Below are 288,358 nucleotides of genomic sequence, written 5' to 3'. Positions count from 1 at the left end.
ACCTAAGCCAGAAGAATCTTCCCACTTCATCCCTTGCTCGGGAACCTACAATGGCTCCCTGTGGACCCCAAGTCAGTTCACTGCACTTTACCTAGGGTTTACTGAACACTTACCAGGACAGGCATTGTACTGGATGCTGTGGAGAGACTAGAAGCATGAGTTACAATAAACAATTCTGTCACTTAAAAATCTCATGGACTAGGACAGGATTTAACGTTTGTGTTACTGACCTTAGAATCTGATGAAAACGACAGACTTTCCTCCCAGAAAAAACACATACGCATATAAGTAACTGCAAATTATAAATAACGAACTACAGACTGTGACACATCCTATGAAGAAAAGGTCCTGAGAGCCAAGAGAACATGGATAGAGGGACCTGACCTGCTTTCCAACCTGGACACCCATCTTCTAAGCACCACAAGTTAAGAACCCCCTTCCTCAAGAAAGCGCAGCGCTGAGGGCTAAGTGTGATGGAGAGAAGGGGGATGATTCATTCCAGCCAAGGAAGCCCTAAGGGAGGAGACATGATGCCCCTTTGAAATCACACAGTCCTGGATTTGAGCTTCCACTCGCCAGATGTGTGTCCTTGGGCCAGTTATTTAACCTCTCTGAGCCTCGATTTCCTCATCTGTGTAATGGCAATAATGCTCCTCATTTCTCAATGGAGAGGAATTAATCAACGTGAAACACCGGCTGGTAGCATCACTCAAGGAGTGTCAGCACCTTCTTTGCCCCTTGGCCTCTCCCAGGTTTGCCTGTGCTCCTTTCTTCATATCACTGTCAAATGCAAATACGTTTGGCTCTATCAGGACACTTCTGTCTGCTGGGAAAAATCCTACTGCTCCCAAGCTGTGCTTTTTTATCCCCGCCCCCTTTCTTTTGCCCTGTCTCTATCATTCGTTCACTTATTCATTCACTCACTCATCTTGATTATAGACTGAAATATTCTCCAGGCTTCTCAGATTCCTCTCTCTTCTGGACAAGCCTAGAACCTCCCTGTGTGTGTGTAGGGGAGGGGTGGGGGTAGGAGGAAGCTCTTCCACCTTAAATTCCTCTTCTGTGCATGGTCCCTTGCAGGCCTGAAACATCAGGGGTCTTTCTGGCATCTCTCTCAGTCCCCACATCCAATCAGTCACCAAGTCCTCTTCAGGCTTCTGGCAAATGAGCTTTGTGTTAATTGGCATTGATATTTCTCAGGTTCAACTCTTATTGATTCTTTCAGGACCTCCCCAATTTCCTCCTTAATGAATTTCCCAGGAGCCGTTATTATCCCGTTTCCAATCCATCCTGGACGCTGGCACCAAACTTAAATTGAAAACGACTGTACTGGGCTTCCCTGGTGGTGCAGTGGTTGAGAGTCCGCCTGCCGATGCAGGGGACGCGGGTTCGTGCCCCGGTCCGGGAAGATCCCACATGCCGCGGAGTGGCTGGGCCCGTGAGCCGTGGCCGCTGAGCCTGCGCGTCCAGAGCCTGTGCTCTGCAACAGGAGAGGCCACAGCAGTGACAGGCCCGCGTACCGCAAAAAAAAAGGGAAAAAAAATGACCGTACTTTTTTATTTTTGTGTCTGGGACATACAACACAGAGCCTAGCCTATAGAAGGTGATTGTGGTAGATTAAAGATGGCCCCTGATTCTTTGCTATTGCTTCCATTGAGAGGTGATGTCTAATTCCCTTCCCCTTGAATCTGGGCTGGTCTTAGACACTTGCTTAACCAACAGACTACAGCAGCAACAAGGTCATGGGACTTCTGAGGCAATTTCATAAGAAGTCTTGCAGCTTCCATCTCAATCTCTTGGAATGCCTTCTCTTAGAGTCATGGGCTGCCATGTAGGAAGTCCAACTATTCTGAAGCCACCAGGCTGTGAGAAGACCCAAGCCACACGGAGAAGCCACTTGTAGGAACCCTAGTCAACAGGTCAGCAGAGCTCCCAGCTGACAGCGAGGGGCTAGAAGCCATTTTGGGAGTGGATCTCCAGCACTCAGCTAACCCCATGAGTATCAGAGATGAACTGCCCATCTGCGCCTTTCCCAGATTCCTGACCCACAGAATCATGAGCAAAATAAAACGGTTATTTGAAGATTGTTAGTTTTGGTGTAGCTCGTTGCATACCAGTAATAACCTGAACAGTGCTCAAAACCTTTCTGTTGAATCAATAAATAATTCCTTTGCAGTAGTGCACTAATGGTGTCCCTGCCCTATTCGAGAGCTCTTCATGGCTCCCTATTGCCTGAGCAATAACGTTTTGTGCCCTTAGTTGGCGTTCAAGGTCCTCCAGAATTCGTCTTCAGCCTGCTTTTCAGACCTTGTTGCCCACTCTCACTTGGTGTGGATCCCTCCTATACTAGAGTTTGCTCGAGCTGTGTCCCAAACACGCAGATACTTTTCCAACATCATGTCTTTGCTTATATAGACTGCTTTCTCCTCCTAAATGCCCTTTCCTCCCATAAACCCACCTCAGTAGGTCCACAGTCAATTTGTCCTTAGAGATGTGAGTCAGATGCCTCCTCTGGCTTCCCAGGCCAACAGGGAGCCCTCCTCTTTCTGGCCCAGGTTTGTCTACTGGTTTGTTTAACTCCTCTTTCAGCACTCACCCTGTTCTTCATTCCTTACCTCCTCTATTGCATTGTAAGCTCCTTGTGTTTGGGGAGGGGGTGAGGGAGAGAGGTCCTGGCACATAACAGGGTGCACAAAAATGTTCGGTGTGGCTTCCCAGGCGTGAATCCCTACAGAGCTTGAGTTGAGACTGGACAGCATGTAATGTGGCACGTGGTGTCTCCCAAGCCAGGTGTATGTGTGGTTGAAGGGAGGAAGGTTATTTAGAAGAAACATAGGCTTTAGCATAAGCTCAGATTTTGAGCCATAACCATGCCGCTTACTGTGTGGCTTTGGGTGAAATGCTTAAACTCTCTGAGCTCCAGTTTCCTTATTTGGGAACTAGAGACTTTGGATGAGAATGTGTATAAACGTGCTCAGCGCTTGGCACATTGCAAGCCATTAATAATTGCTTGCTGAATAGATGCAACAGAATGGTTGATCAGCTTCCTGATGATCAGTTACAATTATGTCAATTTGGGAGAGAACTTTCCTTCAACCCCCCCCCCCAATAAATAAATATTGAAGAAAAAACAAACAAAGAAAAAGAGAACAGTGAAGAGGCACAATGGAGACCAGTGTAATCTTCAGCAAGTTCCCACTGAGGTCTCAGTCTTCTCATCCGTAAATTGAGCGGTGGTCATTGGAATCTAAGCTCCCCTCCAGCTCTGACATTCCAAGAGCATTAAAGAAAAAGGATGAATCACCCCTTCAAAATACCAGTATGGTCTGGACCCTCCCCCGGTCATCCCCATCCAGCACAGCCAAGAGCTCTTAATACACAGCCAGCTTCCTCTTGCAGCTGCCACCAAACTTCAACCCCCTTTCCCAGGAGTCTCAGAAGCAAGACTGATAATGGACCCCTGGCCTTCTCCATCTCAACAGGGAACCAGATCCCATTCCCAGACTCTGGGGGCCAGAGGGTCCTCCCCTAAGGGGGCTGGCTTTCTGTGGACATTTGGCCTCAGTATGCTTGTGCATCAAGTGTCAGGATGCTGGAAGGGCAGAAGGAAGGAAAAAAGGGAAGGGTTGAAAATAGAGGGTTGATGAGTGAATTCCTGCAGTCAGGGCAGGAGGGCTGGGGTGCTGGGAAACCTTGCCTTTCTCTTCCAGGATTTTGAAAAAGTTGATGTGTCTGTATCGGTAATGGTTATAAATCTCCATTCGGGGGACGCGTGGTCCCTCAGCAGCTGCATAAGTTCATAGACACAGGCTGTCAAAGCCTCAGAAGACGCCAAGATCAATTTTCCTCCTTACAGGAGATAGGCACTAGGTGACCGCAGAGGACAGTTTTCTTGCCTCTCTGCCCAGAGCTCTCTACTCCTTTCCGCGTTGATGCTATTATTAGTATTATCAACATTAATAATAATGGAGACGCAACCGGCTGTGCATTAGTCACAATGTTCCAGGAGCCAGCACCTCCTTCGCTCTCTTGTGGGACTGGCTGGGTCCTGCTGGATCTTCCCTCCGTGTCCGGAACGGCCCTTTGAGGCTGTCTGTCCGGTGGTCTGTCTATTGCCGGTCACGTCTGCAGCCCGGGTCCTCCTAGCTCCCGCGGGCTCCCGCTCTGAAAGCCGAGAAGCTCGCCGGCTGCGAGCGGGTTTTCCAAGTGGGCAGGGGTGGGGAGGAGGGGCGGGCGGGCGGGCGGGCCAGCGGGCGGAGGGAGGAGGGGGCGTCGCGGAGGGGAAGACCTCGCATTGTAATCCAGTGACACTGCCAACATGGGGGTGGGGGGCGCTGGCCTCGGCGCGCTCTCCGAGTTTTGGCTGCCCGCCCAGCTGGGAATAACTCTCTTCGCATAATTCGCGTGTTTACCAGGCATGAAAATTCTTGCTTTCGGCTCCCCCCACCCCCCGTAAGCCCCCTCCCCTTCCCCTCGCCCCACCACCTCCGCCCCTCGCAAGTGAAACTCTGTCTAAAAAAATATTGGCCCGCGGCACAGAAAGTTTTGCATAAATTCATAAGTGATGAATGGCTGATTTTAACGTTATTTGGGTATTTGTCAGAACTTAACAAATATACATGGGGACGGCGGTTCATAAACTTAAACATCTCAATATCCCCTTTCTTCTGGAAATAAATTACGTTTGTTTGCCCGGCTTGGAGTCTTAAGGTAGCCGACATTAGGAATATTTTAAAAGCCATCATCCATCGAGCATGTCTCCCAGGCGCCAGGAAGATTAAATGAAAGAATCATAAGATGGAGGTCTTTAACTTTTAATCCTTTTACAATGAAGCCTCAGATAGTCGCGGGGGCAGGGTGCCCTCTCTGGGGGGAATAATGCCGTTATTCCTCGGCTCTCAGTTAATGAATACCCTAACGTCTGTCCCACGGCTGACGGAGGCAGCGCCGGGGAGGGGGCTCCGGCTCCCGAGCCAGGCTATTGAAATGAGGAGCCACCGAGGCTGCGTCGGGAGGGAAGAAAGCGCCCGGCTGGAGGGACAGGGCGGGCGGGGCCGGGGGCATTGAGACTGCGCCGGGGACCCAGCGCAGGTTTGAAATAATTAGCATAGATTCCCCGGGACTCCGGACTGGGGGTGGGAGGGGTGGGAGGGGGGGTTGGGACGCCGGGAGGGAGGCGCGGGGAGGTGGCAGGGGGGTGGGGAGGGAGCAAAGGAGAGCGACTTTGGAGTCCAAGATAAATAAAAGGAGCGCTGAGCAGTGTCAGGAAGCCGGCCCACGTGGAGCTGCGCGGACGGGCGCCACCGCGGACTGAGGCGGAGGGACGCACGCGAGTCAAGAGCTGGCCCCGAGAAGTTGGCTTTTTAAGGGGTGGGGTGGGGGTGAGGTCTTGCACATCCCCTTAAGGGGTAACACGTCTGTTGCCCCTCTGTAACCCAAAGCTCAAAGATGCAGATTCTGATTTCTCCTCCCTCCCCCACCCCCAAGTGGAGTAAGTGTCTAGAGAGGGGGGGACACCCGGTTCCCAACTGCAGATCCCAGTGGTGGCATTTTTCACCCAAATTCGGACTCCTCTGAAATCCTGACCCTCTGAGCCCTCCTTAGGTCCCAGGGGAGGAGGGAGGTGTCAAATCTCCCAGCTATCACCAGCAATTCTGGCTGAGGGCCTGGGATTTCAGGGGCTCAGACCTGCAGGATCCCTGAGGTTGCGTTGATTCCAATGGATCGCCTCAGCTAGCACCACCACAGCTTCCGGGAGTGCAAAGGGTTAACGCGGGCTGGATATTGAGGTGGGGGCGTGCGAGACGGGAGGGGTGTCGGGATCTGGGTGGGCGCGCTCTCATCTCCCCCCCCATTCCTCGGGGGTCAAGTTTCAGCGGCACTCCGCCCCCAGGGTAGGTGTGAAAGACACGTGTCCCCATTGTGAAGGGCCTGTCAGGCAGGACAAAGCAGCCGCCCACCCTCCCCCCCGCCCCTCGGCCCAGCCTGGGGTCAGCTCCAGGGGGCCGGCTGGGTGTCGAGGTCACGATGGGCCCGAGCTTTGGTGACATAGGGAGAAAAAGCTGGGAGACTGGGCAGAGGCCACGTGATGCTCAAGTGAGGAGTTTGAGAATAGCTCCCCCCCACCCCCCGCCCCAAGAAAAACTGAGCGGTCACTTCCATCACACCAGAAGACGGGATGAGCCCCTTCTCCCAACAGGCATAGTAAGCACAGCGGCACCCCCAACCCGCCCCTCCCCCCCCCCCCCCCCCCCCCCCATCAATCACCAACACAGAGAATCGCAGTGTCGAGCGCAGTCGATTTTAGTGGTTTTCTTTAATCCTGCTCTGCACTTCTTTCTCATTTACTACACGGGATATTATAAAGAATAAATAGCAGATACTCTTAATTTACAATGATTAGTCATTCCATTTGTTCTCTATATTTACAATAACTGTAAAATAACATTGAACTCTATAGCTTCTTCGAGGTCCAAGGAAAACCAAAACACTTTCCGAAGAATGGAAAATAGCTTTTTAAAAGTCCTTCTACAAAAGTTCTCCCTTCTCTTTGTACTTTAAGAAAAAATAACATTTCCCCCCTGCTTCGCCACGCGAAGGGCACTGGAATATAAATAGCAGGTTAACATTATTAGCAACAACCAGAATAAGTCTCTCTTTTCTCTGTTCTTTTTTTTTTTCCTTTTGCTTAAAAAATTTTTAAAAATACAGTAGAAGCCGGTAACTTTTAACGTATAATACTGACCTTTTAATAAGTAAATTAAAACTGGGACCGTATATACATACACATATACATTCCTACACAGTTAAACAGTGCATTACATGAACCAGAAAGCTAGGTCTCTGTAGCCGGAAAAAAAAAAAAAGTTCATTGAATCCCCTCGCGAGAGGGTGGTGGAACTGGTTGGAGACTGTGCGGGGGGCGTCGGTGGGGATCGATCAAGTGTCCGGGTGCGGGCAGGGGGCCCTGAGTTCTAGCATGAGCACTTGCACTCGGAAATGATGGGGTACTGGATGGGAATCCAGCCGCAGCGCTGGCCCCCGCGCCGCTGACAGCGCCACCGCAGCACCGTGAGGTGCACGGACTTGGACGGCTTGCACACCATGCCCTCTGGCACGGAGCACGAGCGCTTGCTGAAGCAGCTGCCCACCTTCACGTAGCGCGGCCAAAAGCGGCTGCCCAGGTCGTTCCAGGCGTACAGCACCGGGCAAAAGGTCTGCGACCACAGCCACATCTGTAACTTCCTCCGCAGCTTCTTGCTCAGGCGCTGCTTCTTGCCCGGGGCCAAGCCCTCGGAGAACTCCAGCCCTTTGATCTCGCTCGGCATGGCCCCCGACGGCCGCTGCCGCAGCAGCTGGTCCAGCTCCGCCAGGTCCTCGGCGCCCCCGGCCGCCACCCCGCCCCCGCCGGGCCGGTCCTCGGGGGGAGAGGTGGCCATGAAGCCCGGGTCGTAGTGGCCCCCGAGCAGCGAGCGCAGCAGCGTCTCATTCAGATCCTTCTCTTTGGGGTCAAAGATAGGGTCCGGGTGTTCGATGAGGTCCACCAGGGGCAGGTTGTCGCTGGGAGCCGGGCGGATGTGGAGATAGTGCTGGCCGCCGGCCGGTGCCGCCCGCAGCCCCAGGACCACCACCAGGGCGTAGAGGGTGACCCCCAGGCTGGGGCAGCGCTCCATGCCTCCGGCGCGCGCCCGGGGCTGCTGCTTCGTCCCGCGTCCCCGGAGGAGAGCACGCCGAGCCCGCGGCGCCGCCGCGCTCCCCCGTCTCTCCGGAGGCGGCTCACCCGAGGCTGGGCAGGCGCAGGGCCGGCAGCATGAGTCGCCGGCAGAGCCCTTCGCACGGCGCCGGCTCCCACCGGGGCGGAAAAAACGCACACAAGTTGGCCGCAACTCCTCTCCCAGGTCTACTCGGGAAGGCGGCCGCGGCGGGGCATCCGAAATTACTCCAGGGCAACCGCGGGCGCTGGGGGCGCCGGCTGCTCGCTGCCTTCCCGGGCTGGCGGCGGCGCAGGGCGCGTGGACTGGCCGCTCTCCCCGCCTCCTCCTCTAGCTGCTCGTCGTCCGGCCGCTCTGTGCAGCGCCGCGGGCCGAGCCGGTCCTAGGGGCACTTCCCTCCGCCTGCTCGGGGCTCCGCGGCCGTCTCTGCCCGGCGGACTCCAGCGGCGGCGGCGGCGGCGGCGTCCGCGCACGTTGGCACCGGTTTGTCTGTCTCGCAGGGTCCAAGCCTTTAAATTTCCTGCACTTTCAGCTCCATCACCATGGAAACCACTGACTCTCTCGGCGTTGCCCCCTCCCCCTTCTTCCCCCCAAACAACAACCCCACCCCCCACTTCTCCACCCCCGAGGAGCCGGAGCCGCACAGGCTCCGGGGGAAGCCGCCTGCACTCGCCGCGGAGGCGGCGGCGGCGGCTTCGGCAGCGCCCGGGCTGTGCCCCGCCGGACCCAGATGCCCCGGGAAGCCGACAGTCCGGCTGCCCGCCGGAGCTCACAGGCGGCGGCGGCGGCGGCGGCGGCAGCGGCGGTGGCGGCGGCGGTGGCGCTTGGCAGGTCTCCGCGCAATTTTCTCTCTCCCCCACCACCCACCCCCCTTCTCCTCCTCCTGCAAAATGCACCGCCCCCCTCCTTTCTCCTGGGGCTCTAGGCGCCCCGCCAGGGCCAGTCCTGGGGAAAGCTCGCGGCGGCGCTGGAGCCGGGCTGGAGGGTGCAGGGCCAGTTTTGGGGGGTGCTCGAGGTGGGGCTGGGAGGATTCTCACTAGCTGGGTACTCTGCACCGGTAAGGGAGCTGCGGGGAGGTGCTGGAGGCTCGTTTCTTGGTGCAGTTCGGTGCAAGGAATTTCTCCATGTGCATGAAGCTTTTTCCCCGGGCGCGTCTCGCCTTCCTCTCTCCCAGGCTCGGTCTAAGTCCCCTGCCCCTCCCCCCCAGCGCGCGCGCACACACAGACACACAGACACACACACACACACACACACACACAGACACACACACACACACACAGACACACACACACACACACACACAGACACACACACACTGCGCCGGAGGAGTCCGGGAGCCGCAGCGTTGCGCAGCGTGATGTAATTCCTAGGAAGCTGTTACCCGGGCCCACAAGGGGGGTCCGCTCCTCACCCTCCTCCTCCTCCTCCTAGGCCGGGTCTTGCACCCTGAGTGGCCGAGCTGCAGGGGCGCGTCCGGCTTGCCTGCGGCTCCCCTAGCCGGCCTGGCTCCGCGCAGCTGCCGCTCGGCTCCCTGGGGGCGGCGCGCCCTCTGCTGGCCTGCAGCAAGCCCTGCACCCTGCGCTGGCGGGGTGGCCCTGCGAGGTGGGTTTGTCTGCTGTCCAGTCTGTCCAGCTCAGTTTCTGCTCTTGTGTCCGTGTCACTGTGTATGTGTGTGTTCGTTCTTGTGTGCGTGTGGGTGCGTGCGCGCTGACGGTTCTGTTCTGGTTCTTCAAAGATGAGCTGGCAGTAGGGGACCTGAGACCTGGCTGGGGTCCGTCCAGATAAAACTACGTTAACCTCGGACAAGTCACTTTTGTAGCACCACACACCTTACTTTCTGCATTAGTGACATAACTACATTACTCCTCCAGTTCTACCTTTCTGTGATTCTAAATAAACCTTCATGATGCTTTCTCTTCCAGAAGCAGTTTGTTCTTGATGGTAGATGGATATTGAAATGACACTTAAGGTTAATTTTCCTTTGGATGAAGAGCTGAATCCAAGCTTCAAAACTCAAACTCAGTTTCCTCTGTGGTGGATGTGACTGGAGTCTGGAAAACGCTGGAGAAGAGAGACTTGGTGTGGATGACTCAAGCATTCACAGCGTTCCACAGAGTGGAGTTAGGAGGTCTCGTTGTGACAGCCTAAATCACTCTAGTTTCTTTCCCCAAAGATCTGGTTTTTCCTTTCAACCTGTGCTCTCCCACCCCACCCCCACCCAACACACACAGAAATTTATCATCTGTCTAAGGAAGCAAACACACTTTGTTTCATGGCAGTCTTTCTGCAAAACGCCAGCAATTGAGAGGGATGGCCAGTTTCAGCTGAAAACCTTTTCTTAAACTTTAGAGTCTAGACAATATCTAGAATTAGACAATTAAGGTAATGCCTACAAGAAAATCTTGCTTTAATGAATATGGGAGATAAGAACAACCAATTGGTTGTTTGAATTGCACTGATTCTGAAATAATGTGGGCCTAGAACCCAGCACACAGTAGGCTCTTAAACAGTACTCCTTTCTTTTTGATATGCTTTAGGGGGCTTGGCGCTGGTTTATTTTCTTAGGAAGATTAAATGTTCCAGAGCAGTTCTGCCACTGCTGTGAATTAACTAAGAGAATAATTTTTCAGTAAAGAGTTCAAAAGGCTAAATTCTAGCCCACCTCTCCTGAGATGGTGGGTTCCACTTAGTGACATTCTCTTGTGCTGTTTTCTATTCCATCAGTCTCCTCTCCTTTCCTTCAAATCACCTATTTTTGTTTGAAAACCAGATACTTCAGTCCTTTATTTAGGCGGGGTAGAATGAAAACAAACCATGTTAGACAATAGATTGGGTGACCTGTTTATAGAGTGTCCGCTGGGTGAACACCATGGGAGGGGGGAAATGCAAAGGAGAAAGAAGTCCCAATTGATTGCTACCATCCAAGACATTGCAGTTCAGTTAAAGTGTATATGACAAATGTATGAAGAAAACATTAAAAGGGTGTGTAAAAAAAATCTATAAATTCCCCTAATAGCATAGACCAGTGTTTCACAACCATTTTAAAACCCATGCCCACTTTTGGTAAATATTACAGCTTCATGCTATCCTTTGAATGTTTGAAATTTTATAATACATTATGGTGACCCAAAAAAGTCAAAACAAGTATAATATAAGCTATACTCTGTTCAAACCACACTTACCCTTCTTCACTGTGGGGTTCTGAAATGCCCCTCTTGGGGAGCCTGCAGTCAGTCCCCCACTCCCTGCCGTATTAGGGTAGCTCATACACTTAGGTACTGTGAATCTGTGGGAATGCTGTTTATCAGAGACTAGGCAGTACTAATACCTTAATGGTAGAACTGAGATTTAGCTGGGCTTGATGAAGAAAAAGGATATATTTATCTGAGTAGGGAGAGGAGGATATTTGAGTCTGCATAAAGAGGGGAAGCACACCGTATCAGAGAACAGCCAAAAGATCTGGGGTGTGGAAAATGGGGTAGTAAATGTCATAAGCAGGGAAGCTCAACACAAAGACAACCTTTGGACCAGGTGGATCTTGGTTGGAATTCTGGTCTTGCCACTCACCAGGTGGGCTACCCTCTCAACATAGGCATCTTAACTCCAAACTTTCCTTTCCTCATTTGTAAAACGGGGATAACACACACCCCTCAGAACTGTGTTATACATAGGAGATAAAGGATGCTGTGCTTAGCACAGCACCCAGGGCAGAGTGTATAGTGGGCAATAGACTTTCAACACATGTTAGTTCTTCCAGGAACTCCAACAGCCTCAATTGGCCCACCATCTTTGATTTGAGCCAGAGGGGCTCGAAGGGGTTGCGATGGCTGTTGGAATCACCTCCAACACCTTTGGGCCTGCTTTCTGTCCGCTCGGCATGTGTAATTGAGCTATTCTCCGTAGCTGCTGGCGTTCAGGAGTTTAGGGGAGGGGGACTGAAATTTCTTGGGGGACTCAACAGGCAACCCATTTCATGCTTCTGCCACTCTATTGATGAGGGAGCTTGACAAGCGGGACAAAGAGGGTGTATTTATTCAAAAGGAAGCTGTGGGGTGGGAGTGGGCCAAAGGAGGGATGGTTATCAGCTCAGCTCTCTGATCAGGTCCTCCCAGGGGCTGGGGTGAGATGGGGAGCAGTTGGATGTTAGTGGGGGTTGGCCAGGGGCTCGGGCCTTGGCAGCCTACGTGGGAAGAGTCTACTGAACGAAGTGACTCTAGGTCCATTCTTGGTTATCTGCATCCCAGGATTCCGTCCCCGCAAGGTACTCTGTCAAGGGAAACTGAAGCAGTTTTTTTTGTTTGTTTTTTTTTTTGCGGTACGCGGGCCTCTCACTGTTGTGGCCTCTCCCGTTGCGGAGCACAGGCTCCGGTCGCGCAGGCTCAGCGGCCATGGCTCACGGGCCCAGCCGCTCCGCGGCATGTGGGATCTTCCCGGACCGGGGCACGAACCCGCGTCCCCTGCATCGGCAGGCGGACTGTCAACCACTGCGCCACCAGGGAAGCCCTGAAGCAGTCTTTTGAACCATGGCCTCGGCAACTCCAGGTGAAGGCAAGAGGACCTTATGCATCCTGAGGGCACTTAGGCATCTTTTCTTATTTTCAGCTGATTCTCAGAACAATTCGACAATCTTGTTTTTCTGGCCCTGGAAGCACAGACCTGAGGCAGCTGTGGGTGATGTGCAAAGGACATGGGGCTTGACTTTGGAAAACCCGAAACCTAGCAGCTGTGTGACCTCGGGTGAGTCACTTTACCTCTCTGGGGCCCCGTGACACAGAGAGGTCAAGGGAGCACGAGGCACCACAAAGGAGAAAACACGACAGTGGCCATCTTTTAGGCCCCGGATCATCCCAGGCACATGAAAATTGTGTCACCCTCTGATTCTGACTGTCTCTTGGGTCCCATAAATGTCAAATTTGATGGACTTCCTCTCAATGAGACCCAAAATGGCATTTTTGGACTTGACCCAACTTAGCAAAGTGAGGAAAACTCAGCCACAAGGCTTGTCACTTTCCTCTCCTGACTGTGGAAGGAATGGGAGAGCGGAGGCTTCTAGGGCAGGAGGGTGGTGGGCTCCCCATAGCCTGCGGGAGGCTGTGGGAAACCTGGCCGATTCAGGACTCTCAGCCAGGGTGGAGGCCAGTGCAGTTTCACCATAGGGTCTAAGTTTTTGAGTGTGATTTTTTTGGTGATGGGATTCCAGTTACAACAGTGAAGTTCTAACCAGCATAGGAAGCGGGGATAGAAGGGGAGAAAGAGGGGAGAGAATGGGAGGGAGATGACTCTAAATCGTGGGGCTGGGGTGGGGAAATGGGTAAATAAATGGGAAATACATTTCCAGGGATAGAGACAAAGCTAAAGGCCAAAGGAGGCAAGCGCTTTGCTCCAGCCCTGACAGCCCCTTCCCTTCCCCGGTCTGGTTCCCTCTCCGCCCGCTGCCCCCGCCCCGCCCGGCCGGCTCCACGCTGGGGAAGGGGAGCGACTCTGGAGCCCGGTGGCTCATTCATCTCCTGATAAACTGTTTATCTGAGTTTTAACGAGGGCGCCTCTCTTCCAGCCCTGGAGACAGAAGCCGCCTCGTGTTTAGCCTGCCCTGGTGTGGGGGGCCTGGGGGTGGGTGGAGGCAACGCTGGCGGGCCCATCTTCTGCCCTTGCGTGGTTGCCAGCACGCGCTGCCTCGGCCTCGGCCTTCGGCTCTCCTGGCTTGACGTTGCCTTTCCTGGTCTGGCGTCTGGGTCTCTCTGGACTCGAGGTTCTCATCTGGAAAGGAAATCTTTTTATCATTTCTCTCCATTCACTCGTGTGCGCGAGCACACACACACACCCCCACCCCCACACATACACACATACTTCCTCTCTAAACACATACATACGTAAATACATACATTTAGAAATCAAGGGACTTCCCTGGGGGTCCAGTGGAAGACTCCCCTTTCCAATGCAGGGGGTGCGGGTTCAATCCCTGGTCGGGCAGCTAAGATCCCAGTACCTCTTGGCCAAAAAACCAAAACCTAAAGCAGAAGCAGTATTGTAACAAATTCAGTAGAGACTTTAAAGAAAAGGTCCACATCAAAAAATCTTAAAAAAAAGTAAAAATCAAACCCAACTTGGTTCTGCATTGTGGACTTTTACCATTTGTGACCCAATATTTCAAAAGGAAAGTGAATGGAATGCTACTGCTACAGCATGGGTAACACAGGAAAGGATTCTCCAAAGTGATGGAGGGGCTGTTCTGTGAAAAGGCAGCTGTCATCAGTAAGAGAAACAAGCTCTAATTGTCCTAGGACTTGCTTCCCACTTGCCACCATTCACCCTTATGGATTCACACGGGTGCACACTTTACAGACACTGATGCATCTGCGGATGAGCATACCTCCCCTACCACAACACATACAGGAATGGGGCATACAAACAGACCAGGGTGCACTCCCATGCACACCCCCGCCTTTGCCACCCAGGCCGGAAGGGCTCCTGGAGACAGTCCCCCTTAGCCACCTACCATGAGGAATTTACACACAGCCTCCCCCCGCCCCATCAAACACACAAGCACCCATCTCAGCTTAGGCTCACGTTTCCCCCACATCCTCTCGTCCTGCTGCCTCAGATAGATGTTTATTGAGATAATATGGTCTAGCCTCCCTTATCCCCTCGAAGACTCAAGATAACAAGGAGACAGGAACTCAATGGAGTGAAAAATAAAGTGAAAACCTCCCCTATTTGAGTTGGGTGGGGTGTTCGCAGGCTCTGGCTACTGAATCCACCTAATACAACAGTCTCACATCTCTGAATCTTTTCCTAGCCCCTACCTCTGTCCCCTCACCAACCAAGTATTGGTGCAGCCTTGGAATGACTCTCCATGACCACCTACTGTCATCCATCGGTCTTATTCCTCCACCTATTCACCAGGCATGTACCCTGATTCCAGACACTCTCAAAGACTGTTGGGGATGGGAAAAGAAAAATAAACCCAAGATTACAAGTCAGGACGTCAACTGCCACGATAAAGCACAGAAATGTTGGGGTGGGATGGAGGATCCAAAAAAACTCCTTAGGAAACTCAATGTCCAATGACAAATGGGAGGTCACAGTCTAGTGAGGAGGGGACAGTGGCTGGATGATATCTGGGGCAGTGGGGGGAGGGGAACACCATCCGAATGCTGGGGCAAGTTGGCAATGCTGAGTGCTGGGGCTTGAGGACTAAAGGCTGGAAGACAAGGGGTTTATATAGTGAGCCATCAAGGGTCTTAAGCAGTTTCAAATCCAATTTGAATTTATACTTGAGTTTAGAAATATATGAAAGAAACTTTGGAAACCATATCAATATGATGATGATAGGTCCTAAATATTTTAAGACAGCCCCTATTAAAAAACAAAACCAAAACTTTATTCTGATCGAAGTCGAGGCTGTTCAGCCCTAGAACCCTGGCTTTTAATCTCTATGCAGGGATTATTTTATGTGTAGGGGAAAATCCCTAAAAGTATGCCTATAAATCATTCATTGTAATGATTACCTGTAAAGAATTGGATAAGTTGGTGGGGTGAGGAGGGGAGTGAACCTTACTTTACGTTATTTGTATGTAAATCTGTTTAAAAAGAGAGAGAGCCGTCATAAAACATTTTTGTGTTTAAGGAAAAGTCAATGAAAGATTAAAATCAGTGAATTTAGTGGCAACAACTTGCCCCAAAGTAACTATCAGGCATGAGTAAAGCTGGAAATGGCATTTAAAGTTCTACGTGTTGAAAAGAGTTTTGAAGCCAGCACCAGGCTGCCGGGCAGGGCTGACTCGTATTATTGGATGATCTTTGTTTCAGGTTTAGTTAAATGGTTCAGCGCTCATGTGCAATGGTGAGACGAGGGGGAAGCCCATTTGAGGAGCTTTTGTGTGCAGGGGTGAGTGTTTGTACGCATGCATGTAAGTATGTGATAGGCACTGTTTCATGACACTTTAATCTCCCGTCACGGGCGTCTACAGAGAAATCAGATTGCTTTCAAAATAAAGTGATATCCACGTCAAAACCCACCACTGGGCTGAAAAACAAAACAAAACTAAAATGCACCAAAGCCCAATCTCACGCTTGATCTAAACCCTACAGTCTGGAAAGTCTGGAATGAGTTTGGGGCGGGGGCTGGGTACTGGAAGTAAGTCACCTTAGTTGAGGGTTTGGAGGACAGGGTCCCCAAGTGACTAAATAAGAGGCTTTCTCTCCCAGTTGCCAGTCTTAGAAACAGGGCTATAAGTTTAACATGTGCCAGGAATTTACCATCTGCCTTACAAACATTTTCTTATCTACATCTTACAAGAGCTTCTGGAGTAAGGGCAATTAAATCCCCATTTTATAGATAGGGAAATTGAGGCCCAGAGAGGTGAGGGAGCTGCCGAAGGCCATATTCTTTGACTCCAGGATTATCTAAGGAGGTAGGGAGAGGATTCTTAGCTCAGAGCTGCAGGCCCAATGGGGCCTTCCGAAGGCATCCGTCTTTGTTGGTCTGTTACTGGTCCCTTGGTCCGATCCATATCTGGCTTACTTCAGAGGTCGTCGATACCAGCAGGCTAGGGAGATTTACTTTGGCCAGTGACTTTTGACAACCTGGTCAAGTTGGAGCGAGGGCTCATTTCATCCTCCCCTCCCCCACCCCACCCACAGTCCCACCCTCCATAATGGAGCATGACTGTAGTAAAACAGGGCTTTTGATCAAGCTTCCTCACATCACTTTCAAGACAATGTCTCTGAAGCCCCCAACTGCTTTTATTTTTCTTATATCTAAGGTTTCACCTTAGGGTCTTTACCCAGCTTCATTGAAAAATGACCTCAATTAAGAAAAGAAAATCATGGCATTTCATTATTGTAATTCACAAAACATACCTATAGAATTGAAAGAGAGGCTTCAAAGTTATAAAAGCAACCTTCGTAATTTTCTAAAAGGGGTTCCTACCTTCCCTCTAACCCATCAGGTGTCTCCCACATACCACAACGATTTTCCAATCTTTTCTTCGGCATAATTAATTAAGAACATAAGCAAACATATTAATTAAAATACAAATAAAAGTAAATAAGACAGTGGCTAGTCTTTCACCCGCGTGGTTGGCGGATGTACTCATGTTTCAACACAAGACTTTTCAAAGGTACGATTCATTATGTATAGGATTTTTAGAAAAAATTAGTTTTATAAATTATTTATAAACATATAAATTAAAAAAAAATTTTCCCATCCATGGTAGAGGGATGGATAAGGTTAGAGCCGAGTCCAATGTTTGGGCCCCTGGGTCTCCTCCCTACAAAATGATTCCAGTACACTACAGTTTCAGACAAGCATTTCTTTCCTCACACAAAGGCTTAACCATGTTAACTAGTTAATGTAAAGCTTGATTAAACTCGCAAAGATAATCCCTAAAATGCTGGGAGAAGGGCCCTTGAAGTGCCTGGAGGTGGCAGGGAGGGGGCGGGCTGGTAATGAGGCAAGGTTGCGGTTCAAACCTCATTTTCACTTTGCTGTGTTTCAAAAGTGAATTACTGCAGCGGTTCAGCAAAATACATTGAGACAAATGCAAAGCTGCCTTCCTCACATCCTGGAGGATTTGAGTCACCACAGATGAGCCTTTAAATGTAATAAGAGGCATCGTAATTATCATGCCACGGGGGTAAGAAAATCCTGGCAGATCACATTTTATAGAACTCTGCTTTTCTTTCAAGCCCCCAGCCCAGAAAGAGAGGCAGCTACATTCGAGACTAAATGTTTATGGCTTAGGCTGCTTCAACAGCACGAACGTTTACTTCTGAGGTAGTCCTATTGTTCCATGTGTGATTTCAATATGCTTCTTCTAAATATTTTGACAGCTAGGCAAGCTTTGGGGCACTTGTCCTCTTCTAGGGACCACAGGGCCGTGACGACAGATTGTGGGGTGGGGGGTTGGTGAGGTCTCTGACTTGTCCCTGATAGCAACTCTTCTTCATCTCACAGCTATTAGAGTCCTAGGCGAGGCCCTCATCTCTCACCAAAGCTCCCCTAAGTTCCCGCAAAGAAGGAGGGCTTGCAAATAGCACTGGCCCGCCCAAGGCAAGAAGCTTTCTATGGAAGTGCACCAAAGTGCCCCTCTCATTTCTCCCAAAGTCTTGGCATTCTTGAAGGAGAAACAGGCTAAAATAACTCGTATATAGAAATGGAATTATTTACAATTGTTCAACGACCTCTGAGGATTCTCTTGGTGACTCTCAAGATAACGTTATGACATTGGATGCCTTTTCCATTCTGACCCTGATCTACCTTCTAGTTAGAGAACTCCTTGGAGGTCTCTACACATAGCCTGCTCTGCCTCATCGTTATATGTTCTGTCTACTATCCCCCTCATTTGCAAAATCATTTTTTTAGATTCTGCTTAAGCGTTGCCTCCTCCATTCTCGATTCTTTCTGTACAGAGTGAGGTCCCTCCTCTCAGCTCCTATGCCATCTGGACCTTCTTCTAGGTTATGGATTACCAGATGGCATTCTAGGCAGTTGTCTGTCTTGACCACTAGTCTGCAAGCTCTTTATGGGAGGTTATCTCTCTAATCCTGGTGCCTAGCGTTGTGTTTGATGTACAGTAGGTTCCTAGTGAATCAATGACTCCCTGAGCTGCTTAATTTCTTTTGGGGACAACAATGGATGCTGGTAGTGGTTGGAGGGAAACCATGGTGGGGAAAACTACGTCCATGTCTTTTTTTTTTTTAATGTAGTTTTTAATTTATTTTATTTTTTATTATTAAAAAAATTTTTATTTTTGGCTGCTTTGGGTCTTCGTTGCTGTGCGTGGGCTTTCTCTAGTTGCGGCCAGCAGGGGCTACTCTTCGTTGCGGTGGGTGGGCTTCTCATTGTGGAGCACGGGCTGTAGAGCGCGCGGGCTTCAGTAGTTGTGGCGCACGGGCTTAGTTGCTCCGCAGCATGTGGGATCTTCCCGGACCAGGGATCAAACCCGTGTCCCCTGCATTGGCAGGCGGACTCTCAACCACTGCACCACCAGGGAAGTCCCTCATGTCTTAATTAATGCAGCAAATCCAGACAGCAATGGCTTATGTTTGATTATTTATTTACTTATTTATTATTTATTTATTTATTCAGCTGCACTGCTCAGCTTGCAGGATCTCAGTTCCCCGACCAGGGATTGAACCCTGGCTTGGCAGTGAAAGCTGAGTGAAAGCACCGAATCCTAACCACTGGGCCACCAGGGAATTCCCTGTTTGATCTTTTCTTATAAACTAGGTCCCTCATAGGTATCTGGAAAATAAAAAGACCAAGTTGACCCAAATAGCTGCTTTATTATTTAACTGGTACACACCAATGACTCGCCCACGCTGAACTGGAGACAGCCTGATTGTTGTACCGACACCTTCAGCAGCCTGATTCCTCACAAATTAGCAGCTCAGTGTCTTGAGGTCTGCTGTCTTTGGCAGCAGAAGCGAGTCAGGGCAGGGGAGGGGGTGAGGAGAGGTTGGCTCTATCCCAGGAAGCTGCAGCTTGGGCTGGGGGTCGGGAGTAGTTGAGTGATGTGATCCCAGCTCATTCTGGGGAGGCACAGCTGCTGTGACATGTCAGGCTCAACTCAGTCCATGCCCTTGGGAAGGAAGATGGTGGAGTCCCCCACCCCCGCCCCTGGACCCCAGAACCCAGTCCTTCTGGGAACTATTTTCTCTCCCTTCTGCCTCTACTGCTCCAAGTCCCTGCTGTCCTCTTAGAGAGGTGGGTTCAGAGGAGTTCCAAAAGGTTAGAAGATCACTAATCTCTCTGAAGACTAGGCTCCCCTTGGTGTCTGATTCTTCTTTGTGTAGCCAAGGAGCTTTGCACACCATCTGGCTCAGTCAGCACTCGCTGGGGGTGGCTGGATCAATGGCTAGGTTCACTGTCAACACTGACGAGGTGCAATTCCCTAAACATCCTTTAGGTCCTCGAAGCTGTCATTCCATAGCCACAACTGTCCAGATAACCAGGTCAAAGGCGCCCCTCTGGGTATTCTTTTCCCAGCCTGAATGGCGCAGCCCAGTGCAAAAGTTTCTCAGGGGCAGCTCGGCATCACTCGGGTTCTGTCCACCTGGCACACAGGGCAACGCTTTGAAGAAGAAATGGATTAAGGTATTGGATTACAGTTTCTGCAGCCAGGCTCAGGGCCTGAGCTGAATGTCCTCCCCCAAGTAGGGTGACTTGGCAGAACAGTTCAGGCTTTCCTCCCTCCTTCCTCACTTTCCTCCAGTCTCCGTTGCTCTCTGGGTGAGGGGAAGAGGGGGAGTAGGGGGACCCTCACTCCCATAACTTAGATCCACATTTTTGTAAAGGGTAAATCTTACACTTCTGCACATGGTCTGTCCTACCTCGTGGCAGCATGGAGATGTGGGCAAGAACAGTCAGTGGGTGCTCTGAGTGAGTGACAGCAGGGCTGAGGCACAGCTCAACAAGAAAATTGATGTTAACCTCTTTCTTCTCTTCGGCTTTCTTACCGATTTCTGAGTTCTTGCTGTGTGCCTGGTACGGTGCATTATATTTGTTATATCATTTAGTCCTCAAAGCATCTCAGTTTATAAGCGAGGACACTAAAACTCAGGGAAGTCAAGTGACTTGACCAAGGTCACCCAAGTAGAAAGTGGCATAGCTGTGGTTTAACTCTGCCCAACCCCAAAGCACGTGGTCTATTCTTGATGGCCCTTTTTTCGTTTCATCTAGGATTCTGATTCTGGTGTTCCTTATACAACCAGTAAATATGGAAAGTGGTGGTCAAGAGAGACACAAAAATGGAATTCAAGGTGACTTACAAAATAGTAGTATAAATTATTAATGGATGCAAATATATGTGGTAAATCTTATAATGAGTGGGAATTATACACACCAACTTGGAGACAGTGGTTATCTTTGGGGAGAGAGAGAAGGAGGGTGACGCACTTGGTGGGTATTTATGTGTATTTATATTTCTTTAGAAAGAGAAAGAGAGCTATCAAAGCAAACACAAAACAGACACAAATCTCTGGCGTCCCAAACCACAATGAGATATCACTTCATACCCATTAGGATGGCTATTATATGTATATACCATAATAAAAAGAAGTGTTGACATGGATGTGGAGAAACTGGAACCCTTGTGAACTGCTCGTGGGAATGTAAAATGATGCAGCTGCTATAGAAAACAGAATTGCAGTTCCTTAAAAAATTAAAAATAGAATTACCATAAGATCCAGCAATTTCATCTCTGAGTATATATCCCAAAGAACTGAAAGCAGGGACAGCAACCCACATACACCCATGTTCATAGCAGCATTATTCACAATAACCTAAAGGTGGAAATAATCCAAGTGTTCATCAACAGATGAATGCATAAGCAAAACGTGGTGTATACGTACGATGGAATATTACCCAGCCTTAAAAAGGAAGGAAATTCTGACATATGCTACAACGTGGATGAACCTTGAGGACGTTATGCTAAATGAAATGTCAGTCACAGAAGGACAAATACTGTGTGATTCCACTTATATGAGGTGCCTAGAGTAATCAAATTCATAGAGACAGAAAGTAGAATGGTGGTTGCCAAAGGGGACGGGGAGGGGGAGGGGGAAGAGGGAGTTGAAGTTTAATCCTTTTTTTTTGTGGTACGCGGGCCTCTCACTGTTGTGGCCTCTCCCGTTGTGGAGCACAGGCTCCAGACACGCAGGCTCAGCGGCCACGGCTCAAGGGCCCAGCCGCTCCACGGCATGTGGGATCTTCCCGGACCGGGGCACAAACCCGTGTCCCCTGCATCGGCAGGCGGACTCTCAACCACTGCGCCACCAGGGAAGCCCGGGAGTTAAAGTTTAATGTGTACAGAGTTTCAGTTTGGGAAGAGGAAAAGTGTTCTGGAGATGGATGACGGTGATGGTAGCACACAATGCTATTTAATGCCAGTTACAAATGGCTAAAATGCGAATTTTACATTATGTGCATTTTATCTCACACACACAGACACACACACACATCCTTGATGCCCAGCAAGGAGGGAGGAGTAGAACAGCTTCACAGTTCCCTGTCACATGCCATCCTTCTTTGGCTTGGTCCCCATCAGGGGACACCGGACACAGGGTGAAGGGAAGAGCCCCCTCCCCTGGGCACTCCCAGCAGGCAGCCTTCCTGACTCAGGTAGGCCAGCAACTCTGGACACTCAGGCTCAGAGGAAGTTCATCTGAAAATAAAAGCAGTCCTTCAGGGGTCCCTATGGATTGAAAGACTCCCTTCCTCGTTGTCTCAGAGGCTGAAGCGTGACTGCTGCTAGCCCCCTGGGTATAGTAACAGCCCTGTCAGCCCAGGCAAATCTGCCCGACCTCAGAATCCCAAATTAGCACCTGGCCCTTAGATAGGGCAACTTTGGTTTAAAGTTTAAGTGAAACCTTGACAGCTCTACTGCCTTGAGGGGAGGCCGGGGGCTGCTCTCATAGGATGTTCTTTCTTCGGAGGAATGCGGTGGTGTGTACAGTGTGGTGTCTGCAGTCAATTCCTACAACTGCAATTAGGGCCTTTCAATGGAGGTGTCAGCCACATTCAAAGTCTGAACCGTCTCAGCCATGAAATTCATAATGGGATAAAAGTTCCATTCCGGGACTGACAACTTCACATGGAATTTGAAGTAATCTTTTATTTATTTACGGGGCCGTGGGAGTGGGGGCGGGGGCTATGAAAAATCCCACCTCCCTCCACTCCCTTTCCCCCAAAGCTTCCAAGGATAAAAATGAGGGTTGGGATTACATTTGGAGGGAAGCAAGGCTATGTTTAAATAGGCTTTGGAAAGTGTGGCTCCACGTCTGAAGCAGTCCGGAGGGACAGCTTCATCCAGCCCAGTCTGGGACATTCCAAAGAATCATACTGAGACCTTGTGCTAATTGGTTCCAATTTATCAGTTCCAATGTCTCAGTGGACCAGGGCCGGGTCTTGATGCTTGACGGTCTGCGGGGACAGCGACGCACTGGACCTACTGCAGGAGCCAACGGAGCCTTCCATACTTTGGTTTTCACTGATGGCGATGGCTGTTTAATTAATTCTCGAATACCTTCTTTTTAACCGAAGCTTACCCAAGCCATATGCCATGAGCTGCCTCTTGGTAGACCTTTCAGTAACTTCGGTTCATCTTATTTACACAAAAGCAGAGGCTTTTTGCGGTATTAAGGGAGCCGGGAGACCCCGGGGTGGGGGCGGGGGGGAGGATTTATTTGTAATTACAGCCGGGTTCTCGCTTAGTCCCATCCCACCGTTCTGCCCATTCACAGGCTCCGGCCAGGGCTGGCGCCAAGATCTCCAAGTTGCCCTGTGTTTATGTCATTGAGACGAGGACAATATTTCAGTGTGAAGCCAAGCCACAGGGATCCACTCTATAAAACCCTCACTAAAAATAGACGCTCCAACCCCTGCCCAGCCCCCTCCCCGCCTCCGCGACTCCCCAACGCCTGCCCCTAGCGCGGCAGCACCCAGCTCCGTACGCTGGGAGACAGGCGTGCCAAATCGGCCGGATCGCGCAGCTCGGGGTGGCGGGGGGCGGGGGGGGGGGCGTGAGCTCCTTTCTTCCCGAGGAGTTTTAATGCAGAATAAAAGGCGTCAATTAGCAGCCTTTAGAGCTGACAGGGCAATTAAAGCTAAATTGCAAGACAGAGGGAGAGCTGGAAGAAGAAGGAAGAGAGAGAGGGGGAGGGAGAGAGGAGAGAGATTTCCAATGTATTTTTGGTGGCAGCTGCATTTTTGAGAAGGGTGAGCCTCTCAGACTACAACTGGCTGTTTGGATATATTTTCACTTCTGAAGTGATATTTTCAGCGAACACTGATACTCCCCGTTTATTGCACTTTTCATGTTAGAACTGAGCCGCTTGGGAAAATGAAAACAAACACAAAGTGAAAGGATCTTGTCTTTACAAACTCTCCCAACCAGCCTGGGTCCCAACAAACACGTTCCTTTGCAGGCTGAATGAGATGCAGCATGAAATTGTGAGGGTAGACGGGTGGGTGGAGCCACTGCACCAGTTAGCAGCTAATTTGCGCTTTGGGGATCCCAGAATTTAGAGTTGGTGACTCTGTCATAATGCCTTTGCACACTTTCTGTCATCAGCCCAGTCCCCCAAGATTATAAAACTATTGGAAAATAGTCTTCTTTTGGTCTACTCGGGAGTGACCTTCCTGAAGGAACAGTCAGGCTTTGGTTTGGGATTTGGGAGCTCTGAGACTGTCTTATGCAGATAGGAGTTGGTAACAACGGTGGTATTGATTTTGATTCACTGCTGCCACACACCAGTTCCAGGGAATGGATTCGAGGGGTGCTGTACACCAGGATGGGCACAAGAGAGAAATACACCATAATCAGAGGAACAGTCAGCCTGGGGAAGCTAGAGCTCCTTCAACCCTTCACAGGCATCCTACCCTCCCCTGGCCCCCAACCCACGGAGGAAACGGTAACCACAGTTCCTGAGAAGATGCTCCCGAAGTCACCTTTGCTTTGCTGGACCTCACATCTCCCATCCTGTAACTACAATCCTTTTCTCTTTATCCTCCCTCACTCATTAAGAACTACCATTTCTACAGCACCTACCCTGCTCCCGGCATTGTGTTAAGGACTTGCCGGGCTCTGAGTGCAAGGTAGGCGCTATTACTTTACGTGTTTTATGTAAGAGGAGACTGAGGCTGAGAGACATTCAGTAACTCATTCAAGGTCATCCTTCTGGTAAGCGGTAAAGCTGGGGTTGGAACCAGATCTTAGTCTAAAGACTGTGCTCTTGTACTCACCTTGTACAGGGCCCCCATGCATCTCCAGGAAAACTTAACTTGGGATCGGTGTTCATTTGGTTGGGGCTGAACTTCGAACCCCCTGGAAAGGGGGACTTGCTGTCTTAGGACACTGGTGATGCTGCAAGGACACAGTTCCACATGCTTAGGAGCTGAAGGGACAGGAGAGTGACATTGAGTTGTTCGTGTCCGGAGCTAGGGTCCAGAGCTCCCAGATTTCTGAGAATCTATTCTCAGGAGCATAATGAGATTATATATTTTTAGACAATATCTAGCTCAAGCCTTGCCATTTTGACAGCTCAGGAGGGTGAGAGGCCAGAGAAGGTCACACAGCGAGTTATGGTGGGCGAAGTCAGAACAAGGATGACAGCCCTGCCCAGGACTATGTCTGCTAACAAGCAACGTTTTCAAACACTGAATTTATAGGTCCACTTGCACTGCTTGATTGAAGCCCTTAGGGGCTTTAATAGATATTTGATGAGTAAATGTGTAAGAGCAATTTAGGAGTGGTTACAGGTAGGCAAACACTTGATATACTAATTACAGACTAGTCTTAGCTGCACTCACAAGTATTGGTATTTGGTCACAGTTTGGCCTCCTAATCTCTATTGCTTAAATCCAGTAAAGTTGCCTTTCTGTGTATCTCCTGAGCTCTTCTCTGTTCATTCCACATTCAGTAGTTTTTTTATAGAATGCCTAATATGAGCCAGGCACTGTCCTGGACTGTAAACAATACAGACTAATTCTCCACCCTGCTCCCTGCTAATCTGCTTTGTAAGGCATTGCTCTGCTGTATTGCTGTGTAATTGGGATTTGCTCTGGTGAGGTTTGGATGGTGAGAGGCCATTTTGTTTGTTTTTTCTTATTTTCTTCTATTTTCTTCTATTATGCCTAAATGAATGGCTCTTACCTTTAAATTTTTTAAATTAAAAATTACAAAATATGCCTTATGAACAATAAAATAATGAGAAGTATAAAAAGTAAAATCATGGAAGTGTCCTGCATCCCTCCCTAGAGGGGCCAGTGTTAATAGTTTGATGGTATATATTCTCCCCCTGTGGTATGTATGTATAATAGTTGTACAGTATATTATATAAACTCATACATGCAAGTGGAGGGTACACAGCTGGGGCAGTTCAGTCAGCGGGGCAGGATAATCATACTTTTAATTTTGTAATCTGCGCCGTTGGTATCTTTCATAGGCCTCTTAGGATATAATTAAGAGCAGAAACTTCAAAATCAAATTTTAATGATGTTCAGAAAAGAGGCGTCAAGGGCAGCAGCTCACAGCTCTCTCTCCTTGCCTCCCCTTCCCTGAAATCATAGGCCCAGGACAGCCTGGCCATCTATTTGAAGCCCAAGGGGTGGGCCTTGATCTGAGTTTGTTTTCCCCCTTTTGTCTGTTTTTGAAACAGAAGTGTTTGATCCTATTATTCATGTTATCTTCAACTTGCTTTCTTTATTTAACAACGTGGATATACATCCATGACACTACAAGCAGAGTAGCTCATTATTTTTCATGGCTGCGTGCTCTTCCATAGCATGGACATGTCATGATTAAAAAAAAAAGTTGTACTAACAAGGAGCATTTCGGTTTTCTTCAGTTTTTGGTTTTTTTGGGCAAAGTTACAATGGACCAGGTTTGATGCATGTCCTCTGCTCACTCACGTGAAAACTCCTTTCGCATAGATTCCTGGAGGTGAACTGTTGGCTTTGAGGGTACGTACATTTATGATTTTGATACTGCCAATTCTCCTTAAAAAATGTTTCCGTTTGTACGCCAACCAGAAGAGTGCCTTTGAACCACCCATATTACGATGGACATTTTTTGTTCTTTATGAAGCTAAGTGTAAGAGTTGACCAGTGACAGACCTACCAGTGAGGGAGGAAAGCAAACCAGTGAGGGAGGAGAGCAAACCCCGACTGTCCTAAGGATTCAGCTCTTGTTAAGTCTCCCTTAAACAACCATGCCCAGCCAAAATGGAGCTGAGATGATAACGTTATACCTGGTGATGTAGGAGATCACCCTTAAGGACATGCTTCAAAAATGATACGTCAGAAAAAGGCCTTCGACAAGGAGCTTGCTTCAGGAGAAAGGGCACTAGACTGAGAAGGAGGGATTCGAAGATTGGCTCCCACCTGGTCTTTGCCACTCACTACCTGTATCACCTGGGGCAGGTCACTACCTAGAGTTCCAAGAACCCCAGTTCCCCAACCTGCCAAGTGGGAGCACATCATATACTCTTCAAACTTCATGGGGTTGCTGTGAATTTAACGTGCTCCGGTGAAGTATGAGAAAGTGTTTTGTAAAAGGTGTGTCATTTTGATAACTGCAGATTCAATGGATCTCTGATAGGGAAGACAACTGCTTCAGTCCAGATATGAGAGTGGCTTGGATAATGGTATTAAATGCCAACAGACTGAAGCCCTGGTATCTGAGTGTTCTGGATTCTTCTAGATCTTGGGTTGAGGTTGGTTTTTTTGTTTGTTTTGTTTTGTTTTTTGCGGTACGCGGGCCTCTCACTGTTGTGGCTTCTCCCGTTGCGGAGCACAGGCTCCGGATGCGCAGGCTCAGCGGCCATGGCTCACGGGCCCAGCCGCTCCGTGGCATGTGGGATCCTCCCAGACCGGGGCACGAACCCGCGTCCCCTGCATCGGCAGGCGGAGTCTCAACCACTGCGCCACCGGGGAAGCCCTGGGTTGAGTTTTTAAACCATGTTTCTTGGGGCTTCAGAGGAACTTTTGAGGAATGTGCTGAGTAATGAGTTGTTTCTGGGGATGCTTTGTGATACAGCTGAGGAGAGGCTGACAGAATGGGGTGTAACTGCCAAGACCGTTAGGTTGACTTTTATGTTTGCTGGACTTAGCACATAGTAGGAGCTTAAGACATCTGGAGCATGAATAGTACTCACACTTATAACCCCAGTATGAGTTTCATCTTTGACCTTGAGTTGGAGACCACATGCTGGCCCCTTACATTTTGCTCTCTGACTTAATGGATTGATGCATGCCATTGCCTACCACTGTACCTGACTTATGGCAGATGCACAGTCAATGGCTCCCATTTTGCTCCCTCTGCCCTTTATGTCTGAACCCTCCCTTCATGGCACAGTTCACATTGATTACCCCTCCCCTCCCCCACTTTTTGTGTGTTTTTTGGCATAATAATTATGTATCATTGCAGCCAGACATAATTGTGTTCCAATCCCAACTCTGCCATGAACTTCGTTATATGATATTAGACAAAGTGCTTAACCTAGCTCAGTCTGTTTCCTCATCTGTAGAAAAAAGAGAACACTAGCACATGAAAAGATGCTCAACATGACTAATTATTAGAGAAATGCAGGTCAAAACTACAATGAGGTATCACCTCACACCAGTCAGAATGGCCATCATTAAAAAGTCTCCAAATAACAAATGCTGGAGAGGGTATGAAGGAAAGGGAACCCTCCTACACTGTTGGTGGGAATGTAAATTGGTGTAGACACTATGGAAAATAGTATGGAGTTTCCTTAAAAAACTAAAAATAGAGCCACCATATGATACAGCAATCCCACTCCTGGGCATATAACCAGAGAAAACCATAACTCGAAAAGATACATGCACCCCAATGTTCATTGCAGCACTATTTACAATAGCCAGGAGGACATGGAAGCAACCTAAGTGTCCATCAACAGATGAATGGATAAAGAAGATGTGATACATATTTACAATGGAATATTACTCAGCCATTAAAAAGAATAAAATAATGCCATTTGCAGCAACATGGATGGACCCAGAGAGTGTCACGCTGAGTGAAGTCAGTCAGACAAAGACAAATATCGTATGATACTGCTTATATGTGGAATCTAAAAAAATGGTACAAATGAACTTATTTACAAAATAGAAATAGAGTCACAGATGTAGAAAACAAACTTATGGTTACCAAGGGGGGAAGGGGGGGACATAAATTGGGAGATTGGGATTGACATACACACACTGCTATATATAAAATAGATAACTAATAAGGACCCACTGTATAGCACAGAAAACTCTACTCAATACTCTGTAATAACCTATATGGGAAAAGAATCCAAAAAAGAGTGGATATATGTATATCTATAACTGATTCTCTTTGCTGTACAGCAGAAACTAACACAAATCAACTATACTCCAATAAAAATTTTAAAAAAAGACAAGAAATGATAGTAACTGTCTCAGAACTCTTGTGAGGTTTAGATGAAATGATGGTGCAGGGTGCTCTTCCAATGTTTATGACCCAACATGTTGAGGTGTTTTAGATCCAATTACCCTTCACATCATTTTAATTGAATGTTAATGACAACAACAACAAACATTTTGGTGTGTTCCAGCTTACAAACCTCTCTTACCACTTACTTTACTTCCATTCTTATAAGATGTCATGAAACTGTGTCTCAGAGAGGTGAGGTAACTTCCCCAAAGTCCCACTGCTAGAAGTGGTGGAGCTACGTTTCTGCACCAGGCAGAATCCCTAAGACTAATTCCATCATGCTTTCCTGATCTGACTCCTGTTCCAGCTTCAGAGGCCCATGGGCACTTGTCAAGTTTGGAAGCAAATAAAACCCATCACTGGGTTGGTGTGAGAAGACCTAGCCTCTTCACTGGCCCTAATCCGACTGAGTTCTACCTGGATTCTTTCCTTGGAACTTAGGAAGACCAGGGAGCTAGAAGGGTATGGGGCCCTTAAGTTAACAGGTCTCAAAAGAGTGAAGGCCAATCCCCGAGTGAGCCTCTTTTTGAAGCCTGTGGTGGTAGATGACCTCACGGGGGAGCAGGTCCCTGGGGAAGAATTAGGTTAAAGACAGCCAGACTAGGAATGACCTCTGGATGCTGGCCTCTCCCTTCTGGACTCCATCCATCACTGCTCCTCTCTCCCCATGTCTCCAGTCTCCTGGGGGATGGCTGTCTCCTTTCTTTTTCTTTAGCATCAGGGAAGATGACTCAAACACTGCCTTAGGGCACCAAAGGCATCCACAAATTGGTCCCAATCCCAGCTAATGAGGAAGGCAAGGGAGGAGACGGGCAGACTGTCCTGTGGCTTGGGCCACAAGAGGAGAGGAGAAGGAGGCCACCAGCTAGGCCCCTCTGACCCCACACAGCTCTAAGGCCCAAGGCCTCCTGCCCTGGGCCTGTGGGTCAGGCTTTTCTAAAATTTCTTCTATTCCAAGGTGGTAAATAAACCAGTCTCTCTCCAGCTTCCCTCCCTCCTTCTCACACATGCACTTTCTCACATCAGATCAGACAGAATAGAGGAGAGGTTAAGAGCACATCTTTCTGAGTCCAAAAGATCTTAGTTTCCATTCCAGCTTGTCCACATAGAGCTGTGGGCCCCAGGATAAACTGCTTGACCTCTCTAAGCTTCAGTTTTCTCATCTGTGAAATGGACACAGTAACACTCATTTTGGAGAGCTGTGATGAGGAGGTGAGTTCAGACATGTGAATTGCCTGTAACCCAGTCCTTCAGGAAGTGGTGTCTTTGATTAATTTTAAAACCTCCTTCCCCTGACACTACCCCTGCCCTCCAACACACACAGATTAGAGCAGGCAACTATAGCACTGACACAAACCCAAGACCCATTTCTCAAATCATTCCCTTTCTTTTAAAATTGATCCTTATATGACTACTTGTAGCACAGGGACCCTGCCCTCCAAGGCTGAATTTCGACATTAGCATCACTGATTAAATGTGCAATGACAGCTGAATGGATAAAGAAGATGTGATATATATATATATATATATATATTTATATATATATTTATATATATATATATATATTACTCAGCCATAAAAATGAATGAAATAGGGGCTTCCCTGATGGCGCAGTGGTTAAGAATCCGTCTGCCAATGCAGGGGACACGGATTCAAGCCCCGGTCCGGGAAGATCCCACATGCCGCGGAGCAACTAAGCTCGTGCGCCACAACTACTGAGCCTGCATCTAGAGCCTGCGAGCCACAACCAGTGAGCCCGCATGCCACAACTACTGAAGCCCACATACCTAGAGCCTGTGCTCTGCAACAAGAGAAGCCACCGCAATGAGAAGCCCGTGCACTGCAACGAAGAGTAGCCCCTGCTTGCCACAACTAGAGGAAGCTGGCACGCCCCAACAAAGACCCAAAGCAGCCAAAAAAAAAAAAAAATAAATAAATAAATTTATTTTAAAAAGAATGAACTAATATCATTTGCAGCAACATGGATGGACCTAGAGGTTATCATACTAAGTGAAGTAAGCCAAAGACAAGTGTCATATGATATCACTTATATGTGGAATCTGAAAAAAAAAAGATACAAGTGAAAGTATTTACAAAATCAGAAATAGATCCACAGACATTGAAAACAAAATTTATGGTTACCACAGGGGAAAAGGGATGAGGGATAAATAAGGAGTTTGGGATTAATATATACACACTACTATATATAAAATAGATAACCAATAAGAACCTACTGTATAGTATGGGGAACTATACTCAATATTTTGTAATAATCTCTAAGGAAAAAGAATCTGAAAAAGAATATATTTGTATGTATAGCTGAGTCACCTTGCTGTACACCGGAAACTAACACAACATTGTAAGTCAACTATACTTCAATTAAAAAAAATCATCATCATCATCAAGAAAAACACAACCTCTTAAGGTCAGATTGGCTCAGCCCATTCCCCCCAATGACATAAATGTGGGGGAGGGGAAATAAGTAGCCAACTAATGGGCAGGAGTGTTCTGAAATCCTTTCAGCTAACTCTCCTTTCCCCAGCACCCCCGTCATCTCTCCTAATTTAAGGCGGTCTGCTTGGTTGATAAACTCAGCTCATTTCCCTTTTTTTTTCACACCTGGCTTGAAGTTGGAAATTATATTGGTAAGACTCATGATGGTGGATGTTACTAATGTGCTTAATGGGCACTTAAGACAGTTGAAAGATCTGAGCCTTTGCACCGTGCTTTATCCCACCCTGGGGGTACATAATGGAGATGCTAACACAGTCTGTAAAGGGGAAAGAGCATCCCACTTCACAGGAAGGGGATGCTTTGATGACCTGTCTGCAGGCAGGGTGATGAAATCAGTTTCCCTAGTTTTCATACCCCTTTCAAAAGGCCAGTTCTCCCAACACAACACATATTTCCATGTCGTTTTAAATTTGGCATGAAAATGTCTCCTTTATTCCAGACTAGAGCCAGTGGAGTTAATGGGAAACACACATCTGGGCAGCTGCGCTCTTCCAAGTGAGGAGGTGAGCAATGGGGGGCAGGAGTGTGATGCAGGGATTAAAGGTAGTGGCTTCCAGGCTCCATCAACCAACAGGGATTCAAACCATCCCATTGGAATTGCAAATTTTCAGAGCTATCTATGGCTCCCACCAGTGGCCATGGTTCCCTTCTTTTCCTCTGTGGAGGTGAAGTATGGGGCGGTAGGGGTGTCACTTAACCTTTTGGTAGTCCATAGTTCCTGGTCCCAGGCTATGGGGGTGGGGGGACTTTCTTTGTTTCTCTACTAAGTGAGTCCAAACGATTTCCTGGCTGGTCCCTCTTCCGCTGCGGACGTTCCCCATGCCTGGCCCTCTGCGTGAGTGCTGAGGATGGGGCATTTGGCACAGGGATGATGGGTAAGGGAAGGCTTTGAGCACACCCATGTCAAGCTTTCAGGATTCCCCATTCCTTTCCCTGCCCAGCTTTATGGTGTGTGAATTCAAATTTGGAATGAATTTGTATCTACGACAATGGGGCGGTGGCCCTGGTAGACAAGTGTATATCAATAGTGACTTTGCCTATGAACGCCTAGGGTCCCAGAGGAGGGTTCCTCTACTTGAACTCATCCCATCGTTATTTTAGCCTCAAGTTTTAGGCATACTTTTACCATACTATGGTTTGTGTATTATTGTTTTTAATTGCTCTTTAGGGCCGGATGTGTAACCTGAGGAACCCTGGGGCCTGTGAATTCCTTGGGATTGTCTGCAAAAAATGTGTCTGCCCGTGGCTTTCATCAGATTCTCAAAGGGGCCTCAAAGGCTAAAATTAGGGTTATCATACATCCTGATTTGCTTGGGACAGTTCCAGTTTACATCAGTTGTCCCGGTATAATTGGTAGTAGCAACTCATTTCACTCATAAAAGTGTCTTGGTGTGGATGATAAATTACAGTTGATCCTCAGTATACGTAGATTCTGTATTTGCAAATTCACCTACTTGCTAAAATTTATCTGTAACTCCCAAATCAATACTTACGGCACTTTTGCAGTCATTTGTGGGCATACATAGCAGCAAAAGATTGAGTTGCCTGCTGTGCACGTTTCAGCGGAGGTTGAACAAGATGATACTTTGCTTTCTTTTTCAGCTCTCATAGTGTGTCCTTTCCATGGTCTCTTTACTGCCACGTTTGGCATCTTGTCTTTTGTTGGTGATTCTGCTGTTTAAAATGGCCCCCAAGCATAGTGCTGAAGTGCTATTTCATGTTCCTAAGTGCAAGAAGGCTGTGATGTGCTGTACAGAAAAAAAATAACGCGTATTAAATAAGCCTCGTTTGGTTCTGAGTTATAGAGCTGTTGGGTGTGGTTCAGGACTAATGAGTCAACAATATATATTAAATAAAATGTATTTAAACAGAAACACATGTAAATGCATTGACTGATTGACAGAAAGGAGGCTCACAGGAATCTCACTGTGCATTTCCCCTAGGAGCTGGGGTTCGGTCTTCAATATTCAGGTGTCTTTATAGAACGTAACGACCGTGAATAATGAGGATACCCTTGCTAAAATTCATCGTTTTACGGGAAGATAACCAGACTCAAAGTGAACTGACTTGGTTCTAAATCCCTGCCCTGCTTGTTACTAGCTATGAAACCCTGAGTCATCACTTCCCCTTGGCAGGCAGTTTTCAGGTTTCTCTCAGTAGGATGAGAATGGTGCTCTTGGGGTGCCCTTCCTCTTTGCCTTGAGTCAAGGAGCCTGTTACTTCCTTGGAGAAGCAGGCTGTCTATGGAAGGTAGCCCCAGATATCAGTTGTAGGTGCCTACCTGTGCCTGGGACATAGTGACCAGTCTGTTGTGGACTCTTGTGATGATAACTGGAGTGGGCCCCTCCTAGGGCCTCTTTGTTGGGGGAACTGGTCACCGCATGCTACGGTGGGATCCATCCCCTTCACCATGGCCTCCTTTCTTGGACCATCCACCAATCTGGAGAAGTTCTCAGTCCCCCAACAAACAGTCTTTCCCTCCTGGGAACATCCTGGTCTGTTTTACAGGTACACTATAAAGCTGAGCGGGAGGTATCCAAGCAAGCCAGTAAAAACCAGCAAGACAAAGGGGTCGGAACTGTCACGTGCTGAGCGCCCAGAAACAGTTGGGCATTGTGCTGTGTGCTTCCGTCAGTTACCCGATTTCCCATGACAACTATGCTGGTTAGATATTATGATGTCCGTTTAAAAACAGATGTGGAAAAAAAAAAAAAAACAGATGTGGAAACTGAAGCTAAAAAAGGTAAAACATCTGCCGAAAGACATTCAGTCAGTAGTTGTATGAACAATTCAAACTCAAGTCTTTCTTACTCCAAATCCCATCATTTTCACTTCCCTATGGTATTTTATAGTAAAGCCAGCTTTTGGAGGGTAGGGGCTTGCCTTCAAAAGCCCATGATCTCTGACTCCCCAGGGAACTTTGAGAGAGAGAAAGAGGATCCTATTGTATAATGCAAGACCCAAGGGTATCAGTAATTTCTCAGGAACCCTTGGTTCCAGTCGCCCGGCTGCAGAGTGCCATGCTAGGAGTGAGCGTAGACCTCCAAATGCGTCGTTTCCCACCCCCCACCCCGGCCCTGTGGGCTGCTGTCTGGTGAAGGTCACCCTCTTAGCCTTGCTTGCTTTATGCTGCTTTCGAGCACCCTTTTTCAGAACAGGAGCTCAGTTGCAACTCTCTCTTTTGCTTGGCCCCAGGACAAGTTTTCCACTGTCACCACCCTGTAGCCTCAGCTGGCACAGAAATTCCAAAATAAATGAACGTGTTGTAAATCGGGAGAAAATATTGTGTCCTTGTGGTGTTGATGTTGATTGCAGCTCAACGGCTCAGGCAGCGATGACCACAGCTCAAGCTGCATATTTCTTTACCCAAACACACAGAGGGCCTAGCTCTGCAGACGCCTCCGTTCAGTGTGCACTTCAGCTTCTAGAAGGTGTGCCTGCAGGGCTGACAAAGTGCCGTTGATCCGCAGCCCCCAGCCAGGCCCGGAGCCCGGCCATCAAAGCCAGGCTGAGACCAGTCTTCAGCCCCGAAGCACTTGGGAACAGAGGGCTGACGATAATACTTGGGCAGGAGACAGCTCCCAAAGCAGCGTGGTGCTGGCCCTCAGAGTGGCCCCCGGGCCTGGGTTTGACTGGGGCTGGCACAACACAGCCTGGAGCTAACCGAGGCCCTGTGCTAAGAGGCTTCTTGGACTGAGGGTGGGACCTGGGCTTGCTTGTCAGGGTCTGGCTGCAGGCTCTGAGGGGGGTTTGAAAGTTTGGCCACCCAGCGTCATTTTGGTAGGGACATGAATAACAGAGAAACAGAATCTCCTTTGAAGAGGGCTATGGGCAGGCAGAGGGAGAGAGTGATTTGTCACAAGGATTTTTTCCCCCTTAGCTCAAAGACTGGGCCTGAATTTTCCAGGGAGCAATGGGGATTCTTAGGCAGGTCACTTTCCAGAGAGCTTTGGAGAAGACATCTGTTATTTTTTTTTTCTGTCTGTCCAGCAATCCCCCACCTCCTCCTTTAAGATACTGCTCCCAGTTCCCAATTGCGGGAGTCGGTGGGACAGCCAATCACAGTCTCTCATGCCCCTGGATGCAGGGGTGGGGCATAGTCTCGATCTGCCAATCACAGAACTCCATTTTTCTGGCAGGAATGGACATTTGACATAAGGGAGACCCACCAGGATCCTCCTCCGGGACTTTTTTTCTTTCTCCCTGGGACTTTGGATCTGTAGAAGAAGGTCACTTGCCTTTTAGGTGAGGGAGCTAAAAGCATATGAATTGAAGATGGCTGCTGGACATCGTCTTTACACTTTAGGAAAGACTGATTTGTAGAATACGTGAGAATGAGATCACACACAGAAAGTGTCAGTATCAGATGATGGTAAAGAGAGTGAGAAAGAAGATTCTGAGTATCACCCTCGAATTCCTGGATCCAGGTGTGCTTGGAGCCAGGTTCATCCTTCGATTTCCTGGTTAAATGGATCAGTATAGTCTCCTTGTCCCTTCTTTTTTAATCCTAAACTAGTTTGAGTTGTTATTAAAGGAGCCTTGTCTAAAACGAAGTGGCTTGTGGCTCAGCCTTGGACAAATAGAAGTGTGTTTCTGAGGGGGAGCAGAGAGGGACCAGGGAAGGAATTGTGGCAATCATTTTATGAAAACCGTGCATCAGTCCCACGTCTGTTCTTTCCCATTCATTTATTCCACATACAGTTATTGAATGTCCACTACGTGCCACTCTGCCTGGGCCAAGGCTGTGGCTATTAAAATGAATAAGGTGAAATCTCTGCCCTCAAGGAGTTCACAGTTTAGTTGGAAAAACAAACAAAGAGTGGCAACGATGATGCAGTGGGATACAATACAGTGCTAGGATTAGAGTCCAATGCTAGGATAGAAGACCCAAGGCTCTGGGAACATGGAGGAAGCCCGCTATCCCAGGAGCCAAAGGAGATCAGGACAGACTTCCCAGACGAGGCAGCACAGGCAGTACATAAGCTGCAGTGGTTGCTGGTGGGATGGGAATGAGCAGTAGCTAATCTCTGGCCTGGAGCTCTTATTCCGGGGTTTGGGCTGAATGGACTGGGGATGAGACCAGCACAGAAACCATGGTAACACATGACCAGGTGGTGAGGTGATGGGGCCTAACTGATGACCAGTCAGGAGCTACAGACGTTCACAAGAGCTTCCAATATGCTTCTCAGGAGATGATCTTTCCAGGCCTGTCGCAATTCACCTGCTCACTCTGCATTCCTCCCCCACATTTACTCCATTCCTTTTGGCTACTGACTTTGCTATCGGCCTGCTCTTTCTAACCGTGGTTTTCAAATATTTTTGATCATGCCCCTTACCAGTAAAATGGTTTTGATGAGACACTGACAATATTTGTGATATTTACTTAGATATTTATAAATTTTATACACACACACACACACATATATAGCTGCTGTGCAAATATAATATGCCATTAAGAGTATGTTCAGAAGTAGGAAATATAAAAGAATAAAAATCAAATTAGCAGTGTTTTAATTGTCTTGCTAACTGTACTAAATACACATTAACCAATGTGCCTTTCGCGTAAGGTTAATTGTAAATGAAGGTAGATTTATAGCCACTCATTTTGTGAATAGTCTTCTTAATAATTTGATTTTTTGACAATTTTCTTATCATATTTGATGATGCAACTGATGGATAGCTTCTACTAGACAAAGGAAAAGTGAGAGTATCACTTCCCATTTTCTCATTGGTCACTTGTACTGTCGCTATCAGTATTGTCCTCCATTCACTTTCTTTGCAAGAATTCTTTTAAGCCATTTGTCCATTTTGTGAAGATGAGTTTAGATAAAATTAGGTAATTGTCACAGTCCAGTCAGGCTGCTATAACGAGACACTACACAGACTGGGTAACTCATAAACAGTAGAAGTTATTTCACACAGTTCTGGAAGCTGGAAGTCTGAGATCAGGGCGGCAGCATGGTCAGCTTTTGGTGAAGGTTCTCATCCTGGTTGCAGACTGCTGACATTTTGCTGTGTCCTCATGTGACAGAAGGGAGAGGCAACCCTCTGGGGCCCCTTATATAAGGGCCCCAATTCTGCCCTCATGGCCTAATCACCTCCCAAAAGTCCTACCTCCAAATACCATCACACTGGGGTTTAGGATTTCAACATATGAATCTGGAGGACACAAACGTTCAGCCTATAGCAGTAACAGAAAACATTAGTCTACTTAACCAGGCACATGTGAACTGTAACACACAGAGATGCTCTGAAATCAAGCAAACAAATGAGGACACTCTCACTGTCAGCCTCTATCCTGGGGGAATCCTGCTCAACCCTCAGTGCTGTTTGTGCTGTGACCTGCGGCATATGGAGCAAAGAAGACTGCAATGCCAACCTAGATATTAAATAGTCATAAAGCTTAATTAATTCATTCTTAAGAGAAAATAAATATGCGTTGAAATGCTAACATTTTTTTTTCCAGTCCTGGGGATCATTGTGTGTGTCTTCTGGAATGTTAAAGCCAACTTTGGAGACCATTTGTTTACATCATGGTGAGGTAGGTTAAAGGTGGCTGCAGATTCTTTGCTTCTTGAAAGCTAGATCATACGAAGCCTTGAAGCCCTGGGCTAGACCTCTCAGGAGCCCCGAGCAGTCATATTAGTTGCTTGATTACCCTGCTACTGCTATGCCCAGCCTAGCCTTCCAGATATTCCTGCACAGGTGTTAGATGTGGGAGCGAAGCGGTCTTCTGTCTACCAGTGGAATACCACTGAGCCTCCTTTGTTGACATTATATGGAACAGAATGACCAGCCAGTTGTGCCTTGCCCAAATTCCTGAGATATAATCTGTGAGATAAAATAAATTGGTGTCATTTTAAGACACTGCATTTGGGGGTTGTGTGCTATGAAGCAGTAGAGAACCTGAACACATGCCTTTTCGGCCAGATGCCTATGTAGTCTCTCTCGATGTTTAGTGATGAAAACTACATTCTTAGCCTGATTTTTCTCCCTGAATATACCACCCAGTAGTGCTTATAGATTGTGAATGCTGTCTCTGGTGGAGACGGCATCACCAGCAAAACTCCACATCTTCTCTGATTCACAGGCAGATAGGACCGTTCAAATTACTCATGCCTAAGGCTGGATCTGATCTGATCTTTCTCTGGGTCCGATTTTGCCCAGTTTTCTCAATCCCAGGGCTTGGCTTCCACCTCACGGTGCTGACCATCTGCAGAGATTTTTTTTAAAGTCCTCAGTTAGTGGACCCACTCCATCTTTTCTTATCAGTCCCCAGTCCTCTGGATCTTGCTCTTGCATTGATGGAATTCTCTAAAATTGATGGAATTCCAGCCTTACTTGGAATTTGGCCTTCAGTGCTTCTCTGTCTTACAGCCTCAAAGTTGCATTCTTATTTCCTCCCTCCAGAGTGACTTTCTTAGGCCTCTAACACTTGACTTAGATCTGGTTTGGGCCAAGGAAGTCACTCAAGACCAGTTCCTTGGATGTTGGTCCTTCCTTGAGGGACAGTCAACTTGTCCTCTGCAAGGAGTCCTTGCCAACTCCTCCTTCCCCAGGTTCTCTTTCTTCCTCCCCCAAAGCAAGTCTGGCTGGGCAGGCTTTACTTCCTCCCTGAAATGAAAACAAATTAAGACACTGTATCTGTTATCTACTGTCACAATGATGCTGTGTAAAAAACTACCCCAGGGCTTCCCTGGTGGCGCAGTGGTTGAGAGTCCGCCTGCCGATGCAGGGGACACGGGTTCGTGCCCCGGTCCAGGAAGATCCCACATGCCACGGGGCGGCTGGGCCCTTGAGCCATGGCCGCTGAGCCTGCGCGTCCAGAGCCTGTGCTCCGCAACGGGAGAGGCCACAACAGTGAGAGGCACGCGTACTGCAAAAAACAAAAAACAAAAAAAAAAACAAACAAAAAAACTACCCCAAAGCACAGTGGCTTAAAAGAATAAATTGGGCTTGCCTGGTGGCACAGTGGTTGAGAATCAGCCTGTCAATGCAAGGGACACAGGTTCGAGCCCTGGTCCTGGAAGATTCCACATGCCGTGGAGCAACTAAGCCCGTGTGCCACAACTAGTGAGCCTGCGCTCTGGAGCCTGTGAGCCACAACTGCTGAGCCTGCGTGCCACAACTACTGAAGCTTGCGCGCCTAGACCCCGTGCTCTGCAACAAGAGAAGCCACCACAGTGAGAAGCCCATGCACTGCAACGAAGAGTAGCCCCCGTTCACTGCAACTAGAGAAGAGCCTGCGTGCAGCAGCAAAGATCCAACGCAGCCAAAAATAAATTAAAAAAAAAAAAGAAGAATAAATATTTATTGTTGCTCATGAATCTAGGCTTTACCAGATGGTTTTTGTGGTCTCAGCTGGGCTCACTCATGTTCTTCATGAGCTGTGAGTCTGCTAGGTGACTCCTCTGATCTTGCCTAAGCATTTTCATATGTTTGGGGGTTGGTGGGCTCTAGGCTGGTATAGGAAGCCTGGGCTGGAAGACTGGACTTTTAAAATAACCCTCCAGCAGGCTAACCCAATCATGTTGAGAGGCTATCACAGTTTCATGGTAATAGCAAAGAAGCAAGAAGAAGTAGAAACATTCAAGTGTTTGTTTTTTTTTACAATTCTTCTTTCCCATTGGCCAAAGCAAACCACATGGCCAAGACCAGAATCATTGTGGGAGGAGACTATGAAGTTACAGGGCAAAAGATGGACAAAGAAAGGCCAATAACTGATGAGTAATGAAGTCAATCCAATGATAAGCTAAACTCTCTCTTCTATCAAACACTTGCTGAAATCTCAGCTGGAACAACAGAAAGGCAGTCACTTGGTAGAAGTCACTTGGTAGTCATGAGGGGAATGAAGTTACTGGCAGAAACACAGTGCTGGAGCAGGGAGGAGCGATGAAGAAGTAGACTGATCATTCTCTCTCCCTGACCTCCAATCTCCTCTCAATGGCCAAACCCAACCTGAAGCCAGCCAGTGAAAGAGCCCAGAAGACACAAGCCATAGAAGTCCATCTCCCTGAGCACAGAGCAGGGCAGAGGGTGGATCTGGGTGTGTGTGTCAAGCAGGTCGTTCTAACTTTAGCTGTACCACTGGGACAGAACTGAAAAACCAGTCTCATAATTCCAAGGTCAAGAACTTTTGATATGGGCTAGTTCCAAACTTAGCCATGCTCAATACCCTCCCTCCCTCTCTTAGTTTCTCCCTCCCTACATTGGTTAGGTTCTCTGAGATGTAGACGCTAAGATGATGGTGAGGAAAAAAAGGGGAAGGGGCCAAAGGAGGCTGGGAGAGCCATTAGACCATGATGCAAGTCTGACACCTGTGGAGAAAGGAAGAAACGCTGGATTGATAGAGTCTTAGATGGCACTGCAGTTCTAAAAATGATTCAGCCAGTCAATGGGGAGTCCTTGAGCCAAAGTCCACATCAAAGGGGTCCTACATTCCATGGAACTGTGGCCTTAGTACCCTGGCCATGCTTACTCTTTGCTGAGAGCAGTGGTGGGGTGTATGGTCTTGGTGCACACTCAGAGATCAGCAGCTGGACCCATCAGTTAATTATGCACTTGGGAGCAGGAGATCTGAGAAGCACGTTTCATGGCTTCTGCCCCCTTACCTTCTTCCCTTCCCTCCCTTCCTTCTTTTCTTTCTTTCAGTTAAGATTTTTAAAGTGCTGTCTAAGTTTCAGACTTGGTGTCAGGTATTGGTGATACACAACGAATATGGCCAACATGATGTCTACTCTATGGAGCTTAATTACTCATTCTGCTTTAGGATTTTTGGGTAGGGTTCTGTTGAAATAACTAAACTGAAATCACTCTTGAGTGGAAGGAGTGAGGCTTACCTAGCTCTATGCCCTCCCTCACCACTTCCTTATCCCACAGAGCCTGATCAGTTGCCTGGTACATCATTAAGATGACCATATTTACTAAATCCAAAACCATTCTTATTCGTGAATTTATTTGCAGAAAAAGTCATAAACAAGTGTGAAAGTTAAATCTTATTTCTTTTATAGTTGTAATAAATCCCCTTTCAAGAATTAGGGCAGGGCTTCCCTGGCGGCGCAGTGGTTGAGAGTCCGCCTGCCGATGCAGGGGACGCGGGTTCGTGCCCCGGTCTGGGAAGATCCCACATGCCACGGAGCGGCTGGGCCCGTGAGCCATAGCTGCTGAGCCTGCGCGTCCGGAACCTGTGCTCCGCAACAGGAGAGGCCACAGCAGTGAGAGGCCCACGTACCGCAAAAAAATAAATAAATAAAAAATAAAGAATTAGGGCAAATTCATGAAATTGGACTGATCCCAGGAAATCCAGGCTATATGTTAAATATAGCCAAGTAGGTTGATTTAATCAGACTTGTTTGGGTGAAAAAACAGAGATTCATTCAAATTATTCTTAAGTTCGTCATAAGGTTACGTGTGTGGGAACTCAGGGAAAGCTATTCAGTGGGCCTTGGGAGGATCAAGAACTCCAGCAGAGTGGCATGGACATATATACACTACCAAATGTAAAATAGATAGCTAGTGGGAAGCAGCTGCATCGCACAGGGAGATCAGCTCGGTGCTTTGTGACCACCTAGATAGGAAGGGTGGGAGAGAGACGCAAGAGGGAGGGGTTATGGGGATATATGTATATATATAGCTGATTCACTTTGTTAAAAAACAGAAACTAAAACACCATTGTAAAACAAATTAAACCCAAAAAAAAATTTAAAAAAAAAAAAAAAAAAAAAACTCCAGCATATTCTGGGCCACACAGAGACTGAAAGCGGAATTGTAAAGTCATTTGGAATCCTGGGTGGTTCCAGGAATGTTGGCCCCAAGAGTGTATGGATCGTGACTGCTGTGTTCCATCGTTTTCATGACTCATGTCTTCTTCATGGCTGCAGCCTGATTTCCTCAACCTCTGGCCTTTATATTTTCTTGACTTCCTAGTTTCTGACTCTCGTAACTTCACCTTGTTTATGAAGCACCACGGTCTCACTGCTTTATTTCTGTCTCATGATCTTTTGTCTTCTGCTGCTAAGTGCTTTATTCTCCTGGTATTTCTCAGTTCAACTTTTAGAGAGAAAAATAAAATCTGGTTGGCCCAGGTCTTTTTTTATGACAGTCCATGCGTAATTGGTGCTGGCCTGGGGACCTTTGTTTAGAAGTCCGGTTGTGGTCTAATCAACTTGGAGGGCTGGGTGGGTTTCATATGACTCCATGTACACTGCCTAAGGCTTTCTTTTCTCCTGGGGTAATTGGTATGCCAATTTCCCTTAGGAGAGAACCATAACTTCTTTGCTGAAGATATAACATTTTAAAAGTCTTATTTTGGGACTTCCCTGGTGGAGCAGCGGTTAAGAATCCACCTGCCACTTCAGGGGACACGGGTTTGAGCCCTGGCCTGGGAAGATCCCACATGCCATGGAGCAACTATGCCCGTGTGCCACAACTACTGAGCCTGCATGCCACAACTACTGAAGTCGTGGACCTAGAGCCCGTGCTCCACAGCAAAAGAAACCACCGCAATGAGAAGCCTGCGCACTACAACGAAGAGTAGACCCTGCTCGCGCAACTAGAGAAAGCCCGCGCACAGCAACAAAGACCAAACGCAGATAAAAATAAATAAATAAATTTTTTTAAAAAAGTCTTATTTTGGTTCTGTACCACAGTCATGGTGAGTGAAATAATGTTATTATACACCTGCCATATCCCAGTCATTTTCATATAAACTAATCCACTCTTCCTGTTTCCTAGACTGATGGAGGAGGGATGGACATGATGTTGATCAAGTCTCCCCTACATGCCGAGAATTCTGCCAGATGTTCTGCCTTCATTACTTCATCAAACAATGACAGTAACCCTATAAGATTGGTACTGTCCACATTTTACGGATGGCAAAACTGAGACTCAGGGCGGCTAAGTAACTTGCCAGAAGTTGTAGAACTAGCAAGTACTTTTTATGTCCTTCCAGAGCTCCACTTTGCCTGGCTCGACAGTACTCAAAACATTCCCTTCTCTGCCCTCCGTGGCCTGACACCCAGGTTCCCTCAGGGTCCAGAGAACATGTGCTGCTTCTCTTTGTTCTTTACTTAGCTAAGAATCCCAGTGACCATATAGTTCATGAGGACAGTGACCCTGTGCTGGCTGTTCCCCTCTTCATGTTGTGTTGGTCCTCTACTATACAGCTACCTGGGTGGCTGGGTGATAAAATAATTTTGAATTAGAGGCTGTCAGAGGACCTGAGTTCAAGTCTCGGCTTTCCTACTAATGAGGTAGGTGACTTGAGGTCCGATTTTTCAGGTGACAGTTGAGGAGGATATTTAAGCTTCTTTCAGTCTCAATAGGCCACGCCCCCAAAGAAAGCGTGGGTTCTTTCTGCTTCTCTCCACTTCTGAGAGGTTTGACTCAGGATCCCAAAGCTCTGAAGACTCAGTCCTTACAGAAGGTCAAGGCTCTTTGCACAGCCCACTGCTGATAAGATTCACTATATGCAGTGTTTGGGAAATTGGAGGATGCTGGGCTGCGACTAAAAAAGGCTTGAATTTTGAGTAAATGCTACTTTCCATTTGATTTGGGGCCTTTCGTGTGGGAGGAATGTGAAATATAACTGAGTGGGAGAGAATAATTCTCTATAGTCTGAATTCATTTTCTCCAGCTGCTTCACAGGACCATGCTTTGGATTCCCCAGAGTCCCAGTTTCACACATACCATCCCAGCCTGCCTGGAGCCCCAGCCCAGGGATGCGGAAGTCAACCCAATGGGAAGTCCATTACCCTCACTTTCATTCATTAAACATGGAGGGCCACCGTATAGTTCTGGGTCCTAGGTTTACAATAGTGAGCAGAACAGATGTGGTCCTTTCTTGCCATTGCTCACAAGCTGGAATGAAATATACTCAATAAAGAATTGATAAGTATGTGATTCTAATTTCTTTTTTTTCTCTTTTTTTTTTTTTTTTTTTTTTGCGGTACGTGGGCCTCTCACTGTTGTGGCTTCTCCCGTTGCGGAGCACAGGCTCCAGACGCGCAGCCTCAGCGGCCATGGCTCACGGGCCCAGCCGCTCAGCAGCATGTGGGATCTTCCTGGACAGGGGCACGAACCCGTGTCCCCTGCATCCGCAGGTGGACTCTCAACCACCAACCACTGTGCCACCAGGGAAGCCCTCTAATTTCTTTTTTAAAATTTATTTTTATTGAGTTAACATTGGTTTATAACATTATGTAAGTTTCACGTATGCAACATTATATTTCTACGTCTGTATACACTACAGTGTGCTCACCACCAAAAGTTTAGTTTCCATCTGTCATCACAGAAATCCCCTTTACTCATTTCGCACTCCCCCTACCCTTTCCCCTATGGTGACCACTACTCTGTTCTCTGTATCTACATGTTTGTTTTGTTTTGTTTTGGTTTGGTTTGTTCATTTACTTTGGGTTTTGTTTGTTTGTTTTTTATATTCCACGTATGAGTGATTCTAATTTCTCAGGCAACCCTTCTTTAGAAATCTCACAGAGAGTAAATCAAATCGGGCTAGTATTGTTTTACAATACTGCCTCCTAGCATTATGCATTACAACTAAGATCTCACTGTGAAAAATTTCTCCACGTAGCCAACGGATTTATCGCAGTCAAATTCAGTTCTAATGAGACCTAGTAAATCACAGTCCCATCTTAGAAGCTGATGCTAAGGTTGCAGCAGATACACTTTGATAATCTCCTGAGAAGCAGCAGGATATAGTTACATTTTCTTGGCTCTGTAGTCAGCCAGGCCTGTGTTTAGATTCCCATTCCTCCACTTACTAGCTGTCTTACATGGGCAAGTTACTTATCCTCTTTCAGCATATATGTACCATTTATCAAATAGTTAGGATCATTGTGTAGCTTTACATGACATGTCAAATCAACGTACTTGGTGCATGTAGTAGGGTTCCTTAAATATCAATCTTCAATCCTTTCTCTAAAGGGAACAAGTTAAGTGACAAGGTGACAAACAGCAGAAGGAGGAAACTATTATACAGATCGTTTTTGTTTTTTTTTTTTGCGGTACGCGGGCCTCTCACTGTTGTGGCCTCTCCCATTGCGAAGCACAGGCTCCGGACGCGCAGGCTCAGCGGCCATGGCTCACGGGCCCAGCCGCTCCGCGGCATGTGGGATCTTCCCGGACCGGGGCACGAACCCGTGTCCCCTGCATCGGCAGGCGGACTCTCAACCACTGCGCCACCAGGGAAGCCCTATACAGATCGTTTTGAAGTAAGCTCCATTCAATGATTAGACAATTTTTGCACTTATTCTAATTATTCATTAAATACTTAATTAAGGGCTTACTATGTACCGGGGCTACTAGGTTGTGCTAGGTTATGGGTATGCAGTGGTAAGCAAAACAAACATAGTCCTTGCTCCTATGAAGCTGTTTTAAAATTTTTCTTTGGCTTTGTTGTCTTCCTCCCCCCACCCCATCCTTCCTTCTTTCCTGCCTTCCTTCCTCTCTCTCAGCCTCTCTCTCTGTGTCTCTGTCTGTCTGTTTGTCTGTCTGTCTCTGTCTCTCTCCTTTCTTTTTTTCCCATCAGTGGGCTTTCATGTGGGATCATGCTTTAGCGAGCATGATTAAGATCATGTTTGAAGTTGTATGGAAAGTAGTGAGTATAGAGACAGAAAATGAGGCAACAGAATGAGAAGGCAGTTTTTCTTTCCCTTCCCTTTTCTCTTGTATAATGAAGAGCCCATAATTAGAATACCACTGCTGTAGAGAGTGACTCTTACATAGAAAGGATCTAGAGAGAGTATTTGTCGTATAGGAGCATTAATCACAACCATGTGGGCCAACAGCCTGTCATGGAAATAATCCTGTTATTTACGTAGCTCTTTACAGCAGGGGGATGTACCATCCTGGAAGCTGGCCTGTATTACTTTCTGCAGGGATGCAGGCCAGTGACTATTTACAAGTCTATATATTCTAGGCTGCTCTAAACAACTGGTAACTGAGGTGATGATGGGGCAGGGGCTTTGCATAAATAGAAAAGCAAATGTATATTTGTCGGCACTGCTCTCTTCTCCTTTGTTTTATCCTCTTTCCAAAAATAAAGTGCATTGTTCCCCGGGAGTGGAATTTGAAGTGGCAGCTGTCTGCCTGGCTGACTCCTTCCCAAAGAACAGAGCCCAAGGAGGTAACCAGGGTTAACTTGAGTTTGTTCTGTCCTCTACCAACACCGGGATTCAAGCTGCCAAAATAGCTGCATTCGCAGAGTGTGGCAAGCTGAGCCCCAATGCCCACTGCTCACACAATTGCAAGTGACACACAAGCCTTGTGGGTGCCTATGTCCTTGGGGTCCACACACGTGTTGCTCATTGGAAAACTTGCCCCCAAATTGTGCCATTTATAAGGAATCATATAACACTACTCTGTCCTTCTCTCTCTCAACAGACAAATGGGGGCTGAAAATCACCTCACTTAGCCCAGGTCAACAACAATTCAAATGAGGTTTGGTTTTGACTGTGCTGTTGATCGTGAGCCTGTTAACCTGAGGGACCAGCCACATTTAGGAAGGTGGACACAGATGTTATCTGGCTTTAAGGAAAACTTAGGATTTGCTAGGTGACAGCTCTAAGGTTTGCCAGGAGAGGGAACATTTTATTCAGAAAATTCAGGTACATTATCCGAGTTTTCTGGAATTGAGTTAAATTGATACGACTCAATACAGCAAACACTGATTAAACCCTTTGGTGTAGTTAGTATACCAAGATGTCTGTGTAAAAAAATTTATCCTCTCTGCAAATGGCTGTTTCAGTATTTTATGTTAGCAGGGATATGATGGAGGGATAGAATGCGTGTGATCCCAGGAGCGTCAGTCTTTAGTGCTAGGAGATAAGTTCCCAAGAGATGGTATTACCGCTTAGGAGAAACTTTTCCCAGCCACGTTTTGCTAGCAGGCATTACTTAAATGTCCTAGATGTGGGTTGCGGCAGAACAACCAACCATCCCATTTTAAAAATTGACTCTATACTAGGTTTTAGGGTGGATGGCAATATGTCTCTACCATAAAAAATGAGCATTTACTGGATTGAATGGCACAAAAGATATACAGTACGTGTCCTAATGCCCAGAACCCGTGAATGTGACCTCATTTGGAGAAAGGGTCTTTGCACACGTAATTTGGTTAAGAATCTCAAGATCATTCTGGATTATCCGAGTGGGCCCTAAATCCAATGACAAGTGTCCTTATAAGAGACACACCAGGAAGAGACACACAGAGAAGAGAAGAAGGCCGTATCAAGACAGAGACAGAGATTAGATTAACGCAGCTGCAAACTAAGGAAGGAGTGTGGAGCCGCCAGGAACTGGAAGCGGCAAGGGAGGATTCTCCTTTAGAGCCTTTGCAGGGAGCACGGCCCTGCCGACCCCTTGATTTTCGATTTCCAGCTTCCAGAACTGTGAAAGAACACATTTCTATTGTCTTAAGCCACCAGGTTGGTGGTAATTTGTTATGTCAGCCCTAGGAAATTAATACAGGGCATCAACCAGCCATTTTCTTCCTGGAAGTCCATATTGGGCTCTTTCTGAGGCCTTTGTAATTCATTCATTCACTCCCTCCACAAACACACAACTTGGGGCCTCTGCGTGCCGGGTACTGTTCTGGGTGCTGAGTGAATAAAGGCAGATAAGACTCAGCTTGGCCCTTCAGGGGGCTCACTGATGCAAGCAAAGGAATAACTACCAAAACGGTGAGAGGGACCCTCCAGGGTGTGCCCTGTGGGAGCACAGAGCAGAGTTGGGCGTCTCTGTACTTGTGCAGGGAGATGAGAGGTTTACCAAAACAGAGACACATGCCCTGAGGTATGGATGTGCTCAAAACCAGGGGACATCTGCTTCCACAGAGAGCACTTCTGTGGGGTGAGCTATGATTTCTCTCCCCTAAACTTAGGCTCATTTAAAAAAAGGAAAGACTGTGGCTTATAATTTATGGGGACCCATGGGGAAGCAAACAAAAGGGTCCTTTCTTGGGTAAGCTGATGTGTGTGGGGTTTATGTGCAGACTTCCCTCTGACATCTCTTGCCCTGGTTTTGAATCCTTTTGAGCTGGAGATGGTCAGGGTTGGTGGTGGATGAAGGAGGAGAACAGGGTGGAGTAAAGGAGGGGGCATTCTGCCAGAGGAAGACATCCCCATGGAGAGGTGGGCCAGAGCTAGGCGTGTAGTGAAATTTCCCAAAGATGCTGTTTTGTCTGCCAGACTTGTTCAAAGGCAGTCACTCGTTTATTCCCTTATGGAAAACTGATTGACCCTCATGAGATGAGCAAGATGTTTCTGTGCTAGGGGTCAAGATGGAGTGGTACTTACAGGAGGGCAAGAAATCTCTGAGGAGCTGATGAGTCGTATGGGGAACAAAGACTCTGACGAGCAGTGTGAGACCAGACATGTTGAGCCTGCATGTGAACTGTATAGACAGACATGGAAATGCTACAGACCCTTACATTAGAAAGGGGAGGCCAGCGAGGCCAGATTAGTTAGGAAAGCCTTTCTGGAGAATGCGTGGCTCAAGGTGGGGGCTGAAAGATGTGTAGGACCTAACCAGATGAGAGTAGATGGGGAGGTCTTCCTCTCTCCCTCCTTCCCTTCCTTAAGCCCCGGGTAGGAAGAAGGTAGTATGCCCAAATGTCTGCTATCGAAAAGGATTGTCATCTGGGGGAGAAGGCGAACATGTGTTAGCTGGGATATCAAATTCTGGTGAGAAAAAAAATCTTGGGAGACAAAAAAGTTACATAATTTTTAAAAAGAAACTGTAATTTGTGGCCAGATTGAATATCTGCTAAGGTGTTTGTCTGTGATCCTAAAGGTAGTGGAGAGCCATTGCTTCTTTTTTTCTTTTAAGGAGATAAAATCTATTTTCCATCCTAAAAGTAATAATGCTCATTACAGGAAGTAGAAGGACTATGGAAAAGAAGAAAAATAAATCACTTATAATCTCCCCTTAAAGAAATGATTACTGTCAGTATTTTTCTGGCATGTAAGTTTTAAAATAGTTGTAGAAATCACATATATACTATTTTATATCCTGCTTTTTAATCTTACCATTATAACACAAGCATTTCCTGATGTTATTTCGGTCCTTCAGGAGCACGGTTTTTAATGCCCACATCTAGGAGATGTACATTAATTTACTTAATCTTTCCCTTATGGTTGAATATTTGATTTACTAGCATTTTTCATTATTATAAATCATGCTGGGATGAGTTTCTTCGTGTAATAGTCTTCTTCCATATTTATGATTATTTCCTTTGGCTACATCCCTAGATGGGGAATCACTGAATCAAAGGGCAGGAACATCTTTAAGGTTCTTTGAACATTCTGCCAAATTGCTTCCTTGGGGGTTGTTGAGCTTTGCAAGTACATGATGAAAGATGAGTCTCATAGCTGAGGACAGGCAGGGCTAGGCCAGAAGAGAAAGAGCATTCCAAACATTCTAGCAGAAAGAGACATTCCGGAGTCACTGAAGCCGCAGACCTGGTGATATGCTGTCCTGATATGAAATCGTTGCTGGTGGCCTTGCCATTTTTAGAGAGCCAGTTTTGAATTCTTCCCTACAAGGGTGGTAGTGCTCCAGACACACCGGCCCTTGTTTTTTGTTACTAGAGCACACCAAGCTCGCTTCTACCACAGTGCCTTTGCATTTGCTGTGTTCCTCTCCTGAGAATGTTTTTCCCACATAATTTGTCATGACTGGTGCCTTCTCATCATGTATGTCTCAGTTCAAATGTCAAATGCTCAGAGAGGCCATCTCTAATGACCTGCTCTAAAGAAGCCAGACATCCTCTGCTCCAATCACTTCTATCAAGTTAATTTTATTCAAAGCATTTATTATTCCTGCCCAGTGTCAATGTTCAGTAGCTATCTGTGGAATGATTGAATGAAGTCATTCCCTCATTCGTGTAATCTAGACATATTTTCTGAGTGCCACTTTAAAATATTCCCATTGCTCTGAACATAAAGACCAAACTATATAACATAGCCTGTAGAAGGGTTTCTGGAACTGGTTCCCACCCGACCTCTCCCATCTTATCCTGACCCACATCCTGCCTTAGTCTCTGCACTTCAGCCATACTTTCTTTCTTTATGTACTTGCATGTGCCATTCTTCTTACTGTCACAGGACCTTTGCACATGTTATTTCCTAAGCCTAGAACATACTTCTTGTCTTTACCATGTGAATCCCTCCTCATCTATAAGACTTCCTTGGAAACCTTTCCTGACTCCTCATACTAGGCCAAGTTCTTCTGCTATACACTCTTTGTGGGAGCTAGTCTCCAAAGATGGCCCCCAAAGACTCACACCTTGTAGCATTCATGCGTTTTGTAGTCCTCTCTCTTTGAATCTACTCTGGCCTTGTGACTCACTTTTTTGATTAGTGGGATATGGCAGAAGTAACACTGTGCAGTTTCCGAGGCTGGGTCATAAGGAACGTTGCATCTTCCACCTGGGCCTCTAGGAGTACTTGCTCTAGGAGGGATACTACTCCCTCTCAGAATCCAGCTGCCATGCTGTGAGAAGCCCAGGCCACATGGAGAGGCTATATACAGGTGCTCTTGTCAAAAGCCCAGCTAATGCCCAGCTGAAAGCCGGCATCAGCTGACAATCATGTGAAAAAGCCATCTTGGATGTCCAGCCCAGTTGAGTCTTCACATGAGTCCACCTCAGCTGCCATCTGCCTACAACCGTATGAAAGACCCCAAGTCAGAACTACTTAGCTGAGCCCAGTCAGTCCACAGAACCATGAGAGGCAAAAGTGAATATTTGTGTTAAGCCATCAGGTTTGGGGGTTGCTTGTCACATAGCAATGGATAACTGAGACACGCTTAGAGCATTATGTTCCTTACAGCATATGATTCCTCTCTTTCACTGTGGTCATCACAGCTGTGGCTGCGGGTTTCTTGCCTGATTATTTAATTAATGACCTCTTCCTTAATAGCCTATAAACTTTATGAGAGCAAAGACCAGGTTGATCTTTGTTTGTTTGTTTCATCTTGTTGGCTCACCGTGTGTAGTGGACAATTGTCACTTTGTGGACACCAAGAAATGTTTGGGGAACCTCCCATGGTGTGAGTTTCTGGGCAGGCAGGTTTTATCTCCGAGAAAGAGAGCTAGAAAGTCAATAGCCTCTGTATGTCACAGCATGTGCCCCGAGCTCAGCTAACCGGATGCTCCTGCTTGGGTGTTTGAATCTGGAGCTAGGAAGACAGAGAAGCAGCATGGGCTTAGGATTCATTCAAGTGGCCCTAGTAGTGGCATCTTCTGTCCAGCGGTGGCAGCTTGGACACCCTAACTGACTCTTCTGGGTACAGCTTTGGCTGTGCTTTGGCTGCCCGCTTCCCTTAGTCTTGCCTGTCTATCTTACAAGTTGGTTCTCCAAACTTGCTGGTGATCCTCTGGGCTACTCGATACCCCTCCAGAAATTTCATTTCTAGGTAAGTTAGCTAGAGTTGCTTTTTGTTATGTACAACCAAGGATGTTATACCAGCAAGGTAACTAAGGCACGAAAGGCTTTTTTTTTTTTTCGCGGTACGCGGGCCTCTCACTGTTGCGGCCTCTTCTGTTGCGGAGCACAGCCTCTGGACACGCAGGCTCAGCGGCCATGGCTCATGGGCCCAGCCGCTCCGTGGCATGTGGGATCCTCCTGGACCGGGGCACGAACCCGTGTCCCCTGCATCGGCAGGAGGACTCTCAACCACTGCGCCACCAGGGAAGCCCGGCACGAAAGGCATTTAATAAGTATTGTTAAAGGAACGAATGAGTGTGTGCCAGGGACCCAGGTGGACATCTGGGATCCCAGGATAAATAAATCTCTAATTCAGGGGAGTTTATATTTTCCTAAGTTACACCTAAACAAAGACAGCAATTAAAGGTTAGTGCTATAAGAATGATAGGCACAAAATTATGGGAATTAACTATAACTAGAAGAGGGGGAAGGGATCCCCTTGACTTCTGTCAGTGACTATAATTAGATGAACAGTAAAGGTTTACTGATTGATTGAACAGATGGGTAAAAGAATGTAATGTTGAAATAAGGTATACCAAAATTCTTGTCAATTGTAACATTTGATTTCTGTATTAAATAGAACTATTTATGTTGCAAATATCAGAAAACTCCAGTCAAACTGGCTTAAGTAAAAAGACGATTGATTGTCTCATAGAAAAGGTCAGGGCATATAATAACTTCAGGGGTTCAAGCGCTATTATCAAGAACTTCTCTTTGATCTTATCTGCATCGGCTTCATTGTTAGGTTCTCCCAACATGATGGTTCCCAGGCATTCAAGGCTTTCCTGTCTCAGGTTCATGGTCAGAGGAAACAAACACTATTTCAAGAAACTATTTGTAGTTTTCAAGCAGAGCTCCTTGGGTTTGCATTGATTGGACAAGATTGGCCTAGCATGGCTAATACATCGCTCTTTAAATCAATCACCTCTGGAGGGGAATCTATACAATGCTTGCATTGGCCAGATCTAGTTCATGGTCCTACCCCTGGAACTGGAGTAGAGGTCAGCTCTAATCACTCATGGTTAGAACCACGGCACTGGATGCAGACAGCTTGGATTTGTATATCTTGCTTCTGCCACTTAAGTGAAAGGTACATATTTGTCTCTATATTAGCTGACACATCTCTGAAATGGGGATAATAATAGCCCCCCTTTGTATAAGGGTTAAATGAGTTAACGTATGTGAAATGCTTAGACCAGTGCCTGGTACACGGTGAGAGCTTAATGCACGTTTGTTATCATTCTTAGCTATTACTGCAGGGACCAAGAATAGGGAAGGGACGGCTCCCAAAGGAAATTTAGGGAACCATTACCAGAAAAAGGTATGAATGAATGCTCCAAAGGCAAAAACAACAAACGTCCACTACACTTCATCCCGAAGTTCTCACCAATAAACCACTGGAGGTGAGAAGCCAATAAGGTCTTGGATGAAGCCAGCTGGGATTCCCAGCTGCATCTTGGTGTCAGTCCTGTCCCCCAGGAGAAGTTCCAAAGCACAATCACGCCCACCTGATCAACACCCCAGCAGGGCTGAATGTCTCCCTGGCAATCGGTCCGCATTTTTCCAGGCTTTACCTTTGGGGCAGTCTTAGAAAATCCATGCCCTGGTCAGCCTGAGTGCATATTAAACCATTTCAGAATGTTGGAAGAGGAAGTCTGCTTGCTTAATGTGTAATTTAGCTGAAAGAACTGGAACAAGTTGCATTTTGGTATGTTCCTCATTTTGCAAATGAATGTTATTTTCGTAATGGTCCATAATGGCTCCCTCCGAGTTATTCTGGTCCGTCATATTAATGTGGATTGTGGTGCTTTAAATAAGATTTGACTTTTGACTCCTTAAGTGTGCATCGTGATTCCTTGGATGCCCACACACCAAATCATCAGCCATTACTCTTCTTGTGAGTTGATATCTAGTTCTTATTTTGCTACTTCCATGGGATGAACAAGAACATAAATAATACATCAACAAGCCCAAAGGTATGTCAATGGCTTGAAGTGACAAAGGGCTGGGTTTTTTGTTTTTTGTCTTAACATCTTTATTGGAGTATAATTGCTTTACAATGGTGTGTTATTCCTGCTTTATAACAAAGTGAATCAGCTATACATATACATATATCCCCATATCTCCTCCCTCTTGCATCTCCCTCCCACTCTCCCTATCCCACCCCTCTAGGTGGACACAGCACCGAGCTGATCTCCCTGTGCTGTGCGGCTGCTTCCCACTAGTTATCTATTTTACATTTGGTAGTGTGTATATGTCCATGCCACTCTCTCACTTCATCCAGGCTTACCCTTCCGCCTCCCCGTAAAGGACTGGTTTTTAAGTCCTTACAAAATTCTGGTTGAGCAGGCACAGTGTCCATATTGTCTAACTTTGCCTGAGGTCACTATGTCCCCAACATTCTCCACATCTCTCTGGAGACAGACTAGAGAGATGGTCCAGACTTCCAATTTTCCCCGGTTCAGTTTGTTTCAGGATGGGGATGTTCATGCCATAAAATAACTGGGTAAGAAGGATATTCACAGGCAAGAATTCCTGGAGAGCACTTCTGGCAGAGAAGTGGTTTTGAGCTAGGTTCTTGGAAAGAAAACATAAACCCTTTAAAATTTCTAATAGGAGTGCTGGAAAATCTGCAGACCCCTCTGTGCTGAGTCCAACACAACTGCTTGGGGACACTTAGGTGTTGGCTGTGATAATCTATTGCTGTAAAGCTCCTGGGATACACCTTTGCCTCTGCCCAAAACACAACAAGACTCAAGGCTTCCTTTGATCCCTTTGTGCAGCATACCATGAGTTCTAGGCCCACTTCTAGAAAGTAACTATTTGCTTCTCTGTCTCCCCAGTCCCCAGTCCTCCCTCCTTTCACTCTCCAGTGGATAATACATCCCCAAGACCCCTCCTAAATGACACATCTCACCATCTCCTGCCTGTCGTGTGGCCTCCCACCTCAGCCTCCTCTCTTAGGGCAACTACTTATTTTACATATTCTTAGGCGGATCCAGTATCAGGTGTTACATGGCTTTGTTACAATTCATATCACAAAAGCTCCATGTCAATTATTGGTTTGGAATATATGATCACACAGTTCTCCCCTCATCAACCCTGTTACTGAACAGCCCTTAGCTGCTGTCCTGTGGGATAGTAGACAGAGTCTGGTCAGTGCACTCAAAGAGACTTGGGGTCCCATCTCAGCTTGACCATCTCACTGGCTGTGCAATTTGAGGCAAGTTAATTCACCTCTCTGAGCCTCAGTGTGCCCGTCTATAAAATGGGCACAATTATATATACACCAGAGGGCTTTTTATGAAAACTAAATGTGATCGTGTCGCTAACATACTGAGCACACAGTTCGGTACACAGCTGACTCTCAGGAAATAGTTGCACTTGTTATTTTAGAAATCGTTCTGGCAGACAGGAGGTCTTGTCTGTGGAGGACATTGGTGCCTATTCTTCTCCTCCTTCTCTGAGCTCTCCTGGACTCTCTCCTGTCTCCTCTTTTCCTTCTTTCTTCCTCAGCCTCTTGTCTCTTCCACCTTTTTCAATCCCACCCACAACTTTGAGAGGATGGAAGAAGATAGACTTGTTTATTTGGAGACTAAATTCAACATTGACCCTCAGAGAAAACAAGCCCTGCAATACGCTCTATTACCACATAAGCGCCACATTTAAACAAAGCCTTTTGGCCTGAGCTGAAAATTACCATCCCGCTGTGAGGCATAAACTGGAAGGGCTGCCTGTGTGAAAGAGGGACAGGCAGCAGCTGGCAGGGCTATGTCTGTGGGAAGGAGAAGCCGAGCTCCTTGCTTTATGCGTTGATTTTACTTGGAAAATTGCACTCCCCTTTTCCTTCCACAGACAGGAAAACAATAGCAATCTGTTAAAATGTGGGAGGGCAGGAAAGCAGCAACTCATAGATTAAAATCCATAAGAGCCCCAATCAGCTACCAGGTAGAAAATTCTGTTGGGCCTTCAGATGATATAGTCTGAAAACTGTATGTAGATATGATGGCAAAGAATTCCCCTATACCAAAGGAGCAAAAGAAAACAACAGACAACAGTGGAGCTGAGGAATTTCCCTTTGCCTGGGTAATGACAGTAATGCTGATAAAAGCAGACATTTACTGAGCACTTATTATGTACGAGGCACAGAGATGAGGGGAAGCTTTACATCCATGAATTCATTTAATCCTCACAGCAAGCCCATGAGGTAGATCCTCCCTCCCTCCCTCCCTCCCTCCCTCCCTTCCTTCCTTCCTTCCTTCTTCCTCCCTCTTTCTTTCTCTCTTTCTCTTTCCTTCTTTCCTTTCTTTCTCTGTGACTTTTTTTAGAATAGTTTTTGGTTCACAGTAGAATTAAGAAGAAGGTACAGAGATATCCCATATACCCCCTATTATCACACATACATACCCTCCCCCGTTATCAATATCCCCCACCAGAGTGGATAGATACTATTTTCATCCTCCTTTTTGCAGATGAGGAAGCCAAGGCTCAGAGAAGTTTAGTACCTTACCTAATGTCACTCTGTTGATGGTCTGTGCCCAGCATTCTGGGTCCCCAACCGACACTCTTAATCCCCATCTTGTACTGCCTTATTCTGTTTGAGATGCACTTAGCTGATGACACGGAACAGACACAAGTTAAACCGCAAGGACCTCTCCAACAGACTTGCCACTGTGTTGCCTTGGGTGCATGCTGTCTTGTCATCCCCTGAGAGACGATAGGATCCTTGAGGATCTTTCTGTTTCAGTGTCTGCATGCTGTGCCTGGCACATAGAAGGGGCTCCAAGAAGGCTTGTTGAGCTGAGAACAGGTAGATGCTAAATTGGGCAATGCTGGCTGTAAATGTGAGCTAGACGTTCAGAGAAGATGGAGATCAGGGAGGGATGGAGAGGCTTAAGAAAGGTCTTTGGCAGAGAAAGGAAATGACTTGTAGGTAGGCCTTGAAAAGTTGAATAGAGAGAGGGCTGAAGAAAGGTGCTCAGGGTGGGAAATCACGTGGTAAAGCACGCCAGAAGGAGGGAGAATGGTGTGGCAAGTGCTGATAGGGAGATCTGGTCAACCAGAGTGAGCGCTCGGACTTGATACAGCTGGCCGTCACCGGGGCTGGCAGAGGTCCTGGAGTTGAGGGGGGCCCATGGGCCGGGCAATGCTTTCAGGAGCCTGGGGGGCCAGTATGGCCTAGTGGTTAAGCGCTTGGACTCTTGGAATCAAAGGCCAACTCGGCCATTTCCCAGTTGTGGGATTTTGTGCCAGTCACTGGGCATAGGGGCCTCTCAGGGTGCTGAGAGGTTTAAGTGAGATAATGTGTGGACAGTGCTGTATGTTGTCCCATAGTAAAGAGTGTCAACTGCCCTTATCTATCCAAAGCCTTGAGGCAGGAGATAGGCAGGCTGGAGAGAGACTGAGGAAGGGGTGAACTTGAAGGCTCTGGCAATCACAACAGCAATAGTGAATTCTGATATTTAGGGATTTTTACACTCTGGCTCCTGGTCACATAATAATCTAGGGAGGTGAGTGAGCATCCTGTCAGGAGGGAGTGCCTGCTTTGGGTTCACACACACTCTGGTTTCGGGGCTGATGGACTTTCCCCAACTATATCCTGTTGATGTGGTTCAGGATGTGAAGGAGGAGGGGATGTTACTCGTGGAAACATCCCTGGGCTGTGAATTGAGGGGCATCGGGTAAGTGCCCTAACTTTCTTGTAACTCCTTCTGCCTTTTCAGAAACACACAAGAGCCCGCCCTCCACCCCAACTGCTGGAGGTTCTGCCGAAGCCACCGCCCCTTTCCCTCTGTAGATGCTCATCTTTGTGTATCCCCAGTAAGTGGGAAGCATTGTGTCAAGCTTAACTTTCTGTAGTTTGTTTTGTATTTTGTTGCTATTTCCAAGCAAATTTATAATTTTTACATTTCTATGACTAGAAGGTAAGCTTGGTCACCATTTCAGCCTCATCACCTAGAATAGTGCCCACCACATAATAGGGGCTCAATGAGCATTTGTTGAATGAATGAATATACAGTTAACCCTTGAACAATGTGTAGTTAGGGGTGAAGACCCTCCATGTGGTTGAACATCTGCATATAACTTATAGTCAGCCCTATGTGGTCACAGTTCCACACGCAACACAGATTCAACCAATCACAGTTGTGTTGTACCATAGTATTTACTATTGAAAGAAATCTGCATATAAGTGCAGTTCAAACCCATGTTTTTCAAGGGTCAACTGTACTTCAAATTACACACATATCCTTGGGAATGCCCCTGGCACGTGTCCAGAAAATAAACTTTTCTCCAACCTCACTGCCCACAGCCCCAGTTCAGCAGCTAGACTGTCCATTCTTTCCACTGTGTCCTGGGGTCTTCAGGATAGCTTATGAGTTTCTTTCTGAGTTTTGTAAGGGGTGCTGTATGGAGTAGGTGCTCAGTCAATTCTGAGAGTTTGATTCGTTGATCGGGCTTGTGTGTCTTTGTGTGCACGTGTGTGTGTGTGTGTGTGTACAGGTGGATACGGGTGTGGTTTCCTTGCAGGTTCCCCTTCCGTGGGGCTAGAGGATGTTTGCTGAAGTTAGTCAGAGTGGCTGGGACTCAGGACTCTTGGGTCCTCTTCCTATGATTCATAAGCATTTTGGAGAAGTCTGTGAGGCCCTTAAACTACAGTGAAAGCTTGTATTTAAAAAAAACAGGATGACTTCGCTCCTCACTCCCTTTTGTACATTTTTCCACTAGCACACAATCTCCTCCAGGAAATTTTAGATCTTTAACCATCTTTAGAACAAGTCATTTTACTAGTAGTATTTATTTTGACTATTTTTTTTCAGAAGCTGTCTACTAACTGGGCATTTGTTCATAAACATTCATTCATTCATTCATTGTTTTGACTCTCTCTCTGCCCCTACTATGTGCCAGGCACTGGCTGGCACTACAGAGGTGAGATACATCTTTACCTCTGAGGAGCTCCTGGGGCTAGGAGACCAACAAGGGCCTGGGAGCAGAGATCTGGTAGAGATGTGTGTGGAGTAGGGGAGGGAGAAGGTCAGGGGGTCAGGGAAGATTTCTAGAGGAGAGTGGGCTCTGAATAAGACCTCACAAGGTGCCAGGAGTCATGCTAAGCATGCAGACATTATCTCATCCACTCATCATCTGTCTATGAGGTAAGCGCTATTATCCCTGTGTTTGTGTGACCTCGGATGAGTTACTTAACTTCTCCAAGTCTCAGTTTCCTCATCCGTAGAATGGGGTCTGTAAAACCTCAGAGAGTTATGGTGGGAATGACGTGTTTAATAAGACACACAAGAACTCAGTAACATGCTAAGTTGGATTTACTAGGTGGCTCAGAAGTGTCACCTACTCTGACACTTACAGTGAGGAGATGAGGCCTGGAGAGGATGAATAACTTGCCCGAGTTTCCTTGGAGAGTGTCACAAGTAGGATTTAGATCCTGTGCACTTAAGTACAAGCCACATGGCCATGTATGTGTGGCAGGGGTTTGGAATGGGTTTGGAGAGTTTCTCCTGGATGCAAAGGTGTATTATTGAAAGATTTTCAACACGGAGTGAAACTCATACTTCCTACTCTGTAACCTCATTCCCAGTAGCTAGGCTGGTGTTACCCGGTCAACCTCTAAAACAGACATGGTCACCATGTCCTTAGTTTCTAAACATGGTAGCTCTTGTTCCAAAGTCTCTCCTTTCTTTTGAATTATCAGGGAATTGTTTAGATTGGAAACCATGAAGCAGGTAGAGGATCAAGGATTCTCACTATGGAGCTCCTGGCTGGCGAATAACAAAAGGAAGTCCCATAGGAGGAGTCGGGGAGGGAAAGAAAAGAGGAGAAAAGAAAAATAAAAGCGATCCATCTCTGACTCAGCACCACTGACTGAAACAAGTTTTTGTCCTGTGTACAGAGTCACCACCCAGCTCTTCCAGGAGCCACCTCCCAGGGCAGTTCGAAGGAGGCCTGATAAAGATTTATGTCGTTTGTTTTCTTTCCCAGAGCCTTTGAAGATCAACAGAGGAGGTAATGTTTATGGCTGGTTGGTTAACCCTACAGCTCTCTGGGGTCTCCTTCTGCGACCCCCAGGCTGGTTCTCAAGGCAGGAGGCAGCAGGCCGTGGCTGCCCCATCTGGGGCACTGGCCGTCTAAAGGCCAGGGTCGGAGAGAATTTCAGACCCAATAGCTCTGGAGGCTTTGCTTACCACAACGGCGTCGTCACAGCAGAACGTCCCCACCGTCTTCGGAAGAGGACCAGTTCATCCCACAGGGGAGTGAGCTCTAGAAAATCCGCGTCAAGAGGAAGAACCAGGTTGGGGGGGAGGGGCTTATGCTTGTAAGGTTGGGGCAAGCAAGACATGAATAGATCTGCTCTGAGGTGGCTGATTCTGGACAGGCGAAGGCAGAATTGTCCAGAGTTCTTTGTTGTGAGGGACGTTACAGGAAGATACGTATATATTTAAAAAATAAATGAATCTCTTCTTTATTTTTTTCAACTCTAATATTTTCCTGGCACTGCTAGTTAGAATTACTTGTCTGGGTGTCCTGAACTCCATATTAGAACCCAGCTGAAAACCGTGGATAGCTGGAGGGAAGCAGACACCTTGGAGATCTGAAATGTGTGGCATGCCTTTCTGACCTCATTAAAAAAATGAATCCGTTTATTTTTTTCACATGTTCTTCCACATCCTAGGATAGCTACTGAAAGAACATTGGAAAAACATGTCTTTTTTGGAGTTAGGTTGTGGAGGAGAGGGCTTCAGCTCTTTGATTCATCTGGGAAACTGTGGATTTCTAGCTCCAGATCTGTCATTTCTGTTCAGGAACCCAGGAGCCAGCAGTGGATTCCTCCTCTAAGTAACGGTGGGATTCATTTGAAGAAACGTTTATCTATGTATGGATTCACTGGTTCATTCTTTTAGTCAACAAACTGGCCATGAGCTACTCAATAAATTTGCAAATCATCTGTAAGACCTCTGCTGACCCATGACGGTCCTAGTAAGGGTGATCATTTCCCACTTTATATGGATAAGGAAACTGACACACAGGGAGGTTGAATCATTGGACCACACAGCATTTCTGATTCTTTTCATTTTTCCAGGTTGTTTTCCCCAGAATCTATGGTGGGATGATCCTAAATGTGGAAGCCAGATAGACCTGAGTTCAAATCCTGTCTCTTCTTCTTACTTCGTTTGGGTGAGGCCTTGGGCAAGCTCAAGCCTCAGTTTATTCATCTGTAGAATGGAGATCAAAGCAACAATAACACCTTTGCCAGGGTTGTAGTGAGAATGGAAGCAGACAAGGTGTTTCAGAGCCCTCTACAAATAGGTTCTCCATATGTAGCATGAATTTTGGCATTATTAGGCCAAAGTCATGATCCTTTGCTCCTGGGGCCTGAAAGGAGTCCTTCGAGTTCACAGAGGAGTCTAACTGGCCTTTCAAAGATGTAGGTCCTGCCTTTGGTGCTATGTTCTCTGTGCTAGGCAGAGGTGGTCTTGAGAGCAGTCAGCTTCAGTTTCTCCACCAGGAGGTAGAAATATTTAACATAACAAGGTGACCTCATCAGGGGCGGACCAGATGCTATCATCCATAAACAGCCATTTATTCAAGTCAGGCAGGACCCACGTGCCACAGGTAAGCTGGTGAAAGAGAGATTGAATTGTTCAGGTCTGCAGGAGTGGAGGTTGAACAGAAAAGCAACACAACCCTTACTCATAACTTCCAATCGCTACGTGTGTGTGTGTGTGTGTGTGTGTGTGTGTGTGTGTGTGTATTTAAAGCAGGTTAAACAGGTTTTCCATGGAAAGGTGTGGAACAGACCCAAAGTAAGGCAATGATGAAATTTTCTTTTTCATAAAATCGTCTTCCTCCGCCCTGTCCCTAAACTCTCTCCCCATCTCAACCCACCGTGCCCCTGACCCCACCTTTCAGCAACCATCAGTCCTCCTGCTTCTCAGCCCTGAAGAAGCATGTAAGGCACAAATCAGGCTGATTGAACTGCATAAAGGCACTCTCTTGCCAAATGAGCAAAAATATTCCCACTTAAAAAGGTATATAAAATGTTTATGAAATGAGGGAGGAGATTCTGAAGTTATTGTAGGAGCTGGCACAAGGCAGTGCCAGACGTGTGTTCGAGCACCTCTGATGGATTTCACTGCGGTTGCCATTTAAAATATGTAGACACGTTCCTGCTCCCGCGCTGGAAGGCGCCCCACGCCCCACCCCCAGGCCCAGCTGCACATGCACACAAGAGTCCATATATATATATATATATATATATATATATATATATATATATATATGCACGCCCGCTCCGACCCAGGAATCCGGCAAAACACGGGGCTGTTCTTTATAGGCGGGAGCTTGTTGTTTTAGCCTGTTGTTTTCATTTCGGTGCACCTGCACCCCGTGCCTAAGCCCCCTGCCACACTGCCCTTGCCTCGGCCAACAACACAGGGATGTGTGTTTCTGAATAAGCCACACATTATTCAGTTTGGTTTCCTCAGGAATTTGGTAGGAAAACTGGATCCCAGTGAATTGGGCTTAATTGGATCCTTCAGGGTCCTGAGCATGTTTCACCTGCCTTGGGCTCGTTCTGTGGCCTCCCCTGTCCCCATTGATCCCCTCTTCTCCATCCCCCCAGGAGCTGCATGCGTGATGTGGCTGAGGGCTCTGTCCTGAGTGGGAGCAGGGCAGTGAGCTGGGTATGTGGGTAGAAAGGACAGCTTGGGCTGCCCGACATTCTGGTGGCTGAAGGGCGGGCAGAGAGGGTGGGCTCCAGGCTCCAGGCTGATGAAGATCTATTCCATGCATTTGACGTCCAGCCGCTACAGAATCCTATTTGCAAATGCTAAGTAACCTAGTCAATATGGTACAAATTATCAATAGCAGCAGGGGGAATGTTGACTGTGGCAACTTGGGCTTTAATTACAGATTACTGTGCTCTTGGAAACATCCGGGGCCAGTGATGTCTTAAATCCAGTTTCCATTTGATGGGTCTCCAAATCATGGCAGAGATGGTATTGCAAAAACAAAGCAATGGCATCTTCCTGGTGGGGACAAGCCCATTGGGATCCAAATTAAGAACCAGAGGAAAATCTTCCTAGAGTTGCCTTGCCATAGTCTGAAGGGGACTTTACTTCCGTAGCCAGAGAGAGGAGTGAAGGTCTGGAAACCAATGGTGGCTGGTTGGAATATGAAGGATAAAGATGAAAAATGAAGAATTTGGGCTCTAAGCTCATCCTTAGGCACCCAGTGTAGACATCACCTTTACAGTATCCCTGAGAGGTGGTCATCCTCCGGGCTGAACGTAGGGAACGCACTACTTCAACTTCAGGTGTTATCATTCATTACACTATTAGACAACCGTGATCATTGGAATTTTTCCCTGTTAAAATTAAATTGGTCTCCTTGCCAGATCCATCTTGGCTGTTATGTTAGTTATCTGTTGCTGCATAACAAATTCCTCCCAAATTTAGCAGCTTAAAAACAACAAACATCGATTATCTCACAAAGTCTCTGAGGGTCAAGAATTTAGGAGCAGTTCGGCTGCGTGGCTCTGGTTCAGAGTATTTCGCGAAGCTGCGGTCAAGACTGCAGTCAGGAGGTCAGGCAACTGAGTTTCTACTGGGGATTGGAAGGTCTGCTCGCCAGGTGGCTCACTCCCATGGCTGTTGGCAGAAGGCCTCAATTCCTCATTGGGTAGACCTCTCTGTAGTGCTGCTTGAGTGTCCTCATAGCATGGCCGCTGGCTTTCCCCAGAGCAAGTGATCTGAGAGAGAGCAAGGCAGCATCCACTATGCCTTTTCTGATCTACTCTTGGAAGTCACACATTGTCACTTCTGTCACATTCTATTAGTTAGAAGGGAGTCAGTAAGTCCAGCCCACATTCAAGACGAGGGAATTTAGGCTCCACCTTTTGAAGGGAAGAGTACTGAAGAATTTGTGGATACATTTTTAAACTACTACAGTCGTAATTCTCCTAAATGATATTATAGAATATAAGTCTTTTAAATTATTATGGTAGCCCTCCAGATACCTGACTGTAGTTATCATATATTAACACCTCTGGCTAAATAGCCTCAATTCTTTTAACTATTCCATGCATGACTTGCTATATATCCCCCTACTGTTCTCATGTAATGTGCCAATGAAGCTGAAACATGGTCCCTTGAATTGGGCATAAGACTCAAAATATGAATACAGAAGACTATGGAATTGTTAGAGTTCATTAACTCATGCTTAGTACAGTGTTTGACACGTAGCAGGTGTTCAATTAATGTTTACTATTTTTTAGCAGATTTCTATACTTTTATTTAATTTGAGTTTGTTACGTGAAATGAAATGCCTAACTCAATTTTTTAAAAATCCTTTGTCCAGCTATAATTCTCCCATACCATTCTTGGATTTTTCTGACCTAAACATGGAACTCTAATCCCTACTAAATGACATCTGCTGATCAAGATCGTTCTGAATTATGAGCCTGTCACTAGTATAAGCTATCTTGCCTAGATTTATGTGTTCCAAAAATGTACATAGAAGTTATTGATTAAGTACTGCTTCTTCAGGCTACCGAGATTTCATCTGTGTATACTTGCTCTGCCACCAGGGCTCCTGATTTCCTATCTCTCCTTCTCACTGGGCTCTGCATGCAATCAGCACTCCAAAAATGGCAAACGACCCATAACTAACTTGTTCTAATGGCAGTTAAGTCCGAGCCATCCTCCACAGATGTGGCTCTCTCTCAGGAAAGAACTTTAGAAAGGGAGATTCCACCACCTCCCACAGTCACCCATTTCCAGAGTTCACCATCTGGAGTTTAGGGAGAAAAGAGTGGGGAGAATAATTGGGGTGGAAAGCATTTATTCTTGGCCTTTTCCGCAGGGGACCAAAGTCTTTTTTGGGTATGAGTGGGTGGAGGGAGAGGTGGAGGTGGCGAATGTGGGCCTCAACTGAAGTCTTAACGTCCAGCAGAGGTGGCCATTTTGAAAACCAATGTAGAGAGTGAAGAGTGGATGTATTCCACACAGATGTCAGTGTCTGGGGCCAATTAAGAGAGTGCATTTGGATAAACCCAAAGATGTAAGGGCAGGAATCTGAGTTTTCTTTGGTCAAATCAGGCTTGGCAAAATTCTGGTCTTAGTTTATTTTTTATCTTGATCTGCTTTATTATTGTTTTAAATTATAGAAATGATATGTGCTTTTTTTACCGAGTCAGATAATTCAGAAGTGTGCAGAAATGTCAATATTCCCTCTGCTAGTCCAAACTCTGAAGTTACGATTTATGTTTCTTTGCATATTTATTTCTATGTGTATATATATATATATATATATATATATATATATACATACACACATAACATGCATATGCATTAATAGGATTTTTAAAAATTACTTACAGCAGGCTGGGTCTTAAAATACATTTTACCCTCTTCCCCTCCTTCCCCTCCCTCCCCTCCTTCTTTTCTTTTTTCCTTCTCAACCCATCATGGATCTTTACAGGTCAATATAAATGACTCTTATTCATTATAATAGCACTATAGATGCAGCATAATTTGTCCAACTCTTCCTGTATATGTGGGCACTCAGGTTGTCTGTAGTTAGTTTTGCCACAACCAGCAAAGCTGCAATAAGCATCTTGTACAAATATTCTTAGCTACTGGTGCTTTTATCCCTATTGGATAGATTTCCCAAGGTGGGATTTTGGTTTTACTTGGTAGCATGTTTTACATTCTTTTATGCTGGTTATTGGTATAATAAACGATGTACTGTCCTCTCTCCCTTAAACCAAATCTCTAAGCCATTATTCTATTTTGTTTATGCAGTGGCCAATTTCTCAAAGTGGCAATGTGGCTGAAGGACAATCCAGGAAAATGCATCTACTCACTGTTAGAGTCAGGCTGTCGGGTGGGCTAATGTATATGGACCCAGTTTTAAAGTTGGTCTATGTGTGTTGGTGAGTGTATGTGTAAATGTGAGTGTCTGTTGTGGTTTAAATGACTTAGCTGAAATGCAAGGAGTAAGCATATCTAAATATCATTTCATATTAAATAAAACAAATGGAGTGCAATACCGAAGTGTGATATAGTACAGAGAGCATAGGATTTAAAGTCAGAAGACCTGGGTCTGCATTTCCTGGTTCTCTACTTACTGGCTATATTCTCTTAGAGTCGATATCTTCATAAGAGAAATGGGCATCATCACAGTGACCACCTTACAGGTTGTGAGAATTAAAAGAGAGATCACATTGTAAGCCATTCAGCTCTCCACATGTGATTTAAATGCAGTTAAGGCAATCAAAACACTCCAGGGGAAGATGCTTTCTTTTTAACACACAGTGAACACATAAAGTCAGAAAGGGGCCACAAGGACCTTAAGAGTCTTCCAGAAACTCAGGAGGGCAAATCCCAATGGCACCCAAAGACTGGAGAGGGGCTGGCTGGGTTGAGTGGAAGATATCAGAAGCTTACGATCAGTAGTGTATTTCAAAACAGCCATACACAAAAAGCTCCTCAAACATTTTCTGCATTTGAGGACCCAGACTTTACCTGGCTGACCAGGATTACTTTCTTTTGGAGATCTGTCTGGTTTTGATATTGGGTGTAAAGATTCTTTCTAATAGGTTAAAGCTGTAGGTTACAGTCCTAGACTAAGAAGCCAGGTGTACTTCTCAGGTATTTTCTTCTTTCACTAAGGCACCAACTCAGTGATGTGCCTGGGACTGTCCTCGATCCTGGGCACATTAGATAGCCTTCCTCTCTCTCCTGGATCACTTGATCTGGGGGAAGCCAGGTACCATGCCAGGAGGACACTCAAGCAGCGCTATGGAGAGATACACCTGGTGAAGAATTGAGGCCTCCTACATCTTGACCTTTATTCCTTTTTCTTTTTAACATCTTTATTGGAGTATAATTGCTTTACATTGTTGTGTTAGTTTTTGCTGTATAACAAAGTGAATCAGCTATGTATATACTTATATCCCCATATCCCCTCTCTCTTGCGTCTCCCTCCCACCCTCCCTATCCCACCCCTCTAAGTGGTCACAAAGCACCAAGCTGATCTCGCTGTGCTATGCGGCTGCTTCCCACTAGCTATCTATTTTACATTTGGTAGTGCATATATGTCCATGCCACTCTCTCACTTTGCCCCAGCTTACCCTTCCCCCTCCCCATGTCCTTAAGTCCATTCTCTACATCTGCATCTTTATTCCTGTCCTGCCCCTAGGTTCTTCAGAACCATTTTTTTTTTAGATTCCATATATATGTGTTAGCATACGGTATTGGTTTTTCTTTTTCTGACTTACTTCACTCTGTATGACAGACTCTAGGTCCATCCACCTCACTACAAATAACTCAATTTCGTTCCTTTTTATGGCTGGGTAATATTCCATTGTATATATGTGCCACATCTTCTTTATCCATTCATCTGTCGATGGACACTTAGGTTGCTTCTATGTCCTGGCTATTGTAAATAGACCTGCAATGAACATTGTGGTACATGACTCTTTTTGAGTTATGGTTTTCTCAGGTTCTATCCCCAGTAGTGGGATTGCTGTTGACCTTTATTCCTGAATGGCTAAAATTATTTAAAGAAAGGAAAATATGTCATGACCACAAAAGTTGCCCTCCATCCCTTACTCCCTGGGGGTTATTCTTGGTTCTTTAAGGCTGAGATTCTCAAACTTTGCTTTTATGGAATATTGATGTTCTATGAACTGGAACAAGGGGTCTTCCATTAAAATTGAATGAGCTGCTTTTCTCAAATATCAGAAAAGAAAAAATTAAAAAAGCAGTAGAAATTTATCAATTTTCAGTCCTCCATCCAAATATGACTTATCACTTTATCTCTTATCACTTATCTATAACCTTATGATTTTTAAATATACAATAAAATTATATTTTAAATTAAAATTTCTATGTGAATATCATAGTATGCCATAAAGGGCTATTACTTCCAATGGGTTTCATGATATAGAATAAAGTTTAGGACCGTTTTCAAAGGATTATCTTAATGGAATGTTATATAGGGACCCTTTAGAAAGTTATAGGAAGGGGGATCCTATGTCCCAGTTTTCCAGGGACGGTCCCTGGTAAGCCAGTGTCCCAGGGTCAGTCCAGTTAGTGTCCACTCCCACTATCAGAAGTGTTCTAGTTTAGATGATAAATTATATTTTCATCCTAGTTATGGGGGAGGGTCTTCCAGAAACCCAGTAGGAGGGAATTTTTTGTTGCTGTTTTGGGCTGACTTTTGCTAGATATATGCCAGGCATTGGTTTGACCACATTTTGTGTATTTTCTCAATTAACCCTTATGATCACTAGTAGGTGCTATTAGAGATAAAGAACCCAAGTCCCATAAAGATTAAATAATTTGCCCACATTCAAAAAGCTACTAAGTGGCAGAGTCAGGATTAGAACGCACGTCTGGCAAACTCCAGAGCCTGTGCGCTTAACTGATGCATACTTGTCTTCATCCTCTGTATTAGCAAGTGGTCTGAGATGTCGGACTTAAGTCCCAGCTGCCTGAAATCCTTAAGAATTACAAGGAAGCAGATGAAACCTCAAGTGGCCAGTGGGGCTTCCTTCTGGGAGAGCTCTGTTCCTTGGGTAGGGAAAATGAGGTGTTTGTATTTATCTGATATTTCAGATAACCCCAAGGGATGCCCTGTCCATTCCTCATTAGTAGAACTGCCTGTTTACAGCCCGGCTGAGATTTTTTTTCCAAATTAAAGTATAACGAATTCGCTAAGACTTCATCCCACATAGCCCTGCCAGATGGGTGTTTTGGGGGCAGATAAAATGAAGAAGTATGAGTCCAGCGGCCTGCCCTAGGGTGAGAAGAGAAAAGAGCAGATCTGTGTGCGTCCTAGCAGCCGGCAGCTCTCCCTCTGCTGTGGCCTGTTCTGGGCCTGTGGGCCAAAGGAGCCTTGGAATTGCTTTAGACCTGCCTCTGTGCCTTTAGCTGTCCGGGTAAAAACATCACCTCTCTGGAGGCCTGAGCTGGAGCACAAACCCACGTATTGTCTGGCCCCTGGCAGGCTGGTCTGTGGAGGGGACACTCTAAGAGCTCTATTTTAATCTTTTGGAGCTGGGCCAGGGTAGGAATTCAGCTACCAGCACAGGCTTCCCACCCCCATGCTCTCGCCCCGGCCCCCATACAGCTACCCCTCCTCCTGGTTTCATTTGCTCTGACCTCCCATCATGAGAGGTGCTGGTGTTCTTTTTTCTCCCTTTCTCTTTTTTAAACTACCAGGGCTCTTTCATTGATTTGACCTCCCAAAGTGAGGCAGACCAGGGCTGCTCAGTGGGCTACTCGGGGCTCAGAGCTGGCATGGAGCCAGCCCTTGAATCCTGAGATTTACCTCCAGATGTGTGTGCTTCTGTGCTTGTGTGGACGGGTGTGTTTGTGTTGTGTGTGTGTGTGTGTGTGTGTTGCGGGGGGGCGATCTGAGCATGTTGGTGCGTCTATGTGTGTTTTTGTATCTCTGTGACTGTTCTCTCCACGAGAAAAAAATGTATGGGGTGGAAAATCGAGGGGAAGAGCAGATGGCAGGGATAGGCAAGGGTGGCTCTAGTCCATAAGCCCCCTCTTCTCCCTCTGCCAACAGTCCTTCCCCAGTTGTCTCTCTAGGTGGGTCTTCGTGTCCCTCCCCTGAGTCACTTGGGTCCGTTTCTGGGTAGGAATGAATGAGACCATGTGGCAGAGCCAGCATGGGACTCCTTGAATTCTAAGCTCGGCCACTTGCTGGCTGTGGGATGTCAGGCACACGATTCCCCTTTTTTTGAGCCTCAGTTTCCCAATCTGTAAAATGTGGATGATAACACTACCAGCTTTCACAGAAACTAGATGTTTCAATGGCGCTCAAAAGGTGGCCCATAACATTAGCTCCTTCCCTGCCTACCTAGCCTTTCCCAGGAATAAGCCCTAAGGCAGCAGCAGGGCTTGGCCCCCTCACCCCAGTGAAGAGGCCCCTAGCTGGGAAGGAGGGGCTGTGTTCTTCCTGAAAGAGTGGGAGTGGGCAGAGGGTGTGGACCTTTTTCTCCCACCCGGAATCTCCCATCTTCTCCCACCCCCATCCTTCTGGCCTCTGCCAATGATGTGCATTTTCCCCTCTGCACCGGCCTCCCAAACTGACTCATTACCTCGACAGGGTAGCAACTTCCAAAACAAAACTTTTTCAACCAAGGAAAATATAACTATGGGGAGGAAAACATTTCAATATCAGGCCTCCTGGGACCCGAGGAAATGTACTGAATGTCTGTCAGGGAATGATGCTGTCCTGACTTCACGGACTTTGCTGAGCGCAGCGGGAGAACAATGGCTGGCACCTGGCTCTGGCCAAGCCAAAGGGCCCAAGTGAGGACCAAGCTCATGCTCAAGTTGCCCCAGACTTGAAAGAATCAAATGTGTGTCCAACATTGTGCCTCAAAGCAGGCCCCATTGTGGTAGCGCAAACATCCCACATAAAGGGGGCCTGTGCTCTGTCCCATGCCAATCCCTCCGCTTCCCTTCCACCCCAAAGGAGATGCCTGCTGCAGGCTTGCTGTCTGGCAAAGGGCATGCTTGCTTCACTCCTGGATTCTGGGAAATGGCTATCGGAGTACATTCCACACTTAATAATAGTGCCCCCCGGGGTGGTGCAATGCCTTGACCCTTTCTAGGACATTCCGGGGAAGGGATGGTAGGACAGTGATTGGGCAGGATCTAAGAGAACAGCTGGTGGGTGACGTGGATCCCAACTCAGGATGCCAGGGAGGGTCCAAGGGCTATTCCAGACCCCATCCACTGTGATTCCACAATGGTCTGGATGGCCAGGGAGAGGGAACTGAAATAGGTGGAGCTGTTTTCTGAGAGACTGGGGTCAGAGTGAGGCAGAGGGAGGAATTTGGTGGGGGGGTGTATTGGAAAAGGATGCTGAGCATGGATCTCTCAGTTATTTTCCTTCTCCACTCTCCTTTAGCTACAAGAGACTCAAGGTCATGTCTACTTATCTTCCACCACCTGCCCTCCCCCAGAGAGCAATGGCAGCACAAAAAATATCAACAAAACAGAAACGCTCTGAGAAGAATCCTGATGCATCTCTGGTACGTCCTCAATGTGAGTACTTTTGATTCATGAAATTTCAAAGCTGAAAAAGATCCCACACATTCGATAGATATCTTCATCTGTAAGTTCAGAGAGGAAAAGTGTCTGGCTTGTAGTCACAGAGTGCCTGGCTCTGAGCTAGAACATGGGCCTCCTGGGAAAGGGTCTGTGTGCTTTGCTGTCTGATTTAGCTTCATTTGTGGTCATTATCTGTGTGTATATAACGTCCCTTGTGTGTCTGTCTATGCAGGGTGTCTGTTCCAGAGAGAGAGAGAGCTTCCAGTGGCCAGTTCAGGCGTTGTCCTTCCTTTCTCATAAGACCTAATTCAATGACATGTGGCATACTGGACAGTCAGGGGTCATGGACCCTAGATTTCACTTTATTGAGCCATAAGCTCCTTATTTGCAAAACGGACATAAAAATTCTTGCTCTGATCACCTCACAGGGTGGTTTGTCAAGTTCAAATAGGATGGTGCTTGTGAAAGTATTTTATACACATATAGGAGATCGCAGTTATCAAAAGCTCGATGGGGAAAATGGTGTGGGCAAAAGTGGCCTTTTGGGCCCTGGGACAAGACTTTTGCAGGTTTTTTGCAGCTGGGATGGGAGACCTGCATATATCCATCTCTATGGTGCCCGAGCACTGGACGTGATGCTGGGCACACAGATCTAACGGTGGGCTGTCTGGAAGCGCACCTTTCTCCCCAGGCCCTTGGCTTCCTTCAGGGGGCTGACCTTAATCAAAGCACTCTGGTGATGGTGTGTGGGGTGGGTGGTGGAGTTTTTCAGGAAATCCCAAAGAAATACATTCAAGGCAGCCTGAGTGGAGCTTCTTCTGAGTCATCATAGAGAGCCTCAGGCTGACAGGCATTTGGAAAGGTCCTTGAGTTCATTTCTTTGTGGAGAAGTTAAGCAAATTATGAAAATTAAGCTGATTTTCAGTGATCTCTTCATCAGCTTATCACCCATTTAACAGGTCTTTGCCAGGAGCTATGAAATGTGTTGGGGAGATGCTGACCAAAAAACAGGCAATTGCCGAGGGGGAGGGATGGACTGGGAGTTTGGGACTAGCAGATGCAAACTATTCTATATAGAATGGATAAACAACAGGTCCTGTTGTATAGCACAGGGAAGTATTTTCAATATCCTGTGATAAACCATAATGGAAAAAAAAAAAAAAACCAAACAGGTAGTTGTTTTTGACTTAGAGCATCTGATCTAGCCTAGTGTACAGCTGGGGCCTAACTTCCTTTAGTCTGTATCTAATGCCAGTCCCTTCTGTGGCAAAATAACAATGCAGTGATTGACAGAGCAGGGATTATGACAGAACAAGGATTATTATTATTATTATTACTACTATTAGTCGTAGTAGTATTGACAGAACAAGGAACTTTATGCAGAGGTGAGCGTGCCATATGCTACCTGAAGAAGAAAGGCATTTTCACAGCCAAGGAATCATTGTAAAGATTTAACTTACTTGACAGATAATATTGGGCAAAAGAATTTCCTTCTGAGTGTTTTTCCCTGCCTTGTAGTCACTGTAAATCAATAAGAAACTCCTGGTTTAAGCTTGCCTAATTCCCTAACATGATTTTCAAACATTTTTATAGAGAAGAAGGAATTATTTCTTGCTGGCAGATGGAAATACTGCATATTGCTTGGCATACCTTATCAAAAGGGCTACCCAGTCAGTGAAGGCACACTCCTTACCTTGAATTTGAAAGGCCTGCTTTTACTCCATTCTGTCCCTCCCCCAACACCTCCCCGGGAGTGTTCATAGAAGAAAGGGGATATTAAAGAGCAATGTCATCTGTTTGGTTTGAAAAAGAAGGTAAACTTTTATTTAAAGACGGAATTAGGAAAAGAAAGTAATGGTTTGCTTAGAAAGATGACAATTTACATAGGGAAAACAGCACATTTGGTCAGGACAACAAAACGGCCTTCTGAGGCTGTCAGGAAAGCCCACCACAAACACGCCAATAAAGAGTTGAATTTGTGTGTGTGTTTGTGTGTGTGTGTATTTAAAAGAATTCTGTAAAACAGCATAAGACAAATACGTGGTCCAAAGCAGCATATTTCCTGTTCTTGGGAATTCAGGAGAAACTTTGTGCAAGTTCCTGGGATGGAAGTAATCTCTTTGTAGTACTCTCAAACACAGAAGAAATCTCAAGTCTCAGCCAGAGGGAGCAGCGATAAGGGAGGAGCTTTGTGGGTGTGGAAATAAAGGCATAGAGAAATAGAGATAGGACAGCACATGCAGAAATGCACTGAAGACATTTAAACATGCACGCAGTGGAGAAGGGCAAAGGTTAAGATGCCTCAACTCCTGGGTGCAATTTGGTGAGAGTATTTGCCATGGTAGTCTGCTGCTGTATTTTCAATACTTGGCATTAACCAATTATGCAAGAGAAATAACTCAAATGCTATCGATCAGTTGAGGGCGAACTGGTCAGAATTTTCCAATAATTGTCAAAACAATGCCCTATAACTCTTTCAATAGTAACTCTTTCAGTGAGAAGATTTTAAAAACTCAGACTGAAAAATTGTCTTCATTGAGACTTAGAAAAAGCATCAGGTAAGCCAAATACTGACAATTCTATTAGTTTATTATTTAATTGACATTTCTCCACACTGAAGACAAGGGCTTGGAAATTGTCCTTTAAACAACAAAAGATCTTATGAAGAATCAAAAATATGTTTGACTTCTTCACCCTTGAACTAGATTTCAACAACATCAAGTTAGATCTAAAGTAAAATATATTAGTACTATTTAATGCCTATGAAACAAAGTCATTCCCTCTGACAGGTAAGATTTCTTCTATTGACAATTTTTCTTTCAAATACAATTAGGCATGTAGGAAATTATCAAAAATACTTGCCGTTAGAAAAATTGTCTTAATTCTTGTTAACCCCTGACCTCTTATAAATTGGTAGGCTCAAGAAGCATGCATTTTACCAGTGCTGTTTTTGATTGAGGGTCCTGGCCATTTACAATGTCTGTTTAAAATGTTCAAAGAGTCTGCAAAAGTACATACTACAAAATACTATCGTTTCAAGATTGGAGGTCACATTTAACACACCACACATGATTCATCTGTACATTTACAGAGGTTTAAAGCACACGAAATTGTGCAGATAACAGACCGAAGTCTAAACTTTTACATGCACTCAGTTGCATACATAGCAATGAGATACAATCAATTCTGAACAAATAACAACCAATAATCAGCTAAATTACTATGTACACATTAGGCAGGAAGCAATTAAACACTGCCTGATAGAATGTCAGTGAAATTACTTTTCCTATAAAACACCCCTACTCCCCCATCCCACACTTCTTTAAATTCTTTTTCCATCACAAACATTAAACTGATGCTGTGACCATATACGTGAGAATCCCCAAACGTCAGCCTTGTCACGGGGCAAGAAGCAGCACAGCAACTCAAAGTGACTGAACACAACAATTTGCCAGTCTTGTCTTTTATAAATCAGCTACTGGATGGTGGTTACTGTGAACGCATAGTCAGACTTTCATGTCATGGAATGAAGGAAGAGGAACAAAGAGTATTAACTGATACCTTCTTAACATTTACCACTAAGTTAAATACTGGCTTTGCTAAAATAAAGAATGTATATAACTGGAGAGGAAAGACCCTAGGATAATATTTAAAACAAACAACAACAACCTCCTACTTCCTTTATCCAAACAGAATATTGTCACAGGTCCACCTGTCTGATTATTGAAGCAAAACCACCTGTCCTTTTGAATAACAATTTTACAAATTCATTAGTAATGGAAGAAATAATTTAAAAAAATGTATAACTACTGTGTGCAGATGTGGTGGAAAAACCACAGACCCGAAATATGGCAAAATCAATGCTTCATAAACAGTCAATAGATTTTTCTAAAAATACTTTTTGCTAATGGCAAAGTTCAACACCTCAGAAAAACTCTGAATTAAGATCTTAGAATAAGTTTCCAAGCTGTACAACATAGTTTCAAATACACTACCCTTGTTGTTTGTAAGGCAGCATTGAAGTTTAGCTTAACAGTCATAAGCCATGTGTTTGAACATCTTATGAAAGGTGACCAGCAAAGAAACAGGTTTTTTCCTTATTCACCCTACTACCTGTGAAGAGGTATCATTGCTTTCCAAATAGCTCCTTTACAAATTTCCTTAAAGGTAAAAAAAGAAAAAAACTTCATATTTGCTTAATTGAATCATCTTGAAAAATATTTAGACTTTATAAAGTGACAATGTAGCACTTTCAATTCGCTAAGAGTGCTCTCTTGTTAATCTATAACTACCCTCTCTAATTCGTATGTTATAGTTCAGTAAACAATATTAAGAGATGCAAATTCTCTGCTGTAGCTCTGCTACATGCAAAGTTGAGAGAGCCATAGAATAATGGCATCATCTTTCCAACAAGTATCAATTTTAAAGAGCCAGTGAATTCTGTGTGCTGTTGACATAACTAGGGGACTGAAATGCACTGCAGACCCCTTAACAGCTTGAGTTGACAGTTCTCCAAGAGAAAGGGAGTACATCTTGGTTGGAGCGTGATGAACAAAAGAGGGTCAAGGAGTTGAGGTTTTCTGGTGTGCCTACTTGTCTAAAATTGTTGTCTTCGAGGGAAGAACTCAGCATTCATCAGGGTGCACGTTCGTGTGGCAGGATAACAATGGATGAGAGGCCAGTCCTCTTTCCCACTTGTCTGGCATGATCTCCTGGCAAGGATGGGGTAGGTGTTTGCCAGGTGGCTCCCGGACAAGGTCTTTTTAGGGGAGCACAACCAGGCTTCAGTCAGTGCTTTTCATAAAGTGCTTTGGGATCCTTCAGGAATGGGGGCTGGAGGAATATTATTACTAACTGGATTCAACTTTCAAATCAAATGCAACCATTTTCTCCAGTGTAATTATTGCTTTGAACATTAGTGAATGTTCTTAAAATGGAATGGTTCTTATCTGAAGTAACCACTTCTTAAAATACCCACTCCCTAGGGTGAATGTTTTTGATGACTGTCTCCCGAGTACCCTTGCAAAGGAAGAGGATGTGATAGCCTTGTAAATGGTTGCCGAGCATATACATTGATGAATTCATTTTCCAGGCTATCCTCTTTTATGAATAGATAGCAAGAGTGAAATCAAAGGTGCCTAGCCCAACATGCACTATGTTGGCCTGGCCGAGGCGACAGGCTCCTGCCTCTTCTAAGACATTGATAAGAAAATGTATGGTGATGACGGCTACACTCATAGCAGAATGTGAGCTCCTTGTGGCCCGGGAATCTGTTTCATACTTGATTCTTTTGTTCTCTGTGGGACTTGGAATAGAGACGGACATATGGGAGGACCTCAGTCAATGATATTTGAGGGTTTCACAAATGACGAGATAATACAGGTGAGAATTAAGCATGTCAGAAACACGGTGGAAAAGAAGACCTGAAACAGGAAAGTTTCCTCCAGAGGCTCCCAGGTTGGACTTAAAAAGAATGAAAGACAAAAGTCCATCATATCCAAAACAAAAAAAAACAAAGCCGATAAGACAAAGCAAAACAAACAAACAAAAAACCCTCAGATTTTGTAAAGTTTCTATAATGAGAAGACTGGAGAAATGAATAAAGGACTGTGATTTAGAGAAAACAATTCTCTCTCACAAGAATGTTTTAATTTAAACTAGGCTCACAAGAAGTTGCAAAGTGGAGGTATGGGTACAGGGAAACTTCTTGAACAAATAGCGAATTATTGAGGATATAGCTTTCCTCAATTCCACCTTTCTATAGGAATATCGCTAGGAAAATGCATTTTCAAGTTGATTAAGTATGCCCACTGAAATCTAACGTTCATTATTCATTTCGTGGGCACGCATCTCTTTTCCTCATAGAAGGTGAAAAAATAACCCCATGTGCCTAATATAAATTAGTGGGTTTGAATTTAATGCCATTTTGCTTAATGAGTTATTATTTGGTCCAATGTGTCAAAACGTGCTGACCAAACGCAGGGTCAGAAGGATGGGTCAGTCTTTGCTTTTGCTGCCTGTCAAATGTCTTCCATCTAATTTAGTCACAGACTTCCTTCCTTGCCACCAGAAAGGTCATGATCAGGGAATCACTTGGTTTCTGAGTCCTTGACAATTTCAGCATCTCATCTCACAAACTCATTCAATATATATAACCTGTCTTATAATTAGAAGTAAGTAAGAAACTGAGTGGAGATGACTCTTATTTTCATTTTTAAATGGGAGTCGTATGGTAAGCAATTTTAAATGCATTTCTCCTGATTAGGTTTTAAATTAATTACAATTAATTAGCTTAGATATCTAGTATATGATATTTGTAATTTCTGGCAACAGAGAGCTCTGTGATATTGGAAATCTGTTAGGTAAAGGTTGAGAGAAGGATTTGAATTTGGAATTACCTGTAAACTAGGTAAGCAGCCTATAGAAAATCAAAAGTTGACTAGGTGTGTACCAATTCCCACTGGGACAGTCTGCTATAAAGGGAATGGTTGTGGATTCTGACCCAAACTCTGAGATTAAAACCAGCTCTGTGACCTTGAGTAAGTCACTTTATCTCTCTGGGCCTTAACTGCTTCATCTGTGAATGCGAGGACTTAGACTAATTTTAGGTTCTCTTCTAGACTAATTTTAGGTTCTCTTTTAGTTCTAACACTCCATACATATAGAATTCACTCAGAACAGAGGAAAATTGCATTTTAAAATCCTCCCAGGCATGGAAAAGGAGCTGCAGTGATTCTGATCAAGATTCTTCGGCTGGAGTGGGGGGTCGGGGCGGGGGGTCGGTTATTGAGTATAAAATCTCTTAAAAAAATAAAGACTGAGCTCTGGGCTTTAGTTTTCTAATGACCATAGGCCATGGGCCAAATCTGTACCTTCCCACCAGGGTAATTATTTATGTTTAAATCAAATGTTTTAAAAATGGAAGGAATCGGAATAACATTGTGAACAGGGGACTTTGTGTGAACTCCCATGAGGAGGACTGGTAGAACTGTGAGGACAGAGGTAGGGCCATAAAGAGCAATATTTAACTAAAATGCCTGTGAAGCAGAAAAGGACCATTTAGAATATCAATGAACTGAATGGGTCTTGGCTCCAGGAAAGGAGAGAAGGCTCATGCCTGTTCTGAATATGCAGTGTGATTGCTCTTTGATTTGGTTTCTCCTTTGTGAGAAAGCCAGGTGGGAGGCAGTGAGACCAAAGCAAGATTTTCAGGTGTCTTTGAGCATAGCCTTGGAACCACGGGCAAGGCCTTCTAAGGAAAGATTTTCCCTGAGCTCAGTGGGCCAACTGATCTAGGGGCAAAACTGACTTTGGAAGGGTGGATTGAAAAGGGGAAGGCAGCAACCGAAGCTCTGGACGGTCTGTCCCATGACCTGTTACGTGGGGGAGAGTAGATGTGCCTGTGTCACTGAGAAAACTCCATCCCTGCCTGGCCACATCTGAAGGGCACTTTCTTGCTCAATTACAAATCTATCACCTAAGAATCTGCAGCAGATCCATTATCATTCACAGAGACACAGCCCCCACAATGGCTTTACTTATTTTAGGATTGGAAAGGAAACACAATTTTGCACATGTCTCTCTCCTTCCCCTTATTTTGTGTGTAATCCAGGCTTTCACTTAACTCAGCCATCTCCTTGCACCCTGGAATAATACACGACCCATTTTCATGCTTGAATGGGAGCTGAGTGTACAGGAAGGGTTGCTTCCCGCCCTATTCTATCTTTGCAAGACAGAGCTAGAAGAGAAGCCTCCTCTACGTTTGTTTCTGGAGGTTTCCACACAGCACTAAGTGAAGAAAAGGCCTGTCCAAGGCCTACTTAACTAGATCAGTGCTGACCGATAAATTGGATTTGGTGAGCTGCTGAGAACGCTGCACTTTGGAACGACTTGGTTTAGCTGATGGGGAACCCAGGACAAGTCCACTGACCCTATTCCCTAGAGAGACAAACTGGGCTTCTTTCCCCAAACTCTTCTAAAGGTTTGGGATGGACGGGAAAACAATGCTAATCTTATTTTCATCTATAGAATTCCTCCCTGTCAATCACAAATGCATGAAAGAGCCTAAGCTCAGGAGTCAGATTACATAGCCAGCTGCAGAATTGAGGGTGGCTCTTTGGGTTGTCCTACCTCTGCCACAGGTGCCACCAATAGGATGGCATGTTTGAACCGTTGTGTCCAGGACTCCATGTTGACACAAAAGCTTTTCTATGCCCTTTATAGGCTGAACTGGGAATGACACTGGCAACTGTCGCCTCCACTCCAACTCTAAAAAAGAGGACCTTGAACCTGTAACCTTTGGGTTTTTAACATTCAAACCATTTAAAAATGGGTGGGGACACGGTGGGGTGGGGGCAGGCTGGGGGTAGGGTGATGGAAAATGCAGGGACGCACAATGGAACTGTGGACAGCCAGTCGTGGGCCTCCCTAAAGCATGCTGCTGAGTATTTCCGACACAGGGGAGGGGGTCGGGCCCTCTGGGCTCATCTCCGGGCCCGTGAGGCTGGGCAGACCCGAGGGGCCTCCGGCGGGCGGGCTCAAGGATTCCCAGGGTTTGGCGTCCATCAGGGGCGCGGGGTAGGGCTCCACGTAGATGCGGCGCACCGCAGGCCTGGGATCCTGGAGGCTGCCCTTCCGCTCCTCTGGGAGGCTGGCGGCGTGGGCCAGAGCCAGGCCCCGCGGCCCTTCTTGGGCAGGTGCCAGCCGCTCAGCTTCCCCGGGCTCCTGGCCCCGGCCGCAGGCCCGGGACAGCTGCTGCGTGTACACGCCCTCGGACAGCGACAGCGACTGCGTCTCACTGTGCATGCGCAGCCAACGGTAGTGGCGGCTGAAGCCGCCATAGTGCGGGGACTTGGCCAGCTTCCGCTTTCCCAGGAAGCCCAGCGGCGGCCGCGCGCCCGGTGCTACTTTGGCGTGGTTCTTGGGCGCGGGGCCTGTGAGGGTCAGGCTGTGCAGGAGCTCGGTGCACGAGTGGTCGGCCTCGGGCCCCGGGCCGCGGCCCTGGGCATCCTGGCGTGGCCCCGACAGAGGCTTCGTGTCGTGCACCTGCAGGACGTCGGGGGCGCTTCCGCTCAGGCCACTTCGGGCCTGCTGGGCGATGTCGTGCGATGACAGGCAGACCAGGTCCAGGTCTCGGGGGCTCAGGGCGTCACTGGAGTCGTAGTCGCTGTCAGTGGGGAGGAAGACTTCGGAGCAGCCTTCTTCGTCAGAGCAGGGCTGTGAATCTGCAAAGCCAGAGACTGCTGTTAGAGACAAGAGAAACTTCTAGCCAGGGCTCAAGGAGGGTCCTGTGGTTGAGGCCCTCCCCCATCCCTCTTCCGTGCCTAGAAGGGCTTGCGCTTCGTTTAGTGGTCTGCTCTCATTTCTTGACATTTTAATAATTTTTGAACAAGGGGCCGCACTTTTTCATTTGGCGTAGGGCCCTGTACGTTCTTAGCTAAAAGGGAAAGGAAGGAGAGGAACTCGGACAGGACCAACCACCCTTTGCAGCAGCAGAGGGGAACGTGCCCTCCTTCCCCACATCTGATTTTACTGTTCACTGGGCTTGTGGAGAGAGGATGAAACAGGAACAAAGCTGGATGTCATTCATTTATTTGTTCCCTAGTTTTATTTCAGAGATGATTTTTACGTTTGATAAAGTAGCAGGAACTTAAAAGGGGGAAGGAAGGAGAGGAGGCGTTATGGTGTGGAAGTCAGAGAAACCTGGTTTCAAATCCTAGTTGTCCTCCAGATTGCTCTGTGATCTTGGGAAAGTTACTTAACTTCTCTGAGCTTCAGTTTTTTTATCTGCAAAATGGGGATGACAGTAGAACTTCTTACTTAGGGTGACTGTAAAAAAAAAATAAATGGTTTATATGTATAAATACTTACCACGTTGTCAGGTGTTTAAAACGAAAAAAAATTAAGGCCAAAGAAAAAAACAAAACATAAGTAAAATCAGAGGCGAAAATCAGCCTCAAAGGGCATACGACACTAATCATACTGAGCTACAGGTTAGTTCTGTAGATATTTGCCATTTAATGCACTAGTCGTTTATACCTTTTTCCCAATCAGGTTGTACATTTCTGTAGGGCAAAGACTGCCTTACAATCCTTTGAATTTCCCACAGAACTCAGTCCATAATAGGTACTTGGTGAATATATGCTCATTTTGAAAACATGAAAGTCCTCTTAAAAAGAACAAGAAATCTCTAAATTTGAGGCAATTCCATTCAAAAATCTCCACAGAATTTTCTTTTTCTTTTTTAGTATTTATTTGGTGGCACAGGGTCTTAGTTGTGGCAGGTGGGTTCCTTAGTTGTGGCATGCAAACTCTTAGTTGCGGCATACATGTGGGATCTAGTTACCTGACTAGGAATCAAACCCGGGCCTCCTGCATTGGGAACACAGAGTGTTATCTACTGTGCCACCAGGGGAGTCCCCTCCATAGGGTTTTTAAATGGAATTTAGAAAATTGATTTTAAAATTTATCTGGAAAAGAAAATTTGTGAGAATAGCTAACTTTTTTTGAGGTACAGTAGGGAGGAGCCTGATTTATGAGGTATCAAAACATATTATAGAGGTTTGGTAATTAAAACTTTGTAGTATTGGTGTACAGATGGACAGGTGGATCTGTAGAACAGAAATATAAAGTCCAGGAACAGTCTTAATTCAGTGTGATAATTGAACATGTGGTAAAGATAGCATTTCAAAGTAGGGGAGTGAATAGATTATTCAGTATATAGTGTTGGGACAATTGGTTATCCCTTTAGTAAATTCTTAGAGAAAGTCCTGCCTCATCTCAAATATAAAAATAAATTCCATGTAGTTTAAATATAACAAGCAAACTGTACGAGTATTAGAAGACAGTATGTTTGTAATTTTGGGTAGGAAGCTCTTTCTAAGCAAGACAAAACCCCAGAAGTCAGAAAAGAAGTGACTGATAAATTTGACTACATTAAAGTTTAATACTTTGTAAAAGCAAATGATCACATAAACAAAGTAAAAAGGTAAGTGGTAGATTGGAAGAAAATAGTAATAACATGTATAACAAAAGATTAATATACAGGATGTATATAGATCTCCTGTAAATCAGTAAGAAGACAATCTGAACAGGTAGAAGATAACCAACAATTCAAAGAATAATTAATACAAATGGCCAATAAGCATAATAAAGATATTCAACCTAGGTAGACTATAATTACTAATTAGGTAGTAATTTGGGAAATGCAAGTTGAAGCAAAAACAAGGCATTTTTTTGCCCATCAGATCTGCTGAAGATAAAAATGATAATCTCTTGTATTGGTGATGTGTGGGAAATCAGGAACCCTCATATAATGGTGGTGGGAATAGAAACTGGTCTGGCTCTTTGGATAGCAGCTTGGTAGAATATATTAAAAATGTGCATATCATTTGTCCCAGCAAGTCCTTTTTCAGATATCTATGTTTGAGAAATTGTCCCTGTGTGTACATGGAGGCATTTACAAATTGTTCACTGTAACATGATTTATAAAACTAGAAATAATCTTGTGGCTGAGACTACTGTGAAAGGAAGACTTAGAGACACAGAAGCATTAAGAAAAGAAAAATAGTTTAAGAAAAGAAAAATACTTTACTTGGCAAAGTTCTGCAAGGGAGTCCAAATTCAGTGCTGGCTTGCTGATGAAAAAATACAACAGGTATTTAAAGTAAAAACCCACAGGGTTACAAGGTTATAGTTAGTCGTGCATGGTGGAAAATCAGTATGGTGGAAAATCAGTATGATTATCATAAGAATACTGTAAACTTAAGGGAAAAAAATTTTGTTAGGGAGTCAGTAATTTACACAAATGGGATTAAGGTTTCTTCTATTTTAGGGACTAGAACCAGATGTAATATATATATTTTCTGCTTGTTTGTTTATATCAGGGTCCGGGTATGAAGTGTTTCTTTTCCTCTTTTCTTTTTCCTGACTGTAGAAGATGACGTTGCTTACTCATTGGCAGGGAAAGATTTCAGTTTTGTTCTCTTGCTGCTGGCTGCTACCCAATATCCATTATCCTTTTTTAGTTACAAAATCTTAAATTTTGTATGAGACAGCAGTGCATTCATGTAAAAGACCACGTTTTTTTCAGCTTCCTTTGCAGCTAGGCATGGTCACATAACTAAATGCTGGCCAGTGAGATAGAACTGAAAGTATGATATGAAACTTTTGGAAGGCTGCATTAGGGGAACTGGCTTAGCTGGGAGATAGGCCATTTTGTTTTTCCTCTTTCCTTCCAATTGCCTGTAACAAGATGTGTTGGCTGGGCTCACAAGGCAACCTCGGAAAAGGAAGCCATGTGCTAGGATGGTGGAGCTGAAAAAGGGGGCATGGTATCTGAAGACGATGGAGTCCACATACTGTTGCTGAATTGTCTACCTCCGGGCTTCTTTCACATAAGAGCGAAATAAAATATCTTGTGTTAATGACACCCTTATTTAGGTTTTCTGTAACAAGGGTCCAGACTTAATCCTAACTGATAACAAGCCTAAATGTTTATTATTAGGAGAATGGTTTAAAAATTTGGGCACATCCATACTATGGAATGTTATCCAGCAGCTACAAAGAATGAGATCAACCCTTATGTGGTTCTTTAAATAATGGCTATCAAAAAGGACTCCCTTTTTATTTTGGGGGTTTCTACTCATCTGTTCAAGGGTCTCCTCAAACAAAGCCTTCTTGAGGAAGCAGCCCCCAACTGTCCCAGAAAGGATTGCCCACTTGTCTGCACCGCTGAAGTAGTTTTTCCTTCAATTATCCTTTGGCACTTAGCCTGTATAGACTTGTATTATTAGTTATCTTTTTAAATGCAAATATAACATCCTGGTTTCCTGGTTGGACCAGAGCCCTCTTAGGGCAAAGATATTTAATTCATCCATTTATTCAACAATGAAGATTTTGTTTTGCTTCAGCTGCTGCTCTAACAGAAACACTGTGTTTGGTGGCTGACTGAATATAAAATTAATAACAAAGGATCTGCTTCAGGGATTTTACAGTTTTAATGGAGGCAGGGGCATATATGCATCTATGAGACTGTGGAAGAACATACCTTTTATAAAAGAAGTTTAGCAAATAAGATGCAGGTTTATAGGAAGGAGATCACATTTTATTGGGACAGGATTGATAAAGTACTCCATCATCTCTATTTTTTCTCTCCATTCATTCATCTCTATTTCTATCTATTTAATTTATTTCTTCACTTTCAAAAAGTGTTTTGAGGCAGCTTTTAATAATAAATATGCAAATGTTGATGAGAGGCTTAGAAACCAGAGAGGAAAATGAAACAATACAGGTAGTTCTGTTTGACTATAATATGGGAACAGGAATGGAATTTTGGGAAAATGAGGCTACAAAAGTAAGATGCCAGCAGTTTCACTCTTGGGAATTATCCTAGAAAAATAAAGTTTATTTTCATGCAGGAACTTGTATATGAATGTCCATAGCAGTTTTATTGGTATTAGCTCCAAACTGGAAACTACCCAAATATCCTTCAGTGGGTGCATGATACATCCATACAGTGGAATAATACTCATCAGTACAAATAAAGAATTCCATTTATGTGACATTCATGAAATAATTATAGAGATGAAGTACAGATTTGTACTAGCCAGGGGCAAGGATGTGGGGAGGGGTGGTGGGTAAGGCTATAAAGGGGTAACAGAGGAAGTTTGGTGGTGACAGTACAATTGAGTATCTTGACTATGGTGGTGATTACCCAAGGCCACACATGTGACAAATTACACAGAGCCTGACAAATTACATATAAGCGAGCCTGCATGCTTATGTGCATGTGCACACACACACATACATACACACATGCACATGTGTATGTATAACTGGTGAAATCTGGATAAACTGTGCATTATACCAGGTTCTTGGTTTTGATATTGTATTGATATAAGAACTGTGTAAGATGTGAACACTGGGGAGAGGCTGGGGGAAGAGAACATGGGAATTCCTGTACATTTCTTTGCAACCTGCTGTTCTTATAATTATTTTAAATAAATGGTTAAAAGAGGTTATTTAATTTTTTTAAAAGGTAGGGTGGAGCCAGAGGAGAGCAGTGAATGCCTAGATAAGGAGTTTGTACCTAATTTTGTCACCAGTGGGTAATTATCAGAGAATTTTGAAGACATAATTGACAAGATGAGAGCTGTGATTTAGGATAATTATGTAGCAGGTAGGATGTAAGAAGAACTGGATCAGGAGGAAACAGCAGGGAGGCCAGCTGGGAGGCTGTTGTCCAAGCTATGTTTCCTTTAAATATTTACATTTTTTAGGTTGTGGGGCTGAGCAAGAGTGGTGGTTATGTGGAAGAAAAGAGAAGTCCAGGAAGGTCATTCATTCAAAGATGTTTACTGAGCACCTATTTTGTGATAGACAGACATGGTCTCTGCTTTCAGGCAGCTCACAGAGGGAGGATTAGACAATAAGAATATACATAAGATTAACTTCAAAGAGTGTAAAGTTCTATGAATAAAATGAAACTGGACTTCAGCTAGAGAGTGACTTGGGAGGGAGGTTCTTTTAATAAGGTAGCCAGGGGAGGAGTCTCTGGAGTCTAGATGAGACCTCAGTGATCAGAAGGAACCAGCTATGTGAACATTTTAGAGAGCAGTCTTCCAGACAACTTGGAGAAAGAAGTGCAAAGGCCCTGAAATGACTAATAGGTTTCAGGCCTTGGTGCCTGGGAGATAGGAGTAGCATTAAACCAGAGGAGTTTAATTGCAGCAGGGTTGGGCAGTGGAAGAGATGGTAAATTTAATTTGGGACAGGTTGAACTTAAGCAACTGGCCAAAGCATCCTGGAGGGATGGAATGGGAATGTGGTAGGGTAGCAAAGTTGAGGGAAGATGTTTGTGGGTAGAGAAGAAGGAACTGTTGGAAAGGGAACTGTTGAAGATATGAGTAGTACGTTGATGGAAATAACAAGGCGGGGTGATCACTAGGGAGCACAAGTGCTGTCATTGGTCCTTAGTGAAAAAGATGTAAGGACTCCTGGTTAGGGAAGAAGACAGACATAGCTTTTCAAGTTAAAAGGAGAGAACTGGATAAAGGCTTGGGCTGAATGACTTTGAAATTCTTAAAACAAATTTTAGACAGTACTTTTCCCTATCTTTAGTGGGAAAAATTGGGAACTGCAAGTAATCGGGTGTCAGAACTGTTGGCTGTTTTTGATGATGGCAGTGGTGGGTGCCACAGGGGTCATAAAAAAGAGAGGTTAACTGAAGATTTGAAACTGGGCTGGAAATAAGATCCATGCAATTAATTGAAAATTGACTTTAGTTGAGCTTTCTTCTCTATCTGATCACTGTTGTCTGTTCAGCTATCCATAGGTACTATTCATTTGCATCCACAAGAGTAATAACAATACTCGCTATTTACTTAGTACGTACTGTGGGCCAGCCATCATGCTAAGTGCTCTAGGTGCTTTATCTTACTTAATTTTTACACCAGTTCCCATTCTGCAGATAAGAATACTGAAGTCTAGGCTTATTAAAATTTCCAATTCGTATAAGCTGATAAGTGGCAGAATAGGAACCTACACGCAGATTTGACTCACTCCAAAGACCTGCTCTACTGCCATTTACCTTAGAATTCCCATGGCTTTCTGTGGAAGCTTTCTGAGGGCTGGGACCTGGTTCATCTGATTCACTTTGCACGGCGCCCACACATAGCTGTATTAAGCTCTTAGTAAGAGAAACACGTTAGGTCTTGTATTAGTTTCCTGTGGCTATTGTAACAAATTACCACACACTCATGGCTTAAAACAACAGAAATTTATTCTCTCACAGCTTTGGAAGCCGAGAAAGTCTGAAATTAAGGTGTCAGCAGGGTTGCACTCCCTCTGGAGGCTCTAGGGGAGAATACTTTCTTGCGTCTTACAGCTTCTGGTGGCTGTTGGCATTCCTTGGGCTGCATCACTCCAATCTCGGCTTCTGTCTTCACATGCACTCTCATCTGTGTCTTATAAGGACACTTGTCGTTGGATTTAGGGCTCATCTGGGTAATCCAGGATGATCTTATTTCAGGACCTGAATCACATCTGTGAAGACTCTTTTTCCACATAAGGTCACATTTGCAGGTTCTGAGGGTTAGGACATGAACGTGTCTTTTTAGTGGCCACCATTTAACCCACTAGAAGTCTGATAGTAAAAATGATATGTCTAGAAGCAACTGCTGAGGAGTTTGTGTCACTTTTTTCCTCTCTCCAGCCCATATCAGATCAAATGCTCTATAAGAACGGTTTGCACTTTGACCTCTCAGCGTACAAATAGTGAGCATTTGTTGGTTGTAGGGGCATAAGGAGTATATGAAGGTATGCTTTAAAGGGCTGACATTCTAATATTTCAGTGGAGCATCATATTTTAAGACTCAGTCTCTCAGGAAGAGCCTGTGCTGATTTCCCCAGGTGGAGTTAGTTGCTCAGTTCTTTTGGTTCATAAAGCATTTTATTTATATCTCTGTTACTGCATTTATCAAGGTTTATTATAAATTATTCACTTGTATTTTTATCTCCCTCATTAACTGTGAACTCTAGAGGGCATGCACTATGTCTTGTTCATCTCTGCTTAGTAAATGTTGAAGAAGCCAGTCAGTGAAGGAATGGGCTAAGGAAGGAGTCAAGCAAAGGGACATGCAAATCCTCTATTTCCCAGATCATCTGATCTGAGCATGGACATATGAACAGACCATGAGGACTAGAGTGTGAATTAATCATCACTGTATTATTAGCCTCTTGTACTGTATCTGGTACATACAAGGCTCTCAGTAAAGAATGCTGGGTTGAACTGAAACTGAAACGAATATTGAAATCTGAGCGCTTACAGAGCAAAGAGATTTGATTGCCTCTTAAAAGCAATACTGAAAGCAGCCTGAAAAGATCTAATTTACTTCATCTGCCATAGAAATGTCTGAAAACAATCACCTAAATCATTTTGCTTTATTTTATTTTTTTCATTTTGCTTTATATTTGGTGGTACTTGACTTGAGTCAGCCCAGTTGTATCAGGAAGAACAATTATCTTAAAACTAGACAAACCTGGGCTGAAGTCCTGTCTTGTTCCTTACTGTGTATATGATCTTGAGCACATCACTTAGCCCCTCTGAACTTAGCCCCTTCATCTGTAGCATGTAGGTAATTATGTTACCTGTCTTCCATTGGTGCAATGAGAATTAAATTTGTTAAAAATACTTTAAGTGCCTTACAAACAGAAGGTGTTAATATTATTGAAATCCTTTCCACTTTTATTTTTTTATTAAACAAATTTGTTTTTATTCATTTATTTATTTATTTATTGGCTGCATTGGGTCTTCGTTGCTGTGGGCTTTCTCTAGTTGTGGCGAGTGGGGGCTACGCTTTGTTGCTTTGTTGCGGTGGCTTCTCTTGTTGCGGAGCATGGGCTCTAGGCGCGTGGGCTTCAGTAGTTGTGGCACGGGGGCTCTAGAGTGCAGGCTCAGTAGTTGTGGCGCATGGGCTTAGTTGCTCCGCGGCATGCGGGATCTTCCCGGACCAGGGTTCGAACCTGTGTCCTCTGCATTGGCAGGTGGATTCTTAACCACTGCACCACCAGGGCAGTACTCTTTCCACTTTTAAATAGAGAATAACTAGAAAGCATATCAAGAGGTGACTCATTAAAGTACAAACCAGTAATCAGAAAAACTTCAAGATTTTGCTGTGAGAATGGTGTTGGTAATAAAGGAGAACAGTAATCTCTTGAGGGTGTCTTGTGTTAGTCCAGTACTGTATTTCTCATCCTAGTTTTAGCACTGAATTTGTAAATGATGTGAATTCTTTACTGTAGCTCCCAGGAGCAAGGGAGATAGGAGATAAATCAAGAGAAGAGCTAGTTATAACTGTAGTAACCCAGGAAAGAGATGAAAAGGGCTTGAGTATGGAGTGGTAAATATTATCTTGTAGGTTCAAAGACCTACACTTTGGAAACACTGCTCTAGTGGGAATCTAAATATTTGACTTTCATGGTGGTGTATTATTTATTATAGGACTTAGTGGAACCGATTGCTTAGAGTGGGATACCCCTCCCAGAACAAGCTGGGAAAATCTCCAGGATGCCAGCCAGGGCACTGAGGAGAGTTTCCAGGGATTTAGGCCACTGCCACTCCCTCCCTTCCTGGAAAAGAATGCAAAGTGCAGCTTCCACCCCCAGATCCAGGCCATATGCTCCATTAAGCATTGTAGGCGCCTTGCCCAGTTGTTATTTTAACAAACCTGGTTGTGCTCCTCAATTTCCCTTAGAGGGCCCACTGGGCAGGCCAGCACTGGTAGAACCTTGCATTTCCCCTCTGGTTGACCCAAGAGCTGTTTGATGGAAGTTCTGCCCATAGTATTAGGGCTGGCTTAGGAAGCTTGGCTTTCTTGCCATTGTAATGGGTGTTGCAACTCCTGGTCTCTGTGGATCAGGCCAACAACAGCAGAGTAGAATTGATGTGGATTTTGAGGGCTTTATGGGGAGATGACATTGCAGGAGAGAATAATTGATTTAAAGCCATTGCTTTTCTCTTAAAGGCAGGGGGCATGGCAGGATGGAAAGAAAGGAATAATAAGAAGTATTTGCCCTAAAAATCTATCTTCACATTTTTAATATGTCACTGTCCAAATTGCTACTTTCTGTGTGTGTGCTTCATTGAATCTGTTTCTACTGTGTTTGAGTAGAATTTAAGTAATTTAGATATAAAGAATTTTAATAAACCTCTCATCAGGCCTTGGGTAGAACCTCAGGGGCTTGTTCACCTTCTAATTTCCCATCTTCAGATTCCTGTTGATATTTTTTTTCTTTGATCTGTTTAGTTTATGCCATAGTGTTCTTAATCTTAACATCATCTGGGAAAAGCTTACCAGGAAGATTTACATTTGGAAGATCAGGATAATCTTCACATATATCTGAAGGAAACAATGCCCCCCTCCCCCCGGTTGCCTCACCCATGTGTCACTAGGAGAAATAGCGGTGTTGGAAAAAAAAAAATTGCTGCTGCCTGTGACTACTATACCCACAGAAAAGGAGTGGGAGAGAAAATACCCATGTGATGGACCAATCATTCCACCCCTGCCTTGCGCTGCCTTTTCTAGGAGCCAACTTTCCTCCTTGGGTCCTTGGGAGATGCTTAATTTTAATTGACTCAGAGGAGTTCTACTTTGTGTTTGAAAACCACACAGAAATGGGAAGTAAGTTAAAGAGTTCCATTGCCCTCCCACCCTGTTTGTCCAACCACATACACACACAAACAAATCCAAGGTACCCAACAGCCTTAGAACAGAATCTTGGGCTGGTACCAGAGTCTAGGCTTGTGATAGGCTTTGTATTTCCAGCAGGCTTCTCAGAAGTTAAGAGACCCCTACTCACACAGAATGGAATTGTGTTGCAGACTTTGCCCTGTGAGCAACCAATGGGGATATACTTCTAAATTGGCTTTTTCCCTCTTCATAAATGGTTTCCAAACAATTAAAAATAGTCATACTAGTGGAGAGGACAGAGTATGCAGGAGCAGACTTCATTGCTCTGAAATGCTTTTGCTTTTGTGAGCGGATGCAGTGCTAAATGTTTCTCCCAGTTATCAACAGTTTCCCTGTCACTGGGTTCCATTTTTCATTTGCTGCCCTCCACGTCTTTGTGTTTCACAGCCCATGGAATCTTGGCTTCAGAGAAATAAATGGACCCAAGAGAGAGTTATATTTTAAGAAACAGAATGATGATCGCTCACATTTTAAGTTAATAATAAAATCCGAGTGTAATTGGCCAGATCTTCCCAGCAGGGAGTGTGTGTAACCCGTCATCTGGCCAACGTGAGAATTTGGCACTTATGTGGCACAGGAGAGGCCACCCTCGTACAGCCAGGGGGGACCCACTTAGGACCCTGTGGCCAAGAGAAGATTAAACACTGGGAAAGTTCTGTGAGTAGAGAGGGCAGACAAGGGCTGTGAAGTGGAAGCAGAGTTGAAGAGTTGTTTGTAGAATTATGTGAATTGGGGAACAACAGAGGGTATATCTGTCCTGCCTTTAAAAAATGCCCTTTCGAGCCTATACCTCGCCAGCTACTGCCCTCCCTCCTCCTCCTCTTTCACAGCCAAGATTTTGAAGAGTCTATCCTTGCTGATCCCATTTACTCCCCGATCGACTTCTATTCGGTTTCTATCTCCTTTCCTTCATAAACTGCTGTCATCAAGGTTACTGACGACTTCCTTGTCGAAAACAAAAAAACAAAACAAAAAAATAGAAGCTTTTCAGTTTTATTTAACCTTTTACCATCATTTGATATGTTTTAATTTCTGTGACACTACTCTCTTGACTTTATCTTCTTCCTCTGGTTGTTACTTCTTAGTTTAAGAAGTCTCGCTGTTCTGTTCCACAGGGATCCTTCCATAGTCTCCTCTCTTCCTCTACCTGCTCTCTTTAGGAAATATCAAGCATTTTCAGAGCTTCATCATTCGTATGTCAACAATTATTAAATCTATATTATTAGTCCAGTTCTCTTTTCTGAGCTTCAGACCCCATACATCTTGTTTTTTTTTTTGAATGTTTCTTTTTGCATGGGATGTCCCAAAGCTAACCTAAATTCAACATGCCCATTCGCTCAAGCTTGTTTCTTCTCCTGCCTAACCTGTTTTTGGTAAATAGTATCATAATGTCCTGAGGCACTGTCTCCTCTGTTAATAAGCTTCCTAATTGATCTCCTGCTTCCAACATTGGTCTCTTCAAGCAACATACAGATTGGATTCTAAAGAAAATTCAGATTATATCAATCCTTGCTTAAAAGTTTTCAGTGGCTTTCCATCACAGGTAGAGTAAAATTCCAACTTCTTACCATGCCCTGCCTGATCTGGCCCTTGCCTTTCTCTGTACCCCCTCTCTTACCACTAGCCCCTTTGTTCACTCTGCTCCAATACTTTGGCTTTCTTTCCACCCTCACCCACCTCAGGGCCTTTTGCTGTTTTGTTGCTTGGAATATTCCAACTCCAGGTCTTTGTATAACTGGATCCTTTTTTTGTGGCTGGTTCAAATGTAACCTTCACAGCTAGTCTCTGCTGTTCATCCTAGTGGATTCAGCACTCTCCCTACCACCTTGATTGCTGTTTTGTATTATGCATTGGAATATTCACTATTTGAAATGATCTTGTTTATATTTTCATGTCAGCTCTGTGGGAGCACAGACTTTGCTTTGTTTATCAATATATCCCTGTTACCTTGAAGAGTGCCTGGAACATAGTGGGTAACCAATAAATGTTGTTTTAAATGAAAAAAAAAAAAAAAGGCAGTATCCTTAGATCCTGAGTGCAGCCAGACTGCTTGCCGTTCCCTGAACTACAACACAGTTGCACATTCTGCTTCCTCTTCCTATAATGCTTTCCTCTTTCCTCTTTTTCAGCTCAACTCCTACTTATCTTTCAGTACTTGACTTTGTCACCTCTTCCAGGAAGCTCTCTTTGATCTTATGATTTCCTGGTTAACACCTTCATTAGACTCTGTAGCACCCTATGCATGTCCTCATTATAGCACATATGCAATTAGTATGAAATTGCTTGTTAATGTATCTGTCTCCCCTGTTAGATTAGCTTCTGGCAGGGATGGTATTTTATTTGTATCCCCAGCCCACTGGGAATCTATAAAAATCTACTTAATTATTTTGTTGAATTATTTGTTAAATCATAGAATCCTTTGGTAATGTAAATTAGCTGTCCCCCAAGTTCTTGCACTAGCCAAGATTTGATTTTCAGACATTGATGTTTTAAAAATGTACATAACCTTACTTATAGAAAAGGTTCACGTCCCCACTGAAGTTTTCTGTAATAAGAATAACATTAAATACTATACTTACAATTTATTGTCTACTATGTGCCATGAACCTCTGACATAGATTGTCTTATTCACAAATAACTTTTCAAGGTGTATACGTTATTATTCTCATTTTACATATGCAGAAACTGAGACTTACACGTAGTAATCTGTTCAAGCGCATACAGCTAGCAAAAAAAGCTGGAATTTGAATCCAGGTCTTTGATTTCTAAGCCCAAGCTCTTTCTGCTACGCCATGCTGCCCCCTATGGGACAAGTTCACATTTCAGAACTGTTTATTAAAAATATCAATTATTATCATTGTAAAGCTTATAAAATTTGAGGTTTTATAAGCTACAGAATCAGGAAGGTTGCTTTGAATACCATTATTTTAATCAACTAGAAAAATGGCATTAGTTTTAACATGTTCTAGGCAAGGGCATTATATTGTCTGTGACTGGTATGCTTTCTCTCTGTTTATAAGCGTAAGGGTGTTTTGTAGAAGTTTGTATTAACTCAAATATGTTTTTTCAGTTAGTATTTGCTATGTAAACTCCAGTTGAATTCCCGAGAGTGGAGGCGACTTGCTAGGCCTCTCCTCCAGCTTGTCTGTAAGTTGTCTCCTGATTGTTGTATCTATGATGAGACCAGTCTACTTATTTGGCCTCAGGCTCAGGATTCTAGTGTATCCACGGTTTCTCTCTTTCCCAACTCTCACCCCACGATATTGGTGCCATGTGGGTGGGAAGCTTGCCATGAACTTTACCCAGGCTAGGACCTACTTCCTGCCTCATTTCTGTCAGTCCCTCCCTATTTACTGGAGGCTGGGCCTGTTCTCTTTATTACCTGGTTTTGGTTAAATGCCTTTTGTATCTTGGAAGCTTGGACGAGAACTGGACTGAATCTTCCCCACCCCTAAATGGAGGTGATCTCAGGTCATTGCCCTAGCTTCCTACCCCTCCCCGTTCTGATTTTGTTTCCTCTGTGCTTCTAGACTCTTACCACTGAGCAGTGTTTCCTCCTGCTTGCTGGAACTCATGACTTAGCACAAAAGAACCTCATCAATGGAGACAGGACCAAGAATCTGGTGACTGAAATATAGAACTTTAGATCTTATTGCTTACCACTCACTGCCTTTCTTCTGTGCATCTCTGGGGATGGGGATGGTGATGGAAGACAGTCTATATGTGATGATGTAGAATTGATCTCCTTTAGGTTCTGCTCATCTGAGGGGTCTATCAGCTTAGTGATGGATAAGCCAGAAACTGGTTGTTTGTATCTTGCATAATGTAGAGCATCCATGATCCACCTCATTTCACGCCAAACTTCATCAATTTGCTTTGGGATAAAATGGTAAAAGACATTAATTATCAAACAGGTTTAAAAAGGTTTAAGTTTCCCTGAGAGTCCAAGATGATACATTTTCCACAGTATTGGTTTTGAGCAAGGGTAAAATATTTTCAACATAGGTTTGCTAAACCAGAAAACACCTCTTCTTTATAATCTCTTGTGTCTTGCATGTTTTTACCTGAGAGGCTATTTCATTTAGTGCAAACAGTGGAAGACCTGGATTCCAGCTGGGACCCACAACTTACTGGTTCTATAACAACCTTTGGCAAATTACTTGACCTTTTCCAGCCTCAGATGCCTTATTTGTGAAATGTGGACAAGACATTTCCCCTTTTATACCTCACAGGACTGCTGTGATGACTGGGTGAAATGATATATTTGAAGGTCCTTTGTAAAACTGCAGGGTACATTTCTCATACATATGAAGTGTTACTAATTCTCAGCATGTAATGAAATATTCCTCATTAGGATATTATGGGGAAGGCATATGATGAAGTCTGAATTTCAGAACAGGTGAAGAAAGGAATGTAGTTTTAGTTCTATGTGAACTAGAAGAACAAAGCATCACTGGAATAAGCAGAGATTCTTGGACCTATTTTAATAGAAATAACTTTCATATATTAAACTTACTTTCTTACATATAAGTGCTTCTAAAGTACAAAACAGCTTAAACAGCGTATTCTTCCTAAGTAATTTAAACATCCTTGTAATTTTACAGTAGCCCATTTGATTTCTGGGTTACCAAAGTGATTTTAACATTTTCATTATAAAGTATAATAGTTGTTACTCAGTTGTAAAAGTCATTCATATTTTTGTGTCTATCTCTGTAGATGACAGATATTCTCCCAAATCTTAATAGACACTGTCCATAAACTTTCTGGTTATTCTGACTCTCTCCAAGGAGGTTGTTAATGACAATTTTTCATGGGACCCTGGAGCTTGTGATAGGCTTTGCATCTAATTTCACTGGGCGCTTTGAGCAAGCCGTTAACTTCTGACCCACTTACTCAACTGTAAAAAGAAGAGGTCGTACCGAATGTCTAAGTTCCCTTCCAGCTCTGACACTTTATGATTTATCTTTGAAGAACCTTTGGAAAGTTGGTGTCACTCAGTTTCCAGGTAGAAGGTGTTCATTGTATGAATACTACAAGGTTAAGGTCTCTCTGATTGTAGAAGGGAGTATCCAGTGTTCTCTTTTATTTTCAAAATTCCTTTTTTAGGGCCTTAATGTGTACTTAAAGAATACTCTCTAAAGAATCCACAAGCCTGGTGCTCCCAACAAACACAGAGTCTGAAACTGTGAGAGTCTGTGGTGTTCAAGGTGACAGGCAAGCTTGAGTGAACCAGTGAATGGCGCTGCATCGTTGGTAGCCATTTTCCCTTGCTTTCTAGTAACGTTCTGTAACGAGAGCATTCAGGCTTTGTTAAGGCAGTGAGTTGGGCTGAAGGTTCAGCAGTGGCAGGCCCATGAGGAGGCTCTGAACAATGTAAAGAGAGAAATCTGAAGTTCAGGGGGTAAGGCTAAAATGGAAGTCCAAGTCCAGACTTGGACAGATTTTCTAAATGGGATTGTTGCTTTCTTAGCTAGCTTTTATTGATCCTACCTCATGCAGCATACTCTCATCTCAAAGTTTAAGGCACTGCATGACTATGGACAACTTTTGGACGTCCTGCCAAGGGCAGGTACTGTGCTTTTGTACCTTTAACTTTTGGCTGTGTAAAGAATAGGTACTCAATAAATGATTATTCAGCGAATGAAGGTATGAATGAATGGGTATCTAATTCTTTAGATCTCTGTGCTCGAACAGGGTTATTATGAGGATTAAGTAAGATGATGTAGATGAGTGCACCTTGTAAGCTGTACGTTGTTCTAAAGTTTTCAGTTGTCACAGTGACAATCATGGTTATTGTAGTGGACGGAATGTGGCCTCCCGGAATACATGTCCACGTCCTAGTCCCTGGAATTTGTATTACCTTGTATGATAAAAGAGTAAATATTACATTGTATGGCAAAAGATGTGATTAAGGTTAAGGATTTTGACAGGAGGAGTTCATCCTGGATTATCTGGGTGGGCCTTAATTCCAATGACAAATGTCCTGATAAAGACATTCTTATGAGAGTGAGGCAGAGGGAGATGTGGCAGTCAGAAGAGAAGGAGGCAGTGTAACCACAGAAGCAGAGGTTGAAGTGAGGTGGCCACAAGTCAAGGAATGCCAACAGCCACCAGAAGCTGGAGGAAGCAGAGAACAGACTCTCCCACTCTCCAAAGGGAGCGTGACGCTGCCAACAGCTTGATTTTAGATTTCTGGGCTCCAGAACTGTGGGAGAATAAATTTCTGTTGTTTTAAGCTACCCCGTTTGTGGTAATTTATTACAGCAGTCCTAGGAAATGACTACAATTATTAACAATCTACTTGTTCTCTTTGGATGGATTGCTTTAGCCTTATTGCTGAGGATGGATAGTGAGAGTTAGTGTAGAAATTTAAAAAATTATGTGTAGAAACAATGGTTATTTCTTAACTTTTCTCAGTGATGAAGTGAAGAGGTATTAACTGAAGAAAAATCAAAAACATAGGTACAGGGAAGCCTATGGACTGAGTTTAATGGACTTAGCTAAGTAACTCTAAAAGAAGTACAATTTTCACCCATTTTTACCTTTTACTGTTGATCTAAAAATAACTGCCAACATAATCCCCCTGATTTTAATGTCCAAATTCAGCTTCTAAAGACTTGCTGACACGTTTTTTAAAAAGAAAGACCATGAACTTACTAGGTCTGTTGGTTAAAAGTTTTGCATCCATTTCTCACCCTGCCCTTTAAAAATTTTGGTTTTCATCCCCAAAATTACACCCCTTTCTCTGTACTCAGGCAAGATAATATTTTTATTTAAATGTGAAGGTGATTGGTTTTCTCACAGCACAGTTACAAGGTGCTTGAGGGGATGATAGATTGGCTATATTTAATGAGCTGTGTTTCTATTACAGCTTAGGAGCATTTGAAGCGTTACAGTATATAAATTATAGCCTAATTGCCCTTTAGGCTTTAGCAGCTCGGGATATGCCAAGTGCCAAGTCTCAACACTTTGACATTTCTGCTGCATGTGTCGTCTGTAAAGGCTGTATACCTTATCTGTGATTTTCTGCACCTCCCCTGGCCTAGCCCTTCCCCTTTCTGGCTGCACTCCTTGGCTTCTTTTCCTTACTGTATTTACATAGACTCCCTTGCTGTTTACATTGTTTGGTTTGTGTAGTGCCTTCAGCACTGTCTTAGATCTGGAATCCTACAAATGCTCTCACAGTTGTCACTTGCCTCTGCAGATTATGGTGTGTGGTGAGCTGAGCTGTGAATGCCAGTGGGTGAATGGCTGCAGCTGGTTTTCATTCTGAGCAAGAGAGATTGAGAAGCCCAGTATAGATAAGGCGAGAGATGATATTGCATTAGCTCTGGCCAGGGAAGTTATCCATGTTGGATGGAGCAAGGCAGTCCACTGAAGGCTGTGGGTGCAAGGAGAAGGTCTGGTTTCAGCCTGGCCAAGAAGTGCTTTTCTGAACCCTTTGGGAATTAGCTTTTATCCAAGTCTACGTTTACCTGGCTGGCTGGAGAGTATGTAGAGGCCGCCCTCAAGCTGCCTGCTTTGGGAGGCCAGAGCAGGCTAGAACTTTAAAGAATTCCTGGCCTGGCCTGCCTTTATCCATCCCACTTACTGGTGTGATGAACGGGAAAGAGAAAAAGGCAGTGGAGCCCTAGACTAGGTGAAAGAGAGGAGTGAGAATAGTCATCTGGAAGTAAGAATGGAGCCAGAAACTCTTGGAGTAGTTTGAGACTGTGACAGACTGAAGAAAGTCAGCTTTCTTGTGTTGGAACATAGTGGATTCAGGGGAGCCTTAAGTGGAATAAAGCAGAAATAGAACTTAAGGTATGATTAGAGAAGTGCTTCTCTAAAAATATTTATGGTTGTTAAAGAAGTCATGAAATGTTAGAGCCAACCAGGTGCTTAGGAAGGCATCTAGTCCAATTCTTTTATTTTATATATGAGGAAATGGAGGCCCCTGGATCAAATGCATTGTCCAGTACTCCAAGGTTTATCAGTAGAAGATTCAGGACTAAAAATGTATGCTAATTGTCTTCTAGTCATTATTCTTCTTACTCTGTTCCACTATTCCTTACATTGGGTTCAAAAGAGAAGCCAATCTTTCATATTCTCCTCATGCTTCATTCTTCCTTTTCCCACCACCTTCCCCCTGTCCGTGTTCTACTTTTACTGGCAATAAAGTAAGTGATGTAAATGTTTTGAATTTTTAAATACTGCACTCTCAGGTCAAGAAAGCAAGTAAGTTCTTGAAAGGTTTGTTTTTATAGTCTAAGAGGTCACCTGAAATATCTCATTTAGGATGAGAGAAGTAGGATAGGATTTGTCTGCTCACACTTTGCAAGCATATTACAATATCTTCTTCCTGAGTACTTAATAAACCCACAATCTTGCATATCATGTTTTAAAGCATTTTCCCTTCTTACTAATTAATAAATGAATGAATGTATAATTTATTGCATACTTATCATGTGTGGGCACTTTAGTGAATGCTTTACATGCATTACCTTGTTGAATTCTCGCAGTGACACTGAGAGCTAGTACTATTATTATCATCATCCCTGTTTTACAGATGAGGAGATTGAGATTTAGAGAACTTTATTTGCCCAAAGCTCACAGCATTTCCTCATCTTAGGTCCTCATTACTTGCCTGGAGGGTTGCAATAGCTTCGTATCTGGTTTCCCTGCCTTTAGTCTACTTCTCCTTAAATCTAGGAACGGTATGTAAATTATTTTAGTAGCCAATGAGAATGAGTACTTACTATAAACAACCAGTGTGGCCATACCAATGCGAACGGGAGGAATATCCTCCCCTGCGTGAATCTATCCTAAACATCTGTGAGAACCTATAACTGACTTTCTCCAAAACTTTGGCCAGGTCCCTATTGCCTGCAGAATCAAGTACAAATATCTTACCATGGCCTTTAACAAAGCCCTTGTGTGATCTGATCTCATTGCTACTTTCATTTTTACCTAATTTCTCACTACTGCCCTTTACTCAGTTTATGCCCCAGCTAATCTTGACTACTCATCATTCCCCAGATACGATTTTTCTGCTCTCTCTGCCTTATCTGTTTATTCTTTTTCTTTGCCTCTTAGTCTATTTCTCCTCACTACAGACTAACCCATCCCTATAGGCCCAGCTCAGTTACATCTTCTATGGCAACTTTTTTATGCCCACAAATGTAGGTAAATTTTTACTTCCTTGTGTTGGCACAAAACTTTTTTTTTTTTTGTACCTCTCTTTTGGCACCTAACTCATTTTACAAATAGTGTTTGTACACATTTCTTGTCTACCCTAATGCATTTTAAACGCTTTAAGGTCAGGGACTGTGTGTAATTCAACTTTGTATCTCCCTTACAGTGCCTGACACCTGGGTGTCCAACAAATATTTATTAGATTGACCTGAATATATGTCAAAGTGATATTTATGGTGGGGCTATTGCTATTATAGAAGTCCACACTTATCCATGGTTTTGCTTTCTGCAGTTTCGGTAACCATTGGTCAAGTGAGATCTGAGAATATTAAATGGAAATTCCAGAAATAAATAATTCATATGTTTTAAATTGCCACTGTTCTGAGAAGTGTGATGAAATCTCCTGTCATTCTGCGCCGTCCTGCCCAGGACGTGAATCATCCCTTTGTCTAGCGTATCCCTCCCATTAGTCACTTAGTAGCCACCTTGGTTGTCAGATTGTTGCCATATTGCAGTTCTTGTGTTCAGGTAACGCTCATTTTACTTAATAACGGCCCCAGAGCACAAGACCTAGTGATGCTGGCAGTTTGGTTATGACAGAGAAGCCACAAAGTGCTTCCTTTAAGTGAAAAAGTGAAAGTTCTTGACTTAATAAGGAAAGAAAAAAAAATATGGTGAAGTTGCTAAGATCTGTGGTAAGAATGAATCTTCATTCCGTGAAACTGAAGGAAAAGAAATTCTTCGTAGTTTTGCTGTTGCACCTCAGACTGCAAAAGTTCTGGGCACAGTGCATGATAAGTGCTTAGTTGAGGCGGAAGAGGCATTAAATTTGTACAATAAGATATTTTGAGAGAGAGAAAGAACATTCACATAGTTTTTATTATGGTATATGGTTATAATTGTTCTATTTTATTATTGTTAATCTCTTACAGTGCCTAATTTGTAAATTAAACTTTAGCATAGGTATGTACGTATAGGAAAAAATAGTATATATAGGGTTAGATACTATCTGCGGTTTCAGGCATCCACTGGGGGTCTTGGGATATATCCCCTGAGGTTAAGAGGGGACTACTGTATATTCATTTAGTGCATTGGGTTACTACAGGTGTAAAGATCGTAAGATTTGTCCAAGGGATTTAGGGGCAATTTCAGACTAGATCCAAATTCTCTTGTTGACTAGTCAGTACCCCTTTCTCAAGACCCTAAGATGTCACCGTAGGGCTTTTCCAGAAAAGACCATGGACAGGGAACACATTTTTTAACCTCTGTAGCTGCACATTAAAGTGTCAGTTCAGCCAGAAAGAAGTCCAAAGGATGAGAAATCTTAGGTCCAGCTGAATTTGGGTTAACATAAACTGATGGGTCGTTCTCTTCTCTTTTTCTCTGGGATATTGAATTAATTAATACAGTTTTTCTCTGTGTTGGAATTATCAGTGGGCTACTGGGTAAGGATAATATTCTGATCTCTACTTCTGGCAGTGATTTTTCTCTCCAGTATGGGAGACTACTGCTACCTACCACAGGGGCTGATACAGCTCTTACTAACACAGTGTTTTACCTGTAGCTTTTTCTTAAGCCTTTGTATAAAAACTCACATTTCCTTGAGCTCTGCATTTTAACCAAATCAACAGGCTGTTTGCACATGGTTGTCTTTAAATTAGCCCAGATTGCGGTTCTTTCTTATGCTTGGTTCTCATCCCCTCCACCATGTCCCTTCTTTCTCCCTTTTACCTCAGAAGAAACAAACTGTTACCTGAATGAAATCTAAAACTTGCTGGTGTCTTTGTTTGGCAGCTGCAACCTCACTGTCTGAGATTGCTTCCCTCAGGGACTGTTGGGTATTCAGAGAATCCAGCTCCACAACAGCAGAAAGGCGGCAATACAGACTAATAAATTTCTCCCTGTAGCTGCAAAAATGAACTGGAAAATGGACAAGCAAAATAAAACATGTTAAGACCTGGTATCAAAATAGAGAAATTCATACCTCAGAGGAAACAAGTTGAATGAAAACATGATTTATTAATCCTATCAGTGGAAAATATTAGGCCATAAATAAATTATAAATGTGCTCTTAAGGGGCCAGTTGTCTGGCTTTAGTCATACAGTATTCCCTTTTAAGGTTTACCAAGTCCTGGTAAGGTATGGGGAAGTGGAGTCGGCTAAAGCTGCAGTTTATGTTCAGCCCCTAAAGTTGGGCCACTACTGGGAGAATAAGTTTGCTTATCACTTTAAAGGGGAAAAAAAAAAAAAAAGCAAGTAGCAATTTGAAACCTAGTTTTGACTGCCATGTCTGATTTCCAGTATGTATCTTGCATGTTCCTTTCCAAGGCCAGAAGTCCCAGAAGATACAAGGCATGCTTTTCTCAGCGTATGTTTTGTCTTTTGTCTGGCTGGGAAATGTCTGTAAAGACCTAGTATGATGAGTTTTGCTTCTTCTCCTGCCTCTCCACTCCTCAGCTCCTCTGGAAGGATGATGGAGCTAACGCTCGATAGATCATTTTTGTCTTCACCTTCCTCTCTTGAAAGATAATGGGCCAGAGGCCAAAGGAAACAGTCTAATCTTCATCTCTATCATGGAGGAGGAAGAGAGGAGTGTGGGACTCAGCCTGGTGCAGGCAACCTGAGGTGATCCGATTTTTCATACTTCTCCGACTGGCTCTGATCATATACCATAACTTCAGATTCCAGTAAGATGAGGAAAGCATCCCAATTCAGACTAGTGTCGTACCAGTCTCTTCCTGGCCATTGCTGAGTTTGGAGACTCACTCGCCAGGAACCTCACTTACTCTGTGTGCCTCTGACCTGCGTCAGTGTGTTTTGTGCTTTGGAAATAGGGCTGTAATAACTCAACAAATCTGTGGAATGGAAACATTTTTATTTTGGCTTCTTTGGTGAGGAATTCTAGGAAGAACATCTAACTACTGTCCTTGGGCCTCTTTGCTGCTGATTCCTGAGACCTAGACCTGGACATTTAGGGAAACTAAAACCACATACCTCAAAATGGGGCATCTGGTCATCTATACACCTTACTGAGGGAGCCCTACTTTAACGCACATTGAGAGATTTTGTGTACCCTACAATTCCCGTCTTACCACTGCCTGCTTCCTTACTTGATTTTCTCTCAGGATGAAACTCAGTTGAGTGTAAGGGTAACCTGCTCTGTTTGTGTTTCCTCCTATTGAAGTAGTAGAGAAGAATGGAGTGAGGTCTCCAGTGGCCCATCCTTATTCCAGCTGTGCACCATTTCAAGGCAGTGTTTCTGAATTCAAGTAGCTTTGGTTCTGGGTTTTTTTTTTCTCTCTGATGTCAGATCCTTCCTTCTCACTTTCTCTGCTCTAACACTTCCTTGTCTGACAGAAGAACTGATCTCATTAAATGACAAACTATTGAGCTCTTCCCAAATGATCTACTTTTCATGCTTTTCCCTGGTTACAGACCTCTGTAGAGCTCCGTCTTGACTCAGGATAAAATCGAAACATCACTATAAAGCAAGCTCCTTGAGATCTAGGATTTTAATTTATCTTCAGTCATATCTTTTGTCATGCAACCACCCTCTGCTGTCTGCCTGCATTGACCCTACACTGTGGTCAAGCTGAACCTACTACAGGCCCTTTTGTGCTTCCATGCTTGTGAACATGCCATTTCCTTCTCCTCCAATACCCTTTTTTTTTTTACCAGTACCTTCAGGTCAGATTCTTCTGATCCTTGAAAATTTTAGTTTAAATAATCTTCTCCTCAGTGAAATCTTCATGGACACCTCTTTCCCTCCAGGCAGAATTAGTTTCTCTCTTTTGTGCTCCTAGACCACTTGTTTTCTAAATGTATCAGGACACGGATCCTGCTTTACTGTAATAATGTGTTTACTTGACTGCCTTGGTATTAGACTGTGATTTCTTTGAGGGCAAGAACCGTGTCTCCTGTTAATTTTTATTTCCTCAAAACCTGGAACATTATAACTTCTCAGTTAATGTTTATTGACTGAATGAACAACAACAAAATGTGCACCCTGATCTGAAGAGAGCAGACCCTTCCTCCAAAGTCTCCTCTTTCCCTCCATTCTCTTTTCTCAAGGTGCTTTTCCTTTTCCTGTTTCAAAAGGTGTACTTCAGGTCTGTGATATTTACTGGCCTCTCTACAGGAAAGAGTCACCATTACTTTTTAGCTTACTCTTGACCCTTGTAGCTCCCTGAATGTGTCTTTATGCCTTTCAAGGAGGAATTATATCCTGTTTGCACTTGACAGATGTCCTCTCTTGGCTGGAGAGTGGAGAGAGTGAAGTGTCTCACAGTCTGCCTTTCCAAACCAAGTTGTAAAAAAAAAAAAAAAAAAAATCAGCTTTTTTCCTTCTTTCTAAAATATGACTGGGAAGATAGTGAGAGGCACTGAAGAATTTCTTTAAAGGAAATACTATCGGTCCCATCTGAATTCTAGAACGCCAGGGTGTCCACAACTTTCTCTTGTTGTGTCTCCTTGTGGTCAGAGCCTTGGATCAGTGGGTGGTCTCACAGTGCCCACACCACCCGTGCCACTCACCACAGTGAGCTATGAGGACCTTTCAACGACAAGGACAGGGCTTCACTTTCCCGCTCTAGTGGTTTTTATCCAGAGCCTTTAATGTTACTTTAACAAATGTTACTTTAACATAGTCTTTTGTGGTTTAGCAATGATACATTTGGTAGCCATCACTGAGAAGGGGAGGATAGACTGGAAGCTTCTAATTTTTTTCTAATGTGAATCACATGCATTTTACAGGCAAAATGGTATAAGGATACAAAAATGCATTATCCCAGACCACATGATTTGTTATTAATTTACAAACTAAGACTGATTTTCTGTGGTGTTTTCTCTCTCTTTTTTCTGTATAAAATTGTTGGCACCAACACTGGAAGTCAGATTAGGAGTAGAGTAGAGTGGAAAGTACTCAGGGTTAGGTATCAGATGAAACTGGATTTGAATCATAGTTCTGCCACTTACTACCTTCATAATAATCGGCATATAACCCCTGGGAGCCTCCGTTTCCTCATGTCTAAGACAGGGGTAATAATATCTACCTAGGATAAGACAACATAATAGTAAACAGTAAAGTGCCCAGCGTAGCATGTGGCACATATCAGATATAAAAGAAATTTTTGTTCACATCCCTACCACGTCCCCCTGGGAAGAATGAGGCATTTAGTAGGTAGAATATTAGAATGGGATTGAGATTAGAATATTCTTCCTAAAGATCTCTAACTCAGTAAAGTCCTAATCAATCTGGGCCATGTAGCCTAGTTTGGAAGCTAAGGAGCCAACAAGATTACCTCCTAGGGTCAGTTTAGTTCCGTGATTCTTTGCCAAGGTGTCAGAAGGAACCTGGGCATAAGATGCCTCTCTAAAGATTCCTGGTAGTGAATGAGTTGATGTTGGAATTCAGGAGTGGTATCCTAAATCATGAAAAATGGGCATTAGGAATGAGGGTTGAGACCGTGCCATTTCTTATAAGCCTGTGGCCTGGATTCCATTAGGCTCAATGCCTGGATATCCCACAGGCACCTCAAACAAAACTCATCATTTGTCAAACTGAACTAACTCATCATCTCTCCCCTCCCCCCAAACCTGTTCCTCCCCTCTTATTTCCTGTTCTGGTAGATGGCAGCATTATCCATTTCAGCACCCTATTCAGACTCTCTGGCTCCTCCATCTTGCTCTTCAGCCACATTAAATCAGTCACAAAGTCCTATTGATTTTAACTTCTAAATTCCTCTTGCCTCTGCCTTCTCTTCTGTACCCCTGCTGTGGCAGTCTTGGTTTGAGTTCTTATCGTTGCCCACCTGGGCCAGTCTCTTAACTGTCTCATTGCCTCTAGTCTCAGTCCTTTTTTTGTTTTCTTGCAATCCATAGAGTTGCTAAAACCTAGTAAGACCATATTATTCCTTTTCTTAAAATCTTTTAATGACTCCTCTTTGCCTGTAGGATAAAATCTAACCGCTTTAGGATGGCCTAGCCCTTTGTGATTTTTACTTTTTTAAATTTTAGTTGTATCTTCTGTCACTCTTCCTCAGATGCCTGAAGCATCTTTCACAATGAACTACTAAGAGTGTACTTAATTGAGCTGCATTTTCCCACGTCTCCAAGCCTTCCTGCATGCTATTCCTTCTGCTTAAAATGATTTTCCTTTTCTACCTTTTCTTTCCTTTTCTGAATGTTTATTTATACTTCAGGGTCTATCTCAAATATTATCTCTGTAAGAAAGGATTAGGTGTCTTTCCTCTGAAATTCAACAACCTACATCTTAACAGCAGGATTTTCATTGCATTGGGACTATTGGTGTAGACGTCTGTATCCTCTACTGGATTCTAGACTTCTGGTGGGCAGATTGTGTCCTATTAATGTCTCTATGTCCAGCCCCAGCACAGTGCTTTGCATACAGTGGAAACTCAGTAAATATTTGTTGAATGAAGGATGCAGCCAAGCACTGAAGTATGAAATATATACCAGGCTTCAAACTGTTTCTAAAAAATTCCCCAGTTTCTTAATCTTGCTAGTCAAGTCAGTTGGAATCATAGAGCCAAGGAAATTGATAAAAGTCAACTTTCTTCTTCATAGGCCTGCTCTCAATTGTGACTGCCCACAGGGTCAGGGCAGGGTGACCTCCTCAGTGTAGGCTAGGCAAACCCTCAAGAGACCATATCACTGAACAGAGTTTCTAAGGGCTTTTCCTTTCATTTCTGGGAACAGCATAAATAGTGACCCTTGTTGTTCCCTAGGCACATACTTTATTACTGCAGAGGATTGCTATCCTGCTCCTATCCAAAGAGTCGGGGAGTATCAGCTCTTACGCTGTGGAGGGGGAGTGGGTCTGCAGTTGTACCACTTTGCCTCAGCTCAACCCTGCTCATAGAGGTCTCACAGCATCCTCCTGTATGATGGTCTCTCTCTTTCCCCAACAAGTAATCCTATGAAGGAACATCCTATGGGTCTTCCTCAGCCTAGTCTTTACTCCAGGAGACAGAGGGCTAAGCTCCTTTATCATTTTGTCCTTGCTAGATCTAGTTTGTGCTGGAATAGGCACAGATACAGTTTCCCATAGCTGGTTAGCAAGTTATTTATGATTCACTCGGGCCACTGGCAGGAGCATGGTCAGTGTGCCAAATCTCAAATCTTTTTGTTGTATAAGGCGTGACTTATACAAGTCAGACTGAAATATAGTATAACACTTTATTCTGTTATAGGGTGTGTATTCCCATAATTTGCACTTTTCAAGTTTTCTTAGAACTCTTATGTTGTTATTACAATTTTCTGAGTTCTGATTGAATTTTCAACAACATTCTCTTCCTCAGGAATGCTTAGTGTATCTATTGACCTTTTACTATGGACCTGTCTGTGGAATATAGAAATCCCTACCTACCTACAAAAACGAGCAAAAATTGCTTAGGTCTTTCTTCGAGGGGCCTAGGCCCACTGTAGCAAGCTCTTAGGAGTTCCTGTAGACGGTATTATGAAGTGCTTGCAGGAAGTAACTGATAATCTGCCTCTTTGGAAGCTCTGATTGCTTGGAAATAAGAGAGAGTTTATCATGGTTCTCACTAAGGCCCAGTAGTATTTAAAAAATTGTTGCTGGTGGTGCTAAAGTACAATAAGCGTAGTACTAGAGTATATTAATTTCCTGATACTGGCAATATTTCCTCCTGATCCCTAGAGAAGACTAATAGGATTGTGTATGCCAGTGGAAACAAGCCCAATCAAGTGGTCTTTTCTGGAAACTTACATGGCCCTCATTAATCAAGTGGGTCACCAACGATCTGGTAACAACGGAGAACCAGTAGGATAAGAAGTTATGTTTTACTCTAGGAAAAAACATCTTAAAGTCAGAAACTGTTGAGATCCAGGCTTTGATCTACAGCCTGGTTTTCATAGGTGAAGGATAGTACCTGATGGTCTTATACTGCTTTTAGTATTGAGAAGAGGTAAGACGGGTCAAAGAGATAGACACTGTTGGATTCTATTACTTTGCTAACCACAACCCTAGTTTTGTAAATTCCTGAAACGTCTTTTTCTCTGTGTTCTAGGCAGCACTACTTCAAGTGTGGTCCATGGATTGGCAGCCTCAGTATCAGCTGAAAGCTTGTTAGAAATGCAAATTCTCCAGCCCCTACTGACTCAGCATTTCTGGAGTGGGACTCCAAGAATCTATTTTAACAAGCTGTCTCCGTGTTTCCTATGTACATTAACGTTTGAGAAGCACTGTTCTAGGGCATCATATCCTGAAGTATGTTTTCTGTGGGTTTTTAACAGGTGCCATGCCTAAAATGGTTCTAGTTGTTGTCATATGAATTTGGAAAATGTTGGGTTAAACCAAGTTAAGCTTTTTATTTTTTTGTGGGGAGGACTGCCAGATTCTGCAGAGCTTTTAATATGTTACTTTACTGCTCAAAAATCTCTATTGTATTTCCAGCACACTTAAAGTAAAATCCAAAGCCCTTATCATGATCTGTGAAGCCGTGCATGATCTGGCCACTGCTGATCTTCTGATATCATTTCCTATCTTTGTTGCTCTTGCTTACGACATTCCACCTACACTGACCTCTTAGCCAGGCACACTCTTACTGTAAGGCCTTTGCACTTGCTGTTTTCATTGCACGGAAATCTTGCATCTCTGCTCAAATGTATCTTCTTCAGAGAGGCCTTTCCAGGTCATCCTATACAAAATTGTAGTTCCTGTCACTTCACTCCAGTCCTTTATCCTGATTTTTTTTTTCTTCATAGCTCTCACTACTCTCTGACATTTACAATATTAATGTTTGTTGATTAGTTTACCATTTGTTTCCCCCACTGGACTGTCATTAGCACCATGAGGAGTTTGTTCATTGCTGATACTTCAATACCTGGAATGGTGCCTGGCACGTAGTAGGTTACTAAAATATTTATTGATGAATTAGTGAACAAATGAGTGAAGAGAGGAAATTGTAGAATAGTAACAGCAGTAGGATAAAGTGTGGTTGCCCAAGAATAGTGTGTGAGCCTCCCAGAAAGCAAGATAGAGAGGATACTTGCAGGGCTTGGTCCTCCAGGGTCTTGAGAGTCAAGTCACTATTATGACTGATACTAAATCATTGATCATTCCCATTCCCCACTGAGGCACGGGGAAATGAATCTCATGTATTTTTGCCTGTAATCATGGAACAGTAATGACCATTTCACACAGAGTGGACCCCCAGTTGGCTCTGCAGTGAAGTGTTTTCTTTAGTTCTTTTCTCTGTCATTTATCTATCCCTGGGAAATCATTCACTGTCATGGCTTCAGCTGTTATCAGTAGACGTTGGCCAAATTTCTGTGTTTAGTACCCAACTTCGTCTTCTGCATTTTTACTGCCAGTTGTATATGTCTACTTGGATCCCAAAGCATTTTCTTCTCTGATTTCCTTATGTCTGGTTAATGGCAGCGGTATCCTCACAGTCTTTGAAGCTAAAAACCATGGGGGTATTCTAGAAGTCTCTAAACTTTGCCTTTTCTCATTCAAACAGTTGTCCAGTCTTGTCGATTACTTCCGGTGTTTCTTACATCTGTGTTTGTTTCCTTTTTTTGTTTTGTGTCTACCTTAACACTGGAATATTATAATAACCTCTGAACTATCTTCCCAACCCTGCTTTCAATCCATCTTAAACAGATTCCTCAGCCTGACTCTTAACAGTACTGCCCAGTATGGCTACAGCTTGTCCATACAGCTTTATGTCTACTGTTTCCTCCGTTCATTTCTCAGATGTAGCCAAATTGGACCACTTGTTCTTTTTTCTGATTCTGAGTTTTTCTGTTCTTACGTCTTTGCTTATTCTGCTCTCCCTCTGACAAAAAAGCTTTCATTATCCATGTTTATTAGCATCCTGTCCATTCTTTAACACCCATATCAAATATCCCCTCTCCAAGACGGCTTTTTGATACCTTTTTTGAGAAAACGTGCTTTCATTTCTTTTTTCAGTATCGCTTAACGCGTAAGATTTTGGCACATTATACATCATTTAAAAATTAACTCGTGTTCTTATTGTACTCCTGCCGCTGTACTAAAAAGCCCCTTGAGGGCAGAGCCTTAGTCCTAACTCATCTCTTAATCTCCACAGTAGGTTCCTAATGTGCAGGTAGCGACTTGAATTGAAATACCTTGACTCAAACTATGTTTTGTAATAGCTATATCATATATATCATATATCAGTTATATCATAGACTAAAAATGTTCATTTGGATGGGGAACTCATTAAATGGTCACATTCACGTTCAGGCATTTTGGGAGTGGCATGGCCAATATTGTTAATGATTTGACACAGAAAAGGTACAAGAAGGTTAAATGATGGCCAGTGCCACACAATGGAGGACCCAGTACTCTCAAGTCCCAGTCTGCAAGTCTGATTCAGGCTTCTCTTTATAACTCTCCCTGCTCTGGAAATAGCAATTGCTGTTCATCAGCTTTTGGGCATGTAAACTGCTTGGAGCAAAAGGGAAACTGGGAGACTTTGTCCATTTATCCTCAAGAGATAAATTCAGATTCAGATGCCCGGGTCTCAGGATGAGACATCAGGCAGTTGCCTTGTCTGTTTCTAAATCTGGCGGCTGGGGAGCAATCCAAAGAGAGTCTGCCCCCATTCCACCCACCCCGTCACTCACCCTTCCACAAATCCTGCAATCCATTTGAACTGATGGAACTCCTGTTAATTGCCTCTTATTGGCCTGTTACAAAATGAAGCATGGGGAAGAGACAAAGCTTCCCTATTCACATTTTCAGTGGGCAGCAGGGGTCTCTGCAAAAATAGAGAACCTGGGGCCCAGGCTATTCATTTTTGAAAGTTAGGACAAGATCTTCCACCATTCAGAATCCCACATTATAATCACAGTACTGCATCCTGGGAGACCCTGTCAACTTCTCAAATGGTCTGCTAGAAATTGAGTCTATTTAATAAATTAGCACTACTTATAGGCTTTTTTCCCCTTTAAAGTGATACACACTTTACATTTTAATTTCAGTATTTTTTTTCCCATTTGGAGGAAAGAGGGGGTGGGAAGTGGGGGAAGAGAGAAGAAAGAAAGAAAGAAAGAAAGAAAAGAAAAGGAAAGAAAAGAAAAAAAAAGAAAAGAAGGGAGGAAGAAAGAGAAGGGGCAGTGCTTTTCATGAAAACATTAGTTCTTGTATTTATGTTTTAGGAAAGCAAAGGGGAGGCAAGAACTGCAGCCTGATAACTGAACTTTCTGTTTAGAAGTCCCTCCTCTCCATTGGGCCTTAGCTAGGTTTCAATAATTATTGCTCAGGCACATAGTTTTGGAGCTTTGCTTTCTCTCAGACTTGTACACAGTTCTAGGAAGGGTTGTTGCCAAAGCTGTCATGTGATTTATTGACCCTCCACTGGGACAAGGGGGAACAGATATAACTTTGTGATTTTATTATAAGGAGGCTGGGTTAATATTTCTAGGTGAAACAAGCTACTATACCAAGTTCAAACATCTGAAGAGGGAGGTTAAGAAACCCTGAGTGTGGGGTGTAAGGATTATTCTGTCCTGGGGCTGTACAGACGTCGTCTGAGGCAGGGAGCAGGAGAAGAAAGGACACATTGTGACCCATTTCCAACACCTCCTGTGTGTAGAGGCGGAAGTTCCTTGCCTGCAGAGGGACACGCGCGGAGGAAAAATAGGAGAGTTACAGCATGGCACTTACATAAACAACACCAAACTGGCATAAAACATCTAACAAAATTACACAACTTCAAGCTTGGAATTTTTATACAACATAAATATTAGGGTTCAGTCCATTTAATAATGCTATATAAAATCAAGATTTAAGGCAGTAATGTTCCACATAAACTCTGAAAACAACATTTATGCTTCTTATAAAAGCAGAAAATGATTGCATTCTGTGGGCTTTTCAAAATGATGAATATAATTACATGAAGCAACAAAAATGGATTGAATTAAAAATCCACTAGTTTCAATTTAAGTTGGTTAAGGGGGGAAAATGTAGTTTCTGGCCAAGGACTGAGAAAATTTTACAAGTATCCAAAAAAAAAAAAAAAAAGGTATGTACTCTTAGGCAGTTAGGCAGCCTTCTCCCAACATGTATACGTAGCCCAAGAGTCACCAGTGAAATATGAGCTGCTTCAAACTTTCTAAGCCCAAGAAACCCTTTAATGGTATCTACTGTTGCAAGTTGAGCTGGTATTTTTTTTCCTCCTCCTGAGTACATGGCCACCCCCAGAATAATCCAGTTACTCCTCTAGTGTCTTTATAGCATCTTGTGCAATTTATTCTTCATCAGTGTTGGCTGTTTTGGACTAGGCTTGCAATATTGACTTGTAATCAGAGCAGTGCCCCAATGGAAGAACACTCTCAGATAGACTCTTGCCTCCATGGGTCAGAGGCCAATTCATAGTTGTCTTTCTGTTATTTAAAGAGAGCCGGTCACTCCTGTTAACAGTCTTCCTGTTTGCAGGCTAAACTTGGTGTATTTTCTGTGTGTATAGGAATAGTAGTGTGTGTGTGTGTTGAGTGGGGAGAGATGGTGAATGTAGGTCCAAAAAAAAAAAAATCCAACTTAATGCTACATGATGTTAGCTTACTAGACAGAACCTGATAAACATTTACTCTTCTCTTCTGTGCCTACAGGGTTTTTGTTTTTGTTTTTTTTTTTGAAGTTGCTTATTAGTGGAGGTAAGATTTGCACATCTTGGTTTAGACAAGACAAGTGATTTTGACAGCAAATTTTCTGCTTGTGGAAAGATAGCATGGCATAACCTTGGCCACTGCTCTAGACTTAGACTACCAATAGTCTTCTGTTCGTAAGTAAATTATTTGCAAATCTAACCATACACTTATTTATTTACTTATTTGTTTATTTATTTATTCCCCTTGCTTCATGCTATCCTGAAGCTGAGACTTGATGTCTTTCAAGGTGGGTTAGGCAATTATTTTTCCTTGTTTGACCAAACCACAGTGAAGTGGGCTCTGGGAACTTTGGAAGACATCAGTATGGAGGAGCTAGAGAAAAGGTACAGAAGTGCAGCCTGTGTCCACTTATAGGCATCAAATTGAAAATGTGCATGTATGTGCAAAGTGGTGTGTAAATAAATGAACAAAATATGTATACATATATTTTTTTACCTCTTGAGTTTTACCCCATAATGCAGTTTCCATGAGCCATAAAAAGAAGATAAAAATGGTAAAGACTGGTACCTGGTGTAGAGGTATATTGATCTGCTTAAGGAGAGCTTTCACTGCCATCTGGAGCTCGTAGAAGAACAATTGCACAGGGCAGTCAGAAGTATGATCCACACTTTCCATAGATTCAGAGCCAGAAAGCTTTTGGACCAGTTCCCACTCCTCTCTGTATGTTGAGTCAAGTTAAAATTAGAAATATTACAAAAGTTCAGAACACAGCTCAGAACATTTTTACTGCATATGTCCAGAACCTGAATAACCAATTTTTGGTGGTTAAAACTTGATGCAATTCTTGAAATTTGAACTTTTTTGCCACCCAAATGGAGTTTAAGATGAACTCTTTCTAATTTAAGCTTATTTCACCTATCAAACCACATACACCTCAGAACAGCAGGTCTGATTTGTAATGAATCAGTTTTTGAGATTGGAGCTTTGAAATATTTTGTAATAGTTTCCTGTCTTCATTTTTCTTTTCCTGAAGATCCCCTGTAAGTTCTGAGACCCTACATTTTACCACAGGGGCATCTGCTGGTTAATTCAGCAGTTGGGTAACCACAGGACTCTGGTCCAACTCAGGCAAGAAACCACATGGCACGTTTCAACCCTGGCCTGTTGTGATCGTGGGTACTATTTTGGTTTCCTTCCCCTTCCAAAAGCTTGAGAATCACAAACAGGAACAGCAGACAATTCCAATAAAAGGAACCAGGGGACACACATCACTGCTTCCATCCTCCTTTCAAACCAGTCATCTGTGTCTTTATTCTGCATGCTCTACAATCCTTCCTAGTGAACTTTTCCAAATGTCCTGCGGAAGGGAAGGGAAAAGAATGGTGGTGGGAGGAAAGCACATCTGGTTTGTCCCCCAAAAGCTGCTCTTCAAAAGGATCTTGAAAAGATCAAGGTAAAAGCCTCCTGGGCAACATTGTTTCCACAGGTATTTTAGCACAAATCTCTAAACACATTGAGTTGGCACATTTTCTAACTCTGCATGGAGCAGCAGTGTGCTCTCAGGAGCAGGCTAGAGAGGAAAGGAAAGTCCTCCTGTTTTGGGTTGGAAAGAGAGGAGGTGCTAACATATGTTCCCACCCTCGTGAAAATCCTCTGAGGGCTCTCCCTGATGGGTTATCCTCACTGGGGCTCCGAGCTATGAGCCAGAAAATGAAATTGATTGTGACATGAGCTTTTCATCAGAATACACTCTCTTTTAACCAGCTACCCTCTTAGAAAAGTTTCTGTTTTCATGATATCAGTTTCATTTCAATTCCCACACTGGAAAAGACTATGGAAAAATCTACCCTTTGTCTCAATAAGAGGAAAAAAAAAAAAAAGAAAATTAAATCCTGCTTCAATCTGGGCATACTGTTGGCCTCACAAATAATTGAAATCTTTGAGAACCTGCTTGGGAACTATATCTTTTCTTCCGTCACTGATACTGAATTAAATGAGGGGTTCTGACTAGCACGAGTATGCACAAAATCTGAAGGACCACATTGCTAAAATATTATCTGTAATCAAATTAGAAAATAAATTACCAGGAAGAATACCATGAAACATCTACCACTAATCAGTTTAGTCTTTAAGGATGAGGGAGATGGAACTGGCAGAGGGAAGGCTACTGGAGTCTTTTGTAAAAATGAAACTTGGATCCTTGGCAAATGGAAATTAGTTGGTACAACCACTAAAAGATAGAGTCTAAACCTTTAAGGCACAAATCTAGAAAATGGATGAAAGTAACCATTGCAAAATCAACCCACAAATGAGCCTCTTGGGAAGGACTGAGATAACTAATGCTGATTGTAGAAGTGGCCACCAGATGGCAGACTTAAGTCTAGGTGTAGTTGGTAAGTGGAAGAGAATATGGCAGCTAGTGAGTTCTCTGAAGAGACCGTCGTCATCGTCATCTCCTTCATTGTCATCAAGTAGTATTTAATAAACATCGTGAGATACTCTCGTCAAAAAGTTCTTCTCACTTTAGTGACCAAATTTTAAATGACCAAATTAGAGTCTCCTTTGGTTAAGCAAATCTGTAGGTGCAGCCTAGAGCCTGAGGATCTAAATTGTACACGGAACCTTGACAGACTCTTTTTCAAGTTCTTTTCCTTTTCTTGTCTGTTCTTTCTTTGCCTTTTCTTTTTGTGTTGAACACAGTTCAGTTCATTTTAGTAGACCTTCAGAGGTGTACTAGAGGGCTAGCGGTAAAGCTGAGTCAGATTTCCAAGACTGGGCAACATTTTCCAAAGTTAACGGTAATTCACCATAATGCCAAATCGTAGAACAATTTCCAGAAGGTCAGGCCTTGTTACTTCTTTTCTTCCCTAGAGAACCATAAAGAGTGTAGGAAACACACAAAGTCCTTAGGCCAGGGGGTTGGGGTGGGGGGAGTGAGGGTAGGGAGGGTCCTTTAAGGTTAAGGGGAGACCAGTTACTCTACTAGAACCCATTTACACAAGTGATTTTTTTAAATGTGACTTTTTTAGGTTGTGGAGAAAAGATATTGGAAATAGCAGTGCTGAAAGAAAAGGGCATCTATTCATTAACCTGAATGTCAGTGGTTGCATAGAGGAAAGTGAAAGGATAGTGTCCCCTTTAAATGGGCCCACTCCTTCCACCAATCAGTACTACAAGCCCTCCTTATCCTAACGTTAAAACCGAGCTATGCCTTTGCCCCAGTGTGCTGGCCCCTGAGGACATCTCATCGTAGAAACTTCACTCAGAAGTAACATTTCAGTTTCCTTCTGGCACATCAAACCCATCACTTAGCCATTGTTTCATCATGAGGAAAATCTAAACTCCTCACAACTTACTTGGAAACGTTATTGTTCTCACGGATCTTCACATGGCAGAGAATGTTAGGCAACTTTTGGGTAACAAGAACTTTGATTTGATCCACAGAGCTACATAGCTTTAGGTAACCCAGATATAATCCAGGAGAGAGACGCTGATGACTCCTTTTGTGATAGGAGAGAATATCCTGTAGGATGAAAAACAAAACAAAAAACACATTAAAAGGCAATCTCTTTTCATTTCTTAGGCACACCATGTCACGAATTAAAGGAGCTGTAGCTAAGTAATTAGTGAGAAACCTTGGATACCACCATGAACGTTGAGAATGTGTTGGTGGTACAGCCAGTCTTACCTTCAGGAGAATTAGCCTCCAAGTCAGGTACTCAGCCTTTAATATATTCTGCATGCTTATTTTCCTCAGATTTCTGTTCCACGAATAGGTGTGTGGGTTGTGATTGGGAATGGTCTGGTTGGTGGTGGAGGCGGATAGATACTAAAGAAAAATAGAATTCATAATTTCTGTCCTTGAAGGGTTTATTGTTTAGCTGGGGGAAAACAAATTGCAAGTGTAAAAACTGACAAAGCAGTATAGGAAGCCTCATTATTTCAGGATAATTGGTGTCAGGAAAAGGATCAAAATTTTATACTAAGTAGAAAAAAAAGGATTTGATTGTTATCTTGAAAAATCAGACAAGCAATAGCAATAGATTTATTTATCTTATTAACATTCGAGTTATAATCACTAATTCTGAGAACGAAGAGAGAATCAAGTATTGATTCTTGGGTTAACATTTTAGACTAAATTGTATGATAGCTGAAATGCTGTTCCTCATGTTTGACTTTCACAATGTGATCATGAAGAGGATAATTTTTGCAAGAGTATCTGAAGGCTCCATATATTTTTTTTCCCTTGCATTAAACAAATTTGATATTCAGGTCATTCTCTTATAAAATCCTTGTTCATTGTGTGGTCTTCAGTTGTTAACTGGCCTACCATTGCTAGATTCTCAATTGTCAGTAAATTTGCATGTGATTTGATTAGTCTCCATGTCATCCTCATCAGCTTCACAAACTTCTGTATCTTTTACAAGATTTAAAAATTTACCTTGTAATAGATTTGCATTGAATTTGCATTGTATTGTCACATCACAATATTCCATAGGCAGCGGAGACTGAATAAAGTTGGTGCGATAGGAGGTGCCAGCCTAGTTAAGCACAGAGGGGTGTTTGAGTGGAGTTTTGTTTTCTACGTGGTCAGTTTTCTAGTGAACTTTTAAGTTTGTGACTTTTGCTTCTCTCTATGACTGCAGGAACTCAGGTAATAAATACTTGGTAATACAGACACTTCCTCTCCTGTATATCAGTAGGTAAGACTTTTTATACATTTGGGCAGTGTAGGGGTGAAACAGAGTAGGAGTGATGACTCAGGAAACTGATTATAGGGGAAGGATTTCTATAGGCCAGAGTTTAGCCTAGTTTTCAAAGGGGGTAAAAAAGAGGGAATCAACTCTACCACTAAATATAGGGAAGGCAAAAGAGAAGAGAAAAAAACAAGTTTAAACTTACATAGAATTCAGTATGGAACAGAAAGGTATGAGGTCTTCCTTGACAGTATACTCTGAAGAAATGACCCCTCCTCTGTAGAATTAACCATCTGTAACATCTAACATATGCTATTGTGTATTGTCTCCTTTGTCCTGTCCTTATCAAACATATTGAGTTCCAGGTACTATAGGAGACATTGGGGTTTCAGGTGAACCTTATATGATCCCTGCTTTTGACGAGGTCAAGAAAGACAGATGAGTAAAGGAATGATCACAATATACTGAAACCAGTTTATAATAGAGGCAATGTAGGCATACAGAGGAAGGAGTACTTAACTTATATTTTTCTTCTTTTATGTTCTTTTCTTGAACTAGACTATGAAATTAATGGCAGGGCCTTTTTTTTCCCAATTGCTTTGTCTCCTTAGTGCCCAGTACTGTTTCTATATATAATAGGTTTGCAACATGTGGAAATCAGGCCTTGTCCCTAAAACAGAATGTATGAGAATAGCAGAAGAGGGACAAAATAAGAATGGTCACAATTGGAAGGAAGACATAACTAGCATGTATAGGAAAGCAAAGACTAAATAACTTTTAAGATATTTGGCAAAGAAATAGACTAGAAAAATTTGACTTCACGATTAAGAAGGAGGGAATTCTTATTAATATAAGGAGATTGATAAAGCTGAATGTTTTCATCTTGTCTCTTCAGAACAGATTGCAGATAATTAGTTGACTAGAGGAAGTTCAGTCAAGGTGAAATTTTGAGAAATGAACAGGTAATCAAAGAGAGAGAAACAGTTAATGAGAGAAGGAAAAATGCAAGTATTTAATCAGCAGAATTTGACGATATGCACCCTAGGGGTGCTTGCTGTACAAGCAGATGTGGCCACAGACCCACAGATCATTATTTTTGAGAAGTGATGGAGAACTGGAAAAGTCCCTAAAGACTGGAAAAGGGCAAATATGCCTATCTTTGAAACAGGAAGGGGAGAAACACAGAAGACACTAGTAATTAAAGACCACCAACTTATAGATCTTTGGGAAAAATGAGAACAAACCATCAGTCAATCAATTTGCAGTCACCTAGGAAACCCTGAGACACTAAATAGGAGTCAGCATGGTTTTGTGATGGGCAGATCATACAGACAACTTTAATTTCCTATAGCAAAAGAACAAGATGCATAGACCAGGGAGTTGTCTCCAGTATAATCTGTTTCACTAGATAATCTGGGAAAAGTATCAATAGAATCTTGACCGCATGACTTTAATAATAAGCTGAATATCAGGGTTGAAGATTTGTGGATGATGGGGATAGTATGGGAATAGTAGGACATATTGAGCGATGGCCCAGTAGAGACTGGTCCTGAGAGCCAGTCGGTTCATCATGTTTATTGATGTTCCAGACAAAGAAATGAAGAATGTGTGTATCAAATTTGTGGGTCCCAAATTTGGTGTGGTTTTGATTTTCTGGAAAATAGTAATAAAGCTCTGAATGACCTTATGCATTGGAAAAATAAGCCTATCATAATTAGGGTTGAAACGTAATAAGAAAATGTGCTTGTAAAGACCCAAACCCAAGAGTACAAATATAGAATGGGTATGAGTATAAGAAAAAACATGTGGGGGTCAGAACTGACCACAAATAGAATGTGAGTTAGGAACATACTGTGGTTATGTAAAAAACAACACCATTCTGGGATGGAGTCATTCACTCTTCCATTCAATTTTTTTAAAGACTATTACTGAGCATCTACTATGTGTTTTCCTGCCTTTACATAGTCATTTAGCCTTCATTAGTCAGAATGTTTTTGGAGCCTGAGAAATGCATGGGAAGAGAGAGAAGCTGTCCTATTCACATAATCTGAGGTACATTAGAAAGGCCCCCTAAGCCAAATCAAATGCCTGTGGGTTTATATATTGCCTGATTTGACCTCTAACCTGCATTTCCAGTCTCTACTTCCACTGCAGTCCTCTTGTGTCCCTTATCTCCAGCCAAAATGGATTGCTTTTCCCTTCCTCATACATAGCCTAATCTCTCTTCTTTGATTCTTTGTTGGTTCATGAATCCACTCATTCTACCAACTTTTATCGAGCACTTACTATGTATCAGGCATTATGCTGGGATGTTAGTGACATCAAGATGAATAGGACATGATCCTTCTTTTCATGGAACTCGTATTTCAGTTTGTGAGAGAGACATGTGAGCAAGTTGTTCTTAACCCAGTATAATAAAGGTTGTGTAAGGTCCATTGTGGACTCAAGGGAGGGTGGGATCTCCTTTTCCAGCTTTTACCTTAATTTTTCGTACCATGCCCTCTATTTAATTTAATTCTCTATTTAATTAATTCCTTCCTTCCTCCCTTCTTTCCTCTCTTCCTTTCTTCTTCCCTCCCCCTTTCCTTTCTTCTGCCTCCTCCCCCGTCTTTCTCTCTTTCTTTTTTTCTCCACCTGGTAAACTTAACTTACCCTTCATGGCTCAGCCAAATGTCACCTCTTCTACAACGGCTTCCCTGATATTTCCAGGTAGAATTAATACTTGCTTTGTCTGTGTTTTCATGGTACACTGTTGGTGCTGCTGGCAGGTTCTGGTTTAATTCTGCCTTGTATTACCTTGATTTGTGTACAAGTCTGTCTCCCTCCCTTGACTGAACTTGAAAGGAAGGACCTTGAGTTATTCATTTGTTTTTCCTATAGCACCTAGAAGAGTTCCTGGCACCTAGCTGGTGATGAAAAAATGTTTATTAACTATGAAGTGAGAGGCCCAGAGGTACTGGGGGTCTGGGGCTGAAGCTTTGGGAGAGAATATGTTGTGTTGGAGCAGTGACCAGGAAGGGTATACCCTTCTTCTCTTCATTGATCAGATATCCTAAGAGCTTGTTAGAGGAACAATGTGTAGTTGCTTTTCCAATAACTACAGGGCTTTTGTTTTGTTGGATAGGGTATGGAAGCTGAATTGTCCAGGGTTAACAGAGGTCATAAAATGGTGGCCTGTGGCCCAAGATTATATAGGCTGCCAAGAATGTAAATTTTCTGAATCATTTTCTAACTTTTAAAAATAAAGAGATTTTATCCCAAACTCTGGACTTTCAACTTCTCTTTAAAAATTGAAAAATATTTCAACATTGGGACCACTTTCTTCCACTGCAATTAGTTGAGGCTGAATAGGGCTGTTCTTTAGATGAGACAGGGGCTCTTCAGATTACTATAGTCTTTGTTACTTCCACTTTTTTTTATATTGACATATAACTCACATACCATAAAATTCACTCTTTTAAAGTGTGAAATTCAGTGGTTTTTACTATAGTCACAAGGCTGTGCAACTATCACCGCTATCTAATTTCAGATTATTTTCAACATTCCAAAAAGAAAACTCCCATTCATTAGCTGTCATTCCCCAGTCCCTCCTCTTCCTGCCCCTGGAACCACTCATCTACTTTCTGTCTCTATGGCTTTGCCTGTACTGGATATTTAATTGTGTAGCATTTTGTGTCTGGCTTTTTTCACTTAGCATAATGTTTTCATCCATGTTAGCATGGATCAGTACTTCATTTATGGCTGAATAATATTCCATTATGTGAATACATCACTTTTGTTTATCCATTCATCAGTTATTGGACATGTAGGTTGTTTCCACTCTTTGGCTACTGTGAATACTTCTGCCATGAACATTGGTGAACAAGTTTTGTGTGACCCCAATTGTTTCTTATATCCAGCCCAGTTGACTCATTTCCATTAATCTTCCTGATTCCAGTAGTTTTTGATCCCCACGTTAGGGGTTCCTTGGAGGTAGAGAGAGCAGGAATGTGCAGGAAAAAAGCAGAAGAGGGCAGAAGAGATAGTAGGTCCTGGGCACCTCAGGTGTAAGAAGAAGATGCTGGGTCCTTGTAGGTGACAAGAAATGCCTAAGGAGATCAAGGGAAGGAAAGCAGGGATGGGAGGGAGATGGAGGGCAAGCTTCACCACAGCTTCTGTAGGATCACACTTTTAAAAAGGATCTAGAGAAAAGGACGGGGAAGGTGTGTAAAGCAGCATGGCAGAATGGGAAGGGCACCAGGCTAGGAGTCAGAAGACTTGTGTCTTAGTCCCACAGGCTGCTTTTTTGGCTGATAGGACCTTGGTGAGTTACTTCCCTGAAATCCATAGCTTCATTTATGAATTGGACAGAAATTTCCCACTCAACCTCACTGGGTTTTCATGAGGATCAAATGATATAGATGTGACAAAGTGTTATAAACTTGAAAGTGTAGTACAAATGTGAGAGATTAATCTTCAGAGAAAACTTTACCTGGAGGTTTCCAGTTATTGAAGTGACCCCTGAAGGTTATGGTCAGAGAAACTCAGCACCTGAGAGGGGCCTTTCTGTTGGAAACACAGTTGACCCTTGAACAACATGGGTTTGTACTGTGTGAGTCCACTTATACCTGGATTTCAATAAATATACAAAAATATATGTGTGGAACATTGTGCTAGACTTGTATTGAGGTGGGTAACCTATCCTTACATAGACAAAAGGTGAGTAGTATTTAATGTAAAATTAATAATGTTTTAGTTTTCTTACTGTTTTATAACTTTTTTTTCAGAGAATTACATTACCATACAGTATGCCTGTCTCTTGTAATTGGAGAAACTGCCTATCAGCCTGTCATCACAGGTAAGTGGTTTTTTAAAAAAAGTAACAATGTTTCCAATACTGTATTATGAATGTGACTATAATACTGTATGCCGTAAAAATTTTATGACCATTCATGAGCGTATATAGGCTAGGCTACTGTGAAGCAATTGTATCAGTTACACTAGGCTACCATAAAGCAGTCATACTGCTGCTTCTTTATTATCAATGCATGAATTGTTATACCTCTAAATAAATATGAATTTCTTTTTCACATTATAATTTTGGGGCGTCAAAAGTTATATTTGGATTTACTACTGGGGGGGTGGTGTCGGCACCCTTAACCCCCATGTTGTTTGTTAAAGGGTCAACTGTACCCTCATTGCCAGTTAGTTTGCTCAGGGGGATTCTAACTTGTCTGTAATAACTCTCTTTTCCTTCCCAGGAAGAGTGTGGGAAGGATTTCTCTCTCCCTTCCAGATATATGAGAGAGGCCTGTTATGAAGGTCTGGGACTTGAGAGGGTCAGGAATTTGAGCGGGTTAGACCCTGGAGGTTCCCTGGGGCCCTAAAGGATTAGTGCATTAGTTATGGGCCCAGATTTTGTTAAAGCCCTTATCTGTTTTGAAAACTCCATTGTGGATCATTTAGTCTTTATACAATTTTTCCTTAGTTCTTACGAAAAGGTAGAAGTAGTGAAATGACTGAGCCAGTACCTAGGGTCTCCTGGGAGAGTACAGATGACAAGGAGATGGACTGGGTGTGTCCTGAGGGAGAGCCTAGCATTGGTTGGATTTTTCTGAGTAGAGAAATAATAAAAATAACTAACATTTATAGAGCACTCACTTTGTGCTACTCTTCTAATGCTTTATGTATTTAACTCATTTACTCTTCATTAGAACCCAGTGAAGTAGGTTGTTTTGCAGAGAAGGAAATACAGGAGGTAAGAAATTAAGTAACTTGTTCTAGTCACATAACCAGAAAAGGTGGAGTCAGGAATCATACCCAGTCGGCCTGAGTCCAAAGTGGTGCCTCAGAATGTGGTGTGATGTAGCAGAAAGAAGCTCAGGCTTCCAGTCAGAAGGCCTGGAGGTCATCACTCTTATGACCCTGAGAAAAAAGAGTGGTTTGTGGCCTGGAATTGTGGGAATTACCCAGCCTGCTTTGGTCAACCACCAAGACCTATCTCTATGTTGAATTGGTGGGGCTGCCTCCTGACATAATTAAATGTTAAGTCTAGGAGTAACTGAATACCGCCCTAATAGTTTTATTCCCCCATTTCCTCTCCAGTGTAAGGCCTGTATGGGAAGGAGGGGAGAGAGAAAAAGTAGAAGGAGAAAAAAGGAGAGTAGGGGGTGGGTGGGAATGACATCAAGCAGGAATGTGCCAGTCAGCGGGGGTAAATGTTCCACTTGGATCTGTGTGGAAACCTGATCTTGCCTCTATTTTTGGTCTCCTTCTCTAACAACTTTTTGCCAGATTGGAATTTTTCTGCACCTGTAACACATTTTTAATGTAATAAGTCTAGGAGAAACCAGGTATTATATCATGCTGGGGCCTGTGCTATGTTTCTAGGAGCAAAGGTAGCCCAGACTCCAACTTATCCCCATAGGGGATTAGTGTATTAGTCACCCTGTAAAAGCTCAATTTAATATGATTTTTAAAATGTTTCTTTTAGCACTTACTTATAAAAGGTGAAGAGGGGAACCACGAATGTGTCTGTGTTCCCTGCTCCCACCTACACACACACGCACATACACACACACACACACACACACACACACACACACACACACACACACCCTCACCCTCTATAAATTTCATATGAACCCAAATTCCATGAAATCAAATCCAGAGGTATTGGCTTTGACCAATTAGCTTACCTTTGCTACACTGGCCTTTATCCTGGTCTGGGCCAGAGCAAGTAATAGAAAGGTGGAATTATTGTACTAGCCACCCCTCAGTGGAGAATGAAAGTACGTCAGCAGGCTGGTTATTTAGCTGTTTAGGGTGATCTGAGGGGTTACCGGGCCAAGGCTTGGGTTTGGCTTGTTTGTCTGAGATTGAGCCCTTTCTTCCCCATTACTCCAGATTGGCTGTCTTGTCGATACATGCCATTGGTTGTGTAGGCCTCAAGGTAGTTGTTTCTCCTAGCTTTGCCACCTAACTGGAGAGCTCTATAGAACTCATCCCCATCACTGGATTTAAAAGAAGGAAAAAGAAACAGCTTGAAGCCCATGTTTACATAAGAACACGTGAAGCTGTGTGGTGGCGTGGAGAGAGTGCTAGACTCAGGAGCACGAGGTATAGGTTTGTATCCTAGCTCTGCCATCCAGGTTAAGAGACTGGATCTCAGCTGCCTGGTTTTTGAATTTTGGTGGCTATTTAGTTCTCAGGTGACTCATCTTTTATTTCATCTCCCATCCCTCACTCATTAAAATCCTAACTCCTGCCTCCAAATGTGATATAATACAGCAGAAAGTAGCCTGCTTCCAATCAGAAGATCCGAGTTCAACTTTCAGCTCTTCCATTTTCTAGCTGTGTGTCTAGGGGCAAATCCAAGATTGGTCGGGCCTTAAGCTGATACAATTTTTTGTGCTTTTCTTAAGGAAAGGAATACAAAATTATGAATGTGAAGTTTTTAGGGCCTTGGAAGGGACTTGTAGAAGTGACGAGCTGATTGATGCTTTTGAATCTTTCCTATGTGTGGAATACAAACAATGACATGCCTCCGGACCTCTTCATTCCATTACTGCATATGTAAATGGCTCTTGATACATTTCACTAGAGCCTCAATAAGTGTGTTTGGAATTTTTATTAGGAAAATTGAAAAGACTACATACCTGGATGGTTATCAGTAAAATGTCTAAGGCTGTTGGCTCCTCAGGTGTTGAGAGAGACTTCCTCTGGCTTTGCAGCTTTGAGATCTGCATCCATTTGCCATTAAAAAATGAATAGAGCATCTCCACCTCTCTGATGGTGACTATGAGGATGTTTCCATGCCGGTCTTTAATGGGTTCATAGTAAACTCTTCCCAAATTGTGTGTCCCAAGTAAATTCTAGAAACAAACAGATTTCTGGTAGCTTAGATGATGTGCAAACAAAGCAACATAACTGCAACAAAAGACACTGAATAATTATCTGATGTTTCTGAGAAGCTGTTTTTTGGTGGTGGTTGTTGAGCAGACTTAACCCTATAATAGAATATGTAGCATCATACAAATGTACTTAACAGAAGCTCAAAGAGAATGTCTTCACCATAAGCCTGCAAAGATTATAGCAAGAGGCACAAAAATTATGTTTTTTTTTTAAGCAAATTTAATATCTGTAAATATCTCTTACCCACATAGACACACCAGCACATAAACCTCAGTTACCAGCACTTGAAGAGAATCCCAGATGTTTTAAAGAAAAATGCCTGATATTTCAGGTATGCTACTTGTGGAGTTTTCAAGAGATCTACAGTAAGCTGGTATGAAGTGGGGTTGTTTAAAATGAAGAAGTGAATTGACAATGTAGCACATTGTACAGGTCCCCAAATGACTGCACATTCCCTTCAAGATACTTTAATTGGGAGATTGGCCTGGTTTGACTTATCTGCATTTCAGAGAGTTCTGTTTATTTAAAATTTTGTTAAAATTGTTTGTGAGCTAGGTCAACAAGGTAGACAATGCTTTTAGAAAGGTAAGAAGAGAAGGATGCCACATTAAATGTGAAGGGGCCCAGGTAGATGTTATTAAAATAAGCAGTTTTACAAATGTGCAAGGATTGAAGATTTCTAACTTAGAGCACTGGATGAATAGGATAAAATGCCCTTTTACTTTGAATATCTATAGCTTTTTAAAATAATTAATCATCTCAGAGCTCCTGGCTGTTATTTTTGTGAGCTCACATAAGTGCTGACAAGATAACCTGTTAGCAGGAGTGCAAAAATAGAACTGGAATTTGTGAAAGTGATAAGGATGACCTAAAAATGAATGAGCCAGCTGATCAGTATTCACATTTACAAAAACAGTGGAATGTTCCTCATAGGTAGGGACTATGTCTTTTTTTGTCTTTTCTTAATTTGCAAGGACAGAACACATACATAAGAAATTTCATAAATAATTATTGACATTATAAAAATTCATTTGGAAGGATTACTGTTTTTAAAAATGGCCTAACTACTCAGTCAGATTATCCCTTTCTAACAATTAACTTCTAAATCATAGAGAAGTAATTGGGTAAGGCTTTTAATCCAGCCCTGTGTAGTACTACAGTCTTATATAAAGCAGTTTGCTGCAAAGCAGTACTGGCCAATCAGCAATGGCATGCTGGTAAACTGGCCATCAAAAAAAAAAAAAAAAAAAGGCTTGATATATAATATGCCAATTTCTGTGGTGTAAATACTCCCACAGTACCCTATTTCAAGCTACCAAAGGTTGTGACAACAGGCTTTGAAAATCTCTGAATACTTAACTGTTGGCTCTCCTAAGCGAGTACAAGTTGGCTCCAGCACATTACTGCTGTTAAGCCTTTAGTTAGCCTGGTGTTGAGTTTCAGGTCTGGCTGCTGTTCATTAACACTTAGACTTCTAAAAAATGACTTACTCTTTCTGGCTCTGAGTTTCATCATCTAAAATTAAGAGTCCTTACAGCTCAGACATCCCTTACGCTAATCCTTACCTTATAGAATGATTGGTGGATTAAGTCAAGCAATGTATGAGAAAGTGTTTCGTAAACTTTCAAGCTTGATACAAGTAGGCAGGGTATGGGCTTTCTTTAGTGCTCCAACTGGAATTCCACCCTGGTTTATACTTACTCATTTTCAATACTCAGCCCAGGTCTCACCTTCTCTGGGAGGACTTTCTCAACTCTCACAGGTAGAACTTATCATCTCCTTTTTTGTCCCCTACTGCTTCGTGTACCAACTTGTATCTTAGCATGACTCTGACTTTCCTGTGTGTTGATGTACATGTCATGAAATCATGGTTTTTTCATCTCTGTTTCTCTGGGTTCCTTGCACAGTGCCTGGTACATAGTAATAGCTCAAGAAATTTTTGTTGACTGAAGTAACATCATTAGGACACTGGAAGATTTGATTTGCTTTGGATCAAAGTGGGTGAGTGGACATTGAATGAGATGGTCATTTCATTTAGGCAGAGTTTATTATCAGTGATTCACTGTTAGTTTTGGATATGCTGACTAAACGAGAAGCACTAAAAGTCTTCCTGAAATTCTTTATTGGTAGCAAATTGGGTTGGATAGCTAGCTCTGGGAAGAGACCAATTTAAAAGAGGAATATCTTTGTGAAAATAAGTTGCAACCACGTTCTAAGGGGGCAAATTTTCGGTTCTTTAGTGCCTAAAGGAAAAACATACCATGTTAATACCTGTCATGCTATGCCATCAAGATTAGGAGATCTGGGAACTCTGAGGATTCTACAAGGTAAAGAGAAATAAAAGGCATCTGATGGCTCACAGGAATGCCTCTAGGTTATAACCACAGCAAACCACAGGGCTGTCAGTAAGCCCTGGACAGATGCACAATACTTAGAGACTTTCATTCAGTTTGGGGTGACATGGGAAGTTGAAGGAGGTCTGGCGTAGAGATATGAAGGCCTGGAAAAGAAGAGTAAAATTTCGGGGAAACCTTCTCCCCCCCTTGAAAAATGAAAGAGACATAGTATTCATGAATTGTTACCTGGCTTTAGCTCACTAACACTCGTTTCTAAAAGCCGTAGAGGAGGAAGCTAAAAAAAATGGTACAAATGAACTTATTTACAAAACAGAAATAGAGTCACAGATGTAGAAAACAAACTTATGGTTACCGGGGGGAAAGGGGAGGAGGGATAAATTGGGAGATTGGGATTGACACATACACACTACTATCTGTAAGATAGATAACTAATAAGGACCTACAGTATAGCACAGGGAACTCTACTCAGTACTCTATAATGACCTATATGGGAAAAGGATCTAAAAAAGATGGGATATATGTATACGTATAACTGATTCACTTTGCTGTACATCTGAAACTAACACAACATTGTAAATCAACTATATTCCAATAAAAAGTAAAGTAAGAGTTTGCAGAAAAAAAATAAAATCTGTGGAGGAGGAAAGTTTAATATAACCCAAACTAGTTTCAGGTTATTCCTGTATTTTGAGGATAAGTAGTTCAGGTATCTCTCAGTGTAAGAGGAATATACCCTTCTGCCTCTTGGGGCCTCTGCCATTTTCCGAAAAGTAGGAAAAACAGTGTGGGGTCCTGGCCACTTATAGGCTTTCTAATCTTATTATTAGTATTTTTTAATCCTAATGCTGGCAGATACTTATCTCTCCTGCCTAGGTCATATTAATTCATACTTTACCTTCTTCCAAATAAAATGTAAGACCACTTCTCCTAAATAGGCTCCAGATGATACAGAATAGACTTTTACCTTTTCTTTTTTAACTATAACGTATATAATTTGTTCTGTTTAAAATTTTTGTCTGCTTTTTGTAAAATGAATGCACAATAAGGTGATGAAATATTGGAAAGAATACAGGCTTTGGAGTTATATAGATCAGGGTTTGTATCCAGGCTCTGCTACTTCCTATCTGTGCAACCTTGGGCAAGTTATTTTCCCTTTCTAGGCCTCAGTTTTATCCAGTGTTAAATGAATATCAATAATAGTAATTTCTCATTATGGTGTGGTGAAGATAAAATGAGATATAGTTTGGAAAGCACTTAGCAAAATGGCTGGCACTTACTCTGTTAGAGAAATGAAAGTTGTTTCACGATTATTATTTATTATCATGTATTAAAGAACCTTCGTATGTATAAAAGAGATAACTAACGAGAACCTACTGTATAGCTCAGGGAATTCTACTCAATGCTCTGTGGTGACCTAAATGGGAAGGAAATCCAAAAACAGGGGATATATGCATACGTATAGCTGGTTCACTTTGCTGTACAGTAGAAACTAACACAACATGGTAAAGCAACTATACTCTAATAAAAGTCAATTAAAAAAAAAACTCCCTATAGAGCAGAAACTGGAAAATAAGGCACAGGGTGTACAGTGGTTTGTATGTACTTGATGAAGGTAAGTCAGGGTGCCATGGAAACAGAGGAGAGGGAGAAGGATGGCAAGGAAGGCCTTTGTGTGCCGTGATAAAATGTCTGCGCCACTCTTGAAAGAGTATGAGTCAGGGAATGACATGGTCAGCATCCTTTATTGGCTACTCTGGCAGGAGTGTGGAGAACAGGTTGGAGGGTGTTAAGACTGGAAGCAGGAGGACGACTTTGGAGGCTTTTGACATATCTGGAGTAATGAAGCAGTGGTAGTGATGCTGGAAAGGGGGGGAGAGTAAAATGAGATATACCATAGGTAAAGCAATAGGATTTATGTATGGCTGATGCCAATCGAGCTATTTAAGGATGCCTTTTAACGTTTCTCAGAACATTGTAAGACATGTTAGATTAGTAAAAAGACCTAAAATATTAAGCATAAATCTCCCCAAACTTATGTTTCTTCCTCTTCTGAAAAGTTTTTTTCTATGCCTTGTCGCCCCCCGCCCTTCCACCCCCCCCCCCAAAAAAAAAGAGTGGCTTCAGTATTTCGAGACATTTTCATTCTAAAGGTCAGCAAGGAGTTTGGGCAATAGGTATTACAAAAAAAGATGAAAGTGACTGCTGTTGTTTAGGCAGGTGGTGCTCTGACCTTTGATGGGCACTGAAAGGGGTAACTATTAAGTACTACGAGGCACTGGTCACTGTGCAGGGCTGGAGAGCTCTCCAGGTGGTAACTATGGCATGAGGTACATTTCTGTGATCCCTTTTCCCTTTGGTTAGATAGCGTACCCTCAAGTGTGATCTTAGGGGTACAGGGGTTGGACTGATAAATACAGTTATTTATCCAGCCAGTACTTACGGATGATCTGCCACATGCCACACATGGGGGATATAGTGGTAACCAAGGCAGATACATTCCCTGGGCTCAGGGACTCACAGTCCAAGTTGGTCAGTGACCAGATAACGATACAGATAATTAACTAATGGTATTATGCTCACCATTCTGAATGAAGAATGCAAGGTGCTATGTGAGTGATTCACTTAATTGGGAGATCAGAGAAAGGCTCCCTGAGGAAGTAGAAAAATGAAGCTGAGATCTGAAGGATATGTAGGAATTAGTGAGACAAAGAAGTAGAAGAGGATTCTAAGCAGAGGGAACAGCATTTAAGCTAGCAGAGGAGACTGAGAAAGATAGGCCAGGAAGTTGGAAAAATCTGGAAAGTATGGAGTCGTGGAAGCCAAGGGATGTGGCAGTTTAAAAAAGGAGAGCAGGACCAAGTGTATCAAATGCTGCTGAGATGTCAGTTGCAAAGAGGATTTAAAAGTGTCAGTTGGACATAGTGAAACTGAAGTCATTGGCAGGGATGGATCCAGGTTTTGTAGGGGCCTGTACCACACAATTTTGGGCTCCTCTTTAAGATAAAGAATACAAAATTACAAATATGAAAGTTAGGTATAAAAGTGAATTAAAAAAAAGTGAATATTTAGACTAAAAAGAAAATCTCCCCCAATACTGGAGTATTTGGAATTTCTGATCCCCTTTCCCTCCTGGGTTTCTTTAGGCAGTCTATCACGAAGATTGTAACCCAACTTCCCTTCCCTGAGCACTGCACGACTCCCACACTCGCGGGGTCATGCAAGTGAGGGGCCTTTCGGCTCAAGCTTTACGAGCACCATCTGCCTCTGATTACTGGTGGCCTGAGAGAGCAGTTTGGTAGGCATGGTGGTCGCAAAAGTCAGGGAAAGAGCTTGGAACTAAATGGGAAGTGAGGAAGTAAATGCAAAAGGAGAATGTTGGCCACCCTTTCAAGAAGTTTGGTTCTAAAGGAGAGAAGAGAGATTGGTAACTGAAGGAGGGAGTGAAGAGCTGAGATCCAGAGCACATGTGAGGGATGAGCCTTGGGTAGGAGGAGTGAGGCTTTATCTGTTGGAATGGGGGGGGGAGGGAGGAAGAGAAAGTAGCATCAGTGCAAGGAGGCCTTTCAATTTGGCAGTGGAAAAAGAATTATTTCCTATTTATTTTCTTGATAAGTTATACAGTAAAGTGTCACCTGATGTGGGGATGGAGAATGTGGGGAAGGGGAAAGAGATGTGGTAGAATGGAGAAGGTTTTAAATAGTTGCCTTGTAATTTGGGAAAGTGAATTTAGTAGAGAAATGGAATGTTATCACAAGGTAACCTTATGTGTGAGAATTGTAGTCATGAATTTAACATAAAACCAATCATACCTCACCCCCCCCTTTTCAGTGATGCTTTTTCTGCAGCAGTGTACAACTACTCTAGTGTAGACATGTTGGATTCATCCAGGCTTGGATTTTTTTCCAAATAGATAATATGGAGGGAGACAGTGGCCAGAAATTTAGAGGATTTTCAAGGGAGTGATTATGATGGGCTAATTAATCTAAGCTAGGCAAGGAGGAAAATGACCTCAGAAGGGGGCTGATGCATTATGAAAAGTGATGGGGGTCGGTACCTTGGGGGGCCAAATCCAAGAGCTGTTGCAATGGAAGTAATAGTTGAGTAGGGCACACTGACCATCATGACTTCCCTCTAGCCCCTCAGTGTTTAACTGCAGTGGCTTGTGACAGACAGCCTAACCCTTCTCATGTTACTGATATCAGATGAAGGTGTTCTAGGAAGCCTCTAATAAACATAAAATAAAGAGCCCCGTTTGAAATTCTAAAGTTGTTCAGTCTGTGATCTAAGCACGTCTGGGCTGTATGGTGGGCTAATGGGAGGGTCCATTAAGGACTCCTGGGAAAGAACTTTACTAAGGGACCAAGGAGCCTACTGGGAATGAAGTTTATCCTAAAGAAAGAGGTGTTCTTGAGGTCTAGTGGCTTGATCCAGCTCAAGCTGGTCAGTGATGAAAGGAAGAGGCTCTTTGAATTCAGCACAGTCATCATGGCCCAGCTCCAAGAACTTCTTGAGTTGAAGGAGAAGATTCTGTAATCAAGAGTGAGTTGAAATGGAGAGCACGGTTTTTTTAAATCTTACTGAGGACAAAAGGCAATATACTGCCTATGCAATGGAGCATAGAACAGGAGGTTTAAGGGTTACCTTTCAGAATTTATTATAATAGCAAGACAATAATTATTATTATTGCAAGGAGTCAAATTATTGCATGGGTCAAGAAATGAAATTCGTGTAATTGCAGGTGGGGGTGGAACTGTAGAAAATCTTTTTTTGTTATTATGACTCTATTTTTATGCTTCGGTTGGTATGGCCTGGCCGAACACAGCTTATGTAGATTCCTGTTATGTGTATCTCTGGGGTTGATGTAACTGACAGCTTTGTAGGTAGATACCCATCACTGATCAAGGCTTATCGATATCTTAAAGGGCCCAGTTCTATGTTGCAGATGTTTTTTTGTGCTAAGAAGCACGAATTCAGATATCAAAACAAAACAAAACCAAAAACAATGAAAGGGAAACCCAGAAGAGACTGGTTAGAGTTCAATATCATTTCTAGGAGGGGCTCTGGAACCTACAAAGATTCTTGCAGGGCTTGGGGACCTGATCTGATTGGGTTAATAGTACAGAAGGATTAAATTCAGAATTAAAGGTAAGCTTTTAAGTTTTTTTTTTTTTTAAATTATCAAAAATGTATGCAAATGCCTTTGCATCATTGATGCCATAAGCATCAAGCCAAGAAACTCCTTAAAATATCTGGGGGTCTCTTTGTCTATCTCCGTATACTCATAGATGCACAGGATGCCAGAGCATCAAGAGGTCTTCAAGGGAGCTAGTCAACCTCTTATTTTGCAAGTGATGAAACTCAGACCCAGAAAGGAGAAATGAGTTGACCGATTAACATCAAATCCAGAATTCAAGTCTCTTTACTCCTTGTTCACACCTAGACTCTTCAGGTTAGACCCCTGTTCCTCCTTCCAGGAGACTGCCAGAAGCACAGGTTCCCTACAAAGGCAGGTGTGCAGCTCATACTGTCCAAGAAGACTTCATATATCCTTTCCAGGTAGGATTGGTAACTGAACTGCCGTGTTTTTCTTAAATTTCCTTGGAGGTCTGGGTTGAACCCTGGCCCCTCACCTGTAACTGGGCTGTTGCTGCAAGCATCTTCTGCCGAGTTTGTAGTACTGTGGACGAGGACATCGAGATAGGTGTGCTTTGCCTCAGCCACCTTATATCTTCCCACATACAAGACAGCTGCAAAAGAAGTCACGAAGTCATATCATCGTCCAAGCCAGTACATGATTTAGGTCGTGGCATCAAAGCAACGTAGGGAGAAGGAAACCTGACCCTCGATGTTTGTTCTCCAGTCCATTTTCAGATGCATGCGAAACAACTTTTTGATCTCTGTCCAATTGGAAAAAGATCTGAATGTTAATGAAACCATCAGATTCACATTTTAGTCTTTGCCAAATGATCCCATAACTCAGAATTGTGGAGACACAATCTGACAGGATGGAAGCTTCTTTGCTTTGAAAATGTAGTGTAGATACTATTTTGGCATTCTTAACGACATAGGGCAAATCAGGGCTGAAAGAGGCCTTTGAGATAATTTACTCCCACCCCAACATTTTGGTCACTGGAGACCCCTCAACCCCTCAACTAAAGTTTCAGAGATTTATGCACAGACTGTTGGTGCAAAGTGGGGAAGAATAAAATTAGAACTCAGGATACCTTTGTGAACCACAGAAAATCTTGTGCAATGGAACTGGTGTGAGAGTCATCTATTTCAGCAATCGGTATTTGATCTTCATTGGTGACTAACATATTGTCTTTGTAATAAAATATAACAGCTATGTAGAGTCCCCTAAAAAGAAAAAGCAAAATAAAAATTGTCCTCAATCATCTTCTCCTCCAAGCCTGGATCATGGAAAAAATATTTTTGGACATGATAAAAGATAATTTAAAATATACCTATGAGCATATTCTTAAATACAACAAATTTATTGGCTATCTTGTCCAAATTTTCAGAAGAAAAGTGAATTTTGTATTGTCTTAATAATAAAAAAAAGAGAAATTTCTACCAAGTTTCCACTCAGAACCAAAAGCAGCAGATTCCTGAGAAGCTAAGACTTCCTGGAAAAACTACATAGGACCCACCGTTTCAAGGTCTTCACAAACTTGTTTGAGGAATGGAATAGGTGTTTCAGGCTCCTAGAGACTGACTGCTTGCGGCCCGTGGTTTGTAATTTTGAACTTTCTGGAACACAGAAAAAAAAAATACAGTGTAAATTCCACTGGAAGAACAACACTCTCAGTGCCTTCTTCCCACCGTTTTGCCTTTCTGTCTCCTGTCCCTTCAGTGTCACTTATACTCAGTTTCATGTAGGGATTCAACTCATTCATTCCGTCAAGATGCTTTTGTATCTTGAGATGCCAGTAGTTAATTAATGAACAGTTCCTCAAAACTGTTGGAAATGAGTAACATTTATAACTCCAGGTGAAGTCACTTAGGTGTTTTGTTTATATTCTCCTTATTTATTAGGAGGTGGGATATGAGGAAACGAGATCAACTTTTGTCCCCAGCTCCCATTGCCTTTTAATAGTCACATACTTCTCAATGTTGGCAAAGCTCTTCTTGTTAGTCTGCATATTCCATTAAATTTTTTTTTCATTATAAAATTAATATAGGCACATTGCAGGAAGTCTGGAGCATAGAAAAAAAGAACAAAATCCCACACATATCATCCTGCCACGTTAGTAGAACCACTGCTAGCATTCTGGGGTAGTTTTTTTCCAGTGTGTATGTTGGCTTACAAAAATAGTTGTAGGCATAGGTATGATTATCCTTGTTATTCGGAAGAAGAAACTGAGACAGAGAGGTTAAGTGGATTGTCCAAGATAAAAAAGGCAGTACCCAGAAAAACAAGCATTTGTTCACTGAATAAATATTTATTGGTACACTACTATATGTTAGGTTCTATGGTTACAGTGATGAACAAATCATCCATTGCTTCTGTTTAGCTCTTTTATTTACAGCTGGAGCTCTCACTGATAAAAGTAGTAGATTTCCTGTAGCAGTCTTTGCAAACTGTGCTCCCTAGAGCTGAACTAGATGGTCACTGATTTAATTCTCATCTTAAATGTAATTAATGAAGGGAAGCTGAGGTTATTGGGGTCATCACCAGACTCCTGACAGACGTGTTACTGGGGATGAGAACGTGGTCCATATCACTGCTGTTAGACATGGAAACCTGGGTGGATGGCCCATGCCTGAGGCCCAGTGTGGCTCTGCCTGTGATCCTATAGGAGCAGTTGGGAATGAGCTGATTGACAAAAGCATTCATGCCAGCTTCAAGCTTGTGTTGGTAATGGTTATTCCTGGCAGAACAAAGCAAAAGCATTTTTTTCTAACTTGAACATGTATTTTGCTGGTTATATTCTACTTGAAAATAATGCTGCTGGGACTTCTGATTAAAGGCAGCATATTGAACTTATTTATCACATACTACTCTCTCCCAAAATCTTACTAAAAGCAGAGTAAAGAGATTTAAAAAAGAGGAAGTGACGTAAATCTGTCAAGACAAAGAGATGGGAAAGGAGACAAAAGCACGTGAATTTTGGTAGCTAGAAAGCAGATGGACAGATGGATTTAGCAGACCTGAGAAAGCTGAGAAGTAACCTGACTCACCCATGGGCACCGTATACTGCTGGGAGAGTGGTGAATGTGGAGCTAAAATCAGGGTGTTTTGTTGAAATCTGTTTAAAAAGTAGCTAGACTTCTAAATATCCTCTCCTACCCTTTCCCCACTCTGGAAGAAAGCTAGTAGCATATTCTCTGGAAAGCATAAAAACAGAGATCTTTAGAGTGAAAGATATGGTGTATGGTTAAAAAATAGAGGGAGGGAGTGGTATGTACTCAAAACAGGTGGATTAAATGAAAGTTTCCATACAGAGTATTTCCCCACTGGACTCTCGGAACAGTGGTACTCAAATTTATATTCTCCAGGCAGAACACTGGAAGAAGCATCTCTGGAGACTCTGATTAGCGTAAGAGTACACCTAAAGATTCTGACATTGGCTTTACTGCTTTCCTAAAGATAAGGCCATGCCAGATCACCCTACAGTGATCTGTGTAACTAAGGAGCCCTATCCATGTGCTCAGAGCTTCCCAACAGCTATTGAGTTCTCTTCTCTTAAATCTGAGTACACATCCAAGGATCACTAGGCAGTTTGAAAAGCATGTCACAGAAAAAACACAGGCCAAAACCAAACAAAAGCAATTTAGAGGGGAGACCATGTTGAGAGAAGAAAACATAAAATGAAACAAAGCCTGTCATTAATAGCCTGAGAGACAAGCAAAGACATTGCATCCTTGTAAAAAAGATAAAGGTCTGTAAGAGAAATATTCAGAGAACAATAGAGAACATTGGAAATTAAAAATATGTTATCAAAGTCTGAAAAACCAAATAGAAAATAAAATTGGGGAAATCTGCAAGAAAGTGGAGCAAAGAGACATGAGGATGGAGAGTAGGAGGGGCGGGGGTGGAAAACCTAAAGGGCTAGTCCATGAGGTTCAGTATCTGAATAAGAGTTCTCATAGGAGAGAGCAGAGCAAAAGGAGGGGAAGAAATAATATAAAAAATAATTTAAGAAAATACCCCATACTTGAAGGCTATAAGTTTCTGTATTGAAAGAGCTTTTGCCAAATGTGCAGCACAACAGACAAAAATAGAGCCACATGAAGGTACATAACAGTGAAATTTTAGAATACTGAAGGTGAAAAGAAAACTTAAAACCTTCCAGGGTAGGAAAAAGTAGATTTCATATAAAACTTCTGGAATCGGAATGGTATCAGACTTTTCAGCACTGAAAGCTTGAAGGCAATGAAGCAACACCTTCAAAATATGAAGGAACATTATTTCAGTTGGGAATACTATACTTATCTACTTCTATACTTATTCTTATTTATCCTAAATAAATATTAAATAGAATAAATACATCTTAAGACACTTAATGTATCCAAAAATTAGCTCCCAAGTGTCCTGACAGGAAGCTACTAGAGGAAAGGCTCCCACCAATGGCAGACAAACCCCAGAAAAAGGAAGAGATGGTAAACAAAAAAGAAGAAATCCAGTATTGGAGAGTGGCAAGAAGAGTGCTCAACGTGGTGGTGAAAGGAGATCCTAGGGTGCCAGTAAGGAACAGACATAGAGGCAGCCAGTAACCAGGCTAGATTGGAGCAGGTCAGAGGGCTCTATGAGAGGTTTCTTTAAGAAGATGCCATTTGAAACAGTACTTATGTATCTGATTGTATTGAGAGAAAATTGAGAGAACTGGAGAATAGCTTGGGGATTAATTGGTTATAAGCACATGGAAAAATAAAAAAACACATAATAAAAGTTGATTATTATCTACAGAGGAAACAAGTTATCCAGGAAAGGAAAATAATCATAAAATTTATACGATCATTATAATGTTAGCAATAAATATTGATCTTATTAAATGACTATATTAGGAGAATGAGGGAGTAGGAATTACATATACGTAGAAGAGGGTGGAGGGATAAAAAAGAAATAATCATCTTCCTTAGTGAGATAATAACTATATATATATATTTAACATACAAATCATTTTAATGAAGGACCAATTCTACTTTGTATATTTTTTTAAAAATCAAGAATTAGCAATTATAAGCCTGTTATTTAGAGATATGGAGAAAATATCAAAATAATTGAGCCTCTAGGGAAGAGAAAATGGAGGATGGGAGAAATTGTTTTTTCATTCATAATAAAGTTCTTCGTAGTGCTTTACTTATTTTAAGTAATTCAGTCCTCAGATGGCCGACAGGTTTATATAATTCTTATCTGCATTTTACAGGTGAGCAAAGCGAGGTATAGAGAAGCTGGCAACTTGCTTAAGGTCATGCAGATTTGTAAATGTCTAGCCTGTATTTGAACCCACATAATCTGCCTTCAGAGTGTAGTCACATATAACTTAAATAAAAATGAAAACTAAACTAAAAAAATTAGACTAAAAAAAAGAGAAAAATGAGAAATGCTACTACCAGTTGGGAAAGGGACCCATGAAAATGTCCAGTATTTCAGGTCTCCTCCAGTTTGGGCACATGGTACAATACAGTTGTACTTTTGGAGCTCTTGTGGTTGGGTTGGGGCCATGTGACCAGTTTTATCAATGAATTTTGAGTGTAAATGATAAAGTCTTGTCCACATGACACCTTCAAGAGTCTCTTTTCCTTTTCCCATGGGTGCTGAAATATATTTCCAGAAAGAGGATCATGACAAGACAGAAGGACAGCCAGCCCTCAGGCAACCGGTGGTAGACCTATAGCATGTGGGAGAAATAAATATTTGGGGGGTCATGTGGATACTACAGCATGATATAGCCTATCTTGACTGATACAAGGTCTAAACTCACTTTTCTCCTAAGAACCACTGTGGCTTCTATTCTGTCTCTGCTTAGTTCAGGGCTCTGGAGCAATGGTTAGTTTTCTGGACTCTGAATGAAGCAGATCTTTAGCTTTTAAGTGCTTGGAGCATAGAGAGCTTATGTTATTCATACTGGTATGTCTCGCACCTAACACGTAGGAGACAGTGTTTCAATTAATGTTTGCCAGTTGAAAAATTGGATGATAATTGAAATTCACTCCTGTAGGGGACTGCTTTAGTGAACACAGTTGACTTCTTTATAATTCATTGTGTATGTCAGGGCATCAACCCTGTGGACAATAAAGGCCACTCAACATCTCCATTGAATTTCCGTCCCAGTACTGAAGATGCGAATTAGCTGTGGCCAGTTTTTTAGCCAAAAATAGAGAAATTAATGTGGGTTTTGGTATCTCCCATGCAGGGCTTTGGTAGGAGAAGGGATGTTTTATTATTAGTTCTGCATTTAGAATATGCTGTGTATCTATTGAGTACTCCAGGCTCATTACAATGGAGTCAGTGATTATACTTTAATTCTAGGACACATAAAATGCTGAGGATGAGAGCATCTCATTCTTCATTTGGAAGAACAATGAAAAAAAAATAAGCTAGAGTTTGTAAAGTGCCTACTCATGCCAGATGAGTTTAATACATTATCTAATTTAATTCTTGTAACAGTCCTGAAAGATACATATTATTATGCTTGTTTTTTTCTGATAGGGAAGCTACGGCTCAGAGAAGTTAAATGCTTTTCTTAAGTACACACAGTAAGTGGGTGAACTGGGGTTTGAAGTAATTGTTTTTTCTAATTATAAAATTTGTAAACCACGTAGTATCAATATAGTTTATTTTAAATAACAATTTTGTAGTTTTCTGTATGCAGTACCTAATTATCCTTAATTTATCCTTTTAGATTTAGAGAGATTTATGTTGTATCATCTCGGAAGGTCATTTCTCTTATCCTGGCATATTATAGGTCAGTGTTCCCCAAAGTTTGTGGCTTGGAACACTAATTCTGTAAAAAATGTTTTACAGTGGCCAGGTAAGTTTGGAAAATGCTTGCTTAACCAAATTCAAAATTTCTTTTTATTAGAGTCTTTAATATTTTAATGTCTATTTTACATTTCCAAGAGAGGGATATATAATGTAACAATATCCAAATATACTTGACTAGAGACCCTTTTCCAGCTGAGCATCTTATAGAACCACTCTTATGTGGAACACACTTTGAGTACTGTTTAAATATACATTTCAATATAAAAATATTCCTCCCTTTTGGGAAGTTCTACCTTATGCCTTACTTAAAGCTTTCTTGATACTGTGTGTATATTTACATCCCTGTGGGGTGAAAATAGGTACATGATAAAAGTTGGATGGAAACCATAGAAATAATTGGGCTGTCTAGACAATCATTTCTTGATTATTGGAATGTAATCCAGTAGTAATGGGGAGAACATCTAAATCCTCAGATAATATAAAAAATAATCCCTCATTCTCATGAGTAGTTTTAGCTTTCCCCCTCTGATAAAGACCAAACACAAAGTGGCTTATGAATTGCAGAGAATAATCTATCCAATTGCTTCATTATTTTAGCCTGCCATGCAGGAACTAATGGGCAGGGAAATGATGGAGAGGCAGAAGAAGAGAAAGGAGCCTAGATAACGCCTGTCTTGGTTAAATGGGCCCTGGATAACTGAGAACTGAGTGTATTTGGTCGGTGTGGAATGTTGAAGGCCCTAGTCTGGGTAAAGTTTTCCTAGAGATCCGAGAATGAAATCCCACTTGGGTTTCCTTCTTAAGCCTCTTCCATGCATATTTACATCTCCTAATGAACCAACCACTCATTAGAACATTATTTTCTTGCAAACAGTTGCCCTCATTTCTAGCTATAGCCAACATTTCTGAAGGGCTCTGTTGTCATAGCTATACAGCAACTGGGAACAACTTTTTGCTAATGCTAAGTACGATTTCTTTATACCTAGTCAAAACTCATTTAGCATTTCTTAGTCTCAACCATAGATTATTAACCTAGCTGGTCCTGCAGTGCCCTGAATCTAGAGAGTACAATGCAGTTAGAGATGTGATGGGTGAAGGAGCATGGAAAATGAAAACTTTATGGAAATTTAATTCTCCAAATAAAACTAAGTGCCTGCTCCACGAATCATTACACAGATCAGAAACCTGACCCTGTCCCATTTGAACAGCCCAAGTAGAAAATAATCTTTTTAAAGCTTCTCAGAGACTTTCTGGGTGTAGTTGGCTAGGTCTAGAGAACTTATGCTCTACTTCCTCTTGAGCAGTAGTATAGGGGAAGATTAAAATCCAGTGCCCTGTCCTGATGTAAGGGTGGGAGACAAAAACGAGGTGTGGCAGGAAGACTGGCTTGGAGACAGAAAACCTACGTTGGTATCTTGATTCTGTCTCTTCTTGGCATTGTGACCTTGGTCAAGTCACTTAGCCTCAGTGATAATTGCCAAAATGAGGATTGAAAAAGAGATATTGGATGTGAATTGTATGTAAATTTTATAATAAATGTACACAGAAGTTTAATATTATTGTTGCTTTTATAATTGGTTGTGCTTCCTCAGGGATGTTCACAGAATTTTTGTTGCAGGTGAAAAGTTTGAGCGTGAATATCCCGAAGACTCAGCACACTGAGAAGTTTTGTGAAGGTACAATTTAAAGGGAAGGGAACTAAGGGCAGCTGCAATTTTTCCTGTGCTTGTTTTCAAACTGTTCCTATGGAGTGAGGGTGCAAAAGAAAGAGGAAGGGAAGGAAGGGAGAGGGAAGTCTCTTCTGAAGGGTTAAAGTAAGATAGTGCTGTAAAGTGATTCCAGATGTACAAATATTAATATCTCTCTCCCTCCCTGATGAATGAGAAGGTATGACCCAGTTAGGAAACTGCTAAAATTACCGGCGCCACCGAGACCTCAGTCGATGGCCCAGCACAGATTTTTATCCTTACCCCGGCAACTATAATGCTGATGAAGGGCTCGGACCTGCTGCAGCAGACCTTCCAAAACTTCACTCTGTCCCTTGTGTCTAGGCGCTCTGTCGTCATAGTCTTTCCAGTCTATTGAACAAAAGAAACAAACAGAGTAAAATTTTCAAGTAGGCGAGGCCTCTTGCCTGCACTGCCTCGGGAGCTGAGTTTTGCTCATGCTACCCACAGACTGTGCGGATGAGCACCCAGTACTTGCACAGCTAGCAGGCATTACCAAGGGTTTGGAAGCTGCCATTTTTCAGGCCCTGTGCAAAACAGCAATTGTGGTTGGTTTCTCGAGTTGGGCAGTTTTAAGGCAAGAGAAAATGGTAATTGAAAGCCAAAAGAAAATAGAGAATTTGGGAGTCCAATTTCCCCTCCCCCAGCTCCTTACCCTCCTTTTCAGCGTCTGTGTCCTAATCAGTTCCCTGTCACCTCTCCACTCAGCACCCCAAGTCGCCACTGGATTTTCACAGTAGGAAAGAAAGGGGTGGGAATGTGCAGACTAGATGAAATCCACGGTCCCAATGCTTTTATTGTAGGTTTGACACTTTTGGCCAAATTGACATTTCTTTCCAAGGAAAGAGCCCATGTCAGATGCCAAGAAATGGAAATCTACATTTTGCTCTAATGAATGTCTGCTTTGGTTAGCTGGCACAGCAACTCCTGCACAGACTCCGAGCCACCAACCACCCTGTCTGCTCAGTCTCTAAATATACAGTATTAGCTTACATGGCAAATTTAAATTGCAATACCCACTGAGATTTTTCTCCCCCTTCTATTTTCATTCCATTTGGCTATAATGATATCAAGAGTAATAACCCGTATGGGACTAATGTCAAGATTATAATTCTGCTGTCTCCAACTCTAGATTTTTTTTCGGCAGGTCAGTCATTTCATAGTCCATCCCTATTCTCTTTCCCCTGGTTTTACTTTCTGGATCTTTCAAAAGCAACAACTTTAAGTGCTTCTTGGTTGAAATGCTTTCTCTAAAATTGCTAGACATTCTTTTCGAGAAAAGCCCGTTAGTTCACAAGTATATTTGAGGCTTAAATTCTAATCGAACAAGTTTCAAATTCCCTCCACCTAGAGTGATTTTAAAATATGGAGTCTCCCTTGTTTAGAAACTTAAGCAGATGCCATGACAGTTAAGGTTAGGTAAAAGCATTCCGCATTGGTCCATCCAAGGCCGAGTAGGACAACATAGTTAGAAAGAATGCAGGTTCTGGAGTCAGATAAACCTGGGTTTGAGCCCTGGTTCTTCTGATTCCTAGCTCAGTGTCTGTAAAACAAATTACTTATACTGACAGGGCCTCTACTCCGTAGTATGAAAAAGGAGTATAGTACCTATCTTGCAGGATTTTTGTGAGGATTAGATGAGAGGTACATTAGCTATCCAGTGCAATGTTATGTGGAAAGCCTTATGTAAATAATAACTTAAAAAGAAGGGAACTCATTGTTGGAAAGTTAACTTCCTGAGTGGTGAGTATGGAAACATCATTTCTTAACCTTAGCAGATAATTCCCTTTGAAGAGGAAGGCCTCAGAGATTTTCTAATTCCTCCTCCTTCCCACCTTCCCCCATGTACCCTTCTTCATTTTACCTCTTAGAAGACTGAGGCCCAGAGATAACCATTCCAGTTCTAAATTTTTCAGCTTGGTGGTGATGGTGGCATAGCCAGGACTATAACATAGTCTCACGACCCTCCGTATAGTGCTCATTTCCTTATACCATGGACATGTTTTTGTTTTTGTTTTCTTTTGAGAAGGAGGGTCAGAGTTTGGTTGGAGTCTGTGTGGTGTGGCTTAGTTGTGGTCAACTCTGGAGACAGGGAATTGGCATAGGTGCTTTCTGTGGACTCTGTTCTTTGTTGGCAGAAACTGTGACTTAATTTCTCTTTGCTTCAGGTTTTTTCTCTGTAAAGTGAGCTTTTGAGTCTCTTTTTAGGTTATTTGTGGTTTCAAAGAAGTACTGTAAGTAAAGCACCATTCTGGGCACATTGGAGATGCTCATTAAATGTTGGTGAGGCACTGTGACTAGAAGCATGATGGTGTTCACGTAGGATGGGCTAGGAAAGATCTTTTACTGGGAAATTTGGAAATGTTTGAGGGAACGAACTCCAAGTGGCCCTTGGACTATCTATAGTTTCCCTGGTATCTGGACACAGTGAGAATAAACATTGCTCTCATGTATTCCCAGAGGCCGTTATGAGTTTGTTTCCTTAGTTGGATGAATGTATCTGAAGTACTCAGATAAGATGAGCAATGTTGTTGGCTTGAGTAAGACTCCTGGGGGACTGAATTACTATATGGCCCTGAACGTGCTAATACATTCTAATGAGTGTTAATACTGCCATCAGTGCAGGGGGAGATGAAGTGGACCTGGCTCTTTCAGCTGAGGCCTATTACATCAGAGGTGAGCTTGAGCTGATGACTTTATGGTACATTAGAAAATTGCTAATGCTAAATTGCAGCCCGAGTGAGCACTGGACATGATGCCAAGGTTTTTGGAAAGAATGAGTCTTTCTCATAGATGTTTGGAAGGTTCTGATGACTACATAAAATAGGAGACTTTAGGGATGAGGGAGAAAATTGAAAATATATTAAGAAATCAGGAGCCTGACAGGAATAAACTTAGTGTGGTAGGAAAAGAGCAGATCATGCCACATAATACTGTTCACTGTTCTGGTAACGAGACACTTGAATTGCAATGCAGTGCAGAGCCTACATTCACTGGTGATATCAGGGCTTTCCTGATCGTAACTCAGACAAGCCTGTCTGGGTCCTTTTCTCTTATTATGTACCATACCATACAACATAAGTCTATAAAAACACATTCAGGCCTTTTGTAAAAATATTTTAAAAAGTTTTATAGCTTATTGGAACATATTACCAAATTTCCAATTATTCTGTCATGTTAGAATACATTGTCTTCTAGTAAATATCTGAATACTGATATATGTTACATCACAATGTCATAGTCTGTTTATAAATAGAACCAGAGTGTTTTTATATTGTTCTTTCCAAGTGACATGGCATGTCTGCAGTGACTGTAATGACATGTTTGGATTTCAGTTCTTTGCCAGATACCCCTACTAATCAAATGTGCTGTTTTAGAAAGTGTTGCCATTTGCTACGTTAATTACCAAGTAATAAGTAACTCTTCCCAGACCTGGACAACTGTTCTTTTCATTCTGGAGAGAGCTCTTCAAATGGGCTCTGAGGGAGAGTGTCTGAATAGAACTTGAAGTTTATAGAACTGGGACATCTGGTGTTTATAAGTAAATACATCATACAGATCAGAATTTGCATGGGGTCTGCGTTTGGAGTGGGTTTCCCTCTGACCCACCTTCAGGTCTAATTTTTTTTTTTTTTGCTGTTCTATCCCTTCTATCCCTCCATCTCCAAAAATACATACTCTTTTTACCCCCGTAGAATGAGATGGGTTCCCTAAGTATCTTAATCTTCCAATATTCCCCGTATGTGTTTCTGGTAAGTCTTCAGTAAGAAAGATGTCCAAGTAAGACTGGAATAGTTAAATCGTCAAATGCTAGGGGACTTAGGAGTCTTAGAGATGCCTGGTATTTGTGGTCCAAGGCTCTGTGTGGCCTGATTTAGCTAGCTGAATCCACCAGAGGCAGTAGTCAGGAACGGTTGGCTGGCTCTTAGTCTGATTGCCTGCCTGATAGCAGGGCATTAGCTACCACAGCAGAGTCTTGACTAGTTCAGACTTGAATCCTGGCTCAGCCATGTTACCAAAGTTGTGACCCCAGGCAAGGCAACACCCTCTCTGAATCCTAATTTCCTTATTAATAGAGGAGGAGGACAGCATAGTGGTTAAGAGCAAGGAACATGGGGTTTGGACCTGACTTCAGTGCTGGCTAATTTTCTGTTGTTGGGCTGTATGTATGCGTGTATGTACCTCAATATTAATAGTTCCCTCATCAGTAAAATAATAAAAATCACCTCAATCTTCATAACAAACCTTAACAGGTCTGTTATGAAGATTGAGTTAATCTGTGTAAAGTTCTTAGATTAACATGCAGCATATAATGAGTTTTATCAATGTTAGCTCTGCTGTTGATGGTGATACAGATGATGATATGATGCTTAGCCACAAGATGGGAACAATGACTGTTGTCAGGATTAAGTGAGACACTGAATGTGAAAGCCCATAACATACCACCTGATTCATGGTTTTTCCTGGGCAAAGGGTTATTATAATACTTGAAAAATACAAAAATATATAAAATAGGAAACTAAAGAGCCCATAATCTCATAACCCAAATATCTGCTGTTAAATTTTAATAGTTATATGCAGACACCCCTACCTAATTATAGTCAAACTCACAGTTTAAATGTTATATGAAAAAAATTATGATGTTTGTTTACATAAAACTTATAAGAATTTCTTCTATACAATGGATCATTTCTTAAAACACCATTTTTAGGGGTTGCATTTTATTCTATAGTATGGATCTATATATACCATACTTTATTTAACTGCAGAGTTAATATTGGATATTTGTTCTCCCCACCACACGTGATATTTCACTATATCAATACATTGCTGCAGTGCACATCTTTGTTCATGATTGTGTGTCTGCCTCTGTTTCTTTAGGTTAGATTCTTAGATGTATAATTATAGGGAAAAAGAAACGAATGTTCTTATAGCAGCTGATATAATATGGTACATTGTGTTCCACAAAGGATGGAGCAGTTTGCACTTTCACAAGAAGTGTATGATACCATTTTAAATGATCCCATTAGTGAAGATTTTTAAAATAAAATATAATTCAGAACAATAGGTTCATTATGCAGAAAACTCTATCATGTAGTATGTCTGGAGATGTTCTTCTTGTTAATTAAATTTTCTGGTTAATAGAGAATTGCCAAATACACCAGACATAAATTATTAAGTTTTAGAAGGGGCTTTGCTGGGTTTTTCAGCCACCATAATAAATATTATAGATTTCTGTTTGTGGCAGAGTGTATCAGAGTGCCTGTTAATAAGAAAGCTTTTCTTCTGACAGAATGTAAGTAAGATTTGCTAGACTTTTGGTGAAGAAGGGGAGGTGAGGTCTAAAATGGACTGCGTGTACTCTGGGCCAGCCAGTCCTACTGTGCCATTTCAGTACATCTCCACAAAAGCCCTGTGAAGGGTATGATCGGACCCATTCTACAGATGTTGAATTGAGACTCAGAGACTTTAAGTAAATTTTGAAAGTCACACAGCTAATAAAAGGTATAATGGGTATCAAATTCAGTCTTGCTGGTTCCAAATTCCCTCTTCTTTCATTCCACTGAGTTGCTTCCCAGGGGAACATTTCTGCAGAGGAATCATTCATTATGTGGCCAGATGCTACTCTGAGGACATCTTATTAGTCCCAAGCAGTGGGGAGAGGGAATGGCAATGGCATCCTGAGGATGGAATTGGAGTTGGAGTCTGGCCAGGCTTGAGAGAGTTCACAGCCACCACCTACTAGAAGGAGAGGCACATGCTGGTGTCGTGGTCTGAGCAGGTCCCCATCCTTTCATGTTATAAGCCGAGACTTGAACAAAATACTGTTGGCCCTGCAAAGTATCGAAATAGAGAGAATGATGGGTTGGGAATTTTATTTAGTCAGTTTTACCCTAGAAGCTTTATTCTGTGTCTGATGAACTTGTTCATCCCACTACCCATACTTTAACTTTCTAGCTTTTCTTGACTATTATGTTTTTACATGATAATAAACATATTTGGGGTGCCCTCTTAGTTTCTTTGTGCTTTCTTTTTTCAAAATTGGAATATCATAGTTGCTTTTCCTGACCTTCCCCAAACCATTATACACCAATTTTTAAGTCATAGTTCTGTAAGGTTTACCAAAACCTGCAGTTTCTCACCCTTACCTCTTTTTCCTTATTTTCTCCTCCCCAGTGGCAACTACTATCACCTTTTTCTAGCTGATCAACTTGCTTTACAAGATCAACAAGTTGTAATGAACATCTTTTCAGATTAATAATTAGAGATCTGCTTCATTCTTTTAGTAGTTGTATAGTACTTCACTTTGGGTAAACACAGTCATTTATTTAACCAATCCCTCATTAGTGGACATTTAGATTGTTTCCACATTTTATGCTAAATAAATAATGCTGCAATAAATATCCTTTACTCAGTTATTCAGACATTTTAAAAATTAGTTCTTTGATGCTACTTCAGTTTTAAAACCATTATTAAGACAATGGTTTATATGCTTTAATGTTTTATGACATTAAGAATTAAGGAGTTGTGGCTGTATGGAGGCTCCTCAAAAACATAATAGACCTGCTGCCATGTGATCCAGCAATTCCACTCCTGGGTATTTATCCAAAGAAAACAAAACACCAATTTGAAAAGATATATGCACCCCAGTGTTCATAGCAGCATAATTTACAATAACCAAGGTATGGAAGCAAACTAAGTGTCCATTAACAGATGAATGGATAAAGAAGATGTGATTACACACACACACACACACACACACACACACACACACACAAAATGGATTATTACTCAGCCCTAAAAAAGAGTGAAATTTTGCCACTTGCAACAACATGGGTGGGCCTGGAGGGTTATTATGCTTAGTGAAATAAGTCAGACAAAGACAAATACTGTATGATATCACTTATATGTGGAGTCTGAAAAATAAAACAAACAAACTAGGGAATGTAACAAAAAAGAAACAGACTCAGGATGTAGAGAACAAACTAGTGGTGACCAGAGGGGAGGGGCAAGATAGTAGAAGAGAATTAAGAGGTACAAACTACCAGGTAAAAAATAAATAAGATACAAGGATATAATGTATAATACAGGGAACATAGCCAATATTTTCTAATAACTTTAAGTGGAGTATAATCTATAAAAATATTGGATTACTACATTCTACATCCAAAATTAATATAACATTATAAATAAACTATACTTCAGTTAAAAAAAAGAATTAAGGAGTTGTTTTTTGTTTGCTTATAATATTTTAAAATGTTTTATGCTTTTATATTTGTGCTTTGAGGAATTTTTTTTTTCTGATGAACCCAAAGGGGTATTTTAGGAGTCAGCACTTGTTAAAGCATTGCTTGCAAAACTTGTAAAGTGGTGTTTGAAGTTAAAAAAAAATAGCAATCGTTGTAGAGCCTTTGCTAGGGATTTAATAGTATTGGCCCTACCATATCATAAACTTGATTTTTATAACATTAAAAATGGGTTTCTAGGTACCTCAAGGATATGGGGATTCTCTGAAGTGTAAATCTACTTCTAGGCTTTTATGTGATTAGGATAGTGTCTGTGTTGCTCTCATTGGATGACCAACTGCAAAACCTTAATCCCTGTAAAAAATTAGTTCAAATATTAGAGAACCTCTCTATGGAGAGTTTTCCATTTTTATCACCGTATCACTTTTTCTTTTAAGCAGCGGAAATTCCCTCGGGTTCTCTCTGCCCCTCTTCCATCATGTGAGCTATAGGGTTGGGAGTCAGATGACAATAGCATCTGTAGGGGCCACCCATTCAGGGGTTTGTTTGTTCTGCTAATCCACGGTTTTGGCCCCTGGTGTATATGTGTAAGTAAGACTAAAAGTTAAGATTCTGTGATGGTGACCCAACCACCAAGAATTCTATTAGAATAAGCTGGTTCAAACTTGAAGAGGTGCAACCTAACACAGATTTTTAATTCTGGGCTTCAGGATTATGCTTTACAGATAACTGTTTTAATTGACTAACCTTTTAGAAAAACAACAAGAAAATTCTCCTTCTACCTCTCACATATGAAGGTCCTAAGATATTAATTATTTGAATTGGATAAAAAGGTACAGGTTTAATTTAAGTTTACTTAAAATCTTTTTCAGTTGAAAAGATTTTGATGATCCACTTTTGTTGCATTTAATTGTTTGAGGAAATATAGGGTTTGTTCCAGTCCGGACTGATTTGTTAGGTGTTTTTATTTTCTGCATTTCATATGCTTATATGGTTTATAGTTCTATAAATAATTAACACTTAAGTTTAGATTGGTTAAACAAATAAGCACAGTCTGTTCCAGTTTTTCATTCACAGTTTAAATTGGTTCAGGTTACTGAGAAATGTAGTGCCACCACATATAATTTCTTTTCTGTGAAAGCACATTTGGGCAGATTTTTTTTTTTTTTTTTTTTTTTTTTTTTAATCAAGGGAAAAGGGTTTCTCTCAGGAAATTGTGTGACTCCAATTGATGACTGATCTCAACTGAGGCTGTGGGGATGAGGGTTAGATGAAGCTATTATTTTTACCATCAGACAGGGAGTCAGAATTGGATCTCATAGAGCCTTTGATCCCTCCCCAAAGATTAGACTGCGATCCAGAAAGCAGCAGCTTTCAAGGCTTGCATGAGGCCAGTCTTTTTCTGATCTCTGTAGAACATGGCAGCTTACAAAGTGGTTCATGCTGTCTGCTCACTCCTTTGTGGGGTTCAGATTATGGGTACCAGACATAGCACGCTTAACGAGTGGCAGTTGTTGCCAGAGGACTGGGCGTTGGCTGTTGCTGGGATGTGTGAATATCCCAGCACAAGCATCAGGGGTAGGGGAATGGGAAGTCTAATGGTGTTTACCATTGTGAGTCCTGTGATTGTGCATCTCAGGGTCTGCAGGTTTTCCATGATGATTTCTCCAGCCAAAGGACAAAAGTCTTTAGACGTGCTCCATTCCACTGGATGGAAAGGGGAGGGGGGAAGAGGGGGAGGCAGGGAGGGAAAGAGAAAAAGAAAGAAAGAGAGAATAGTCATCTACCAAGAAGCATCATAGAAACTCTAGCATATAATCTCTCTCAAAAACAGTAAGTTTACCCTCCTTTCCCTGTATTGGCACATCTAACAATTCTCCTCGGCATAAGTCAGTTTCCAAGTTCACCATTATTTTTTAAAACAGAGGCGGGGAATAAAGTAATCATTCAACAGTGAATAATATACCTTAATGTGTATGTATGTATATATGTATATAGACACACGTGCGCAGGCACATTATATATAAAAGTTCATTGTATATAGAAGATGTTATTTACTTCATGTAAGAAGTGAAGGGCTCATTAGGATATTACCTTCTGTTTGTTCCCCACGTCTGGTTTCTGTTTCACCATTTTGCTGAGAGTGCTACTTCGAGCTCCCAGGGGCATTCTCATCCCAAATGAAGAAGCCTCCTTTCATTTCCTTCCACATAATTTGACTCCTTTTCCTTCTGGAATCACCCTCTTCCTTTAGTGTGTCGTATGCTGCTCCCCTGGCTTTCATTCTCCTCCCTGATATTGCCTTCCAGGCTTTTTCATTAGGCTTCTTTTCAGCTGGAGAATTTGGGATTTGTGACTGATCTCTTTGGTGGTCCCCACACACCTGACGTCCCCAAAGTGGGTGTTCATTCACAGTTAAATCTTAACACCCAAATTGTAACACCCCATTTTACTGTGAGACACGCTCTTTCATAACATTTTCCTCTGGTTGAAAAAACCGTGATCAGGAGAGAGAAATTGTACATCATCAGTAAAAAGGGTCTTAAGTGACCGTTTACACATGGCAGGATTTGAGGCAATCCTAAATGAAGCAGGAGCTTCAGTCACATGGAAGACAAGGCCTGCATGTTCTAAACCTCATGATGACAAGCTATAGGCCTTAAGATTTAAATTATATTCTCTATGACACTTAAATACTTCAAAATTAAGCCAAACCATCTCTAAATCCTGCTGTTCCCCTAGAGTCACACAATCCCTCTGTTCAGAGTTGCTGCCCCTGCCTCCTCTGCTTCTCTTCATTATGCTCCTGGGAATCTAGCTTGCTATCCTCACTCTCTTGAAATTGCTCTCCTAAAATTCCTAGTGCTTTGATCATCCACAACAGCCTCTTCCTGGGAAATCCTGCCACTTTGGCCTCCCCCCGTGTTTTGCAACCTTCTTTCCCCTTGGTTTCCGTTGCACCCTGTCTTCTGCTTCTTCTGCCTCCTGATTCCCTCTTTTCAGGCTCTCCCTGGTTCCTCCCTTTCTTTGTCCTTTGATGTGTTGTTCCTTGAGGGTTTGGCTCCTTTTTCATTCATGCTTGTCCCAGGTAGTGACCTCATCCACTTTTATGGCTCCAACAATGATTCTTGAAACTGTAATTCTAGGTTTAGCTTCTCTCTGGAGCTCTGGCTTCTTTCTGTAAATTTCCACCTGAGTGTCCCCACTCCACTTGAGTGGAAGTGCTCCATTAAGTACTTTTCCTTACCAAAATATGTTTCTCCTCTTTTTTTCTTAATTTTAGCTCATTTAGCACTGCCACACATCCAGTCAACCAACCCCAAAACTCAGTGCATCCTGCTTCCTCTTTTTCCCCAATTCCTCACAACCAGTTGATTACTAAACCCAGTAGGTTCTATTTTTAAATGTCTCCCAGAAGTTTCCCTCTCCTCCTCACACTGAAGCTATTCTAGAGCAGACCCTTATAATCCTGAGCATGAACTCTGCAACTGGTTTTTTTGTAGGCCTAATTGATAAACTCTAATTGATTTTTCTGTTCATCTCCTTATCCTTATATACAATCTTCTTACTATAGCCCGAATTATAGTTTTAAAATGCAGATCTAATTGTTTAGTTTCTCCTCATAAAATCTTTTCATAGTGTCCAGTTGATTTCCAAAGTAAAGTTAAACCCTAACAAGGCATTCAAAGACCTTCATAATGTAGTCCCAGCCTTACTCTACTATCCTTATGTCCTGCCATTTCCCAAAGCAAAGTCCTTGTTACCTGTTTATTATTCTGTGCATTTGTATGCCTCTGTCTTGTGTTCATCTTCCAACCTTTGCTTGTCAAAACCCTACTAATGCTCTAAATTCCTCAGGAATAATTGATTAAATACATCTTTTCTGTGTTCCCAAAGTCCTTAATTTATATAAAAACAAGATTTATTACACATATATTATGCTTCCTTTTCTCGTTAGATTGTGAGAAATTTGAGAATAAGAAAAGTGTTAGTCATTTCTTCCCTCTCTAGATCCACACTTGGATCTGTGTGCTTGGTGCACAGAAAATGCTTACTAAATATTGTACACATCAAATACATATATATTTGTTTTATTGTATGCATATACATATGTACACACACACATCCAGAATAGACTGCTTTTCCAACATGGAGATATTTTTCTTTCATGTGAATCTTCTCCTTCTCCAGACTCTTGCCCTTTGAAGTTCTTAGGCATATTGTAAAATCTAATTAGAATCAAATGATTAAGGTTGTATGTTTACTCTCAAATCAAGCCTATACCTTATTATAAATACATATTCTGAAACATATATATGTATGTATTTTAATATATGTGTTATATATATATATAGGTATGTATGTATACTTCTTTCCCCAGTTGTTTTATTATGCCTATGAGCTACTAGCTCTTGAAAAAGCCAAGTTTCTTAAGGTCAAATTAGAGGGGGTTTGTAATCAGAGAATAGTGTTGCATATTATTTTAAGCTAAAGAAAAAAGAGCAGTCGCTGAGGGAATTATCACAAACAAAATGAAAATTAGTAGCACATGTGCAAGGACATCTAGAAAGAACAAAGAATATAGGAAAATTCTAGAAACAAAAGTATCTTTGGTTGCCATTGAGACATGCATGGTTCACTGATGTGGTGAAGCCCCAAGCCCAAGACTGAGGATCAAGAGCTTCTGATTTCAGGCTAAGGATTCAGGGTACATCCCAAAAGAAGAGCTAGGGATTAGTGGGAACAAGACCAGATTATTTGAGAAATGATTAAAGAAAAGTTGCTCAAAGATGCAATCTTTAAAATTTCTGAAGAAACAACAATTTATTTTTGAATGAAAGCTGTCATGTTCTATTTTTTTTTTTTTTTTTTTTTTGCGGTACGTGGGCCTCTCACTGCTGTGGCCTCTCCTTGCTGTGGCCTTTCCCGTTGCGGAGCACAGGCTCCGGACGCGCAGGCTCAGCGGCCTTGGCTCACGGGCCCAGCCGCTCCGCGGCACGCGGGATCCTCCTGGACCGGGGCACGAACCTGCCTGCATTGGCAGGCGGACTGTCAACCATTGCGCCACCAGGGAAGCCCCTGTCATGTTCTATTGAAATAGTTCTACAAAGCATGTTTCAGGTGGAAAAGAGGGCCTGGCTTCTTCAAAAACAACAACAACAACAAAAACAAATAGAAGCAGGTTTGTAGGGAGGTGTGTCCTTCTTTAGGAGTTAATAGAAAGTTTTAACCCTTTAAGTCTAATTAGATCTTATAATATGTCGAGGTTTCAAAGGGGGAAGGGTCTAGAGAAAGAGAAGGTCTACATGGAAGGAAAAAAATTCTCCATGTTGGAATGGCCAGTCTGTTCTGGGGCAACCTATAGTTTTTTCCCTCTGTGTACTTCCTTGGGTTGATGGACTCTTGACATAAAGAAAGGAGCTTCTGCTCACTTCTGGAAATAGAATGAGCCGGAATCACTTTGAGAGCCAACTGGGAATTCTAAGAAGGCAACTTAGCATGGTCTCTCTGGAAAGTTATGTGTAGGTAGTTTAAAGACTTAATATTAAAGCCATGAGAAAAATCACTTATAAGTCTGCTCTAAATCCCTGAAAGGTTGGAGCCATGTATATGAAGTTTAAAACTATATAAGACTTACAGTTTTAAGATAAAGATCAGGGCAACTGTTTCTACTTAGGTCTGGGAAATAGAAGCAGGGTTCAATCATGCAGTGGCTCATAAGCAGTTGAACGTTAGTAAGAAAGGTACCAGACAAAACCTAGGTGTTAGTATTTCTTAAAAATTGGCTCTGGCTCAAACTGTGATTCACTCTATGTGTATCAAATAGCTATGAATATTTTAAATGTGAAGTTCTGTTATTTTAACAAGTATTTCATTTTATCTAAGCTTTAGAAATGTAGAGCAGTTGGGCAAGAGAGTTTCTACCTGAACCATCACCATTTTCCTGATGGCAGCTGTTATAAACCACAGACCAAGCTTAAGAAGAAAACAGAGCTCCAGAAGGTTTCCCCTCGTCATCTGAAGTCTATAATGTGAGGAGGAATGTCCCAGAATCAGTGAGAAGAGTAGAAAATTCATAACTGGAAGTGTTAGGGCACACAAGCTGAGAACTTAGTCAAAGTGCAGGTAAATTTCAAGCCTCATGGTGTGGACTGTGTGATTAACAAACCCTGAAGAGTTGTAACACTCTTCAGTGTAACTGCAGAGCGATAACACTCTTCAGGCCAGCTTTTTGAGAGGTGAAGACTGTGCAAAAGGAAAGGCATAAAGAGATAACGTTGCAGCAATATCTAATTTCTATTCAGTTGATTAAAAAAAAAATCTAAAAACTGCTATTGTCCAGGTTCTCCCTCGAATCTCAAATGCCTCAAAGTCTAGAGTTGTTTTATCCTCTTCACACACCAGGAGGACAGACTGTAAAAGTTATCCTCCTGCCTCTTGCCCAGGCCCTACTCAAGCTTTCCACTTGAGCCTCACTGGTCACTCGACCTCAGACCCATTGCTTATGCTGTTTTCTCTTATAATATGCTCTTCTTCCTCAAAATCTTCTACCCCTTCATTCAAACCCCTGGTTCAAGGATCCTTCCTTACCATAGCTTTTCTTGGCTTTCCAAGGGAAGCTCCTTTGCCAGCTTTCCCATAGTAATTTTAATATGTCTCTTACATTGCATTTGCTTTATTGTTTTGTATTTAAGAGCTCTGTCTCCTCTTTAGTCTATAAGCTCTTTGAGAGCATGAACCAAGTTGTATTAATACCAGTTTCCAAAGCATCTATCACAGCACCTAGCACAGTATAGGTGGCTCAGTTTATGTTGCGTGAATTGAATACTTGATTCATGACTTTGGAATGCTTGAAGAATAAGGTAGACAGAAATCTGACGCTGTTACTTAAAGAATAAGAAAACAGTGTTAGAAAAAATACAGTCAAAAGAGAACGGAAGTTGCTTGAGCTGCCCAGTAAGTAGTTAAGATGGAGATTAATTCCTGGCTTCCAGATTCCCAGCATCCCAGACTCCTCACTTGTCCATACTGCCTCTAAGGACCCCCAAAAATAAAAGTTTATTTCCTGTTCCCTATCAGCACTTCTATGGAACCAAAACAGCATTTTTACTGGCCACACTCACCCCGGCGCCTTAGCTAATGAATGGAATTTGGCTCGACTGCCCAGCCCAGCACCAGAGCATTATGAAATCTTCCCCGATCCATCTAATTGTGCAGTTTCTAACCTTTCAGGCCAACCATAGCACAACAAGTAGAAAGAGGGAGAGAGGGATGTGCCGAGAAACCCAGAAAAAGATCAAATGCAGTCATTCCTAGAGATGAGAAGATGTGTCTTGCTGAAGCATGAACCCACTCAACACTTGTGGGTTTTAAATTGGGAAATGACGTGTGAAAACTCTGGATCTGGGAATTCTGTTTAGCTCTGGCAAAACACGAGGTTGGAGCCGCTTGCATTTTTTATTTTAAATTCCCTTGGTAGTTCTAGGAGTAGGGGCATGCATTACTTTCAAACAAGAATCTTTATTGTTTGCATAGCACACAGTCTTCCAGTTAATTAGAAAAACATTTTTTTTTCCCAAATTAAATTTCCCTAGAACAACAATGATTTAAATTAAGGGCAAAAGCCTTTTTTTTTTTTTTTTTTTTTGGACACTAATAAATCCTTCCTACACCTACTACTTCTAGAAGATTAAAAGCACAGTTGGAATTGGAAGGCTATACTCATTTATTTATTGTCAGTTTCTGCCATCTACAAAAGTAATATGCCCCTACCTATGTATATTGTGTATTGTCTTAGTTTTGCCTGCCATATTACAGAGCTACCTACAGATACAGACATGATTCTAAATGTTCAGGTTTTTGAAAAGTACATAATACTACAAGTAACAGCAAAAAAGTCAGCTCCACAGTCTGATCTATTTGCTTCTTTATTTATCTCCTAATGGCTCTCCTGTTATGGCGGAATTTATTCTTTCTCTTGATTGTCTTTGCTTTCTAAATAAACGATACTATAATTTTTGTGATTCTTAACTACTGCTGAGAGTTCTTTCTCTTTTTCCAAGCTTGGCATGAAGTGTTTGTTGAAAGAATACCAGTCTTCTAGAGACCCAGCTGCTGCCAGCCTAATGTCTTCAGTGATATTCATGGAGCTTCACCTTTGTACTTTTTGGTCTCTTAACCAGGGGTGACTTTAAACAAAAATTTCTTCAGTAATTTCTGCAATTTGGGTATGAGAAAGTCTGAATGATCTGCACTAGTGGAGTTATCGGAAGTATAGGTAATCCCCAAGCCCCAGATCATATAGAAATCACTTTTTTCTTTGCGTTTATAGGATCTCTTTCCTTAGTAGATTCACCTACTGGTTTTCCTAGAACATTACGAGTTGGGAAGGTCTCAGATTTATCACAGAGTACAAAGTGCAAAATCCCCTCATCATGTCACATCTAAGATTAGGTGGCATAATAGGGCAGCTTTTAGAGGCAGCACAAAGTGGGAGAAGGAGAAAGCCAGAGCTTGGCTCTATCCACATTTAGATGGGATAAATCCAGCGGGTGCTGGAGTTGACCCATATGGCTCGCAAGAGCTGATGTTAAAATTTTAGGAATTTTGCCAGCTGGTTGTTAAACACAGCCATTATTAAAAATTAAATTGTATGAACTTAAAGTTAAATAAGTTGTGTTAAAGAAAAAGACAGTAAATACTCAAAACTCATGACTCCCTAATTTACTGCATTTTACTAGTAATTATGCTCTTGAGATTATTGATACCTATTTTATCTGTAGGGTGGAAATAGCATATAATGATGTACTACTGCACTTATCTTCCCAGTCTGTTTAGTGACATCACATTGGTAGCTTGAAATTGGCCATGGTGGGAATATTTGCAGTATAGCAATGAGCAAATGCTAGAAGACCAAGGCTTGATTTTTTATTTTGTGGACTGTCTAAACCAGGTATCGGCAAACTATAATTCCAAAAGCCAAATTCGACCCGAGGTCTGGCTTTTGCATTTTTAAAGGATTGTAAAAGCGCGTGCACATGCACACACGCACACGAAGAATATGTGACAGAGACCATATGTAGTCCACAAAGCCTAATGTATTTACTCTCTGGCCCTTTGCAGGAGAAATTTGCTGACCACTGGTCTAGACTTAAGAAAGTGATGGAGAAAATGTTAATAATTCAGATTAAAGTTAGAAGTTTCTGTGGCTGTTACATTGCGTGTAGCACCAAACAATTGAGGAAATAGTCTTCCAGTACTCGAAAACTGTAACTTGGTTCCACAAAGAATGTCATTGATGAGTCAAGTTATAAATCTGTATTGTTTCATTTTTGTTTTAATTCCTTAAAGTAAATGAAAATATCAACCAACGTTTACATGGTAACTACACTCATTGCATGAAATAACAAAAGCATTTTGGGAGAATTGATAGGCTATGAGGAATTTATAAAAAAGTGTATGGTATATGTTATTATTATTTGTAAATTGTGTGCTACATATCCTTTCTATTAGTAGAATTTATAGAAGACTTGTGTGTGTGTGTATGTGTGTGTACTTTTTTTCCCCGGAGATCCAATTGTTCAACATTTACCATCATGCCATTGGATAAATGCTAGGTGGTTGCTCATATAGACTCAGAGTGGATGTATCCTGACTAGCAGGTTATAGTGTCCAAGGGGAGCAGATTTCTCAGATGTACCTTAGGTAACATTCTGTTACCAGGAGATGAAAATGAGGTACATAAGCCCCTTTAGGAGGCAAGAGTGGCACAGTGAGGGAATCTGGGGCAAAAGTTCATTTACTAAGCAGTCACCATCTGAGAGGTCTGTTCAGTGGCCAAGACCCAGGCACTGGGCAGTACAGGTGCTCAGACCCCCTGCATCAGTTCTTCTTGCCCAAGCCAGGGCTGACCCTGAAATTGGCACAGCATACAGCCTGTCGGGCAGGCATCTGTGGACTTGACTGCAACAAGGATGGCAGAGTCAGGGGCTGGCCAACAGAAACCTAACATCCAGTAGGTTTGGCAAACATCCCAGTCCACTGCTTCTGATGGCCTGAAAGAGCTCCATGCCTAAACAGAACAGTCTGGGCTTCCCTATTATTTTATTCTTTATTATATTTTATTATTACACATTATTATTATATTTTATTTCATGATTATCTGGGTTTTATGAATGGGCACTTTTAAGACACTGTGGACTGAACATATGAATATTGGTTATTAACTCAGACAAACCTCTCACTTTTCCTTTTTCTTTGGAACACTGCCATATCTTTGAGTTATAAGATGTCCAGGTAAATTTTCACTTGTTTTAGATTACTTCTTAAGAGAAACTGTCCAGATAATTTTTGTTCATTAAAGAAGTATAAGCTTTTAAAAGGCTGCAATGGATAAAGTGGAACAACTGTGACAAAACCAAGTGACAATTAGAGACCTGAAGGCTGGGACTGCCGCCCCACACTCCTCTGAGAATAGGCAGCGTCTGAAATCTGTTCCGTGGGGTAAGAGCTGCTCTGGGAAGCTTCTGGGATGCTGAGATTTTTTGTTTTTGTTTCGTTTCCAGCAGCGTGATGCCCTTCTTGTCTGCAGGGAGAGAACTCTGACAAGCTATTTTACTTTCTAAAGGATACAAAGTAGGGCAGGATCTGTGTGATTTACACGCACAAGGTCCGAGATATGTGATCAATTTGCAGCTTTCTGAATCCTGTTGAGTCCTCGTGGAATTAAAATAACCAGCCACAGGGGCAAAAGCAAAAACATTCCAACTTTTTTGCCAGATGACAACTTTCATTCAGAGAAAGTGACTCCATTTGGCTTTGGGGATGGGGGTCATTTTCCTACCCATTTTTTTAAAAAAAATATTGAGGTAACATTGGTTTACAACATTATATAGGTTTCATGTGTATAACATTATATTTCTACCTCTGTACACACTACAGTGTGCCCACCACCAAAAATTTAGTTTCCATCTGTCATCATACAGTTGACTCCTTTACCTGTTTCGCTCTCCCCCACTCCCCCCGCTTCCTTTTGGGTAACCACTGTTCTCTTCTCCATATCTATGCATTTGTTTTTATTTAGTTTGTCTTGCTCATTTATTTTATTTAAAATTTTTTCATATTCCACATATGAGTGAAATCATACAATATTTGTCTTTCTCCATCTGACTTATTTCACTTAGCATAATACCCTCAAAGTCCATCCATGTTGTCGCAAATGGCAAGATTTCATCTTTTCTTATGGCTGAGTAGTATTCCATTTGTGTGTGTGTGTGTGTGTGTGTGTGTGTGTGTGTGTATACCACATCTTCATTCATCCATGAAGCACTTACGTGGGCACTTACGCTTGTTTCCAAATCTTAGCTGTTGTAAATTTACTATACCCACTTTTAACATCCCATTTTCCTCCTTATAACCTTAACTAATTAAACTCCTTAAGGAAAGGACTCATGCCATATTGATTTTTGGACACCCACCCCACTCTCCTGTAGAAGTATGGAGTATAGTCTCAAATAGAGTGGGTTTGACTTGAGTCAAATTGAATGGGTTTATATGTGGACATTGATGAGTGAGGGACAGTCCTCAGAGTTCTATTTTGTTCCCTTGATCTACAAAATAAGGACTTCTTTGCTGGGCATTTAACCTAATTTCTGAGGCTTGTTTTGCCCTACTCCCTGCATTTGCCCTGTGTTCCAGGAAAAGAAAACTAACACTTAATGAAAATCGACCAGGTTCTTTCACAGATAATTTTGTCATTTTGTTCTCACAATATTCCTGCAAGATAGGCTAAGTCATTCATTCAGTAATTCTACCAATTTAACAAGTGGCAGAACTGGGAATTAAAGCCAGGTCTGTGTGAACCCCAAACTCACTTATAACTTCTTATTGAGCCTGGGATAAAATCCTCAATCTGTATCCTGGCCTGCAAGGCCCTGGGTGGCATGGGCCTTCTCCATCTTCTAGCTTCAGACTCATTGCACCCACATGTTCTCTTTCTCTCTCTGATTTTTAGATCCTCAAACATGTCAGGCTTCTTCTCCACACATACTGTTTGTTTTGCGGGAAATGTTTTCTCCTTTCTGACTTTCGTAATTATCCCTCATTTTCCCTCAGGAATCAGTGTAAATGTCACTTTTGCACATAAGCCTTCTCTGATCCGAAGATAAAATTAACATCCCTGTTACGCATCTCAGAGATATAACACTGTCCCTTTGTAGCACAGTAACTACCTATCAGTGCTGTTATCTCTTCAATCTTACAAACTCTTTGAGGACAATTGCTATGAATATATATTTCCTAATAGCTAGCATATGCCATAGCATATACTAGGCCAATAAATATTTATTGAATTGATATTAGATTATTGTCCAGCTAGGTTGTGGGGATATGGAGAGGCAAGTGACATGGTCCCTGGCCTTAAGAAGCTTATGCTTTAATATTATGGTCCACTTTTACAGATGAGGACAGGAGGTTCAGAGAGGTCAAGTCTATCTCAGACCAGAGTTCTTTCCTCATCACCATGCAAACTCTTGGGAAACAAGTTGTCTTTCCAGCCTGATGCCTCTCCCATCTCCTCTTGTTAAAACCTACTTGAACGAAAGGCTCATGCTCCTTCAACCCCGGTCATTCTCCCTGATTCCCCAGAGTAATTTCATCTGTCATTTTTTCTGACATTAATACTCTCTATTTTGTATTATAATGACTCATGCAATGTATTTTCAACTCTACCTGCACAATATATTTCAAGTCTGTTTCCTTTTAATTTTTTTAAACTCCATTATTATCACCCTCATCCAAGCTACCATCATTGCATACTGGAACTTCTAGGGCAGTTTCAGAGCTGAACTAGAAGGTCTCTCTGTCTCTGTGCATACCCACTTCCCCTGCCCCCAGTCTCCTGAAGCCAGAACAGGCTCTTCAAAACATAAATAATATCACAACACCTTCCTTCATTGAAACCTTGTAAGTGCACTTCTCATAAAATCCAAACACCTTAAAATAGTCTACAACAGGGGTTGGCAAACAGAGACCCTGTGGGCCAGATCCAGCCTACCACCTGTTTTGTATAGCCTATGAGCTAAGAATGGTTTTTGTACTGAAAAAAAATCAAAATATATTGTAAGTTGTGAAAATTATATGAAATTCATATTTCAGTGTCCATAAATAGATCTTATTGGAACACAACCCCACTCATTCTTTTATATATTGTCTCAATGGCAGATTTGAACAGTTGCAATAGAGACCATATGGCCTGCAAAGCCTAAAATATTTACTATCTGATCCTTTATATGTAGACCCTAGTCTACAAGGAGTCGTGATCTGGCGCCTGCCTACTTCTTTGGAATCCCCTATCCTACTGTTCTACCCATTTTGCTTCATCTGCACTTTCTTTTTCTCTAACTTACTAAGCTATTTCTCCCAAGCTCATCTGCATCTCACTCTAATACATCATCCTTCTTTATTTTTGGTACTTATCATTATCTGAAATTGTCTTGTTTATTTAAATTTACTTGTTTATTCAAGGAATATGAGCTTCCTGAGTTTGTCTGTTTTATCCCCCACCGTATCCCCAGGCCTCGAAGAGGATGTGCATATCGTAGGCATTCAAAAAAACTGTGTTAAATGAGAATTTTTATCTTCCCCTTAGTTTTCTTCAGGGAAGACACTGGGTCTGACTCATTTTTGCATCCCCTACAGTGGCCAACATTGTGTCCTGTGTGGAGTAATAATAGTTCCAAAAATAGCTGTTAACTGAATAAAATGCCAGACATTTACTTCCTCTTCCTCCTGAGTCAAAGTGGGAAAACACTTATTGTCAGCTGGACCCCAAGAAACAGTGAAACGTGTACGGCATCTTTTCCAGCTTATGTCTATACTGCTTTGTTTGAGGGCACATTTTAGTGAGGGGCCGTGAGTCCCAGCATGTTCCTCACAGAACGTTAGCTATGGGTGCCTCAAGTGCCCCAACAAAGGGTGTTTCTAGTTGATGCTGAGTTAGGCTCAGTGTTTTCTGGTAATGGGAAAGAACTATTGGCAAAAGGTGTGGTTGGCAGTTTTTCCTATGAAAATAGCTCCAATTATTTTTCAAAAGGTTATATATAACCTTTTGCCTTTTAAAATATATTGCCTTTTAAAATACGGCATGTGTAAAATGTTACAAAAAATAAAAGGTAAAAAGAAAATCCTGAATCAGTTAAAAACAGATAATGGGGGCTTCCCTGGTGGCGCAGTGGTTGAGAGTCCGCCTGCCGATGCAGGGGACGCGGGTTCCTGCCCCGGTCCGGGAGGATCCCACATGCCGCGGAGCGGCTGGGCCCATGAGCCATGGCTGCTGAGCCTGTGCTCCGCAACAGGAGAGACCACAACAGTGAGAGGCCTGTGTACCTCAAAAACAAACAAACAAAAAAACAACAACAGGTAATGGTTTATATGAAGCTAGTGCTTAGTGATCTTTGGAGGATACTGGGAAAACATCTATTAATATTTATTGGGGTACTTTGATCTACTTCTAAATATTTTACTTAATCCTCCTAACAATCCTATATCATAGATAATATTTGTCTCATTTTACAAATGAGAAAACTGAGATTCAAAGCTTTTAAATAACTAGCTTAAGGCCACACAGCTTATCAGTGCAGAGTCTGGATTTGAACCCCTGTCTCTTTCATCTTCCTCTCAAGCCCATATGAGGAGAAAGTGATAAATGGACTAACAGCCATGTTGAGGCCTTTTAAGCTAGAGAAAGCCCCAACTGTGAAGAGTCTGCAGAATTCATAATATTTGACTTCTACTGAGTGAACCTGCGGCAGGGGCTCCTGGTTGGCACCTCTGCCTCCTTTCCCCAAGGGCCAGAGTTGTCTCCAGTACTGTGGTTTCCTTGTTGTGGTTTCGGGGGGGACCGAGGATAGTGAGTGGCGGCCACTGAGCAGAGCAGGGGACCGCACTGAGGCTGAGGGTCTGTGAGTCTCGTGAAGGTGTTCTGTATTTTGTGTCAGCTACGTGTAGCTGTGGTGGCCAGGATAAGTACTGATTAAAGAAAACAAAACAGCAAAAGTGTGAACAGTCACGGAAGACTCGTAAATTGCTGGCATACATTTTGAGCCTGTTCCGTGTTACGTGTGTAACCTCACTGGTGCCAGATATTCTTCCTTCACCCTCCTCCAGTAGCCAACTCTAGCCCTCCCCAGTCCTGAATAAGGCCCATGTCTTTTTTCACCCGTTTTTCTCTCTCCTCTGGCTAGAGACGCTTAAGCTGAGGTCAGAGGTAGGATGAACGGCCTGGGAACAAACCAACTCCAAAGCAGGAGCAGTCCCCCAGGATCCAGAGGAATTTGTGGGAGAATGAAATAAATAAGGAAAGGAAGACAGGAAGGGAAAAGAAGAACGAAAGGAGGGAAGGAAGGAAGAGAGAGATGAGCAGGAAGGGAGGAAGGAAGGGAGGAAGGAGGGAAGGAAGAAGGAAGAAAACAAAGAAAAGGAAGAACGAGACCACCTTAGGTGCAGCTAGCCATAGTCCTCTTCCCTTTGTGTCTCACCAAGGGGAATGTGCTATTTGGGCACTTCCCTTCAGTATTTGTTTTCACGTTCTACTGTAAATTACTCAACAAGGTGCCCTTATTGATCCTGAAAAATTCAGTCTTTAGATTTTCCCATCAAGGCAAGAATAAGCCTTTCAGAGCTTCTCAGGGAGACAGAGCCCTGTCCTCCAATCCCAGACTCAGATGCTGCTTCTATGTGGATGATCAGACTAGCTGATGTTGAGGGCACAAACCTCAATATGTTGATATGGGGTTCTTTACTTGGGGTCCAGAAATGCCATATGGGCTTCAGGGTATTAAAGAAAACCCTTCATATTGTAAGCAACATACATGTATTTTTTTCCCCTCAGATCCCTCTGAAAGGTTACACATCACAGCACACGATGTATATCCTAGCTGGAGCTATTTGAAGGGGCTAAGTACTTTTCTTGGAGGTAGTGCTGTAGTTGTCCCTATTTTGTTTGTTGCCTTTGGTTTCAACATTTCTACTTATATGTGAAGTCTCTATATTTTCCACACTCACAAAATATATTTGAATCAGTAGCTTGGACCTAAAATGTTTGTTGAGTGTTTTACAGCTCATTTGTTTAACTGGCAGATCCACCCGTGCCTTTTATCTGGGTCCATGGGAGCAAATGGCACTTAGTAGGTTTCCAGTACAGATGTCTTAAATGAATGATTGCAATAATTTATTTAAGAAAGAAGACTTTGTCACATTCACAGTTAAAAATGAAGAACAAGACTGCTAGTTTGCACATTCAAAAGAGGTTACTCACTTGTGGGAAGATGAAGCTCTCTAGATTTTGAAAAGTCTTTTATCTATTCTAAGATAACAAGGCAGGGCAGGAAAGTCAGTGGCGATATTTAATCTTGATAGTAAAGTACTTGGCCCACAGTGAGAGAAAGAATTATGTGGACTTACTGGAGGGATATATACATAATCGGATTTCAATAAATAAACATAGTTGAGTTTATTGAATTTTGTATCTATTTGTCCAACACCAAGTTAATTCCTGGCATGTTTGGGATAAGAAATCAACTTCAACTTTCAATGTAGTGCTGTTTGGCTGACTGACTTATCAGACTTTCAGTGCTGCCCTGTTAGGTACCAGATGATGTAAAGTGCTGAGGATGTGAATATGAATAAGCCTGATCCCAGCCCTCAAGACAATGCAGAACACAGACAAGTCAATATGAGGTTATAATGGAATAAGATAAGTGCTGTGATAGAGGCAGGCTTAGAGTGGGGGCACCCTCAACAGTCAGGGGAGAGGGTGGTTAGGGATAACCTTCTGGACAAGCTGGATCTTGGCAGACTCTTGAAGGATGTGTAGGTCTGCCAAAGGAAGAGAATGGTTAAAGGCACTCCAGGAAGAAGTTTGTGGGTGCGCAAAGGCACAGAATTGCGCTGTGGTCAAGGAAAGGCAGGGAGATTATGGGGAACAGAAGAGGTGAATGGGATGGGGGTGTGGCTTTAGTTAGAGATGGGATTCCACAGGGAGGCAGGAGCTCATCATGCTAACAAGTGTCAACATTATTCTGAAGGCATTTTGGAGCTATTGAAAGATTAAGCCATTGTATGATCACATTTGCATTTTAGAAAGATCACTGTTATAGCTTGTGGGAGAAAAACTGGAGAGAGGCAAGGCTGTAGTCAGGGAGACCAGAAAGATACTACTAGTGCTGTGATCCATGTACGATGGGGTACCCGCTCAGGGCTGGCATTATCTTTGCCCTTTGTGAGGAGGAGGAAAGTGCCTGACTTCTTGTTAGCCACCACGAGATACCTTTTCCTATTCACTGAGGCATTTGTGAGCCAAATTTTTATGTAAACTCAAGTATTTGGCATTTCAAGCTCTCATAGGAAATAGTGAATTCCGGAGTTCAACGTTTTTTTTGTTTTTTTTTTTTTGTTTTTTTTAAACTAAGAGCTATTAGCAACGCTGTATACTTAAAAATTCCCAAATCAAATATCGTGGTCATATCAAAAACCATGCCCTCTCTCCAGGTGTATGTAACTGGTTTCAGCTTTACTCAAAGTTCAATTGCAAACAGTAATAAAAACATTGACATCTCTTTGCTCGTTCAGTACTTATGTAGCTGTCCCCATCTCATTTTTACACATGCAAAACCTCAAGAGTTGGTTGAGTTTGAGGTGAGCTGAAATCTCCTTTGACAGTGGGTTTTTTGGAGGATACTTTCATCCTTAAGTAGCTTTCAAAACAACACTCAGATAGTGGCAAGAGATCAAAGAAATGCTTTGTTACCACAGGGGCTGCTGAAACTGTTATTTCCCCTGCAGAAGTTCTCCTTTGCGGAGAAGAAAGTAGATCAGACTTACTAGGGGCTCGAGCAAATACTCCTCTCTGCAGAAGCAGACCCAAGCCCAGTGAGATGTATATCTGTACTGTGGGTCCTCTGAAAAGAATCCAGGAGGGAGAACTGGGGGAAGAAGTAACAAAAGAAGGGGAAACTGTGGCTGCTAAGTCTACTTCTCGCCATGGGAATAACAATTTACAGTTCTAAAACATTTTTAGATTGCAATACCTTCTTCCACATTTTTCTCATTTGATTTTCACAACCACCCTGTTATGCATTTTTCTCATTTTAGAAGTGAGGTCACAGGCTCTGCAAGACTGAGTACACCGTCCAAAGCCACACACGGGGAATGAATGGGAGGGTTAGATTTCGAACCTGTGTCTGTCTGGTCTCAAAATCCAGTGCCTCTTTCCCTCATAGTTAAATGACACTTCAGCATGTACTGAGAGGTGAGGAAAACAGTAGCTGCAGAGAGGAAATCATAGAGGTACACAGGTTCGTGAGTTTTGATTTGGAGAAAGTCTGAGAAATGTTCCTCCTGAATCTTCAGTTTGCTGTCAGATGAAGGTACAGTTCCATGGACCGGCTCTGTCCCACAATGAAGGGTAGGGTGTTGTTATGCCCTGTAACTCCAAGGGGTTCACCTGCTGGTGCACCCACCCATTCCTCTGCAGGATCATGGAAAAACATGTGGCATCTAGATTGAGAAGGGTTGTGATACAAATTGTTTTCAAGTACAAAACTCTGGGACCAAATTCTCCTTATTGCTCAGGTTCTTCACCTTTAATAATGCTAATTACGACATTAAAATGACACTTTCCAGTTTAAGAACACCTTCATGTATTCACATTTCCATATATGAGTACATAATTTTTTGAGCGGCTTTAAGATTGGAAGGCACTGAGCTGGGTGATGGGATATAAACACAAAATAAGACATCATCCTTGCCCTAGGACTCACAGATCAATGGGCAGATGGATAAAGATACAGGCAATTATAGTAAGATGTGATCTTGCAGGTGAACAAAGTGTTGTTGAAGTTCCAAGGACCATCAAAGTTGGAAGAGGGGTTGGAATAAAGAAAGGCAATGTTTGGTCTGGGTTTTGAAGATCGAGTAGGATTTTACTGCCCAGAGAAGGGCATTGCAGGGGGAGAAACTGAGGGTTGAAAGAGTTGAGCATGATAAGGTAGAGGAGGATGCTTTGCAGCAGAGGAAAGAAGGATGTGGGGGCTGAGGGATGGGCTGATATGTGAATCAATGCTGATATGGCATTGATTGCAATGCTGAGGGTTGTTTTTTTTTATCTCTTGGGAGCCAGTGAAGGCTAATGAGCAGGGGAATGACATGATCAGTTCATATTTTAATTTGATGACCAGTGTTGGTGTAAGGAGGGTAATGGGAGACATTTAAATCTCACTAGCTCTGCTGGGTTAATTCTTATTCTTAAATTTCAAGTAAGGGAGCTAATTCTTAAGAGTGTTTCATTCACTTTCAGATAGCTAGTAGGTGCAGGTATTACAACTCAGCTGTACAATTTCTGACTTCAGTTCTTATACAAACCAAACCACATGTCTGTGTGACACATGGCCCCAAAACTCTTTGTTTTCTGTAGGGCTTATGGTTTATAATGTTTGGGGTGTCTGCCCAGCTCATTCACTACCAACATTGTGCACAGATAACTTAGATTTCCCACGAAGGTCTGGCATGCCTGAGAACAGTGACCTTTCTACACCATTCTTTTTTTTTTTTTCCCTCACTTCAACTCAGTCACTAAGATGAATCTACTCAGAGTAATTGTTGGATGGTGTTGACAAATGCTGGAATCACATCATCTGACTGCTGCTGCACAAATGCGCTGTTGCTTTCACCCTCCTAGGCCAGGACTTTGGGAACCTGGACAACTGCAGTTCTAGACCTGAAACATGGTCTCTCTCTTTGTGGAAAAGCTGGTGGAAGGCTCTTCTTGAAGTTCACCTTTGCATCACCAGATCTGCCATTGAGCTTCAGCAGTAAATGAAAGTCCAGGCAGAAACCAAAAATAATTACTCTGCTTTGGCTTTCTGCTTTATGGAATAGATTCTTTCGTGTTTAATAGAAACTAAAAAACCTACTGGAGTTGGATCACAGCTGAATTTAAGTGTTTCCGGCTCACCACTCAATAATTTATTTTGAATCATTTTGAATGGTAAGGTCTCATATCAAGGTGTTCATCATCCTTATTTGTTTATAGATGTCCCACCATTTTTTATTTCTTTAAGCCTCAAAATAGAAGAGTAATAAGCATTTCCCGATTCAGGGTTTTGATTTTTAAAAAACATGTACAAACACTAGATATTGATTATTTAGTTACCTAAAAATTTTAGTAGCACACAAAGAGAAGAAATACTTAAAAATGTGGGTGTGGGGGAGTGGGGGAGGTGTGGCTAAATGCTGCCTGGAACTGGAGAATGAAGAAGAGAAATTTTACTTACTTTAGCCCAAAAAATAAGTAAAATATGTATCCAAAAATCTGGCATAAAATTCCACAGTCCAGTAATTTTACTGAAAACTAATTTGCAAGTCAAAAGCCAAGGACACCCAATAAAACATTTAATTGTTACAAATATAAGTGCCATGTATTAGCAAGATACAGTCTCATCATGCTGCAAAGAAATTTACTTTTAAAATGTATTATTGTATATATGTCCATGCCACTCTCTCACTTTGTCACAGCTTACCCTTCCCCCTCTGCATATCCTCAAGTCCATTCTCTAGTAGGTCTGTGTCTTTATTCCCGTCTTACCCCTAGGTTCACTACCAAACGTAAAATCGATAGCTAGTGGGAAGCAGCCGCATAGCACAGGGAGATCAGCTCTGTGGTTTGTGACCTCCTAGAGGGGTGGGATAGGGAGGGTGGGAGGGAGGGAGACGCAAGAGATACAGGAACATATGTATATGTATAACTGATTCACTTTGTTATAAAGCAGAAACTAACACACCATTGTAAAGCAATTATACTCCAATAAAGATGTTAAAAAATAAATAAATAAAATGTATTATTTACCTGTAAATTATCTGACTAGTGTTAGGGGATAAGTGATTTTAAAATGATATATAAATTGTATTAAAAGGTTTCATTTTCAGAAGACATTGAAAATATCTGACTTTTCTAAGTGTACCCATTATTTCACCTATTGAAAGGGATATAAAAATGCAGGTTTGAAAGTGGGAGATCTGATATCTTTCTTTTTTTTAAAAAAGTGACATCACACATGGAAAATATACAAACACTACAGAAAGTTGAATTCTCCCTTAACTTGCTTCCTGGAGGCAAAAAGCACTGATAGCAGTTCTTGACTTTCCTTCTGGATATTTTTCCATATAGATAGAAATAAAAGATATACTCTGAAAAACCGACTGATGTTCTATTATCTCATGAGTAAGATGACAGGGTGCCTGGCGAATTAGGTTGTTAAATGACATCATGATATGAAAAATACTTGACAAACTTTGGAACGGTCTGCAAATATTAACCAGTCATGGGGTCCTTAACCTGAAGTTAATGGACCACTATGAAATCTAAGTCTTGGCTTCAGAGTGTCTATGAAAGTCCAGAAATTGTAGATAAACTATACTGGGTATATATGCATAAGTGCATTTTTTGGTTTGTTTTGTTCTGTGTTTTTCCTGGGTAGGCAAAGCCATTGTGTCCATGAGCTTTTCTAAGGGAGAATGTTACCAAAGTTGTTTAGAACCAGTATTCTAGAGCCTGAGTTCTGTTTTCTTGAGATTGTGCCCTATTCATTGAATGTGCATCAAAGGAAGGAGAGGATGAAGACTGTGAACAGTTCAGAGTTGTCCTTGGGACCTTCTAACTTGCATTTTCTGGGTCTCTCCTGTTCATCCAGAGCAATGTCTATATGGTCCTCACTGAGTTATCCTGTTCCTCTAAATAAGCCTAGTCTCTTGCACCACTGTGCCAAACTTCCAAATTACCACCCTGCCTTCTCCCATTATCAAAATTCTGAACCCAGCTGTCCCAGAAGAAAGTTAAACTTCTAATAAAAAATAAAAGACACATCTAATAATCAATTACTTTATATCAAAGTATGAATGATGGCTAATAGCATAAAGACATGCCCTGAGACTATTTTCACTTATGTATTTTGATCAATTATTTGTTTTTTCCCCCCAAATGTTTTTATTTTTAAATAGGAAATCAGAAGATAAAACAGGGACTTCCCTGGTGGTCCAGTGGTTAAGACTTCATGCTTCTACTGCAAAGGGCACAGGTTCGGTCCCTGGTTGGGGAACTAAGATCCCACATGCTGCGTGGCAAGGCCAAAAAATAAATAAAAATAAAAAATAAAATATTAGCTAGCAAAAAAAAAAAAAGAAAGAAAAAGAAGATAAAACATAGGGCATTATTTCTACTACAGAGTTTCCAAACTTGTTTCCTCTACTGCAAACATAATGGGTTATGGGTTCCCATATATGCTGCACTCCCATTGATATATACAGGGTTGTGCCCAATTACATGCACCTTAGGTATCATTTCACATCTTTTGTACTCAAGACTCCAACTTCAGTATCATAATCATTATTTAAACTACTTACTAAATGCTTCACAGCTGAAAATCACAACACTGCTGTGATCCAGTAGGGAAGCTGAGACTCCTCAAATAGTGGGGGCTTATTTTAAGTTTTTGAATGGGAGCTGGAGCTGCTTCAAGATGGCAGGTTTTTCTGGTGCTTCTCAAATTATATTATATTTATTCATTCCCTCATTTATTTGCCATCCATTCATTCATCCATCCAGCTATCTATTTGTTCAGTCTAGATGTTGGGAGAAGGTGGAAGGGCATGCCATGCAGGGGGAACAGCATGTGCAAGGGCATGAAGGCATGAGATTGTATGATGAGCCCAAGGTAAGGTGAGCTGCTCCGTGGTTTCAGCTGTAGAATGCAAGATGGAAAGGGGTGGGAGATGCAGCTGGAAGGGAATGTTGGGGCCAGGTTGTGAAAAGATTGTCTACATGTTAAGGAGTATGGACCCATGTCATCACCATTTAAAGCTGGTTATACTTAGAAACCACATGAAGAGCAAAGTCAGTCTCTTAAATTTGTTTCTTTTTCAGAGTCCTGGAGAGGGAGGGCCAGTGGGCTACTCCCATGCACCAACTGGAGATGCTGACCTGATGTCTTGGTTACCATGATCCCACCCTGGTTAGAAATGCAAGAACCTGAGGCTTAAGTTGTGAACCTCTGATTCCAGCAGAAGTAGCAAGTGTCTAAGAACTCTCAGCATGTTACTCTAATCCCAGGGAGATCAGAATTGAACAAGCTCCTTTTGTTGAGAATTCTCAACTTCTGCAAACTCAAGAAATCTCACCTCAGTTCTACAAATTGCTCAGATTATGGGCTAGGTGCATTAACCCCTGAAGTTCCTAGCCTCGGCTTCAGACCTCTCTGTGGTTTCTGGTGAGATTTTTACTAGGGAAATGATATGCTGTGGGGGAAATAATAGTGAATTGGGAGCAGGAATCTGGGATTCTTACTTTGGCTCTGCCGGATATTTTTGTGACGTTGAGCAAGTCTCTTCACCTCTCTGGGTCTCAGTTTCCTGAGTTTTTAAAGAATAGGTTGAACCAAATGATCTCTGCTTTTCTTTGGCTGTTAAATTCCAGGATCCTGGGGTTTTCTTTTATTATTTATTATACGTATCTTATGCGGCTCTTAGTATTTTACTGTTTCGTTCTTGCGTTTTGGAGCTCACCACCATTTTAAGTAAAACTCTTTTCTAAAATTGATTTTCATATGTTTTTATATTTATACCTTTTTATTTTATCCTTTTTTAATCACTCTGTTTTACTCTTCATGTTTTAAAACAAAGGGTCATCTCTTGAGACCATTTAAAAAATCCCAATTCTTTTGTTAACTTTTACTGGGTTTTGATTTTCAAGAATTAGACCATTTTAGCAAAAGATCCATAAGTCCAAATCTTTATCCTCTTATCTCAAAGAACATCCAGCCAACAAAACACATTCCTTAGCTTTATTAATTCCTCACCAAATAACAAAGAATATACCACCCCAGTGTTAGGTAGATTGAACTGTTTAAATATGGAAGAATAAAATTATTGGAAAAGAAAGTAGGTATCATTTAAAATGATACCTTTATTTGGAAATCATGGGGAAGTTTTGGCAAACTATTTCTATTGGGTAGTTAAAACTATTCAAGTGAAAACCACTCAAGTAGAATTTGCAAGAAATTATATTCCCTCTCCCTGACTAACAAAGCAAAGTATATTCTGATTCAAGAAAACAGTCATGTAGGAAAGGTAAAGTCTACAGGACGTACTCTTTCTCCTTGTGGACAAAACTATCTTAAGACCTAACTTGTTGGAGAAAGAAAAGAACATGGACTTTGGAGAATTCTAATAGGTTCCTGGTTATAACAAGGAGATGCCTCAGGGCAAAGAAAATGTCCTTTGGGGCTTCAGCTCTCAAAACTGGCCCCGCTTTTCTTCTGCTTAATAGTTATTGTGCTCTCAGTTATTTTAAGTTGTGTATTATTGAAATAACTGTGGATCCATTTTTATGACTTCCTAAAATAGGAAGGCAGAAACATTGCCTTCCTATTTTAGGAAGAAACTGAGGCCAGAGCGGTTAAGTACTCGCTCGAGGTCATACAGCTAACAAGTAGAGAAACTGGGAACGAATTCAGAAGAATGAGGAAGGGAATTGTGATTGCTTATGTTTAAAAAATAGTACCTGTTCTTCCTTTATTAAACTCATGTTTGAGGAAAAAAATAGGCATAACAAGAGTATTAAGGCCATGATTTAGTTATCTGGGGCTAACTTGCTGTAAGGAGGAAGAACAAGGTCATGAAGGCTATTTGAGTCTCTTTGAAAGAGTTGCTGATGAACTTCTATAGAGTTTTCCTCATCATGGAACTGTTAGCTATAGGGATTTATTCACATGCCACTATGAACAGGCTTTTAAGTAAATGAGACTGTAAAATGAATTCTTTCCATAGAAACCTAAAATTTTAGGCATTCTCAAAAGAGTTTTATAATCTTTACTTATGGGAGTCATACCATTCATTGACTTTTTCTGTAGATTTGAAGAAAATATTTATCTTTAAAATAAGGAACATAACACTGAGACAAATATAATCTGATTGCTGTCTTCCTCCACCACTAAGATAATACAAGAGAGTATACCTGGCAGGTCCACATAAAAGCTCCCATCATTTCCACAGGTGTCTTTATCCTAATCCACTAGCAATTTATACCTCTGCTAGTTCATAATAGGAATCCAGGTTTAAACAGAATGTCTCAAAGGAAACAAATGGAGGAAACATAGTTAACAAATGTACATAGGGAGATAAAACTCCTGTAAACACCTATGATAATTTTCAGAGAGACACTCAGAATATTATGATGGGCCAACTAATTGACCAATACAAGGAATTTAAGTATGTAGCTATTTAAGCTTAGTAAAATACTTTTCTAGAAAGTTCATATTGAAAATAGTTGTAGTAATTGCAGTCACTGAAGAAAGCATCCAGACATTTTGTTAAAATATGATTCTGAGATTATTCCAGTCTAACTTATTTCCGATATGGATGTATGGAGTTGAAATGATCTACAGAAAATATAGCCTAAAATGATTTGTCAAAGTGTTCTAAATTATTTTCTGTCTTACTTGTAGTCAGTCCTCTGATACTTTGACAGTTTGTGCTAGGAGTGGTTGAGATCCCCTTATTTCAAGCCTGTGTTTCAGAAGCTATAATCAGATACAAAGAATCTATTGATCATAAGTAAGCTCTGACCCGCTACAGAGCAATAAAAGCCTGTATATGTTTTAACATGAATGGAGGTCCAGTGTGATGTTATGAATATGCCTTTTGGAGAAATATGTATATCCTGACTTTATCACTTGCTACCTGTACAACTCGGGCAACTTCTTAATTTCCCTCATCTACAAAATGAAGAGAAGAATAGATCCTACCTCTTAAGACTGTTGAAAGGATTAAATGAGATTATACATAGAAAACATTTAGCTTGGCACATACTAAAAGCTCAATAAATATTTCCTACTATTAGTGCTACCACTTCTACTACATTTCTTCATAAGCCAATCTAAGGGATAGCACTTTGTTCAATGTGCCCTATTTGGTAGACTGTTTTTATCATATACAAATTTTCTTTACTTGGGTAGAAAAATTAAACCCTTTCCAGATTCCATGTCCATGTTCAGGTTTGAAGGTAGATACTGTTAGACACCTTTAGCCCATCAGATGTTTACTTTTGAAACCCTGAGCTGGAGGATCATCCACATTCCCTTCCCTTTTTTTCTCTTGCCATATTTATTTGGTCTCATGCCAGAAACTTCTTGGAGGTAGTTCAAATTAGCATCCATTACAGATTAATCTAGAAGAGGTTGACTATTTATTATCAGGTGGATACATGAACCTTGGCAGTTTCAGAAACCATAGCTAAAGTGATCTTATAAAGTTCCAGTTAAATCAACACAGTGATGTGCTAGTCTCATGATGACTTTCATGAAATTACCTCTGAAATGCTAAGTATTTTCCCACTCAGAACCTCATTCTAACTCTATAACTTATACCAAAGATAACACTGTACCTGCTCTTAGCCTTATAAGTCTTACAAAAGCCCTTGGCCAAAAGCAATAAAATTTGACCTGACCTAATCCTGGAGTCACAATGGATAATGTGTGTATTTTTCATTCAATAATTTAATGTGGAAATTAACTGCATGTGTCACATATTCCCCATCTTAAGTAGAGAGGCTTTTATGGTTCTAATGTTACACAAAAATTAAATATGTAAGCACTCTTGTCATTTAAGACTCTTCACTTTCCTGATAGCTTAAATAAGTACTACAAAAGACTCCTTTGGAGAATTTGTTATTTTATAACATGGAAAGCTGCTCCGTGGGTTTCACCCCCTATGGTCACAGAAATGATAGCAACATATTTTTTTCTTTCCCCTTAAAAGATTTGAAATAATTTTCCTACTCTGGCTTACTGTATTATTCTCTAATGACTGTAAATACAGGAAAAACACTGGAAATTTATAGAAAAATTTTGTTCTCTTTCTTTAGGTGTACTCTTGAGCATTTTCTACTCCTGGGCATGGGAAGAAAAGTGTCTCTCTACCTCGCCCCTCACTTTTTCCATAAAGGCTATCACTTCATGGTATCTTTTGTCTGATATGTCTTTTTCCATTGCCTCACCTTTTTTCCTCTGTATCCCATGAACATTATTTTTTCTTTTAATATTTTTAATTAAGTTTAATGTTTTGAATAGATCCACGTGGTTCAAAAACCAAAAGGTATAGACAGTGATACAGGGATAAGTCTCCCTCAATTCCTGGTCTGACATCTTGTCGGTTTCCAGACTTGCCCTTCATAGGTATACACTGTTCTTAGTGTCTTATGTATCCTTCCAGAGTTTCTTCATGCATACTCAAGCAAATAGGAATATAGATCCCCACCCCCTCCCCCATTTTACACAAAAGATAGCATATTATATGTATTCTTCTAAACTTTTTGTAAACTTAAGTTTTCTTAGAGATTTTTCCATACAATACATAATGATTTCCACATGCTCTTTTATAGTTACTTTGTATGGTAATTTATTTAACTAGTTCTCTGTTGATAGATATTCTGTGTTTTACTCTTATAAACTGTATGTGATGTAATTTACTCTTTCAAACAATGATATGAATAATCTTGTGCATATTTTATATTATACATCTCTAAGTGCATCTGTAGGATAAATACCCCTAATAAGGAGGCTAGCTTAAAAATTATTTGCATTTGTAATTTTGATAGATATTGCCAAACTGCCCTCTATAAGAGTCATAAAAATTTTTCTTCCATCATCATTATATGAGAGTGACTATTAGATTAGAGCCTAATCCACAGTTTATGTTAAAACTTTTGGATTTTTGCCATTTGGAAAGGTGAAAAGTGATAGCTCAGGTCAGTTTTTAATTCCATTCCTTAATAATGAGAGAACTTGAACTTCTTTTTATATGCTTAGGAGCCATCTGTGTTTCTCTATGAACTATCCTTCTCTCATTTTTTCTTATTGACTTTAAAAGCTGTCTGTATGTTAGAAAGATGAGCCTGTGCCTATTGTATGAAGTTCTGTCTTTTTTATGTTGCTAAAGTTCTTCCTGCTGAAGATATTTTTTTTAATGAGGTTGAATTTATTCTAGATTTTGAGTCATGGTTATAAAGGCTGTTCCTATTTTAGTTGTAAAGGATTTCTCTCATGTTTTCTTCTAGAACTTTTATGATTATATTTTATTTACATTGAACTCTCTGATCTCTTTATAATTTATCCTGGAATAAACTGTGAGACATTAATTCAATTACATTTTATTTTTCTATTCGATAACCCTCTTATTGAATTGTACATCTTTTCCCCACTGATTTGTGATACCACTTTTATCTTATTTTAAATTCCTGCATTTAGAGCTACTAATGGATTTTCCCTTCTAACCTATTGACTTATTATGCTCCACTATTTCATTGTTTAATTATTTTGGCTTTATAATGGGTTAGTATCATGACCTCTATGTTAACCTAATAATAATAATGACAGCATCATCTTACTATATATAGCATGGTATCATTTACAAAGCATTTTTGCTTATATTACTTCATTTGTTTTGATTCTTATAACATCACACAGGGCAGCCGAGACAGGTGCTTCTGTCCTTATTTTGTACATGAAGAAACTGAAGCCCAGAGGAGATGAACTGTTTTCCCAAGGTCACAAGCAAAGCTAGTAGGTGGAAGAGTGATGGCTTTTCTCTTAGTGTTATCTCTGCCAATTCATAGTACACCTCGCAGAATATTTTACATATTCCCTGAAGATTTCTCTACATTTCTCTACAAGAGGTTGTTCATTCCCATAGATTAACTCTGTGCTATAGAGTTCTAAGTCTTGCAGATCATCAGCTTTATCTAAACTTCTTTGGATTGAAAAAGGGACAAAATCATGAAAATCGTAGAATGTTAGAGCAGGAGGAGACCTGAGCGATCATAGACTATCCTGGTCACTTTATAAAAGAGGAAACTGAAGCTCAGAGAAGCTGTGAAATCTGTGCCCAAGGTCATACAGTTTCTAAGAAGTCAGGGTCAAGTCAGAACTCAGAGATAGTCGTTTTCACTTGGTATACTAATGAAGAGAAGGACAAAAATATTGTATGTACTTTACTGAAACTCATCATCTCCATGTTTTTAAGCACCTCCAGGACCAGAAATAATAGGTGTGAATTCATTCATTCATTCATTCATTCAACAAATAATCATGTACCACCTGCCAAGCACTGTGCTTGTCATTGGGTTGATAATGGTGAACTAAAAATAGGCACAGTCCTTGCCTTCATGGAGAATATAGTCTAGTAAGAGAAACAGATATCAAGCAAATAATAAATGAATAAAGGTGTAATTACAAACTGGGAAAAGACTATAAGGGAAACTTACATGGTGCTCTGAAAGAATATAACAGGAAGACTTAATTATTTAGACTGTAGAGTCTGGAAAACATCCTGCTGTTCCCCCCACCCCCAAAACTGCCTTGCCACGTTGTCCTGAGGCATCTCTGTGGAGACCTAAGATTCCATGGATCAGTCTGAAAACCACTGAGCTAATCTTATTCCCTCATTTCTTCAGAGGAGAGAACTGTGGCTGAAAGAGGAGACATGACTTACTGAGGGATGTCACTTAGCTAGTTTGAGTAGAACCAGGGCTAGAACAGCAGCCTCCTGACTTTTTGGTTAGTACCCCGCTTACTGTATAATGAATGACCTCTTAGTGCAGACTCGTGCTCTGCTACCAGAATTTGCAATGACACCGTCCTTCATGGATCATGGGCTCCCAGGAGACTGTGTTACTTTGACTTAAGTTATACCATGCCATAATCAGCACACTGTAGAGAACAGGCAAATCAAGATTTGACAAACACTTGCCAATAAAGCTAGGTAGTTTTTATTTTATTTATTTATTTTTTGGCTGTGTCACACGGCTTGTGGGATTTTAGTTCCCCGACCAGGGATTGAACCCAGGCCCTCAGCAGTGAGAGTGCAGAGTCCTAACCACTGGACTGCCAGGCAATTCCTGGCTAGGTGGTTTTTAGAATGTAGCTTATCTCATTTTCCTTGAGTGGGATATCAGTTATTGTACTTAAGGGTGGGATGAATATCCCTAAACCAAATGCACATTTTTAGAATTTAAACCACTTTGTAGAATATCTTAAACCCTTCCTTTGTCAATGGACAACTCTTTTTTGGCAATCAACAGTTTGACCTAAGTTCTCCTGACCAATTGTTTCACTCCATCAGTGTAGTCCTTAGCACAGACTTAATCAGAAGTAGAAATGGCTGATCAGAATAGAAGAGGTTTAACTCCATTTATTTAGATGTGGTTCCTGTGTGTGCCCTGTGCTCATCATTCATGGATGTGCTTCCATTTACCACCTGGGACAGGGGGATTAGGCAGGGGTGATGGATTCTCAACTTATTTAGATGCTCTTTCTTGTAAATGAGAGCTCCTTCACTCATTATGCCTCCCCTCCTTTTCTTAATTTTATTTTTCTTTTCTTTGGGGATGGGGTAGAGTGGTAGAATAGGAGAGTTTTAATATTATTTCCCACATCCATATTTAGCTATTTACAACTGTGTGACTCAGAAGTGATAGAAAAATCAGGACTGATTTTAAAATGGAGGAAAAATTACCCTTTTTATAAAGGGTTAAAGAATGATTTTACTGTATTAGGTTTTAATTTTGAAAAATCAAAATTTCTTTTGTAGATGTGTTTTTGTTTGCTAACTTTCATGGCTGCATTTGAACATAACTTGATGTTTTGAGAATTTTTATACATATGCAAACCCTTCTCTTAAATACATCCAATAATTATAGTGCTTAATTTTTAAAAAAAATGGAGGAAAAATTAGTAGAACTCTCCTTTTAAGAAATATTCCAAAGTGCAGGAAAGACTCTAAATACAGAGATGTTCATGACAGCAGCATTTATAATAGTGAAATAGTTGGAAGCAACTTGAATAGCCAACACTCAAGAAAATATAGATATATTCCATATAATGGTAAATATGGATGAAAACAGTGCTTCAGAGCAGAAGTTGTAACATGGGGATGTGAAGAGGAGAAGGCAGTACAGTATAGTCATTAAGAGTAGAGGCTCTGGGCTCGATGACTGAGGTTCAGTTGAACTCTGGCGTGGCCATAGGACCTTCAGCAAGTTCCTCTGTTTGCCTTAGGTTCCCCATTCATGAGGAGAGGATGATAATTATACTATTCCATAGGGCTGTATGAGGTTTAGAAGCAGCAATGCTTGTAAAGCCTTGACCCAATGCCTGGTGCCTGGCTTGACAAATGTTCACCGTTATTATTAAATATATTATATCAGTTTTAATGGATATGTCAAGAAATACTGGACATTCCTTCAAGGAGTAGATTTCTTTGGGATGTAGGATTAAGGGTGAGTGATTTGTTTCTTCGTTTAAAATTTCTGTTCTTTGCAATGTTCTGTAATTATTATGCTTGATTTGCCTTTTGTCCTTCCACCCTCTTTTCACCCCAGAAGTTTTTTTTTACCTTTACTGTGCTGCTCTGTGTTCCTCTGGGGGCTGACCTTTGTGCATACATTCCCCAGGGCCTTTTGCCCCGCAGCTTCTAGTTGGGCTCATCCAGTGCCTCGATCTGGTGGTAGGTGTGTCCTTTCTCACAGCAACTCCTGACTGGTGTCCCCACTCCAGCTTTTCCCCTTACCCCTTCAGGAGTAGGGGTGATAACAGCTTCCCAGTGTTGCTGGTCCTGCATGCTTTGCTATCTCTTGTTCATTTATGAGCCCTGATCAATCCTCTGTAAATAATCCCTTTCTTCAAAATTCAAGCTGAGTGTGTTTTCTGCTGGGACCCTGGATGGTACAAGGAGCATACATAATTTTTATAATTGGAAAATTTGTACAAAGGACCACCCCTGCCTCCCACCTCCCAAAAGGAAGCACTCTTCACGACGTGGAGAGGCCTCTCAGTTTCCAGACTTCAGGGTGATTATTTTTGTTTCATTTTTGAGCCCTCACATGAAATTAGGCTTTAGGCTAGAACACCTATTTCTTAGAAAAACACACTTTCTCCTGGAGAGAAATTCTAGAAAGCAGTCGCGGGCTATTGACAAACTATAATGCTGTAAAGGGTTCTGGCCAAAAAGGAATCAAGAGAAAATCTCCATGGGGAGAAGGTGGCTCGGAAAGTGGCTCATCATCTGTGGTGCCAGCTGTGTGCCCAGTTGGGCAGTCACGGACAGAGCTGCGCCTTGAGTGGAGACCTGCCTCTGTGGCCACTGGAAACTCACCAGCCCCTGTGGCGTCTGGGCTCAGCAACTGCCAGGCTCCTAGGGGGTAAGTGATACAGTTTGTTCAGTCCGGGGGTGGGTATGGTGGTATGAGGCAGTGGTGGGGCTGGCTGACGGGGAAAGCGGGGCTCGGCACGTTACACCGCACGGCTCCGCTGTTACATCTCTAGTGACAGGCTGACTTTTCCTCAGGAGGAAGTGTGGGGAGGAAGCTCACAGTTGCAGGGCAATAAAGAGCTGCCCGGTGAGCCTCTCTCTCCGCCAAGAGGCTTCGTGGCTCCAAAGTTCCAGAGGGGTGTGCGATGGGGAGGAGGGAGAAATAAGCTCTGTACTCAATAGTGACGTGATCACCTTTGCAGAAAGTTCCCAGTGGCAAGTGTGTTGAAGACAGCGAGCTTAGGGGAGCCAGCATAGTACAGAAGAGTGAAACTGAAGGCAAGGGGAGGGGCTCTGAGAAGAGAACTCTAAACTACTTATAAAGGACAGGGGTGAAGGGGGAGGCTCAATAAAAGAGGGTGTTGGACAAAGCCAGTTAAAAACTCCAGCCTCAACACTTTGGTCAGTGGCAGGCCCTATTTTCCTTACACTGCGAACTGAATTCTTAGGTGAGTGAGCTTAATTTTCTACACTAACCTCTAAGCCCCATTATCAAGGGGACTGTGTTTATTGTGTTCATTGTGACAGTGAATTAATTGACTACCCCCCATAAAAATGTTGAGCCCTGTGCCAAGTTCTAGGAACACGGAGATAAACAAAAGTCCCTGTTCACATGAGGCTTACCGTCTGAAGGGAGGGATAGGTATCAAAAAACACGACCACACATTAACAGCCTAGCTGCATATTAGAGCCATCTCATGGCTCTTGAAAAATATCTATGCTTGGGTTCCTACCCCGCAAAGACTCAGATTTGATTGGTCTTGGAATCGACCCTGGTATGGATCCTAAATGACTCTATTGTTCAGCTTAGTCTGAGAATTCCTGTTCTAAATACTCTCAGGGTTTCATGAAACATTATTCCCAGGAAACATCCAATGATGCTCAGGTTGAATTTGGGAAATAATTTATTATATGTATTAGATATTAAAGACTCCAATAAGTTATATAGTAAAGAAACCTATTTAAACTTAAAAATATATCACAGAAGTAAAGATGTCTGCAAACCGAGACCACTACTTTGGAGGAAAGGTGAAAGACGTGATAGAACTTATAATAGGCCTGATTTATATTAAATACTTGAAAATGCTTCCCTGAAGAAATTACTTATAATAGAGCCATGAACAATCAGTGGGCAATGGGAGAGCAATGTTCTAGGCAGAGGGATCCTTGTTTTTTTAACTGAAGTATAGTTGATTTACAATGTTTTGTTAGTTTCTGGTGTACAGCAAAGTGACTCAGTTATATATTTATATATATATATGTATATATATATTCTTTTTCATATTCTTTTCCATTATGGTTTATCCCAGGAGATTGGATAGAGTTCCCTGTGCTGTACGGTAGGGCCTTGTTACATTCAGACCTATTCTAAACGTAATAGTTTGCATCTACCAACCCCAAACTCCCAGTCCATCCCTCCCCCCAGCCCCCTCCCCCTTGACAACCACAAGTCTGATGTCTGTGAGTCTGTTTCTGTTTCATAAATAAGTTCATTGTGTCATATTTTAGATTCCACATGTAAGTGATATCATATGGTATTTGTCTTTCTCTTTCTTAGTTCACTTCGTATGATAATTTCTAGGACCATCCATATTGCTGCAAATGGCATTATTTTGTTCTTTTTTATGGTTGAGTAATATTCCATTGTATGTATATACGTGTGTGTGTGTATGTATGTGTGTGTGTGTGTGTGTGTGTATATATATTACATCTTCTTTATCCATTCATCTGTCGATGGGTCGATGGACATTTAGGTTGCTTCCATGTCTTGGTTATTGTAAATAGTGCTGCTGTGAACATTGGGGTGCATGTATACTTTCGAATTAGTTTTCTCCAGATATTTGCCCAGGAGTGGTATTGCTGGATCGTATGGCAACTCGATTTTTAGTTTTTTAAGGAACCTCCATACTGTTTTCCATAGTGGCTGCACCAATTTACATTCCCACCAACAGTGTAGGATGGTTCCCTTTTCTGCACACCCTCTCCAGCATTTGTTTTTTGTACACTTTTTTTTTTTTTTAAGCAAAAAAGAAATTTATTGGAAGGATTTCTGGGACCTCACAAAATTGACAAGAAAGCTGAAGCACCAGACATGAAAAATGTGCGAGTGAAGAGGTCAGGCAGCTGAAAGCACAGCCTAGGTCAGACCCCAGGAGCAGTATGAATGGGAAACCACTTGGCTCTGCTGCTACCACCATAAAAATCTCCAACTGTTTCAGGTTCTTTGTGTCACCAGGTCAAGCTTCAAGTCCTAGGTGGGGGCATCCAGTTGACTAAACTTAAAACATTCCCACAGCCAGGGAGAAGGAAAGAGAAGACATCCTCTTTTTGTTTTTTTTTTTTAATGGGAAGTGGAGTCCTGCCATTCACTTCATTTGTGACTTATTTCAAGTAGCAGAAGTGTTCATATGCCAGATAATCCTCCTCCATTTTGGAATAGTAGACCAATTTCCACTTGGTAGTCAGGATCAATTATGCCAGCTAACACCATAATTCCCTTCTTTGCCTGTTGTTCCAGAGGCATGAGGAATCTGACGTTCTTGAGTGGCAGCTTTAACTTCCAGTTCAGTGGAATCATGGTTATATTACCTGGTGGAAACATTCTTCCTTCTAGAATTAAAACCACTACAAAAACTCCTCAAATCACAAAGGAAGCCAGCAGCATAGAAAGCAAAGAGGAAATGATCTGCTAATATTGGAGAGTCTCCTGCAGAGGTGGAGGGCAGCTGTGGCTCATTGTATGGACAGAGACACAGGCAGTGGCAGCCCTGGGAAGTTCTCATTGGTGTGAGCCCTCTCAGAGGCCGCCATTTTCGTAAGACCTGGCCCCACCCCTATTTGTACATCTCACACCAGTCAGAATGGCCATCATTAAAAAGTGTGCAAATAGGGGTGGGGCCAGGTCTTAAGAAAATGGCGGCCTCTGAGAGGGCTCACACCAATGAGATTTGCATTTCTGTAATAACTAGTGATGTTGAACATCTTTTCATATGCCTGTTGGCCATCTGTATGTCTTCTTTGGATAAATGTCTATTTAGGTCTTCTGCCCATTTTTTGATTGGGTAGGTTTTTTTTGTTTGTTATTGAGTTGTATGAGCTGTTTGTATATTATGGCTATTAATCCCTTGTTGGTTGCATCGTTTGCACATATTTTCTCCCAGTCCATAGGTTATCTGTTCTTTTTTTTTTGAATTTTATTTTATTTTTTATACAGCAGGTACATATTAGCTATCTATTTAATACATATTAGTGTATATATGTCAATCCCAATTTCCCAATTCATCGCACACCCCACCTCCCCTGCTTTCCCCCCTTGGTGTCCATACGTTTGTCCTCTACATCTGTGTCTCTATTTCTGCCTTGCAAACTGGCTCCTCTGTACCATTTTTCTAGATTCCACATATATGCGTTAATATTGGTTTTTCTCTTTATGATTTACTTCACTCTGTGTGACAGTCCCTAGGTCCATCCATGTCTCTACAAATAACTCAGTTTCGTTCCTTTTTATGGCTGAGTAATATTCCATTGCATATATGTACCACATCTTCTTTATCCATTTGTCTATTGATGGGCATTTCGGTTGCTTCCATGATCGGGCTGTTGTAAATAGTGCTGCAGTGAACATTGGGGTGCATGTGTCTTTTTGAATTCTGGTTTTCTCTGGGTATATATATGCCCAGTAGTGGGATTGCTGTGTCATATGGTATTTCTATTTTTAGTTTTTTAAGGAACCTCCATACTGTTCTCCATAGTGGCTGTATCAATTTACATTCCCACCAGCAGCGCAAGAGGGTTCCCTTTACTCCACACCCTCTCCAGCATTTGTTGTTTGTAGATTTTCTGATGTTGCCCATTCTAATAGGTGTGATATGATACTTCATTGTAGTTTTGATTTGCATTTCTCTAATAATTAGTGATGTTGAACAGCTTTTCATATGCCTCTTGGCCATCTGTATGTCTTCTTTGGAGAAATGTCTATTTAGGTCTTCTGCCCATTTTTTATTGGTTGTTTTTTTTAATATTGAGCTGCATGAGCTCAATATATATATTTATATATGTAAATATATAAATATTTATATATTTTGTAGATTAATCCTTTGTCCATTGATTCATTTGCAAATATTTTCTTCCATTCTGAGGGTTGTCTTTTCATCTAGTTTATAGTTTCCTTTGCTGTGAAGTTTCATTAGGTCCCATTTGTTTATTTTTGTTTTTATTTCCATTACTCTAGAATGTGGGTCAAAAAAGATCTTGCTCTGATTTATGTCAAAGAGTGTTCTTCCTATGTTTTCCTCTAAGAGTTTTACAATGTCTGGTCTTAAAATTTAGGTCTTTAATCCATTTTGAGTTTATTTTTGTGTATGGTGTTAGGGAGTTTTCTAATTTCATTCTTTTGCATGTAGCTGCCCAGTTTTCCAGCACCACTTATTGAAGAGACTGTCTTTTCTCCATTGTATATCCCTGCCTCCTTTGTCATAGATTAGTTGACCATAGGTGCATGGGTTTATCTTTGGGCTTTCTATCCTGTTCCATTGATCTATATTTCTCTTTTTGTGCCAGTACCATATTGTCTTGATTACTGTAGCTTTGTCGTATAGTCTGAAGTCAGGGGGTCTGATTCCTCCAGCTCAGTTTTTTTTCCCTCAAGATTGCTTTGGCTATTCGGAGTCTTTTGTGTCTCCATACAAATTATAAGAGTTTTTTGTTCTAGTTCTGTAAAAAATGCCATTAGCAATTTGATAGGGATTGCATTGAATCTGTAGATTGCTTTGGGTAGTTTACTCATTTTCACAGTATTGATTCTTCCAATCCAAGAACATGGTATATCTCTCCATCTGTTTGTGTCATCTTTGATTTCTTTCATCAGAATCTTATAGTTTTCTGAGTACAGGTATTTTACCTCCTTAGGTAGGTTTATTCCTAGGTATTTTATTCTTTTTGTTGCAGTGGTGAATGGGATTGTTTCCTTAATTTCCCTTTCTGACCTTTCGTTGTTAGTGTATAGGAATGCAAGAAATCTCTGTGCATTAATTCTGTATCCTGCAACTTTACCACATTCACTGATTAGCTCTAGCAGTTTTCTGGTGACATCTTTGGGATTATCTATGTATAGTATCATATCATCTGCAAACAGTGACAGTTTTACTTCTTCTTTTCCAATTTGTATTCCTTTTATTTCTTTTTCTTCTCTGATTGCCATGGGTAGGACTTCCAAAACTATGTTGAATGATAGTGGCAAGAGTGGACATCCTTGTCTTGTTCCTGATCTTAGGGGAAATGCTTTCAGTTTTTCACCATTGAGAATGATGTTTCCTGTGGGTTTGTCATATGTGGCGTTTATTATGTTGAGGTAGGTTCTCTCTATGCCCACTTTCTGGAGAGTTTTTTTTTTTTTTTTTTGCGGTATGCGGGCCTCTCACTGCTGCGGCCCCTCCCGCTGTGGAGCGCAGGCTCCAGACGCGCAGGCTCAGCGGCCATGGCTCATGGGCCCAGCCGCTCCGCGGCACGTGGGATCCTCCCGGACTGGGGCACGAACCTGTGTCCCCTGCATCGGCAGGCGGACTCCCAACCACTGCGCCACCAGGGAAGCCCCTGGAGAGTTTTAATCAAAAATGGGCGTTGAATTTTGTCAAAAGCCTTTTCTGCATCTATTGAGATGATCATATGGTTTTTATTCTTCAGTTTGTTAATATGGTGTATTACATTGATTGATTTGCATATATTGAAGAATCCTTGCATCCTTGTATAAATCCCACTTGATCATGGTGTATGATTCTTTCAATGTGTTGTTGGATTCTGTTTGCTAGTATTTTGTTGAGGATTTTTGCATATATGTTCATCAGTGATTTTGATCTGTAATTTTCCTTTTTTTGTAATATCTTTGTCTGGTTTTGGTATCAGGGTGATGATGGCCTTGAAGAATGAGGTTGGGAGTGTTCCTTCCTCTGCAATTCTTTGGAAGAGTTTGAGAAGGATGGGTGTTAGCTTTTCTCTAAATGTTTGATATAATTCACCTGTGAAGCCATCTGGTCCTGGATTTCGTTTGTTGGAAGATTTTTAATCACAGTTTCAATTTCATTACTTGTGATTGGTCTGTTCATATTTTCTATTCCTGGTTCAGTCTTGGAAGGCTATACCTTTCTAAGAATTTGTCCTTTTCTCCAGGTTGTCCATTTTATTGGCATAGAGTTGCTTGTAGTAGTCTCTTAGGATGCTTTGTACTTCTGTGGTGTCCATTGTAACTTTTCCTTTTTCATTTCTAATTTTATTGATTTGAGTTCTCTCCCTCTTTTTCTTGATGAGTCTGGCCAAAGGTTAATCAATTTTATTTATCTTCTTAGAGAACCAGCTTTTAGTTTTATTGATCTATGCTATTGTTTTCTTTGTTTCTATTTCATTTATTTCTGCTCTGATCTTGATGATTTCTTTCCTTCTACTAACTTTGGGTTTTGTTTGTTCTTCTTTCTCTAGTTCCTTTAGGTGTACAGTTAGATTGTTTATTTGAGATTTTTCTTGTTTCTTGAGATAGGATTGTATTGCTGTAAACTTCCCTCTTAGAACTGCTTTTGCTGCATCCCATACATTTTGGATCGTCGTGTTTTCATTGTCATTTGTCTCTAGGTATTTTTTGTTTTCCTCTTTGATTTCTTCATTGATTTCTTGGTTATTTTGTAAAGTATTGTTTAGACTCCCTGTGTTTGTGCTTTTTATGGGTTTTTTCCCTATAATTTGTTTCTAATCTCAAAGCGTTGTGGTCAGAAAAGGTGCTTGATATGATTTCAGTTTTCTTAAATTTACCGAGGCTTGAGTTGTGACCCAAGATGTGATCTATCCTGGAGAACTTTCCATGTGCACTTGAGAAGAAAGTGTAATCTGCTGTTTCTGGATGGAATGTCCTATAAATATCAATTAAATCTATCTTGTCTATTGTGGCATTTAAGGCTTGTGTTTCCTTATTAATTTTCTGTCTGGATGATCTGCACATTTGTGTAAATGAGGTGTTAAAGTCCCCCACTGTTACTGTGTTACTGTCGATTTCCTATTTTATAGCTGCTAGCTTTTGCCTTATGTATTGTGGTGCTCCTATGTTGGGTGCATATATATTTATAATTGTTATACCTTCTTCTTGGATTGATCCCTTGATCATTATGTACTGTCCTTCCTTGTCTCTTGTAACATACTTTATTTTAAAGTCATTTTATCTGATATGAGTATTGCTACTTCAGCTTTCTTTTGATTTCCATTGGCATGGAATATCTTTTACCATCCCCACTCTTTCAGTCTGTATGTGTCCCTAGATCTGCAGTGGGTCTCTTGTAGGTTGCATATATATTGGTCTTGTTTTTGTATCCATTCAGCAAGCCTGTGTCTTTTGCTTGGAGCATTTAATCCCTTCACATTTAAGGTAATTATCGATATGTATGTTCCTGTTACCATTTTCTTAATTGTTTTGGGTTTGTTTTTGTAGGTCCTTTTCTTCTCTTGTGTTTCCCACTTAGAGAAGTTCCTTTAGCATTTGTTGTATGGTTTTGGTGGTGCTGAATTCTCTTAGCTTTTGCTTGTCTGTAAAGCTTTTGATTTCTCCATCGAATCTGAATGAGATCCTTGCCGGGTAGAGCAATATTGGTTACAGGTACTTCCCTTTCATCACTTTAAATATATCATGCCACTCCCTTCTGGCTTGTAGAGTTTCTGCTGAGAAGTCAGCTGTTAACCTTATGTGAGTTCTCTTGAATGTTATTTGTCGTTTTTCCCTGTTGCTTTTAATTATTTGTCTTTAATTTTTGTCAGTGTGATTACTAAATGTCTTGGTGTGTTTCCCCTTGGGTTTATCCTTCCTGAGACTCTCTGTGTTTCCTGGACTTGGGTGGCTATTTCCTGGAAATTTTTGACAAAAATCTTTTCAGATATTTTCTCAGGTCCTTCCTCTCTCTCTTCTCCTTCTGGGACCCCTATAATGTGAATGTTGGTGCATTTAATGTTGTCTCAGAGGTCTCTTAGGCTGTCTTCATTTCTTTTCATTCTTTTTTCTTTGTTCTGTTCTGTGACGGTAAATTCCACCATTCTGTCTTCCAGGTTACTTATCCGTTCTTCTGCCTCAGGTATTCTGCTATTGATTCCTTCTAAGGTATTTTTCATTTCAGTTTTTGTATTGTTCATCTGTTTGTTTGTTCTTTAATTCTTCTAGGTGTTTGGTCTTTAATTCTTCTAGGTCTTTGTTAAACATTTCTTGCATTCTCTCGATCTTGGCCTCGGTTCTTTTTCCAATGTCCTGGATCATCTTCACTATCATTATTCTGATTTCTTTTTCTGGAAGGTTGCCTATCTGCTTCATTTAGCTTTTTTAGCTTCATTTAGCTTTTTTTCATTTAGCACTTCATTTAGATTTTTTTTCTGGGGCTTTATCTTGTTCCTTCATTTGGAACATAGTCCTCTGCCTCTTCATCTTGTCTGTCTTTCTGTGAATGTGGTTTTCGTTCCACAGGCTGCAGGGTTGTAGTACTTGTTGCTTCTGCTCTCTGCTCTCTGGTGGATGAGGCTTATCTGAGAGGCTTGTGCAAGCTTCCTGATGGGAGGGACTGGTGGTGGGTAGAGCTGACTGTTGCTCTGGTGGGCAGAGCTGAGTAAAACTTTAATCTGCTTGTCTGCTGATGGGTGGGGCTGAGTTCCTTCCCTGTTGGTTGTTTGGCCTGAGGTGACCCAGCAGTGGAGCCTGCAGGCTCTTTGGTGTGGCTAATGGTGGACTCTGGGAGGGCTCATGCCAAGGAGTACTTCCCAGAACTTCTGCTGCCAGTGTCCTTGTACCTGTAGTGAGCCACAGCCACCCCCACCTCTGCAGGAGACCCTCCCACACTAGCAGGTAGGTCTGGTTCCGTCTCCTACAGGGTCACTGCTCCTTTCCCTGGTACCTGGTACGTGCACTACTTTGTGTATGCCCTCCAAGAGTGGAGTCTCTGTTTCCCCCAGACCTGTCAAAGTCCTGCAGTCAAATCCTGCTAGGCTTCAAAGTCTGATTCTCTGGGAATTCCTCCTCCTGTTGCGAGACCCCCAGGTTGGGAAGCCTGATGTAGGGCTCAGAACCTTCACTCCAGTGGGTGCACTTCTGTGGTATAATTGTTTTCCAGTTTGTGAGTAGCCCACCCAGCGGTTATGGGATTTGATTTTACAGTGATTATGCCCCTCCTACCTTCTCATTTGTCTTTGCACATGGGGTATCTTTTTTGGAGAATTCCAGTGTCTTCCTGTCAATGATTGTTCAGCAGTTAGTTGTGATTCTGGTGCTCTCGCAAGAGGGAGTGAGCGCATGTCCTTCTGCTCCACCATCTTGAACCAATCTCCTCTGGCCTCTTCTTCTATGCTATTAATCTTTATGAGCCTACTGGAGGCTGGAGGAGAGAGTTCATTCCTTGGTTTCTCCAGCTTCTAGAGGCTGCTTGCATTCCTCTGCTTCTGTGTCCCTTCTTGGTGTTCGTTCATTTTGTTTTGGGTTTCCTTTGCCATGCAAAAGCTTATAAGTTTGATTAGGTCCCATTTGTTTATTTTTGCTTTTATTTCTATTGAATTGGAAGACTGACCTAAGAAAACATTGGTACAATTTATGTCAGAGAATGTTCTGCCTGTGTTTTCTCAGAGTTTTATGGTGTCATGTCTTATATTTAAGTCTGTGAGCCATTTTGAGTTTTTTTAGGTGTATGGTGTGTGGGTGTACTCTAACTTCATTGATTTACATGTGGCTGTCCAGCTTTCCCAACACCACTTGCTGAAGAGACTGTGTTTTCTCCATTGTATATTTTTGCCTCCTTTTTCAAAGATTAATTAACTGTAAGTGTGTGGGTTTATTTCTGGGCTCTCTGTTCAGTTCCATTGATCCATATGTCTGTTTTTGTGCCAGTACTATCCTGTTTTGAATACTGTAGCTTTGTAGTATTATCTGAAGTCTGGGAGGGTTATGCCTCCAGCTTTGTTCTTTTTCCTCAGAATTGCTTTGGCAATTCTGGATCTTTTATGGTTCCATATAAATTTTAGGATTGTTTGTTCTAGTTCTGTGCAAAATGTCATGGGTAATTTGATAGGGATTGCATTAAATCTGTAGATTGCTTTATCAGTGTTTTATATTTCTCAGCATATAAGTCTTTCACCTTGGTAAGGTTTATTTCTAAGTATTTTTTAATGTGATTTTACTTTGTCTTTCTGTTATTTCATTGTTAATGTAAAGAAATGCAACAGAGTTCTGTATGTTAATCTTATATCCTGCTACCTTGATGAATTCGTTTATCAGTTCTAGTAGTTTTTGTGTGGAATCTTTAGGGTTTTCTATATGTAATATCATATCATCTTCATATAATGACAGTTTTACCTCTTCTCTTCCAATCTGGAAACCTTTATTTCTTTTTCTTGTCTGCTTGCTGTGGCTAGAACTTCCAATATTATGTTGAATAAAAGTGGTGAGAGTGGGCATCCTTGTTTTGTTCCAGATTTTCATGGGAAAGCTTTCAGCTTTTCACCATTGAGTATTATGTTGGCTGTAGGTTTGTCATGAATAACTTTTATTATGTTGAGATGTGTTCCCTCTTTACCCACTTTGATAAGAGTTATCATCATGAATGGATGTTGAATTTTTTTTTTTTTTTTTTTTGCAGCCCACGGGCCTCTCACCGTTGCGGAGCACAGGCTCCGGACGTGCAGGCTCAGCGGCGATGGCTCATGGGCCGAGCCGCTCTGCGGCATGTGGGATCTTCCTGGATCGGGGCACGAACCCGTGTCCCCTGCATTGGCAGGCGGACTCTCAACCACTGTACCACCAGGGAAGCCCGGATGTTGAATTTTATCAAATGCTTTTTCTGCATTTATTGAGATGATCATGTGGTTTTTGTCTTTTCTTTTGTTAGTGTGGTTTATCACATTGATTGATTTGCATATTTGGAACCATCCTTGTAACGCTGGGATGAATCCAACTTGACTGTGGTGTATGATCTTTAATTGTGTTGTTAGATTCAGTTTGCTAATATTTTGTTGAGAATTTTTGCATCTGTGTTCATCAAAGATATTGACTGTAATTTTCTTTTTTGGTATTTCCTTTTTCTGGTTTTGGTATCAGGGTGATAGTGGCTTCATAGAATGACTTCGGGGGTGTTCCCCCCTTTTCAATCTTTTGGAAGACTTTGAGAAGGATCAGTACAAGTTCTTCTTTGTATGTTTGGTAGACTTCCCCAGTGAAGCCATCTGGTCCTAGACTTGTTTGCAGGGAGTTGTTTTTGTTTTTTTAAACAGATTCTGTTTCACTTCTAGTGATTGGTCTGTTCAAATTATCTGTTTCATATTGATTCAGTTTTGGTGGACTGTATGTTTGTAGAAACTTGTCCATTTCTTCTAGATTGTTCAATTAGTAGGCATATAATTGTTCATAGTATTCTCTTATTTTTTTTGTATTTCTGCAGTATCAGTTGCTATTTATCCTCTTTCATTTCTTTTATCGTTTATTTGGGTTCTCTCTCTTTTCTTGATGAGACTGGCCAGAGGTTTGTTGATTATGTTTACCCTTTCAAAGAACCAGCTCTTAATTTTATTGATTGTTTTTCTATTTCTTTTAATCTCTATTTTATTTATTTCCTCTCTGATCTTTATTATTTCCTTCCTTCTGCTGACTTTAAGTTTTGCTTTTTCTAATTCTTCTAGGTGGTAGTTTGGGTTGTTTGTTTGAGATTTTTTTTGTTTTGTTGAGGAAGGTCTGAATTGCTATGAACTTTCCTCTAAGAACTGCTTTTGCTTCATCCCATAGATTTTGTATGGTTGTGTTTTCATTGTCATTTGTCTCAAGGTATTTTTAATTTTGCCTTTGATTTCATCACTGACCTATTGGTTTTTTAGTAGCATGTTGTTTAGTCTCCATGTAATCTTTGTTTCTCATTTCTCTTTTTGTGGTTGATTTATATTTTCATACTGTTATATCAGAAAAGATGCTTGAAATCATTTCTACCCTCTTAAATTTGTTGAGGGGGTGTTTTGTGTCCTAGTACATGGTCAATACTAGAGAATGTTCCATGTGCACTTGAAAAGAATGTATATTCTGTTTTTTTGGGGTGTAGTGTTCTGAAAATATCATAAGTCTTAACAGTTCTGTTACATCACTTAGGATATCTGTTGCCTTATTGATTTTCCGTCTGGAAGATCTGTCCGTTGATATGAGTGGGGTGTTTAAGTCTCCTACTACTATTGTATTTGGCAAATGGATCATCATGTGCAAAGAACATGCAGCGGGGGAAATGGTTTAAGATCAGAAAGAAGGCCAGTGCCGCTGGAATGTAGGAGGTGAAGGGAAAAAAGAAAAAGACAAGATTTCTGCCTTCAAGGAACTCCTCATACCTTAGAGAAAAATATTCCAAAAACTCCTTATTACTCTATGGATCTATGCTTTTCCAAATATAATAGGAAGAAGACATCAGTGTCAGGAATAACCCTTCACTAGCTGATATAAAAACCCAGTTTCATGTTTGTCCTTACCTAGCTTACATAATTTTTTGAAATAGCAGATATGCTTTCATAAGTTGTTGGCTTAGGCTAATGCTAGTATTAGGTCATGTTTACTGAGCATACAGCCTGGCTAAGAAAGAGAACTGACTTGGAGATTGAATCAAGATGCCAAACTGACACATGCCTGCCTACCCTTTTTCTCTCCAAATCTCTTAAAAGATAAACAAGGTATGTAAAAATATATCAGTTATTTAGAAAACAAAAAAGTGAGCCATACATACCCATTTCTCTCCTCCTCATTTCCTCCTTAATTTCTAGCAACCACTAATCTGTTCTTTACTTTTATAATTTTGTTATTTCAAGAGTGCTATATAAATGGAATAATACACTGTGTAGCTTTTGAGGATTGGCTTTTTTACTCAGCATAATTCTCTGGAGATTCATCCAGGATGTTGAGTATATCAATAACTTTGTTCCTCTTTATTGCTGAGTAGTATTCAGTGGCACGAAGGTACCACAGTTTGTTTAACCATTCACCTGTTGAAGGATATCGGAATTGTTACCAGTTTGGGGCTATTACAAATAAAGCTGCTGTAAACATTTGTGTACAGGTTTTTATATGAACACAAAACTTTCACTTTTATAGAATAAATGCCCAGTAGTGCAGTTGGTAAGATGTATGGTATTTTCATGTTTAGTTTTTTAAGAAATTGCCAGACTGTTTTTCAGAGTGCCTGTATCATTTTACATTCCCACCAGCAACGTATGGGTGATCCGATATCTCTGCATTCTGGCCATTTGGTGCTGTCACTATTCTAAATTTTTTGGTACTGTGATATGCATGTAGTAATATTTCTTTGTGGTTTTAATGAGCCTTTCCCTAATGGAAACCTAATGAGTTATTATTATACAGTGGAACATGAGCAGAGAGTATTCTGAGAGGGAAAGTAAAAACTACTCTTGGGAAAATAGGTACCACCCTGAAAGGATCATTTGAAATGAATTTTGAATAAGATAATGGTAAGTAGGGTAAGAAAGAAAAATATATAATTAGAGATTAGAGGAAAATACATAGGAAAGGAAATGTAATCAAAGTATACTACTTGAGTTTGCAGTGTCAAAAACTTACACTCATAATAGTATAAGCATTGTTGCCTTAACTGAAAATAGAAATATAATTATATTGAGAGAATAAGAAAGTGTAGATGAGTGTGGTATTGTGAGAGAGTTAAATTCTTTTCTGTTATAATTCTAATTCCATACATAAGACCTGCAATTGCTAAATCAAAAAATAGCCATAGAAGCTTATTGATTAAAGTAGACAAGTAACTATGAGAAGTGGAGGAGTTAAAAAGCGGCTGGCTCTGAGGGGAAGAAGGATGGTAATAATGGAGCAAATAAGGGTTGTTTTTTCATTATAAATAAGCCTTTCAGTACAAATTTGCTTTTTAATACTATTCTTATAAGGATATATCACTTTGGACAAAAAAAAATTAAAAGTGTATAGAAAGAGACTCTCAGAGTAAATAAATTTAACTCTATACTTTTTACAAGAGACAAATGTATTTCAAATGTCATGGAAAGGATGAAAATGAAAAGATAGAAAAGACAGGAGGTAAATGGAAGCATAGAAAGCAATGTTAATTACAAACAGAAACTGAGTCAAACAGCATTAAGCAAGACAAATAAAGCAGCTTCTCAGAGATCAAAGATTAAAGGGACAAGTACTTTAGAAAAAAAACAGGGATTTAAATAACACACACACACATTCCCGCTTTATACCCAATGGGGTTTACACATTCTTTTCAAACACCAAGTATGGTACATATCCACGATTCATTGGTTAGCCACAGGTAAGAATTTTAAAAAATCTCAACAGGGTACAGTCCACATTTTAAATTTTTCTTATTGTAATAGAATACAATTAGAAATTAACAATAAAACTATGGCAAAAGATATGGCCAGTTAGAAGTTTAAGATAACTCATCTAAAAACTTTGGTTAAAGTGGAAATGAAACAAATTGTAAATTATTTATAAATAAATGATCATTATAGCAATGCATTTTAAACTTTTTGGGTATGGACAAAACAGTAATCAGGGAAAAATTATAGCCTTAAAATCCATGAATTAGAAACAAAAATAAAGAAGTAAATTAAGTTTTCAAAAAAAAAAAAAAAACTAGGAAAGAAGTAATAAAGTAAACCCACGGAAAGCAATAGGAATTGGCAAAGCTAAAGCCAAACATTAATAAAATAGAAAATAAGCAAGAAACACATTTTATGAATCAGAAAAGTTAATTCTTCAAACAAACCAATAAAATAGACAAATGATCAACAATTCTAAAAAAAAAGGGCACAAATACATGACTTTTGAGGTTCTAAAGGGTCTCTAACCACAGGGGAGATTTAAAAATTGTGTTCAACAGTATATCAATAATCATAATCCAAATGAAACGTCTGTAATTTGGTGAAAGATATCTACCAGAAGATTACAGTAGACATCATACTTAATAGTAAAATATTAGATGCATGTTGACAAAAGCAGGTAAGAGAGAAGAACACCTACTATCCCAGTTACTATACACAATATAATGGGAACTAGAATTCACATTGATTCTGGTTAATGAAGTGAGATCTGAAAAAGAATGCAAAGTATTGGAAAGGAAGGGACAAAATGATCCTTTCTTGAAGATGAAATGACAAAAAGTATTCATGAGGTGCAGGACAATCTACTGGGGAAAAAAAGGCTGTTACTAAGAGAGTTCAGTAAAGCAGTCAACTAAAGATTGTTTTAAAATTACAATAGCTCTTCTACTGTCCCACAATAGCCCATTAGAGAATATCTTGAAAAGAGAGTTCATTTATAATAGCCACAAAAACTGTAAAATATATCCAGCATGAAACTTTACAGGAAAGAAGACCAATAAATAAATAAAATTATTAAATTTTCCTGAACATGTAAAATTCAACTTTATTAGGAAGATATGTCATGGATGGGAAGTCTTTCCAAATTAATTTAGGAGTATGATGGTATCTCAATAAGATTTAAAAAATTAAAGTTGACAAGCCAATTCTAAAATTCATTTTGAAGGGAACATATTACCACAGGGAGGGACTTGCTATACCAGATGTTAAAATATACTATGAAGTTATTATATGGCATTAGCATGAGTATAGGCAGATCAGTGAGACAGAGTATATGAATACATAAACATTTCCACTTCCAGTTTACAATCCCAGAAAAAAATATTCTCACAGGTAAGAGACACATACTAGGATTGCAACATTATGTAACAGGAAAAAAATTGAAACCACCTATGTTCATCCGTGGGAGAATGATTAAATACATTATGGCATCTCTGTCTATGGAATAGCAATACTATACAGCTATTTAAAAGAATGAAGATCCAAACACACTGACATATATATATTGTTGAACTGAAAAAAATCTAGCTGTGTAACTAGACAAATAGTATGATATTTATATTAGAGCACACAAACAAAACTATACATCTGTGTGTATATACATATATGTGTACGTGCATCAAGAAAGGATTTGTAAGGGTATACATTAAACTCATAATAGAGATTAACTTGGTGATAGGGATGTGACCTTGGGGGAAGGGTAAATCTTGACTTTTTATTTTTCATTGGAGTATAGTTGATTTACAGTGTTGCATTGGTTTCAGGTGTACAGCAAACTGATTCAGTTATACATATACATATATCTATTCTTTTTCAGATTCTTTTCCCATTTAGGTTATTACAGAATATTGAGTAGAGTTCCCTCTGCTCTGCAGTAGGTCCTTGTTTGATTATCTGTTTTATAAATAGTAGTGTGTATATGTTAGTCCCAAACTCCTAATTTATCCCTCCCCACCACTTTTCCCTACAAAGGCTTTAATAATTTGCTATTAAAGCCTTTGTAGGGAGGAATTAGGGTGGCAGTTTCTAATTTGTGAGGGAACAAGATGAGAAGAGAGGTGGGGAAGGGCATCATCCAAACCAGGGTGCTGCCCACATGCACTGGAACGACTACAGCAGCATCACGTCATTGGCAGACTCCAAAGTGTGACCGCTTCAAGGCCTGCTTTTGAAAAAAAGCTAGAAAATAATTCATCCAGTAGATGGAAAATAGATGCTGCACTGCACCTGTTAAAGGATACCTTCCTATCCACCCCTAACCCTGCAAAGAGCAGTAAAATCACTTTTGAAAATGTTTTCTGCTTTGGGACTACTGGGAAATGACATATCCTCTGCAAATGAGAGCTCCAGGTAGGTCACCCAAGGCAGTGAGGAGAAAATGTGGAATGAAGTTCTGGCAATTGTCCAAAGCATCAGTGTATCTGAAATAAGTCTAGTTTTGCTCTGTAAGCCATGAAACCTGGTGAGATGGGACCAAAAGGTGCAAGCATTCTTTGAGTCCAAGGAGGAAACACCTAGAAACAGACTGTAGCTCTCTTAGCTTCATTTCTCTGTTTTCAGGGAAGATGCAGGCAGAAAAGTCCAGGGGGTCTCACTCAAAACTGTTTTCTGGGTTTTAAGCTGAAATTTACACCTTTAATCTCCAAATTGTGATGGCAGCTGGCCTGGTACATTGCCCTCAGGGCCTGAAGAAGGTGTATAAAGGATGCTCTTTAAAATATTTCTGGATATCAACAAACTTTTTTTGAAAAAAGAAAACCCAAACCAAACCAAAACAAAACCCGACATGTTGATGAGTTGAGTATAAATAAGAAGAAACAGAAGGATTCAGATTTTCTTTCAAAAACTGGCTTAACATGAAGGGGGAGAACATCCAGGTGTCAAAATAGGCTTGAGGTTTTGCTGAACCCAGAAGTTCTGGAGAACAGTATGAGATGTTTTTGCCAAACCCTAAATACTGCAGGGTTAAACCTTCCCTCTAACCCATTAGATAATTGCCATTTCATTTTGTGGATTTCTTAATTGTTTCTTCTCTTTTAATGCAAAAAAAATAGCCTTGTCTCAAGGTAATTTTGCTAATATTTTCATAATTAAATAATTACTTCGACCCTGAATTAAAAACTGTCCTGCTGTCTCTAGGTACAGTAGTCTGGCAGCTGTTTTAAATTTAAATAGCCCTTGAGAGCAGTCAGGTTAAGGACTCAATTTTTAACCTTATAAATTAACAGAGGGAAACCTACTCCATAATGCAACAGACAATTCTATTTATAATGCTTAATTAAGCCCCTCCAGTCACTAACAAAACCCATTTGTGACCTTTCATTTCAACCTCCCCCAAATGCAAGTCTCCTGAGATGATATGTGTTAATATGTGAATGTTGATAGAATTTGCTGGCATTATGGTCAGGTATTATATACCTGATGGTCTGGATAAATTAGCTCCTGATTGCTCACTAATCAAATGTAAGAAAATGTCAAGTTGGGCAGCATTGATGAAACCCTTTAGCAAAACCCTGGAGAGAGGTAGAAAGAAAGGAAGATGCCCATGTCTAATATTGCCTGCAAGTCCTTGCTCTGAATTTCAGAAAGTCTTGGCAACCAAGAGAAAGTATCAGAATTGTATTGAAGGATGGCTGTGGGCAGCCATTCTTGGTGGCTTGATTTATTTGCTATAGATGAAGGCAGCTTCAGGCTACCGTCTCTTAGCTTAATACAGAAAACCCGAAGTGCTAACCAATTCAATGCTGTTTTACCTAAGATATTACAGAGTGGAGTTATCTGGAAAATTCCAAGTAACTCAGAAAGCTACAGGGTGTGGGTAGACTAATGTTTGTAGACATAGGAGTGTCTCCTGGGAACAGACCCTAGAAGGAGAAAGGAAGCACGTATACTACTCGGACACTTTTGTGGCCCAAGGGAGTAGTAGGGACCTGAACACAGGAATTCTTGGAATATGGCCTGGCATCTTGAAATATGTGTGGAGAGTCTTATCAGGTTTTAGGACCGTTCGGGGTATTTCCATATGTAGAGTCAGCATAATGTGATACTTATGGCTCTGCTGCAAGTCTTTAGGCAATCCTTAATTTCATTGCTTCAGTTTTCTCATCTGCAAAATGGGAACCATACAGTACCTACCTTATAGGGTTGTTGTGAAGAATAAATAGAGTTAATACATATATAGGCTTTAAACAGTGCCTGGTGCATAGTAGGCACTATGTAAGCCTTGGCTGTTATCATCATAGCATCTCCATAAAATCTTCTCCTGTGGGCTCTCTCCTTTCCCAGTGCTGCTGTAGCAGTCAGGTCAGGCTGTTGTGACCTCTCTCCTGAATAGCTTCCTAATTCATTTCCTTATTCTAAATCCATATGTCTTCCAATACATCATACACAGTGTTTGCACTTAATTCTTTGAAAAGTCTACTTCTGATCTTGTCCCTATCTTATTCAGTGGTCTGCAGAGTTCATCACATAAAGTCTAAATTCCTCATTCTACCCCTTCGTCCTAACCCTAGTTTCACTTTCTAATTACATTTCACTGCTGCTTCTCACGAACCCTCCCCTGGAGCCACTGCAAGCTCCGTTACTCTCTTCTACTTGTTCTGGCATGTTTTTGCTTTTATACCTGTGCTCACTGTTCTCTCCACTTGGCGTTCACTTTCCTCCCAATATCTTCTGCTTCACCTCCCAGCTGTCCTTGAAAACAAGGCCTGATTGCCACTGCTACCCTGGGGCCTTTCTGATTCTGTCATTTAACCATCCCTCTTTCTTTTCTGACCTCCAATGTTGTTGTTTTAGTTCTCAACCCTAGTTACCTGCTATTACAGCTATTAATTTATATGCCCCCTATTCCATATCTTAGCCTCTAAGCCCTGTAAATCAAGGCTGATTCTTTAGTGTGTCCTACTCAGTCCTGTCCTGAACCATATGCTATGCACTCAGTCCTGTCCTCTGCAAACAGGAATTAAATATTAATACTAATATTAAATGGGTCTGTGACTTATTCTTAGTCACTTTATTGCTCTGTGTTTGACTGCCTATGGAAATATTTCAACTCCAAAAAGTAAATAGGATGAAAAAATACCATCAGCAGGAAAAACAAACATACAAAATGCACAATTGATCCCCAAACAATGGATTGTTTTTTAAGAAGGAGCAGTCACAAAAATATTTGGAATCCAGTACCTTTATATCTGGTTACTACAGCTGCGTTGACACTAAGAGGCTCATGAAAGCTGACAGTGAGTGATGTGCTGCTGGTTACCATGAGACAAGCATTGGTTGGCACCTCAGGGGCTCCTGGGACAGAAGGAGAAGCACAAGGATCTTAATATAGCAAATCCTTTTCAAACAATGTTCCTGCCTCTTCAAAGGGTACCCCGAAACACACACTATGGAAACATTTGTTTGTAGAGCCTAATAGATTTTGCTTTTGAACATTTTCATTAGAAGTCTCAATGGCCTTTATTCATTGCTAGTGTGGTCTTATTTGAGCATTAGAACATCTTCTGAAGGGGTAAATAATACCAGTTAAGCCTTCTCAAATTATCTTAGAAACACAATAGGAGATTGGGCTGGACCAGTGGAGAGGAGGCCAGAAAGTGTTAGTAGGAACTGACATTGTAGATAGAGACTGTTACATTTCATAAAGTACTTTCATGTAAATCATTTCGTTGGAGGCTTTTTGCAAGCCTGTTGGGTAAAAAGAACGAGTAACAGCATCCCCACTTTTAGGATGAGGAAACTGCAGCCCAAAGAGGCCAAATTACTGGTTCAGGGCCACAGTGAAGACATGGCTAGGATGGAAGCCCATGGCTTCAGATGCCCAATTCTGGGCTCTTGCCAGTATGGAATGCAAACTTGCCTTGCTCTCAGGCTGCTTCCAATTACATCAGGTACTATTTTTCTAAGAAAGACTTCATGGGCAAATGTCATGTCCACTAACCTCAGGTTTTAAAGGCCTTCTGATCACTCTAGGTACTTTTTAACACCCGTAAGATGTTTTTAACACCTAGAAGATGTTTTAAAACAACCGAGAAGGGTGTTTTAACACCCAGAAGATGCAAATGTCATGTCCACTAACCTCAGGTTTTAAAGGCCTTCTGATCACTCTAGGTACTTTTTAACACCCAGAAGATGTTTTGTAATTTAGAAAAAATTTTAAAAATGGCATCAAGCCTAAAAATGTGACTGATTCTAGTATTAATCTGTCCTAAAAGGAGGTACCATAGTAAATACATTTATTGAAACAATTGCTGAATATCTTTTTTAAAAAAAACGTGTATCAGCATTGCTAGAGATTGTTAATGTTAAAAGCAGCCTTTCGTTAATGTTACTTAAGCTATTTGCTTCAAGAGAAAGGATTAGGCCTAGATTTGGTATTTAGTGTACAATACTACAGAAAACAAGAATTTCCCTGCCTTTGGTGTTTATTTATATCACAAAGCAGAGGCAGATAATTCCTAGCCTAATGAACCCATCTTTCCCTTATGTTTAAATTTTCAAGCCTAATTTTTAGTTTTTGTTGTTGGAATAAGATCACCTGTTGGAATAAGAGTTTAATGTTTCACAAGTGTTCGGATTTTATATGAAGTTTTATATCAAGGGCGGCACTAAGCAGTACCTTCCAGTGCTAATGAGTATTATCCAGAAACAAGGCTTTTCTTAAACTAACAGAAAGAACTGGTAAAGAGAATGGAAGTGCAGACAGCAGCGTAGTTCATGGGTTGATTGTCCTTCTCTGTTGCCTGTATTAACCGAAGGTCAGTTTATATAAGCTGTATATAGTAGAGAGTTGAAAACAACTTAAACTGGGGCTTGAAGCAGAAACTGGACAAATAGGCAAACAAATGGTTTTCCACCTCCACATCCACAAAATATAGGCACTTCGGGTATCAGACCATCCAAGTCATTAGGCATTAGGGTGTAGCGGGTGGAAAGTGCTAGATGAGTGTGACATGGTGGAGGGAAGCCAGCAGCACTAAAGCCTCATGGCTGTTGCCAGAGAACCTATCAGGAGCCCGAAAATCCAGCAAGACAAAAGATCCTTTTACAGCCTCCCAGAGCCCTTGCTCCACATAGGCTGACAACGGCCATCCATGACCCTGTAGAGCTGCAAAAAATCAGTACAAGAAGGCCTGGCTGTCTCAAACCAGGGTTCAGTCTAGTTGAACGTACAAATCCTCTGCTTATACTCACTGGCATGTTCAAAGCCTGTTTTCATGCGTCTGTAGAGTCGGTACCTCCACTCCCAAGCTTTCAGTTGTTTCTCTTTCTCTGTGTTGTCCAGGCTGAATCTTTCATTCTCCACCTGAGCAGACAGTTCACTCACCCTCTCCTGGGCTTCCTGCACCAGCGTGTTGAGGTGCATTGCTCGGCTTTCCAGGCTGACAACTGAAGGGAAAAAAAAGGGGTGACTCCCTTTTCTTTCTGGGGAAATGCTACTTCGTTGGCAGGATATCTGAGAGTCTACTATGGGTTTTTAAAAATGCCTGGGGAAAGTGGAATCTATGTTCATTATTAACTATCTTACTAGGATAAGGTCTAATTGGTGACACCACGAGTTGATAGTACACCTATCAGCTTAAGAGATTCCCATTGCCCTCTGGCCCAGGCAGCTGCCTAGCAGAGTTAATTAGAATTCCACTAGTATGAGGCCCACTTCTGTTTCACATCGCACACGTTTGTTTCCGTGATCTTCAGAGGGACAAACACTAAGGGGCAAAAGCTTTGTAGGACTAGGAAGGCCTTAAGAAAATTTGTCCATGAGGCAAGTTGCATTCTGCTGAAGAATATGTTTGTTTTTTTTGTTTTTGGTGTTTTTTGTTTGTTATATTCTTCCCAGCTCATAGAGATTTTTGTATGTGTGTCTTAGTGGTAATTTTGTTCTTGTTAATCAATTTACTTATTGCTAACAAAGTGTTCCACTACTGCTGCCCCAGTAGAGCTAGTGAGTCCTGATGGTTGGGTGACTTGGGTGCGATCAGACATTGATCTTTGATCAGTTTGATCTTTGATTGTGGTCTGATTGGAGGAACGGTTTCTGGAGATGCCCATGCCCAAGAGAGCAAGTTGTACTGGCTCCTCTTGCAGAGAGAGGTTGTCAGGCTTGATATTTCTGTTTTATTCAGTGTGTGATAATCTTTATTTGATTCACATCATATTGTTTACCCAACCTTCCCTTGTGTGAGTGAACGTTCATGTTAATGATAGAACATTTCAAATTCTGAGGTCAGGTTGGGAGTCTGCTTCTTGCTGTTTACTCGCGACACTCATGCATGTGAGGGCCTGCCTAGGTGGTCACTTGGTTACTTCAGTGGAGCCCTTCCTGGTTGGTGACAGAGACAGAAGACAGCCTTAGCATGGGCATGTGGTAGAGGATCATACAAATAATGAAACAGATCAGAATCAAGTTCTGCGGATCTGTCACCAACATGTGGTTGACATTCTGCATGACCAAAACAATATTTCCCCCTGGTGGGTGGGAAAGAAATCCAACCATTTCATTCTTCTAATCCAGAGAGAAAATATTATGAAGATAATGCAAGTGAAAATTTGTTAGATATATTTTGAAATGGAAATTAAGTGGTTATATAGGCATGTTTGCATTAATTATAGGAAATGAATACTAATTTATTATTGCCCCTGCTCACCATCAGTCTAAATTTATTTATAGATGAGGTCAATGAAAAATTAGTTGAGTCTTTTTCTTTTTCTTTCTTTCTTCTTTCTTTTTAAAGGTGCTGTTTAGAACACTCAGGACTGTGTTTTGCTGCAGATTTGTCATGGTTAATGAATGTTGCTATAGCAGTCAATCATGTACTCTAAATACTGTCACACTTTTTTTTTAAAGCCTCAGTCATGAGCCATGACAGAAAAATAAACAAACAAATATAAAGCTAAAAAACTCTTTCACTGAGCAGCTACACTATGCAGAATCCCTTGGGAAGGCTAAAGGAGGCCAGAATAAATGATAATATAAGTGCTGTGGATGTAGGGAAGCAATGATGGTGTATGGACACAGAGGTTCTGGAGAAAAGAAATACACATACACACACATGGGCGCATACTCCTGTGGAAAAATTGGCAATATTAGCAGCCTCAAGGTGCAATTTCCTGGAGCAGTGAGATTGACAGGTCAGTACTAAATGCTGTTAATTTAACTAACTTCAGATTAATGCTAGAGTCTGCTGTGACTGAAGCCCTCAAACACAGTCTCATTATAGCCTTGCTGGGAAGGTCCTAAATATAGGCATTGACAGTTTAAAACAAATTCGTATACATTTGTGTATTTTTAGACATAGGTTAGGCGTCAGAGTTTGTGTCACAGTTTTCAGGTTGATTAATTGACCCAGTAACTGCACCCTCTACACTCTCCCCCCTCCTTCTTCCACTACAAATTATGGAGAAAATGGGGGAATTGTCTTTGCTAAGTCATTCAGTGAGCTTTTTATTGAAAGCCTGATGTTTGAATTGCATGCATGCGTCAACACTTGGGTGATAGACACATGATTTATAAAAATAAATTTTTCTAATACTATGAAATCCCCCCTATTAATTTTTATATCCACAACAGTTATTACTGGTGTGAATTCCAGGTGGCATTTCAGATGGACAGCTTCTCTTGAGCTATGCTTGGCTCCCCCTGGAAATTTTTCCTGCTTTTCCTAGCACAAAACATTTTGTTTCTAGACTTTGCCTTTACTTCTAGACTGTAAACCTGATGCTATTTGAGTTGTAGTGGTAAAGGGATTCTGTATCTTTAAGAAAAGCATTCGCCTCTTCATAGAATAACAAGGAAGATACACAGAATTTTATAGCCAAGTAAGTTTTCCAATCATTTAGATCCCTGTGCTTCTCCAAGTGAGATACCTAACATGCAGCATAGCATGGTGGTGGTGTTGATGGGGTGCAGTGGGCATCTCTGAAGCCTCAGAATAAATATGTGTGTCTTTCTGGAGCATCAAATTTTCAATGCAGATTTTGATGAAAGCAGATTATTTAGAAGTTAAAACAAACACTTCTATTATGGAGAATAATGGAACATTTTCCTAAAAAATGAAGATAAAAAAAGAAAGTTTATAGATCTCTCGCTTCCCCCAGGCTAAGTTCCCAGATGGCCCTGGGAGTATACCTACTCACTTGCTTCTGTTAGAAGTAATTCCATGCAGGAGTTGGAGAGGCACTAACTGAGCCAATGGTTTCAAACCATTTCACCAAGCAAACCTTTTATTATTTTTATCCTATGGATTTTTAAATAGTTTAATAAAACACTCTCTTTTGAAGGATTTTCTTTATTGACTGCCAAATCAGCTGACTTAAAGTAATCATTTTTCTCCCTATTAATAGTGACCTACATAACTGCCAATAGAAGCATCTCTTCAGTATTAGATAATCAAACCTAATAAACTGGATTAATGTTTTAAGGAAAATCAAGTAAATATGATAATCATATTAGAATTTGTAGTTTTATCTTGAGTAATGATGTGTTGGTTAAGTTTTTGACACCTTGGAAATTGTTTGGGGAGCCCCATTCCTGTTTTTTCCACCCCAGAATGAGAACCTTTTCAACCCCCTTATTTTTAAAGGTAAAGAAACTGATACCCAGGGAGGTGGGATGATGATCCAAGGTTTCCTTAAAAACCTTAAATTTAGTGAACTTCCTCTAAACCTAAATGGAACGCAAATTAACCTATTCTTTATGTATTGCAGTGTTCTAATTGCTATCTATTTGGCACACGATTGGTGAACTCATTTTGGTTGGCTGTTTGGATATAGAAATTAGAAAGGTTAATGTCAATTTTGTGATTAATTTTCCTGCCCATCCACTTCCCTTTTCCTTGGGTCCATTCTCTTTTCACTTCTACCCTCTGGATATTTTGAGTCCAGAACTCCTGTATCTGTTTGCGAGGTTTGGTCTTTTCACTCTTACTGCAGTTGATCCCTTCTCCAGGCAAGCAGCTATCCCTCTGGGCAGCCATAGGCAGCACAATAGAGGGTCTGTGAGTGTGTGGTGAGCTGTCCGGCTGGGGCAAGACCACTTGGCGGCTCCTGAAATAGGCTCCGTGCTATTGTGGTGTTTAATTATCAACAGCATTTCTACCACCCAGTGTTTCTGAGTGGGCATTTGTTATAAGACCTGCTCAGCTAATTAACTACAGGGTGGGAGTGGGGGGAGGGGCAGGAACTTGGTGTCCAAAGAATACAATTATGGCTACTGTTTAAATCCTCAGATAAATAATAATCAGACCGAGTGGATTTTCTTCACCATCAGAATCTAACCTGTTGGACGTCCCTGGCGGTCCAGTGGCTGACTTCACCTTACAAGGCAGGGGGTGCGGGTTCAATCCCTGGACAGAGAGCTAAGATCCCACGTGCCTCATGGCCAAAAAACCAAAAACATAAAACAGAAGCAATATTGTAACAAATTCAGTAGACTTTAAAAAATGGTCCACATAAAAAAAAACTTAAAAAAAAAAAAATCTAACCTACTGATTGCCAACTACTTACTATCCTTACATTTCTTAATTTTGCCTTTGCCCTGCAATTGGTGAATTTGGGCCTAGTTGATAATTGCTTAAAGCTTGAAAAATATAATGAGGGTAAAATGTAAACTAATTTTAATTTTTAACCGAGGCTTTTAGGGAGCAGTTCATTTGACTTGCTTAAAGAAATACCTTTGCCCATTACTAATGATACGCCATTTTGCAATGTAGCAACAACTTTTCTATTGTTATTGGCATTTTCCTTGTTTTCATTGATGAGAAATATGGGGCACCAAGACAATCATTTAACCTCAGTGTTAGAAGGATCCTTACAATCAGCCTTAAGTGCCTCTTCCTATAGTACCTTTGGCCCTGTATGATTTCCTTCATGAGGGGAAGTCACTGTTCACCAAGGCGGCCTTGTGATAATCTTACATAGAAGACTGTCAATTAGCAGAGGTTTGTATTATTATTATTAAACCTATTAGTCTGTGTTGTATTTTTAAGAGGCACACAAAAATAATTCAAATACTTGTTTTTGTAAAATAGCTCTGTGTTCTTCCATCCAAAAAAAAAAAAAATCTCTTGCCCCAGATAAAAGTTTTCTGTTCTAGCTACCATCAGAAATATATTATATACTGTCATGTCAATTTCAACCCTGTTATTTCAAAGGAGAAAACAAGGTCACTTAGGTATAACCCTTGATTATAAGCCAATATCCTCTGGGCAACCAAGAATAGCAGTTAATAATATTTATCTTTGCTAATCATAAATGACAACCTCCTAACAACCTCACAACTGACTTGTTTTCAGCTAGGAATGTCAAAGGAAATAATATGGAGGTATTTTAATAATTAAATGTTTTTTAATTCAAAAACTCAAAGCGTAAGTTGCAGTTTACCTGTCCTGATAAGGTTCAGGGCTCAAAATTCACTTTGGTTTCACCTGGGCCTCAACCTGTTGTCTTATTTTCAAGTTTTCCCAAGGACTTTGAGAGTGTGGTTTCCGAAAGGTTTTAGTGATTTGGAGATTAAGTGTTTCATTTTAATTACTGTGAGCTTTCTTCTCCTAGAACTCATTACACCCTGGACATAGGGCTCTGGAATGTTTTTCTCTGCTATTTTCAGCAGAATGTGGATTCACGAAGTCCATATCATATAGTTTAAGTTGTAATTGTTGCTCTTTAAGAAGCCAGAGCCATTGACATAGAAAGGGACTTGCTGCCCAGGTCTCCCCAGCTCCAGGGGGGCAAATGGACATTTTCTCTGAAACAAACACACAAAACACTTGAAGAAATTATTTAGAAAATCCAAAGCAGATTACCCAATGACATCATAGGGAGTTTAAATATGAAATAAGATAGCTGTATCTTCTGCTGATTTTTCGATGCTGTCCAATAGAAATACAGTGTGAGTCACATCACTTAAAATTGGCTAGTAGTGACATTAAGAAAGCAAAAAGAAATAGGTGAAATTAATTTGCATAATATATTTTAGTTAACAGATCCAAACATTATCATTTCAACATGCAATCAGTATAAAATTATTAATTAGATATTTTATATATTTTTTGGTACTTAAGTCTTGAAAATTCAGTGTAAGTTTTACATTTAAAACACATTTTAATTTGGACTGGACACATTTCAAGTACCAACAGTCATATGTCTATGTTAGTATAGTTTTAGAACACAAAATCCTACAAACTTCAAAAAGTGCCTATATTGGACAGTGTTTTCACAACACTAGACAACAGATGGGTAAAATATTTAAATTCTCTACCAGGAAATCTTGGGTTTGTTTTATTTCATTTCTGCAAGTTATATTGGCTAACAATCTTTTTGACCATTTACAATGTGCCAGGGAAATGTTTTAAACCTATTACATTTAATTCTCAACCATCTTAGATAGGTAGTGGAGTAGCCAGCCTTCAAGAGGGCCCCTAGTGATCTCTGTCTCCTAGTTTTCACACCCTGTACCAGGGCTGATCTATGTTGGTCATCGAGATAACAAGATTCAGCAAAAATGATAATATATCACCTCTGATGTTAGGTTAGAAAAGAGACTGTTGCTTCCATCTTGGTTGGTCTCTTTGTCTTTCTTAAATCATTTGCTCCGGGAAGCCAACTGCCGTGTTAAGGAGCAGCCCTATGGAGAGGCCCATGCAGGAAGGGACACAGGTCTCACCAGCAGTCACTCTGAGTAAGCCTGGCAGTGGATCCTCTGGCTCAGTCATGCCTTCAGAGGATAGCAATGGTTACGTTGGCAGAACTGAGGGACAGGAACCTCGATAGTGAGTGTGTGCATGTGCACATGTGTGTGTTGGGTGGGCCAACAAAGGTATCTTTAAACTTTATATGTTTTAATTTTTGGCAAGGACAACATATTCTGTGTTGCACGTATATTTAAAATTTAAAAATAAAAGAATGAAAGGACAGTTATCATCTCTTGATGAGCAAGTGACTGGAACTTAGGCTATGGCCACCTGATGTCTAAATAATTATTTGGAAACAAACAAAAAGAGATAAATTCACTTGATATTTACTAAAATCATTCCCTTCAAAATTAGTAATATATTCACACCCTTCAAAACAAGTGCAAGTAGCCTTGGCATTTATTCAGTTCAATTAAACACACATTTTTTGAGTGCCTTCTGTTTGCTGGGGATACAGGGACACATGAGACAAATTTTGCTCTTGTGGAGTTTACATTCTAACACAGGGGAGACAGAAAATAAGGAAATCAAAACCTGGAGAAGAATATCATACAGTGATTTCAGCGCTATGCAGAAAACTAAAATAAAGTGATGTGATTAGAAAGTAACTTTAGACTTTGGATTTGGTGGCCAAAGAAAGCCTCTCTTGAAGATGTGACATTTAAGGTGAAATGATAAGAAGGAGTTAGACCGAGTAATGATCAAGATTAAAAGCACTTGATCATGTCAAGCATAGGGAATAGCAGTCCAAAGGCCTTCTAATTAGATAGTGAGGAGTGTTCAAGGAATGGAATGGAGGCTGGTGTATCACGGGTGAGGGGTGAGCAGTATGAGATGAGGTTTGAGAAGGAGCAAGTTTGTAAGTCAGGGTGAGGATTTTTACACCTATTTTAATGAAGCAGATAAAAATATCTGGGGACGCATTCTAGCAACCCGCCTAAGGTTTGTTCTTTACGTAGTCTTAATGGTTGCAAATCTTTGTCTTTTGAAGGTGGATTTGATTTCAGGAAACCTCTCTAAATCATTGGAAACCACGACTGGTGAACATGGAGGGTGATGACGCTGAGCAATGCTGTTTTGGAACAAAAATCAGATGTGACTCTAAGCAATGAGTCAGATTTTCTCATAAACTGGCTCTGAGGACAAATCCAAAAGCATTTAGAGCAATGGCAGCACTGTTGGAGCAAGTGTGGGGTCTCCCATGTGGACCCTCTTAAAGGATAACATTCGAGTGGATTGTAGACTTTCTGGTGTGTTTGTTTACATAAAGCCAGCCTCATTAGTTTATAGTCACACCTCTTAGACGTGCCCTGAACCAGTCCCAGCACCAACACGGACCCTTGACTACTGCAGAAATAGTGGTGCATCCTGACCAGTCTGCCAAAATTTTAACATTGGTGTCTGCACCACACTCAGCTGACAGCTACTCTGCGATCATATTTTATGAAGTAACTGAACATAACTCATTCTGGGAGACATTTCCTAGTTCCACAGGCAGTATCCAAGGGAAAGTGAGAGAGAGGGGTTCACAAAGGATTGCAGAGAGAGAGAGGAAAGGGTCTAGAGAGAAGGGAGAATGCAGCTATAGGAAAGGGCAGAAAGACTAAAAATGAGGAGCGTTCTGCCATATTATTAATCGGTGTAGAAATAAAAACAGTCAGGCTACGTCTACAACCAAATTTCAAAACAATGCCTGGAAAACACAATAATGGCAACAACAACAGGTTCCCCACAGTGTAACTTACTTGAAGAGAAAGTTTTCTTCATACATTGTGTGTGCAAGTGCATGTATGTATGTGTGCATGTGCACTGTACACATAGTGTGTGTGTGTGTGTGTGTGTGTGTGTGTGCGCTAAAATTCAATACCTGCAGTTCCCAGCAGTATTAGGCAGGGCTTAAAATTCAACTGAAATTTCAACTGAAAATTTATCAGCACCTACATATGTGCCAGGTATTGGAGTCAAAAGACGAGATAACATCCATGTGAGTGACCAGATTTGCACATGGTAGGTATCCAAAAAGAACTAGTTTCTTTACGGTTACTGTTTATAGAGCCGAAATGATGCCAAATAGATAGCAGCCTCAGAAAGGCAAGGACCTCATTGATGATTCGGTGTGTTCGTCCTGGAGACTGTTGAAGTGTGATTCGAGGGTAGAGGCAGGATATGAGTTAGAATAAGGGAGGGGTTTATGACAAGGGACTTTCAGTTATGGAGCAAGTCTTTCTCAGCCGTTGTTCAACTGAGTATGAGTTATGGCAAGTGGGATACTGAATGGATGAAAAAATCAGAAGTATAGCCCCCAGGTATCCTGTAGTACCTTTGTACATTAACTTTCCTAGCGCTAGTCCTTTTAGATTCTGGGCCTGTTTCCTGAGCTTGGCACACGTACGTGGGATTCTACTTCAACAATGGCTCCTGTTTTCTCCTAGAAGGAATGAATGTTACTTTGTGCTGCTTACCTAAAGGTGGGAGGAACAGAAAAAAGTTGCCGAATAAAGATAGTAGATTCATCTAATGAGCAGGCTGCGGTTCTGTGTATATTTAAACTTGGGGCAGTGTGCAAATTTGGGTGGCCACTTCTGGAACTTTCCTTATGAATAAGGAAATGTACATGGTTGAATTTCAAGCCATGTTTATTCAGAACACCTTCATATAGCTCTATGATTTCGGGGGCTAAAGCCCAGAAGACATGCCTGACCAGTGGCTTAGGAGGTAAATCCCTAAACGTATCTGTGTCTTTGTGATTCCTGTTACGAAAGGGAGAGAATTACAGAGGACTTTCTTCTGAGTTACGTCAGGATCTTTGGTTGGCATAGTGAAAAGAGTATTGGGCTGTTTTCAGAAGGGAACACACAGGGGAAGGGAAGACAGAAAATTTACCCTATTAGAAATCCTGAAATATTTAACAGGCATTAGAAGAGGACAGTTGGAGAGTCAGGGAAGGAAGGGATTGAACATCTGCAGTGTGACAGTGAGTGTGCTAATGCTTTTCCACAAATACCAAAACAATACAGAAGATCTGGGTTCAAATCATGGGTCCACCACTTATTAGCTTTGGAGCACTGGATGAATTATTTGTCTTTATTTCAGTTTCCTCGTTGATCAAAACGAGGAAGCTAACTCTCATCTCACAAGTCAGTGGTCAGGATCAAGTGAGATGACGCAAGCAAAAGCATTTTTGCAATGTGTAAAATACTCTAAGAACTTAAGACCTCATTCTTCTATCCTGCCTCTGCAGCTTCCGGGGATCAGTTTGCAGTGGGTGCTTGCTTATCTGGTTCTAGCTGGGAGACTCTGGTTTTCCTCATGGGCTGGCTCATACTCATGCACAGAAGCAATTTGATTTCTCTGGTACTTGATACATAAAGTGAATTAAAAATCCCTGAAAACAGACTGTGTTCTTCTATCCTGCCTTTTTTCAACAGGAATGGCATCTCAGCTCACAAAGCAGCACAAAGAAATACAGCATAGGAGTTTAGCAAAGGCACAAAGGGAAAGGTCCAGGGGCCCAGCGGCCACAGCCTTCTTTATTAGTTACTTGGAAAGACAGTGAGTTTGCACAGCAGGATTCCAGGCATGGTATCTCACACACTTGGACTTGAATCCTTGACATCCCTATTCATTTGCTAGATGTGTGACCTTTGGTCAGTCACTTAACCTCTCAGAATCACGAATTCCTCTTCTTCAAGATGGAGGTAATAACATCATCCTGAAGGGCTAGCGTGAAAACTGGAGATAATGTACGTGGAGATTTCATAGTTTCTCAATCAATAGTCCTTTGCCATTTTTACACATGTGGGAGTCTGTACATGATCCTATCTCTTTAACTTTTTGGGTGGCCAAGGTGACTTCGGTGTCATATTTCCTAGAAGCTAAAACCTGGGTTTCTCTCTCACTGTCCTTTACAAGTTTGTGATGGTAATGTGGTTACCGTCCCACAGGGAATGAGAAAAACCAGGGATCTTTTGAATGAATTTGCTTTCGGTTTAACTAAATATTTAGTACTTGGGTTATTTTATGGAGATTTAATTATGCACAAGGGGGATTGGGGAGATTGGGAGTATTACTGGTTTCATGGAAAATGCAGAAATTCTTTGCAGCGTCTCAGGTAAGTAAGACTAATGTTTCATCCAGCTCAGTGCAGGCAACATCTGGATGAATGGTCTCCTTGTTCCTATAGAATGGGGCTCAGTCTGCATTCTCTATGTTCAGACCCCTTGATTCTCTCTCCACTGCCCTCTCACTGCATCTTTAGGACAGACATTATTGCAACATAAATTGGAAGGCAGCAAATAAACCTTTTTGATTTCTTCCATCCTTATTTGCCCATCCCTCCAAATCCTCCAATTCCACTAAAAAGCAGCAGCACTTTGATGATGGAGCTCTTATTGAAGAGCCCCAATGCTACTGAACCCAAGTCCTCATTCTTTTTGACATGGATGTGGTGAGTCTAGCATTTTTAAAATAAAGAGTTTTATGATACAAGGTTCTGCCTCTGTACCTAGTTTTTGGGTGGCAGGGGTTTATGAAATTTAGGAGCAGAGATGTGACCTCTAATTATATATTTGCTTGCTTCTCTTTCAGCCTTCTGGGTCTCACCACTTGGAAGTGAGTGAATCAGTATTAGTGAAACTAACAATTTGATGAGTTTACTTTTTTCTTTTAGGAAACATAAAAACTGTGGCTCAGAGCCATTGTGGTCATTGGGTCAGAGAGTTTGCACCTAAGGGAATATGAGTGCCTCCCTCAGAACGTTGTGTGAGGATTCAAGGAGTCAATACATGTAAAGTGCTCAGAATAGTGCCTGGCACAGGGCAAGGGCTATAAGATTTTATCCCATCCACTCCTGGGCGGGGTCTATGACCTGAGAGCAGTTCCCTGTGGTAAGTACTATCAGCTCTACTTCAAAATACATCCAGAAAGAAGCCATTCACAAAAGACCACATACGATGTGATCCCGTTTATATGAAATGTCCAGAAGAGGCAAATCTATAGAAACAGAAAGTAGATTCGTGGTTGCCCAAGGCTGGGAGGAGTGGGGAGGTTGGGGTGAGATAGCCGAAGGGTATGGGGTTTCTTTTGGGGGGATGAAAACGGTCTAAAATTGACTGTGGTGATGGGTGCACGAGTCTGTGCATATACTAAAAACCATTGAATTGTATGGCATGTGAATTATATCTCAATAAAGCCGTTAAAAAATACATTCAGAATTCCACCGCTGCTCACCATCAATGTCACCATCAATGTCACTATGGTGCTAGTCCAAGCAACTGGCATCTGTCTCCTGGACCATTAGAATAGCCTCCTAATTGGTTTTCACAGTTTCACAGTTGCCCTAACCACTGTGTATTCTCCACAGACGGCTGTAGTGATCTTTTATTTTTTTATTTTTATTTATTTATTTTTTTTGCGGTGCGCGGGCCTCTCACTGTTGTGGCCTCTCCCGTTGTGGAGCACAGGCTCCGGACGCGCAGGCTCAGCGGCCACAGCTCACGGGCCCAGCCACTCCGCGGCATGTGGGATCTTCCCGGACCGGGGCACGAACCCGCGTCCCCTGCATCGGCAGGCGGACTCTCAACCACTGCGCCACCAGGGAAGCCCTGTAGTGATCTTTTAAAATATAAAGCAGAATATGTCTTCCTTCCTCCCTCCCTCCCTCCCTCCTTCTTTCTTTCCCATGCCACGCGGCTTGTAGGATCTTAGTTCCCTGACCAAGGATTGAACCTGGGCCCCAGCAGTGACGGCACCGAGTCCTAACCACTGGACTGCCAGGGAAGTCCCCAGAATATGTCTTTCATCTGCTTAAACTGTTTCACTGTCTCCCCATCACACTTAAAATCAAAGTGAAACTTCTCACCGTGGCTAATGTGCTCCTGTATGGTCTGGCCCCTGTGACTTGTCCCTCAGCCATCGCTCTCCCCATGTTCATTTCGCCTTAGCCACACTGGCCTTCTTGTTCTTCAGATGTGGCAGTCCCATTCCTACTTGCCTCAGAACCTTTCTGAGTGTTTGCCATTCACTCTGCCTAAAATTTGACCCCATGTCTTCTCATAGCTCATTCCTTGATATTGCCTAGGACTAGGCTCAAATGTCACTGCATTAGAGAGGCTTTTCTTGCCCAACCCTATTAAAATAGTCCCCACTCCATCAATCTCCACCCATTCATTCACTTTATTTTCTTCATCGTATTTATCACTATTTGAATTTATATATTAATTTATCTATTTACTTGATTGTTGGAAATCTCCTCCCCTAGTACGTAAGTTCTTTGAGCGTAGAGATTTTTGTCTTGTTCACCACTGCATTCCTAGTACTTAGAACGTGCCCTTTCCTCATTGTTTGTTGAATGAGTGAATGAATGAATGGAACCACCATGTTGACTGTGGACAGAAAGCCATTAACACACACATACTCATTCTCTTTTCCATCTCATTCTTTTTTCTATGTATATGTCCTGTGCTATAGCCTCGCTTGGAGTCTTTCACATATCTTAAAACTTGCATTCAGTTCTTACGAGGAAGTTCCTTTGAGGTTCCTTTTCAATAACATTCTGTGTATTCTATTTAGAACGTAACTTGATGCTTAGACTGATAAACACTATCACTGTTTGCATGAAAGTTCATGAAAACATGTAAAGGATGTCAGCGCCTATGCTTCGTCAACCATTCACTCTAAGGGCCAGCAATGGCTATTTCGGTGGCATAAAGCTGCGGTCTGGCCTTAATAGTACATGTTTTATTCTTGAGTTTACTTACAGTGTGGACTTTCTTGGGCCCCTGTTCTCAGAAGAATCCTAGCAATGGGCACATTGTTGGTCATGATGGCGATATCCAGAGGTGTCAGCCCCTCACTGTTAGGTGTGTTGAGATCTAGTTCTTCCGACGTGTACTGATACAGGAGGATCTGCACAGCGTCCATGTCTTGCTGTTCAACTGCTTCAAACATGGCTTCATTGCCCTGGAAGTTCTGGAAGAGAATGAAGCAGGTTCGCACAATTTCATAGACCAGCTTGTCTTCATGGCCTAGCTGTTTTGAATTTTAGGGACTGCTTCAGTGACTGCATTCCCACTTATAAGTGGTATAACTGCTATTTATTCCAAGGTCTCCAAAGTAAACACTATTGGACCCTCCCTCCATCTTTTTTAATGAACATTGAAAAGATCTGTATATTTAGATGCATTGAGACAATATAGTATACAGTCTACAGATAAGAGCAAACATCAGTTTTTCTCAAACCAGTCTTCTGTGGAATACTGTTCAGTAGGCCATCATAAGATGTTCTATGAAGAAAGTAGCATGTGGTCAAGTGAATTTAGTAAACATTAGATTAAACCAAGTTACTGCATTATTTTATTGTAAGACCTCTCAAGCCCTTTAGTAATTTTAACATGCAATTATGACTCTCTAATAGGTGAGAAATATGACCTGTTTCAAATATTTTTTCACAGAACATATTTTTCATTATATTTGTTTTAACTGTCCTGGAATAAGATTCTACCAAACACAGTTTGGAAAACGCTGGCATAGATAATACAGCACAGGTAATTTAAATTATGACTAGCTTGGAATACACTTTCTCTGTTTCTCAAACTCATCCCCTCCCTTTCCATCCCAGTGTTTTGACTGTTTCTCAGACTGTTACCAGATCATGTCAGTGACCTACCTGTTGCTAGTCTTAGTCTCCTCCATCCCTACTCCATATTGATAAGAGTAGTCTTTCTAAAATTTACACTGCTACATGTCCCTTCCTTATTTACAAATCTCTAGTAGGTCCACACTGCCTGCAGGCTGACTCCCTAACTCCTAGACTCCTTTATACTAACCTCTACACTTTCTCAACCCTGAGCCCCAGCCACTGAATACCTGGCATTTCTGAGACCTCAGGTGAGGGGCTCAAGAGGTGGTGTCCAGGGAAGGTTTCAGTGAATGGGTGGCAATTGCTTTGGGGCCTGAGAAGGCCAAAAGTTGAATATTCATAGGATACAAATCACCTATAGAAGAGAATAGCTAAAGACAGTATCTTTCCTTTGAAAGGTTCTTTCAGGGGATTAATAGTAAGCAAAGGAGAAAAGCTTTAGAATTCTCTCAAATACATAATTCTGTAGCTCATGGGATAAGAGCAACACATATACTATTCATACATTTATCTGGTATCTTCTCCAAGAGTTGCCAGGTGTTTAAACATGTTGAAATACCAATGGTCCTGAGCTAGCATAGGGGTTGCCTGATTAAAATGTGGAAGGTCTTCAGTAACCACATATTTAGGTAGGCAGGTTTTATTTTTAGTCTCATCAAAACTCAATTCTCCCATTCAAAGGCTACAGGTCGACATAGCTGAGTGCGTCACACATGAATGAAATTGGAGGAAAACACAAAGCTATTATGCAAATGCTTGTTTTGACAAAGGGGACCCAGGGGATAGAACTGTTTGATATGCAGCTCTCTTTGCTACATGGCAGTCTGCTGAACCGAAAAGTGTTTTGTCGACAATCTGCTAAGCTGAACAGCCTCTGATGCTTAGGCCGTAACTCAGCCACAACCAAGCCCTCCCAGAAGATGAGTTTGAAATGAGAAAACAAACTAGAAAACAAATGAGTGCAAAGTTAAAATGCTGCCCTGTCCAAACAACACAGTTGTATATTTGTTTGTGATTCTTAGTCTGTCTAATTTCTCATGTGCCATACTTGCTCTCACTCTTAAGTCATTCCCTTCGCCATATGCTTGTGTTGGCAAACTCTGGTACGCTTCTATCTGGAAAGGCTAGGGCTCATTTCTGTTTTAAGCTCAAACAAATGGTGCCATTACCCCCTGCAGAAATACCCTTGCTGAGCATGATAATATTATGCCCTCAGCTTTTACTGAGGGGCAGTATAAAAAGCTGCTATGTGAGAAAGTTTATAACATCCCCAGTGCCACTCTTCATTCTCCATTACATGATTCACTATGACATCTTATAGAAGCCGGAGGACTTAGCAACAGGAAGATATTCATTTGGTATACTTGCAGTTATTAGCTAATGGAGTGCTATTACCAGTTGTCCTTCCCCTTCTGCTTTGACTGACTAGGAACTCAGAGGTAAATGTAATGACAAATTTTAGGTACTGTATCTGCCTAGGTTTTTGGTATATCTATTTCTCTTTCCATCCCCACTATTTTCTTTTTCCAGTTTTTTTCCTTCCTTCCTCCCTCCCACCCTCCTCCCCTTCCTTCTTTCTTTCTTTTTCCCTTTCTTGCTCCCTTGCTGTCCCCCACAATCACCATCGCTATTGATTTATTTACCATTGTATAATACATTTGCATTTTTTTTTGTTTTTGCCTGGATTCTGTCTTGAATGCCTTTGGAAAGCATATGGGGTATACATTACAAATAAGTAAATAAAATATTGTTCATTGTTCATTCAATATTTGAATGAACACTGGATTTGAATGAACACTGGATCTCTCAGAAAGCCTATTTAATCTCAAACTCCATATTTGTCAAGCTGCTATTTTGTGGGCTCTTTGGTCTATTAGAGAAAGAAAAACTAAGGGAAATAAAGGAAAAGAAATTAAGAAAAAGAAAGGGAAAATCACACAGTCACTTAAACTTCGACTAACATATGTGCAGTTCCTACCTTACCTGACTTTCAACATTTATAAACTTGCAAACATCAGGTTCTGGAGTAAACGTGGATCATCGTAGTATCTCCTTAAATCCAAACACAACTGCACTAATCAAACCAAGATGAGAATAAAGAGTTTTATTACCACCGAAGTCTTTCTGAGACTCAGCCGGTCAGTTCTTGTTCTAAAAGAGGCTTCATCAAACGAAGAGTGGCTCCCTTTCAGTTTCTCAGAGAGGTTCCGGTACAGGCGTTTGGCAGCACTGGGAGACGATGGGGCGCTATGTTTTTTTGACTGAGAAAGATGTAAATTCTGCATTTGTTGGGTCATTTTCACACGGCAATTCCTAAGAGGAGAAAAATCTAATGTCGTAATAATTTTACACAACATAATTATAAGTTGACAAAAAATTTTATCATCCGCAGTAACCATCTGGAATCCTAATAAAATATTATAGCTGGAAGGGACCTTAGAGATCATCAGATCCAGCTTTTTCATGTTATAGATGAGAAAGCTGAAACCCAGGGAAGGGAAGCAGCTTGTTTATGGCCAAATAGCTAATTGGTGGCAAGAATGAAATGACAACATCCATTTACTATATAAACATATGCATTTACATACAAACATATATGACTTGAGCCTCTACGAAAAATCGTTTGATCTCTGTCCCACTGGGAGGAAGTATCTCAATTCTATAACCCAGGGAGTCTGTTCAATTATTCTTGGCTATATATAATTGGAATTTTGCTACTTATACTCTAGATGCTGTCTTCTGTTGGGTGTATAAAAGAGTGTGGTTGTTTCCTGCAGATCCCCCTTCTCTCAAAAGTGTTAAACTGTGCCTGTTGTCTGAGATTTGTTGGATTATCGCAGTGCCCAGAGCTTTGGGGAATTTGTACAGATAGGCTCATCCCTGCTCACCCCAGATACTTCAGATAGTGTCCTCCAGGACACTTACTACTGGCATTCTCCAAGTAGTATTTGACTGCTGTTCCACAAATCTCTAAACAGGTCCTCACCAACGTCATACCTGAAGTCAATTTCCAGGAGGTTAGCTATGGATTTCAAAGGCTGTCCATCATTATGTTGGGTATTGCTAATGAAATATTGATGCTACCAAGGCTATTGCTGCCTAGCATGTGTGTATTGGATGAACAAATGTATGAATGAAATAATTGGCTAAGGCAGTTATGTGCAAGGTGTCTCCACCCCTGGTGCAGCCTCTGGTGCATTGGGCCCAGGTCTCTGGAGCATGCGGCTGCCTTCCCACCACCTGCCCTCAAATAGCCAGCGGAGTCTTCCATTTGTAATGCTGCCATTGCCACTTAGCCGTGACCCTTAGGACATCTTCAGTCCTTGAGTTTTTATAGCTTTATGGACTCTGATATAATACCATGTAGAATCTCTTTTATTGACCAAACTCTTCACAGCACTGACTTCAGTGATTCTCCAACTCCTACAGGATATAACCATATTCTTTAGCTTTACATACAAGTGCTTGCCTCTCTAGCTTCATCTGATACTGTACTTCTACATTATAGGTTTCAGTCTTTCTGATCTCCTTAGAGTTTCCTAAGTGGTTCAAACTCTTTGCTACCTCTGGGTCTTTGTATGCACTGCTCTGTATGTATTAAAATTCCATCTGTGCCTGCATCCCCTAGGAAACAATTGTTGATCCTTAAAGTCTATGCTCAAGTAGTTTCTGACACCCCAGGGCAAATTTGAGTATTTCTTTACTCATTCACTCAGTATGTGCTTGTTACAGTAAATGCTTTATCATGTTACAACTGTTTGTTTGGCTTTCTGTCTCCCAGCTAGTCTATATGCTTCACAAGAACAAGGACTGCTAAATATTACTCTTTATATCCCCAGTACCTAAAATGTGCCTGTCTCAGGGTAAAAGAAATATAACAGAGATTAAGATGTGAATCTCCTCTTCCACCTACTGAATATGAGATCTTGGGCAAGTTACATAACATGTCTGCATCTCATTTTTCTAATTTTTGAAATAGAGAAAATAACAACAACTACATATTATGGTTGTGAGGATTTGATGAGATAATGAATATAAGTAGCTTAGAATGTAGGCAGACTTCTGGCAGCTATCATATTTATTATAGAAGATACTCAGCAGATACTTCAGAGTAAATGAATGCACATTTGAGAGTCTATTACATATAATATAGTAAGGGTCTACCCAGAAAGCTCATTTCCTCTCATGCTTCTGAACTGGGTTCCATGTCCACTAGCACCAACTAACCTTGACTTCCTTGCACTTTAACAAACGGAGATCCATCTTCATTACATTGTTGAATGTCTTCAGGCACCTTTTAAGTCTTGCTTGTAATTTTCTCCAACACAGACTTCCTGGTGCCTTCTGAGGAGGTCAGACCTATTCAATATTAGTCATGTTCATCAGGCCCTACCCATTCTCAGCCAAACGGCCACCTTTACATTTGGAAGGAGGATGTAAAGCACTGTCTGTAGTGTGTATGTACATGTGGGTATATTTTCATTAACTTTTAATAATCTTTTAATTTACACAAAAGCAGTAGGTGATTTGGCATCTTCCTCTTTCTGCCTACAAATCTTTTACCTATAATTCAATAGCAGCCCTAGCACTTCCTCTATGTCTTAACCATTCCCACAGAAATTCCAGATTGATATGCAAGCTAGCTTACATGGGGATTGCCTTTACTTATTTACTTCTGCCTCCTGTCTCTAGCCTTTTCCTTCAGCATTAAGCCATCTGTCTTGTCTACACCATTATCATTCCCCAAATAACTCTACATTCTTTAGTATCTCCCACAGTGCCCTGGAGTCCAGTAAATAAATTCTTGTCAATTGATCAAATTCCAGTGACTTGCCCTCTAACTGATGACACCTACCCACACGGTCTCTTTTGTCTTTGCTCATCTCCTGTCTGTTCCCTTCACTCAAAATAGGTTGACTTTCTCTGTCTCTTTGACTTCCTTCTCATACCACCCCAGCTGTCCCTTGCTTCCAGGCCATCCTTTAGCACGTTTCTGTTTTTCTAGATTTCATCTATCATGATATTTTCTTTTCCTTCTCTACATTTAAAATTTTGTCTGATGAGAGATACTGAGAAAGACAACTTTCTATTATCTGTTCTCATAAACATGCACACCCATCCCAGCTAAATGTGCTCTTACATTTTTACCGTGGAAAGGGAAAAGCGTTTGAGAAGCAGAGGAGCTTTGGCTCTGGAATTTGGCAGACCCAAGCTTGAACCATGATATTTTTATCTGTACTCTGTGTAACTTTGGGCACTTTAATAAAATTCTCTGAGTCTGTGTAGTATATAAAAAGGTTTATTACAGAGTTGTGAAGATTAAATGAATTAACAAAAGGTATGCATCCTGTTTGGTGCATAGTAGCCACTCAGTAAATAGCAGCAATTATTAAGGTTACTCCAAGTCTTCTTCCCAAACCAGAAACACCAAAGTACACTGTAATAATCTAAATAGTTTTGTTTGTTGTAAACATTGTTTTGAATCTGATTTTATGTATTTACTATACTTCATTTTTATTTTGATAAAAATATGTTTAGATATTTTAGTGTGTATGTTTACAGTAAGTTATGGTAAAACAGAAGCACCAAGTAGAGCTTCAGACGGTTAGAGGGAAGAGAGGAATAAAGATGTCTAAAAATACTTGAGAAATAAAAAGAAACAAAATTAGGAAACATAATAAATAGAAATGTAAAATGAAGGAGTAGGGTTAAGACTGAATATGTGGGCACAATACATTCAGATGGTTTACTTTTCCTAATAAAAGATAAAACTCTCCAACGGAGATTTTTAAATGGCCATTTACCAGTGGTACACCTAATTAAACATTTCACAGAAATATTAAAAACAAAAGAAAAGTATGACAGTGGGAATGGCAAAATAAGGACCTCTGAAAATCCTCTTCTACATAAAAGCAATGAGAACATCAGCAAAAATTGTCAGAATTAATTTTTCAGAACCCTGGAAATTAACCAAAGGTTTGAAGCAATCCAGGAAGTGTTTATTCAAGAAAAGTAACTGAATTTGGTAAGAATAGTAAGCTTTGTGGCATTTTTAACTTGCTTCATTCCCATATTCCTCAGCTCTGTGGTAGCCTTGAAGACTAAAGAGCCTACATTCATAGTAAAAACCAGTAGCCTGGCAGCCACTGGATGGTGCAGAATAGTAATGGAGCGTCTTTAAAACCCCATTTTGAGAGAATCATCATTATTTGACACTTCTGGTGGTTCCCTGGAAGAGCTCACTCACAAGACTTTTTTTTTTTTTTTAATTTATTTGACTCTGAGTTCACCAAGTGCAAATAACCTTTTCCTCTGGGGCATCTGTTGAAAACAAACATCAGCAATGGCTTAATATCACAGCTGCCTGAGGTGGTGGATAAGAATGGTAGCAAACAGTAGATAACCAAAAAGCGTAAAAGGAAAAGTTGAGGAATTAGATGTCCATAGAGGACTTTGAAAAGTTCTGACACATTCCCGGGGATCTAGCAGATCACAGGCATGCCCAGAGCTGAGAGCATTCTCATAAAGTACCTGAGAAGGTCCTAAGCTCTCATCTCTGTCTGACTTTGAGGCTCTGTGCAAGCAGGATGTGAAGTCTAAGGCAGAGCTGTCAACTGCCTGATGAGTATTGAAGGTGTGCCCCAACATAGACATAGAGCCTCTTTGCCAAAATCAGTTCTAGGCCTTTAAGGAAATTTGTGTTCAGTCATTAGCTGACCACTGAGCTAACCAAGCAAAGACTTCAGTGGCCACATATGACAAGAATACAGACTTTACAGATGTAGTTCTGTACTCTACAAATTCAGTTAGAGGACAATCTGATTTCTAGAGTTGCCACATTACATTATTTAAGATGCCTAGCTTTCAACAGAAAAAAATATGAGACATGTAAAGAAACAACAAAAAATTTTTCCATTCACAGGAAATAATGCAGTATATTAACATTGCCCTTGAAGTCCAAATGTTGAGCTTATTAGACAAAGACTTTATTTTTTTTAATATCTATCTATTTATTTATTTATTTGTTTGGGGTACAGTTGTTTTACAGTGTTCAGTTACTTTCTACTGTGCAGCTAAGTGAAGTAGAGTTCCCTGTGCTGTACAGCAGGTTCTCATTAGTTATTTTATACATATTAGTGTATATACGTCAATCCCAATCTCCCAGTTCATCCCATTTACCCCCTTTGCCCCCTTGGTGTCCATACATTTGTTCTCTACATCTGTGTCTCTATTTCTGCCTTGCAAACCAGTTCATCTGTACCATTTTTCTAGATTCCTCATATATGCGTTAATATATTTGTTTTTCTCTTTCTGACTTACTTCACTGTGTATGACGGTCTCTATGTCCATCCATATCTCTACAGATGACCCAATTTTGTTCCTTTTTTTGGCTGAGTAATATTCCATTTAGACAAAGACTTTAAATTGTATATCTTAAATATGTTCAAAGAACTAATGGAATTCATGTCTAAAGAAATAAAGGAAATTATGAGAATGATGTCTCACCAAATAGAGAATATCAATACAAGGTAGAATTTATAAAAAAAAAACCCGCCAGAATCAAGTAGAAATTCTGGAGTTGAAAAGTACAATAACTGAAATGAAAATTGACTGGAGGAACTCAACATCATATCTGAGCAGGCAGAAGAAAGAATCAGCAAACTTGAAGATAGGTCAATTGAAATCAGTTTTAGGAGCAAAATGAAAAAAAAAAAAATGAAGAGAACCAGAGTCTTAGAGATCTGTGTGACCCATCAAATGTACCAACATATATATAATAGGCATTCCAGAAGGAGAAGGAGGAGGAGAAAGCATATTGAAAAAATAATGGCCAAAAACATCGCCAAACTGATGAAAAACATTAACCTACACATCCTAGAATCTCAGTGAACACCTAGTTGGATAAAGTCAAAGAGATTCACACCTAGATACATCATAACTAAACTGTCAAAAGCTAAAGACAAAGAGAAAATCTTGAAAACAACAAGCAAGAAATAACTCATTATGTACAAGGGATTCTCAAAATGATTTACAGCTGGTTTTTCACCAGAAAATGATAGAGGCCTGAAGGAAGTGGTTTTAAGCACAGTGTCAAAAGTAAGGACTCTGATACAAAAGTAAGGACTTTGATACAAGGCTGATCTACTTTTAGGTTTTGTTTTTTCTACTTATTAGAAAATTATTCAAATAATTTTATTAGATATAATTAGCTGTATGATATTTAGCAAAATATTAGCTTCAATTTCCTCATCTTAACAGTGGTCCCATCTCAATTTTAATAGTCATGTCTAAAGGGATATTAAAGTTTTAGATAATACATACCAATTGTTTAACAGAGTGCCTGAAATAAACAGATGTTCAATAAATATTTTTTGAACATCTATTTGTTTTAGGCCCGCTGTTTCCAGGCAACTACTGGTCTGCTTTTTGATACTATAGATTAGGTTGCATTTTATGGAATTTCATACAAGTGGAATCACCATCATTCACTTTTTTTTTTTTAACCTAGATTCTTCTTCTTTATTTGAGGGTCAATTTTTAAAAATAAATTAATTTATTTTGGGCTGCATTGGGTCTTCGTTGCCATGCACGGGCTTTCTCTAGTTGGGGCAAGTCATTTCAGTGCATGGGCTTCTCATTTCAGTGGATTCCCTTGCTGCGGAGCATGGGCTCTAGGCATCTGGGCTTCAGTAGTTGTGGCACGCCAGCTCAGTAATTGTGGCTTGCGGGCTCAGTAGTTGTGGCTTGTGGGCTCTAGAGCACAGGCTCAATAGTTGTGGTGCAGAGGCTTAGTTTCTCCACAGCACGTGGGATCTTCCCGGATTAGGTATTGAACCCGTGTGCCCTGCACTGGCAGGTGGATTCTTAACCACTGTGCCACTAGGGGAGTCCCGAGGGTCAATTTTTTTTTTTAATGGTAGCATTTCTTTCTTTTTAATTTTAATTTTTTTTAAATTGAAGTATAGTTGATTTACAATGTTGTGTTAGTTTCAGGTGCACAGCAAAGTGATTCAGTTATATATAAGAATATGTATATTCTTTTTCAGATTTTTTTCTGTTACAGGTTATTACAAGGTATTGAATATAGTTCCCTGTGCTATACAGTAGCTTCTTGTTGTTTATCTATTTTATATACAAGTAAGTCCCCTACATACGAACAAGTTCCATTCCAAGGGCGTGTTCATAAGTCCAATTTGTTTATAAGTCCAACAAAGTTAGCCTAGGTACCCAACTAACACAATCGGCCATATAGTACTGTACTGTAGTAGGTTTATAATACTTTTCACACAAATAATACATAAAAAACAAACACAAAAAACAAAACATTTTTAATCTTACAGTACAGTACCTTGAAAGGTACAGTAGTACAGTACAACAGCTGGCATACAGGGGCTGGCATCAAGTGAACAGGTAAGAAGAGTTACTGACTGGAGGAGGGAGAGGAGGTGGGAGGTGGTAGAGCTGAAGGATTGTCAGCAATAGGGAATGGAGGGTAAGCTGCAGTTTCACTCACACCTGACGTTGATGGCATAGGTTCTGGTTCCTTGCTGGATTCAATTCTATCTACCCTCTTGAAAAAGCGATCCAGTGATGTCTGGGTAGTAGTTCTTTTTTTCTCATCATAGATAATATGGTAGCACTGGATTGCATTCTGACCGGCTGCTGCAACCTTTGTGTACCACTCTACATTTGGGTCCTGTGCCTCAAAAACTAACAGCGCCTTCTTAAATAAAGAAAATCCCCTTGCCATTTCCTGCATTGTGAATCTCTTTGGTTCTTCAGTTATTTCTTCTTCCTCTTGTCTCTCTGTGTCCTTTCTCTGGGCCTCCAACTCCATCAGGTCTTCATTAGTAAGCTCCTTGTGTTGCACAGCAAAGAGTTCAATGAAATAGTCCTCTTGCAGATCTAGCTTGAAATAAAGGTACTGTACTACTGTACTCTATACAGTACTGTACAGTAAAGTACACAAAAGCACAACCACTCGTAGAGGGTGCATGAACATGACAACGTACGCCAGACACATGAACTAACTTACGTGGTTGGACATACTAATGCACGCTTGCATCTTTGAAAGTTTGCAACTTGAAGGTTCGCATGTAGGGGACTTACTGTACAGTAGTGTGTATGTGTTAATCCCAAACTCCTAATTTATCCCTCCCCCTCCTTTTCCCTTTGGTAACCATAAGTTTGTTTTCTATGTCTGTGAGTCTATTTCTGTTTTGTAAATAAGTTCATTTGTAGGATTATTTAATATTCCCCATAAGTGATATCATATGATATTTGTCTTTCTCTGACTTACTTCACTTAATATGATAATGTCTAGGTCCATCCATGTTGCTGCAAATGGCATTATTTTACTCTTTTTTTATGGTTGAGTAATATTCCACTCTGTGTGTGTGTGTGTGTGTGTGTGTGTGTGTGTGTATAAATATATATATAAATCACATCTTTATCCATTCATCTTTTGATGGGCATTTAGGTTGCTTCCATGTCTTGACTATTGTAAATAATGCTGCTGTGAACATTGGGGTGCATATATCTTTTTGGATTATGGTTTTCTCTGGATATATGCCCAGGAGTGGGATTGTATGTGAACTCTAGTTTTATTTTTTTAAGGAGCCTCCATACTGTTCTCCATAGTGTCTGCACCAGTTTACATTCCCACCAACAGTGTAGGAGGGTTCCTTTTTCTCCAGACCCTCTCCAGCATTTATTATTTGTAGACTTTTTGATGATGGCCATTCTGACTGCTGTGAGGTGATACTTTACTGTAGTTTAGATTTGCATTTCTCTAATAATTAGCGATGCTGAGCATCTCTTCATGTGCCTGTTGGCCATCTATATTTTTACCTGGCTTCTTTAACTCAGCTTTATTATTTTGAGAGTCATCCATATTGTAATGTCTATTAGTAGTTCTTCACTTTTTATTGCTGAATAGTATTCCATTGTATGGGTGTACCACTATTAATCAATTTTAAGGTATTATAGTAATAATAAAACTTTAATAAGACTTGGCATTTGCTCTAAAGAAAGAAAATATATATATTCTTCTTCCATGAAAGACGATTAGGAGACCTGAGTTACAAAGAGAAGGGGACACAGATTGAAGTTGTGCTGGTCTCTGCAACATGGTTACAGGACTAGACTTTAGGAGATAGTTAACCAGGCAGAGATTCTCTATGGGAAAGCTAATTTCTAGTTTTATGATTTTTTTATTTTGCATCCTAATAATGTTTTTATCCCCAAATCTTTAATAAAAGTCATGTTAAATGTTATGGTCTGTCAAACCTTTAGGAAAGAAATTATACCAATCCTACATAAACCTCTTTAAAATTTGGGTTCATTTTTGAAGCCCTGATACCAAAACCAGAAAAAAAGGCATTACAAGAAAAGAAAGCTATTGCCTGATGTGTCTCATGAACATAGAGGCAAAAAATGTCAACAAAATGTTAGCATATAAACTTCAGCAATATACAAAAAGGATAATACATCATGATCAAGCAAGGTTTATTGCAGGAAAGCAAGTTAGTATAGCATTCAAGCATAATTTATTACATTAACAGAATAAAGGGGAAAAAAACCATATGGTCCTCTTAATAAATGCAGATAAAGCAGCATTTGACAATATTCAACAACCGTTTATGATTTAAAAAGTTTCAGGAATATAAGGGAACTTCTTCAGCCTGATAAAGAGAATCTGCAAAAACCTATAGCCAACATTATATTTAATGATTAAAGACCAAGTGCTTCCTCCTAGGATCAGAAACAATGCAAGAATGTCCACTCCTACCTTTTCTAGTGTTCTAGGTGTTCTTGCCAGTGAAGTAAGACAAGAAAGATAAAGTCATATAGATTGGAAAGAAAGAAGCAAGACAGTCTTCATTTGCAGATGACATGAAAGTTTTGTAGAATAATCTAATAAATCCTCAAAAATCTACATAGAATTAAATGCAGCAAAATATATGCAAGACCTATACATTGAAAACTACATGACATTAATGAGTGAATTAAAGAAGACCTAAATAAATAGAGATATACCTTCTTCATGATCAGATCAGAAGAATTAGTATTGTTAAGGTGCCAATTCTTCCAAATTGAGCTATAGATTCAATTCAGTCTCAATCTAAATTCTAGCAGCCTTTCTTTTTCTTTCTCTCTCTTTCTTTCTCTCTTTCTTTTTCTCCCTTTCTCTATTTCTCTCTCTCTTTCTCCTTCCCTTCCTCCCCCTTCCTCCCTCCGTCCCTCCCGTTCCTTTCTTCCTTCCTTCCTCCCTCCCTCCCTCCCTCCTTTCTCTCTTTCTTTCTCTCTTTCTTTCTTTCTTTCTAGAAATTGATTGACAAGCTGTATGAAAATGGAAAGAATCTAAAATAGTCAAAACAACTTTGAAAAAGAACAAAGTTGCTTACATGACCTGATTTCAAGACTTACAAAGCTACAATAATCAAGACATGGTACTGGTGTAAGGCTAGCTATATAGATAAAGACAGTGGCATAAGGATAGACATATAGGTGAATGAAACAGAGTAGAGGGCCCAGAAATAGCCTGCACATATATTATCAATTGATTTTTGACAGAAGTGTCAAGGTAGTTCAATAGAGAAAAAGAATTTTTTCAACAAATAGTGCTGGAACAATGGGATATACATATGCCAGGAAAAAAAAAGAACCTCAACTCCTACTTCATATCATATGTAAAAATTAACTTAAAATGAAGTAGATCATAGAACTAACTACAAAAGCTAAAACTGTAAAACTTTTAGAAGAAAACTTAGAAGAAAGTCTTTGCGAACTTGAATAAGAGAATGATTTCTTAGAGGAGGCACAAAAAGCACAAATCGTAAAATAAATTGATAAATTGAACTTCATGAAAATTAAAGACTTCTGCTCTTTGACATATTATGGCCTGATCTCAGTTACACTTTTGGAGGACCTGTGAATATACCTGGAGCCAAGCTGTAAGGAAAGAGTGACAGCCTGATCAATCCAGGTACAAAATGGCGAGAATAACCTGTGGAGAGTGGAGTCTCTTCAGATTTATTTCAAAACTACCTGTTCCCTGGGCTTTGGCCACTTGCTCAAATAGAGAGCTTTGGCTGTTGCCATCACCCCGTCTCTAAATGCCACCAGCTGTCTCAAGTGAAGGGTGGGTCCATCATGCTTGCTGTGACAGAGCTGCAACAGCTCTGACCCAACCAGACCCATGGAGGGAGGCTTCAGCTTCACTCATGTCTACCTGGAAGGACTGGGTAATACTATCTGGAAATGGAAAAAACTGGACCAATGAGAGACAGGAGACTGAAAGTAGCCAGCAGATAATTTCCTCTCCATTCCTTCCCTGGGGACTGTTTTGAAGGCTTCTTGGAAGCAGTCGCAGGCAAACAAACAGCCATATGTGTTTTCTTATGATGCCTTGGCTAGTTCAGTTACAAGCCATCTGTATTTGTTTTCCCTCCTTCCTTGACTCATTTCCCTTTTTTCCTTCACTCTTGATGCCCTGAGGTTATATCTCCCAATACCTAATAGAATATTTGCAATTGACTCTGCCTCAGGCTAAGACAAAATGTAATAACAATCCTATGAGAAAGTCAGTACTGTTATTACATCCTCATTTTACAAGCAAGGAAACTGAGGCCCAGAGAGGTGATTAATTTGTACAAGATTCTACAGTCAGTAAATGGAGGAGGTAGCATTTGAACTCTGACTCCAAAGCTCGTGCTCTTAGCAACTCTGCTGTTATTCTGCCTGAGGGATCTTGGTCTGGCTGCCTGTCAGCTTCTTCCTAAACCATGATTCTGAAGACAAGATCTTGCCCTCATTATGAGTTCCGGCATGTCCACAGTCCCTGTCTCACGGGATCTTGGTTGTGGGGCTTTCTTACTGTATTTGTACTGTGAAAAATGATCTGAGCCAGTTTGGGTGAGGAGCGGTTGTAAGACAAAGCATATTAGAAACAGGAGCTCTAGCCATTCTTGACAACTGGGTAGACAGATACATTTAGTGAAGGGAGCATTTCTGACTGGGACAAGGTTACTCTTCAGGCTGTGATGGGAACTAGGGACCTTCAGACTTCAACCTGCCTGTCACTAGATAGAAAAGAAAGTATGACACCCCCGTTCTCCCCTGCTGTTAACACGACAGTTATGTCTTCGATTGCTAAAGGGTGGCCAATTCTATTACACTGATGATATATAACAGGGTGGAATCATCCTTTCTAGTTCCTGTGCATTTAAAAAAAATAATATATTCAGTTATTCAGTGACAAGTTTTGAAAAGTCAGCTGTGACTTCACAGCAAGAAGAAGACTGATTTTTGAAGTTTAACAGCATCTTTATGAGGTAGAAAGCGAAAAGGCAATTAATATTGGTTCTGTAGTTCAGTAAACCCTTATGGATAGCCTACTCTGTAACCTATGTATCCTGTGATAGACCCTGGTGATTCAAAGGTGAATAAGATAGGGTCCTCATAGGGTGACCAGCTCTCCTGGTTTGCCTGGGACTGAGGGGTTTCCCTGGTTGCAGGACTTACAGTTCTAAAACTGGGAAAATCCTAGGCAAATTGAAACAAGCCGATTACCCTACCTGTACCCCAAGGGGCTCATAGGCTAAAAAGGAGCGCAGTTATGCAAGTGCCTGTGGCTATGAGATAGTGTGATATGTGAAATTATGGAATAATAATATCTTTTACTTCTATGACACCTTCTGTGAGCCAGGCACTATTCAAAATAATGCCTTTATATATATCAGTTCACAGAATCCCTTAACAGCCCTGTGAAGTAGGGACTATTATCATCCCTACTTTACGCAGGAAGAAACTGGGACACTTCTAAGGTGCAGATCTGGGATTCAAGCCCAGGTAATATGGGTCTATATCTGATAAATTAACCTCTAGACACTGCTCTCAGATGCCTAAAGCAAAGAAGTAGCAAAAGGGATAACTGATTAACTTCGTGGGTAACAGGAGGTGGTCATGGGAGAACGGGGTGTGGGGAAATGGATTAGAGAAGGTGATGCCCGAGCAGGAATTTAGGAAGGAAATAAGTCATTCTAGGTAGAACAGCTCAGGTTGGGACATGGAAATGTGAACTGTCATGGTGCTGCTGGTAAGTCAATGTCCACAGGAGCCCTAATGGTATTTTTCTGGGCTCTGACACGTTCACTGGTACATTTCATCCACCATGCCAGGAACTTCGGAAAGGAGCCTGGAGAGGTAGCAGGGCCAGGCTATCAAGCACTTCGCGTACCATTCTAAGACGCGTGGACTTCAACCTGTTCACGACAGGGAATCACTAGAGAACTTTAAGAAAAATCTGATATTTGCATTTTTATAGAATTACTCTGGAGGCATCCAGAGGGCGATTTGAAAGGGAGAGGGTTGTGGTGGGACCAGTGACAAGTGACAACCAAGTCTGAAGGTCTTGAAGAAGTCCCTGTGAGAGCTGGTGGCTTCAACTACAGTATGTGACAATAGGGATGGAGAGGGCTGGACAGATTAAAAAGATGAAGAAAGTAAAATGGACCAAGCTTTGTTAGTGATTGGGTGGAAGGGCTAAAGGAATCAGGAAATATGAAGGTAACTTCTATGAGCTTTGCTTGGCTAACTAGCCAAATAACGGTTCCACCAATAATTTAAAAAACAAAACAAAAGAACACAGGAAGAAGAGTGGATTTAAAGGAGAGAGATGGTAAGTTCAGCTTTCCACAGTGTGACTCTCAAGGGCCTAGAAGGAATCTAGATGATATTGTCTAAGCCAAGCCTTCCACACAAAAAGGACTTGGCTTGTCCTAAAAACTACTTAGTTTTCTGATCAAGAGTGAAATAATAATTATGAGGGAAGTTCTTGGAGACATGTATGAAATCAAAAGAAAGCAGGATAATTAATATGATATTAATGCAGCATTCTTTGGGTTTCCCCTGAGGTAGAAAAACATTTAATACATTCATTTATGATAAAGTATTGGTGGCTTAATTTATTACTCCTCCTAAGAAATATCTGTATTTAATAAAAGACAGCAATACTTAACTGAATTCCTGATAAAAGAATTTCAGGTACCTCAATCCTAGAGATGGAACTTTTTTTGTGTGTGATTTTTTCATAAATGAGCCTTCTAGAACGAAATCACAGTACATTTACAGCTGCTAATTCCATGTACATGGGGGTAATTTGAACATCTGAAAGTTGTCATAAATTCAATACATAGGTTTCTCTCATCCCTGAGTTAACTCTGCCCAAATATTTCCACGTTTGTTTATTTCAAACATTTAAGACCTTCAGTATCTTGTCATCCTAGGTATAGAAAATCAGTTATTATTGACCAATAATGAAAAAAATTATTTACATGACCTATTTATTTAATTTTTTTTTTTTTTTTTTTTTTTGCGGTACGCGGGCCTCTCACCGCTGTGGCCTCTCCCGTTGCGGAGCACAGGCTCCGGATGCACAGGCTCAGCGGCCATGGCTCACGGGTCCAGCCGCTCCACGGCATGTGGGATCCTCCCGTACCGGGGCATGAACCCGTGTCCCCTGCATCGGCAGGCGGACTCTCAACCACTGTGCCACCAGGGAAGCCCAGAATTTTAAGGTTTTTAAAAAATGACATTTTTCATCTCTATTCTCCCCTTCTAATTCCCTAAGGGTAATCATGGTCCCTTCAGACTACTCCATATCCATTAGATGGGGGAAGGGGCAGGCATCTCCTCATCCCCACATAAAATCTCATTTGTGGGTTTCTGATGCATGATCTCTGGATTAAAGTGTATGAACAATGATCTTAATTACCTATTACATCCTTTAACAAGAAAGATTTAAGTGGTATCTCATGGATACATTAGTCGAGCTTAGCATATCTTCTTTGAAATCAGGAATGGAAGGAGTGGAGGAATGGAGATTCAGGGAGAGTAAGTGAATTTCTCAAAGACACACACTTAGTCTCAGAACCAGCAAAAGGGACTTGCTTTCCTGACATCTCTAACCACGAAGCAATGCTGTCTCCTTTCTGTTAGGATGCCATCATTTGTGAAACAGCCAGATCATGTGGGAGAATGACCCTGCTCTTGTGATTGAGTGGCCTGGGGATACTTTCTACTAGGCAAAACGCCACCCATCTCTCAGATTTCTTAACTTTGGTTTTTATTTAAAGAAGCATGCTGCTCACTGTTCCAACATCATCCATCCTTGTCAGCACCCAAGGCCACAACTTCATCTGAATCGCCAATGATATACTGCAGATAGAGTGAACCAAAGACATTAAATTCTATATAACACTTATGTGGACCCTGAGCCCACCAGAGATGGATTGATGCTGCCATAAAGTCTTGCAGTAGCCAGGCAAACAAAAGACTAAGGAGACATGGTGGTGGTGGTAGGAAAAGCAACAGCTTCCTCCGTTCACTTTCCCCCTCTGCAGAAACTGGCTTACATCTTATTTAGGAAATGAGAAAATTAAATGAGAGTACAGGGATTTTGGGGGGCCCAGCATAGAAGCAAACTTAGCCTTGATTATCAATGGTATTTCCAGCAGCCTTGGCTGGGCCAACAACCAGCATGGGTAACAGGGAACTCAAAATATCCCACTTGCAAACCTAGGGCATCCTCCCAACCATATATCTTCATGGAGTAAAGGACTTAAGAAACATGGGGGTCAAAGTGGCAGTGGATCAAGCAAGGGTTTGCACGCATGTCTGTTGTGTCCCCTTGGCGGGTACCCTCAGCATCACTATCATGATGTTGTTTATGAGCATGTCCACCCAGGATGGACGGAATGCTGGCATTCCTTTCTGGGTGTCCACCCTGCAGACTGGATGAAAGACCGCAACATGCCTGGATTTGTGTTCGGGATTATCAGCGTGATGGGATCCATCTTTATCTGATCCAACAAGTATTTGGTAGGCACTCAGGAACCCGAGTGGACAATGATCTTACACAACAAAAGCGTAATGTATTTTTCATAGCTAATGCTAATCAGTTATGCAAGCACAAAATGTCCTTAAGCTTGCTGCAAACAAAATGACCAATGATCAGAAATGGGGCTTCTCTACCCCCATCCTCACCTATCCACATAAACGTGTATGTGCTATTGCAGAACCACTCAGTATGTCTTGTGTGCATTCTTCATGGACTGCCTGCAGCTAACTTTGGAAGATGCAGATTTTTAAAATCATTTAAACCGCAGCAACACATACACATTTAAAAAAGAATCGGTAACTAAGAAAGCCCCACATTCACACGAAGAAAGACAACAATAAATTGGACTTACCAGTTTAGGTTGTCTGAGGCAGCAGAGGAACAAGTTGTTGGTAATTGTCCAGTGCTTTCGTTCAATAAATCACATTGGCTTTGCTTTCTCCTGTGGCTCAGCCTCTGCGCAAAGCAAGCAAACCTCCTTCCTATTCTGTGTAAAGAATAAAATGCGAGGAGGATCACTGCAGGCAAGAGCTGAAGTCCACGATCACTAAGCTACTCTTAATGCAAAACAAAAGAGCAAATGATGCACGGGGAGACAATAGGGGAAGGAAGCCGCCTGGCTCAGAGTCTAGGTGTGCTCGGGACTGCAGCCCTGGGAAGGCTTGATTTCTCAAGCCCTTGTGCATGTAGTAAAATGATGCCATGACTTCCTTGCGTCTTTAGTCTATGGTAACCGTGAGGCCCATCAGGAAAGGCTGGCCTGGACGACAAGCTACATGGCCAACACGACTGAATCGAAATGGATTGTTACTCAAGGATGAGCAAAGGGGCAATGAGACAGCCAGTTAGCTTTGCGCTATGTTAACTGCCGGGGAAGAAATATCGTCTGGCGTCCAGGAGCCCATCCAGCAACCTGTAACTGCAAATGGTCCACAGCTGCTTGGGACCAGAAGCACACAGGTGGCAGCCACATCCTCTCACCTTGTGGCACATGTGCAATCCTTTACAAGCTCCCAGCAGGAGCTAGGGGCATCTTTAGAAAGCTCCCAATCCAGTCGGGGCGGCTCAGCCAATGCTAGAGTTTTTGCCTGAGCAGGTTCTGAGAAAGTAGTCAGCAGACTTGGGACTTAGGACACCAAAAGACTCAGTCTTAGGAAAAAAGATTCCAGTGCTTCCATTCCAGCCTCATCTGGATGCACCTGGCTCCTTTCGCATCGTTATGCTTTATATGACTAATAAGACACACAGAATGGATTTCCTAGAAAGCCACTTATGTAGGCACTTTTCATGGTTCTCTCTGAAATAAAATGGCAAATGACCTTCACAGCTGCTTATTAAATTTAGGGCATATAGGAATACCACACATGCACGCACACACATACACACATAGATACACACACGTCCCTAGCAACAGCACTGAGAATCTTTTCTAAAGCTCTATTCAGATTCTCTTTCTGCCAAATGAAAGCTTAGCTTCTGTGATGCCTTCAGAAGTAATTTTGGACCCTTTTACTAGGCACTGATGCTGGTCTGTGATTTACGCCTGGAGCTGAATCAACTCCCCTATGTTGAATGTGACCCTGTAGCAAATCAGGAGAAAATCTCTTGGTTATAAACCAGAGGGTGGAGTGTTAATATTTGGCCTGGTAATTCATTAGGATCCCGGGAATGGTGTCTTGTATTCCTGAAAATCTCCCCCTTTCTAGAGACAGCATCTTACCCATCCCTAACAAGTGGCTCTTCTAGAGCTGGGATCCGAGGTAAGGTTCAGTGACATAAAACCTGGGTGCCCAAAGGAGGAGTTCCGTTAAATTTTCCACAATTGTTTTACTTTTTCTTTTCTCATTCGAAAGGGAAATTCTCTCTCTGGCACATTTTTTCTCTCTTTCTCTCATTGAATTTATTCGTCCATGGAAGCATTGCTAGAAATAATCTAATTTGGGACTATGCATGCCCTTGAGGTTGAGAAGGCTATTTTTTCATCAAGGATTAAGAAAGAGTCAGGCTACCCTTTCACAGCTTAAGCCTAAATGATTGCCAGGTAAAACTTTACCCTTATCTCTAGGAAAGCTTTGACTTTAATGCAGATTGACTTAAATTCCATCTGCTGGGGTAAGCCAGGTGACTCTGAGTAATTCTACTAAGGTTAGGGGCTGCCTCACAGGGGTCATTAGTTTAATCTGCTATGCAAACCTAAGGGGATGATGCCGCCTGTAATAGTGGCATTGCTTTCTGGAGCAAATGCTCAAGACTGAGTCATTTCATGAGCCCGTGTCTATTGCAAAGGAGATCCATTCATTCATCCGTTCATTTATTAATCCACCCCTCAACAGACATTTATTATTACTTCGTAGGCTAGATACACTGTGCCAAATACTTTAATGTTATGAAAAGCCTGCCAATAAGTATAAACTCCCAAACATACTTTAGCAAAATTCTCCATAATCTGGCTCTGCCTATCCCTCTAGCCTAATTTCTTACCACCTTCCTACTTGCCTTCCATGCTGTAGCCTTTTTGAATGTCTTTCAGTTCCTTGGACATGCCATACTGTCTCTTAACTCCAGAATTCTGCATATGATTTTCTCCTGTCTGAATGCTCAGTCCCTTTTGTCTGGCTAACGCATGTACGGTCTTAGAGTCTTGACTCAAACATCATCTCTCTGGGATATTTTTCTAGTCCCTGGGCTATTAGGGTCCCCACTCTGTGGTCCTCTAAGACCTTATACCCTCCCATCATTATATCCATCACATTTTCTTGCACTTACCTGTTTAACATCAATCATCCCCATTTTACTGTAAGAGTTTAAGTGCAAAGTCTTTTATTCACTGCTCTATCTCCAGTGTCTAGCACAGTTCCTGGCACATAGAAGGTGCTCAAAAAATATTGAGTGAGTGTTTTGTTGAAGGGCTTAGCATGAATTTACTGAATGATGAATAAACCATCTCAAAGAATAACAGGGGTCTGAGAATTGAAAGGAACCCTAAAGTTCACTTAGTACATCTAATTTTTCTTGCCAAGTGGCCATCACTGAATGCTTGTCTCCTCTGATTATTCCTTCTCGATTAATCTCAGCCCATACTGATCACACATTTACTTTGTCCCATACCCCCCAGCACTTTCACAGCATGTTCTTGCTTTTTGTTTTCCAGCTGTTTCCTGGAGTTTGTCTCATTTCTACAAACTGGTATTCTCCATAACACTTAACATAAGCCTGCAATTATTTGATGCTGATTCATTCAACAACAAACATCTGAACAGGGAATTAAATGATCAGAGTCTTGCTTTAGGAAGATTACTCTGGTATTGGGGGAAGGATGGGTTGGATCAGCCAGACCTAGACAGGACTCGAATAATGACCACAGCTCAGAGATGGCCTTTAAAAGCAGCCTTGCCCTTTCTTTCCCTCTGCCCCTCCCCCATCGCCCCACCCTCCACATCATAATATCAGTGTTCTCATTTGGAACATTGAGAATGTTTGTTCCATGCTCAGCACTTCCCCTCCACCCAGCTCCACCCCCATGGTTAGTTCACTTGCTTAGGTTATTCGTGAACATGTCTCACTGATTAAAGTTCCTTTGAAGACAGGGATTGCATTTTACTTATTTTTCAAATTTTCTTCCTCCAGCCTTTACACTGCCTGGCCTAGTGTCTTGCAGATAGTAAATGCTCAATAAATATTAAGAAAGAAAAGCACTTATTCTATGCAGAGCATTGGATAAAACAGTATGGTGAGGAGGGGTACAAAGTTGAATGAGACATCTTTTGAAAGATAAAAGAGATCTATTTAGTGAGAGAGGTGAAACTTATTATAATACAGGGCAGAAGTAAATGTGTCATAAAAAAGTATGAGCAATGTGCTAAGGGAGCACAAAAGAATTACCACTTCCTTCCGAGATGCTTAGGAAAGATTTACAGAGAAGGTTGCCTTTAAACTGGATCTGGAGGAATGAAGACCTCTGGAGGTTGAAAAGAAGAGAAGGGAATGGAGACAATGCACAGAATTCGTAGAATATTTGGCGATTGACAAGTAGTCCTGTTGGGCTGGAGTAAATGGTGATGGGAGGACCTAATGGAATTTAGGTTCCAAAAGTAGACAGGGGCTAGAATGGAGAGCACTCAAACACTGCATTAAAGAGTTTGGGCTTTATCGTATAGGTGACAGAGATTTGAGCAGGAGAATGTCAGTGCAGCTGATTAAAGATCCCTCTACGTCTAGCCATCATGGACCATGAACTGAAGTGGTAAGAACCTGGAAGTAGGAGGACATTGATGGTGAGGGACTGTGAGTGTGTAGATTAGGAAATGAACATGGGACACTCTTTGGAGGCAGAACTTAAAGGATTTGTCAGCAGGTCAGGCAGAGGAAGTGAAATGGAGAAAGAAGCTGGGTTTTAACTTGCATGATGGCAAATGACGGTGATATCGATCCCTGTACACAAACATAGAGATAATTTAGGCATTCATGTAGTGCTGTGAGCACCTTGTGAAGACAGAGGAGAGAGCAGGAGACCGAGTCCTGGGAGCCAGGTGAATGTGCCTAGACTGCTTTGAAGAAGCCATTCAGCAGCAACTATAGAAGTCAGTAGAGGATGTGGCAGATGAACTACCTCTGGCAACACACAGGGCCATTTGCAAGGGGAAGGGTGTAGACTTTCCCTTGAAAGATTTCCCGATTAATTGTGAGGGTTTGCAGTTTCCCATCTTGGAGTTGTTTAGCTCAGTGGAAAGAACCCTGGTTTGGGATGGGGACTTTGAGCTTGAGTCCTTGAGCTCTCCTCACCAGCTGTGTGACCTTGGGCGAGTACTTTCTATCATGAGGTCTCAGTTTTCCCACTTGAAAACTGGGAGTTGGGCCAGTTAAATTCAAAGATTCCTTTTAGTATTGGACTGTTCTCTGATTTGTGAAGTGCAACATTTAGAATTTCAGAACACTTGTGAAATTAGGCCAAAATCCACCAGCATCAGAAGCTACTAATGTCCACTGTCTCCTGCAAGAGCATGCCCATATTTTGAGAATGTCCATTGCAAACGCATGTCTGCCCTGCGGTTAGTTCCATGTGGTTTGTTTGTAAGACACATTTAAATTGATCACTTTCTGATGACCATTTTCTAACAATTTTTCACCCTTTTTATTCAGCGAAGATTTTTTTAAGGGGGTGCCTTTTCATCAGAGTCCCAAAATTAAGTTATGGGAAGAAAGCGGCAGTCCCTTACTGTGGTCGGTAAAGAGTTTGGCCAGCCTACTTCCGCTCCCTAATCTCCTGACCTTCCTTAGGGCGAGGCTGCTCAGTAACGGCTCTGATTCTTTTTTCAAAATTAAAATGTGCTACTTATCGAAAGCTGCTAAAAAGGAGACAAAAAAATAGGAAAAGAAAACTAACACCCCAGGGTGTATCTGAACATGCTTATTATGTGTGAAGTTGTTAGTAATGAATGTGAAACTCTTCCTCCTCCTCCCTCTCAATTTCTAAGCCCCAAAGAAAAAAGAAAAAGGGGTGGGGGAGGGCATTGGCTATTCAGTCCCAAGCAGACCTTTTCAAAAGGTGCAGACTGTTCATAGGCATGGTATTTCTTGATTATTTTGTTTTAAGTGCCAGTTGACCTTTCAGACTAAAAGTAAAGGTCCTCAAATATCCTGAGAAACCCTCCTTTGGATTTTTTTTCTCTAAGTCTTGGAAACTTAGATTCATGACATTCAAAAAGACTCTTCAAAAAGAGATGGTCCGTATGACTTCTAGTATGATTTGATGACAGGGTGTTTATCTGAACTAATCATGTGAGATTTTCCAGAGTTGCATTTTTGAGAAATGGGATTCTCTTAAGGAGGTTACAAACACTTCACTGAAAGCTTTCCAAGAACGGCTTCATTCGGCCTCTCTGCAGCCTCTCGCTGGGCTGTAGCACCGATGTGATAATCAGGGTCCTGCTTCTGAAAAGTCTTCTTGTTCTGGCTGCCACCCTCCTTTCAGTCATCATTAGAATTCTCAAGCTATGAATCCCCTATTGTCTGTGTGAGCCCGGGATCCCCACACCATGCAGAGGAAGGAATGTGAACCTCCTAGGTCTGGCTCTAAGTCTCAACCTTATCCAGCAGGTCACAAAGCCCCATTTATATGCAGCTCTAAAGTTTTATCATAATTCTTTATCTGCTCAGCCCCATATATCCTCTAGGGCAGTCCGGAGACGTTTGGTAATGAAGCTCATTTATCCTCATTTTCTCAATTGGCACACTTAAAGTTCTAATATTTATGTTCACACTGTCCTAATTTTGAATGTCAAAGATACTATGCTAGACAAGTAGCATTGCCGAAGGATAACTGAACCACGCAGAAGAGTTCACCAGAGTCTGAAACATGATGTGGTTTGTCATATTACCAATCATTGCATGAGAAATAGTTACTTTTAATAACTCAGTGAAAAAGTAATAATAAATGCTGCCATTTATCAAATACCTCCTGTGTGTCATGCAGCAGTACCACTGAATCCTCACACAAAGAGGATTATCCGCTTTTTACTGATGAGGAAACTAAGGTTCAGAGAGATTAGTTAACGTGTTTATGTGCACTAAGGGGCTGAGCTGGGACTCAAACCCAGATCTCTGTTTGCAAAACTCATGGCATTTGTACCTCACTCCTTTGCCTCTTCCCAGAAATACAGTTTGTGGGTTGTTTTAAACTAGTATAACATACTTATTTTTTAATGACAAATACATGAAGAATTATGAACTTAGGGCTGTTAAAATGTTTTGGCCAACTGAGTAATGAGATTTGCTCTGATAAACATTGATTAGCACAATACCATGTCAGAGTAGGAATTTGCGGCATATACTTCACCTATCAATAGGTGGCAGCATTCACCTAAATCTCTCCAAGAGGAATTAGCACAGGTTACTTCTCCTCGCAGCCACCCCCAAGGCCATCTACATTCTATCATAAAGAAGAGCATTTACAGTAAATGGGTAGCTAAATGGATCGTGATCATGCCTCTGTATAGTGAAATTTGGACTGTACTGAGGCTGTAGGGGAGGACAGTGAACCCTCCCGGAGACCCTGGGACTCCACTCCATTCACAACATTCATTTTGGCTATTTCTCTGGGGAGGTCTTTTGTTTGCAACTCAAAATTAAAGGGACTTTTGTGTCTTTACTTACTTTAAGAACGTTGTGTAGAATCCTAAAATAATTTAAAAATGAAATTGTTAATGCCCTAGAATTTGATAGTTCATGTGTTTATCATTCAGAGAAAGAGTTTGCTTAGATCGGGACAATAAAGCAACTGGCAGACTACATGGTTTCAAAACCTTACGTACAAGGCTTCCCTGGTGGCGCAGTGGTTGGGAGTCCGCCTGCTGATGCAGGGGACGCGGGTTCGTGCCCCGGTCCGGGAGGATCCCACGTGCCGCGGAGCGGCTGGCCCCGTGGGCCATGGCCGCTGAGTCTGCGCGTCCGGAGCCTGTGCTCCGCAACGGGAGAGGCCGCGGCAGTGAGAGGCCCGCGTACCGCAAAAAAAAAAAAAAAACCTTACGTACATATACACCTACCCATCAAATCATATGAATCTTCACCAGGAAGCATGGAAACTGGAGTCCATAAGGACTTTTATAAGAGTTCAATATGCAAGTCAGAGTAGTCAAGCTGATGAGCCAGAATACTGAAGGATAAATGACTTCTGAATTTTAGGTGTATTCTTCCTCCACTTCTTCCTACTCCTGTGTCTTCTCTTTCTCCTCCTTTTTATTTTATTTTTTTTGAAAGAAAATCTTAATATAAAAAATATGTAGTTAAAAGTATTAGCACAGAATCTATCTCTATTTTCTAGCTGCCAATAAGAGTCTGCCTAGCAGGATTTACTTTTATAAAGTCAAGAAAACAGGTGTGGTGGTAGAAAAAAGGGCAAGCTGAAAGATGCTTAGACCTATCTTTTTGTTGACTTCTCCATTTTTGTTTGGGATACTTGGAACTGATCATCATCAATGACAACTGAAAAGCACTTAGAAATCAGATGAGAGGAAGAGTCCTAACTCTCAGAGCTAAGAAGTTGACTTAAGTAAGATTCTCAGGAGAGCAGTGTCTCTCAAAAGAATTCAGATTGGAAGGGAGAAGGCTTTGGAGACTGCATGTTAACTTTCTCTTTTATGTTCCCCAAATGGAGTGTCTTTCTCTTGTTTCACTGTGGTATTTGTAACTGCTTTAATGCTCTCAGCACAGACTAACATTGTTAGAGTTACTTGGGGCTCTCCTTTCCTTACTGGATTGAGATCTCTAGGAGGGCAGGACTCAGACCTCACTGACCATTGGATTTGCCTCTCAGCTCAAGGATGGGGCCCCTGTGCATCGTCATTGATGATCATTGATGTTATTCAATGCATATATGTTTAATTCAACTGAATTAAAGAGAACTCAGAGGAATGCATTTTATACTTTGTTCCTAGTTTAAAGAAAAATTGCAGCTTGGGTGTTGGATACTACACATCAGTCACATTTCTTATTTCTCATCTAGTTCTTCCATTTCAGGACAGCATTGGTAAGTGACTGCCAAAGCCCACCACATCCCTGGAACCGTTAATTAGCTAATTTTATATCCTTGGCAAGGCCACTGTATTTTGTAGAATGCCCTGGCCATAGGAAGGTTAAATGCAGAGGCAGGCAAAAAAGCCATTACAAAGGATATTAAGTGACCCACATCTAGTGTATCATTCCAGTCACTAATGTTTCCTGCCTTTGTGGTTTGGAGACCCAACCTGCACTAAAAAGCAGAATGCTACAATGCTGTTTCCTAATGGTGGCTATCATTGTTTCCCATATTAGGACAAAGCTAAGCACGAGGGTAGACATTCATCTTCAAAAGCTTACAAAATTACATTCAACTCATTCGGCATATCAGGAGATATAGCCATGCTTGGGAAATGAATTACCCAGCTGAATATCACAGGCATAATGAAGTTGTCAACAGCAACAGTGCAGCTGTAGATTGTCTGAGTACATGTTGACTGTGCTGGCCATTCAGGGACATCCCAGGAAGGAAATTGTTGTCATATTATCCACCACATTCCCAGACTCGACCTGATATCCCCAGAAGCACATGGAAAACAACAGTAACAATAACAAACCAGAAAGAGCATCCTCTTATTCCCAGTATGGGTGGATTCTCTCTCCTCCTGCAGCTCCAATCTGTCATCTTCTTAAAAAAAAAATAACCATGACAAGGGAGTGTAAGTTTAGATTCTAACCTTCCAAACAAACACTTCACAATGGGCTGCTTTAACTCTGTTAACTTCAAAATCAGCCACAGTCCAGCAGGAACGCCAACAACGTGGTTGGAATTTACACCTTTCTTATGAGTCAAAGATGAAGGCATGTTGAGTTGTCCCTTTCTGCAGAAGTGTCTGAGCAGGTTGATACGTAGTGTCTTGACATCAACTAGAATCTTCTGAAAGATTTTCTCGCCTCCCCCCCACCTTTTTTTTTTTGGAAAAAAGAACACTTTTAGCTTTCTCCTCTATTAGTTGAAGGGGTCGGACTAGAAGATCTTGAAGGGCACTTCTGACTCTAGCATGCTATGATATCAAAAGGCTACTAAGAGCACTTAGCACATAAAAGAGTATCTCTGCCGCAAAGACAAATTGCTTTATTTCTAAACAGCTGCTCTTGGTTTGTACTGGAAATACAGTTGTCTCTCAGTGTTCACAGGGGATTGGTTCCAGGACCCTCCCGCCCCCTCCATGCTCCAGTCCCTTATAAAACATGGTGTACTATTTGCACATAACCTATGCACATCCTCCTGTATATCTTATATCATCTCTAGATATTTAATAATATCTAATACAATGTAAATGCTATGTAACTAGTTGCTGGTTCATGACAAATTTGTTTGCTTTTTTGGAACTTTTGGAAATTTTTTTCCTGAACATTTTTCATTGGCGGTTGGTTGAATCCACAGATGTGGGACCCACAGATATGGAGGGTCCACTGTGTGATCTGATACTTCAGAACCAATATAGGTGAACTTTCTTTCCCTAGAGTGCATTGAAATCTGCTTATAACACATGTGTTATTTATCAGGAATGTTTTCTTTTTAAAAAACTAAATAATGTAGATGTGCCTCCCTCATTAATAGAACCCTATATCTATTCATGTTTTCTTTGGATAAAGACAACAAGATGTTTCTATTGGTAGGACTGATGCTTTTGTATACGCTTACCATATTGCATGGGAGCATTTGATCCTTTGATTACCCAAGGTCTTCACTCAGTGAAGAGTGATTTGCATGAGTAATACTCTGGGCAGTTTTGGTGGTCAGTCAAGCCATAGAGAAAATTCTCCTCCTCCCACCCTCATTTATTTTTTTCTCCTGAGTGCCAGCCAAAACTGGATTTTCATAAACTCTTCCAGGAATATTTCTGTTTGGAGTTTAAGTCCAGGTTTAAGTTGAATTGTTGGTGCCTAAGACCAAATTTCACAACAGGTCCTATTATCCTTGGTTAACTGATAAATAAATAAATCTCTGAAGAGGCCTGCCATCTTTTCCAGGTTGCTTTCTCCATTTACTTTGCAGCCCAAGAGTTTCCTAGATGATAGCTGTGTGGATGGCCTGGGATCCAGCCCCCACCAGATTGCTTACCTGCCTATCCCCACAAGGAATACCTCACCAGTTTGACAAACGGTTTATTTCCATAATTTCACAACATCGGAATTTTAGTAGAGAAGATATAAGTCTTTGTAAATAATCACAAAGAGTTGAGAATTCAAAATACTTAGGTAAAGGAGAAGTGAAGACGTTAATTGTATTTGCTCATTCAAACATAATAATGAAGACCTATAGCTGTGGGACAGGACCCAGCAATTATAAAGGTAGTATACACTGTCACTTAGACACTGGACCATAAATGCCGCTTTACCCATTAAAATTACTCTCAGCAGAAGAGAAAAACTTCTTTCCCTTTCTCCTAAAAATGCCAGATCAAGTTTGCTGTGCAAATGTCAGTAGCATCTGACCCAAAGCACACAGCACCAAAGAAGTACTTAACGAATTGAAGAAGAAAGAAAAACAGGAAGAAATAAAAATAAAGTTAAAGAAGTTGTAGTAATACTTTTAAAGAAGGCTTTATAGATTCATCCTGTTAAAATTTAGCTTCATCTCTATTATTCCCACCTTCCCCTTACAGATGTTGGCACAGCCCTTTTATTCCTGGCCTAGTTCTGTCTTCAGACTTCTGTCCCACGTCCCTTTCTTTACTCCGTCCCAGACTCTGAAATCCCATGAGAGCAGACACAGGAGGGGCCAAATGGGGTGCCCTGGCCACTTTGTAAGTTTGCTCAGCAGAGCTTTTTCAAGGACTACATACGCCAAATACTCAATGTAATTCTTCTATGGCATTGTCAGACCTACCGGATGCACCTCGCAAGAGAGCAAAGGAACTGAATGGAATTAGAGGCTCAATGGCTTATTCACTTCATTCATTATTTGGGGGGAAAATCCAAGACTTTGCTCAGAGAGGATTAAAAGGACTGCAACAGGCATCTTCCGTCTGCGCTGCCAATCTAGCTAGGATAGTCTCTGCTTGGTTTGAAAAGGAGGTCACAAAGTTCCACTTATTTCTCAGATCCTCAACACTTAAACTCAGCATGTCAAACACAACCAAAGCTAGTTATTCATTCTCACTGCTCTTTCAGTAATTTACCTTTAGCATCAAAGAAAAGTAGGGATTTTCCTTATAGTCCACCTCCAAAAAGCATTTACTTCTTAAATTAAAACACACACGCACATACAAACACTAACACACACCACACTACAGATTCACCATCTCCTCTAGATATATAAATGAGAAAATCAAGCACTTAGGAGCATTTATACTTCATCAACCAAATATTAATTTAGTGCAATGCAACATATGGGTGGGAGAAATTGTGGCTATATTTTAACTGATTAAATTAAGACTACATAGGCTGAAGAGAGTTACATGTAGCCCAGTGAAACGCACTTGCCCTTGAACAAGAAGAATTTATTTTGAGCTTGGTAGCACTGAGCGGTTGAGACTGAGAGTAGATTCCTTTCTGAGATGACATCAGGCATCACACAAGGACCCCAGAGTTAGAACGAAATGGTTTAGAGTTTTGTTTGAAAAAGGACCACGGTTGCTTTCATTTAACCCAACATCATTACTGCTTTCCTTTCCCCACATCTATACCTTCTTCTACCACACCCTTGTCTAACAGGCCCTCAGGCACTGTAGACTGTTACAGATGAGGGAAGCTGAGGTCAGGGATCCGTTGAAAAGTACAGTACTTGGGAAATGAAATACCAGCTAGAGTAAGGAAATGTGACTAAAGGATTTTGAGTTTGCTACTTTTTAGCTGTGAATCTTTGGTAAGTCACTTGACTTTGGGAGACTCAATTTTCTTATCTATAAATTGGAATTAATAGTAGTTACCCTGCAAAATGCTTGAATAGACACATCACAACAGAAGATATACAAATGGGCACTAAGCACATGGAAGGGCGCTCAACTTGATTAGTCAACAGAGCATTGCAAAATAAAACCGCAATGAGACACCAGTTTACACCTACTACAATGGCTAACATCAAATGTTAGGGAGGATGGTGAGAACTGGCTGAATGCACGTAGATTGTTAAAGGGAGTACAAAATGGTATAATGACTTTGGAGAACGGTTAGGCAGTTTCTCATAAAGTTAAATATAATATACCTTATGACTGCAATTCTACCTTGGGTTTTACCCAAAAGAGAGGAAAATAAATATCTACAAAAAGAATTGTATGAGGGTACGTATAGTAGCTTTGGTCAAAATAGCCAATCTGGAAACAGACCAAATGTCATCAATAGGATAACAGATCAACAAATTGTGGTTTGTTATTAGTCATTCTGAGGAATATTACTTGACAATATAAGTGAATCTCAAAAATATTTTTTAATTTCGAGAGGATCTATTGCTGATGCAATTATTACTGACCTGTTAAAAGTATTTTACAAGTTATAATATTTGGATAAATCTTTTTTTATGTTTAGAATTTTTTTTGAATTTTATTTTTTTATACAGCAGGTTCTTATTAGTTATCTATTTTATACATATTAGTGTATATATGTCAATCCCATTCTCCCAGTTCATCCCACCACCACCCCACCCTGCTTTCTCCCCTTGGTGTCCATACGTTTGTTCTCTACATCTGTGTCTCTATTTCTGCCTTAAAAATTGGTTCATCTGTACCATTTTTATGGATTCAACCTCTATGCGTTAATATATGATATTTGTTTTTCTCTTTCTGACTTACTTCACTCTGTATGACAGTCTCTAGGTCCGTCCACATCTCTACAAATGACCCAGTTTTGTTCCTGAGTAATATTATGGCTGAGTAATATTCCATTGTATATATGTACCATATCTTCTTTATCCATTTGTCCGTCATTGAGCGTTTAGGATGCTTCCATGACCTGGCTGTTGTAAATACTGCTGCAATGAACATTGGGGTGCACGTGTCTTTTTGAATTACAGCTTTCTTTGGGTATATGCCCAGTAGTGGGATTGCTGGGTCATATGGTAATTGTATTTTTAGTTTTTTAAGGAACCTCCATACTGTTCTCCATGGGCTGGATCACTTTACATTCCCACCAACAGTGCAAAAGTGTTCCCTTTACTCCACACCCTCTCCAGTATTTGTTGTTTGTAGATTTTCTGATGATGCCCATTCTAACTGGTGTGAGGTGATACCTCATTGCAGTTTTGATTTGCATTTCTCTAATAATTAGTGATGTTGAGCAGCTTTTCATGTGCCTCTTGGCCATCTGTATGTCTTCTTTGGAGAAATGTCTATTTAGGTCTTCTGCCCATTTTTTTTATTGGGTTGTTTATTTCTTTAATATTGAGCTGCACGAGCTGTTTATATATTTTGGTGATTAATCCTTTGTCCATTGATTCATTTGCAAATATTTTCTCCCATTCTGAGGGTTGTCTTTTCGTCTTGTTTATAGTTTCCTTTACTGTGCAAAAGCTTTGAAGTTTCATTAGGTCCCATTTGTTTGTTTTTATTTCCATTACTGTAGAAGGTGGGTCAAAAAAGATCTTGCTCTGATTTATGTCAAAGAGTGTTCTTCCTATGTTTTCCTCTAAGAGTTTTATAGTGTCCAGTCTTACATTTAGGTCTTTAATCCATTTTCAGTTTATTTTTGTGTAGGGTGTTGGAGAGTGTTCTAATTTCATTCTTTTACATGTGGCTGCCCAGTTTCCCTAGCACCACTTATTGAAGAGACTGTCTTTTCTCCATTATATATTCTTGCCTCCTTTGTCATAGATTAGTTGCCCATAGGTGTGTGGGTTTATCTCTGGGCTTTCTATCCTGTTCCATTGATCTATATTTCTCTTTTTGTGCCAGTACCATGTTGTCTTGATTACTGCAGCTTTGTCGTATAGTCTGAAGTCAGGGGGTCTGATTCCTCCAGCTCTGTTTTTTCCCTGAAGATTGCTTTGGCTGTTTGGGGTCTTTTTTGTTGCATAAGAATTTTAAGGTTTTTTTTTTGCTCTAGGTCTGTAAAAAATGCCATTGGCAACTTCATAGGGATTGCATTGAATCTGTAGATTGCTTTGGGTAGTATAGTCATTTTCATAATATTGATTCTTCCCATCCAAGAACATGGTACATCTCTCCATCTGTTTGTGTCATCTTTGATTTCTTTCATCTGTGTCTTATAGCTTTCTGAGTACAGGTCTTTTACCTCCTTAGGTAGGTTTATTTCTAGGTATTTTATCCTTTTTGTTGCAATGGTGAATGGGATTGTTTCCTTAATTTCTCTTTCTGATCTTTCATTGTTAGCATATAGGAATGTAAGAGATTTCTGTTCATTAATTTTGTATCCTGCAACTTTACCAAATTCATTGGTTAGCTCTAGTAGTTTTCTGGTAGCATCTTTAGGATTCTCTATGTATAGTGTCATGTCATCTGCAAACAGTGACAGTTTTACTTCTTTTCCAAATTGTATTCCTTGTATTTCTTTTTCTTCTCTGATTGCCATGGGTAGGACTTCCAAAACTATGTTGAATAAGAGTGGTGAGAGTGGACATCCTTGTGTTGTTCCTGATCTTAGAAGAAATGCTTTCAGTTTTTCACCATTGAGAATGAAGTTTGCTGTGGGTTTTTCATATACAGCCTTTATTATGATGAGTTAGGTTCCCTCTATGCCCACTTTCTGGAGAGTTTTTTTATCATAAATGGGTACTGAATTTTGTCAAAAGCTTTTTCTGCATCTATTGAGATGATCACATGGTTTTTAATCTTCAATTTGTTAATATGGTGTATCACATTGATTGATTTGCATATATTGAAGGACCCTTGCATCCCTGGGATAAATCCCCCTTGATCATGGTGTATGATTCTTTTAACACGTTGTTGGATTCTGTTTGCTAGTATTTTGTTGAGGAATTTTGGCTATATTCATCAGTGATATTTGCCTGTAATTTTCTTTTTTTGTAGTATCTTTGTCTGGTTTCAGTATCAGGGTGATGGTGGCCTTGTAGAATGAGGTTGGGAGTGTTCCTTCCTCTGCAATTCTTTGGAAGAGTTTGAGAAGGATGGGTGTTAGCTCTTCTCTAAATGTTTGATAGAATTCACCTGTGAAGCCATCTGGTCCTGGACTTTTTTTGTTTGTTGGAAGATTTTTAATCAAAGTTTCGATTTTTATTACTTGTGATTAGTCTGTTCATATTTTGTATTTCTTCTATTTCTTTCTTCAGTCTTGGAAGGTTATACCTTTCTAAGAATTTGTCCATTTCTTTCAGGTTGTCCATTTTATTGGCATAGAGTTGCTTGTAGTAGTCTCTTATGATGCTTTGTATTTCTGTGATGCCCATTTTAAGTTCTCCTTTATCATTTCTAATTTTATTGATTTGAGTCCTCTCCCTCTTTTTCTAGATGAATCTGGCTAATGGTTTATCAATTTTGTTTATCTTCTCAAAGAACCAGCTTTTAGTTTTATTGATCTTTGCTATTGTTTTCTTTGTTTCTATTTCATTTATTTCTGCTCTGATCTTTATGATTTCTTTCCTTCTACTAACTTTGGGTTTTGTTTTTTCTTATTTCTGTAGTTCCTTTAGATGTAAGGTTATATTGTTTATTTGAGATTTTTCTTGTTTCTTGAGGTAAGATTGTATTGCTATAAACTTCCCTCTTAGAACTGCTTTTGCTGCATCCCATATGTTTTGGATCATCGTGATTTCATTGTCATTTGTCTCTAGGTATTTTTTGATTTCCTCTTTGATTTTTTCAGTGATCTCTTGGTTATTTAGTAAAATATTATTTAGACCCCATGTGTTTGTGTTTTTTACGTTATTTTCCCCGTAATTTATTTCTAATCTCATAACATTGTGGTCAGAAAAGATGCTTGATATAATTTCAATTTTCTTAAATTTACCAAGGCTTGATTTGTGAACCAAGATGTGATCTGTCCTGGAGAATGTCCCATGTGCACTTGTGAAGAAACTGTAATCTGTTTTCGGATGGAATGTCCTATAAATATCAATTAATTCTATCTGGTCTATTGTGGCATTTAAAGCTTGTGTTTCCTTATTAATTTTCTGTTTGGTTGACCTGTCCATTGGTGTTAAGTGAGTTGTTAAGGTCCCCCACCATTTTTGTGTTACTGTCAATTTCTTCTTTTATAGCTCTTAGAATTTGCCTTATGTCTTGAGGTTCTCCTATGTTGGACGCATATATATTTATAATTGTTATATCTTTTTCTTGGATTTATCCCTTGATCATTATGTAGTGTCCTTCCTTGTCTCTTGTAACATTCTTTATTTTAAAGTCTATTTTATCTGATATGAGTATTGGTACTCCAGCTTTCTTTGATTTCTATTTACATGGAATATCTTTTTCCATCCCCTCACTTTCAGTCTGTATGTGTCCCTCGGTCTGAAGTGGGTCTCTTGTAGATAGTATATATATTGGTCTTGTTTTTATATCCATTCAGCAAGCCTGTGTCTTTTGGTTGGAGCATTTAATCCATTCACATTTATGGTAAGTATTGATATGTATGTTCCTGTTACCATTTTCTTAATTGTTTTGAGTTTGTTTTTGTAGGTCTTTTTCTTCTCTTGTGTTTCCCACTTAGAGAAGTTCCTTTAGCATTTGTTGTAGAGCTGGTTTGGTGGTGCTGATTCTCTTAGCTTTTGCTTGTCTGTAAAGCTTTTGACTTCTCCGTCAAATCTGAATGAGATCCTTGTTGCGTAGAGCAATCTTGGTTATGTGGTATTCCCTTACATCACTTTAACTATATTGTGCCACTCCCTTCTGGCTTGTAGAGTTTCTGCTGAGAAGTCAGCTGTTAACCTTATGGGAGTTCCCTTGTATGTTATTTGTCATTTTTCCCTTGTTGCTTTTAATATTTTCTCTTTGTCTTTAATTTTGTCAGTTTGATTACTATGTGTCTCAGTCTGTTTCTCCTTGGGTTTCTCCTGCCTGGGACTCTCTGAGCTTCTTGGACTAGGGTGGCTATTCCCTTTACCATATGAGGGAAGTTTTCGACTATAATCTCTTCTAATATTTTCTCAGGTCCTTTCTCTCTCTCTTCTCCTTCTGGGTCCCCTATAATGTGAATGTTTGATGTGTTCTGTGTCATCCCAGAGGTCTCTTAGGCTGTCTTCATTTCTTTTCATTCTTTTTTCTTTATTCTGTTCCATGGCAGTGAATTATACCATTCTGTCTTCCAGGTCACTTATCTGTTCTTCTGCCTCAGTTATTCTGCTATTGATTTCCTCTAGTGTATTTTTCATTTTAGTTATTTTATATTTCATGTCTGTTTGTTTGTTCTTTACTAGGTGTTTGTTTACTAGGTGTTCTTTAATTCTTCTAGGTCTTTGTTAAACATTTCTTGCGTCTTCTCGTTCTTTGCCTGCATTCTTTTTCCGAGGTCCTGGATCATCTTCACTAACATTATTCTGAATTATTTTTCTGGAAGGTTGCCTATCTCCACTTCATTTAGTTGTTTCTCTGGGTTTTTTTCTTGTTCCTTTATCTGGTACATAGTCCTCTGCCTTTTCATTGTGTCTGTCTTTCTGTGAGTGTGGTTTTCGTTCCACAGGCTGCAGGATTGTAATTCTTCTTGTTTCTGCTGTGTGCCCTCTTGGATAAATTTTTGATAACTCATTTTGAAGTACACATATTAATATATCTACAGGTGATGATTCTTGCAGATAAATTTTTCTGAAAAGATGTAATTCTTTATACAAATTGATTTTGTCTGTATTCAATTTTAAATATACATAATTGTATACAATGACATTGTAATGTTTCCTCTAGTATTTCCTGTAACTTATGGAGGTCATATAAGAAACTAAAAGTGGCTTCATGATTCATCTATCAGTGTATTTTTAATTATGAAAAAAATTTTAAACTTATGTTCCTCATTAACAAGTGGTTCATTTTTCATATGAAAATAATGTTCTCATGTTCAATGCAATGATCTTTGAATTTAATTTCTATTTCTAGAAAAAGAAGAGCAAAATAAACTAAGCAGAAGTGAGGAGATAATAACGATAAAAGCGTAAGTCCATGAAACTGAAAATAGAAAAACATTAGAGAAAAATCAATGAAACAAAGAGATGCTTCTTTGATAATATAAATAAATTGATACCTCTATTAAGACTGATATAGAAAAAGAGAAGACACAAGTTATCAATATCAGAATTAAATGGGGAACATTATTGATATTAAAAGGATAATAAGGAAATACCATGAATATTCTACAAACATAAATTTGATACTTAGATGAAATAGATTGCTTTCTTAAAAAACAATGACTACCACAGTTCAGCCAATATGATATAGATCATCTGAATAGTCTTTTATCTACTAAGGAAATTAAGTTCATAATTTAAAAACACCGAAAATTGAAATCTCCAATCCCAGCTAGTTTCACTGGAGAATTTTACCAAATAATTAAAGAAGAATTAATGCCGATTTGACACAATCTCTTTCAGAACACAGAAAAGGAGAGAACACACCCCAATTCACTTTATGAACCTAATATTACCCTGATAAAACCAAAGACAGTACCAAAAAATAAAATCATACAACAATATTCCTCATAAATGCTGATGCAAAAATCATTAACCAAATATTAGCATTTGAATCAAGCAATGTATAAAAAGAATTAAACACCATGACCAAGTGGCATTTATTCAAGTCATGCAAGGCTGGTTCAATAATTGAAAATCAATCAATGTAATTCATCATATTAAGAGACTAAAGAAGATTTGAAAATCAATCAGTGTAATTCATCATATTAAGAGACTAAAGAAGAAAATTCACATGATCACATAAATTGATGCAGAAAATGTATTAGACAAAATTCAACACTCATTCATGATGACACTTCTTAGAAAAATATAGGTATAGAGGGGGCATCCTCAGCTTGATAAAAAACATCTCCCAAGGAATCTATTGCTAACATTATAGTAAATGCTGAAAGACTGAATGCTTTCCCCCTATGATCAGGAGTAAGCCAAGTAAGTCAACTCTCACCACTTTTATTCATCATAGTAATGGGAGATTTTGCAGTGTAGTAAAGCAAGAAAAGGAAATGAGAGGCATACAGATGAGAAAGAACTGAAACTGTCCTTATTTGTGGTCAAAATGATTGCACAGAAAATCCCAAAGAATCTTCAAAAAGAGTCCTAGAACTAATACGCAAATTCAACAGGGTCACAAGATACAAAATGAACGTGCAAAACTCAATTGTATTTCTGCATATTAGCAATGAATATATGACATGAATTAAAAAATACAATACCATTTACAGTTGCTCCGAAAAAGAAATCTTAGGTGTAAATCTAACAAAAGAGGTACAAGATTTCTATGATGATAACTACAGAACATTGATTTAAGAAAATCAAAGATCTTGATAAATGGAGAGACATAATGTGTTCATAGGTTAGAAGATTCAACATAGTAAAGATGTCAATTTTCCTCAAGCTAAGCCTCACACCTTATGCAAAAATTAACTCCAATGGAATGAACTTAAATGAAAAAATATACCACTTCTAGAAAATATATAGGGGAAGTCTTCAGGATCTAGGACTAGGCAAAGAGTTCTTAGACTTGACGCCAAAAGTACAATCCAAAAAAGGAAAAATTGATAAACTGGACTTCATCAACATGAACTTTTATTTTGTGAAAGATCCTGTTAAGAGGATGAAAAGACAAGCTGCAGGGTGGGAAAAAATATTTTCAAACCACATGTCTGACAGTAGACCTGATGTCTGGAATATATAAAGAATTCTCAAAACTCAATGATTAAAAACCAAATATTTCAATTAGAAAATGAGCAAAAGGTATGAAGAGACATGTCAACAAAGAGGATATACAGATAGCCAATAAGCAATAAACACAAGAAATTATATCCAAGATCACTAGCCGTTAGGGGAATGCAGATTAAAACCACAATGAGATATCATTACAAACTTATCAAAATGGTTGAAATTAAAAAATAGTTGACAAAACCAAATGCTGGTAAGGATACAAAGAACATGGATCACATATATTGCTTGTAGGAATGTAAAATGGTACAGTCACTCTGGAAAACAACTTACTCAGAGATCAAAGGAATTATAAAGCCAAAGGAAGCCAAAGGAAGTGGCCTTGTATAGTAGACAGATTATACAATAGGTATGCAATACAACCTATATACAATAGGTTGTATATTATTTCACCCAACAAATTCATTTCTAGGAAATTATTCTGTAGTTACCATTCCATAAATGTGCAATAACATATAAACAAACAATGCACATTTCATTGCAGTAGTGCTTCTAGTTGCCAAAAACTGGAATCAAAATACTTGATAGATTTAAATAAACCATATTTGTAATGGAGTACCATGTAGCTATTAAAAAGACCTGATACATATGTATTATTCTAATTTTTGTGTAAAAAATGGGTATGTATGTCTTTAGGTTTGGTAGTATATACATAGAAAAACTAGAAATATATACTCTATGCTATTAAGGTTATCTTGGGAGGGGGTAGAATTATGAGGGACTTTAACTCAGTACTCTATTTCTGTATGTTCAAATAGGTTTCTATTAATGTCATTAACTTTAAAAAAAATTAACTATAGTTGATTTACAATGTTGTGTTAGATTCAGGTGTATAGCAAAGTGATTCAGTTATACATATCAATATATACATATATACTTTTTCAGATTCTTTTCTCTCATAGGTTGTTACAAAATACTGAGTATAGTTCTCTGTGCTATAAAGTAGGCCCTTGATGTTATCTATTTTATATACAGTAGTGTGTATATGCTAATCCCAAACTCCTAATTTATCCCCCACCTTTCCCCTTTGGTAACCATAAGTTTGTTTTCTATGTCTGTTGGTCTATTTCTGTTTTGTATATAAGTTTATTTGTATCATTTTTGTTAGATCCCACATATAAGAAATATCATGATATTTGTCTTTCTCTGTCTGGCTTACTTCCCTTAGTATGATAATTCCTAGGTCCCTCTGTGTTGCTGCAAATGGCATTATTTCATTCTTTTGTATGGTTGAGTAATATTCCATTATACAGATACACACACACACACACACACACACACACACACACACATACCACATCTTCTTTACTCATTTGTTGATGGACATCATTTACATTGCTTCTATGACTTGGCTATTATAAATAGTGCTGCAGTGAACATTGGGGTGCATGTATCTTTTTGAATTATGGTTTTCTCTGGATATATGCCCAGGAGTGGGATTGCAGGATCATATGGTAGCTCTATTTTTATTTTTATTTTATTTTTTATTTTATTTATTTATTTTTTTGTGGTATGCGGGCCTCTTACTGTTGTGGCCTCTCCCATTGCGGAGCACAGGCTCCGGATGCGCAGGCTCAGCGGCCATGGCTCACAGGCCCAGCTGCTCCACGGCTTGTGGGATCTTCCTGGACTGGGGCACAAGCCTGTGTCCCCTGCATTGGCAGGTGGACTCTCAACCACTGCGCCACCAGGGAAGCCCGGTAGCTCTATTTTTAGTCTTTTAAGGAACCTCCACACTGTTCTCCATAGTGGCTGTACTAATTTACATTCCCACCAACAGTTTAGGATGGTTCCTTTTTCTCCACACCCTCTCCAGTATTTATTATCTGTAGACATTCTGATGATGGCCATTCTGACTGGTGTGAGGTGATATCTCATTGCAGTTTTGATTTGCATTTCTCTAATAATTAGTGATGTTGAACATCTTTTCATGTGCCTTTTGGCCATCTGTGTGTCTTCTTTGGAGAAATGTCTATTTAGATCTTCTGCCCATTTTTTGATTGGGTTTTTTTTTGTGATATTGAGTTGTATGAGCTCTTTTTATATTTTGGAGATTAATCCCTTGTTGGTTGCATTGTTTGCAAATATTTTCTCCCATCCTGTAGGTTGTCTTTTTGTTTTGTTTATGGTTTCCTTTGCTGTGCAAAAGCATTTAAGGTTAAGTAGGTCCCACTTGTTTATTTTTGTTTTTAATCCCATTACTCTAGGAGATGCAGCCAAAAAGATATTGCTGCGATTTATGTCTAAGAGTGTTCTGCCTATGTTTTCCTCTAGGAGTTTTATAGTATCCAGTTTTTCATTCAGGTCTTTAATTCATTTTGAGTTTATTTTTATCTATGGTGTTAGGGAATGTTCTAATTTCATTCTTTTACATGTAGCTGTCCAGTTTTCCCAGCAGCACTTATTGAAGAGACTGTCTTTTCTCCATTGTATATTCTTGCCTCCTTTGTTGTAGATTGACCATAGGTGCGTGGGTTTATTTCTGGGCTTTCTATCCTGTTCCATTGATTTATATTTCTGCTTTTGTGCCAGTGCCATACTGTTTTGATTTCTGTAGCTTTGTAATATAGTCTGAAGTCAGAAAGCCTGATTCCTCCAGTTCTGCTTTTCTCTCTCAAGATTGTTTTGGCTATGTAGGTGGGGTCTATTGTGTTTCCATATAAATTAAAAAGGTTTTTGTTGTAGTTCTGTGAAAAACCATTGGTAATTTGATAGGGATTGCATTGAATCTGTAGATTGCCTTAGGTAGTATAGTCATTTTGACAATATCAGTTCTTCAGTCCAACAAAACAGTATGTTTTTCCATCTGTTTGTGTAACATTTGGTTTCTTTCATCAGCATCTTACAGTTTTTGGAGTACAGGTCTTTTAGCTCCTTAGGTAGGTTTATTCCTAGGTATTTTATTCTTTTTGATGTGATGGTAAATGGGATTGTTTCAATTTCTCTTTCAGATCTTTTGCTGTTAGTGTATTTATTAACTTTTGTATTCAGTCAAAGGTGTTTTAAAGAAGGAGCTTTGGAGTTTGACTGACTTGTTTTTAAGTTTCAGCACTTTCATTTGCTAATTTGGACAAGTTAGTTAATTTCCCCAATAAGTAAATTTAGGATCCCCAGTTTCCTTATCTGTAAAATGGGGATAATGATACTTAGCTTATAAAGTTATGTGAATTCAGTGAAGTAAAATAAACATTTGATCCAGAATCTGGCTCAAAGCAGTAAATTTATAAAGAGCGCTTGTATATGTTTGCCACTCCCTAGACTATTGAAGAATGGTAGATTTCTGACTAGCTCACTTGCCTAAGCCTTATCAATCATGTAAAACCTTGATACTCACCAGGCCCCATGGACTCATTGAATTTCCAAAACTGGCCACTTTATGTCAGTTCTTACCCAAGATCCAAAATAAAAGCTACAAGCAGTGTCAGTACACTGGTCTGGTGTTCATGTTCCTTGGACTTGCCCATCTTTTACCCTTCAGTCAGCCATCCAGGTCCAGAATTTCACTGTTCCATCTGTATCAGAAGCTAACTTAGTGATAGAGAGAAATACCTCTAAGCTTAGAATCTTTATCATTCAGTGAGTTGAATACTTCTGCACTTATCCCCATTTGAAAATGACAGAGCCACCAGGACATTCTTTGATTGGACTTCCTATTTGCAACTTTGTTTTGGGAGTTGAATGTCCATGTGGCTTTTTGGTCCATAGGGCAGAGAGTCTCAGCTTGGGCCACTGTGTTACAGAGTTCTAATACTATATAGTGAAAGTGGGATAGGATAAGCCAGCCATATGATTTTAGGGCATTTTGGATTAAACCGAGCCACCATGGGCTTCCCTGATGGCACAGTGGTTAAGAATCCGCCTGCCAATGCACAGGACATGGGTTCAAGCCCTGGTCCAGGAAGAGCCCACATGACGTGGAGCAACTAAGCCTGTGTGCTACAGCTACTGAGCCAGCGTTCTGGAGCCCATGAGCCACAACTACTGAGCCCGCGTGCCACAACTACTGAAACCCGTGCACCTAGAGCCCCGTGCTCCATAACGAGAGAAGTCACTGCAATGAGAAGCCTGCGTACTGCAATAAAGATTAGCCCCCACTCGCCACAAGTAGAGAAAGCCCACACACTGCAATGAAGACCCAACACAACCAAAAATAAATAAATAAAATAAATAAGTTAAAAAACAAAAACAAAAAGCTGAACCACTGTGGTTGATCTGTCCTAAGCTATTACATGCCGTGCACTATGAGGTTCTATGATCCTTAGCATCCAGGAGGACCCGATCCAATCCAGCAGTGAACATGCTGCCAGAAAGAAGCCCGACTGGAGTTTAACTCCAGCTGACGGTAGAAGCTGTGGCATCGCTACGAACCTGGATCTGATGCAGGTCAAACAACCCCCGATAATCTCTCGTATGGCTGAGACGTAGTAGCGATGCATGGCGTATTTCTGCCTGGCCTATGGATGTCTGGGGATTACGTGAATCTTTCCTGTAACAGCAGACTCACTAACTCTAGGGGAGTGCTATCTTTACAAAACTTTGTGCGAACACTTCCTCTGGCTATTAATACAAGCATGCTGACTCCTGTTTTCTTTCTCTAGGGATGATGATGTGGAAAAGTAGATTAGAAGACAGGTACTGTCTTTTAGAATTAGTGGTCTCACTTCTCTTAGACTACTTCTGTGCATGAACTTCTGATACTGAACTTCAGGGTATGACAAAGGTGGAGGGACCCAAATTCTAAGGAGCAGATCTCTCAATACAGAAGTACAGATGGGAGAGGGACTCTCAGCTTGATGGGCAAACAATCAAATATTTGAGTACTCTATCACAACACACTGCCAATTACTGCCATCTGCCTGCATGTGAAATTGATCTTTCTCTCACCCCCAGAGCCCTGCAGGAGCAGCAGTGGAAGATGCCATATTTGCAAATGCTCAGTTCCTTGAGCTTGTGTGTCTGACCCATCAATACTGACCTTGAGACTTTCAGTTTGATTCATTTTCTTTTAAAAAACGCAATTTCCTGTGTCTACGGGAGGGAGGAAAGGTTAAAAAATATCATTATAAAGGCTCCAAGGATTTTTGGGACATCAAATTGCTCTGACAAACCATTTTTATGAGTTAAGTGTAAAGGAAACAGAAACATACGGATTAAATTTCCCTTAAAATACACATGGGCTTAAAAATTAAGGGGGAAAGAAGGACTTGGCAATGTGGGTTTCAGGCTTTGCCAAACCCCAGCTCCTGAGAAATAACTTGAGATGCTTGACAAACCCAAAAAGCAGCTGGTTTTGCCCTGTGCCCTCATTGAGCGACATTTAGAGTCCCATGTGATTGGAAGCTCTCTAACTGAAATATGCTAATTTACAAACTCATGCTCTGATTCTTCAGATTACCTCAAACAGTCTCTGTTTATAAAATTTCTCCCTAAAGGCCTAGTCCTCCTCGGGTTCTCACTGTGTCTAGGCAGAATCACAGACCAGCGTTCTAATTCCCATTTCATGGATGAAAACACAGAGCTTGATGAGGTATAAGCTAGATGGTTGGGGGCAGCTTCTTCAAGACAGAAAATTTACCCATATGTACCCCACACCTGCCTTGAGAATAAAAGAGAATCTTTGGTTCATTAAGTTCTATAATGGATTCATAGACAAATGGCAAGTATAAACTCCCCATTGAGCATTGAGGATTCAGAGGGGTATGTATGAACTTAACTATAGTATTCATCCATTCATATATTCAATAAGCAAATGCTTATGGAGCAAAAAGGTACTATTGATATCACAGTGGAGAATAGAAATAAAAGCAGCTAACATTGATTGGGGGTTACTATATTCTGGTTATTGTGCTGACCCATCCCTGTGCAGTATCTCATTGAATGCCCGCTTAAACTTTCAGAGGTTGGTACTGTTGACTATCTCCATTTTATAGAGGAGGAGGGAGGTAGAGAGGGATTTAGTAATTGACTTAAGATTGACTAGAAAGGGAAGATCTAGGATTCAAAACCAAGATTGGTGTTAAAGACACTTGGATGCTGCCTTCAAGGACCCTAGAGTCTCCTGGCCAAGCTAAGCCACACTCAAATGCAAATACAATAAAGAGTGATGAATGTCCCAGAGACGTTCAGAGCATGGAGGGATCACTTTCTACTGCGATTAGGAAGGCTCTGTGTAGGAAGAAGTTTTTGCAAAAGATTTTGAAGGATGAGTAACATCAGAATACCAGGGGAGAGGTCAGAGTCATTTCTGCCTGGAGAACACCCACGAGGGGGATGAGAGGAGGAAGCCTAGAGCACAACAGGAGACACCGCAGAAATGCAGGGAAATCGCACTGAATGTACATTTTACTTAGGCAAATGCAATTATGTATCATCAGCCAAAACAAAAGAAAACAAACTCTCCAAAATAATTTAAATAGCTCAGGCAATTTAATCTGCCATTTCCTAGAAAATGAGTGTAAGATAGGAGGAGCAGTCGGTTATTTTCTCATTCGGGTCCAACTCTGAGAGCCTCTCATGATGTGAGCATCTCACAGCGCTTAGTGATTCTAGAGATGAAAGGTGTACATTTTTGCATAACATGGTCCCTCATCGTGTTAGCTAGCACTCGGGTGAAGTCTGTTCCAGGGCTTGAGGAATAACAGTCTCTTACTGAGATGGAATAATTTTGACTGTATGTGATATTTACCTTATTTGCTCATTTTAGAACTTAAACCCCCTTTTATAAGTGCAAATCCACAATAGCTGCTTACCTTGTAAGTGAACTCTTGAAATTAGAAGGTCAAGTTGTTAAAAATGCTTTGAGTTGATGTAGTAGAAAAAAATCAATCCAAACAAAATGTAAATTGTGCATGAAAATATATGAAGAAGCTAAAAATTGTTACTAATGCATGAAAATATATTAACCCCTAAATATATACAAAAGGAAACACAACTATTTAAAAAACCCAACTATTCACCTGTTTGTGACAAACCAAGCATACAGACTCCTGACAGTCTCCAAAATGCTATTTGTTATTAATAGCAGGGACTTCAAGACTTGAGGGTGAGAAAAATCAGTAAAAAGGCAGCAGGGCTGAGAAAATTTATTAAAGAAAATATAAGGAGGTTGAATTGTAAGAGTAAGAAATGGAAGAACACTGAAGGTGCATGAATAGTTAAGTCCTCAAGAAAATGTTAATATGGTATGAGTTGACATAATATACACGTAAAAGAAATATCTGATAACTTTACTCCTACTTTTTCTCTAAATATAAAAGCTATATGTGCTCATTTTAGAAAAAGTAGGATATATAAAACCCACAAAAGATAAACGGAGAAAAGCAAAAATCATCCATAATCCTATCACAGACAGAGAGAACCACTTTATCTTTTTTGTGTGTATTCTTCTACATGCATATATTTTACATAGTTACATTGATTCATGCTCTCTATGGGTGGTTCTCAAACTGTAACATACATCAGATTCACCTGGCTGTGAAGACACATTGCTGTGGGCTCACTCCCTGAGTCTCTGATTCAGCAGGTGTGGGTGGGACCTGGGAATGTGCATTTCTATCAAGTATATAGGCACTGCTGCTGCTTCTGGTCCAGGGACCATACCCTGAGATCCACTGTTCTATAAGGCCTTCATTCTTGCTATTTTCACTTCACATTGCCTCAAGAGTATTAAAGTTATTTGAAAATACCTTTTCTCATGCCTGCATAGTATTACACGATTTGTTACCCCTGCTCCTATTGTTTTTCCATACCCATTAACTGGAGGATGTCCTACTTAAGAAAACAACACTAAGATGTACCTCAAGCCTTAAGACAGAAGCACACACACCTAAGGCTGTGAGATAAGAGGAAACATTTACACTTAATGGTTACTTTGCATTTTAGAGGACCATAATGATCACATCCCCGATAGGAATGGTCCTGATAAATCATTTTAGCTGCGTAGCAAGGACTTTGTAAGCCTCCAGAAGCTGTATCTCTCACAAAGCAGTTATCACTGACTTCTGAAATGGGCCAAGTGGTTCTTTTGAAATATGTAGAAAAAGAGAATCAAGATAACAGTCTAGGAGACTGATGTTATGACATGCAGCCACCTAAAAATCTTCTTCCAGAAGTTGCTTGATAAGCTTATGTTTCCAAAGAAACCTTTGGCACTCTTGGTGAGCAGGCTCTCACCACGAACAGAATCCCAGTGGGGAGTGCTTTGGCCCTTCTGCCTTTTTCTCATCCTCAGCAATGAGCACCAGAAACAGTTAAACTGCCAGCAGCTCCCAAACAGTGGTTTCCGCCCTTAGCGACGGCCAGCCCATGCAGGCTCACCACACACAGCCTCAGAGGTCTGGCTCCAAAGCGCCTCTCTGCCCAGACGCCATTAACAATGAGAAAGGAAAACTGTGGCCACCACAGAGCTTCAGAGGCCAAAGACACACAGTAGCCTCCACCCTACCAACGAATTCCCCTCACCCCACGCCTGCGCCTTCCTTCTCATACCCTACCTTTCCCCAGACTTTCACAAAAACCTAGCGTTCTCTTCCTCATTCATCGGATGGTCTCACACTGTCCCCGAAGAATTCCAAGGAGATCCAATGAAGCTGCGTTTCACAGTGAGGAATCTCTGGACACTTGGATACTACTTGCTGTGGGTGAACTCAGTAAATTAGTACCAATGAGACCAAATGTTGTTTGAATGGTGTTATTTATCAAGCATGCTACAGATGTGTATTATCCAACTTAATCCTCACATTAGCCCTAAGAGCTCAGTATTCTTCTTCTTCCCATTTTACCAATGAAGAAATAAATGGAAGACCAGAGAGGTTAAGCCACTTGCCCAGTTTCACTCAGCTGGCAATGATGGAGATGGACTTAAACCCAAATCTACCCGACTCCAAAGCCCATGTTCTTTACCACTGTTCTGATCAGCTTCTTTTAAGAAGATATCTAATATTTGTTTAACTTTCTGTTCACCAGACTCATCTAAGTGCCCAAGAAGGCCAAGCATTTTGCTTTTTAAGAGACTCTTAAATGGTAGATCAGATTCCTAGTAGCCTATTTTAAATCAGCCAAAAGAAAGTCTTCTGATTTCCTGGGTTATTGGTTTACCCTCTGTGGCACTCAGACCACAGGAAGCATGTGAAGATGGTCTACAGAGGACTCAGTTACCACAGCAATTAGCCTGAGGTGTGAATAAAAGTTACTATTGTATTAAAATAAACTGATTTTTTAAAAAATCCATAATTTTGGTACTTACATATATGCACGATTGTATGTGTGTATATATATGGCGGCCCTAGGTATACATACACACATGCATATATACACTTAGTCCTATGCATACTCAGTTACGTAAATATGTCGAGTAGTGGTTTTCAAACATCAGCGTGCGCTGGAATCACCTGGAGGGTTGTGAAACCACAGACTGTTGGGCCCCTCCCCCAGAGTTTCTGAGTCAGGATATCTGGGAAGGACCCAAGAATCTGCCTTTCTGACAAGTTCCAGGTGATGTTGATACTGCTGGTCTGAGTAGAGGGGCCGGGGATCTGCCAAAGCTTTACCCTACAGGGAAAGAAGAGTTTGCCACAATATTTTATTTCATTGTATTATTTTTTTATGGGCAAGGGGACCTGGAGGCGGTGGCTTGGTCTGTGGTCTGTGGGGGCATTGGGCCACCCTTTATCCACACCCTAGCTGTAGTGTCACAATATTTTAAAGGAAACTACCTTTCTTTCTTGAATTCCGTGCCACGTTGTCTGTCTGCTGAAATGATGGATTGGTGTATTCGACCGGGGAGCACAATCACCTGGAGAATCGGGCCCACTTCATACTGAGTCTTCCGTGTCATGACACAGGGGGTTTCCCAAGGAACAGCTGTGACACTTGAAGTCCCAAGGGTGGTCGTTAACAGATAAAAGCCAGAGAAGGCCAGTGTTTTTTGATTGTCTCCTCTACATCAATAATGGGAAACGATATCGACTCCTTGGTTACTCGATGTAATTTTAGAGATGTTTGCAAACAAGCTTATTCATTTTCTGTAGCTGTCCTAGGAACTGAACGTTCCTCCTGCTGCTGGAAAGACCATGCTCCCTTGCTACAAGTGTGATTGATTTCTCAGATTTGCCTGTCAAAATGCCCTGTGAAATGTTCCCCAGCTCCCTGATAGCTCAGGTCTTGTCCTGTGTACGTTGCTTCCGGAAGTGTCTTGGCATATTGGAGTAGAGGGAGTTTAGCATCAGTGTTCACTCAGTAATATTTTCATCTAAATTAACGGGTTGAGTTCTGTGGCAGAGAACTTCAGCTATTTCTGCCAGATTTGGGTGTCCCTGAATGACACAGCCATGAACAAGCAGGTCAGGTCCTTGCTCCAGTTTGAAATTCTTTGTGTCTTGAGCTGTTTTGCTAAAGTAGAACAGCATATACAATGCTGTACCAGGCCACACATTCAGCGCTATCAAAGAATAAAATTCTCAAATTTCTGCTATCTCTCCCCGGGATGGAGAAAGCCAGGCTGGCTTCCAACCTCAAATTCTGAGAGCAGACCAGAGGGCCAGAAAACGTCGATCTGTTTTCTTCTTTGATAAACTTCCTTGGCAAAGTGAGACGACCTGAATTACGGTGTGGCCTGTGGCCCAAGAATCTTGAAGTCGGCTCTGGCTTCCCCTGCTTCTTGCCTCTCTTCAGGCAGTGGTGTCTGGCCCACAGTGCTGTAGATCAGTCACTCGGTTTCCAGTGGCAATCATGTATTCTCTTTATGATTACGGGTGCCACCGGAGGGAGGGAAACAGCCACAGATAACCCCAAAGAGAGCTACCCCAGAAGCCAGTTCTGCTGTTTGCTTTGGGAAGGCGTTATTCAGTTTCTTTATATAGCTATTTTGCCTTTCTAGCTGATAGCAAAACAAATTTTTGTTCCCGGAGTACCTAAGGCCTCATGGTGGGGGAGGTGGACCAGCAATTTGCTAATTGGGAAGAAAACAAAGCTTGGGGTTTAAGGAAAAGATGACTGAGTATGCCTGTAAAGGATGCTCTCCTTGCTGAGAGAATCTGCCAGGTAGCTAAACCACAAGCAGAAGACGTTTCTGCCTAGAATTTTGAAAAGGGAGCTTGGGTGTCCTCCAGTACGAAGGAGACTGCAGACTGTTCCGTGGAGCCCTGGAGAGGGCTGGAGCCCTGGGACTGCAAGGGATGAATAAGGCCCGGCTCTTATTATCAGGGACCTCAAGGTCCAATAAATGGCTGAATGCTTATTTAGTCATTCATTTGACAAGTATTTATTGAATACTTAGAATGTGCCCGGGAGATTGTTTTGGTACTGGGATCTCAGAGTAGAAAGAGACTCTAGATCAGAGATCAGAAGTCCCCTGGGTAGCAGCATCTCTTCTGTGCTGTCCTTGGCAGATCGTCACCTGACCTCTGACCACATACTGGGGTGGGAAGCTCGCCACGTTGTGAGGCAGCTTATCCCATCGCCCCACAGCAATCACGGCTCAAAGGTTCACTTTGTGCTGTACTGAATCCGTTATCTGCCTTCTTAGATTCCACCCTGAATGGAACCAATGTCTCCTCGCATGAGCCCTGTGTAACTTGATACCACTGCCCACCCACCTGAAACCCTCTCACCTCTCCCCCTAAAATAACCACACACACAAATACGCACATGTAAAACCCCCAAAACCGCTGGGTATGTTTCTGCTTCTGTGCTGAGCAGTGGCGGTGGTGGTGGCATATGGGTGATACAATGAGTTAAAAAGAAGGTCAAGAATAAGATGAGGATGAATGTGTTTGTCCCAGTTCCTAATGCAGTACCTGGCACACAGTCGGTCTCCAGCAAATATCCATCAAAGGAATGAGTGAATGGATGAGTGACTGGATGAGTGACTAGAGTATGAATTACTAACTAGGCTATAAACTTTTCATATTATGAACTGTGTCTCATACATTTAGTACCAAAGACAGTACTTGGTCCATAAGTAGGGGTTCAACAATAAGTAATTTCTGAATGAATGGATGGGTGCATGAAATTGAAAACCACTGGAATATAAGTGGATGCTAAATAAGTATTTGCTATCAGAACAAATGAATGAATGAATGAATGTTCAAGCAAAGAGTGAGGCTTCACTGGGAATAGTTATTCTGCTTCAGCAGTAGGGAAGTTATAGTGGGTAGGTGAGAAAAGCATGACTTTAATAGGGCTGTTGGTTGCCTTTTTCAGCATGAGAAGCTCTTTCCTACCGTTGACTCAGCAGCCCAGGCAGTCTGCCTTCATTCTGCGGTCTTTTCTCACATGTTAGGGTTAGCTAGGTGAGATGGCAGTGTTTTGTCTTGTTTCATTTTTAAATCAAACTCTGCTTTGCTTAGACATTCTACATTTATTTGGTTGGCTTTCCAGTTGCTAAAGGGATTATGGATGTTAACTAGAAATGGTTACAGATGCTAACAGAGAGACTGTCTGATTTGGTAACAGAGAAAAGAAAGGTCTAGAGAAGATGAACAACATATACTGCTGTCTGCACCCTTATCCTCCTAAGACCACCTGGAGAACCCCTGCAGACAGAGAAGAAGAGTGGACACTCCGTTTCCCCCAGGAGGTCTTCTTCTGGATGTGGCACGCTGTGCTAGAGCAAGTCTGTTCCCCCAAACACGGGCCTTAGCTTCTCAGAGCCACACTCTATGAAGAGGAGACCACAGGTTACTTTTGATCACATCACCTCTGTTCCCTGGAAGGCAGCCCTTAGATGGTACAGGACCAAGAGGACTGAAATTTGGTTTGTTTTTCCTTTTCTGATTGTTAGATCATCAGCCCGTGAGTCAGTTCGACTGTACTCCTCAGGAAACCAAGTTTTATTTTGTTATAGTAGGAATCTGACTCAGCCCCTGCCTCTTTGGAAGGTACCATGATTTCCATGCCAGTGATGAAAGGGAAAACCAGGGAGGTACAAATGATGCCCACTATGTAGCAACGTACGTTCTCAGCAACATGCTCCTTCTAAGATGCCACCTGATTGGCTCTCTTGCCTTCTACTGAAATGAAGAACGAAATACTGGCAGCAGCTCTAAAGAAGATAAAGAATTTGTCACAAACTGTAAGGAAATTTCATGTAGCCTAGTGAATTAAGTACCCATCTCTTAGGCTAATTAGCTCCTGATTCTTTGTTAAATTGGGTGTTAAATTGGGGTCACTTAATTACTTTTCAAGGCAAGTATCGGGCTCTAAGAAGAGACTTTAGAGAAATAGGTGATCAGACTACGGAAGTTCAGCAGATGCCTCTGGACCAAGTGTCAGAAGCCACAGCCCTTCCTTGCTTCAGAGGAACCCTGGAGAATTTCTGGATGGCCCATGGGAAAAGCAAGTAGCATGCTGGGTGGCCAGGTCTTCTGCTGGTCCTGCTATTAGGTTCTAAGCTCTGCAGCAAAGGACTATAGGCCAAATTGGGCAAGAAGTGAAGGCTACCCAAGGCCACTGTAATAGGCAGCTGTCCAGTATTCTGGTCAGTCCATTTAAATGAAGCCAAGGTTAAATTAGCTGGACTAAAATCAGGAACAGTACAATTAGGCCCCTAAATGTGCTTTGGGCTGTTATACATCTGGGCATCGGAAGGTCAGTTCTATGTAGTAGGATACCCCATGCCCATTGACACGGTCTTGACCTGGATTGATTTGCCCTACCTGGACAACACCCATCACTTTCAGCAGGTACCTTCCAACCTTCTGATGATATGAGTGACTCTATTCAAAATAGAAAACCCCCATATGTTCAGTCAATTAATGAGTTAAAACACATCCAGGGCCTTTACAGAGAGGAAATGATGAGCAATTTAAGGGAGATGTAGAACAGATTTTGAAGAAATATGGGAATAGGACCAAAATACACACAGACACTTGCAATGATCCAGCGATATTCTCTTACAGACATTTTGCCCCTAAGGAATTATTTGCAGTCTCAACAGGGTTCTCCAGGCTGTGGTCATTTGTCAGGGTGGAATGATCCAGACTCTTATTTACAAACTGGACCTACTGCTTTTAAGAGTCAAGGGGCATGGTTTTGGGATATTACCTTTCTTTGATGCTCTGGATTAGATTGGAGTTATTTAAATCCTCATAGAGAGTCAATGTTCTCCAAGCATTACAGCCATCACAGCCTAGAGGCTGGAGACAGGCCCTCATGAAAGCCTGTCTTCACGTCATTAGTTTTCACAGGAGGGGAGGAAATGAGATAAGACATTGTTCCGAGTAATTTCAATATCAGATAGTCCTCCAAACATCTGCAAATCGATAGAAATTGAGGTGAGAGGGGCTATGAGGAGGCATCGGTGCAGTGACTAATGAGACTAGTTACCATCTGCCTAAGTTAGGCTGTGAATAAAAAATTGCATGCTTTTGTTTTGAATTGCTAAGGTATCCTTAGTTAGAGCACCAGGTAGACTCAGCTCTTCGTTGGACCTTTGGAATATTTAGTTTGTGTGTCTCTTCAAGTAGAAAGGGCGGTGTGGTGAGAATGCTCCAGGTCTGGCTGCAACTCAAGTGCTCTAATCAAACATAATTCCAAATTCTAAAAGAGAAAGTGAAATTTCTACATCAAGGCACACGTGAATTTTACCTAAAGAGATACAGGTTGTATGTATCTCCTACAGCAGTATTTCTTTGGGCACGTCTCTGGCTTTTAATTCTGTTATCTTGTAATTATCCACATAGCATCCTTATTTCATAGATGGAGAAAATGAGTCACAGAGCGGCAAAGAGATTTCCCTTGAGAGCTGTTTAAGTTCCTATTAAAATTGCTGGATTAATGGTGAAGTTGGTGCTATGATTTTGTAGTGTTCACGATCCTGCCTGAAATTCTTGTCGGAATAAGAGAGTAGAGGAAAGAGCGTAGAGAAAGAGATTGAGAGAGAGGAAGGAGGAAAAAAGGGAGGAGGAAAGGTGGGGGGAGAGGGATGGGAGAGGTAATGGGAAGGGGGAAATCAGTAGAGAAGAGGGAAAGGAAGAGACGTAAACCTTCAGCCGTTGTGGGGAAGATGCAACAGCTGGGAGGTTAGGACCCAGTTCCACAACTCACCAGCTGCATGATTAAACTGTCTGACTCTCAGTCTTCTCATCTGTGAAATGGACTAATTACATCTGCTGTGCCTCCCTTGCAGGGTTTGCCAGACCACAGGAGACCACAGCTCCTTTAAGTGTAAGAAGAAGCTTTGGAAAACACAGAGTGCTGTTCAACTCTAAGCAGCATGGTGGCAGACAGTCAGTTACTCCTTTGGGGAATTCAGGGTTTTGGTTACCCTGGAGGGTCACTTAAGACATTTGAACTCCCCCTTGCTACTGAGTGAGGAGTGCCACACGTTACAACAGGGCAAGTGTGGGCTTCGTTTATAAACAGTGAGAATTCCAAAGCAATCCCGAAGGGAGGGGATGAGCTGCTCCAAAGAACTGGCTCTAGGCGCCAGGAGAAATGGAGCTGTCTCCCTGCTTTTTGATGCCAAGACATCAACACTTAAAGCAGCCACAGGGCGAGTTTGATTGAGAACCAGCAAAGCAGAGAAAGAACTCAATTGAGGTGCCCTGCCCTGTAGGCAGCCTTCCTGCTGACATGAATGAGAACTGTACCCTGGTAAGGAGATCAGGACTGGCTTGCACACTTTAAGTATCCCATGGGCTTTCTTATGAGTGAATCTGCTGTCCTTTTGGCCCTGGAAGCAGAATTAAGTCCTCAGAGCCTGGCCCAAGTGAAGGGACAGAAGAAAGAGAAAAGCTATTTCTGAACTCTAACAAAAATGTCTTTTTCTCAGAGTCTAACGAGGCATCTTCTGGGACTCTAAAGTGAGGCTCCCCGCCCCTCATGACATATTTCTCAGATACTGTAAACACAGACTAATTTAGTCTCTTCACTTGTCACTCATTGATGACAAATACAATAGTAGTCTTTGCCAGTAGAACACTCTGTTCTCTTGAAACAATAAGAGCAGAATGCAGGGCTTTTAAATGAATGGGGATCCACCTTCACAGAAACGGATGCAGTACAAAGTTACATTTAAATAACACAGGAGAGTACCTTGCTCAGAGCCTCTGAATAGTGTTACCTTTGCACTCTGCCCCAGCCATCCAGGTTGGCAAACTCCAAGATCACCTACCAGCAACACTGATTCCTGCTCTGCATAACGAGGAAACCTCCATATTGCCAGCAGCCTTTTGAGCTGGAGATTTAATTATTAGCCTGTATCCCATTTAATAATGTTTGCCTAGATGAGTTTGAGAAATGACTGCCCTTTGCAAGGTTTCTTCTTCGAACTACCGAACAGCATCTCTCTATGAGAAAGATCTACGATGACCAGCTTGCAGAGGTGATTTGAGGATGGTTCCCCGTCTATACTCAGATGTAGAGCATCTCCCTTTTGTTTTTTGGTTTGGCCAGGATTAGCACTTACTTCTTAAAGAGCAGCTTCTAAATAGGTAGTGTCACCTGTTACATCACACATCATCATTAAAATGAACTTCCTAGCTACTGTCTAAGTGCCCAAGATGCGTTAGGCACTGCACTAGGCACTTCACGGACATCATTTAATTCCACGGCAGGAATGAAACACAAGGTAGGTTCTATTGCTTTCATTCTAAGGGTGAGAAATTGAAACTCAGGGACGTTAAGCTCTTTATCCAAAGCCACCAAGCCGTAGAACCAGAACTCAAATTCAGGCTTGTTTGGTCCAAAGCCTAGGCTCAGACCCCAGTGCTGCGCTGTTTTCCCATTGGCAGAGGTCAGTTGGTGGCGGAAAGAAACCTGATTCCACATCAGACTGACTGCACTGAGTCTCAGCTCGGTGACTGTGGGTACATTATTTACCTGGCTGTGTTTCCCTTCTTGCTTAAAAAAATGGGGAGAGTGAGGCCTGCCTTATCTTCCTCACGGGGTTGTGAGGATCAGATGCAAAGATTTGTGAAACTGTAACACACGTCACAACTATGGGGGATTGTGGTAGCATTTCTGATTAGAAAATTATCGCTCCATGTCATTATATCAAGGGACTTATCCTTGGAAAATTTTGATAGAAGGCATTAACAAGGATGATGACATTTCGCCTGTGGTTGGTCAGGTGCTTGGAAGAAGTGGTTTGCTATTCTCCAAACATGGATATATATATATCTCATCCCACATGATCTTTTTACAAGGTGACTACCTTTCTCCTGCTGAAGGACATGGGAGTCGAATGTCCTTTGCCCTTGAATCTTGGCAGTGGTTAACATCTTCCTTGGGACTTGATGTGAAGTGAGCCTAAGGTGATAAAGAAGGTCAGCTTCCACCTGGCTCAGGTACTTGTCCTTGGAAACCTGCCACCGTGTAGTGAGGAAGCCCTAGTCATGTAGAAAGGCCATGTCTGAGTGTTCCCAGCACCAAACACAAACCAGGCCTTGACTGACAGCCGCATCCGTGTGTGAGTGAATATGCCTTCAGATAATTGCAGACCTCAACCTTTAGAATCTTCCAGCTGAGGCCCCAGACATCTTGGAGCAGAGACAAGCTGGCCCCAATATGCCCCATCTGAATTCCTGAACCACAGAAACCATAAGAGATAATAAATGATTATTATTGTTTTAAGTCACTAATTTGGGGTGGGTTGTTGAGCAGTAAAAGATACCTAATATAAGAAAACATTAAAACAGGGTCACAAAGACTCCAAGATAACATCACAGTTTTCTCTAAGGTTCATTTTGCCAGGGGAGCTTTCCATTCTGGAGTTCAAGAAGATGCTGGGAGACAGGAAATGTTGAGTCTGGGCCAACCTGGAACCATAGACCTAAGGGATGGGCCACTGCAGCCCACAGGAAGAGAGCTAACCAAGCAGGCCAAGCCGGTGTTAGGTGACTTTTCACACTAGGATGCTTTTGAAAATGAAAGGACGTGTTAGTAAGTGTTACTCTGGGGCAACAGGTGTAGATGAGGGTGTCCTAGGTAAACTGGGATTTAGACACCAAGCAGATGATGAGAGTCCCGAATGGCTTGCTGACTAGCTGGGCTGGTGGGCTGGAATTTAGGAAGAAAAGTTTGGAGATCTGGACAGGCAAGTCTGTGTTTGTAGCAGTAGGACACAAAGTCACAAAGCTGGGTGTAGAGGCAGGATTCAAGTCCTGGGTAGGGAGAGGGAGGCTTGTTCTTAATGACAGAAAGACAAGAAGGAAAAAACATCAGCATTATACTGCTCCAGCTCTGAGACCTCTCTCTTTTTTTTTTTTTTTTTGCGGTACGCGTGCCTCTCACTGTTGTGGCCTCTCCCGTTGCGGAGCACAGGCTCCGGACGCGCAGGCTCAGCGGCCATGGCTCACGGGCCCAGCCGCTCCGCGGCATGTGGGCTCTTCCCGGACCGGGGCACGAACCCGTGTCCCCTGCATCGACAGGTGGACTCTCAACCACTGCGCCACCAGGGAAGCCCTCTTTATTTTTTTAATTTATTTTTTTAAATTTATTTTTGGCTGCTTTGGGTCTTTGTTGCTAAGCACAGGCCCTCTCCAGTTGCAGCGAGCAGGGGCTACTCTTCGCTGTGGTATGTGGGCCTCTCACTGCGGTGGCCTCTCCCGTTGTGGAGCACGGGCTGTAGGCGCATGGGCCCAGCAGTGGCGGCTCCAGGGCTCCAGAGCGCAGGCTCAGTGGCTATGCCTCACGGGCCCAGCTGCTCCGTGGCATGTGGGATCCTCCTGGACCAGGGCCCGAACCCGTGTTCCCTGCATCGGCAGGCAGACTCCCAACCACTGCGCCATCAGGGAAGCCCTCTGAGACTTCTCTTACCCAAGAGTGTGAGCTTCAACTATTTTGTTTTGAGAAACTCTTTATCTAGAAGTGGAATAAAGATGGAGAGAGGCATGAGTCATCTGGAGTGTGTGTGTGTGTGTGTGTGTGTGTGTGTGTGTGTGTACGTGTTTGGGGGTGGGCATGTGTAGAAAAGACAGGGAAATAAGAAAGGGGGTAGAATGAAGTTCTGGAGGGAGGCTGTTTTGGAGCAGAACTGGGTTCCGGAGCTGGTAGCTCCTGACCTAAAGACCCTAAGGATGTCAGTGAGGGTGGGAGGCCACCTCCAGCCCAGCAGCTTGAGGGCATAAGCCTTTAGCCGCCTGTCCAGTCTCTGCCTCATACTCTTTAAAGAATAGGAATTTGTCTGCAAGGGAAAGACCACACACAGTCCCCAACCACACCCCTGCTGTCACCCTAAATGACACTGGCATGGCTCAATTAAAATTTCGTGAGAAGGGAACAGATTATAAGGGCATCGTAGTTGTAGATTTCTCCATGAGATGATTTACGGAGGGAGTCAAAGATTCCTTTCTATCAAAAAATAGCGTAATATTTATATAGTCACAGAATAAATAGATCCTGACTTGTGCTTTATATTTTACGTGGCTCATTCCGGGTAACTTGGGTTCTTTCTGACAGTTATGGCAGTTGTCCCTCTTCTGGGAAGTAGAGGAGAGTTTGCCTGCCCCTCCCCACATCTCACTAAGCTCGTCTCAGTGTACTAAGTGAAGCCTCTCTTTAGTTTGCCTGGGGATTCCCTCTTGCCCTTCCATACACTGACCCCTAAACCCCTGTTCTTTTACCACATTTGGACTTTCTCACCACCACTGTTGCCTGGGCATTTTATGCTGTTGTATAGAGTAGTGGCTTTCAATTTCTTTGACCATGACTTACATTAAGGGACACTTTTTACATTGTGACCCAGTAAACACACACATCACATATATAAAACTGAAACAAAAATTTCATAAGATGGTATTAATACTCACAAAGCACCCTGCTTTGTACTCTAATAGCATCCATCTCATTCCTTTCTAAGATGTGCTTCCCTATGCTGGCCTGTTCTATTAGATCAAGCAAAATTCAATCAAGATAAATTGGAAATCATTAGCTTGCTTAGATACTTTTTAGACTTAAGAAGATTGACTGTGTTCATTTGTGAAGAAAAAGAGGGAAAATGAGAGATCTTATGAGTATTTTTGACAATGTACCTTCTAAGACAACTTTAAAAGGTGGATTATAATTGGAAATTTTATAATACTTTTTAGTTTTCTAGGAATGGAATTTATAACAGTTAAATCCATTGCTGGAATTTTACAAATCAATCTTCCTCATACACAAACACGTGCACATGCATTCGAGCCCATTACACACGCGCGCACACACACACACACACAATTTCCAGATATCTCTGGGAACTTTTATCAAATATCAGGGTATAGTGTATTTTGTTCTCCAATCAGAAGTGTCTAAAAGTCCATTGCTGGGTGAGGAAACATAAACCATTATATAGGTACATCGTTAAAGCGTCATCAGTCTTTTGACAGCTGTAAATAATATCAGATTATTTCCTCTTTTTGAAAGGAATTGGGTTGTGGTGGCTAAAAGGAATAAGATCTAGTCACCTAATAAGAGGGAGTAGCTCCCCGAAGGGGGGAGAAATCTGGGTAAAGAGAAAGAGAAAAGGAGCTGAAGTTCAACCTAGGTGTTAGGTACTCTGCTAACACTTGGAACATGTTCCTTTATTTAATGGTTAAAATGAACCATTACCATGGGGTCAGCATCCATTCACCGAGTCACAGTCTACCAAATGCACTCGGCCCCTACTATGCTTTAGATGTCGGGATTAATAGTGAGCAAAGCCCACAAAGAGCTTGCCCTCTACCAAGAGATACCCCTTTATGCCTAGTTAAGTGCTTAAGGAGAGGTTCCTCGTGTTGTGTGTGAGACCATCTGAAAACTTTAGTTGAGATTTTGTTGTAAAATAATATAATTAAATCAGTTTTCACCTTTTTAGCTTCATGCACATACTTTTATATTGTGCAGTTATTAATAGAATTTGGTTTACAGAATGTGATTTCTAGTGTCCTGTCTTAAACTTCTATTTTTATCTGCTTCAATTCAAGGCACTTCTCCAAAATTACCAGCAATTGCAATACATAAAATGAATGTGCCAACACTTTGTCAAGGTTCAGGGTTCTATATATTTATACATAGATCACTCTTGGTACCAAGCTTTTTAAAAAAATTGTTAGCTAGGGTGGTTTGAAGACACTGTATTCATTTTCTAAGTTATGAAACAAACCCATCATATTTGAGCCAATCACATCAAATATCCAGATGAAAATGGGATACTCATTGCCATACGATTGTTTAGCATCAGTTCAACACTCTAACCATCACAGACTCATCTTGGAGAACTTTAAAAACTAAAACACTTTCTGGTACTTGTATAACACTTTGTAATTTACAGAAGTGTTTTTTTAATGTTAATTTTTGAGGTATAATTTACATACAGATCTTAACTATGCAATCTTAAGTATATAGTTTCAGCAAGTGTTTCGACAAACATATACACCCATGTAACTACCACACTGCAATCAAGATAGAACATTTCCTGCACCCTAGAGAGTTCTAGTCTATTGCATACCCTCCCCACGTCACACACAGAGGCAACCATTGTTCTGATTTTATCATTATACACATTTTGTCATATTGTATGTATTCTTTTGTGTCTGGCTTCTTTTATTCCACATGTTTTTGAGATTCATCCATGCTGTTGTTTGTATTAGTAGTTCCCTCCTTTTTATTGCTGAGTATGAGTATACCACACTTTATTTATTCATGCATCTATTGATGGACATTTGTGTTATTTCCAGTTTGGTGCTATTATGAACAAGGCTCCTATGAACATTTTTTGTGCTAGTTTTTGTATGGCTAAGTGTTTCCATTTCTTTTGGGTAAAGAGTTAGGAATGGAATTGTTGGGTCATAGGAGACATATATGATTAACCTTACAAGCAATTGCCAAACAGTTTTCCAGTGTAACTGTACCATTTGATTCTCCCACATGCCATGTATGTGACTTCCAATTGCTCTACATCCTTGCCAACATTTGACATTGTCAGTCTTTTTAGCCACTCTAATGTGTGTGTGGAGTTTTCATTTCAGGTTCATTGTGAGTTTTATTTGCATTTCCTTGATGTCTAATGAGTTTGAGCATTTTGTTATGTGCTTACTAGTTATTTTTCTATCTTTTGTGAAGTGTTTGTTTGCATATTTTGCCATTTTTAAATTGGGTTGTCTCTCTTTTTGCTATTGAGTTTTAGGAGCTCTTTATATATTCTGAATACAAGTCCTATGTAATGTGAATATTTTTTTCCCAGGCTGTGGCTTGCTTATTAATATCTTTTAATGCAGCCTTCTGAATTTTTAATTTATCCTTTTTTATGGTTAGTATTTTCAGTGTTCTGTTTAGGAATTTACAAATATTTTATCTTATATTTTCTTTTAGAAGCTTTATAATTTTAGCTTGTACAATTATGTCTGTGATCCATGTAAAATGAATTTTTGTATTTGATATGAGGCAGGGATTGAGATTCACTTTTTTCCAAATTATTATCTGGTTGTTGCAGTATTATTCATTGAAAAGATTTTCTTTTTCTGATTGGATGGTTTTGGCACCTTTGTTGAAAATCAGTTGATTGTATATGTGAAGGTAAAGTGTTGGACCATCCATTGATCTCTTTGTCTATCCTTATACTAATACTGTATATCTGGATTGCTGTAGTTTGATAATGTTGAGACCTTCAACATTGTTCTTTTTTTTTGCAAAATTGCTTTGACTATTCTAGATCCTTTGCTTTTCCATAAAACTTTTAGAATTAGTTTGTCAACTTCCACAAAAAAGCCCACTGGGATTTTGATTGTTGTTGCATTGAAGCTATAGAAAAGCTGTTGATAGATTGAGCCTCATAATACAGATGAGCAAACTGAAGCTCAGAGAGCCATGGAATTAGAATACTACAGCTGGGAAAGACATTGGATAAATCGCAGTTTTCTGCAGTAGTTCTTTAACCTTGTTGCACACTGGAATCACCTGGGGACCTTTAACCACATATATGTGACTCCCACCCTGAGATATTCTGATTTAATTGGTCCTACTTGCAAACTGGGCATCAGGATTTTTAAAAGCTCTCCTGGTGATTCTAATATGCAGCAAACTTTGGGGACCACTGGTTTAGTGCTCAAATTTATAGATGTGGAAATTGAGGTCCAGAAGTTATAAGCGAGTTGCTTAAATTTACAAAAAAGTTACAAATTGACTCACTGTAAACCCACTGCTCTTCACCCAATGTCATATGGCTGTTTAAAAGAAATTATGTAAACCTTACAAAACAACCACCACAGCAGCTCCCGACCAAGACTAAATAGCTGCCACTTTCTTGCCAGCAGAGAATCTTATCTTAGCTCTTTGTGTCACACTGAGCAAAATTCTAAATGTGAATTTATTTCCTCAGGGAAGTAACAAAGAAAAGGAATGGCGAGGGGGGAAGATTGAAAGAAATAACACAGGCATTAGGGCCAGGTGTGTTATTCTTCCCCTGGATGCCAAGTCAATAGCTGTCTTTGTGTTGTCAATTTTCAAGCTATAAAAACAAAAGATTATTTGGAGAAACATGATGAAGCCTGAAGTCTTATGCTTCTTGGGTAAAAACACAGAATATCTGATAATATTACTAATTTCAATATTAGCAATTTCTATTTAAATTTCATTTAAAGAAAATTGCTTTTAAACGTCATAAGAAAAAGAACATTGCTCAGCATGCACATTTATTTTCTCTCTCTGTGGGATTCAATATCTTTCTGTTCAGAAAATAGAAATTTAGGACAATAAATAGAAAAACTGGTGCTATACAATTATTACTTCTTTAATTGAGTATATTTGAATTTATAGTGCCTCTTTTTCCAACTTAAGATTTTTAAGGTCTTTGAGGGCAGGAAACGTTTTTCTTACTTGGTAAACGCTCATTAGCACAGTGTATGGCACGTAGAGGTCTGTCAATGAGTGTTAAACAGAACAATCCTATGGAAGAAGAAAAACTAAGGGCCACATTAGATCGTCTCTAACAAAAGTCCCACAGTTCTTATTTTAACAATAAGACACTCTTCATTTCAAAGCTTTAAAACAATGCCTACTAAGTGGATCTTTCACCTTTAAGCTTCACGTTGAACATCTTTCAGAATAAATGTCATAGTTTCACAATTTTTCTCATTTCAAGGTGTTTCAAGACAAAACAAGGCTGTTCCAGTGTACCTTTTATTATTATTATTATTAGCTGCTTTGGGTCTTCGTTTTCTCTAGTTGCAGGGAGCCGGGGTGGGGAGGGTGGGGAGCTATTCTTACTTGCGGTGCGCGGGCGTCTCATTGTGGTGGCTTCTCTTGTTGTGGAGCACGGGCTCTAGGCGCACGGGCTTCAGTAATTGCAGCGTGTGGGCTCAGTAGTTGTGGCTTGCGGGCCCTACAGTGCAGGCTCAGTAGTTGTGGTGCACGCGTTTAGTTGCTCTGCGGCATGTGGGATCTTCCCGGACCAGGGCTTGAACCCATGCCCCCTGCATTGGCAGGCAGATTCTTAACCACTGCACCACCAGGGAAGTCCCCCGATGTACCTATTTAGTTAGGAAATTTTCTAACTACATTGGGCTTTTCTAAATTGTTTATCATTATTTGTGTTTTGTCATAAGGCATCTTTCAAGCTGTCCTTCAAGCTGCCTATTGGTCATCAATTCTCAGAATTACTGTTGTCAATAAATAACCTATTCTCTAGTTTTTGAAATAGAACCAGTTTTTTAAAAAAAATACGAGTGATGTGCCAGAAACATATTCAAAGCCAGTCTGCATGTTTCTAAAGCAACAGTAATTTTTCTAAGCTAGAGCGGTATGTGGGGTCCACTCTTACAGCGATCCTGTTTGGACTGGGCCAAAAGAAGAAAGAGGAGGCAGGAGATGGGCGACATTCCGAGTTTACTTTAGGGACGGTAGAGGATAAAATGAGACTACAGACATGTCTTTCTGTTATTTTTATCTCCCAGATTAGAGGAGAAAATCATGATGGAGTAAACATGTATTTAATACCTAATTTGGGGATTTTGGAAAACTTAGATCCAAGGGGACGATTGAGGGAGGGAGTGACTACGGGAAGGGGAGGAGGGCAGCAGGGAAGGGAAGGTTCCTAGGGAGCCATCCTGCCAGAACCTGAACTGTACTTCACCACCGTTATATTTAAGAATGCTAGAGAAGTTGGCCAAGAGCCATTTAGAGGAGATAGGCTTCAGCGTGAGATAGAAGCTACTTTGATCATTTCGATATTGCCGTGGAGGGTAATTCACAGTGGCTTTTAGTTGAAAAACCCTTGCTCCCTTATTCGAAAAGATACGTGCACCCCCATGTTCATTATAGCACTAGTTACAATAGTCAGGACATGGAAGCAACCTAAATGTCCATTGACGATGAATGGATAAAGAAGATGTGGTACACTTGTACAATCGAATACTACTCAGCCATAAAAAAGGAATGAAATAATGCCATTTGCAGCAACATGGATTGACCTAGAGATTTTCATACAAAGTGAAGTAAGTCAGAGAAAGACAAATATATGATATCACTTATATGTGGAATCTAAAAATATGATACAAATGAACTTATTTACAAAACAGAAACAGACCCATAGACTTTGAAAGCAAATTTATGTTTACCAAAGGGGAAAGGTAGGGGGGAGGGATTCATTAGGAGTTTGGGATTAACATATACGTACTACTATATATAAAATAGATAAACAACAAGGACCCACTGTATAGCACAGGGAACTCTACTCAATATTCTGTAATAACCTATGTGAGAAAATCTGAAAAAGAATGGATATATGTATATGTATAACTGAACCACTTTGCTGTACATCTGAAACTAACACAACATTGTAAATCAACTATATTCCAATATAAAATAAAAATTAAATTAAAATTTAAAAAGTCATTGGTTGGTAATAAAGAGCCAGTTGATATCTGCTTGATCAATGATAACTTCCTTAAGGGAGCAAGGGTTTTTCAACCGCCCCGTTTCAGATATGCTGACACAGAGTGGGTATCATCCCTTGCTTTTATTGGTAGAGTGGTATATTGAAAAGTGTGAGGATGCCACTGACAGTGACACCACTGTCCCGTGTTATTAGATGCACTACAGATCATATGACTCAGTATTCTCTTCCATAAACACTTACCTACACCACTAGCTTTCAGGCTTTAGTCAAATCATTGTTACTTCTTCGGATTGACCATTTGGACTTAAAATATGATTCTATGATGGTGAGCCAACTTTTTAAAACTCAGACTCTGAAGGACTGCAATCTCAGTTCTAAAGCAGGCTTTGGAGTTAGCCATGTTTGGGTTTGGTTCTGGTCCTGTTCTTATTATCGTGAGAGTTTGGACACAATTTTTTTTAACTTTAATGTCATTCTCTTTAAAATGGAGATACGAGTACTTAGTTCTCAGGGTTACTATGAAGATTGCATGAGAAGATGTATATACATACAGCACCCAGGACAGTGCTTGGCACATAGTAGGCACTCAAGACATGAGAGCTACTACTATTATTATTATATCATTACCATCATCATCATTATTCCACTACTACAGGATAATTCTGTAGGTCAGTAAATGAACAAGAAATGGTCTTAAATAAAAAAGGACATTGATATCTTGCAAGTGAAACTTGTAGAATTTAGAACTGTAAATTCCTATACTTCTCATTATCAAAGTTTGTCTAGGATTTGTTTAGTTATCACTTAAGAATGAGGTGAAAGTTACTTTATTAATATTCAGTCAAATAGTTACTTTCTTACTGAATATTTTATGATGATACTCAACTGAATATTGTATATGACAATCAGGATTAGGTAAAAAATATGACATTTGAATCTTAGGAATAAAAAAATCCTGGAATTGACTCCTGAATTTAAATTTGTTCCTGGAGAATTTCAAGAAGAGAATCAATTATTTATAAATAAATCTTTAAACAAAAACCAGACCTACCAAACAGTCACCAATTGGTGGTTTGGAGCCCTGAATTGCTCCTATATTCTATATCGTTTCTAGATTTGGGATTTTAGGAGTTTAGGTGTGATTGTTAATTTTATGTGTCAACATGACTGGGCTAAGGGATGCCCAGACAGAGGGTAAAACATTATTTCTTAGTGTGTCAGGGTGTTTCTGGAAGAGATTAGCATTTGAATCAGTAGAACAAGTAAAGAAGATCACCCTCTCCAGTGTGGGGGGGCATATCATACAATTTGTGGAGGGCCCTAATAGAGCAAAACAGAGGGGGAAGGGTGGATTTGCTCTTTGCTTTAGCTGGAATGTATGTCTTTTCCCGACCTAGGACACTGGTTCCCATGGTTTTCAGATGTTCGGGTTTGGATTAGAAAGAAGTACACCACCAGCTTTCCTGGCCCCCAGCTTTCAGACAGCAGACTATGGGACTTCTCCTTCTCCATAATCCTGTGAGCCAATCCCTCATAATATATCTGTTTTTATATATCTATATACTGTATCCTGTTGGTTATATTTCTCTGGAGGACCCTGACAAAGCGTAACCCACGAACATTACTGCTATGTGCACAGAGTGCACTCTTTTTGAGAAGCCTCCTTTTCCTCGAATAAACCTTGAAAGTGAACTTGCCACAATTCAAGGAAAATGGAGTGAAGCTGGGGCTATCAGCCAAAAAAAAAAAAAAAAACAAAAAAAGAAACTGCCTCATCTGAGGCATGTAAACATAGCCTATGAGATATCAAAATATAATAATGAATAAAAAAGAATTCAGGAGGAGAGAGAAGCTATTAAGAATAAAGAGAGTGAAAATTTTGTGAGTTAAGAATAAACTCTCATAACATTCACCTCCTTAATAATCAGCAGAAATTCCAATTTGGAATGGGTTAAATCCTGTGGTATGAAAGAATGATCATTCTTACTTTAGTTGTCTTACTATCATGTATCACATCCAATTTTTGATATTAGATTAGAAATTGTAAGCAACCATTTCTGAGGATGAGTAGGCATAGCCCATGAGGAGGTGGGGACAATGCTCTTTCATGGCCCCTAATGACTGATCATCACTGGGTACCAGTGAGGAGCAAATGTGGATCTCAATAGGTTTAATGTACTAGCTCACTGAATTCTCACAACAACCTTGTGAAGTAGGGACTGTTAGTTATTGCACCTATAGATGAGGAAACTGAAGCTTAGCAAGTGAGGATACCTTAGATATCCTCAAGATACATTGTTCAGAGACGAGATATGAACCCAAGTCTGCCTGTCTTCCAACTCCCCTGTTCTTAACCATGAGTCCATTGAATTGGAAGACAGAATGAGAGGAAGCCTCCTCTGCAAGCTGACTGAATGGATGCTTTCATCCTGAATGAATACATTTATGTAGACACCCAGAGCTGAGGGAAGAACCCAGGCAAACTGTCAGCCTCAAAAGGGATTAGAGTGAGGTTACCTTTGGATCAGAGATTTGGGGGCCCCGTCAAGCTCTTCAGTGCTTCTGCTAGGGTCAGACAGATGGAGACTGCATTTGGATCACTCTCTGCAGCATATTAGCTGTGTGATCTTGGAGCAGTCAAATAAGCTCTCTGAGCCTGTTTCTTGCCTGTGATAATGTAGTTAGTAAGAGCACCTGCCTACAGGAGAGTTATTCTTGCTGCTCAGCATCCTTTACGCTTATCCTGGTCAAAGGATCCCAAATTTCCTTCAGAGCTCTGTCCTCTACCCTATTCTCAGTTCATGTGCTTTGGATGCTGTTGTATGAGACAAAGATCTAGCCAATAAAGGTACTTATTACACAGCCATAGAAATGTGGTCTGGTGAGAGTCAGTGAGATGGGATGAGACTTTGGCCCAGGCTCTTGGGCAACCATTCATTGCTGAGAATGAAGCAGACATAGAGGAAGTCAGAGTCAAGAAACAGAAAAAAATATCATCTGGGACCTCGAATCAAGCTGTACCTGACGCCAAACGTATCCCAGATCTTTCAGTTAAATGACTTAGTTACTTCATACCTTATACATAATACTATACATAATACTTTATAGTTGAAAATGTCCTAACCATACTATCTACTTGTTATGAGGATAAAACATAGTTCAATGTAAACAATTAACAAAGTTTCTGATGCATATTAACTACACCATAGTATTACCTATTTTAATTTTTCTCAGATTCTAAGCTATACTTTGGGAATTTAATTATTTTTATGCTTCTATTTTTTCTTTTCTATACATTTTTATTTCTTTAGGTCTTAGTAATTTTCTTCATTTACCAATCTAGTGTTGTAGCTCACAAACATGAAAAAATTCAGCCTAACTACTAATCACATATGTAAACAAAACTGAGATTATCTGATTATAATATATAATTGTATTATATTCTTGAAATCAATTTAACAATACTATAAAAATCGATTAAAATGTCCGTTGTTTTTGATCCAGAAATTCACTTCTGACACACTCACTCTTATGGAAGCTACATAAAATTCAGGCAAGACTTATGTATCACGTTACTAATAATAGTGAAAAATTGGAAGGAAACACCTCTTTTTTTAAAATTAAATTTAATTAATTAACTTATTTATTTTTAACATTATTATTGGAGTATAATTGCTTTACAATGTTGTGTTAGTTGCTCCTGTATAACAAAGTGAATCAGCTAACGTATACATATATCCCTATATCCCCTCCCTCTTGCGTCTCCCTCCAACCCTCCCTACCCCACCCCTCCAGGTGGTCACAAAGCACCAAGCTGATCTCCCTGTGCTATGCAGCTGCTTCCCACTAGCTATCTAGTTTACATTTGGTAGTGTATATATGTCAATGCCACTCTCTCACTTCGTCATAGCTTACCCTTCCCTCTCCCCGTGTCCTCAAGTCCATTCTCTACATCTGCATCTTTATTCCTGTGCTGCCCCTAGGTTCTTCATACATTTTTTTTTTTTTTAGATTCCATATATGTGTTAGCATACGGTATTTGTTTTTCTCTTTGTGACTTCACTCTATATGATAGACTCTGGGTTCATCCACCTCACTACAAATAACTCAGTTTCATTTCTTTTTATGGCTGAGTAATATTCCATTGTATATATGTGCCACATCTTCTTTAGCCATTCATCTGTTGATGGACACTTAGGTTGCTTCCATGTCCTGGCTATTGTAAATAGAGCTGCAATGAACATTGTGGTACATGTCTCTTTTTGAATTATGGTTTTCTCAGGGTATATGCCCAGTAGTGGGATTGCTGGGTCATATGGTAGCTCAATTTTTAGTTCTTTAAGGAACTTCCATACTGTTCTCCATAGTGGCTGTATCAATTTAATTCCCACCAACAGTGCAAAAGGGTTCCCTTTTCTCCACACCCTCTCCAGCATTTATTGTTTCTAGATTTTTTGATGATGGCCATTCTGACTGGTGTGAGATGATATCTCATTGTAGTTTTGAATTGCATTTCTCTAATGATTAATGATGTTGAGCATCCTTTCACGTGTTTGTTGGCAATCTGTATATCTTCTTTGGAGAAACGTCTATTTAGGTCTTCTGCCCATTTTTGGACTGGGTTTTTTGTTTATTTGATATTGAGCTGCATGGGCTGCTTGTATATTTTGGGGATTAATTCTTTGTCAGTTTTTCTTGTGCAAATATTTTCTCCCATTCTGAGTGTTGTCTTTTCATCTTGTTTATGGTTTCCTTTGCTGTGCAAAAGCTTTTAAGTTTCACTAGGTTCCATTTGTTTATTTTTATTTCCATTTCTGTAGGAGGTGGGTCAAAAAGGATCTTGCTGTGATTTGTGTCATAGAGTGTTCTGGCTATGCTTTCCCCTAAGAGTTTGACAGTGTCTGGCCTTTGGGCCTTTAATCCATTTTGAGTTTATTTTTGTGTATGGTGTTAGGGAGTATTCCAATTTCATTCTTTTACAAGTAGGTGTCCAGTTTTCCCAGCACCGCTTATTGAAGAGGCTGTCTTCTCTCCACTGTATATTCATGCCTCCTTTATCAAAGATAAGGTGACCATATGTGCATGGGTTTATCTCTGGGCTTTCTATCCTGTTCCATTGATCTATATTGTTTTTGTGCCTGTACCATACTATCTTGATTACTGTAGGTTTGTACTATAGTCTGAAGTCAGAGAGCCAGATTCCTCTAGCTCTGTTTTTCTTTCTCAATATTGCTTTGGCTATTCGAGGTCTTTTGTGTTTCCACACAAATTGTGAAATTTTTTGTTCTAGTTTTGTGAAAAATACCAGTGGTAGTTTGATAGGGATTGCATTGAATCTGTAGATTGCTTTGGGTAGTAGAGTCATTTTTACAATGTTGATTCTTCCAATCCAAGAACATGGTATATCTCTCCATCTATTTGTATCATCTTTCATTTCTTTCATCAGTGTCTTATAATTTTTTACATACAGGCCTTTTGTCTCCTTAGGTAGGCTTATTCCTAGATATTTTATTCTTTTTGTTAAATGGTAAATGGGAGTGTTTTCTTGATTTCACTTTCAGATTTTTCATCATTAGTGTATAGGAATGCCAGAGATTTCTGTGCATTAATTTTCTATCCTCCTACTTTACCAAATTCATTGATTAGCTCTAGTAGTTTTCTGGTAGCATCTTTAGGATTCTCTATGTATAGTATCATGTCATCTGCAAACAGTGACAGCTTTACTTCTTCTTTTCTGATTTGGATTCCTTTTTCTTCTCTGATTGCTGTGGCTAAAACTTCCAAAACTATGTTGAATAAGAGTGGTGAGAGTGGGCAACCTTGTCTTGTTCCTGATCTTAGTGGAGATGCTTTCACTTTTTCAGCATTGAGGATGATGTTGGCTGTGGGTTTGTTATATATGGCCTTTATTATGTTGAGGAAAGTTCCCTCTATGCCTACTTTCTGCAGGGTTTTGTCATAAATGGGTGTTGAATTTTGCCAAAAGCTTTCTCTGCATCTATTGAGATGATCATGTGGTTTCTCTCCTTCAATTTGTTAATATGGTGTATCACGTTGATTGATTTGCATATATTGAAGAATCCTTGCATTCCTGGAATAAACCCCACTTGATCATGGTGTGTGATCCTTTTAATGTGCTGTTGGATTCTGTTTGCTAGTATTTTGTTGAGGATTTTTGCATCTACGTTCATCAGTGATACTGGCCTGTAGTTTTCTTTCTTTGTGACATCCTTGTCTGGTTTTGGTACCAAGGTGATGGTGGCCTCGTACAATGAGTTTGGGAGTGTTCCTCCCTCTGCTATATTTTGGAAGAGTTTGAGAAGGATAGGTGTTCGCTCTTCTCTAAATGTTTGATAGAATTCGCCTGTGAAGCCATCTGGTCCTGGGCTTTTGTTTGTTGGAAGATTTTTAATCACAGTTTCAATTACAGTGCTTGTGATTGGTCTGTTCATATTTTCTATTTCTTCCTGATTCAGTCTTGGCAGGTTGTACATTTCTAAGAATTTGTCCGTTTCTTCCAGGTTGTCCTTTTTTTTGGCATAGAGTTGCTTGTAGTAAGCTCTCATGATCTTTTGTATTTCTGCAGTGTCAGTTGTTACTTCTCCTTTTTCATTTCTAATTCTATTGATTTGAGTCTTGTCCATTTTTTTCTTCATGAGTCTGGCTAATGGTTTATCAATTTTGTTTATCTTTTCCAAGAACCAGCTTTTAGTTTTATTCATCTTTGCTATAGTTTCCTTCATTTCTTTTTCATTTATTTCTGATCTGATTTTTATGATTTCTTTCCGTCTGCTAACTTTGGGCATTTTTTGTTCTTCTTTCTCTAATTGCTTTAGGTGCAAGGTTAGGTTGTTTATTTGAGATATTTCCTGTTTCTTAAGGTAGGATTGTATTGCTATAAACTTCCATCTTAGAACTGCTTTTGCTGCATCCCATAGGTTTTGGTCATCATGTCTCCATTGTCATTTGTTCCTAGGTATTTTTTGATTTGCTCTTTGATTTCTTCAGTGATCACTTCGTTATTAAGTACTGTATTGTTTAGCATCCATGTGTTTGTATTTTTTACAGATCTTTTCCTGTAATTGATATATAGTCTCAGAGCGTTGTTGTCGGAAAAGATACTTGATACAATTTCAATTTTCTTAAATTTACCAAGGCTTGATTTGTGACCCAAGATATGATCTAACCTGGAGAATGTTCCATGAGTACTTGAGAAAAATGCGTATTCTGTTGCTTTTAATATTTTTTCTTTGTATTTAATTTGTGATAGTTTGATTAATATGTGTTTTGGCCTGTTTCTCCTTGGATTTATCCTGTAAGGGACTCTCTGTGCTTCCTTGGACTTGATTGACTATTTTCTTTCCCATGTTAGGGAAGTTTTCAACTATAGTCTCTTCAAATATTTTCTCAGTCCCTTTCTTTTTCTCTTCTTCTTCTGGGACCCCTGTAATTCAAATGTTGGTGCCTTTAATGTTGTCCCAGAGGTCTCTGAGACTGTCCTAAATTCTTTTCATTGTTTTTTCTTTATTCTGCTCTGCAGGAGTTATTTCCAGTGTTTTATCTTCCAGGTCACTTATCCATTCTTCTGCCTCAGTTATTCTGCTATTGATTCCTTCCAGAGAATTCTTAATTTCATTTATTGTGTTGTTTATCACTGTTTGTTTGCTCTTTAGTGCTTCTAGGTCCTTGTTAAACGTTTGTTGTATTTTCTCCATTCCATTTCCAAGATTTTGGATCATCTTTACTATCATTACTCTGAATTCTTTTTCAGGTAGACTGCTTATTTCCTCTTCATTTGTTTGGTCTGGTGGGTTTTCACCTTTCTGCTTCATCTACTGCGTATTTCTCTGTCTTCTCATTTTGCTTAACTTACTGTGTTTGTGGTCTCCTTTTTGCAGGCTGCATGTTTGTAGTTCACATTGTTTTTGGTGTTGGCCCCCGGTGGGTGAGGTTGGTTCAGTGGGTTGTGTAGGCTTCCTGGTGGAGAGGACTGGTGCCTGTGTTCTGGTGGATGAGGCTGGATCTTGCCTTTCTGGTGGGCAGGACTGCATCTGGTGGTGTGTTTGGGGGTGTCTGTGAACTTAGTATGATCTTAGGAGCCTCTCTGCTAGTGGGTGGGGTTGTGTTCCTGTCTTTCTAGTTGTTTGGCATGTGGTGTTGTCCAGCACTGGAGCTTGCCGGTCGTTGAGTGGAGCTGGGTCTTAGCGTTGAGATGCAGATCTCTGGGAGAGCTCTTGATGCTTGATATTACGTGGGGCTGGGAGTTCTCTAGTGGTGCAATGTCCTGAACTCGGCTCTCCCACCTCAGAGGCTCAGGCCTGTTACCTGGTCAGAGCACCGAGACCCTGTCAGCCACACGGCCAAACTTTAGGCTTGATTTATTTATTTAATTCGAGTGTCCATCCTTGACTCTGTTTCCATATGGAATGGATCTTGATGTTATATATCCTATTCTTAATCCTCCTTGGAAATATTAAAAAGAGAGTAATGTATCACTTC

General features: G+C 41.3%; 2 protein-coding genes across 3 annotated transcripts; both read right to left on the bottom strand.

Moving 5' to 3' along the window:
- Window positions 1-6,285: 6,285 nt before the first annotated feature.
- Window positions 6,286-8,262, bottom strand: NOG (noggin). The gene has a single exon (XM_027087081.1). It carries the CDS (start codon window positions 7,671-7,673, stop codon window positions 6,975-6,977), a length of 699 nt encoding a protein of 232 aa, XP_026942882.1. The 5' UTR covers window positions 7,674-8,262; the 3' UTR covers window positions 6,286-6,974.
- A 70,964-nt stretch (window positions 8,263-79,226) lies between these two features.
- ANKFN1 (ankyrin repeat and fibronectin type III domain containing 1) lies at window positions 79,227-234,220 on the bottom strand. Of its 2 annotated transcripts, XM_027087288.1 has the most exons (17): window positions 217,948-218,148; window positions 214,956-215,166; window positions 201,701-201,895; window positions 199,688-199,801; window positions 149,307-149,404; window positions 146,194-146,284; window positions 140,694-140,801; window positions 133,442-133,541; window positions 133,016-133,148; window positions 132,422-132,538; window positions 124,179-124,394; window positions 115,201-115,367; window positions 112,412-112,562; window positions 110,678-110,846; window positions 100,977-101,143; window positions 93,710-93,923; window positions 79,227-80,023 (listed from the first exon to the last, which is right to left on the bottom strand). In XM_027087288.1, the coding sequence occupies exons 1-17, from the start codon at window positions 218,131-218,133 to the stop codon at window positions 79,227-79,229; spliced, it is 3,234 nt and encodes a 1,077-aa protein (XP_026943089.1). In that variant the 5' UTR covers window positions 218,134-218,148. The 2 variants fall into 2 exon arrangements, with proteins under 2 accessions (XP_026943089.1, XP_026943090.1); XM_027087289.1 differs by lacking the exons at window positions 79,227-80,023; window positions 93,710-93,923; window positions 100,977-101,143 and adding an exon at window positions 234,091-234,220 and having other exon boundaries at window positions 110,556-110,846; window positions 217,948-218,149.
- Between the last annotated feature and the right edge of the window lie 54,138 nt (window positions 234,221-288,358).

This window comes from Aethalodelphis obliquidens, unplaced genomic scaffold, assembly GCF_003676395.1.
Source record: "Aethalodelphis obliquidens isolate GAN/ISIS:26980383/991018 unplaced genomic scaffold, ASM367639v1 scaffold58, whole genome shotgun sequence".
NCBI classification, from domain to species: Eukaryota; Metazoa; Chordata; class Mammalia; order Artiodactyla; family Delphinidae; genus Aethalodelphis; species Aethalodelphis obliquidens.
Note: the sequence above shows the minus strand (reverse complement) of the source record. Positions and strands in the feature narration are given on the sequence as shown.

Coding starts and splice junctions, on each gene's coding strand:
- NOG (XM_027087081.1), bottom strand. CDS start 7,673: ATGGAGCGCTGCCCCAGCCTGGGGGTCACCCTCTACGCCCTGGTGGTG.
- ANKFN1 (XM_027087288.1), bottom strand. CDS start 218,133: ATGACCCAACAAATGCAGAATTTACATCTTTCTCAGTCAAAAAAACAT. Junction 149,405..199,687: donor TGTAGTAACCAGATATAAAG/GTACTGGATTCC, acceptor CTTTCCATCCAG/TGGAATGGAGCACGTCTAAA. Junction 132,539..133,015: donor ATTTTCTGTGGTTCACAAAG/GTATCCTGAGTT, acceptor CTTCTTTTGCAG/CTGTCTTGTATGTGGGAAGA.